At 36.1% G+C, this 288,358-nt stretch overlaps 3 protein-coding genes, 2 long non-coding RNA genes, 1 other non-coding gene and 2 pseudogenes across 21 annotated transcripts; 4 read left to right on the top strand and 4 right to left on the bottom strand.

Annotated features, from left to right (window-relative positions):
- The first annotated feature begins 88,400 nt into the window (after positions 1-88,400).
- On the top strand, positions 88,401-231,721 carry LCORL (ligand dependent nuclear receptor corepressor like). 12 transcript variants are annotated; one of them, XM_036251930.1, is made up of 7 exons: positions 88,401-88,675; positions 139,112-139,177; positions 149,776-149,855; positions 150,783-150,912; positions 186,071-186,322; positions 199,736-199,829; positions 230,376-231,721. In XM_036251930.1, exons 1-7 carry the CDS (start codon positions 88,525-88,527, stop codon positions 230,554-230,556), a joined length of 954 nt encoding a protein of 317 aa, XP_036107823.1. In that variant the 5' UTR covers positions 88,401-88,524; the 3' UTR covers positions 230,557-231,721. The 12 variants fall into 12 exon arrangements, 11 of the variants coding, with proteins under 11 accessions (XP_036107823.1, XP_036107761.1, XP_036107788.1 ...); XM_036251868.1 differs by lacking the exon at positions 230,376-231,721 and adding an exon at positions 207,690-212,557; XM_036251895.1 differs by lacking the exon at positions 230,376-231,721 and adding an exon at positions 201,145-205,297.
- LOC118624063 lies at positions 158,280-192,526 on the bottom strand. The gene is made up of 3 exons (XR_004958328.1): positions 192,498-192,526; positions 182,920-183,134; positions 158,280-158,369 (listed from the first exon to the last, which is right to left on the bottom strand). It is a non-coding gene; the product is annotated as an uncharacterized LOC118624063 (long non-coding RNA).
- Positions 167,834-167,940, top strand: LOC118621082. The gene has a single exon (XR_004957618.1). It is a non-coding gene; the product is annotated as a U6 spliceosomal RNA (small nuclear RNA).
- A 1,046-nt stretch (positions 231,722-232,767) lies between the features above and the next one.
- On the bottom strand, positions 232,768-269,924 carry NCAPG (non-SMC condensin I complex subunit G). 3 transcript variants are annotated; one of them, XM_036251972.1, is made up of 21 exons: positions 269,755-269,924; positions 268,683-268,880; positions 267,796-268,024; positions 265,965-266,110; positions 265,591-265,675; positions 264,091-264,283; positions 263,476-263,625; positions 259,065-259,205; positions 257,114-257,237; positions 255,853-255,942; positions 255,344-255,523; positions 251,002-251,112; positions 248,935-249,054; positions 246,255-246,482; positions 239,671-239,852; positions 239,215-239,389; positions 236,640-236,801; positions 236,278-236,413; positions 235,807-235,893; positions 233,904-233,973; positions 232,768-232,974 (listed from the first exon to the last, which is right to left on the bottom strand). In XM_036251972.1, exons 1-21 carry the CDS (start codon positions 269,863-269,865, stop codon positions 232,851-232,853), a joined length of 3,042 nt encoding a protein of 1,013 aa, XP_036107865.1. In that variant the 5' UTR covers positions 269,866-269,924; the 3' UTR covers positions 232,768-232,850. The 3 variants fall into 3 exon arrangements, with proteins under 3 accessions (XP_036107865.1, XP_036107874.1, XP_036107881.1); XM_036251981.1 differs by having other exon boundaries at positions 232,783-232,974; positions 268,794-268,880; positions 269,755-269,897; XM_036251988.1 differs by lacking the exons at positions 232,768-232,974; positions 233,904-233,973; positions 235,807-235,893; positions 236,278-236,413; positions 236,640-236,801 and adding an exon at positions 238,798-238,855 and having other exon boundaries at positions 269,755-269,897.
- On the bottom strand, positions 250,293-250,569 carry LOC118624055 (annotated as a pseudogene).
- On the bottom strand, positions 259,773-259,872 carry LOC118621874 (annotated as a pseudogene).
- A 2,032-nt stretch (positions 269,925-271,956) lies between the features above and the next one.
- LOC118642625 lies at positions 271,957-285,750 on the top strand. Of its 3 annotated transcripts, none has more exons than XR_004961766.1 (4): positions 271,957-272,037; positions 273,640-273,731; positions 277,954-278,298; positions 285,474-285,748. It is a non-coding gene; the product is annotated as an uncharacterized LOC118642625 (long non-coding RNA). The 3 variants fall into 3 exon arrangements; XR_004961769.1 differs by lacking the exon at positions 271,957-272,037 and adding an exon at positions 272,720-272,769 and having other exon boundaries at positions 277,939-278,298; positions 285,474-285,750; XR_004961765.1 differs by lacking the exon at positions 271,957-272,037 and adding an exon at positions 272,720-272,769.
- On the top strand, positions 278,307-281,590 carry DCAF16 (DDB1 and CUL4 associated factor 16). Its single transcript, XM_036280517.1, has one exon. It carries the CDS (start codon positions 278,562-278,564, stop codon positions 279,201-279,203), a length of 642 nt encoding a protein of 213 aa, XP_036136410.1. The 5' UTR covers positions 278,307-278,561; the 3' UTR covers positions 279,204-281,590.
- Positions 285,751-288,358: the final 2,608 nt, after the last annotated feature.

The following is a 288,358-nucleotide window of genomic DNA, read 5'->3' as shown; positions in this document are numbered from 1 at the left end:
ATGCAATAAATATTATACTTCTGTGCACACCCCCACACACACATCATTCATATTGAAGCTCTAACTCCCAATGTGATGGTATTTAGAGCTAGAACCTTTGGAAGGTCATTAGATTTGGATGAGGTCATGAGAGTAGAGCCTGGTGATAGGATTAGTGTCCTTGTAAGAAGGGGACAAATCAGAGCTGGCTTACTCTGGCCAGGAAGAGGGCCTTCACCAAGCCAACCAGTAAGCACCTTGATCTTGGACTTCCCAGCCTCTGGAACCAATAGCTGCTGTGTAAGCCACCTGCCTGTGGTATTTTCTGATAGCAGCCCAAGCTAACTAAGACAGCTCCCTTCCACAGTGTAAGGTACCAGGGGCTGTAGACTAGCGCCCATCTGCCCACTCTTAGTGGTCCATGATGAGAGTAAGTACAGAGATAGAGACTTTAAGTATTTACAAACATGGAACTTTGGTGAGGTAATTTTTCTGTCTGTTAAATTTTAATAATAAAAAGATCTCTCATTTGTATATTTTTAAATTCATTTTTAAATATAATATAGTCTCATTAGAGTGTATAAAACATTGGTCTGTAATGAAGCGTAAGTAGAAATGCCAGCTCTTCACCACAAATGGCTTTAGAAGTCTTACCCAGCAGACGGCATTTTGCTTTCTCTTCTTGCATCTGGGCGGAGCCTTGGGAGGAGTCCTCCCCAGTGGTGCATGAGGAGAAAGGATGGGTGCTACCTCTGGGCCAATGTGGGAATGAGGTAATGCGCCTTCACTCTCTCTGCTTTCATTGGCTGGATACACATGATGCCAAAGTCTGAGGGACACTAGAGCCACAAAGTGGGAGGAGTCTGGTTCCTAAATCATCATGAATAGGAAAGCTGCCCACTGACCAAAAAAATATGTATTATGTGGTTATTATGGTTTGAATTATGTTGAAGTCATAACTCCCCATACCTCAGAATATAGCCTTATTTGGGAATAGTCTTTACAGAGGTAACCAAGTTAAAACGAACTCTAATCCAAAGGACTGATATCCTCATAAAAAGGATGAATTTTTACACAGAGACAGACACACACAGAGGGAAGGCAGTATGAAGACACACAAGAAGAAAATGGCCACGAAAATAAAGGGATGCACCTACCAGTCAAGGAGCACCAGTATACTGGCAAACACCAGAGGCTAGAAAATGCAGAGAAGGAATCTCCCTTGGAGCCATCATAGAGAATGTTGGATACCCTGATTTCAGATTTCTTACCTCCAAAACCATTAGACAATATTTTCTGTTTTTTGAAGCCATCCAGATTTTGGGACTTTGTTACATCAGTCCTTGGAAACTAATACAGTGAGTAAGAAATAAACTCTGTGTAAAACCACTGAAATTTGGAAGTTACACTAGTTAGCGTCACTCTAACTAATGCAAAGAATATATTGAAGCAAGTCCAATGTAGATTATATGGTCAAGGACATATCTGTGGCAGAGGCATTTAACAGACACCTAAGAAGTGAGTAGGAATCAGCATAAGCAGAGAAGCTTTTCAGGCAGAAGGAAGAGTGTATGAGATAGGAGTGAATATGGTGGATCCAGGAACTAAGAAAAGTCCAGTGTACTGGCATCGCAAAGGTCAGGAGGCTAGACAGAGGTAGGTAGACAGGTACGCAGGTAGGTAAGTAGGTACACAGAGGTCAGAACTTATAAGCTCTGACAGTAGCATCAGGGAAAACAACAGGGTCCCCAGACAATCACCAAAAAGGGGAATTGTTTATTGGTTCTGGTCCAAATGGAAACTGGCTTCACACACACAAAAAGTCAGGACTGATTAACCCCTCAGCCCCCAGTGCTCAAGACTGGAGGGAGATGGGGGAGAGAAGACAGATACTGCTGAGAATACAGAGCCACACCCAGAAGACCTGGGCACCCAGTGCTTCGAAAAGAACACTGAAGAAAAGCACCAAAAACTGTGGTTAGAAATTGTCTTCATCCATTCAGGCTTCTGTAGCAAAATACCAGAGATTACATGGGTTATAAAGGGCAGAAATTCACCTCTTACTGTTCTGGAAGCTGGGGAGTCCAAGAACGTGCACCAGCCGATTCTGTCTGCTGAGAGGGAACTTCTTCAAAGATGGTTGTCTTCTCACTGTGACCTCACATGCTTGAAGGGGTGAGGGATCTCTCTGTGGCCTCTTATAAGGATGCTGAAGCCACATTGCAAACGATGTGAGTACAGGAATGTCATTAACTACAGTCATTAAGGCAGGCGACCTACAATAATGATCCAGGATGTGCTAGGGAACTGGATATAAATTATGAGAAAAGAGAGGAGTCAAGGATGACTCCAAGTGTTTTTTTCCCCTGTGTAACTGGAAGAAAAGAGTCCTGAGATATAGAAGGCAGGGGATAGAATTAACATGTCCACTATGGGTTTGATACCCTGCAAGACTATTCGACATCCAAGTGGTAATATTGACTGAATCTACAAGTCAGGGCGAGATCGGCTGGAAATAATAATTTGGAAAGGAGTGACTAAAAAGAGATGTCTTAGTTCAGGCTGCTATAATAAAGAAATAAATTTACAATTTTAAAAAATAAAGAAATTTGTGTCTCATAGATCTGGAGATGGGAAGGCTAAGATTAAGGTGCCGGCATGGTAGGGTCTGGTAAGAACTTCTTCCTGGTTTGAAGACATGGTGAAAAGAGGGTGAGAGAGCTCTTTAGGGCCCCTTTTTATAAGGGTACTAATCCCACTCATGGGGGCGCCACACTCATGATCTAATCACCACCCAAAGGCCTCCAACTCCTAACACAATCACTTGGAGGTTAGAATGTCAACATCAGAATTTGGAGAGGCAACATTCAGGCAGCAGCACAACTTGCTCATCTGAAGAAGCAGGGATTGAGAATTCTCCAAATTGGTCTTAATCTAACACGCTGTATTTAGTCTGGGTTCTTCAAAGAAACAGAGCCAACAGTGTGTGTGTGTGTGTGTGTGTGTGTGTGTGTGTGTGTGTGTGTGTGTGTGTGGATTTATTACAGGAATTGGTTCACATGGCTACAGAGGCAAAGAAGTCCCACAATGTGCTGTCTGCAAGTTAAAAAACCAGGAAAGCCAGGGGTAGAATCCAGCCTGAGTCCAAAGAGAACGGGGAACTGATGGTGAAAGTGCCGGAGTCTCGAAGCAAGAGCAGTAGAACACCTTTGTCTGTGGGGAGCAGAAGATGGATCCCCCAGCTCAAAAAGAGAGAGAGTCTACCTTTCCCCCACCTGTTCTATCCAGGCCCCTCACAGATTGGATGAAACCCTCCTACATTCGTGAGAGTAGACCTTTCTTCAGCTTCGGAATCAAATGCTAATCTCTTCTGGAAATGCCTTCATAGACACTTTGAGAAATCACGTTTTACCAGTTATCTGGGCACCCCTTAGCCCAGTAAGTTGACACATAACATTAACCATCACATACAATGAAACAGCTTTTCCATGACCAACAGGTGTAGGATCTAGATCAACGGAGAATAAAGGAAGAGAGAGTCTCAGTCTGCCCAGAGCCGGGTCCTCTCCCTTGGCAGTGCGACACTAAGGATTACACTAGTTCTTGGTGAAGAGAGATGAGAAGTTCATATCTAGTTTTTTTGTGTGTGTTTTTTTAATCCTCACCCAAGGACATTTTTCCATTTATCTTCAGACAGAGTGGGAGGGAAAGAGAGGGGGAGAGAGAGAGAAACAACAACATGAGAGGGACATATCGACAGGTTGCCACCCGCATGACCCCAACCAGGGCTGGAGATGAACCGCAATCAAGGTACGTGCCCTTGGCCAGATCTGAACCCGCAACTCATTGGTCTGCGGGCCGATGCTCCACCGCTGAGCCAAATGGGCCAGGGCCATATTAGTTATTTTTAATGAGTTAAATGTAATTATGGTTAAGTTTTATATATAGTGAATAAACTGTACATAGTTCTCATTTGTTGAATTCACTAGTAACCCTTTAATTATCTAAATAAAGATCCTAAAGAACCTCCTCAGAGAGTGCTAATTAACATAACGGTAATAATGATTGTAATAATAATATCCAAGTGATGTTGACTCCATTAACACTTGTGTCTAAACTTTGAAGTCCATAGTGGGTCAAACAGATAAGTAATTCTTCCCTACCTACTTATACAATTGCTATAAAAATGCGCTAAAATAGATTCCTGCCTGGATGTGCTCCATGCTCTAATAATAAGTCTTAACGTGTATCCTAAGCATGAAGTCCACTTTGTACTTTCCTGTGGCTTCATTTGCATGCCTGTTGTCTTTCCCCCCACCAACGAGTTAAGTTTTCAAAACCAGTATCCCAAAGGCCAGCCCTGATGTAAAGGAATTAGTCATTATTTTCATGCGTAGAGAACAGAGTTTCCTCTCCCCTGACTGTTGGCATAACACTTTCCCCCACACTCCCACCTCAAAATGCACACGCCAAAAATGTTGATCTCACAAATGAGAGACATTTGCTATAATAAGTGAAACAAACAGAAGAGGTTATTGTGTTTTGAAATTTGGGAATCTGGAACTTTTATATTCTGCCTCAGAAAATCAGCCAAAGCTAAAGCAAGCTGTGTGTTTGAATTTCTTGGATGGGGACCACCTGTTCTTGGTGAACTCCAACTGATGAATCTGTTCCCACAAAACTTACTTTATTGTGCCTTTTGTCATAGGCACACACCCTGGGCATTTCACAGATGTTTGTGGAATAGAGGGAGGAAAAGAGGAAGGGAGGGAGGAAGGGAGGGCAGAAAGAAGAAAAGACGAGCTAGCACGAAGGAGAAAGGAAAAGAAAAAGCAAAGATATGCAAGGGAAAGAGTTGAGTTGGTCTAAGCTGTTGAATTTTCTGTTTCTGTCTGAGAGGAGAGAGAGATCATGTAGAAGCATCATGCATGGTACAGAGAAGGTAGTCAACAAAAAAAGGCCAGCTGATTTTTAAAGTCATCCTCCAAATATCAAACAACACAGTGATCTCTGAATTGCACGTGGATGTGGGTGACAGGTACCAAAAGCAACATACAGTTCTTGGGAGAGAGAAATAAATTCACCATGCCCTAGAGCCTTTGCCTTAGCTTTTCCGCTCTGTGGGGGCTGTTTCCCCAAATCTTCATCCACCTGCCTCCTTCTTGCCATTTAGGATTCCCCCAGTGAAAATGTTTGTGAAATAATAGCCCTTCTATTTAATTCTCATCACTGCACTTAATACTGGCTAGCCTCTTTGTTTTTCATCCAACACTGTTAGAAGGTTAGCCTTGTGAAAACACAAGTTTTGCTCGTAAGGCTTTGGATTCTGCTGTGTGTCCAGTGCCTGGAAGAATACTAACAACAAAGGAGGTTTTAATAACTGCTTCTTGAATTATTAAATTGATGTTTCTTTTTTTTTTTTTTAAAGAGGGGGAAATAGCTGTGGCCTAGGACATAGATTCCCACCATCTTTTCTAAACTGTTTTCAATTCCAATTTGGAGTCAAAAATTAGCATTTGTAACTATTAATTTCTAAATTATGTCTTCTCATTTTCTACAGATTTTTTATCTCTGTTAAATTTTGAAAGGGCTGAACAGCACCTTTATATTATAATATAAATTCTATAGGACTCTGTTGACTCTTTAAATAAGTTAAAAATATGTGTATACATTACTATATAAAAATGTATAGTTAACGATTTTAAGCCTTCAAAACAGAATTTTGATAATTCCAGGCAGGTTTTCCAGAGTAATTCAATCAACAGAAGAAGTATTTCAGCACTATAGTCAAAAAGAGATGTTTACCAAATAGAAAATTGCCCCAGTGGGCAAGAAGTTCTGTGTATTATAATCATAGGACTGAAAAGTCTCAGAAATCCATGAATTATACAAATTTTATGCAAGTGTTTTTTTCTATCATTCAATAGTTTCCATAGCAACTTTGTCATTAGATTGTGTATATGCTACCTTGAAGACACAAAGCACCATTCTCTCAAATCTATTTAAAGTGAAGTACCATGTTATTTCTCGGTGTTATGTTCTGTCTCTTTAGGAAGCAAAAAAGTACTGCCATCCTACACAATGCTCTTGTGCTAGTTTCGTGTTGCTGGGCTCGATATAGTTTTGAATTCTCTCTTCTGTTCATGTTTTCAAGTTGCTAAGAAGTAATAGGGCAATTTCCCTGGCCAGTGTGGCTCTGTGGTTACAGTGTCAGCCCATGCACCGAAGGGTCTCAGGTTCAATTCCTGGTCCAGGGCACACACCTAGCTTGCAGGTTCAATTCCCAGGCCCTGGTCAGGGCATATTCAGGAAGCAACTGATTGATGCGTCTCTCTCATCTCTCTTTCTCTCTCTCCCCCCTCCCCTTTCCTCCCTCCCTTCCACTCTCTCCAAAAAAAAAAAATCAATTGGGAAAAAATATCCTCAGGAGAGGATTAACAAAACAAAACAAAAAAAGAAGTAATATGGCAAATTAATGATAAAATTTATGTATTTTTCTTTCTGGTAGAAGGCAAATTTGCAAAAGTGGGAGAAGTAATCAAGAATATGAGAGTCAATTTTAAAAATTGTACTCTAAGGATTGCAATGGAGTGAAAAATCAGGATATGTATTTGCACAAGGTTGTTTCTGGGGATCAAGTAATATTCTGTTTCTTTATCATCTGGGTACTAGTTACACACGTACAGTCAGTTTATGAAATTGTAGGTGCAGGAAGTCTTACCAGTCCTACTAACAATAAAACTACTGGTAAAAAAAAAAAAAAAAAAAAAAAAGTCATTGCCCTGTATTTATGCTTGTAAAATTTCCAAAGTATTAATGATATCTCTGGGATGCCATCTATATCTAATGTATTTCTTAATGCCCTCTCATCTAAAGTGTTGACTCTGTAAATATTTTTTATCTGAGCAATGTATAGTTGGAATCATAACATCATCTTTCATAAGGATAATGCATGGTACTAAAAGCCCAGCTAATAGTGCAATTCTTTTTTTAATTATCTCCTCTGGCATAATATAACCACCTACTTTCAATTATTATATTTGTCATAATTAAGTCATAGAGACATTCTGTCTCTTAATATGTGAAGAGTACAATATGAACAAAGGACAGAGAGTCAGAGAACAACTTGGAATGACTTTCTCACTATTTACTAAGCCTTTTTTGTTACCAAAAAAAAAAAAAATACTCCATTTTATACAGATTTTTTTCATGCAGTATCAAAGGCAAATTCCAAGGAAAGAATTTCAAATAAGTGTCTACAAATGGTTTGAAAAGTTGCCAAACAAAACAAAACAAAAACAGAGTCATAGAAACAGAGACCAAAGGGATGTTTACCAGAAGGGAGGGGTGGAGAGTTGGGAGACAAAAGGAAGGGGAATATAGTCGATCATATTGTGATAAGTTTCCATGGTGACAGATGATTATTAGAATTAGAGGGGTGATCACATTATAAGGTATAAAAGTGTCGAATCACTATATTGTACAACTGAAACTAATATAACCAATCTAAGATTGAATAGCAGCTATACTTCAATTTATAAAACGTTGCCCAAGGAAGTGGTACAAACCACGATTTGAACCCCGGTTTCTTTGCTTATCTTTGTATGAATTTTCAAAGCTTCACTTTCTTCACATTTACATAACCCTTTCATCTAACCTTATTATCCCGGTGTACACAGCGATGTCACTCTTATAATACCTAAATTAGTACCTCTCGCCCTTGCCGGTGTGGCTCAGTTGGTTGAGCACTGTCCGGTGCACCAAGGGGTTGCTGATTCCATTCTTGGTCAGGGCACATGCCTGGGGTTGTCGGCTGGATCCCAAGTGCAGAGCATGCAGGAGGCAACTGTTCAATGTTTCTCATTGATGTTTCTCTCTCACTCTCTCTGCCTCTTTCTTCCTTTCTCTGTCGCTCTAAAAAAAAAATTTTTTTTAATGTTAAAAATAAATAAATAAAGGCTCTAAGTGCCTAAAACCATTTTTTTTAAGTACATCTCAAATCCCACCCTGTGGTTCTCAGTCCATGCTGCTTCTAGGCATTCCCTCACATTACAAGTGCTGCTCTCTTTGTTTGCAGCAACAATCCCCTTTACCTTTGCCAGAGAATATCATCATCCTGTGCAAGGGACCTCTTCCCTGGTGTTGACTGTCCATATGGTATGCATGATAAACCCCAGCATCCTGGGAAATTCCAACCAAATTCCAGATAATTGTCCTCACAACTGTCTTCTATAACAGTTCCCCTGAGACTGGGATCAGTAGGGATTTTAGCATCAGTGACATGTTAGGTTCAGAACCTGCCCTCTTACCTTCCAATCACTCAAATCATGGGCACGGATTTTCTCCCTTTACTCACAAGGTACACCTTATTGTTATCAATGCATGGATGGACGAATAGAGAGGGGTCTCCCCTAGAGTTGTGAAATTTTTTTTTTTTTTTAAAGAAATGATTTTATTTACGCCACTGTTAATAGGGAAACGGTTCACTTTATCAAAAGGAAGGGGGTCTGGGTAAACAAGGGTGTCATCCTCAAGTTTCATGGGAGTCATGAGGAAAGATGGAGAAAGAGCCAACCTTAGCATCTGAGAGGGCATGCAATCCCTTATACTTAGTCATTTCCCAGGACACAAAAGCGGGGGGGTAAATTGCTCAATGTCAAAATAAAGTATGTAAAGCATTTAGCACAGAGACTGAGAGCTCATAGTAGGCACTTCTAAGTGACAGCTACTGTTGTTTAGAATAAACAGAAGAGTAAAAGCTACCTGTTAAAGGACCCCATCACTAGGGACTTCCTCATCCTCAGTTAGTCCCAACAATGCCTGAGGTCCTTGGCTGCTTCTCACTCCTGGCTGCCTGCCAGGCTCCTGGTAACTCAAAGGGCCCTCACTGGTCTCTTCCCATCAATCCCACTGCCTATTTATCAAGCCATCTCCCTTGGAGACCTGTCCCTACCCAGCACACAGCCCAACACGTAGAGTTGTGAAATTTAAATGAAGAAATGCATGGAGCCCTGGCCAGTTTGGCTCAGCGGTTAGAGCGTCGGCCTGCGGTCCGGAGAGACCCGGGTTCGGTTCCCGCTAAGGGCACGTACTTCGGTTGCAGTTTGTCCCCGGCCCTGGTTGGTCGTGCGGGTGGCAGCCACTCGATGTGTCCCTTCACGTCGATGTTTCTCTCTCTCTCTCCTTCCTCTCTCTCCCTCCCACTCTATCCGTACAAAAAATGGAAAAATATCCTCGGGTGAGGATAAAAAAAAAAAGAAAAGAAATGCATGGAAAGTGTCTAGCATAAAGTACTATGTGACTTTTAAAAAATATATCAGTTCCCTGTTATTTCTGGTAGCAACATTAAAGCAAATAAAATCTCTAATTTATGTCTCAAAACACGATTTTAAAAGCAACAAACATTCCCTTTGGAAATAAAAGAGTTAATCCCTTTGTGTCAGTAGTCATGGATGTAAATAAAATCATCAATTACATTTTATTTCAGTAGCAGCATTCTTGAAACCGTATCTTCCAATTATGTGAAACACCACTTAAACAATGAATCTATAGATCTTGCTTCATCAGTTTGAACTACTGCATTGAAACATTTTTAGTTCTTTTAATAAAAGGATTGTCTTCCTATTACAGCTTGGGGAAAATAAAAATATAAGGCAAGGCAGCAACATTTTAACACAGCCAAAGGAAAGCAGAAATTCTCTGAGAAATCTATTTTCTTCTTTTGTATAAGCAACAGTGTTTAAATTCCTTGTCATACTATCTTCCATAGCTGTTGAAATAATTGTGAATTTCATCTATATTTCCATAGAATTTGATTATACGTCTTTGAAAACAATACCTTTAATAAACAATTTGTTTCACATTTATTATTATTGTTGTATCTCTTCATTCTTTTATTGTGATTAATTATTATGACCACTTTCTCCAGGTTTTGAAATGTAAACAATTAATTATTCAGAGTTGTCTAATACTCTTCATGGCCTCCAGAGGATCTATGATGATACATTGTAGACATGAAATAAATATTTATGTTATTAATTAAATGTGATACTACATATATATTATTTCAGTAAACGGAACCACAAAACTATTGGTGAATAAGTTTCAAACCTATGTACCATTTATAATAATCTCTCCTGAGGACAATTCTTTATAATCACTGTGAAATAGAGAGTATTCATATTCCAGAATTGAGAGTCATTATGGAGGTTATAAAATTTGGGGGAACTGGGATTTTAAAAAATTAGAAAGTATAGTCTCCATTAGGGGAAAAGAGGAGACTTGAATGCACTTGTATTTCCTCCCCCATTAATTCATGTAAATATCAACTCAGTAAATCCCTTCATTAGACTATCCATGCTTAAAAAGTTGACAGTGAGCCCTGGCCAGTTCCGCTCAGCGGTTAGAGCGTCAGCCTGCGGTCCAGAGAGACCCGGGTTCGGTTCCCGCTAAGGGCACGTACTTCGGTTGCAGTTTGTCCCCGGCCCTGGTTGGTCGTGCGGGTGGCAGCCACTCGATGTGTCCCTTCACGCCGATGTTTCTCTCTCTCTCTCCCTTCCTCTCTCTCCCTCCCACTCTATCTGTACAAAAAAAAATGGAAAAATATCCTCGGGTGAGGATAAAAAAAAAAAAAAGTTGACAGTGAGAATGACCACAGAACCCTAATATGGTTCATGTCAGGTTAGTTACTAATTATCTTGTCAAGTTCGTTGAAGTCAGACCACAATCCTGAGGTGGGCGTGAGGACGGCCCTGCAGAGAATGCATTTTTCTTTCCATCATCCCATGAAAAGATTAATCCAAACAAACAACTGGAGTCTGAAGACAGGCCTTCCTCTCTCTAGAGCCAGAACCGGCTGGACAAAGACAGAGAGCTCCAGGGGGCCTGGCACACTTCAAGCCCTGGATTCCCCGGCCTTGGAACCACACAGAGACGAGGTGGCTATGCCTTGAGGTGTTGTGGCATGAAGAACAAGAGCAACACAGACAAGGGATGCTCTTCCGAAACTACCAAATCCTCTGCCCTCGAAAGAATCAGAGAGTGAGTTCTGTCTGCATTTGTGAGTGACGAAAAACAACCAGAAGTGACCTGTTAGGCACTAGTAAGCCCCTGGGGATTAGAGGACTATCAGTGGAGAGTCTCTAAGGCAAGATGGGATGGATCACCTGCTAATATACCGGCCTGTGGGAATTCTGAATGTTGCATTGGGAACTATTGATTATTTATATACCAACCTGAACACACTAGGGACTATTGATTATTTATATACCAAGCTGAACACACTAGCTACATTAGGGAAGAAGTATTAAATTAAACCTCTGAGAAGTTAGGCTTGAAATCTCGAAAGAAAGGATTCAGTGTCATGGGAAATAGAGCGTAGAGTAGTGATATACATTCTACAGGTATGCTATGTACAGAGTGAAATCATTAAAGAAATGTTTAATGGAAACATAAACTTTTTTTAATTCCAGATTTTTTAATATTCTAATATCAATTTACATAGTAATCTTACATACTTTCACTGACTGTTTAATACAGTGTTCTAAAACTGAAACTCAGTGGGGTGGAAGAGACTGGGTTAAAGAAGTACAAATTGGCAGCTACAAAATAGTTGCAGGGATGTAACGTACAGCATAGGGAGTATGGTCAATTATACTGTAATAACTATGTATGGTACCAGGTGGGTACTAGATGTATTGGGGAGATCACTTTGTAAGTTATATAAACATCTAACCACTATGGTGCACACCTGAGGCTAATATAATATTGAATGGCAACTGTAGTTGAAAAATAAAAATAAAACTCAGGAAATTTTAGAGTTAGAAGGGACTTCTGAGGGCATCGGGGCCAGTTTCCCTCCATAACAATAGATTCCTTGTACAACACCCCAAACCACAAGGACACAGCAAGAAAATATGTTCTTGGTTGATACCGATGGCCTGTGTAAAATGAGCCGATCTTCTAAAATTATGAGCTAAACACGTATCTTCTTATACCAACCATGCTATCATACAGGATTAAAAGGAGCATCACCTGATTATAAGACTCAAGCCTATTACACGAATTAATGAATAGGTTCCTTTACCAATTATTTCTTACTAAATATACATATATATATGTACATGTATATGTGTATATGTATATACGTATATATATTAAATATCTGCTTAGAAGCCAAGTTTATCTTAAAGAAGTAAAAATAAAACTTCTGAATCTGAGGCCTTAGTAATTAGCATCTGTTTGTAGGAGTAGACTCTAGATTTCAGAATTAATTTTGGACTATAATCTTAATGAAGACGCGGAACATTATTTTCTTAGCTTCTAGAACCAAACGTCTTTTCATGAATTATAGAATGTTTTTAAATCGGCAATAAACACGTCTAGTATGCTGGTATGGCATCATGTCAGTTTGGTTGTAAATCACTCACACATATTATAAGAAAATAAGAAGGAGGAGGGGCTGGTCATGAATACTTTGGTTTGTCTTATTCTCTGTACTGTAGGGGAATGTCTGAATAAGAATTTTTAATTTTTTGAAAGGGGCTTTTAAGTACTCACATAGTACTGGCCCTATTTCACATACAGAAAGGACCACACAGGACATGCAGATGGCTGTTAAATATGCACTACTTCTAATCATACCATTCGGGGTTGGCTTGTTGGCCTTTCTCCTCTCTCAGAAAGGATCAACTCAGCACTGGGGTCTTCAATGCTTTGCATTTAAGGCACTGCAACTCTTGAAGCTGCCGACGCATTGTTCGGGCAGTGCTGAAAACTAAAACTTCTTTGTTGCAGAGACCTTTTAGAAGGTGTTGTTAAAACTGTCTTAGATAAAGTGATGTTGTGTAGACCGGTTTCTGTAACATTGTTCTGGATTCTCTAATTAGAAAACTAAAATGGTTTCTCTGAGGATTGCTCCCAGTGATGTTCCCAAATTCAAGCTGTTTTGCATAGCTTCCAAAGCAAACCATTATTTTTTGAAGGGACATAGGCTTTCAAAATTTCCATAATGAGTGAGCATACTTTTCAAGTGTTTTGACAGGAACTGCTGTCACAGATATTACGAGAACTCTACTAAATACATAAAATAGTTTTTTTAACATCATAAAAGCACTGAAAAAATAAATAAATGTAAATCCCTTAAGAAAAATGTGCTAAGCAATTTTAAACAGTGAACAAGATGGAGTTCCTTGGGGGGATTACAACAATGCTCTCCCTGTGGCAATTACTTGCCTTCCTATGGAAGCCTTGCCTTCCTTTAGAGTCACCACACAGAAAACAAGAAATTACGATGCAGTGAGTTACCAAACACAGACTATAATAGAATATAAGTGAGAAATAATTTAAGATAATAAAATAATAGTCCTTAAATGTGTCAGAAGAAAGATGGGGAAAATGGAGGAAAAATTATTTAGGGTTCTAAGTGCAAATGATACAACATAACTACTAAACGTCAGGGAAAGAAACTAACTGATAAAAAAAAAAAAAATGAGCTCATTTTAGAGCTTTTATAGAGCATATGGAAGCCAAAGATCTGGAAGTGTGTGGAAAAGATTTATTTCACATAAAGAATTACGTGAATTGCCCTGGCCGGTTTGGCTCGGCAGTTAAAGCGTCAGCCTGTGGTCCAGAGGGACCCGGGTTTGGTCCCCGGCCCTGGTTGGGTCGTGCAGGTGGCAGCCACTCGATGTGTCCCTTTCACATTGATGTTTCTCTCTCTCTCTCTCTCTCTCTCTCTCTCTCTCTCTCTCCCCCTCCCACTCTATCTGAACAACAACAACAACAACAAAAAAAAGAATGTCCTCGGGTGAGGATAAAACAAAAACAAAAAAAGAATTACGTGAATTGTATTATTAGAAGAATGTGGAAGTACTCCCTATTGGAATTATTATAGCTGCTTAGCTAGTCACTTTTCACAGACATTAACCCTCCGGAATAAATGTGAATGCTTGACTCTCCTTAGAGCTCCAGCCCATCTTAACACAGTATAATCAATCTCAGTGGGTTTGAGACTTACCCTTTTCGGAGTAACTCAGATTTTGACATCAGGTAGATGGCTCCTATATTTTATAGGTCATAGAAAGCTAAGGGCAAAATTGCCAAAGTGATTTGGTTTAACGTGTCAGCATATGCTGCTTCCTTGAAATGTATTCTCTGTTCTTCTTTACATTAAATATATATTTAAACAGGTTTCATTTATTTCCCTGGGAAGCACAGTTCATGCTTTTCAGATCTAACAGTTATTATATTATTCTTAGTATTTGGTATAAGTAGTCTTTTCCCATGTGTTAACCTGTATTGAAAAATTCAACCTCTTCCAGTTGAACAACATCATACAACTATGGCCATCTTATGCTTCAACAGTCATTTACTAATTTAAAATAGATTGATAGTTGGCAATAATTCTTCTGGGTGTTATCTAATCTTTATTGACACAGATGTCACTAGATCAGTCCTGCTAAGGCAATTTCACATCTTTCTAAAAGAAAACAAGATATTTTGCTGAAGTCAAAAGTCCACCCTTTGGAGTTGGCTATTGGAATAGCTTTGTCTCAAAGTTGTAGGAACAGGAAAATATTCAAAGTCAAGAGTCTTCAAGGCATAAAACAACAATAAAATGTCATTTATATTAATCATTGGCAAAAATTAAAATAGAGTTATTTTAACCAATGTAGTAGAATACCTGTTATAAAAAATGAAAAATAAATTAAACTTATCCCCTACCTCATTCCAATAACAGAGTTCATTTGAAATGAATCATTTTCTGTGTTGGAAAAAATATGACCATAAAGTTCCTAGAAGAAAACATAAGATAATGTCTTTGCAAACTTGTGGTACACAAAAACTTAGAATACACAAGAAATAACTAAGTGTAAAAGTAAAAAGCGATCGATTGCGCTCATTCTAATTAAAATTTCTGCTTATAACTTCTCTCTAGAAGAAAAAAAATTTGTACACATATATCTGATGAAGAACTTGTGTCCAGAATATATTTTTAAACTCCTATAAATCAATAATAAAAAGAAAATTCAATTTGTAAAAATGGACAAAAAACTAACAGTCCTTTACAAAAAAATATGCAAATAATCATTAAGTATATACAAAGGGGCGCACTCAACATCATTAGTCAAAAGAAAAATATAATAACATTTCCACAGCCACTAGAATGACTAAAATCTAAAAGACTAACAATACCAAATGTTTGCTAGGAAGAGAAGCATCTGAAACTCCCATGCATTGCTGGTGGGAGCATAAAGTTGTACAATCATTTTTGAGAGTTACATGTCAGTTTCTTTGAAAGTTAAATATGCATCTACCCTATGACCCAGCAATCCCACTCTTAGGTATTTACTCAAGAGTAACTAAATGAAAAACATATGTTCACAAAAAGTCACATTCATAATAGCCCAAAACTGGAAATAACACAAACATTTATCAACAGAACAGATTTTATTAATGTAGTAACTTCATACAACAGAACACTGCTATTTGCAACAACATGGATGAATCTCAAAAATTAAAGCATAGAAGCTAGAAACAAAAGAATATTGACTGTATGATTTCATCTATATGAAGTCCAAAACACAGGCAAAGTTAGAAATCAAAACAGTACTTGCTTCTGAAGTGTGGGGATTAAGGAAAGAGGTACAATATAAATATCTAGGTAAAGGAAATATTCTCTATTTTAGAGTGGCAGTTATATGGGTGTATACAATTGTTAAAATTTATGATATCGAACACTTAAAATCTGTGGATTTTATAGTATGGAAATTATATCTCAAAAATACTTTTTAAAATTCAACATTGTTTAGCAATGTACATATATTCCTAGTGGTAGGTAAATTAGTGCAGAAGTACCAGCAATCAACTTAATAATCTTAAAAGCCTTAAAAATGTGAAAGGCCTCGGATTTATTTTAGAGAAACAATCAGAGATTTCTGTGTGCATATACATATATATATTTACTGCATGTTTCTATACATGTGTATATTTATTATAAATAAATATTTATAGGATTAGAATTTTCATTCCAGTGTTATTTATAACATAGAAAATTAAAACAACCTAAATGCCCAATGATAGTGGCTTAGTTAAATAATGATATATCTGTACTATGAATATTATTTAGCCATTAAAATGTGTAACAGTAAATAGAAGTATTTTTCAACATGATATTAAATTTAAGAAGGAATTTTTAAAATAGTGTATACAATATGGACATTAATTTGGTTGCCTTGACAATAACAAATGTTTAAACAAAATGGAAGGTTTATTTTTCTCTTCTGTAGGAGCTGCTATTCAGTGTTGCCGGGTTGGCAGCTCTGCTCTACCCGGAAAGCAAAGTTCCAGGTCTTTCTAACTAGTTGTTCCACCAACCCTAGGGTATCTTCTACATGATTAAAGGAAAATTCTCAAACCCAGAAGAAGGCCCTCACTTGATCGTGCTGGCACCCTGATCCTGCACTTCCAGCCTCCAGAACTGTGAGCAATAAATGTCTATTATGCATAGGCTGCCCGGTCTGTAGTATTTCATTGTAGCAGCCCAAGCTAAGGTACTTGGAATGGACCATGTTCTGACTGGTGGGATAGGAGAAGTGGTATATACAACTTCTCATTCACATCCTTAACAGGAAGCTGCACAACTTCCACTTCCCCTTTCACCCTTTCTGTGGAATGAAATACAGACATGGATAAGCAAATCGATGTAGCATAATAGATAATTCAGAACAAAACCTATATGTGTATAATGAATTGATTTTCAATGAAGATACCAAGATATCAATGGGAAAGAAAATGTCTGTATTTCAAAGAAAAAGTCTTTTCCATAAATGGAGCTGGAACAACTAAAAGAAACTATGGAAAATATAAACTTAACCTCTACTTCACATCATACACAAAAATTAATTTGAGATGGATCAAAAACCTAAATGTATAAGCTTAAAACAAAGAAAATTCAGGAGAATGTCTTTACAACCTTGGGTAGAAGTTCTGAATAGATACTTCACCAAAAAAGATGTGTAAATAGCCAATAACCACATGAAAAGATGCCCGGCATCACCAGCCAGCAGAGAAATGCAAATTAAAATTACCGTTAGCACTTTACACCTAGTAGACATAATTTAAATTTAAAAATCTGACAACTCTAAAGTGTTTGCAAAGAAATAAAGCAATAAACACTAAACAACATACATGCTGGTGAAACTATAAAATGGCACAGCCACTTTGTAAAACTGTCATGAGCAATTTATTATAACATTAAACATACACTTATCCTATGACCCAGAAATACCACTCCTAAGTATGTACCCAAGAGAAATGAAAACGTGTAAGCACAAAAAGTTTTGCACAAGAATGTTCACAACTTTATTCATGATAGTCAAAATATCATCAATAGGAAAATAAATAAACTCATTGTAGTATATTCAAAAAATGGAACACTGTTCAGCAATAAAGAAATAGAGAATATAGGAATAAAGAGGTATAAAGGATTAGGCTACTAATATAACAACAGCATGAATGGGTTTTCAGAATTATATTGAAGGAAAAAAGCCAGACAGCCAAGAATCCATATTGTATGATTCCATTTGTATGAAGTCCAAGAACAAGTGAAACTAATCTATGGTGATAGAAATCTGAATAATATAGTTTATGGAGGTGACAATTGACTGGTATGGGGCATGAGGGAACTTTCTAGGAAGATGAAAATGTTTTTGATTGGGAGCTTAGTTACATGGTTGTATACGTTTCTCTAAAACCCATCAAATTATACACTTGATATCTGTGTATTTCCTTATATGTAAATTTTATTTCCATAAAATACAATCTTTTTTTCAGTAGTTTTAATGAAGTTTACAGAATGAAATGAAATGTATATATTCAAATCACCTCATTACCTGAAAGTCAAGTTTTGGTAAAATTTTACCATTATGTCACCCTGCTGTGAGCATCCTTATGAAGGAAATTTAGCAAGCCCAGCCGGTGTGGCTCAGTGGTTGAGCATTGATCCATGCATCAAGAGGTCACCGGTTCAATTCTTGGTCAGGGCACATGCCCAGGTTGTGGGCCCAATCCCCAGTGTGGGGCATGCAGGAGGCAGCCAGTCAATGATCTCTCTCAATCATGTTTCTATCTCTCCCTCTCCCTTCTTCTCTCTCTAAAAATCAATAAAGAAAACTTTTTTAAGAAAAAAAAATATAGCAATCATATAGATCATTGGCTGAATTCCTCAAAATAAAATTCCTTTATTAAAGACTTTATTTATTTTAAAACTTTTACAAATATATTGTAAAACTTCCTTCCAGAAATAATGGACCAATCTCATTCACAATGTATGAAAATACCCATTTTTTCCACCTTACCAATATTAGGGATTGTCGTTTTATAAACATTCAACAATTAGACACTAAACATTAATAATAAAAAGAAGCAAATTCAAAAGCTCACACAGCAATAAACATATCCTAAGAACGGTTTGAAACAAGTTACCTATATTAACACCCATTTAATATTCAAAACAACCTTGCTATGATCCTCATATATGTGAGGAAACTGAAGCAAAGGAATATTATTTGTCCAAAGTTGCCCACTTAGTAGGTTTAGAACTAGGTCTTTAAACTCTGTAATTCTACTTCTGGAGTTTGTGTGCTCTCATCCACTATGGTTTTGTTTCTCATTGTTTCATAAATATTGAACGATTTGATCATTGGTGCAGTGGGACTTTCTCTCATGCTATAGACCTTTTCATTTTTATTTTATTTTTCAATTACAGTTTGCATTCAATATTATTTTGTATTAGTTTCAGGTGTATAGCATAGTGTTTTATATAATCATATACTTTACAAAGTGGTCCCCCTGACATTTCAAGTACCCACCTGGCACCATACATAGTTGTTACAATATTCTTGACTATATTCTTATGCAGTACTTTACATCACTGTGACTATTTTGTGACTACCAGTTTGTATTTCTCAATCCCTTCACCTTTTTCACCCCGACACCCCTACCTGACCATATCTTTTATGAATTGCCTTTTGTGTTCTCTGCTCATTCTCTTAGGGAGTATTTGTCAGGGTATTTTTTGTTAGTTTGTTTGTGGTGTTTTTTTTTTAGATTTTCTAGTTCACTTTATTTTTTTTCTTTTTAAACTTTTTAGGGAGAGAAACATTGATTAGCTGCCTCCTGCATGCTCCCTACTGGGGATGGAGCCCACAACCCAGGCACATGCCCTGACCAGGAATGGAACCAGGACCTCTCAGTCCACGGGACGACGCTCAGTCCACTGAGCCACACCGGCAGGCCTTTGCCATGCTCTTTCAACTTGACCTACAGTTTTGGCCTTCCTATCTCCTTAAAACAATTTTCATCCTTTCAGAATTAAACACAAAAGCAATAGCAGAGAGCAGCTAGAGACAGAAAATCACGTAACTTCTATCATCTCTCATGGACCACCAACACATGTGCTCTAACAACTCATAGTTGCCAGGTTATGTTCCCCCTTGGAATTCCTATTATACGTGGAAACCTATTTCTAACAGCTTTACTCATACCAAGACCCTTAATTTCCATGAGAAATGTTTCAAAATATCACTACAACACATAATTTCTCCCATAAATATGGAGTAAGAATAACTGAAAATTTTCAACTTACCCCTTCCAATGTATACAGATTCCACAGGGACAGAAACAAAATAATGTACAAAATTATTAACATAAATTATGTGATTAATATAAGCTCTTACTACATATGCCTCAGTAAAATGGTAGAGGATTACATTTCATGGATTTCCGGGGCCACTCAGAAATAGTAAAAACCACAATATTAAAGTCAATAATGCTGCCCTGCCCGGTTTTGCTCAGCGGTTAGAGCATTGGCCTGATGTCTGGAGAGACCCGGGTTCGCTTCCAGCTAAGGGCACGTATCTCAGTTGCAGTTTGTCCCTGGCCCTGGTTGGGTCGTGCGGGTGGCAGCCACTTGATATGTTTCTTTCACGTCGATGTTTCCCTCTCTCTCTCCCTCTCTCTCCCTCTCTCTCCCTCTCTCTCTCTCTCTTTCTCTTTGTCTCTCTCTCTCTCTTTTTCTTTCTCCCTCCTGCTCTATCTGAATAAAAAATGGAAAATGTCCTCAGGTAAGGATAAAAAAAAACAATATGCCAAGGTTTTCTCTTCTGTGCATCTTATTCAAAGGTGCATTTTTATGCCTCCATGCCATGATTTTTAGATTATCAAACAGCACCATATGTAACTATAACTAGATTATACACCATTTACTTGACGACTATGCATGCCTGCTCTGTTAAATCTAATAATTCGGTGCTTCCAGAAGATTTATAATTTACCAACAATTCACCCAGAACTATCCTCCAACAGAGCACCAGTCTTAGCACCTGTTGTGGAGGACAAAGATCGAGATATTTCTAGTTCTCTTACAATTCAATACAATTTGTTGCAGGTGGACAGAGTCTGAAGTCAATTCTTTTGAAAAGGGGCCTCTGTGAATATTTTAATGTCCTTGGTCATATTTTTCAAAGGTGAAGAATTTACATGTTTATATATACATTTTAGTCCATTTCTATTTGTTTCTGATGCATTGTATATGCATATATCAGCAAGTGTATATGGAGTGACTTATTGGTATGAATTTGTCATTAAATTTACCTTTCTGCACTTGAAAAGTGAAGTGTTTTTAAGAGTAAGCAGCTTGTTTACACTTACACAGAACTCCATAACATCAAAGGTCCTTTATTTCTAATACACAAGTAAGTACCCAAAGCCCTTTTGTTCCTAGCAGGAGAATAAGGATATAGGTAGACTCAAACCAGGAGAGACTGTCCAGCCTGGGCATTAATCCAGGGGACAATAGTCTGGTAAAATCTACCCAAATGTAAGTATTTTACTAACATATTGGTATTCTCCACTGGAGCTAATGATTTTTAATAAGGAATGTGTTTGAGAATAACATTATACATATGCAATTATTCTGCTAAACTATTAAACAAGATACATGTTATATACACATGAACCACTTGTGCTTTAGTTTTGACCACCAGTCCCTCCGCACACCAAGAGCTGGTCCACGCGCTGCCTCTGGACATGGCCGGTCAGTGTGTGACTGCTCCCTCTGACTGTGTCCTCTTTCCCTTTGATCATCTTGTGTGGGTTGCAGCTGACACAGTCCCATTATCTTTACTCTGCACCTCTTTATTGCTCCCAGGACAACTTCTTGGAAGCTCACCTGCTCCTTCTCCTCCAACTGCTGGCCTTGCACACTCTTCCTCTCTTCTGTGCTTGCTCAGTCTGAGCTTTGCAGTTCTCCATCCTTCTCAGGTTGAAAATACTTGACCTTCCAGTGAACTTCCTGAAAAGATGAGTCTTTTCCATCTGAAGGGCACTTTGTTCTGATATTTCACCATCGACCAGAGAATAACGTTATTATAAGTATGAGGGAGACTCTTTAGAACAATGTTAATGACTACCCTTCTAACTCATGGCACCACCAACAGCTGGCTTTATCATCTCAGTATTTGCTAAGGTAAGGGCTCATACAAAAGGGCCCAGATGTACCAAAAAAGTGAATCTTGCCCTGGCCAGTTTGGCTCAACAGTTAGAGCATTGACCTGCAGACAGAAGTGTTGTGGATTTGATGCCAGTCAAGGGCACATAACTGGGTTGCAGGTTCGATCCCCAACTGGGGTCATGCAGGAGGCAATCAATCAATGTGTGTCTTTCACATCGATGTTATTCTCTCTGTCTCTCTCCCTCCTCCTCCCTCCCTTCCACTTTCTCTAAAAAGTCAATGGAAAAATACCCTCGGGTGAGGATTAACAACAGCAAAAGAGTGAAGCTTAAATGGCACATTGTTGGTGTCACACAGCCGAGAGGAATGGGTTTGAGAGATTTTCAAGCATTCCTCTCATATTGGCTCATCCTGGGTACATTTCCACTGAAATGTCTCCCCTTGTATCACTCCATCAGACCCTACCCATCCTTCATGGTCCAATTAGTCTAAACTGGTTGCGAGCCCATAAGAGCTTCCTATCACCGGCACATTGGGAAATGCCTCTGTGGCTGTACCCAAGCACTTCAGCACGCCTCCTGCCTTTTATTCGCATCCTGCTTGTTCTGTTTGGGTGTCTCTGATTCCCACAACATAATTGGTAATTGCTCTTCCCAAACCCACTCAATTAACACTTTGGTAGTTATATACTTGGTTCTCAATTTCAAGCTCATCACTGGACCGTTTAACGGAGTCCCTTGACTCCGTAATCTCAAGCTATGCTTTTAGGAAACCAGACTGAAGACAGTCCCTCACAGCCTAGCTTAATTCTGGTTAATATAAAAGATAAGAACAGAAACAAAAACTAAAACACATGCTCTGTAAGGATGTGTTTGCCCAATGCTGTTCTCTTAATGTAGGCTGACCAATCCACATTTCTTTTTTTGTTTGTTTTTGTTTGGGGGTTTCTTTTGTTTTGTTTTTACTTTATTTTTATTGTTGACACTATTACAAATGTTTCTCATTTCCCCCCACTCTTTCCAGCTCCACCCAGCCCTCAGCCCCACCCCCACTCTGGCCATCACCACACTGGTGTCTGTGTCCATGGGCTACATATGTTTGTTCTTTCGACCTGCCACCATTAAAGTAAAACAAATATGTAGTATCCAATTTACATCATTCATTTGCAAATCAGGTTCATAACCTTTGAGTCTTTACCTGGCTCCAAACTTTTCATTCTGAATCTTCGTATCTCTATCCCTAACTCCTTCAGACTGGCTCTCACGCAGTATACCCCTTGGTATAGGAGCCTCCCATTTCTCAGACAGACATTGCCCTGACTATGCCTTTGGTTCTCTCAATTCACGTCACTTCAGATTGGATCTCTGCCCTGACCTTGTTTTCACAAGTTCTAATCGTGGAGGCAGAGAAGATACTCTGGGTAATTTTTATTTCATTTTTAAATTTTAATTATTTTTGTAATAACATTTGGTGCATTTTGAGAGCTGTGGAATCACTGAACTTAAACCCAGGTTTATTTAAAGAGAAAGATGAGTCTAGGGAAAGCAAGATCCCATAGACCATTAATGGCTATATATCTCCTAAAACATGGCATGTGAAATTTATTTCCATTTAAAAATATATAAAGCATTTTCCAAAGCTGTAATAATTGTGTGAGATTATACAGTCTGAAATAAAGATATTGATTAGCTAGCTTTCAACTGTAAGCAGAAGGACTGCAACTTAAAGCTTTTTCTTTTTCACCAATTCTCATAAATTTCTTTAATTTTCTTTCACCTTTAGTTTTATTTTTATACCAAAAAAAAAAAGTGAAATTATGTTACTTCCAGTCAGTAAGTGGTCACCAGCTGAAATTCAGCCAACAATTCTAACAACTTTGAACTTGCATCTCATTAAAAAAAAAATTGACTAGTGCTGTATGCTGGTTCCCTAGGTAACCAAACTCCACTTCAAAATTGGACTGCATGGTCGAAAGAAAGCATAACACATAGTACATATATTAAACCAAACAAAAGGCAATTTTGCTTCATTTGCTAAAATAGATTTGACCAAGTGTTTTTACATGGTGGCAGATGGTAGCTGCATTAATATTTATGTTGAACGAGGCAAGAGAGGCTCAGAGGAAAAGGACTTTAGATTGAAGATTCATCCTTGCAAGTAGGTAAAAATTAACGTATCAGTGTACAATGAACACAGGCTCCCAAAGCTGAGTGTGAATCCATGCTCTGCCACCCACAGCTATCTTATCTTGGGTACATCGTATGTTCTCTGAACCTCAGTTTCCCCATGAATTAGAGTGAAATTATAAAACTGTAATGGAATGATATGAGACCATGCTTGTGAATCACAATTATATCTACCACTTCCTGGCGTGCTCACCCTGGGTTAGGCATGTATAACAACTTAATAACGTGAGTATAGGCACTTTCATTTGACAAAGGAAATAAGATGCTAAAAATTTAAATAACTTGTCCATACCATACGACTAATAAGTTGCAGACATCAAATTCAAACCCAAGACCATTGGACTTCAAAGTCCATGCTCTGGACTGCTCCACTGTCCTGTGGCAGGAGAGTACCTGAACCACAATAGGCACTCAATAATGTTTTTCTTGTTAATTAATATTGTAAATGCAAGGGGCACACTGAGGGCTTCCAAGTTGCACAGCTCTAGGGGAGCCATCCGTAGCAGAGTCTGTTAGGAATGGCACACACTGAGAAGCCGTGCAGTACACAGCCAATACATCTATACACGGTGGCCCCTGGGCGTATTTTCATGGGCCTCTCCAACCTAGGAAAAGAGATGGAAATAGCTTCAAAGAGGATTTCTATTTGTAATGAGCTTGTGGTATTTCAGCTCTCCCAGCATCTTCTGACCAGCTTTTGTATATCTGAGGAAGGCCCTAAATTATGGCTCTCACCTCTTGGAGGTAGAAGTTGAAATTCCTTTTCTCAGCCCTCCTTACTTAGACAGTTTGAGGATAAGTATTATAAGCATGGGATCCTGATTAAACCAATCAAGCTCATCTCTGTTTCTTTTCAGAAGTGATCAATGTGGGGCATGCATCTGACTCTCTCATTGTTCACCTCATCCCCAAATGTTGGATTTTCACTTTGGCCATTTCCTTACAACACAGCCACTCTTGTCCTGTGATGTTCTAGTAAGAAGATGGCCATCACTGAGCCAGAAAGTGGGGCCCTCACCACACACCAAGTCTGCCAGGACAATGCTGTTGGACCTCCCAGCCTCCAGAACCGTGAGAAATTTCTGTTGTTTCTAAGCCACCCAGTCTGCGGTATTTTTGTTATAGAATCCGGAGCAAACTAAGACACTGCCTATGTCTAAAAGCTGTATTTCATTTCACAAGCACTCCTATAGAGAAGAAAAAATGAACATTTTGTTTTTTTATAAGCTTTTTTTTTTTTTTGATTGATTGATTTTAGAGAGAGAGGAAGGGAGAGGGAGAGAGAGATAGAAACACTGAGGAGAGAGAACATCGATCAGCCACCTCCTGCATGCCCCCCGCTGGGGATTTGACGCACAACCTGGGCATGTGCCCTGACCGGGAATCGAACTGGCGACTTCTTGGTACGTGGGTTGACGCTCAACCACTGAGCCACACAGACTGGGCAGAAAGTAGAAATTTAATAACAACTTTTGTTAATCTTCTTTTCCCTTTTAAATAGTACATTTTGATTTGTAATGTAATCCTTCAAATAGCAGAGCCTTCTTTCTATCTTGAACTATTTTCCTTAGTTCAACTATCTCTTTTGTTTCATTAAAACTCTAACCTGGGCATTCCCAAAGGCTCTTGGCAAGGTAAATTAATTCCTATGGGCTCAAGCATAATCATCTGGTAACAGAGCAGTAGTGAGAATATAACCTGCCTTGAGTATCAGGAGTTGCCCAGGTCAACCTAGCTGTAACCATTATTTATACAGACACACCCTTCAGCAGAACCTTAACCCCTTCTACTCTGTCAGAGGCCTTAATGACTTACTGATTGTTAAGTGTGTGACACCATGAACACAGACTACCCACCCCCATTCAAACTCTGTAGGTTAGCCAGGCTGGCCTCCTTGCTAACCTATAAACGCTAGCTGATCACTCCCACTTGTGTTTGTGCACATGCCTACACAGAACCTTTCATCCATTCCTTTTTATGGACTTCAAAAAAACATCACGTCTCTCTCTTCTCCACTTATTAATGGAGTGAACTTTTGTAATTACTCAGTCTCTATGAACATTAAGTTTTTTTATCTGCAATATGCAATGTGAAGTGACAGAACCCATTTCAAGAGTTGTTCTTAGGGTTAAATGAGATAAGGTGTGTGAAGTACCTGGCACAGAGCCTGGTACACAACAAAGCTCAATAGAAGTAGGTTTCCTGCCCTTCCCCTTATCCTCCTGCTCCTCCAGCCCCTAATGGTCGCTCCTCTCCCTGAACTGCTCTAATATAGGTATTTATTTCTTCTTTCATGAGCCTGGGCTCTGGTAAGCTCTTTTATTTGATTCATTCAGCTATATAATCAATATTGGATTGGTCTGAAACTGTTCTATGAAGTTGGGATATATGTACAATATACCCTTAGGGCCTGTTCTCCACAAAAGCACAGTGGAGCTGGAACAGAACATATTCGAAATTAAACATGATTGCGCTGCAATGTACTCACTGCTACAAAGGAGTAATGTTTAGAGGATAAACACTGCTAGACAATATCAATGAAAGGCTCAGCAAAAAATATTAAAGCTGGGTATTAAATAATCAATAGGACTTCATCATGAGAATATGGAAGGGGGAAAAAAGTAACTCAGGCAGAAGGAAGAAAGTTTTACCCAAAGGAATAATTCACCACAGAAAAAAAAAAATTCTGTAAGCATAGCAAGGCTTGTTGTGTCTTTAACTATGATTATCAAGACCATACTTTTTAAAGCAAAAAGCAGGCAGGATACATAAATACAAAGACAATTATAGGGAAAATGGAATGAAATATTTAGAAAATCTAAAATGTGTAGTTGCCATTTCTAGAAGAGCAAAATAAATGAACAAAAAACCTAATTATCAAAACATGAGGAAACGGTTAAATAAGTCGTGACTAACCAAATCAAGGCACTATGAAGACTAATAATGAAGTCGATGTAATGTCATTAAAATTTTTTAAGTACTATAAAATTGAAAATTCTTGTAATATGTGAACAAAGACTTTAGTGTAATATGCACAAATAAAAATGGCTATTTGGTGTATTCATGGTGATTATTTTATAAAAATCCCTTTGAAACCTTTTTATAATAATGTACAATTTAAAGAAGAAAGGATGAAATGTTTCTATTCAGAAAATGATTTTGTATTTACAAAACTATTTTTCTGCTTAATTTGTAACAAATTTTTATCTCTATCAAAACAACAAACCAAAAGCATCAAGTACTCATGCAAATATTTCCGAAACAGGAACAGACACTGTGTCCTGTGGGCCTCCAGCCCGCCCTCCCCACCTGAGAGGCTCCAGCCACCCCGTCCCATTCAGAAAGGTTGTGGGGGGTGGCACTCAGTGTAAGGCATATTTTATGATCAAAGCACAAAGCATCTAATGCCATACAATATAAGAATTTTCAACTGAAGTTGCCGCAATGAGAATGCCTTTATTTGGAGACAAAATAGATTCTCCTAATTCTTGCCTTTTCTGGACAGTAAGACAAGCCAGGAAGATCTTTACCAGAAACACAATATCTAAACAAGAGATTAGCTGTCAACCTAACGTGGAGTCCAAAGGAAGGATAAGGAAAGATCAAAAGCTAAGAAAAAGGAACATGTTAATATTTTATGTTTTTCTATTTTTATTTCCTAGCATTTAAAATCATGAATGCTTTAGCAATTGGTTTTAGTGTGACTAAAAGATCCATTTTTTAAATTTCTTACTTACTGTTATGGAATTTTACTTTCTCTGATTACAAGATTAATACACATATTTTTAAGAAAATATCAAAATAATTAGGAGTCATAAGAATGTCACATATCCAATTTCAAAGGAACAAACCGAGCTGATTTTACATTATCATTATCTTTTAAGTGTGATAGATATGCATGTGCATTTTATTAAATTTTTAATAAATGTAACAAACTGTACTACAAACAGTAAAATAATTATTTCCTTCAACACTCAAGATTTTTTAATTACATTGAATACCACAGTTTCTCTTTCACAGGAATTATTAATCTTGAAAGGTCAGCTATAAATATCATTTCCTAATATCTTTGTGACTGGATAAAATTGAGTGTCTGCCTAATGAGCATGGTGCTTGTCAGTCTTGATTGTCTTTCTGTGACTAGAGGTGATTGGTAACTCAAAATACATTTCCTAGAGCTACTCAGCAGCAGGACCCCAACTCTTTCTGAGGTGCCTGCTGGAATGAAAAGCTAGCAGGGGAAGCAAAGCAGAAAGGCAGTGAGCTTTCTGAATCTCCAGAGATGTGCAGAGGACCAGGAAATGGAACAAGCTTCTGCCACATATATAAATAAATTACATTTAAGCAGCACATTACTGTTTATTAAGCATCTTACACAGATGTCTTCCTCCTTATAGATGATGGAATCATCTCAGGAGCCCAGTGACATGGCCATGGCTGCTCAGCTACTGGTGAGCCTGGAGATGAAAGTCTTTCCCACCGCAAATCTTACGCTCATCCAAGTACACTAGCATAGCTCAAGGGATTCAGACAAACCTATGCTTGAGTTTCAGGTTCTGCCACTACCCAGCCCTGGGCATATCACTCCAGACCTCTGTGCCTCAGCTTCCTCATCTGTAAAAGGTGGTAACAGGAGCCCAGATTGCACGGAGTTGTTGTGGACATGAAATAAACCATCTAAAGCCCCTAGCACACATCCAGCCCTGCCATCCTCCTCATTCTAACTGCTGCAATTGCTGCTGCTGTTCCTGTGATTTTTCTTCAGGTACAGCTGTCAGACTGTTCTTGCAAGAGGCAGCCTGGTGAGCTGGTCAGTAGTGTTCAGGTCTCACCTACCAGGTTCAAATGCCACCACTGTCAAGTACAAGCCATGTGACTCTAGACAAATTACTTAACCCTCTCTTATCTCGGTTTCCCTCCCCTCTAAAACCACAGCAAGGAGAATAAAGCCTCTCATTTTTTTACTGTTGAGAGAATTAAATGAGTCATACATATGGAATGCTTAAAATAGTGCTTGGTGTATAGAAAGCACTTAATAAAAATTAACTTTAATCTATTGTCATTATCTTATTAATTTCCAGCACCTCTCCCCCAAATTCCTGCCATTAAATCTATTTTTAAAACAGCTGAGCGTCTATTATGTATAGATTCTGACAATACCTAGATGGAAAGAGAGGCTTCCTATCTTGGGTCGGCATGGTTACAATCTATTTTATTAGCTAAGACATAACCTATATGAATGATACAGGCATCAGATTTTAGCTGCCAATGAAGAGAAAAGACAACAGGTGCTACTAGAGTCCGGAAGAGGAAACAACTTTGAAAACATTAGTCTTCTTTGTTTGAAAGCAGGTTTGCTATTTGTGGTCAGCCAGTGAGGCCGGGGAGGGGGGGGGGAGTGAGATGTGGTTCCAAAATTTCATGGCCTCATAAAATTTGTTTACAAACCAAGGTATATAGGACTTTCTAGGGCATTTTTATTTTGTCAGGCAGCTTGAGGCATTAAGAAAATTATCCTCCATTCCCACCATAATTTCTTAAGAGGAATGGATATTTTAATGCCAAAAGATGGTAGAAAGAAATCATCTCAGAACCCAAAACAATCCTTACCAAAAAGGGATTGTGAGTGTGTGTATGTGTGTGTCATGCATAAGGACATATATATTTAGAGGCACATTCTCCTTTTCTCTTAATACTCTTTGTTTCTTATTTCTCTTCACACTGATGAAAACCTTATCAAAACCTGGAGCAGGTCAAATTCACACACCAGCATTTGGCAATCCCCAGGGTAAAGGGCACTGCAGAGTATAGCAGGTGTGGACCAGATCCACACTGGCAGAGCAAAGCAAAGACTTGGAATTAGATCATTTGAGTCATAATGTTTGTTTGGCTTCAATTTCTGGAAAAAAAAACTTCTCTCTGAACCAATCTTTCCAAAAATCTGCTTCCACGTCCTGATTCCATTTGCCGAGAATAAAAACTATTTCAGATTTATCAGGCGAACAACCCCAGCCCAGGGAGCGTGAGACACAAAGGGTTAAACTGAATGTCATAATAAGCCAGGCCAGTAAATGGAGATGAATTGTTAGTGTTCCTAGAAAGAACAGCTCCGTTTTCCAGATTTCCTGAGGAAGGAGCTGCACAAAGTAGCTTATTTGATTTTGCAGACGGAAGCAGGTAGCACGAATCTAGCAGGAAACAGAGCCCTCAAGGGAATATTCAAGGAATGTTTAAAAGGAAGCATTTAAATTTTTTTTTAAATAACTATTTCAAGCAAAGTTGGAGATGCTATGTGGAGGAAAGAGCATAGACTTTGAATCTGTACCACCACTTAATAGTGGCATCTTGGGCGACCCTCTAAACCTCTCGGAGTCTTGGTTTTCTCATCTAAAAAATGGGGACAGGGAGAAAATGCACGTCGCAGGATTAAAGACTATATCTTTAAATTGTACTATTAAAGATGGTTATAATAAACTGCTGTGAATATAAATTGCCTGGACATCAGTAAGTCTTCAAAACGGGTAGCCATCATTATTATGGTTAGAAGTTTCAATCTAATGAGGCCCATTAAGGTTATTCATCCAGTAAACCTGACTGGATACTTGAAGGGTCAGGCAAGTCTTTGAACCCAAGGTCCTCAAATTCCACTAGCAGAGATAGGGAGCAGAGAAATAGCACAATAGACTTTGGCTCTACAATAAAAACCACAGATAGACAAAGTACAGTAATGGGAACATGGATAGATCAGTCAAATGCCTGGAGGACAAGCCAGCAAAAACCAAAGCTCTTGAACTATTTCCTGAGAGGTATGCAGGACTCACTGGGTGGAGAAGGCAAAGAATGGCATTGAAGGCCGGAGAGACTGCAAAAGTATGGAAATATGAAACACCCTCATGTGTCCAGGGCACCATAAAAACAATACCTTTCTAGAATCCTTTCCCAAACGTTTATTTTGCCATGAGGATTTAAATAGGATATTTACACCATTTTATCAAAAAACTCACAATGCAGCAAATAGGGCCATGAAGCAATTGGCAGTTTGCTCCTGTTCTCCCTTCCGCATCTCCTTCTGGCAACTTTGAAGAGTTAGTTCTCTTCTGTGAGGAGAGGGGTGGTGCTGAGGGGACTCTTGCCCCCTCATCCAGCCCTTCTTCAGTTCAGTGGATGATGCACAATATCGTTTTTGCTTGACCTCGAAACCACATTTTCATGACTGAATTTTCCGGACCATATTTATTGTCGTGGAGGGAAGTTACTCTCTTTATACACTAAGACACAAATTATTTAATGCCAAAATAATGTGTGGATTTAGTGCATCCATTTCTGTCAGACTGGAGATAGTCCAGCTGGTGTTGACTTTGTCTGAGTTCTTCAATGTTTTCATTAATATTTTAAGGGATGACACCTTAGCCATTTCTGAATAGAGATCTTAGTTACAATAAATCTTTCCTAAGTGCTATTAACCTGGGGAAAATTAACTATTTGCCAAAGGGAAAGAAACACCACACCCAAGAGTAAACTCGACTTGTCAGACACCAATGAGCATGCGTAGTCTCTCAGCTGTTTTGATGACCCGTAGAGAAATCATGATGGAATCTTGTCCTCAGAGCCATCATAGGCTTGAAAAGACCTCTGTTTTTTAGATTTGGAAACTGTGGTCACTGAAAATTGGAACTATGGCTTGCTCACCTACAGAGTTATGCCAGTTAAGAATGAAAACCAAACCCAAACAGGCTTAAGCAGAAAATAGCCTTTCACTTAACTAAAAAGTCCAAAGGTAAGGCGAACTTTGAGGTGTGGCTTGGTGTCCGAGCTTACCTTCATCAGGGGTGTTACCAGCACATGGTTTCTCTTTTCTCTTTATCTGGCATTGCCTTCTGCTCTGTTGGCTTCCTCCCACACTCCATGTGGTGGTGAACAGCTCCAACCCCATCTCTTCACAACACCAAACCTAGAGGGAAAGAGGATCTACTTCCCACGCCTCTCCCCCAAAGTCTAGCATTGCTTCCAATGGGCCTGAGTCAGTCACTTGCCTACTCTGAGCTCATCACTGGGCAAAACAATGGAGATGTGATTGCCTTAGACCTTCAGGACGAGATACACCCCTGACACAATGAGCGGAGCCCCATCCGGTCCACACGGACAGAAGATGGGAAAGCATGGCTCTCAGTGAAACTTGAAATATTGATGAAGGAAAAGGAAAAAGGTTCTAGGGAGTAAAATACCTAATTAGTCCATTTCTGTTCCTTACATCACACTACCAGGCAAGCCAATTATTTGAGTTTTAGTCTCCTAGCCTGTCAATTGGGTAGTCATCTCACACACTCCCGTTTCACTTACTGGGCAGAGTTGAGGATCAGAAGACAATGATATCAAAGCTCTCTCTAAATGGTAAAAAAAATTTACATAAGAGGAAAATATAAGATTTAAATAAGAACAATGTACACACAGAGAAACATAATATAAAGGTGGGAATTTTGTAAAAATACTTAAGCTTGTAAGCAAACCAAATCAATGACCTAGTCTTCATGGTTGTGAATCAGCCTTCACACACCTTTATTTAAGTATTACTCACTTAGAGAATACATAATATTTTAAGCAGGAAAAGCCAGGAGCACTGTGCTTTTTTCACAAGGAACAGCTTTTAGTTCTAAATGTTATCTGTTCAGAGGGAATTTAACTGCTTGTAGGAGACAGGAAACAGCACCAAAGGAAAGGGCTTTAGAGCGACAGCGAGTAGTCTTCTAGCAACACCCAGTTTGAATATATTTTTTTTGTCCTGCTCTAAACCAAAGTGAACCATAAGCCTCTTCCCACCTCAGCAATCATAGGCAAAAAAGCATTAGTCAGAGGAGCTTTTCATTGTGTGATTTCCTGCATGGCTTAAATATGTACACTAGCAAGTCGAAATGGAAATAGCTAATGCAATAAACACATCGTAGTTGAATTCTAACTGATAGTGAAAGATTGAACTCAAACCAATTGAGGTTGCTCTATACTGAGGAAAAATGTACCCATACCTAGAAGCAATTAGTCTGGATGAGGATGTCCAGTGGAGGAATCAACATGAACACAAAAGGACAATTAAAAAAAAAAAAAAAAAACTCAACAGAAATAGTACCTATCTGGCTTAGGTCACAGGACCTCCAACAGCCCCTTTCAAAAGTAAGTTCCCTGAAGATGAGAACCAAACCTTAGTTATCTTTACATACTTAATAATAGCACAGATTACATCACACAGTAGGAGTTTAATAAATATTTTTTAAAATGTGTTTGGCTTAAATGAGCAGAACTGAAATAGCTAGCTAGCTAGCTACCTATCTAACAATCCATCATCTATTTATCTATCTATCTATCTATCTATCTATCCATCTATCTATCCATCTATCTATCTATCCACTTATCCTTGTACTAGTTGCAGTGCTCTGGGTATATTAACACGAGCTTAGGAAAATAAGCATAGTTCATTCCTTATTGTCCGCTCAATGTTTCTCAACCAATCTTTCGTCTTTCAAAGTCCTGAGCTCAATGGGGCCTTTTACAGTTATTGTTAGAGAGAACAGAATTCAGTGGACCATATCTATGTTTTAGATAAGATTCTATTACTTCCTTTAAGCAGAAGTAATAAGTAATTCTCCTAACAAAATTACATATGAATGGGGAGTCCTGCTATTTGTCTGAGCAACATTTTATAGGACATGCAAAATAGTCACAGTATATTGGGATGAATTTCAAAGCCAGCCACCCAAGCCCAAGATTTTAGAAAAAAAAAAAAATTGCTTCTTTGTGACTCTGTATATACGGTGTCTCTCTAAGCAGAAGCTCTAAAATCTGAGCTACTCCGTTCTCCCAGAACTCTGTATGCCTCTGTGCCGAATCTTGTTTGGAGAGTCTTGGCATGAACAAGTAAACAGAACATATACTTAGGGAGGCTCCATTATTGCAGCTTTTTGATTTGGAGGCTAAGAGCCAGAATCCAAAATCATCTTAGTGATTTTCTAGCCCCTGCATTGGCCTTTAGGACATCCAAGTAAAGCCAGTAAAAAATGGATTACAAGTCAGAAGTCTACCATGACCCTTTTTGTTGCTATTCCAGAGCCTGATACCCGCCTTGGTCAAAGTAATGGGGTAGTATAGGTCTTCCAAGTGGGCAACAGCTTTCATAGCATCAGAGCACAACTGCCATCTGTAGGGGTGCAGCTCAACTACCTTCACCTCCTAATTCATTTTAAGCCTCTGGTTCTGAACTCACCATGGTCATCAGCTCGATCAGTCAAGATCTGAGTTCTAGTCTAGCTTTTCTGCACTACATTTCCTTCTCTGTAAAATAAGGAGATTTGATGGATGATCTCTAAAGTCTACTAGCTCAAAGGTGACCTCTTGTAAATATCAGGTAGATATGAAAGCTGAAGTGTGATTAATTTAAAATCAGTAAACTTTTTCACTGGAATTAAGCTATGAATTTTATGATAAGTAATAGGTGTTTATTATGCATCAGGCATTGTTCTGAGCACCTTACATGTTTTGACCTATTTAATTTTCAGAGTCTATATGAGATAGGTACTACCATTATCCTCATTTCACAGGTGAGGAAGCTGAGGCACAGAAATGTTAAGTAATTTGCCCATAGTTATGGAGCTGACAGGCCTGAGATTTAAACAACAGACATCTGAGTCCAGAACTTATTCTCCCAACTACTATTCTATACTGTCTTTTACGTTTCTTTTTCTGTTGATACTATTCCCTCAGTCTGGAATATTCCACCTCCCACATTTCAATGAATATTTACTGTATGTTCCAGGAACAGGGCCTGGAAATGGAGTTTCAATAGAGAAGAAGAGAGAGAGGTTCCCCTTTCTCACATGGCTTATCTCTAATAGCAGATACAGGTGAGAAAGCACATACATACTAAATAATTAGGATGCTGATTATAATTATTGCTCTCATTACATTACACCATGGAATTATTAATTTATGGTTGTTGTTTTTGTTGTTTTTATTGTTAATATACTGTACCATGAGAGCAAATACAGGAGACATTTATCTTAGTCTTAAGTAGCCAGAGAAAGCTAAGTGGTTTCTAAAATGACATGTGGAAGACAAACATTTAGCCAGGCAAAGACTAGTACTATGAATGTTCTGGAGTAAGAGAGAATGTCAGAGTCATGAAACTGAGAGAAATTGAATAAGGCTCAGGCAGAGAAAGCAAGGGAAGAAAATGATGACAGACTGAGCTGGAGAAGTGAGCAGAAGCCAAATCATAAATAACTATATGAAGAAGTTTAGACAAAGACGAATTACCCTAAAGCTAATGAATCCTAAGCATCAAGTCCCTCACCTCCATAGAACAGTTCCAAGGGCCCTACCAAGGGATTCATTGAGTCATATGGTTTTCAAAATTTTGCAAAAGAAAGACACTTCCACTGAAATTGATGATGACAGCTGTCTATTCCATTCTGACTTCCCTGCTGTCCAACTTGCTCTTATGTCAGGTGGCATTGCAGTGGCTAGGACATTTGGGGGGATCTAGCTAAGGGAAGTGGAGTTGACAATGTTTCCTTTGGGTTTAATGTTCATATAATCGTTTCCAAATATGGTGAACTTATTGTAAGCCATCTCAGTGTAAGAAAGGCTTTTTCCTTTTTTTGCTGAGAATGACATACTTGATAAAGTTTAAATACACAGTTACTAATTACAATTTGGAAAAACATATTCATAAAATAAGAAAGGAATAATAGACTCCCAACTTGGGTGCATATGACAGGTATCTTCTTCTTTATTCACTTTAAATTATTTTTAAATAACTAATACATTTCAGGTTAAAATAAGGAAATATAAAATATAAGCAATAAAGATAAAGAATGAAATAAATACAATTTATTCTGACACTGAAAAGCAAATTGTAACAAAAACCTTTCAGATCATGCCACACAAAATGACTAAGAGGAAGAAATAAGTTTTGAATAGACATAATGAATAGGCTCTAGGATATTTTGATAACCTAATTAATGAAGAGAAATAAATTATATGAGCACATTGGGGAAAGACTTAAATTTCTTGCTAATTTGACCAGAAATACTTAAATCAACAAATCTTAATATCCCACTGCAGAGAGAACATCAGTGACAAATTGCTTAATGTGTGTCATAAACACGACTGGTACTGAAGATCATACTGAACACAGCAATTTGAAATGTCTTGAAATTCTACAACATACATTTGGAAGAACGTAATAGTTATTTCCCCAAATTTGACAAGTCTTAAACAGTTATACAGCATATAAATGATAGTTTGTAAATCTTTTCTAAAATAAAACTTTTCTTTAAAACTTCTCTAAAAATATCAATAATGTTTTTTAAAAATCATATTTTGATTAGGTTACCATGCTAAAGAGAACACTGAATATTCTCTATAGAAGATATTATAAAATCATTGTCATATGAAAAGATGATCCAAAAGTACACAGCTAAAAAAAAAAAAAAAAAAAAAAAAAAAAAATGAAGAAAATACAGGGTGAGGCAAAAGTAGGTTTACAGTTTTTTGTATGTAAAATAATAATAAATAATAATACAAGAATAAACTGTGTTTTGTGCACTCACAACTATAAACCTACTTTTGCCCCACCCTGTATTCCAGTGGTGCAGCAGGTAGATAATTAATAAAAATAAAATATCTTTTTCAATTTTAGGATATTTGTGGTATTTGTCAGATTTTTTAAATGTGTAATTTGTCATTTTTTTGGTTCCTGATTTTTGTGTTGATAACTTTGTGTTGTTTTTCTGCAAGAGAGCCCTCAGATTGTATAAGCACCAAAATCTACCCTGAGTTTGGGCATTATAAGACATTGTCTTCCTCTTCTATCTAGTCTATTTATCCGTCAATACTCAGCCCAAATGCTGCCTCTATGGCCATAGTTCTCTGTGCTGATGTCCATTTTCACAAAGGAAAGAAGAAACTAAAATGCTTTAACAACTACTCTCTGCTGAACATCACGTTGGGTGCTTATGACATTACCTCATTGAGACATATACATTTCTTGAAGGCAGAGAGATTGTTTTCCATAGTATTTCCCAAAATCAAAAATAATGCAGGTTGTAACAATCCTGGCTCTTTATAAATGCTATGGTGCTAACTATATGTCTTAACAAGTCCTTCTTAGGTATGCTGATTAAAGATAACATTTAACCTTCCAAGTGACCCATTTTAAACTCAGACATAGCTCCCCAAAATGCAGCTTCAGGTTAACCATGGATTCTTTGCTCATTAACACAGTTCTTCCAAATGTTACAGTTGCATGGGCAAGTTGTTCACCTATACCCAAAATAACCAACTGACAGTAATTGCATTGAAACTCTTGGGACTTTGACACACTCTGTTTTCGGTACCTCACCTTACCTGAATATATTCCCTTCCAGCTCATCTAATCAAGTCTTAAAATCCCCGCTGAGAATGACACTCTAATCCTCAGGGATTAAGCAAACACTGCCCCTGATTTTCAGCATTACATTGTTAATCCATTAGGATTTACAAAAGTACAATTTGAAAAACAAGCACATAATTCCATTGCCCATAATTTAGGATGGCAATATCAGATCAATTAAGGCTGCCAACATATGACATAATTAACATAACCATTGTATGGAGGGTATTGCAGAACATATGGTATGATATATAAAACCAAACAATGTTTTTTATGATGTGTGAAGATAGATATTATAAAGTTTAAGATCAAGTGGAGATCTCTTCCTTAGTTCTTCCTTGGGCTGCACTTTTAGTATGACCCTGACTGTATTAAGCATCAATTTCATATATGATGATGAAATTGTCTATTGAAATAGAAAGTTATAACCAGCATTTTTTACTTTATATGTCAGGTTCTTAATAGTTTCCTAAATAACAAGGAACACTCTTAGTCAGTTGGCATTTTCCAGTGTTTTAATTGCCTGCTGTGATATAATTATTGTGACATTTTGGGATGTTTTTAACATCCTGAATTAAATATTCTGACATCCCACAGAGCACTTCATGAAAACAGTCAAACTGTATTCAAGTCATTAGCAGTCTACAGCTGTCCTTTAATAGTAAAATTATTTTCCAACACAAAACACAGATGAAAATTAAAGTATTTAACAACTTTGATCTCGGGTTAGATTTGAGTATTATATTACCTTAATTTGTCAGGTAAGGAAGATCAGGGTGATTCTGAGATTCTTCCATTAAACTTTATCTGAAGCACCAAGTGAATTAGGGTCACCTCATGATAAAAAATAATGAACAAAATGTACTGATTTCAAAAATGCAATTAGCCCCAGATTACACAGCCACAAATTCTACATTAAGGATAATCACCAGAACACCACAGCAATTTCTCTATTGTCCTAGAAAGCTGGTTTGCTTTATTTTATTCCCATATTTATCTATCTGTCCATCTCTTTGTTTGTTTATTTGTTTCACATGATAGGTTCAAATAAAATCTGGCAGATAATTTAGGTAACTGATATATTTTAAGTAACAGATCCTATACTGTACTTTTTGTGGTAAGGTCCTGATGGATTTCCAAAGGGAAGGCCTGGCTGGATGGACCAGTGATGAGCACAGGGGTAGCTCAACATCTTCACTTGGATGTTTTATAAATGTCTCAAATATAGCACATCTGAAAACCCCTTGATTCCCTTACCTTCTCCTCCCACAGTCTCACCTGTCTCAGGAAATGGTAACTCCATGCTTCCAGTTGTGCCCAGCCCACAAACTTGTAATCGTCACTGATTCCCTTTCTTGTTCTAACACATAAAAAGCAAAAACACCAGAAAACCTTATTAGTTAACATTCAAAATATATTCAAACTCCACTTCCCATCACCTCTTCTGCCTCTTAGTTCAGATCAATATTATGGGGGTTTTTTTGTTTTTTGTTTTTTTGTTCAGGTAGAGTGGGAGGGAGAGAGAGGAACAGAGAGAAACATCAATGTGAAAGGAACACATCGAGTGGCTGCCACCCGCACGACTGACCAGAGCCGGGGACAAACTGCAACCGAGGTACGTGCCCTTAGCGGGAACCGAACCCGGGTCTCTCAGGACCGCAGGCCGACGCTTTAACCGCTGAGCCAAACCGGCCAGGGCTCAATATTATGTTTTTAATTATGGTAAAATATACGTAAAATTTGCCATGTTAATTATTTTTAAGTGTACAGTTCAGTGTAGTTGAGTAAATGCACAATGTTGTGCAACCATCATCACTATCCATTTCCAGAAATTCTTTATCATCCCAAACGGAAATTCTGTACCCATTAAACAATAACTCCCATCCCCACCTCCCCCAACCAGTCCCTGTAACCTCTATTCTACTTTCTCTCTCTGTGAATTGGATTCTCCTAGATACTTCATATAAATGAAATCACAAAATATTTATCTTCTTATGTCTGGTTTATTTCACTTAGCACATTTTAAAGGTTCATCCACGTTGTAGCATGTATCAGAATTTCATCTGCCTTTCTAAGGTTGAATAAAAATAGTCCATTGTATGTCTATACCACATTCAGCTGTTGATGGATGTTTCAGTTATCAACATTTTAGCTATTGTGAATAACTCTGTTATTAACCTTGATATACACGTATCTGTCTGAGTGCTTATTTTGATTCTTTGGGGCATGGATCTAGAAATGGAATTGCTGGATCATATGGTAATTCACATCTGTTCCTCAAACCTGACATGCATACTTCTACCTCAGGACATTTTCACTGACTGTTTCTACAGCCTAGAAAACCAGATAACCACATGAGTCCATCCACCATTTCTCTGAGGTCCCTGCTCAAATATAACCTTACCAGAGTTGCCCTCTGTAGCTTTCTATCTAATGTAGCCCACAAGTACACACACACACACACACACACACACACACACACAATCATACTCTACCTTCTTAACCTATATTTTTCCATAGACCTTAATACACCTGGCACATACAGTTGTTGACCTATTCATTAATTGGCTGTATTTGCTCACTAGAATGTAAAATTCCCAAGGCCAGGGCATGATAGTGTTCGTTACTGTGTTCCAAGAGCCCAGATGGATGCTCAGCAGAGATAGATACTCAGTAACTGTGGTGGAAGCTCCTGTGCATTGCCCTTCCCTCTGCTCTAAAAAGAGGTACTGGTTACATGAAGGGTCTTGAACACCAGGGATGCTGGCCGTTTTCAAGCAATAATGTTCTCACTGGAAACTGATCTTCCTAATCATCTCAACTGTCTATTCTTTGGGAGTGATGGGGAAGAGAGGCAATAGGACAATTTTTTTCAATAATTTATTTTTCCTCATTACAAAAGTAACACATGTTATGTTCCTTCTAGAAAATGCAGAGAATCTAGATATGCACAAAGAGGAAATTAAAAATCACCCATAATACCCTATTGGAAAGGTAATGACTCTTAATGTTTTTATGTATATCCCTCCAGTCTTTTTCCTATTCATAGTCATTTTTTTCTAATAATAAAATCAAATACATATTTTTGTACCCTGATTTTTTTCACCAAATGTTATATATCCCGAGTGACTTGGTCCCTAGATGCTCTTCTGCAACATTACTTCTGAGGGTTGAGAAATGCCCATTGAGTGGAAGTATCATAATTTAACTCTGTCTATTAGGCACTTAAATGTTTCCAATTTTTTCTGTATTATCAGTAATGTGACATCTTTAAAGCTAAATCTTGTGGGATGCTCTGAAAATGTCCTTGTGATAAATTCCTAGAAGTGGAATTTTGGGTTAGGTGGCTATGCAGAGTTCTAAGTATTTTCATATGTACTGTCAACGTATACCCTCCCAGGCAGGGCAGGAGAAGACATGCTGTAGGAGTTGTCACCAACAGCTACCATTGACGCCCAGTGGAATAAGCAGGATGGACCTCAGGAATAGTCACATGCAGGACAGATTAAGAGGAACATAAGCAAAGGAGGTAAGATTAGAGGAAAGGACACTAATGGGAAATGGGGAGACTTTACCTTCTTCAGAGCCAAGGTGGGAACCAATAGTATTGCAGGGGCAGCATAAACATTTTTTAATACATGATTTTGCCCTCGACAAAATAAGTAATATTAATTTTGATGCCAGTAATGCATTGGTAGTGCTTGGTTTTTCTAAGCCTGGGCTTAATACTTTGTGACACAGCAATTCAAAGACTGCTTCTGAGTTCAGTGTACTTGGTTTTAGTGGATTTATAGCTGTTTTTATCACTAGAAAGTAGAGCTTGAAAAGGCACACTAAGAACAATAGAAAACAAACAGGACTAAGTTTAGTAGGGATTCATATTTCAATTCATTGTGAATTGTTTCAAGTGTTTTGGCCAACTTCTGGCCAGTCTGAATCATTGTTTCGGTATAGTAATGTGACTGACAGAGAACTTGTACCAGTAGGGCGGGGGTGGGGGGTTGCTTTTCTTGTTCTCTGTAGTTAAATGATTAAACTTCTCTTTGATAATATGGTTTAATTACAGGAACATTTTAAAGAAAGGTCCATTTTTACTTTCTTTCCTGTTTCATTAAATCCTGGTATATAACTGCAAAACTTCTTCCCCAAACGTGAACCGGGATATACTGCATTTCACTAAAAGTGAACAAGCTGGCAAGGTCAGTACACTGTCCGTCCTCCGTCTGTGTCCACCTGCCGCACTTTCCCCAACAACAGATACACTGTTCATGAAACAGGCCACGTGGACCCAGGGAGAGAGCCACGGTCAATCGCATATTACAAATTGGTAAAGTTTTCTTGTTATTAGATGAAGTTAATATCTGCCAATTCTAATCTCTCTCCTTGCACCCCACTTGAGAAACCATTGTTCTAAAGAAAAAGCTAGTTATGCTTTAGAAAAAGAAAATCTCAATACAGTATAATGTGACTTATAGTTTTTGAAGCAATTTAGTGTCTAAGGAGAGCTGTCAGCACTCACTGTCTTCAGTCCTCAGCTCCTTCCAAACACACTTCCATCTTTCCACTGAAGGTCTCCTGTCCACGGGAGGGAAAAAAAAGTTACTTCTTGGTCGTCATCTGTCTCAATTGTTCTTCAACTGTCAACATGGTTACCGTGCCTTCTTTCCTTTTCTTCCTGCACAGTTTATTGAGGCATAATTCACTTGTCATAACATTAATCTACTTTGTGTGTAAAATTCAATTCTTTTTAGTAAACTTACAGGAGCATGCAGTCATCGCCATAGTCTAAGTTCAGAACATTTCCATTATTCCAGAAACATCCCTTGGGCCCATTCATGCCTTTATGGTAAAAACTCCCTTTGTTTAGTCCTGTGACAACATACTCTTAATTTCCTTGTGGTCTATCTGGCCATTTCTTTGTAGCCGTCTTGGCCTCTCCCTCCTCCTCTATTTAACTTTTAAATACTGATATTCCTTATAGGATGGTCCTAGGTCCTCTTTTCTTCTTACTCTGCACCTTTTCCCTAAGATACTTTATCCATTCCATGACTTTAAATACCATCCCTTCTACCTCAAAATCTATTCTTCAGCCACACCTCCTGTCTGAGCTATAAACCTTTATATGTTCCCTTGTGTACCATGTCTTCACTTGGCTGTCCCAGGCAGCTCTACCTTAACATGCCTGAAGATGAACTTAGTGTCCTGTCTGCCCCCAATCTCCTCCTCCTCCAGTGTCTCACCTCTCAATAAAGACACCACCAACTCCTTTCACTCACTATCACATACAGTATCAGACAATTTGGCTGTTATCCCTAACTCCTCTATCTCCCTAACCAACCACATTCAGAGCATCCCTTCCCTCTATCTCCACGGACACCTCCCTGGACCCAGAGCACCCGCTTTTCTTATCTGGACAACTCCCGTAGCTTCCTAATGGTTTCCCTGCATCTACATCTTTCTCCCCGTGTTATCAGGCTCAAATAAAAAGTAAACTTAAAATGTACATAAAATGTTTCAAAGGTTTCTATAACCTATCAAGCAGATTCAAAATTATTTCTTTCCAATTTTATTGAGATACAACCTAAGTGTCCATCAATGAATGAACGAATGAAGAAAATGTGGTATATAATGCATAATGGAATAGTAAGGTTAGCCATGCTATAACATGGCCTTAAGAGCATTATGCTAAGTGAAATAAGTCAAAATTCTTTATTGCAGCCTACAAAGCCCTGCAGCTCAGACTTAATGATTCCCCAACTCACATGCATCCCTTTTCTCTCTTGCTCACTAAAATCCCACCACAGCTATATGGCAGTTTTCTCTCACAGGAGATTACTTCCTTTTTCTGAATGTTCTTCCCTCAGTCTCCCTACCACTGACTCCTATTCATCCTCAGGTCTTAGCTTATATGTCTCCTTCCCAAGGGAGACTTTCTTCCCTGACTCCACATTCTTAGTCGGTTTCCCAGAAATACTCCCTCAGAGCACCCCTCTAATTTTTACTTTGCAGCACTGATCACAACTGTAATTACATAGTAATCCATATGATTTCATATGTTCCTCTCCCTAGACTGTAATCTTTGTGAGAGCAGGACAATGTCAGATTGTCTTCATGGCTGTGCCATCAGGAGGGGGCTCAGTGCCTCACACATGGAGACACTCAGTAAATATTTGTCTGAAAACCAAATCATTTCACTTAGCCCTCAGAGCAACCCCTGAAAGGTAACCAAGATCCTTCATACTGCATGGGTAAAGAAACTAGAAGGTAACTTGCCCAAAATCAATCACAGAGGATTTTAGAAGCATAAATAGCGTAATGCATCAAGCAATTTAAAATGCTTGCTTAATCAAATCTGCGTAATGATTAATGATACTCATTGTCATTAACATTGTTCAGCTTTCAAACAAGTCTTCCAAACAAAATACAAGAGCAGTTAGTCAGCCTAAGGAAACAGTTACAATTATGTATCTAATTTCTAACTCTCAAAAAATGCTTGTGAGGTAGAAATTAACATATGTTAAATAACCCCTCTCCAGAACAGACTAACCCATGGCCAGTTTATTATTTGTACACACCATAGAAAGATCATGATAGAAACTTCCAGTCAAGATGGCAGCATAGGTAAACCTGGTCTCGCTTCCTCTTAAAGAAGAAGCCACAATGATACTGGTAGGAGGGGTGGAGGTGGACTTGCTGGTCGCATACCCATGTGTGGCTCATAAAAATCAGGAGGACACCTGTGCAGGGGAAGTCCTCCCTGAGGAGCAAGGGGCCCTGTCCCACACCAGGCTCCCAGCTCAGGGTTCCAGTGCCAGGAAGAGAAGTCCCATAGCTTCTGGCTGTAAAAACCAGCAGGAACTGAGGCTGAGGAAGGCTGAGGCTGCTGGAGCCCCAGGCAGCTCCTGTTAAAGGCCCGTGCACAGACTTACTTGGATCTGCTCCCTCCAGGTTCCAGCACAGGGTAGGGTAGGCAGCTTAAAAGGCACCAGAGACGTAAGGGGAAGAACTGAGATGTTTGCAGTTGGGGCAAAAGCTGGAGAGGCAGCTTTCTCCCAGACAGACATGCTGGTGGAGGCATGTTCCTTTGGTGAGCCCTTCCCCCACGAGGCCAACAAACTGGGTACCATATCTGGGACTCCAGCAACATGGCTCACACTGTTTTCCCCACCCTGGCGATTCCCTGAGGCCCTGCCCCACCCCACTTTTGGGCCCACCCAAGCTATTTTCAGTGGCTTTACCATAGGAATTGGCCTGTTTTGGTTCCTGCTTCAGATTTTCCTAAATTCTCTCAAATAAGCAGCATTTGGCCACAGCAAGCCCCATACATCTTGCTAAGTGGCCCCAGGCCTGGCACTAGAAGCAGCCAGACTTGATTCACAGCTTGGCTTTGCGTGGGCACCTCCAAGCCCAGCACAAGAAGCAGCCATCAGCAGATCACTTTGTAGCTTATGCCTGGTGGCCCTGGGTAAAACACAGGCAGTGGCTGACTATGCCCTAGAACCAGTACACCCAGTAGACAGCTTCATACCACATCGAAGCACCACCACCCAACCACCTCCACAAGTGACACTCTCAAGGAATGGACTCAGTGGGTACCAGAGCTCTGCTGAAGTAAGTCTTTCTCTGTGTGGTGGGCCCCTGCACAGCTGATCATTCAAGGTAATCAGTCCTTGCAGCTGATCAGCCTGAGTAAAACCCTCTCATTGACATGCCAACAGCAAGCAAGGTTCAATTACAACAGAAAGGTATAAAGTCCACACAAGGGGTGCACCTCAAGGGCCCAACTGGGGTGACCAAGGACCCTATAGGACACCTACTACAATAAGCCACCCTAGGAAGCCTAGGAAACATAACAACTCTACCTAATGCATAGGAACATACACGGGGAGGCTGCCAAAATGAGGAGACAAAGAAACATGTCCCAAATGAAAGAACAGAATAAAACTCCAGGAAAAGAATGAAATGAAATGGAAATAAGCAATCTAACAGATGCAGAGTTCAAAACACTAGTTATAAGGATGCTCAATGAACTTAGTGAGAACTTCAGGGAACTTCATGAGAACTTCAAGGAACTTAGTGAGAAGCTCAAGAGCATAAAAAAGGACCAGTCAGAAGTGAAGTATGCACTAACTGAAATAAAGAATAATTTACAGAGAATCAAACATAGATTAGGTGAAACTAAGAGCAAACCATCAATTTGGAATATAAGGAAGCAAAAAACACCCAATTAGAACAAAGAATAAAAAAAACAAGGATAGTGTAAGGAGCCTCTGGGACAGCTTCAAGCATACCAACATTAGCATCATGGGGGTGCCAGAATGAGAAGAGAGAGAGCAAGAAATTGAAAACCTATTTGAAAAAATAGTGACAGAAAGCTTCCCTAACTTGGTGAAGGAAACAGATATACAAGTTCAGGAAGCACGGAGAGCCCCAAACAAGATGAATCCAAAGAGGTCCACACCAAGACACATCATCATCAAAATGCAAAAGGTTAAAGACAAAGAGAGAATCTTTTTTAAATTTTTTTTTTTTTTTTTTTGGATAGCATGGAAGGGAGAGAGGGGGGAAGAGAGAGAGAGAGAAATGTTGATGATAGACACATTGACTGGTCGCCACCCACACAGACCCATTGGGGTCAGGGACAAACTGCAACCACGATACATGCCCTTAGCAGGAACCGAACCCGAACTCTCTGGCCCATGGGCTGATGCTCTAATCGCTGAGCCAAACTGGCCAGAGCCAAAGAGAGAATCTTAAAAGCAGCAAGCGAATAGTGGTTAGTTACCTACAAGGGAGCTCCCATAAGATTGTCAGCTGATTCTCAAAAGAAACTTGGCAGGCCAAAAAGGAGTGGCAAGAGGTATTCAAAGTGATGAAAAGCAAGAACTTACAACCAAGATTACTCTATTCTGCAAGGCTATCACGTAGAATCAATACCATATAAAGAGTTTCCCAGACCATAAAAAGCTAAAGAATTTCATCACCACCAAACCAGTATTATATGAAATGTTGATGAGTCTTCTTGAAGAAGAAGAAGAAGAGGAAGAAGAAGGAGGAGGAGGAGAGAAGAAAAAGAAGGACAAAAATATGAACAACAAAATGGCAATTAGTACATATCTATCAACAATTGAATCTACAAACAAAAAGAGCAATCAGGTCAGAAACAGACTTCTAGATAAAGAGAACTTTTTGTTGGTTGCCAGATGGGAGGGGTCTGGGGAGATGCATGAAAAAGGTGAAGGAACTAAGTACAAATTGGTTGTTAGATTGATGAACCTCAAAGGTAAGGGGGGAGAGAGGACGGGAAGAGATAAACCAAAGAACTTATATGCATATATACACAACCAATGGACACAGACAATAGTGTGGGGAAGGCAGAAGTGAGGAGGGATTGGGGAGGAGGACGTCAATGGGGGAATAGAGGGAAGACATCTATAATACATTCAACAATAAAGATAAGTTAAAAAAAAAAAAAAAAAAAGAAAGAAAGAAAGAAAGACCACTAATAAAAGTAATCCCTGGTTTCTCCCATTCCTGTATTCGGTCACCACACACTGAATGAAATACTACGAATCAAGGATTCACTGGATACTAGGTAGATAGTACTAGATGGTGTAGTAGATAGCCCCATGTCCACTATGCACTCTAAAAATGTTTGTTAACTGGATATAGGAATGAGCCAAAACTTAAGCCTTTACATAAAGTTGCCCTTTAATGTTACTATTTCCCACACCACCAGTACTATACACCTTAACATTTCCAGCCTTTGAAATAAGATAAGAATGTATAATAGACCCAAGAATCTTTCCTAATAAACATTGAAATAACTAACCAATAAGCCAATTTAAAAACCTAACCAATAAAAGCAATAGATATTATTCAACAAAACCTATTGAGTACCTGCTATGTGCCACATAGTGTTGATAATGGTGATACCCAGATTTGTGTAGTCCTTTAGAGCTTACAAAATGTTGAAATATGCCTTTCCTGGTCTTTCTCTGCAGTGAACCCTAACATTCCAACCTGTGGTTTCATAGCCACTTAGTGTCTGATCCATCCCCTCTAAGACCCAACAACCAACACAGCAACAGTAAATTATTCTTATGAATTTAGTATCCAGTGTGCTTAAACAAACCCTGTAGTCTCCTAAACACACCAAGCCATGGCATTCTCTTAACACTTTGAGGAGTAACTATATAAATGATTCTGTCACAGGTTCTGAATAGGATTCCAGTTCTTTCTCTAGACCTGGGACCCTACCTGAACCCCCACCCAAATAGAGCCTTGATGACTACACTAACACTTGTTGGTCTCCTGTCAATAAGGCCGAGACCAAATCTGTGAAAATTCTCCTTCATGCAGACCAGAGCAAGCCTAATCAAGTCAGCAGTCCAGCAGGTCACCTGCAAGATTAGATGTCAGGACCAGATAAGGCTTGATTAGGCTCTGTAGTATACCAGGGTTATCAGAAGTGATAGAGAGAAAAAGGCCAAGTGTCAACTCACTGAGGCCAAATCTTGCAGCTGGGCCAAGGGTTTTGCTGAAAACCAACAGCTGTAAGAGATACAAAAAATCAGAAACTCGGTACATGCATTTAAAATACACACACACACACACACACACACACACACACACACACACATACTTTGAATCAAAATCAAAGTGGGTAAGAAGCAAAAGATTCCAATGATTTAATTTTGAGAGCCCATTGTTATTAGTACTGAGTTAGTGAATTACTGGGTTAAAGGCACAGGAATAAGGGAACATTGTAACTTGAAACCAAAATAAAATTAAGACAAATCTTGAAAACAAGATAAAGTGTATTGTTCCCATTTTACAGATAAGAAACTAAAAGGGGCTTGAAAGTTCAAGTGATTTGCCCAAACCAGAACTCCGGTCAATGGGGAAGGTCCATGCAGTACCAAGAATAATGTCTAATTCTTAATAAGCACTTTATAAATGTTTGCTGATTGGATATAGGAATGAGTCAAACCTTGAACCCCTAATTTTCTCATTCACATATTACATGTAATGCTTGAATCTCACTATTTATAGGATTTTATATAAAATAACTCATTAGTGTTATTATTTATCACACCACTCTTCCTCCATTGATGCTAAAGGAAAACCAAATAATTTATGAGTGAAGCTGGATGGGTCTAATGAGAGTCAGCTTTGAAAAGGCAAGTTTTTTTTTATTTCTTTTCTTTATTGATTTCAGAGAGAGAGGAAGGGAGAGGGAGAGAGAGACAGAAACATCAATGTGAGAGAACATAGACTGGCCGACCCCTGCACATAAATCTGCAGGAAGGTCTGCTCTTACAGTGGCAATGAATGAAAATGTGAAAATGAAAACCATCTATTTGCATGTTCTTGAGAGAAACCAAATTTGCCTAGCTGGAGAAGCATTACAGTTTATTTTTGTACCCCAAAGGCAAAATTACAGTGGACACAGTAGTGCTGATTTAAATGACATCCCTGAAATAACAACTTCTACATAGAATATCCCTCTCTCAATTCACCTCTCTCTATATGCTATCTGGTCAAAGCCAGGGATGAAGAGTATCTATATGTTAATGTATTGAATATGTTAATAATAAGCATTTGTTTTGAACTCTGAATTAGTAATGAGACTTTCCAATCCAAGAGCTCACTGGAAGCCCTTGTTTATGAATAACGTTGGTTAATCATTGAACCACCATATAAATTTACCAGGCACTACACAGAATAAACAGGTGACTACAGTTTACCCTTTATGCCTCTGTGTTACTTAGCAAAGGTCTGAGAGCACATTCTTATAAATGGCAGAATAAAATATACAAAATAACAGTAACATGAGCCAAAAATCTCAACAGATGGAGATATGAAAGGTTAAGGTTGACATTTCTTCTTTAAAGTAAGTCACTGTGATGGGATGAGGTTAGAAAAAATGTCAAACAGAAGAGAGCTAAAACAAATGAAATTCACCACAGTAGCTGGCTTATGTCAAAATCTCAAAGGTGACTAGAAAGGCCTTTCAAGTCTAAATAAAGATGGGAAAATACCAATAATTATGCCTTCTGTTTATCACCTTTCAGAGCTGAAGGCGTCTTACAAACTAACTCATTAATCCACACAACATGACTCTGAGTCAAGTGGATGACAACTGGTCTACCGTGTTCCACAGAAAAGTGATGAGACCCAGGGGATAAGATGAGTGGCATATTTGCTGTATGACACCTAAGGGCAACCAGGGAAGAAACCCAAGCAGTAGCTAGCAACTCTAAAATCCAGACACTAAACCACAGAAACTCAGGCCTCCAAAAAAAATTACTATTATATATCCCCATCTAAAATCCTAAGATTGGAAAGTCCTTTTCTTCTAATTAGCAGCCATGACTATAATTCTCTGGTCTGTTCCTTCTAGGTGTTAATGAGAAGTTTTCATTTTTTAAGAGAATCTTGATACTGTCAGTAAGGACAAACATGGAATCAGAGGTTTAGGATCATACGTCATTAGAGGCTAAAGATGAGGTTCATGTATTACCCCATACCTAGATTACTCTCAAGTGGTCTGCATTATTGTCCAAAATATTTGGTGCTATTTCCTGAAGGGGAATGAAATCAGGCTTTGTTTTGTGAGTATGAGAAGATTAAAATTTCCCTACCCTGTTGATGTAACTACTTTTGGCCAATGAAATGTGAACAAAATTCACATTAGTCATGTTTGAAAAGAGGCTTGAAGAATTAACACCGTTAGCCATATGTATTTGCCCTGCAGAAAGAGACTGCTCCATCAGTTCAACCCCTCACATAGCTATCAATAGACAGAGCTGTGATTTGAATCCAAGCAATTGAGCTCCAGAACCTTTTCTCTTAACCATTATTCCATACTTTTGCCAGTGTAGTAGTGTGACCTAAAAGAGTTAGGGTGAATTGTACAGTAAAAGCCTTTTAGTAATCAGCAATTTCTTTCGGCACTGGAGAGAATCTGGCTGAGGCTTAGGAAGATAATAATTAAGTAAATGTTTTTATTTTCTGTGTCTATGTTTGAGTTTATGCAAGAGGCATATATTTAATGTTAGGTAGAAACCTATTTATACTTTAAGAAAAAAGTGACCAACTCTTCATCTCATAGGCTAATACCTGCCCTCAAGGGTTTCAATTCCAATTCTTCATTCCTGACAATAAGCTGGCCAACTGACAATGTCCTAGTTCCATCCGCCTCTTAGTATGGCCTCTAACAAGAGTTACTCTTCCCAATAATGGTTCTTCTTCATTCCTCTACCCTGGAAACAGAGATCTGAACTACAACTTTTGGATATAAGTTCCCACTCCAATCTGCCACTTCCCAGTGTTTCCTATCTCAGTAATTGGCACCTCCATTAGCCTAGTTGCTCAGAACCCAAATTTAAAGTTATTCTTGACTCCTCTCTTTCACCACACCCTTCATTTAATTCATCAGCATATACTGTCACTCTAACTCCAAAATATATCCTATGTTCCACTAGTTCATGCATATCCTTTACTACTCCCCAGCTCCAAGCATCACACTCCTGGGACTATTGCAACAGATTCCTAACTGGCTTCCCTGGTTTCACTCTTGACCTCCTACAAGCTGTTTTCCACCAAGCAGTCAGACTGATACTGTAAAAGATAAATGGGATTGTGCCACTCTCCTCCTCTTAACCTTCCAAGGACTTCCCATCCAGTGGTCTGGGTCAACATTTAACAACCTATGTGAAATCGCCAAACACAAGGTTGAGAAGAGATGGTGGTAGTCTGATCTCATAAGTAGTAGAAACGGGCTCCAGGACATCATTGTTCTCACTACAGTTAGAAAAATATCTGGAGTCCATATTATGAATTCAAAGCCCTTTACAGTCTGCTCCTCCTACTTCTCAGATCTCACTATTCTTCTCCTTGCTCACTGTTCTCCAGCCACACTGGCTTCTTTGTCATTGCTCAAGCATTCCAAGCATATGTACATTTTAGTGAATGTTCCTCCTACAGATAGTCACAGGGTTCTCTTCCTCTTTTCACTGAAGTGTCTGATCAAATGGTGCTTCCTCAATATCCTGTAAGACACAGGAACCCTTTCTCCCCAGCTCCTTACCCTTGATTGTTTGAATCATTGTGTAATGTACTACTATAATTTTCTTTATCTGTCTATAAATCCACTGGGGATGTAAACTCCTTGCAGTAAAGGTCATTGTTTTGTTTATTGCCATATTCCCAGCATCTAAAATAATTCCTAGAGCATTATAGATGCTCAGTATTTACTGATTCAATGAATAGATAAATGATAAATCAACAAATGAATGAATCAATTGATAAGGTTTTTCAAAATAAAAAGGCAGGAGTATGGCTACTGGAAAGGAATACTGGGCAAGGACCAAGCATCTGTCTTAACTGAGTCCCTAAATTGCAGTGAAACCCAAGTTACAACTGCCTTGGTCTGTCAAATGGGAGGCGGGGCACAGTTAAACAATAGAGGTGAAGACTGAATGCAAACAATAATGTGCAAAGGAAATTAGGCCAGGTTTAGTAACAAGGAGCTGGGAGTGGAGTTGTTTTAAAGAAAAAAAGAAAAAGTAAAGACAAAATAGGCATAATCCTGGTCCAATGAAGAAAGTCCATGAGTAGTTATCAGGATAGTTGGGCACTAATCTACATACTGCTATGTACAAGATAAGTGATAGCCAAGAGATGTCACCGTGTTTTCTAATCTATATTTTTAAAATAATAATAATAATAATAATAACTATTAAAAAGTGGATGGGATGTCATGGTTTATCATGCCCATTCCTGTTGCTTAAGATCATAGGGATGCAAGCAACAGAAACCAACTCTGGCTAGTAAAGAAGTGTATAAAAGGGATAGTGGGTAGCTCTCCAAATTGAAGGGAAGGCTGGAGACCCAGGATCAGGAAATGACATGAACTGAGGTAGGTGTGGATGTATCACGGCAAGAACAAAGTTATAGTAGTACAAGTTAACAGCTTTAGTTATAAAGTATACTGTATTTGAAGACAAGTATCACATGATCTCACTTATTTGTGGAACACAAAAAACAAAATAAGTTGATGAACAAAATAGATCCAGAGACAAGGAAGTAGGAAACAGAGCGACAAACCTCAGAGAGGAGGAGGGTGGTGGGTGGGAAGAGATAAACCAAGAACTTATATGCAAATATGCATAATCAATGAACACAGACAACTGGAGGGGGGTCAATGGGGGATTAAAGGAGAGACATGTGTAATACTTTCAACAATAAAGATTAAAAATACTACTAATAAAATAAAGTATACTGTATTTCATATGTACCAGGGATATCCTAACTTTTTAGATATTCTAACTTATTTAATTCTCACAACAACCTTGTAAGTTAGGTACTATTAATGACTCCATTCTAGAGATAAGAAAACTGAGACAGAGAGAAGTTAAATAACTTGCCCAAGTATGGTCACTTAGCTGGTAAGGAGCTTGAGTTCACAGTCTCTGCTCTGAGACATTCTGTACGACATGACCTCTTTGATGGGCAGCCACTTCAGGGCCCCAAGTGACTTCAACCATTTTTCTGCCCTTGTGTTATTTCACCAGGATTCAAAGTCCCAGGAGAGGTGGCACAATTAGAATGATGTGGGAAATGGTTTGGGTCTCCTGCCCAGCCCTTGGCTAAGGGAGGGCATGTCACTTTTCTGACAGTATTCCCAAAACTGCACAGAAAAGAACAAAAGGAACCTCCTTAAAGGGAAATCAGAGTGGCATCACCCAAAGCAAAGGGAATAGATTTTGTGCAGCCAAATACAAAAGTCCCTAGCAGACCATTTCATTTCATTTTCTAATTAAGTTTTCTAAGATTTCCAAGACCTCTCTCACCCCCCTACGTGACTATGATTTTCATAAAATCTCTAGGAGTCGAATAGGAACCAGCACAGGACACTAATGTACTTTATAAAAGCAAGGGGGAAAAATAACAGAAAAAAATTGAGAACTATTTCCTGACCTTTCAGTGTGCATCGGAGCACTATGCTAACAGCTTTGCACAGAATCGCAGTTCATTCTCTCAGTGTTATGAGGTAGATATTTCACAGATGAGGACATTGAAGGTTAGAAAAATCTAACAATTTGCCCAAGGTCACCCAGTCGGTAAAGCCAAGACTTAAGCCCCAACTTGTCAGATTAGAATTTTAATTTTCTTAATTTATAAGATATTGAGATATACTTGGCCATACAAAAATTGGAGTGCCCCCTCTAGGTAATGGGAAGACAATTCTAAGCATACATAATATGCAAACTATTTTATAATAAAAGCCTGACAAGATTAAATTAAACCATAATTGTGCAAATACCTTTATAGCTAAAAGCACTAATTAGATTGAATATATTGTTATAATTAATACAAGGATACCAAAGTCACATCTAGATTATAAAACACTTTGACCCAATAAAGTAACAAAAAAAGAATTGCTTTCATAATAAAAGCAGCATAACCTTAAACTTTCTTTATAATCATGCATTTTAGGTATTGATAGCTCTGTGATATGCAGCCCAGGAAAGGAAAAAGGAGGGAATGATGGAGAAAACAACTGAGAAGGGAAAAGGCTGAATGTGAATGACACCTTCAATTACCCTCAATCAAGTGAGGAGCCCACTCACTATAACCCATCATTTCCTTGCAAGGACAAGATCAGTTCACTTGTAGGGAATTGTATTCAAGCAATTACAGTTTACAGTTATTTCAAATAATTGTTTATAAAGAAGAGGATAATGCAGGAAATTTTCTTTCTTTCTCAAAATATGGAAAGGAAACACCAAAAAGAAAGATGGAAATAAAGCTATAATTAGTCTTTCAGACCCACACATTTATCTATTTGTGGATATTTGGTGGTGGGGGGTGGCTATGTCTGTACATATAGTACATATTCCTACAACATACAGAAATAGATGCAGGCTAGGATTTTAGCCACAGACAGAAACCACAGGTAATCCAGATTAAGTCATTAACGAATTACATGACTCTGGGCAAGTCACTTGATTTCCCTTTGCCCTTTGGTCTACCCCCCCCAGTTGGGCACTACACAGAAACTCCCTGAAAACCAGATGTTACATCAAAGCCAATATTTCCTGGAGGCCAGCCTTGCTGACTTCTTTGAAAAGCACTAAATTTAGAAGTAGCGTGCAAATAACACTGCTCAGATTAAACTCGCTTATTAGTGGTCCAGATGATAATCAGAGGCAAACAGATGGTCGCTTAATGAATGTTATTGGAAGGAAGGCGTCTTTAAATATAGCAGTTGTGTGAAAAGTTTGCTTTTTCTTACAAGTTATTTTGATAATCATGTTAGAATGTTGGCATCTCTCTCCAGAATATAACCTTGTGGAACCGCGTAGACATGTTGGGCAAGATCAAAGATTTGGAGAGCCAACAACAGGTTTCTCCAAGTTTCATAAGCAAAATTATGCCATTAAAATGGAGATCAAAAGCCTTAACAGAAAGCGTATAGTTACCAAGAGCCAGAGTATATATCTTAAGGAATCAGAGATATCAAGTATCCCTTGCTTCTTAGAAACCTGACATGTGAAACCAAATTTATAACAGTGCCAGAATAGAGACAAGTATTTCTTTTACAAGAAATTTATAATAGGATTCCTATGACCCAATGTACCCTAACATGTCTAAAAATGATTTGATTTGTTTCTTTTTTTTTCCCCCCAAGTATCATGCCATCCTCCTTGCTCAGCAAAATATGACTAGTGGATATATCTCATTCCTCTCTATGGCAAAGAAAAGAATTACCAACTATATCCTCAAACAGGCAAGGTAGCTTTCCACAAGACTGTTGGAGACTCTGAACCAGCATCAACCCGTGTTACCGATGTTAACTAACGTTAGTAACACAATTAAGACTAATAGAATATTTATAAAATTCCAAATGTCAGGCACTTTTTACAAAAGGTATTTGTCATAACAGCAAAACTTCACACACTTACCAGTTTTCCCGGGGTACAACTGGGTTGGTAGAGGCGCAGCTCTACAAGGTTACATATCGTTCAGGGTACATTCAGGATGTAGAAACCACACTAGTAAGTTAAACAGAGAAAAATGAATATAAAGTATTCTTAACTATGTATGAGGTTATTAACTAAGTAACTAAAGGAATAAAAAGAGAACTCTAAGTAGCAGTCGGCTGCTAAGTGTTTCAACCAGCTCTGTGGTTGGAGAAATCTGATTTATAGTATTTGCCAATTTCCATGATGTGTATATACTCCCACCAAGGCAGATTTCTAGCTACCACCAATTTAGCAATTGACTTGCAAAATTTCTAAAAAATCAACAATGCACTCTGAAAAGCCAATATGGGCTGGCTCTAGCACAGAGATAGAAACCTCTGGAAACAGCTAACACCCCTAGGGCTTAGAAACAAAGAGGCTGAAATTAATCAACATTTAGAAGCTTGGAGGAGGAGCCTTGGAGAGCTGAAACAGAGATCTAAGGGAGTGGGGCTCAGCTGGTGTTGATGAGAAGAAAAGAGGTCCATGGTCCTGAGACCCTAAAAAGAAGGCACTTCTGAAAAGGAGGTGTGGGGCAGCTCCTGCCAGGCTGAGCCTCGCCAGCCCCTCCGGCAGGAGACCTTTGCAGTAGGCTGGCCTCTGCTCCAAGGTAACCACGTGCACCCAAAAGGCTGTGATCAAGCATACGGATAGGTTACAGGGGATGCAGCAGGACTCCATGTAGTGCACTGTTCAGATGTTGGAGAAATATAACATAAAGAAGGACACCATGGCCCAAACTGAGGAACTTCTGTAGTTACGTGACACCTGAAACCAAACACTTCCTCTACTTCTACCTGGGCCAAGTGGCCATTCTTCAGTTCAAGTCTGGTTGAAAGCATGGACTGTACTATACACCCAGTGATCCATCCAAAAACAAAACTTGCAGCCTAAATTCCAAACACCAGAGACTGCAATCTTTAGCCTTTCCTAAGGGAACAACTGGATCTTTGAAATTTTATTGTTATTTCACACAGGGCATTCTCTGTACTAATTTATTGTGGTTATAAAACAGTTAACAAAACAGCTGCATTTGTGTTTTTCTCTTCCACACTGCTCTGTTCCATGATTTCTCCTCAAAATCCATTTCTTTAAGAAAAGAGCTGTTGGCCCTGGCCGGTTTGGCTCAGCGGTTGGAGCATCCACCTGCGGTCCGGAGAGACCCGGGTTCGGTTCCCGCTAAGGACACGTGCCTCGGTTGCAGTTTGTCCCCGACCCTGGTTGGTCGTGCGGGTGGCAGCCACTCGATGTGTCCCTTTCACATCAATGTTTCCCTCTCTCTCTCTTCCTCTCTCTCCCTCCCACTCTATCTGTACAAAAAATGGAAAAATGTCCTCGGGTGAGGATAAAAAAAAAAAAAAAAAAAAAGCTGTTGAAAAATAAATAAATACATTAACGAAAGGGATGTGTGACTACTCCCAGTGACTCTGAAGTGGAGCACAATATTTGAAAGTGTCCGAGAACCTACAGGTCGGATTCAATTCTGACTATGGGAGGGAACAGCCATATGGGTGAGGACACTGGAGTGGGGTTAACAGGAACAGGAAGTAGATCTGCTGCCAACAGGAAGCTTTACTGAAAGGAACGTGCCCTTTTCCTCCTCCAGCTTCGCACTCTTTCTCTACTGCCCCCTGATGGAAGAGCAGTGGAATGGTTGCAACCCCAACAGCATTTGCAGAGTCCCTGCCCCAACATCGCAGAGTTGAGTCTACAAAGGAGGGTTTGGAGCTGAAAGGCAACTTAATAACTGGCAGAGTTATAATCAGAAGAATAATCCTTTACATTTGTACACTCTTTATAATTTGTAAAGCTTTTTAAAATGTATTTGAAATAATAATTATCGTTTACTACTATTTACAATGTGCCAGGAGCCATGCTAAATTTTATATACAACGTATCTCATTCCATTTGCACAACAATCGTACACAATAGGTGTTTTCAACCCCCATTTTATGTATGAATAAACAGAAGTATGAAAAGGTTGAGATGTCAAAGATTACACAGGCTGATGGCAAGTAAATAGTCCTCAAACAAAAGTCCTCTGACTCTATTTCACCATGCCACTGCTTAGCCAAAGGGCTATGAGTTAGGGAAGAAACCAAACTGTCAGCACCAACTTCATTTGAGGTCTACTCAGGAAAGATTTATATTCTTTTTTAAAACTGTTTTTTATTTTTCACTTAGTTGACGTACAATATGGGGTGTATAACATAGTGATTAGACATTTATATAACTTACAAAGTGATTAGCCAGATAAGTCTAGTACCTGTTTGACTCTATAAGAAGATTTATATTGTTAGTAGTGATAACAAGGATCCTATTAGTTCTTGCAGTTCCTGCTCTTAGTAATTGCTTAAAAGAATTTCGGTAGTACTCAGGAACTTCTCTAACTAAAAGGTCTATCTATTAAAGTTGGGGTCAACTGGAAGTAACAGAAACCATAAAAATAATAATCCAGCCTTGCCTGTGTGGCTCAGTTGTTGAGCTTGGACCCATGTACCAAGAGGCGGCCAGTTCGATTCCCCATCAGGGCTCATACCTAGGTTTGGAGCTTGATTCCCAGTGGAGGATGTGCAGAAAGCAGCCGATCCATGTTCTCTGTCATCAATGTTTCTATCCCTCTCTTCCTCTCCCTTCCTCTGTCTCTAAAATCAATTTTAAAATATTTTTAAATATGTTTTTAAAATAATAACACAGACAATTCAGGGGGTTTATTTTTCTCATGAAAAACAAAGCCACAGTTTGGCAGTCCAAGAATGTATGGTAACATTCTGATGCCCTCAAGAATCTAGGTTCTTTCTAATATTCTACTCCATCATTTTTCCTTTGCAGGTGTCTTCATTCTCATGTTGCCTCATTGTGGTAAGACTGTTTCTTCATATCAAAGATTGAGTCCATGCTCTAGCTGAAAAGAGGGAAAAACAAATGGCAGCTAATTCTGTTCCTTTTGAAGAATTTTTTCAGAATCTCTTCTCAGCAACTTCTACTTACATCTCACCACTGAAATGGAGACTGGGACATGCCCTTTGAAGTGAGGCATGTTTCCACACAATAAAATAGGGGTTCAGTTAGGTTGAAAAAAAGAAAGAATGAATATGGGTTTATCCATTATACACATCAATCACAAAAGATAAACAGGACTGGTAGGATGAACAGCTTAGCTTACCTACCGTTTATCTGTTCGCCTACTTTGCCTTTTCCCAGACTCTTCACTTTTCACTGATTCTGTGACCCAGATTTCCCAAAGCAGCTTCGGTTGAAAGTGTTCTTCCCTTTGTCCCTAAAAACTCCCTCACACTTGCCAGCCCTGTGTCCTGACTTTGGATTAGAAAATATGTGTCAATATAAACTATGTACTTATCTGGTATATTCTTCAAGAACCCTTCAATCCCTCTTGATTTTCAGTTTAGGCACAGCTGATCCTGAATCTAAAGTCCCAGGAATCCCCTTTGAGTTTTTCCCTCTTTGTTGGACCATTTTGTCAAATTTCATCCTTTTCAGTAATTCAGTCTAACATTCTTGAGGGTTTGGAACCATTGCCAGACCATACTTTGTAAGTTACGTCAAGAGGGCATATTAAACTCCCTATGGAATGATACTCACCTTCAACTGAATATCTGCTCTCCTTTTCATCCAAGGCAGTGATGAATTTGAAGAGTGAAGGTTAGGAGATCCTAAGAGTTCAGCCCGTGAGCTAGCTACTTACTCTCTCATTCACTCTTTCTTCATACTGTTTTAACCATAATAAATAGAACCTTAAATAATAGGTAGATTTCAAGAATATGGGAAAGTATTCCAAGCAGGTATAGCACGTCCTTTCCCCCACCTTCCCCACCCTCTCCAAGCTACCATGCCATAAGAATCAATAACCAAGCTCCAATGGCCAAAGACTTACTGTGCAATATCTTAGCCTTCATTTTAGCAGATTGTAGTAAGGTATTACACTGTGTATGTCAAAGGAGTACTATGCAGCCGCAAGAAAGAAAGATCTCTTATCCTTTGAGACGACATGGAGGGACCTGGAAAGTATTATCCTAAGAAAAACAAGCCAAACAGAGAAAGACAAGTATCATATGATCTCACTTATTTATGGAATATAATGGACATAACAGTCTGAGGAATGGAGTAGTCCCAGAGATGTGGAAGTGGGGTACAGACAGACAATCCCCAGAAGAGGGGTGGAGGGAGAGATAAACTACAGAACTTATATGCATGTATTCATGAACAATGGACATGGACAACAAAGCTCGGGACAGGGAAGGGAGGGGGGAGGAGAGGGAAATCAGTGGAGGGAAAAGGAGAAACATCTGTAATAAAAATAAATTAATTTTTAAAAATTAGGCTCAAAATGGGAAGAGACCTTAAGTCTGATAACACAATAAAGGCTTAAACTAATAGGATCTGGAAAAGATGAAATAAAACCAATATTTAATGCATAATCCTAAAAAATAAATAAATAAAATAAACTGTGTGTGTATGTATACCTCTCTGAGTATGCACTCATTTAATTCTGTACATCTTTACAGACATAACAGACTCTTATGACTTTTTTCTCCTCTATTTTTAATAAATTTTAGAACAGTTTTAGATTTATAGAAAAATTTAGCAAGTAGTACAGAGAATTTCAATATACCCTCTACCATAACAGTATACCTTATTACTAACTTCTTACATTCATATGGTATATTTCTTACAATTAATGAACCAATACTGATACATTATTATTAAATAAAGTTCATAGTTTGTTAAGATTTTCTTAATTTTTTTTGCCCTGGCCGGTTTGGCTCAGCGGTTAGAGCGTCGGCCTACGATTCAGAGAGGCCTGGGTTCGGTTCCCGCTAAGGGCACGTACCTCGGTTGCAGTTTGTCCCCGGCCCTGGTTGGGTCATGCGGGTGGCGGCCACTCGATGTGTCCCTTTCACGTCGATGTTTCTCTCTCTCTCCCTCCTACTCTATCTGAACAAAAAATGAAAAAAATGTCCTCGGGTGAGGATTAAAAAAGGATTTTCTTAATTTTTACACTTTTCCTGTTACAGGATTCCATACAGGATACCATATTCATCACATTTAGTAGTCATGTCCCTTTAAGCTCTTCTCAGCTGTGACAGTGTCTCAGACTTGACATTTTTATTTTTATTTATTTATTTATTTATTTTATCCTCACCTGAGGACATTTTTTCATTACATTTTTTCATTTTTTTGTTCAGATAGAGTGGGAGGGAGAGAAAGGAAGGGAGAGAGAGAAACATCGACGTGAAAGGGACACATCAACTGGTTGCCACCCACACAACCCAACCGGGGCCAGGGACAAACTGCAACTGAGGTACGTGCCCTTAGCGGGAACCCAACCCGGGTCTCTCTGAACCACAGGCCGACGCTCTAACCACTGAGCCAAACAGGCCAGGGCCAGACTTGACATTTTTAATGACTTGACATTTTTCAGGAGTCCTGGTCAGATAGATTGTAGGATGACCTCTATTAGAATTTGTCAGGTACTGTTCTTCTATTTAGGCGGAGATTATGGGTTTGGGGAGAAAGAGCACAGAGGTAAAGGGCCATCTTTGCCACATCACATCAAGGGTACATACAATCAACATAACCAATTATTGTTGATGTTTACCTTGATTACCTGGCTGAAGTGGTGTTTGTCAGTTTTACCCACTATAAAATTGCTTTTTATTCTTTTCCGCACTGTGCAGCCCTCACTAAAGGAGCGAGGGGTTCTTCTCCCTTCCTTTAGAGTGAAGCATCTACACCACTTATTTTTACTTTTACATGGGAGATTTGTCTGTTCTTCCCTTTTATTTTTTTATTCAATCATTGTCTATGTCAGTATGAACTCCTAGATATTTATTTTAACCTTTGGGTTATAATCCAACACCACTTTATTTTTTGTTCAAATTGTTCCAGCTCTGGCCAGTAGCAGCTCTTTCAGCTGATGTCTAGACACCCATCCAGCTCATCTGTGTCCTCCAGGCATGGTTCAAACCCTGGTGCCAACAAAGAGAGGAATGAAAGGAGCCAGTTAAAGTCACTGGTGAAGATGGAAACATACACAAGCCCCTCAAGATACCAAGATGCCCTATAAGAGTTGCCAGTGTGTGTAAGGGGGCCAGCAAGTGTTTCAATGAAGCAGGATCAAGTAAGAAGCACTGACTGCCATTTCCTAGAGGCAACAGAGGTATATTGGTGGGACCACCTTGCAGGGAAGGGGACCCAGCAAATTGTGTGTTCCTGAAGTCCTGAGTCCCGGCAAAGGTTCAGATGTGTTGGATGGGTGTTCAGTCGATACATGGATGGAGGGAAGAGAACCAAAACAAATGGCTACAGTTTCCCTTCTGATGATTCTCAGAGGCTGCTTCCTCTGGAAAACCCTCCTCGCTCTGTGGTCTGGTCTGGAATGGCATCTCTGAGAACCTAAAGCTGTGGACTCTCTTTCACTCATCAATAAATGTTTACTCAGCCCCCATTATGAGTCAAGCACTGAGCTAAGTGCTAGAGATGAAAAGATGAATTATAGCCTGAGGTTTCAAAACTCAAATACCAGGGGATGGGAAGGAGAGTGAGGAATCATAAACAAATCAGCATGCAATTATCATACCTTTGACCACAGGTGAGACCATAAGAAAACTGTCTAGGCTAGGAGGCAGAGGATGGCAGGTGCATGAAGAAGCATCTAGGCAGAGTCTTAAAAGATGAGAGTTAATCTTCCAATTCTACTCCTTAGCCCTTCTTCATATTTTCTATTATATTCTTCTCTTTCCTTACTTGGCTATATTTTTTCTCTTTGATTTCTCTTATAAACCCCTTTTTGACTTGCACACTGTCTCAGAGTTTCACCAGAAAAATACAACTAGTATGATATATATAAAGAGATCAGATATAGAAAGATATTAGATAGATAGATAGATAGATAGATAGATAGATAGATAGATAGATAGATAGACAGATAGACAGACAGACAGATAGATAGATTTATTGCAAGGAATTGGCTTACACAATTATCAGTGCTGACTAGGCAGGTCTGAAATCCTTAGGGCAGACTGTCAGGAAGGGCAGGCTAGAAACTCTCCTGCCTGAGATGATGCTACAGTCCAGAAATGAAATTTCTTCTTTCTCAGGAAAACCTAAGTTTGTTTCTAAGGTCTTTCAACTGATTAGATCAGTCTCACTGAGATTTTTCAGGATAATCTCCCCTTACTTAGAGTCAAGTGATTGTAGATGTTAATCAGATTCACAAAATACCTTCACAGAAACACCCAGATGAGTGTTTGATTCAATAATTGTAGGTTATAGCCTAGCCAAATTGACGCATACTGACCATCACACTCACCCATGTCTTTCAGCCATCTGCCCTGAGTACTCCATTCAAGAGAGATCACAATGAAATAGATTTCTCCAGCAATGTGGGAGGCCTGCTTCTTCACTGACTTCCCTCCTCTCCCATCCTACCACTCCTGACTATGCAGAGCCTTTGCCCAGACTCAGGCCCGGCTCTAGTTGCCTGTCGGGTCACGCCCAGTGCACAGATCCCTACTGAATGTCTCCTGGGTAAACAAACAGGACTATTGTAATACATGTGAAAGGGAAAGGATGCCCCAAAACCATTTTGAAACAGGAAAAATGCAAAGCACATTAGTTTAGAAATAAATAAGAGATGAAATAGAGGAATTTTGGACCAGAAAACCAACAAAAGTAATTTGAATCAACCCTTCCTTTCTTTCTCCATTACGTAAGGGTATAGAAGAGAATTTAAGTACATGAGTCCTGTAGTCAACTGAATTTGAAATCTAAGTTATATAACCTTCAGAAAGTTTATAACCACTGCGAACCTCAGTTTTTCATCTACTGCATGGGAAAATAGAAAACCATATCCCAGAGAGTGGTTATGAGAATAAATGGAGAAAATATGTGCAAAAGCACTTAGCACAAAGACAAGCATGTTATAGGTGGGTTTTTTTTTTTCCTTAAGTTAGCTGTTATTATCATGAAATACCTACTATGTGCCAGACAGATTTACCGAGAAAAGTAAGATCCTTGATTTTGAGAACCATAAAATCCAGTGGAAATGTCAGGCATATAAAACAATTTCAATCCAATGTGGCAATCCAATAGGAGAGGGAGAAGCAGAGAAAGTAATAAGTGCTCCAGCCTCCGGGTCAGAAAGCCTTCGCAGTGGAAAGTCCACATGTGCAGGGCTTCCAACGACCAGCAGTGCCTTCCTGAGCACAAAAGCAGGGAAGAACATTGCAAACATAAGGGGCAGAGGCATAGATGAGCCCAGTGTGCCTAGAGAGCAAAGCCCTTGAAGAAGATCTAATCAGGTGAATGGAGCATAGGGAGTATGTGGTTAGCGGAGGAAAGGTGGGGGGAAGGTAGAGGAGGTGAGAAGTGGGAGGATGGCAAGAAATGAAGCCATATGATGAAGACTGATATGGCATGCTAAGGAGTTTGGCCTCTCTCCTGAAGGCAGTTGGAGGCAGACTTCCAACTCTGCTTTTGGCCACAGAGCAATTGTACTGTAAATTGATAAAGCAGCATTTGTATTTACTTGTCTACAAGCCAGGCATAGCAAATGCACACATCCCCATGGAAATGTTCCTCGCCAGGATCATCAGTAATCAGGGAAGAAGAGGGACAGGGGGATTACACATACCAAAAACAAGTCAACCATGGCGCCCAACCCAGCCCATCACCTTACATCACCACATGGCTGAACTTACAGAGGATTTGAGGAGGAAGAAAACGTCCTTAGCTAAAACAAAGGGACAAATCCCCAAATAGTTCTCTCTCCCCTCTCCCTTCTGTACACACTAGTTCTGGATAATTTTACATAGTTGACTGTTCTCTCCTCTTTTCAACACTTCATTCTCTTGGCTCCTAGGACACCCCATTGTCCTGGTCATCTTCCTACCTTTCAAATGCTCCTTCTCAGTCTCCTTTGCGGTTTTCTCTTCATGTTGGAGCCCCACGTTTCAATCTTTGGATCTCTTCCCCATCTCCGTTCATTCCCTAGGGCTTTCATGCAAACTTATTACTTTAAATACCATCTATGTGCTGACAATTTCCAAATTTATATCTCCAGCTCAGACCTCTCCCTTGGACTCCAGACTCTATATCCAATTGCCTGCTCAATATTTCTACTTGAAATGTCAGGCATCTCAAACTTAAGATAGATAAAACTAAACTTTTGTCCTTCCAAGCCAAACCTGTTCAGTAAACATAAATCACATGAGTCCTTTTAAAACATAAATCATATCACCTCACTCTTCTGCTCAAAATTGCCTAATAGCTCCTCATTTCATTCTCAAAAGAAGTGTAAGGTTTGTACACTGAAAACTGCAAAACATTGCCCTTAAAGAAAATCTAAACAAACAGGAAGACATCTCAGGTTCATGGACTTGAAAGGTTTGGCATTGTTAATGTTGCAATACTCCTCACACTGATGTACAGATTCAGTGTAATCCCTGTCAAAGTTCCAGCTGCAGTTTTTATAGAATTTGACTATTTAATTCTAAAAATTCTATGGAAACAAGGGACACAGATGAGGCAAATCATCTTGAAAAAAAAGTTAGAAACCCTCTTGATTTTAAAACTTAATACAAAGCTATGATTATCAAGACAGTGTGATACTGATATAAGAGTAGACATATAAAGCAATCAAATAGGATTGAGAGTACAGAAAGTAACATTTGCATTTATAGTCAACTGATTTTTAACAAGGGTGCCAAGACGATTCTATGGAGAAAGAATGATCATTTTAATAAATGGTGTTGGAACAACTGAATATCCATATGCAAAAAAAAAGTGAGACTATATCCTACTCTTTATATGATAAGTAAAAGTTAACTCAAAACAAGTGTATTTGGTAATTAAAAAAGAAAACTCAACACATGGATTGAGGAGAATAATGGACAAGACTGAAGATAAAGATGTGAGTTGGAAATTTAAGCAAACTTGTGCTTCCAGAACACAGTAAGAAAGGACAAGGAAGGAATATATAAAAGAAACTTAATTATGTCAACTAGATTCAGAAGTTTAAAACTCATTTAACAGGGTTTATGTAAATAATAGTGGAGAGAATGGAGAAGAGATAATCGATGAAATAAAAGAGGAAAATTTCCCAGAACCAAAGAAAGATATAAATGTTCTAATTCAGAGAATCTAAATACATATGAATTTTCAGTATTCCAAGGAAAAGATAAAAGTCCAAAAGGCTTCCAACTAGGGGATGTGGGGGGAGAAAAATTGCAAGATACATTACAAAGGAATAAAATTTAGATTGGTATCAGGATTGTGATTAATTTTAGATGCCAGAGATAAGGGAGCAATATCTTCTAATTTCCAAAGGGCAAAGATTGTGAGACTAACCAAATAAGCATCCATATTCTTCCAAAATGCTCATCTTTACAAACTTAGTATGCCACAAACTCCTTAAGAGCATAAAAGAGTTCATTGATATAGATAGATGATAGATAGATAGATAGATAGATAGATAGATAGATATAGATATAGATATAGATATAATAAGGTGTCTTTAAACAGAGACACATATTAAGAGCACAGAATAAGACAATATAATTAAGATTGATTTAAAAATTAAGGGACACTGTTTCCATTTATGTAGCATTGTATGTATTGAGCAACATTGTAATTGCCAGTGACACAAAGATGAAAATAATACAGTCCATTCTCTTTACTCACGAATTCTGTATTTACAAATTTGCCTCCTCACTACAATTTAGTTTTAACCACAGTCATAGGGTTTTCATGGTCATCTGTAGGCATGCACAGATTGGAAAAATTTGAGTGCACCCTGGGGTCAAACAAGAAGACAGCTCTCATACTGTAAACAAGTGTCTCTTGTTTAATTAGTACCATATTTTTCTCATTTTTGTGCTCTTTTACTTGGGCAGGGGGCAGGTGATTTTGCTGTTTAAAGTGGTCCCCAAGCATGATGCTGTAGTGCTGTCTAGTGTTCCTAAGCACAAGAAGTCTGTGATTTGTCTTATGGAGAAAATATGTGTCTTAGATAAGCTTCGTTCAGTCATGGGTTACAGTGCTGTTGGCCATGATTTTATATATATATATATATATATATATATATATATATATATATAGTCTTTAAACAGACACATATTAAAAATAAGGTTATGTATTGATCAACACTGAAAATGTGAACAGAGTTTTCACCCTGACCCTGCATTTCCCCCAAGAGTAGATAATTCAGTGCTCATGGTGACTTTATAGAAATAACCACCATAAGTCATGAAAATCAACTCTCAAGTAAAGCACAACTTTTTAAAAATATATATATAATTTTGCATGAATAGAAAACCAATTTAAACCATCTAAAAGCCCGAAAATCTAACTAGGTATATTCTTTCAACTTCACCAGCTGCTTTCCCTCTTCCCTCAGTATCAAAAAGGTTCTAAACACTATGTTCTGGCCTCCTTAAATTCCTGAAAAGATATCAAGGAGTATTTATGTGATTGCATCAGCCATCTTTTTTGGATATCAAAGCACATTGTGTTTTCTCTTTATTTAAAAACTATTATAAATTATTTTCTTGGATGCTTTTGTTATTTCTGTAGGAGTCTCAGTATATCTTCCACTTTCAAAGGGGAAAATCTTTGTTATCTTTAGAATAGTCAACCATTTTTATCTTTTTTTAATATAAATTAGCCAGCAATTAACCAGCAATAAGTGGCAATGCACAAACAAATGAAATTAATGGAACAAAAAATGGAGTATAAGAAACAGTGGGCTTAATAAAGAAAATCTGGGGAAAGATGTTGAGCATTTTGAAACTTTATATTCATATTAATTCTTACAAAAAGTTTTTAATTACATTTCTTTTTTGCTCCCTTACAAAATAAAACACATTTTAAATTGAAATAACCTTTTATTCTCCTTTATTTGCATGTTTGGCAAGGTTTGCTTCTGTCAACCACTCATCTGTAGTACTAAGACTTATAAAAGAGAACACAAGGATTAATAATGGTGGTATCACTCTAACCTATTTTGAAGGCATTTCTAATCTTACCATCTCTAAACAATAAAGCAACTAAGCTTGCATACCATTTTGCTATTACAGGGAGTCAAAGTTCAAGTATGAGAGAGTGGAATGGAATTGTAAAATTTTTCAACTGTTTTAAAACATACCTTACAGAAGCCAGTTCCTAACTGTCTGTGTCTGTTGTGATAAGCAAGAAGATCATGCTTCCAAGTTTGCTAGGGAGAGACTGTCCGGGATATACCTGCATAATTCTTAAGAGTGCTTCTTTTCATCTGCAAAGTGTCCCACCAATGAGGCACATGGCGATGGAATGGAAAGAGGGTGCTGTGTGATTCTCTTTCCTACTTCACCATTCTCCTGTGTGGTTTTCTTCCCTGTGGTCTGCCATTGTTTTTTGGGGGCCCAAGATAACACTTTTTTAAAAAATTATTATTATTGTTGAAAGTATTACAGATGTCCCCATTTTTCCCCATTGACCCCCTCTTTCCCACTCCCACCCCCCTCCTGCCTCCCCCAGCCTAGTGTCCATGTTGATTGGTTGTGCATGTATGCATATAAGTTCTTTCATTTATCTCTTCCCTCCCCTCCAACCTACCATCCCTCTGAGGTTTGTCAGTCTGTTCCCTACTTCCATGATTCTGGATCTCTTTTGGTTAACAGCTTATTTTGTTCATTGTGTTCCACAGATAAGTGAGATCATGTGGTACTTGTCTTTCTCTGACTGGCTTATTTCGCTCAGCATATTGATCTCCAGGTCCCTCTATGTCATCTCAAAGGGTAAGAGATCTCTCTTTCTTACAGTTGCATAGTATTCCATTAACACATTTTTTAAAAATCCCAATTAAAAGCTGCTTCTTTGTTATTGAGGATTTAAATGGAAATATATTATCATTTTATGTCACAGTAGCAGAACCAGTTATTCATTTAATCTGATAGAAAATTGTAAGATAATTTTTTTATTTTCTGAATCACCTATTTATAAATATTTAATATCTCATAAAAGCAATTTCAAAAATAAAGGTAGAAACAGACTTCTTTATCCTGTCTCATCAATACCTTAATCAAAAGTAAAATTTTGTCATCTGTGTCAATATGAGAATTCTACCTTTGGGTGCAGACTAAAAATAGCATGTTAGACTACAAAGAAACCACAGGCTTCCAAAGCATTAACCAGCTGGAGGTTTCTTTTAAAAATAAGAGAGAAAGAAAGAAAGAAAGAAAGAAAGAAAGAAAGAAAGAAAGAAAGAAAGAAAGAAAGAAAGAAAGAAAGAAGAAAGAGAGAGAGAGAGAGAAAGAGAGAAAGAGAGAGGGGGGGGAAGGAGGGAGGGAGGGAGGGAGGGAGGAAGGAAGGAAGGAAGGAAGGAAGGAAGGAAGGAAGGAAGGAAGACAGGCAAACTAGCTTTCTCTGCAGTGCCGTTTTCAATTGATTAATTTGCATTTTACTTGAAATAGTTGATAATTACCTTCTAGAGGAGTAGGCAGCAAGGATTCTTTTTCCAAGTTAAAAATAATAACAACAATAAAAAGAATAGACATTACATATGGTGGTTGAAGAAAATGCATAATAACAGAAAAGGTAAGAATTAATTACATTCTTAAATGAGATCACATTATATTTGTCACAATAGTATCTTAATTGCATGAAGAAATAATAGTGACTATATGTGTGAGAATGTATTTCTTTAGTCTATAGTTATTTTTATTTTTTTTTATCCTCACCCGAGGACATTTTTTCATTTTTTGTTCAGATACAGTGGAAGGGAGAGAGAGGAAGAGAGAGAAAGATCGACGTGAAAGGGACACATTGAGTGGCTGCCACCCGCATGACCAACCAGGGCCAGGGACAAACTGCAACCGAGGTACATGCCCTTAGCGGGAACCAAACCCGGGTCTCTCTGGACCGCAGGCTGGTGTTCTAACCGCTGAGCCAAACCGACCAGGGCGAGTCTATAGTTAATTTTTAATGTATATTTGGATTCATTAATCTCTTGCAATAAATTTGTAGCTTTTCTGAGATTCTGAAACCCAAAAGTTGGTAAACCACAATCTGTAAGAAACAACACAGGAACTGGAACCAAGAACTTTGGGTTTTATTTCCAACTCTACCTCATTTGTTGAACTTGGGTTGATCACCCAATAACCTTTGTGCCTCAGTTTCTTCATCTGTCAAATAGAAGTGCTAATGCCTTTTTTACCACATCTAATTGTTAGAAGGAACAAATGAGAAAACGGATATGAAAGCAAGTTGAAAGTTAGAAAGTACTATACAAGTTATTTAAGTTAGTTATTAATAGAAATAGAATTAACTGTTTAACTAATAACTCATTTTAACAAATAAAGTAATACAGCCAAAGTGAAAATATGTGTGATTTTGATATGTTTCGCAACAAAATATTTTTTCCTTAAGAAATTGGATTCACAGTGATAACAGTCTTCAGATGCTAGAGAGGCACTTATTATTTCAAATGAATGAAATTTAAACTGAAAATAACAGGGTTAAAAAGCACTTCATAAAACTCTGATCCTTATTCATTTTCTATCTTCTATCATGGGTAAAAGTACATGCCTTATCTCCCATTCAAATCATAAGCTCTTTGAGGACAAAGTTCTTGTTTGTTCCATCTTTGTAACTTTCTTCACAGGGCTTTTGCACATACTTGAGGGTATAATAATTATAAGTCACAGGCACCCAATAGCAAATGAAACATCTCAGTTTCAAATCCAGGTCTATCTAACATTGAAAGCCTGTCCTTTGAAGATACCATCATATTACCATAAACTAGTCACTCATCAAAGCAGTGTTCACAGGATTCTATGGAAACACTTGTATGTAAGATTTAAGTTAATCTGCCCTGGCCGGTTTGGCTCAGCGGTTAGAGCATCCGCCTGCGGTCTGGAGAGACCCGGGTTCGGTTCCCACTAAGGGCACGTGCCTCGGTTGCAGTTTGTCCCCGGCCCTGGTTGGGTCATGTGGTTGGCGACCACCGGATGTGTCCCTTTCACGTCGATGTTTCTCTCTCCCTTTCTCCCTCCCACTCTATCTGAACAAAATATCAAAAAAATGTCCTCGGGTGAGGATTAAAAAAAAAAAAAAAAAGATTTAAGTTAATCTATACACTAGGGCCCAGATTGAAAATAATTTCAGCTCCCCAACTTGTGTTCCTAACTCATGTTCTTCTCCTACCCAACTACATTACTCTCACCATCTCAGACTCTTACCTCCTTGGTTCTTCTTCATAAAGAAAAGATAACCAGAGTCCTTAAACCTATGAACACAAAGTAGTCTCCTGGTGGCATCCCCCCCCCAGGCAGGAAATAAGATACTGTACCCCGAGAATCACTCTGATTAGAATTCAAATTGGTAATGAATATGTTGAAAACCTTCAAATATAAATATTGTCCATCAGCATCTCTGTTGGCATTAAATCATTGAAAGACTTTACAACTTCGAGTACTTGTTTCCCATCTTGTCCCTATGTTCCCAGTGCTGACCTCCCCATAGCTGGGTGTACTCAGGGAATACATTACTGGTGTGTAAGTCATCAGTTGAATCTACCTCATTGTCTGCTCATTCTGGCCTTTTTCTCTAGCATCTGGACTTCTAGGGCAAACACTGAGAAAAGTAATACCCAGGGAATCTATTAGTAACTGCAGTCCCACATTTCCCAAAGCATGTTCCTCAGAAAAAAAATAGTCCCAGGAAGGAAGGAAGGAAGGAAGGAAGGAAGGGGAAAGAAAAAGGAAAGGAAGGAAGGAGGAAGAAGGAAGGAAGAAAGGAAGGAAGGAAGGAAGGAAGGAAGGAAGGAAGGAAGGAAGGAGAGAAGGAGGAAGGAGGAAGGAAGAAGGAAGAAGGAAGAAGGGGGAGGGAGGGATGGATGAGGGAGAGACAAAGAGAGAGGGAAGAAAGGCAGGAGGGAGGAAGACAGGAAGGAAGGAGGGAAAGAAAGGAAAAGGAAAAGATTCTTGTGGTCAAGAGAACTAAAAGAAACTGCGTACCAGCCCTCACTTCCCTAAGGGCAGAAATGATGCTTCTACTATGCCCCAAATGCTAGCGCTACAGTGTGTGGTCCATGAAAGCTGTTTAAAAAATATCTGTTGATCAAAAATTTAAATATATTTTTAATACTAACTACTCTAAAAAAATAACAATTTAAAACATTTTTTTCTTTCAGTTTTGCTTCACTCAGAGTTACCAAAATGTATCTGAACACAGAATTCTTTTTTCAAAGAAATAGTGTTTTGTGAATCACATTCTGGAAAATGTTGATGGGCAGAATAAATCAAGCTAAAGAAAACCCATGTTGCTCTAAAGGTTAGGGAATATTTTGCTTGAATTCTCTAGAATCTTGACTAGCACTGGAAAGCGATCATACTCTTATTCAGTGGTCTGAATAATTTTTATTAGAGAGGGGCATTCAAGAAGGATGGAGAGACCTTAAAATCTCTTAAATTTTGTTTAGTTTTCTGACATTATGGGAAAATTAACCAGCTTGATTGTAAGATATAGTCTAGCTCTGGGTTCTCTAATGGTCTATTTTTCTCAGACTGTGTAAGCACCAATTTACCATCTCTATCATATTTTTAAGATAAAAATACAACTCTTGCCCTGGCCAGTTTTCTCAGTGGTTAGAGCATCGGCCTACGGTCCAGAGAGACCCAGGTTCGGTTCCCACTAAGGGCACGTACCTTGGTTGCAGTGTGTCCCTGGCCCTGGTTAGTCGTGCGGGTGGCATCCACTCAATGTGTCCCTTTCACATTGATGTTTCTCTCTCTCTCTCTCTCTTCCTCGCTCTCCTTTCCAGTGTATCTGAACAAAAAAAAATGGAAGAGGTGTCCTCAGGTGAGGATAAAAAAAAAAAAATACAACTCTTTATCCCAATGTCAACATAATTTCTTTTTTTTTTTTTTTCTATTTTTTGTTCAGGTAGAGTGGGAGGGAGAGAGAGGAACAGAGAGAGAGAGAGAAACATCAATATGAAAGGAACACACCGAGTGGCTGCCACCCACATGACCGACCAGGGCCGGGGACAAACTGCAACCGAGGCACATGCCCCCAGCGGGAACCGAACCCGGGTCCCTCCGGACCACAGGCTGACGCTCCAACCGCTGAGCCAAACCAGCCAGGGCCAATATCAACATAATTTCTTAAAGGTTAACAATCAAAAAAATATCGAACATTTCTCAGTGACCTAGTTCTACAAGCATAAAAAGAACTAAAAATCTCCAGAGAACTTTGAATTAAAAAAATCTCCGTTTTATATTTTTAAAAGCTTTTTGAAACCAAAGGTTAAAAAAAAATGAGTTTAATTCTTTAAAAATATTGATAATGTACTTCCGCATGTATCAAGTTTTTTTTAATTTACCCAAAGTTTGGTTAGCTTCAGTTCCTCAAAGCAGACCTAAACACTTTTAGTTTTCAAGTGGATGGGTAGGCAATCAAGACTCTTGGCCCAGATTTGTACAAGAATTACATTTTTAATAATACGAAGAAAAACAAACAAAATATGTCTAGATGCCAAGAAATTTGTTACCTTCTAGGATCGTCATATATATAAAAGTACAAGCTCAAATGTTAAATAGACCTGGCTCAGTTGAAGCAAACTGGTTAGCAGTCTGAGCCGCAGTTGTCTCGTTGTAAAATGGGCATAATTATAGAGTTTACTTTATAGGTTATTGGAAAACTGTCTGGCTCACAGAAATCGGTCAATGTTAGCTTTTATTCTTAGCCCAATCCCTATTTTCCAGAAGTTGAAAATGAGACCCAGGCAGCATAAAGGCTTTTTCCAAAGCAACACTGCTAATGAGTATCAGAGTAGGAATTTTCACTTAATTGTCACAACACTAATTCAGTTATCGTTCCACCACATCATAACAACAAAAAATAAGAGTGGGAAAAATAGCTTGAAAACACATAAAACTGGGTGTACAAAGGAAATGTAAATTGATACAACTAACTGACTTGGGAGTTGAGAAAACACTTGAGTAGTTGAAATGGTTGTATTTATAAGGTTGATTTGGATGGCCACACAAGAATACTTTTAAATTATATTGTGAGGAAATGGAAAACATGGAAAGATGGAAAGGAGAAGGTAGAAGGTGGGAAAGAGAGGTGACTGCAGATATTTGAAGGCTCTAAATAAACTATATACCAAGACCAGCAAACAAGTTTTTCTGCTCACTACCCTGAGATTGAGGCAGCCCAGAATAATGATAACCAACATGGAATGAGGACTCACTATGTATCAGGCACTGTTCTGGGCTCTACCCAACATATCTAAGTTCTCACAGGAACTGAATAAAGTGGGTACAATTATAATCTTCACTCCAGTGAGAAAATGGAGTCTGAGTGGTTGAATATTTTGCCTAGGACCAAACAGTAAGTTACACAGGCAAGAGTTAAACCCAACTGGTTTAACATTAGGTTCAGAACTAATTACTATGCCAGAATGGAAAGGAGACAGGAAACAGCAAGGGAAATGGTGACTTCTGAATGTTTTATTTTCCTTTTTTGTAGATTTAAAATCAAAATGTTGTATTAAAGATAAAGATGTATTCTGCATATATGTAAACATATGTACAGCCAAGTAAATCATTGCATACATAATTCTTTATCAATTTTATGGTCTATTTTATGGAAACTGTTGAAAGTAGTGTACAAGTTTGTTTGTTTCATCTAAACAATCACATGATGAGAGGAGAGGTTTCCATGTTTTACAAAAGTTGGATAAACTTTCTGATAGTAAGAATCCTTCTGTTCCAAAAATTCCCAACATAGTCACAGTCTGTTTGTAAAACTGAGTCGTATCTGGCTGCATTTGTAAGTGGCAAAGATCCAATAGCATGAAACTATAGGTGCAAGGTGCAAATGAATCAGCAGCAAAGGGAACGAGAGATTGGTGTGTTGTATCAAGAGGCTTAACAGGACTGATAAACTCAGCTTTGAGGTCTCTATTCAAATAGAGTCATCTTGCCATGCTTACCAACTCTAGTGGAGTGTTTGAGGACATGACCTCTGGAATCTTACAAACCTGTTTCCTAGATCTCAGATCTCTAACTGTTGGCTATGTGAAGACAGGCATATTGCTTCATTTCACCTAGTTTCACTTTCTTTATACACGTAAGGCAGGTAGCATTATCTATTTCACATACACTAACACATGAGAGTGCTTATAACAGGGCCCACCATGTAATAGTCATTCAAATAAGTGTTAGCACCATACAGGTTATATTTTACTTTGATATTTATACATTTTTAAATGCTACCAATGACAGATTGAATACATTATACTTATTTCTCATTCTGCTTGAACACTTCATGACCCATTGGACCTTTCAACTTCTCCTTGAACTTCTCTCCTCTCTAAATCTATATAATTAAATTGTATTGTCTTTCCACCCACCTCACTGATTACCCTTTTTCATTTCTTTCTTCTATTTTTTCACTGTGGGGTACCCAAAGATTAGCCCATGGCATTCTTTTCTCTCTTCTTACTCCCTCTCTCCAGCAAACTCATCCACTGTCATAACTGCCATAATCACATCTAGGTAGATAACAATCAACTCCACCTCCACCACGGATTCCTTGCATGTAGTGCTTGCACATATCCAGCTGACTCTGAACATTTCTGTGTGACTGTTATGCTATTTGCTTTCACTTGTCATGTCTAAAATGCCAATCACTGTCAACCTGCTATGGCCTCTGTACATCATCATCCATCTTTCCAAACAAAAGAAATAAACTCTTGACTTAAGTAAAAAATGAATTGATTGGAAGTCTATATGGACTAACTCACAGGATCAAAGGGAGGGCTAGAGAACCAGCCTCAGGAAATTGGCATAAACCAAGGAGAGCCAAGACATAGCCATATCCCCACCACAGACCCAGGCAGCTAGGGATGCTGTCCCTGTGTCATCACCACTAAACACTTACTCTCATGCTTTAGGACTCACAAATCTGCCACAAAATAATAATCTTTGACCATCCCCGACCCCCATCCATCATTCCTGCAAGAACCAAAGGTCCTGATGGAAGCATCTGATGTGCCCAGCCTAGGTAGCATACCTTCACTTTAGCTACTGTATGTAGAAGCTTGGAGAGAGGTTATCTGTGCCTGCATACACACGTCTGGCTCCCATGGTGGAAGGTAAGATTCAGCCTTCCTATTTTCGAATTATTCCAAAATATAAAGAAAGTCTGAGTTTGGGAAACCACAAACAATTTATGTATCCAAACCTTCCTTTCCAACCAGCTTCCCTGCCTGACCATGTAGTCACCACACTCAAATCATTATGTGTATCCCCCCAATCATCAATTTGTTTGGGGGTATCTGTTTCCTTATAGTATCTCCTTCATCCTACTCTGACATCTCTTCACCCCATATGGCACTTTGTTCTCACCAGATCCCTCTCTCTAAGTTCTTCCTTTACAAATTTGTGTGGACATTTGCTCTTTTAGTAACAGTGCCCCAATTTTCTTTTACATAATTACCTCTCCTTTGTTGTATCTGGAACTGTTAATCAAGGTGATCTGCCCTCCAACTCCCAATAGCAATATCCATGACCCAAGATAGACCATCCCAAGCTTCCTCTTAGGATATAAACATTGACCAAATATAATACAGAGACTGAACATGTTTACTTTTTTCCCCAAAAAAGTTAATATATTAGTTTTCTATTGCAGCATAACGCATTATCACAAACTTAGCAGCCTAAAACAGTATCCACTTATTAGCTCATAGTTCTAAAGGTCAGAAGTCCAATCATGATGAGACTGAGTTTTTGCTCAGGATCTGACATAGCTGAAAGCAAGGTGTGAGCTGTGCAGCCTTTCTTTCAGGAGGCTCTGGAGAATAATCTGCTTCCAAGCTCATTTAGATTGTTGGCAGAATGTAGGTCTTTTAGTTGTAGAATTGAGGTCTACATTTACTGTCAGCTGGGGGCTAATCTTGGCTCCCAGAAGCTGCCCATATAGCTTCAAAGTCAGCAAAGGAGAATCTCCCTCAGGTAGACTAATTCCTTTCACACTCCAAATGTCCTTCCAAAAACAGTTTATTATCTCTTTTAAGGGTTCATCTGATTAGGTCAGACCCACCTGGTTCATCTCCCTCTTTTTTAAGGTCAACTTGGACCTTAAAATTTGGAGCCTGAATTACATATACAAAACCCTTTCATAGCAGCAACTGGACTAGTGTTTGACCGAATAACTGGGAGAATGTGTATCAACACCAGAGGCTACAAATCTTGGGGGTCATTTGGGAATTCTGCTTACCACTGTTAACTAATTATCAACTTTAATTTATTTAATAATTCTTCCCATTGACACTTATTTTTTAATGTCACCTTAATCATTTGTATATGTTTGTATATAGACTATGATCTTGTTTATAAGCTAGTTATACTTTAATAATGATCAGTTTATTCTTGTAGCATTTCCATACAATAATTTTTAATTATAATATTTATAATGTATCTTAATATCTAATATGGCAAGTTTCTCTCCACTCCTTGTTCTTTTCCAGATTTTTTATTGTTTTGATATTTAATGCTCTCACATAATAAAAAATAAAGTAAAATAAGTAATCCCTTTGGAATGTTTATTATGATTGCATATTTTAAAGATTTTGGAAATTAAGTTAAACAAAACTGGAAATTTGATTGGAACTGACTTTGAGAACAATTGACATTTGTATTAATCTGAACTCTTTTTATTGCTGGTAAAATAAATCAAGCACAAACTAACTGTTAATATTTGTAATTCATACTAAACAGTGTCAGACATACAGTCAAAGTATCACTACACTAATAAGCTATTCTCAGCTTAAATATTTTATCATCAGAGAGGACTTTCCTGACATTCCACACTAAAGTAGTTCTTTCATCACTTTCTGTTCCATCATAACTTTTAATATTCATCATGGCCCTTATCTCGATCTAGTATTTTCTCTGTTTATTTGTTTCTAGTCTGAAATCACCCATTAGAGTGAATGTAAGTTCTATGAGCATAAGGATATTTGTTCTGTATGTGTTAGATATTCAATAAATGTAGCAAAATAATTTTTTTAAAGTTGTGAGGCTTTACTGGAAGGTTATTAGTCACAGAATGTCATAAATAATAAAATAAGAAGTAACTAGAACCACAGAGTTGACACCTCCAGAACATTGCTGATTTTAACATCACTGTCTCTCTGTGGGCTTCATTCTCTGTTACCACAGATAGCTTTTCTTCAAGTGGTAGGACACGTGGCTTCCAGGAGACCCAGATTTATTTTTTCAGTTCCAAGACCTAAAAGCCAGTGAGATATATCTTTTGCTTTAATTTAAAAAATTTCCGAGATGGTGTCTGAAAGCCCAAGTTTTGTTTGAGCAGTCAACATTTGGACAAATTACCCTAACAAGAAAAATGAAGTATTATATTTGGTCCAGGCTTGGCAATGCACTCACCTCTGCGTGCCTTCCCGATTGGAATCTATTGCACCCATCTCATCCATAAACATGGTATATCTCTCTATTTATTAAAGTCTTCTTTTTATTACCTCTCAGCAAAGTTTCATCATTTTCTGGGTATTAAACTCTCTCATTAACATTACTCTTAAGTTTATTTCTTATTGCATTTTTTTCTTCTTTCAGTAATTATTGCTGGCAGTATGAAAAATATGTTAACTAATTTGGAATTCTTATTGGTCACCTTTCTGAACTCTCTTATTTGGAACGACCTTAAAAAATTCTCCTGTTTTTAGTATTGTAAAATAATGAATCTGCACCTACTGTATGATTTTCAAAACTTCATTTTAATCTATTTAACTTATCCTACTCTCTTACAGTCAGCTATGAATTACTTGCACATTAACTCTCTGTTAAAATACCACAATTGTAAATATGAGGTGACTATAAATAAATTAAACTGACTTTCTAAAATAAACAGCCAAGATCTTATAATTTTAAATGAGTGACCATCTCCCCCCAAATTGGCACCTTGAAAGTCATAGTAAACACATCTGATACATATGCCCAGTTCCTGCTCCCCTTCTCTGAGAACTTCTCCCCAAACCATACCAGTTCCCCATGTTTACTGGGTCTTTTTACTGAATCCACTCTGTTGCCTAACTATAGTCAATTAGACTAGGTAGACTACTGAGTTCTCTCTACTGGGAATGTGGCACTGAGAACCTGAGATAAAGAGCACACATCAGTTACCTGCAGGTGCTGAGCTTGTATACTGAGAACTAGGACTCCATTTTTGGATCAGCCACCTTCTCCCCTATTCTCATTGCCACGGACACCATAAGGTTGAACAATTAGAGAGGGAGGGGGAATGAGAAATAATGATGCAGCTAAATAAATTGCAATTGACTTTGTGGCTCCAGAGGAAAACGAAAGATAAAGAGTAGCTCACCTGTCAAATCCCGCTTTTAGGTTTACAAAACACAGTTCTACTCCTGATATTTGGATTTCTTCAACATATCCTTGTTTAGTTCACATAAATTGCCCATTGTTAAGCTATTTCATATGCATTTCTGTTACTTGCAAATAAAGAAACTCTAAGAAAAAACTAAAGCCCATTCTAATCTTTTTTTTTTTTATCCTCACCAGAGGACATCATTTTTTCTATTTTTTGTTCAGATAGAGTGTAGGAGGGAGAGAGAGAGAGAAACATCGACGTGAAAGGGACATGTCGAGTGGTTGCTACCCACACGACCCAACCAGGGCCGGGGACAAACTGCAACCAAGGTACATGCCCTTAGCGGGAACCGAACCCAGGTCTCCCTGTACCGCAGGCCGACGCTCTAACCGCTGAGCCAAACCGGCCAGGGCTCTAATCATTTTTTAATAGTGCAAGACATTTGCCTTCTAAGCTTTGGTCATGATCTTCTATTTGATGACATATCTTAATCCTTTACAAAAAATTTAATAGTCAAGCCCTGGCCGGTTTGGCTCAGCGGTTAGAGCGTCGGCCTGTGGTCCTGAGAGACCCGGGTTCGGTTCCCGCTAAGGGCGCGTACTTCGGTTGCAGTTTGTCCCAGGCCCTGGTCGGTTGTGCGGGTGGCAGCCACTCCATGTGTTCCTTTCACATCGATGTTTCTCTCTCTCTTTCTGTTCCTCTCTCTCCCTCCCACTCTACCTGAACAAAAAATGGAAAAATGTCCTCAGGTGAGGATAAAAAACAAACAAACAAACAAAAATTTAACAGTCAAAAGTCTTTCAGAGACGCACAACTTTAAAAATTGGGGATTCTCATCCTTTAGTCCAAAGATATTGGCTTTAGACAGAGCTCATTACAGGACTTGATTTCTCTCTCTCCTTTTGCAAGCTCTGTTTCTTGGTGTTGGCTTCATTATCAAACCTCATGTAATTGTCAAATGCTTATTTACTCTGAGCTATCTTCTAGGTGCTGTGTGTGGATAAAGCTATGGAAGAAACAGACATGTACCTTGAATTTTGCTGTATGGAATCAGGCTATAAACAAATAAATAATGTAACAATTTTAGATACTGTGACTTAACACAGAATACCCAGCATTTAGTGAAGCACCTGACTAATTTTGGGTGCTCAAAATGTTCACTGATTTTTTATATGTAGGGTATTGCTTTCTGACTAAAAGATGTATCTTAAGATATGATATATATCTTAAATATTGACATTTGAAAATTAAATCAGTTTGTACAAATGCAAGTTAAGATATTTCTGTGGAGATGAACAGTATTTTTATAGCTGTATACAAATTCTAATCATACTAAACTTGCAAAACAAAATTCTGTCACGTTTTTGTGCACACTGCAATTTTATTTGAATTGAAAAATCCATCCCAAAGTAGTTGGCATTTTGGAGGGCTGTTTATTTTATTTTATTTTTAATCTTTTTAAAAAAGTCTTTGGAAACCAATGCTTTAAAAGAAAATGCTGCTTCGGCAATAAATTTTACATAATCTTCAAGGTGCCAAAATAAACTCTTGGATCAAGGGATTCATAATAGAAAAAGAGTTTACTTTTTAAATGTACAAAAAAAAAAAAAACCACACCTGAAGATGTATTCTCTAAAGCAAGTATATGCAAACCAGACCTCTTTGACGAATAAAGGTGTACTAACAAGCATTCTGTCTTAGAAATTGAGATCCCCCAACAGCATGATGCAACTATTTCATTAGCTGCATGTGGGTAACTTGATTCTTCTCACTCTCCCTATTCCTTGTAGAACCTATCTGGGCAGCTATTTAATGCTACCAGGCCAAATTCTTTCTTCACTTTTTTCCTGCCAAATAGTACCATAATTGTCATCAAATGTGATCATCTGTTTCATATTGCTTTAACTCATGCTGAATGATAGCACCAGTGTGATTTGCCATTTCATTTCATTTTTCTTACTCTTGAAAAATCAAAAATATGTGAACACTTCTCTTCATTCTTTTTTCCAACTCATAAGACAGTGAATAAATTAACATTGTCCTGTTTGGTGCATTATACTATTTGATTGAAGAAAGAAAGATGACTTGAATGAAAAGAAGGTTTTTATGAGAGTCAATTGGTTGGCAGACTAAAAACTGCTTAATAGCATATAAAAGCCTTCACAGTCCAGAAATGTTCTGCCCAATTTGTAGCCTCTATTCACTTGTGACTATGAAATGTGGCTAATCTGAATTGAAATGTGCTGCAAAGACAGTAAGAAAAAAAGAATGTAAAAATATCTCATTAATAACTTTTATATTGATTATATGCTGATAATGTTGTAGATGTGTAGAACTATAAAATATATTCTTAAAATAAAATTCACTTTTACTTTTTAAATGCAACTACTAGAAAATGTAAAATTATACAGGTGGTTTATATTTGAGTCTCACATTATATTTTTATTGTATAGTGCTGGTCCACATTTAGCACACCAAGAAGTAAGAATGGTCAAATATGAGATATAAGGCTAGGTAAAGTCATATGTAACTATCATTCTCAAATGTTATTTTCTGTTTTAAAAGGCTTATTAGGAGGAATATTCATCTCTCTAAAAAAGGTCAGGGTAAAGTTGGCGAATTTTTTTCAATAAAATGGCTCTTTGTTTTTGCCTGTCTGGATATCTACATTACCTTTTCTGGTAATAGTGCCTTGGTGTTCCTTTGAGAAACCACCTATCTCTCTGATTTTAAGTCCATGTGGATAAGGCTGACCCATGATTCATTCTAGAGTTGGTCATGTGACCAGACCTAACCAATCAAAACAGGCCCTTCTCCTGGCTAAAATAACTGCCTTAGGACATTGATGAAAATCCCCTAGAGAAGAATCTCCAATTTCCTGCCGAAAGATATAAATGTAGATAAAGGTGTTCTACAAGCAAAATAGGGTAGATTTAGCAAACTTTTACTTAATAATCTGTGTTGAGTGTGCAATTTTAACACATCCCTCTACTGTGTTTGGCGTGCTCAAATCTATAATCTCTCCAGCTCAATTTCTCCATAAAATAAGATTTCAATTTGTTGCAGGAGTCAGGATAAAAATGCCTGGCTGCACATGTGGAGAGAGAGAGTAGAGGAGGAAATGGTGGTTCTCACAACTTCTTACACAATCTTTCAACCAATGCCTAGGCTTTTAGCCCTGCCTCTCACCTCTAACTTCTGTCTTGTAATTCTATTTTCTGGGAATCAGGGAGAAACAGGGATTGAGCGAGATCGATGATATTCAAAATAGTTGTTGAGTTTTTATATTTAGATTTCTTTTTCTTTCAAATTTTTGGTTTAGAGCTTAATGGGTTTAGTGTATAAGAATAAGATCAGGTGATTTTGCTTATTAAATTTGAAAGCCTATAATGGGATAATATTAAACTTTTCTTAACCTTTCACTGTTGCATTATTATTCATTATAATTTAAGCCTTATTATTATAATTTAAATCTGCAAATATTATATGATCTTGACATATTGACCATTAAGTTAAAAGGTACTAAAGCTATACCAACGTCATAGTTAACTCCTATCTCTTCTATTTTATAAGGCTAAATCATGGTACAATTGAATTGCTTCATTCTTTTCTATATTTATTTCACCTCTGTTCTCTGGGTGGATATTAATATAGACACTTATCATCTTTCTATGTGTTAATAAACCTTCTTTATAATAATAACTTTAAATGAATGTATTCAATTCACTGGATTTTATTTCCAAGGTTTATTGTTGGGCTTCTTTACCATGACACATTGGTATTTTGTACTATTTTCATATCAAAATAAACATTTTCTATATGTTGTAACTGAAGACCAAACCCAGTATATTGTCAACAGCATGGAAAATAATTTTAAAATTCATGAATTGTTCATATTTCTGTTCCCTATGACATTTTAGTAAGTAAAGCGATGTGCTTTATTTATATAAGACATTGTGGCTTATTTTATGTTAGGAGTTTCAACAAGCAGAAAGGCCAAATGATGTTAATTTCTTGGTTTGAAATATAACTCCTGTAAAATGCAAACATGCCACAGCTTTTTGTCATTGTCTTGATATCAGAGATAAAAAATAAATTTGGATTAATGAATAGAATGATAGTGGGTGTGTGGGTGAAAGAAGACCTATATCTTTCATATTTTCTTTTAAACATCCTTTTCATTTTAATTCAACAAAAGTGTCTTTGGTGATAACTAAATGTAGAATGCGGGCATACAGAAATGAGGAATACCCAGGCCTTGACTCCACAATCTACAAGGTGGGAGAGTGAAACAAGATACATTTGCAAATACTGTAATTATAATACATGGAAGAATATAAGACCCAAGAGAAAAGGCATAAATAAAATGTTTTAAGAGTAGAGACAGGAGTAATTATTATTAATTGGGAATTATTGAACAATTTCCATGAGAATAGAATAGCATGGAAGTATCAGATGGGGAGCAGCAAAAACCCCAGTTTGGCTGAGTGATAGATGAAATAATGTGGAACACCTGGTCAGTGTGGCTTAGTGGACTGAGCATCATCCCATGGACTGAGAGGTCCCAGTTTGATTCCCAATCAGGGCACATGCCGGGGGTTGTGGGCTCGATCCCCAGTAGGGGGCGTGCAAGAGGCAGCCGATGGATGTTTCTCTCTTATATCAATGTTTCTCTCTCTCCCTTCCTCTCTCTAAAAAATCACTAAAAATATATTAAAAACAAAAACAAAAACCATGTTCACCCTATTAATTGGTTATCCTGACAGTTTAAGGCCTAGTATTCCTAATGCAATGAAAATTGTGTTCAACTAGAAGATATCTAATATGATGATGGTAACAGGATGTAATAGTAATGTTCTAAAAATACCCAATGATTGAACTAAACAAAGAACATAAAAAAAAAATTTTTTGAGCTACCACCCTGAGGTGAGTGACAGTATTAGATCAACTATTAAGCCCATTTTTTATACTAAGAACAGTCTTGGAATAGGAAATAGTTTAAGAAATGAAATACATCACCATTGTATGTCTATTTCTTCGATTTTTATTCCCTGTTGTGAAATTTTATCTTTGTTCCCTTCCAAATGTACACAAAAATATGTTGATGATATTTGGAAATGCATCAAGAAGACAAAATCATTCATTTATGTTAGATATCTCTAATATTTAACTTCACTATTGAAATTAAATGCATCAGCATGTACATCTGAGATGATAATGTCCTGAGGGTCCATACTCCCATAAGAAAAACAATGCTGAGATATCTTTGGCTCATAAACATGGATAAATCTAAGATTTTTGCATAAACTTTAACATAATGATAATGTAGCTGAGTAGAAATTTTCTGGAAGGTGGCTATGTTTCATGTCCTAAATAAATGGTTGATCAAATTTGTCTAATTTTTATATCTCTGAACAGTGCAGAGCATTAAAGTTCAAAACTAAAGGAAATAAAGTAAAGTGAGATATTTTTAAAGCAGTTAATAAATTTACTCAAAAATGGCTTTTCGGCATTATGAATCATTTTATAGTTAATTAAGGCATCTAATCATTATGACTTACAAATACAAATATCTAATTCATGCAAAAGTGTTTAGACTATTAAACTAGAAAATGTATATTACTTTTTTTACATGTTGATAACTCATAATTGAGTAGGTATTTTACAACCCTACTAGTATATTGGATTGTTTATTTTGTTGCAAAGTAAAAGAATAGCTTTTATTTTCAGCTAGTATTTCAAAAACATAAATGCAGTCATACCCCTCTGTAATTTCAGATTTCTCTGCTGTGGTAATATGAGTATTTCACACTGCTCCAATTTATTTGTATGTTTGTATCATATTCTCTTGAAATGTACCCCAGAGTGGGAATTGACTTCCAAATGGTCAAATAAATCAAGAAACTATGAATTTGCCCAGTAGTTTATGTCTATACTTAGTACTGTATAAGAACTCTATATATGTGTGTATCAGTTTTAGGTAAATAATAGTGAACTTGATGGATATTTATGGTGGTTTCATTGAAGCAATGACCCCAATTTGCTCACACCTTTCTGTATCCATGCCATTTGTTAGTGTCCTCCAGACTCTGGACTTGGTCATTTGATTTGCCTTGGCCAATGGGACAGAAGCAAACGAACATAATGCAGCAAAGACTTGCAAAGCACTTGCACATTAATGCTTACGCTCTTGTTGTGTTTGACATGCTGCCACTATGTAAATAAGTTCTAGCTCGCCTCTGAGTGATGAGACACATGAGACACATAGCTCAGTCATTCCCATTATTTTAATACATGAGAGCCAAACTCCAGCCAGAGTGAAGCCATCCTAGATCATGCAGCTTCCAGCATTAACAATCCCAGCCAAGATCAGCAGAACTGCCCACCTGACCTGTGGACTGTCCAGCAATAATCTTTTAAGCCACTAGCTTATGGATTGGCTTGTTACACAGCAATAAACAATCATATACTATATATAGGAAATAGACTGCAGAACAAAAAAAACTTTCCAAAGAACATTAACATTGCCTTTGAGAGCCACTAGATTTCCAGTGTAGGAGACAATCTTGGATATGACCCTCTTCTCTCCTTGGATTTATGAATATCTGACCTAGAAACTAGAGATATTATATTCATTAGTTTTGTTCATTAATATTTCTATTCCCCCTTCTTTTGAGGAACATGGTAAAATTACACTTTCCTACCTGCAATATACTACAAAAGTGGCCACAGATTATTTTTTTCCCTTCTATCCACACCCTTTTGCTATGTGACTTGGAGTTCCTCCTGTTAAAAGGTAGATTCTACTTCCCCTCATTGACCCTGGGCTTGGCCATATGATTGCTTTCGCCATTTCGACTGGAGCAAATGTAACCCAAAACAAAGCTTTAAAAGTACTATGCACTGGGGCTTACTCTTTTGCTGACCTTGGAATCCTGTGACTGCCACTAGGTGAACAAGCCTAGGCTAGCTTCTTGATGAGGAGGGACAACTGACCTGCTTGCTCTGTTGTTCCAGATGACATTCAGCTGACCCTCATAAACAGAGTTGCCTCTCTAATGGGAAGCTAATCACAAACACCTGAGTGAGCACAGCCCAGGCAAGCTGAACAATCCAGCTGAGCCTAAACAAATTGCCATTCCATGGAATCATGAGCTAAATAAATAGTTGATGTTTTAAGCTATTAAGTTTTGGGGTGGTTGGTTATACCTGCAAAGCTACCTGACATATCACTCATTTGAAGTTAGGCATGGCCATATAATTTGCTTTACCCAATGAAATATGTCACTTCTGTCAGAAGCCTCTAAGAGCTGGTCAGTGATTTAATATCTTTTTCTTGTCATGGTGGCAGGAGAAGTTCCAGATGGTGGAGCTCCATAATCCTGGGTCCCAGAATGGACATGGAACAGTTCTCCCCACCCTCCTTCACATTGACTTTTGGAAGACATATAGTTTAAGTAATAAATAAATCTTTGTATTAAGCTACTGAGGTTTTGAGTCTCCATTACTAGAGTGTAACCTAGACCATTCTGACTATGTAGAAATTGGTACCCAGAAGGAGGCAGCATTGTGACAATGGAAAACCTAAAATATGTGGTTGTGACTTAGTGGCTCAGTGGATGGTGTCAAGGAATCTGTTGTTAGAGGCTGGAAATTTAGTAATCCATGTTAGCTGTGGTAAAATTTTGATTAAATTGTTCATGTGAGTCTCCCCATTCTTCACCTTTACCATGGTTATTCTGTCCCCATCCCACCACTGCACATTGTGTGTGTGTGTGTGTGTGTGTAAGCAGAGAGGAATAATCCTTTGTCTTTTCAGGTCTCTATAACAAGAGAAGCTTATTCCTGACTACCAAGCATCACCTAGAGATGCTAGACTTTTAGATAAATGCCATTATTGAATAGAACTTTTGTATTGTCTCACATGTGATAGGAGTGAATATATTTCATAGTGTAAAGAAAATGAACTGTAAATTGGTGACTAGAAGGATGGATTACAGTAATCATTGATGCTGTTCACCAGTAAATTCTGGTTATCTTGCTTTTGGGAAAATAGTAGGATTACACTTCTGAATTCCCCTGAAGATAGACATGCCCACATAATTTGTTTTTATCAATGAAATGTGAGTGGAATTGACGTATCACTTTCAGGAAGAACCAGTTTGCCATTCATCTTCTTGGGTCTATCATGCAAGAGGGGAAGTTACAGTGATTGGGGCCTTCCAATCGACAAGTGACCTGGTTACTTGGTGACAAATACCTGCTATGAAGCTCCACCCCCTACCACATCCAAAAATGTGGTTCCTTTGTTACCGATTGTTGCTGCACTATAAACTGTAAAATTGATCAGGAAAGCTACAAATGCTAATCATCCTGGCAATTATAATGAATCAGTAACTAAAACCATCCACTAATGATTCCTAGAGCACCTTCACAAGTGATTTTACCTCTCCAATTGTGACCATTCTAGAAAGGTGATTATGATATTTAAAATTTCATTTTCTTAATCTGTGAAAATGTAAAATTACATCTTCACTATCAAGAGGTAATGATGAGCAATGAAATACTTCCTTGTAGGAAAAAAACAAACAAGGAAAGGTGGACAAGGATAGCCACAAAACAAGAAGGGTGGTACTGAACTCAGAGTTCATAGGAGTTTCCAGGAAGAATTAAAACATATTTTCCATATACTTGTGCATAAATTTCCAGTAAGACACAGAACTTCTCAGTAAACTTTGAATTCGGTACCCTGCACATTAAAAGAAACACGTGCACAGTTGCTGTGGTGCAAAGGTAAAAAAAAGTCACGGAAGTTTATATTACATAAAAAGCTCTCTCTGAAGAAGAAAAAATATTTTCTCTAGTACGGCGCAGAATTCATTTCATAACATTTGTCAAGTGCTAAATCCCATGTCACATACTGTACTAGAGTCAGGCAAGCGAAAGATGCCACGGTACAGAAGTCTCAGTGGGTCGCTGTCCTCCAGAAGATTTTGCGGAGGATAAAAAGTTTCCCCTTTGGGGGTTTTCATCCAGTCCCCCTCGTAAATAATTTTTCGGTGAAAAGCCCCGCATCTTTCCACTAACCCTTACACATATTCTCAGTTTCCGAAATCTCTTCGCCCTGGAAACTGATGTTACTGCGGGATCTCTCTGGATATTCGGCAGGTATTTGGGACGCGGCCGAATGTTTCCCTTGCTTTTTTCCTGCAGCGACGGGATGACAGTGACCCCAAAAAGTTTCCAGCACTTAAAGCACAGAGTGGAGCTTGAACCATGAAGGAGCTGTCAACTCTTGCGGTTTTCACCGCCCGTCTACAGCGGAACCTAAGGAAGCTGAGGCGGCTTGGCCAGACCGGGCAACGCCGGGAGAGCGCAGTCCTGGGCGCAGGGCGGCGAAGGCCAAGTTCACAGACCTCGCAGCGCAAACAAGCCCAAGTGTGGAAGGACTGAAGCGTGCCCATCCTTGCTGGACTACAAGGACCAGCATGCTTGGCGCCGCGGCGTCCAGCTCTACCCTGGGACTCAGGCGCAACGGAGCCTGGGAAGTGAAGTCTCCGTGCAGCTCGAGTCGCGCCGGGAAGGCTGAAGGGAGGAGTTGTTAGTCCGCTCCATAGCACGCCGGTTCTTGGCCGGGCTTGGAGCCTCCAGCTCTCGCTCTGGGTTTTCGCGGGCGGCGGGAGCCGTATGGCTCGCTTGAGTAAACTCCGGAGGGGAGGAGGGAGCGAAGAGTGGATGGGGAGGCGGGGTCAGCGGAAGCGGCAGGTTGCTTCCTTCTCCTTTCGCTCCCTCCCCGCCTCTCCCAGAGGGAGCGGTGGGAGGGGGAGGGAAAGGCAGAGGGAAGGTAGTGACACGTGTCAATCAACCCCCCTCCGGGGGGCGCGCGCTCCGGGGCTCGCGCCGAGGGCTCGCGCCCCTGCCTCGTGCCTGCGCCGCTCGTATGTAAATGAGGGCGCGTGACGCGGGACGCAGATGGACAAGGGAAGAGAGAGAATGGCCGCTGCCGCCGCCGCCGCTGCCGCCGCCGCCGCCGCTCAGTGCCGGAGCCCTCGGTGCGCGGCGGAGAGGAGAGGATTCCGGCGGGAACTCGACTCTTGGCGCCACCGCCTCATGCACTGTGTAGGTAAGAGAGACACGGGCCGGGGCCCCGGCTCCGCGCGGCGACATCTGCCACAGCCGGAGGAGTTTGTGGCTCAGGGGTTTAGTTGAATCTCCCGTTCGGGTCAGTTCAATGGGGGAGCGAGATGGGAGCGGCGGCGGCGCGGCGGCCCCGGCGCTCGCCTTTTGTCTGGGGGCTCCTCGCCCGGCGCGGTCCACGCTCCTTCCCCGTCCCCTTCCTAGCTGTTGGGCTCCCCAGGAACTGTTAGTTCGGACCCGCTCGCCGAGCCCCGGAGGAAACCGCTCGCTCGCGCTGTCCCCGAAACTCCTCGGCGCCCCTCGCCCCCGGCGTCCCCCCTGTCAGGAGGGAGGAAGCGGCCCAGCGGGTCGGCGCCCGGGCTGAGGGGAGCCGGCGGGCAGGGCCAGCGGGAGAAAGGCGGGCTGGTCCGCGCCCCCACCGGGCGCACACACACCCCCTTCTCGCCGCCGGGGGCCGGGCCGGCCGACGCGACCGAGTTCCAGGCAAGGGGGACCCGGGCGATCCCCCGGGCGCTCGCGGGGCTGGGGTCACGGGTGGGCCGGCGTGGGGCTAGGGGCAGCGGGGGCGTCGCCCGAGGGGCGGGGGCGCCTTACTCTGCCCTCTCGCGCCTGGCGGCGGCGGCGGCGCTGTGTGTACCCCTTTAAGAAGGAGCCGCTCGAGCGCTGACGGTTGGGATTTGAAGTTCTTCCTCCCTCTTTGGAAGTCTGGACGGCGGGGGAAGGGGGGGCTGTTGCTATAGCGATGACACCCTCGCCCCCCTTCTCCGTGTGGACGCCCCGACGACTCTGGTCCTCTTTTACTGTCATGTGATGGACCCGTCTCTGCACTCACGCGCACCGCTGTCCCCACCTCCTATCCCCATTCTGTTGCCATTCGGTCTTCCCATTTGGTGGGGTCGGAATCGTTTTGCTTCAAACTTCTGGGCTCGGAGCTGTCATTCTGCAGGTTGCTCGGGGTGGCGGGAGGTGGTGCGACCTCTCGACCTTGCCGCTGTCGCCTTTTGGTCTGAGTGGGACTTGTGCGTGGAGCTGTTATCCAGCAGGTTGGTTCAGTGGGCAGGAAGGGGACAGCTCGGGTGATGGGATGAGGTGTGCTGTGCGTGTTTGTTTTGGAAGAGGGTTTGGGGTAAGAGTGTAGCGGAAGAAGAGTGGATAGTGGTAGCAGCTGGCTCGATTGGCGAGTAAATCTTGGCATTTGGAATTGAGGCACTAACCTTAGTGCCTTAAGAAAACAGCTCTGTTACCTTGTTTCCATCTGTTCTTGCGCCACCTCGCGCCCCTTTCCCCCACCCCCCTCTGATTTGTTTGGTTAGCGCTTGGATGAAGATCCTTCTTGTTTTCCGGTAGTGAAAAAGGAGATCGTCGTAGGATAAACTAGTACAACTTCAACTCCAAAGTGGGCACTGCAGAGTACGGTGGACGTAGGAGAACGTACGGGAAAGAAGATTGCTCTGATTAGGGGCATTTAAGTTATGTTTAAGCAATTTACTGTTTATCCTTATAAAATATGTTTTGGTGTCATTCTAGGAAATAGCTTTAGAGGAGTACTCATAAGTGATTTTAGTTCTTTAAAAATGTGTACAAAAACCTCACGGTAATCTTTATATAAAAATGTTAAGCTAAGTGTTACTAGTGCTTCCTGAATACAAAATGGACCCATTTTTATAATTGCTTATGTAAAGATCTCTTACACTGACAGCCTGTTTAGAAATTGTTGACGTTGATTTAGAATCAGGCAGGATAACAGCATTGTAACAGTGGCTCGAGATAGTATTGTGTTAAGTTTTCCTGAGGCACGCAGTGATTTGACGATGTCTTTGGTCAATTTTATGTTTTTGAATCCTTGAGGGTTTTTATCCCCTCATCTTTTTGCTTATATAGATACTCTATATTTAAAAAATATGTATATTTAAAAAATAGTCAAATTTTAATTAAACTAAAAAATAATTTGATTTGATGGGAAAAAGGACTTTCCGCCTTACCTACTTGAGTATTGAAGTAGGATTGGGAGACATTGAAAATTGCTAATGTTGTTATGTCTAATATGCAATCTCTGTATTACATTGTTAATCTAACATATAGTTGTACTGTATTTGAAAGGAAATTTTTAACTGGACTCTAGCTATGTTTGAGAATTGTTTCCCACAGTCCCAGTCCTGGTCAGGAGACCTAGTAAGACCCATCTCATACTTGTTTTTGTCATTGTTATTTTTAAATAAACAATAAAACTCTTTTAAGCAGGATATACACTTGTTGATTGGGTTTTTTCAGTACCCTATATGTGAAGCACCTATTCATAGTGTGAATTGGGATTAAGTGTAGTTTGTGTACTTATTTTAATTTACCTTTTACTGTTAATGTTCTTACATTCACTTTGTAAGTATTTCACTTTGTAAACATATTTGTTAAAAGCCATATTCTTATTCTTTTGCATGTGTTTGTATGCGTGTGAACATGTGTGTATATATATTTCTGTATTGCATATTCAGTGCTCTTATGGCTTGAAATCATTTTTATAAAATATTATCCTTCTGCCTTTGGGAAAGAAAATGATTCAAAAGTGTTATTTTTAAATGAGATAAAGAAATTGTAAGCAGCGCCTTAGTGGTTATACAGCAAGTTAATATTGACCCAGTAGTGAAGTTTTAAATTTAAATTCTTAGAGTAAGTCTTTAATCTGATTCATTGTTTTATAACATACATGGTATTCTAATTTTATGGGGGGAAAATTGATCATGGGTGTAGTTAGCTAAGATATGTAACTCTTGATAAGGAAAATGATGTTTGCCTGTCTCTATTTGTGGAACTCATCTCTTTAGATTTATGACTATGATTTATTCCTTTTTTATAATTTAATTGAAGAATTGTCCTATATGCTCTATGTCCCAATTAATACCTCTTTTTACAATGTGGTACTTTTTATAATTTGATTATTTTTCTATAATCATCATATACTATGCTATAATTTTGAGTATGCTCATCTAACAAATGTTTTAGTGCTTATTGGATATGATAAACAGTATTTTAGTACTTGGTATAATATTGAGGATATAACATATAGTCCTGAATCTTATGGAATATATAATATAATTAGTAACTAATAAGTTACAAAATTTAAAACAAAATACAGTCCAAGAGAAAAGAAATACATTAATGTAATTTTAAATACTGTCAGAAGTTCTATGGTCTGTTAGGATATTTGATCTGGGAGATAGACCAAGTTCTTTGTTTTTATTGTTTTATTTTTTATTTTGATATAATTTCAAGTTAAAAGAAAAGTTGGAAGAATAGTACAAGGAACTCCTATATACCCTTACCCACTTTCCGTAATTGTGTTATATTTTGCTGCATTTGCATTATCATTCTTGCCTTATATCCATATCATTCTCCCCCCCTCCTTTCTTCCCTCCCTCCACCCATCTATCTTCTTTCGGAATAATTTGAGGGAAATTTACAGATACTGTACCTCTCTGCTCCTAAATTCTTCAGTGTATATTTTCTAAAATCAAAGACAATCTGCTTACCTAACCACAGTGTAGTTATTAAAACCAGGAGATTTAACATTGATGTAATATTGTTATCTAAATCATAATCCATATTCAAATGTTATCTATTTTTCTATTTTAGCTGTAAGCTTTCCTCCCCTTAGTGCAGGATTGTACATTGCATTTCGTTGTCTGATCTCTTTTCAGTCTCTTTCAATCTGGAACACTTCCTCAGCTTCTCTTGTATTTCTTGACCTTGACATTTTTGAAAAGTACAGAATAGTTATTTCGTAGAATGTATCTCCATTTGAATTTGTCTGTTGTTTTCTCATGATTAGATTGGTCATGCATTTTTGCCAGTAATACCTATGAAGAGATATTTTGTGCTTCTTAGTATGTCGTATCTTGAGGTTCATGTTGTTGGCTTTAAAGATTTGGTTAAAGCATTATTCTCTATACTTCTCCCTGAAAAGTCATCATTTATCCCTTTGTAATCAATATGTAATTTGGGGGAAAATACTTTGACAAATGGGATATTTACATAATCTCATCTACAAATTTTAACATCTATTCATGAGTTTCTAACTTCATTATTTCTTCAATAATTAGTAGTTAATATTGTCATAAAGCAATCTTTCCCATCTCATTAATTTATTCATTTACTTATTTATGTATTTATTCAGTTATTTTTGTAAGTATGAACTCATGGATTCTAATTTAATCAATGATTAAATAAATTTATTACTCTCATTATTTTTATTCCTGAATTGTCCTAGGTTTGTCCAGTGGGAGCCTCATCAAACTGATTCCAGTGTTGTTTTTTTTTTGACAAATCACACCTTTTCATTACCCTTCCCCACCCAGTGATTTTTTTTTTTTTTAACCACTTCCTTCTTACCAAAACAACATATTTCAGGGTCATCTTTTACTCTACCTATCCCAACCTTGACATCAGCAATTTTTCTAAGGCGCCCTTAGTGGAAAATACATTTAGATACCAAAATCTGAATACTAGGTTTCAGGAGTGTTTTTAAACTCATTTTTCTAAGATGGAAACTAATAAGCAGTGTAGTTGATTTGCCTAAGGTTGTAACTGCAAAACAAAATGGTGAAGATTTTATTATAATTATTCTATAAATCCAGTAGAAGTATAATGGGAGCAAAATGCATAATTTAAATTTTTCTAGTAACCACATTAACAAAGCAATTTTAATAGCCTATATACTCGAAAATTTTAGCATTAGTCCATATAAACTTATTAATAAATTATTTTACATTCTCTTTTAATATTGAGTTCTAGAAATCAGGTATTTTACACATATAGCACATCTGAATTTGTACTAGCCACACTTTATGTGGGTACCTCATTGGATAACACAGTTCTATAGTGTAGCAGCTCCAGGCAACTCTTAATTACTGTGGTACTACTTATTTCAAAACTGTTGATAATAGCCAAACTTGTAGCTTAATTTATTTTCCCCCAACTCTTTTATTTGGATAGTATACTATAGCACATAAAAGTATAGGCTTTGGGAACTAGAGTACCACCAGCGTTTGTATCCTTGCATTACCACTTACAGTGTGGACCAAGTTACTTAACCTGTCAGTACTTTAGTTTCTTATTTGTAAATTGGAGATAATGAGATTGTTTGAGAATTAATTATGTTGATATATGTTAATATGTATCTATATAAATATTCCAAAAATATTGCTATTATTATTGATTTACACAGGTTATTAGCAGGCTTGAGATTTAACATTTTGCCAATAGATTCTTTCTGGCAGGAATGCTGATGAACAATAAAAAGATCATGAGGCATGTTAGAGGAAAAAATAGTAAGGGCTTGAATGATCTGTATTCAAGGCTATTATAGAGCCAGAGTCATAGAGTTTTAGAATCACAGTGTATCATTTAGCCTAATCCTGGCTTTTTGTATATGAAGAGACCAAAAGACATTTGATGCCTTACATTCTAAGGAATATTTTGGCTTTGTAGTAACAATACAAATTAGTTTAAATTTATTTTTAAGATATATATAATCTAATATTAATATATGATATGTATATCATAATAAAGCTACTCTTTATTGTTATTTGCTCTCTATTTTATGTTTAACGTTAACCTCATTGCTGTATTATAGAGATGTGCACTCTGAAAGTGTTTGTAGAGTGGACTTTCTTCCAGACTACCTTCCCCATCTATAATCAGTAGTGTCAGTGTCAGAGAATATTTGTTTTCTTTATTTTTAACCTCTGAAGAAGTTATGGGAGTACTTCTTAGAGCTTTAACACTTAAAGACGGAATAGCCAAGGTAAATAAAATTCTAGATAGTCAATCTAATACCTCTTTCTGGCTGCTTCTGGCTTCCTGCTCTTTTGACTTTCCACTAACAATGTCTAGCTCATCTTGTCATTATTGCAGTGTAAATTCCAGAAGAGTGGATTTACTTAGAAATCTGGATTTGATGAGGATTGGTATGGTTGGTTAACTGCCTAAAACCTTGGCTGTACAAGTATTTTTCCAAGCACTAGCACGTTTTTTATCCTCTTAAAAAGATGTAAATTATGACCCACTGCCTAATAGCATGTATTAGACAAATGGAATGATGATAATGAGTAGTTGGATGGTTAAGGCATATATCCAAATTTCTTTATAAAATAAGTATAGCAATGAATTTTGCATGTAAAATTTAAAATTCTGAATGGTCCTGGATTATTTTATACTCAGAAGTGTAAAATTCTGCCACCTTTGGGACCCAGCAGTGTGTGAATGTTGTGTTTTTGCAGATGTTAATTTCGGGCTATAGACTGGTGGAAGCATAGTATAGCCTCCTTTCTTCATGGAGCTGTCTCTATGTGTCTACGCTACTTTCTTTGGCTGACTACATGTGTGCACCCCTTCCTGCTTGGCTGTGCACCCTGACGAGTTGATGTTTATTGTGTCCTGTATGTTCCCCTGACTTGTATGACTTCTAACCCTGGTTCTTCTATCACAGTGCTGTCCTGGGAGGAGCAACAAAGGCATGTTGATATTTGGATATGTAACTTCTTCCTTATTAGTAAATCTAGTCTTTCAATTGTAATATCTACGCTTTTTATGTATGGAGTTTCTTTTTCTTTTTTGATAACAGTTCTTCTTTTTGGTGTACGTATGGCCAGCATTCATAGGTGATAGATAGCAGTTGGTTAGAGCACCAAGATTATAGGTTCAACATTTTGGGGACTCATTTAACTTTATGAGAGTCCATAGTTGGGTCGGAACATATTATTACATAATTCATTCAAAAGACTTTTTTTGTTTTGTTTTTGTTTTTCACCACAGAATATAGGTAAGACAATGTAAATAGGCCCAGACCAACCTACTGCTCCCTCTAGGAAACTAAGGTAACAAAATAATGCCATAGTAGGAATCACTTTTCTAAACATCTTTTTTCCTTTCCTTTCATAGAGTTTTTCCACAATTGGCAACAACCCTATCCTGCTTACTTTATATTTGCTGCTTTTTTTTTCTTCTTTACCCTAATGTGTTGCCAAGTTATTATTACTTTTTAAAAAATATCTCCTGGATTCAGTTTTTATAATACAGTAAATGCACTTGGGCAGATTCAGGTAAGATTCTGGTTTATATCAATACCTGCAGTGCTGGTTTTACTGTCCTTCAGTTTAGCTTATAACCTATATTAAATCATTTTTGGAAATAGCTGCTTTGATTTTGTAGTTTACAAAGCAGTCGTATCTCCCATTTGTTCTTTTTCATCAAGTAAAAGGTCCTGACCATGTTCAATTAGTTGATCATAGTCTACCAGACTGCTTATTCCCTATTTGTTTTTCTAGTTTCTTCTTTAGACAGCCCAACCATTTGCATCTATTTTTACTTCTCAATTGCACACATTGCCCAAAATTCTTGAGTCTCCTTTTAGTCATATCTTCTACCCTACATACTCAGTCACCTTTATAATTCAGTTGCAACCTAGAATCTTAAGTATTTGTTGAAAAACAAGTTTGAGACCCTTTCTCCATTAATGTAAATTGGCCAGTTCTTTTCTGATGGATATTTGTAAGGTGTGTGTATATAGGAACACCTTTGTCTAGTCGTCTTCATATTTAAATAATAAACGCTTTAGTGACAAGGAACTAAGCCTTCACAAATGATAGAAAGAATGAAGAATTGAAGGAGCACAGTTCCTTTCTTAGCCTTCATCATCATAACCTTAGGCACAAGTCCTTTCACCTTCCACAGATGAAAATCTGTGAAACTAGTATAATATCCTCAAATGTTCACTATTTTTTGTTGTTAATGAAAGGTCCTGTATACTAATATAGTAGTGGTTTTTCGGGTGAAGATATAAATTATGGAATTATCAACATAAAGATGATGTTTAAATCCATGGATGAGATTGCCCAGGGGTAAAAGATAGTATAATGAGAGGAATAAAGTACTCAGTACCATGCCTTAAGGAATCTTAACATTTTTTGGACAAAGGAAGCAACCTCACTGAGCTTTTACACTGGAAAATAAGTCTATTGGCTAAGTAGAGAACCAGAGGAGAGTAGTATCACCAAATTTAAGAATACAGAAGTATGTTATAATAAAGAGGGATTGTTGTATGTTTATGAGATGTCAGTTACCATGAAACGGGGAAGTGTACATTTTTTTGGCAACATGGAGGTTCTAGGTGACCTTGACTAAATAAATTTTAGCACAGTGTTGGGAATGGAAACCATATTGTAATAGGTTAGAAAGTAACTAAGATGTGTATGAGTGGAGATGACATTTGTAGTAGACTATGCATTTGAGAAGCAGCATTTTGAAGAAGAATAGATAAATGGAGTTGTAATTGAAAAGATCCGGGGTCTAGGGATGTTTGTTTTTTTAATTGGGAGATATCACTTTCAATGCTCAGTAAGATGGGGAGTACTTTTTTTTTTTTTTTATCCTCACCCGAGAACATTTTTTCATTTTTTGTTCAGATAGAGTGGGAGGGAGGAAGAAGAATAGAGAGAGAGAGACAGAGAGAAACATCGACGTGAAAGGGACACATCGAGTGGCTGCCACCCACACGACCCAACCAGGGACATGAAAGGGACACATCGAGTGGCTGCCACCCACACGACGCAACCAGGGACGTGAAAGGGACACATTGAGTGGCTGCCACCCGCACGACCAACCAGGGCCGGGGACAAACTGCAACCGAGGTACATGCCCTTAGCGGGAACCAAACCCGGGTCTCTCTGGACCGCAGGCTGACGCTCTAACCGCTGAACCAAACTGGCCAGGGCGGGAATACTTTTTTGAGTCAGTAATATTCATGTTATTTAAGTAAACTGAGACTTGATAGTAACAAATTATTGAGTCAGATAAATTAGATGAATAATAGGATGGGCTTGGTTTGAATCACTGAATGTGGACTCTAAATGTATCTCTTTTTTTTCTTCAAAGAATATTTTCCCAATTAAGTTTATCACTAAGATGATATGTGTGGCATTAGTGTGCTATACATTTTTTTAAATGATTTAATTTTTATTTATTATAGTCAGTCATCAAATATTTTGAGTCCTACTATGTGTCAGTTGATTGGGTTTTTTTCATGTGATGGGGAGTTTCAAGATTTACTCTCTTAAACAACGTTCAAATATGCAACACAGTATTATTAACTATAGTCATCATGTTATACATTACATCTCCTTTACTTATTTTATAACTGGATATTTATACTTTTTTACCTCTTTCACCTACCCCTCATTCCCTACTTCTAGTAACCACCAATATCTTCTGTGAATTTATGAGCTTGATTTAAAAGTCCTAGTTTTTAAAATAATTTTGTATTGAAGAACTTAACTTGAAACTGAGGCCAAAATTAGCCATCAGACTACTTTACTCCTTATCTTCCTGGATTAAATTTACCAGTCTATTACAGAGCAGATGGAGCTGTGGGCCTCTTCTAAAATACAGGGAAGTTCTACCCCAGTGAATTTACCATGTGATTTGCTTATTGGTAGGTATGACTATCTAGGCATAGTGAGCAGGACAGTTGGCCATGCATGAAAAATTACCTTTAAAACTAATTCATCCCACTATTAGGATGTTGCCACTGTTAGTTATTATCTTTTCCTTTGGGAGGACTGAATAAGGGGTAGAGAAAAGGGCAGAATTTTCTTCCAAAATACCTCCCCCAAGAATGTGATAAGTGTTTGGAAAGGTGGGAACTCTGGGTTAGATAAAAATATTTATTGTCTACACTAAGAGAAGGGTTTAGACTTTGCTTTTAAAAAACTCACAATTATCAGGGATGTTAAGTATTAGAGTTGGTATAATATAATGGAAAGGCAGAGGAGGAAGCAATTAATTTTGACTTGAAGGATCTGAAATTACTAGGCTTCAAAAGACAAAGTAGGGCTTGGCAAACTTTTTTTGTAAAGGACTGGATAATAAATATTTTAGTCTTTGAAGGCCATATGTTCTCTATTGCAGCTACTCAGCTATGCTGTTATAGCACAAAAGCATTACATAAATGAATGAGCATGGTTGTGTTCCAGTTTAAAAAAAAAAAATTACTTACAAAAATAGGTGGATTTGGCCTATAAGCCATATTTGCTGATCCCTAAGTTAATCGAATGATCCAGCAGGAGAGTAGGTTGGAGAGAACAAGAAGAGGATTAGAATAAGCAAAGGTATAGAAGTCTAAATGTTGATATATTCTGAAGCTGTTCGGCAATCTAATATCATTGGAATATAGGATGGGAGAAGGATAAATTATGGCCTCTATAAGGAAGAAATTATGAGCCTTTGAAGTTTTTTTTTTTTAAATGGGTAATAAGCATGATCAGATAAGTCTGCTTATTTTCATTTTGAACATCTGCTGTTGGTTCAGGTTTGAGGCGGGTTTGTTTGTAATAGTTTTAAAGAAGCTCAAATTGAATCAGCCCTTAATTTTAAGTCAAAATTTGGAAAATGAGCAATTTATTATATATTCATTATATTAAAATATTAGATTGCTGAAGTACTCTCAAATGGTACTTTCTTTTCTAGTTAGAACTTGAAAAATAAAACAAGGAGAAAAATGGAAGTCAAAATATCACTTCCATTACTGATAGAGGCCAGATTAGAGGAATAGTTCATTGGGAGAGTCAGGTGGTCTGGCATAAGTTAATTTATCCACCCAATTCTAGGCATACTGGGGAAGCAGAGTAGAATATTTGGGAGGAAAGGAGCAGAACTGAGCTCTTTTCTATTCAGTTATTCTTTCTAAAATCAGATCAGTCACTTCACTTTCCTAGGGGTGAAGAGAGGCTCAGATGATTCTTATGAAGCATTCTTTGCCATAGAAACAAGAAGCAAGGGAAAAGTGTGCTAACAATCGAAAGCTAGTTTTTGCAGAGTTCAATCTGGTGAAAATGTATGGTGAGTAATGTAACTGTTATTATACTGAAAGCAAGGCAAACTTATCTATTCTGGACTTTAAAAAAAAAAAAAAAAAGTCATTCTGGCCCTGGCCAGTGTGCACTGAAGAGTCACAGGTTTGGTTCCCAGTCAGGGCACATACCTAGGTTGCAGGTTCGGTCCCCTGCTGGGGTGCTTATGAGAGGCAACCAATCGATGTTTCTCTCTCGCATCAGTGTCACAGAACTTGAACCTGCGACTCATTGGTCCGAGGGCCGACCAAGGAGACTGCACCTGCAATCCAGGCATGCGCCACTGACCAGAATCAGACCTATGACCCTTCAGTCTGCAGGCCAGTGCACTAACTGCTAAACTAAACCAGCCAGGGCTCAATTGACTTTAAATTTAGAACGAATTTGTATAAAAGAACTGTGCTGTTTCTTTAAATGGAAAAAGCAGATACTTTGACAAATAGATTAACCTTTTAATTAGCACTGATTATGGGTGCTTATGCAGTTTATTCACTGGTATCTTTCTTTAAAATGTCATCAGTTATTCCTCCTATTCTCTTTTCCTTCCCTTTCTGAACAATTCAGTACCAAAACTATCAGAAGGGACCAAACAAGGGTAAATGTCCACACTAGGTAGAGTATATGAGAGGAGGAGCCATGATCTCTTGGAGGAGTGGGATATCAGAGCTTGACAGGGGTGAGAAGAGTTGATGGAGTTGTGAGGGAGGATGAGGAGCATTCTGCATAGAAGGACACAGTAGTGCAAAGTGTCGGAGCCCAAGCAGGATCAGTATGGTATCTTTGGGGAGGGTAGCCTGATATGGGGGTGGATTGGTTATTCCCAGTGAGGAGTGTCCAGACTTCAATAGGGTAAGAGGATGAGGAGGACATCTATCTACGTGGAGGTGGGGGGGGAGTGTGAAGGTATAGAAAGACATCTTAAGGGCATCCCCATGCAGGAGGGTAGCCTGGTGTGGATGTATTGAGGCTCAAGTGGGGTGAGGATGGAGTCCATGCATTAAAGCATTCTAATGCACAATGTCAGAGTCTGAGGGTGGGAAGAGGAAGGCATGCCATTGGAGAGTATGCTCAATATGGGGTATTAGAACTTGAGCAAGATGAGAAGGATGTTCTTGTAGGAGGGGTGCCAAGGATGAGGAATAGGGGCCTGAACAAAGTGTAAAGGTTATATGCTTGAAGAGGTATGAGAGTGCTAGGTCAGCTAGAAGAGGGGTGAGAAGGGCATCCATGTGGGGAAGGGAAGGCAGCCACATGAGAGATTGGTTACATACAGGGTGACTGGAGTAAACAAATATTAAGGATAATGGGAGCCACGCCTCTCACTGTCTGAGAAGTGTTATAAATATGGTAACGGAAAAAACTACAATCTCTCTGTAGCGTTGGATTGGAAATTGGAAATACTAATGTGAAATCATGGTTTTCATTTTATCTGTAGAGAAAGATACGGAAATGTAGAAGTAAGAATGAGTGTGTGTGTGTGTGTGTGTGTGTGTTCAGTTAACCTTTGAATAATGTGGGGGTTTAGGAGCACCGACCCCTTGCACAGTCCAAAATCCATATACAACTTTTGACTCCCCAAAAAGTTAATTACAAATAACCTCCTGTTGATTTAGAGCCTTACCAATAAAAAATAAAACACATCTTATATATACAATATACTGTATTCTTACAACAAGGTAAGCTAAAGAAAAGAAAATATTACTAAGAAAATCATAAGGAAAATACATTTACAGCATTTATTGAAAAAAATCCACATACAAGTGTTCCTGCGCAGTTCAAACTTGTGTTGTTCAAGGGTCCACTATGTATACACACATACCCTACATTGTTCACTGAGAAAGGACCTAGGAGTAGTGATACCCTAAAAGCAGAAAACATAACATAATGTATCTGTTAATTTCCTGATTTTAATGGTTATTTTTGTAGGAGATACTTTATTAGCAAATTCAAGGGTGATGGGACATCATGTATACCATTTACTCTCAAATGGATGGAAAAATAAAAGTTCTTACTATACTTAAAACATATTCTATATATTTAAGATTGTTGCAAAATAAAAATAATCATTTAAAAGTAATGCCATTAGTCTACATTATTACGTTTTCTTAAATTAATTACTTTCAGCCTTTGAGACCACATAGTAATATATAAATTGTCTTAGAGATTTATGAACACTAAGGATTGCCCTTTGAAATTATGATAGCTAATATTTACTGAGTGCTTACCACGTGTCGGACATTATGCTAAGCTTTTATGTGTATTAATCACACGTGAAATAGTACAATTTTTATCCTCATTTTACAGATGAGAAAACTGAAACTTAGAGACTGACTTGCCTAAGACTTTTCCCATTTAGGAAATACATATGGAGGTGGAATTCACATTCAGGTTTATGTTACTCTTTCGGTCAAACTTGGTTAAAAAATTAGCAAGTCTTATCCTTTCTGGGCAGATAATGTGTCTAAAACTTTAGTATTATTGTTTTCTGTTTTATTTCAGAACCTTGAATTTCAGGGTTAGGGAAAAGTATTCTGGGTTTAGACTTCCTCGGCCTTCTGTTTCTGGCCTGGAATAAGAGAGAATGGGGGCTTCTGTATTTGAGTTAAGGGTTCCCTTGAGATGGATTAATCAAGGAATAATAGCCCCAAATTTCTTTCTTGCTCTTACGATTGGGAATGAGGGGGGGGTAGGGAGGGGATTGGGTTGGTGAGAGCATGGAGTTTAGTGGGGCAAGGATTTTCCCCAACATAGGTTGTCAGTGTTTTAGTTTGGATATATAGTTACCTTCTATCCACAGTCTCAAGAATTATGGCCCAACCTGTCCATCTCTTTAGAACTTTTCCCAAGAATGACAAAATGATGAGTTGGAATATATGAAAATGTGTTGTTTCATTATCATTTTTCTTTGCTTGTGCTTTTCTATACCTATTGTCAAATGAACCCAAAAAGAGTCTGGAGGCTTTGGCTAGAAATAAATGATGATTTGTTCAAGGGTCTTAGGGTTTGCCAACTTGAAATACAATTAGGCATCGAGTGTCCCAAAGAGAAAGAAAAGCTGAGGCTTCTTATAGTAAAAAGTACATTTTTGAAAAGAATCAGTCCTGCATTTTTAGCCTCTGGACTGGTTCAAGATGGTGATCCTCTAGATGACCTGAAAAATGGATGTCAGGTGGTTTGGATACATGAACATTCTTTCCTTAGTCCTTCGGGGATAACCAGAGGTTTATCTGGAGGTTAGATGTGTATTCAGACATTGATACAAGACTGGAAAGTTAAAAAATTAAGGTTCCCAGGTTAGGTAAAAGAAGAATAGAATCCTTTCCTGATATCTCAACCTAATTGATTTTAGTAATTTAGCAGCTTGAAATATAGTGAGTCCATTTTATTTCTTTATTCTTACCATTTAGAATTAAGAAAGTAGTATCATGGTAAAAATTTTTTAACACAAAAATTTTAACAATATTATGGCATCAGCTTAATCATTACCTATTTTTTCTCCTTTGCCTGATTACTTGACCTTTTAATATTACTATTTTGGCATAAGTATAACTCATAAGTAGGGTGGAATTTCCCTTTGAGTGTTATCCATGCAAAACCTGTGTGCTTGACTTTCTGAAATGCCAAAACTCAAAACGTCAGAGTTCAGAGTAAGGAAAGGTTTATTGATTCAGAAGGCACCATCCATGAAGATGGGAGCACTAGCTCTCTCAAATAAATACATTTTAAGGAAGCAGAGAGTTCAGGCTTTTATGTCAAGGGAAGGGAAAATGGGAGTGGCTATTTTTGTAAAAACTCAAGTCCCAAGCAGAATTCCTTTAATGATGAGCGTGTCTAAAGCAGGAGCTATTAGCCTGAAGGCCATGAGAACAACTTAGTTCCAAACAAGATTGAGTGAGAGAAACGGAGCATTTCACTCTTACATTAGTACACATTAGTTTACTTATCTAATTTGTCTTACTAACTTAACTAACTTATCTTCATTCTTCTCATCACTCTGAACCCACAGATCCTTTCCTCCTGTATCATAAAGTGAGTTTTTGCTGACTCTGTCATTCTTTAGACCCATTCTAAAATTGCTCCTTTGTTTTATTTCAATAATTAATAGGATTTTCATGGTTGAGGGAAGCATGGCTATCTGCTAGAGTCCTTTTGTGCATCTCTTTTCTCATAATATTTTTCAGTAAATATTTATGGGCCAGTCATTATGCTAGGGGACTTAATGTATCGCATTGTCTTCATGAAGCACAATTTTGTAGAGAAGACAAGTCTGTCTTACTATAGAGTATGGTAAATGCTATAATAGAAACATAAACAACATTAAAGTTGGGTATAAAGGAAAGGGATCAGGTTTCCTTGTATGGGTCTAGGAATGGTTATAGGACGATTGTGGAGCATAAGAAGAGAAGAGAGAAATAGAAGTTTAATCATGGAGAAGCTTCTGAGCACAATACAATAATAATTACTGTTACTTTAAAACAATTTTTATTGCCCTGGCAGTTTTGGCTCAGTGGTTGGAACGTGTTGGCCTGCAGACCAGAGAGTCCTGGGTTTGGTTCCCGCTAGGGGCATGTACCAATAAATAAATAAATAACAATTTTTATTTATTGATTTTTAGAGAGAGAGAAACATTGATCTGTTGTTCCATCTATTCATGCATTCATTGGTTGCGCCTTGTATGTGCCCTAACTGGGAATTGAATCCGCAACCTTGGCATATCAGTATTTTTAAGTATTGTATTTTACTGTGGATTGGACATTAAGTGCTTACTAGAATTCATTTGATTTTCACAATAGTCATAAAAACAGGAACCATTTTTATCTTCCCACACTTTACAGATAGGAAAGTTAAATAACTCATCTTACAGGTAGAGGAAAACCATTGAAGGGTTTTAAGCATGGGAGTAATATAGTTTAATTTGTGGTTTTTTAAGATTACCAGTAAAACAATAGGAGGCTGAGACAGGCAAATCAATCAGGAGTTTATCAAGATAGCCCTACCAAAAAATTATGAGGGTCTGAAATAAGAGTTGTCATAGAAATGGAGGAGAGGAAAAGAGTTCAAAAGATAATGAGGTATTATAATCAACAGATTTTAGTCATTGATGAGCTAAGGGCATACAGGAGGAGGAGGAAGAAAAGAATCATTTCCAGGCTTCTCTTTAGGAGGCCAGATTGAATTGTGGGACTGTCATCCAGGATTGGATACACAGTAGCATATTTTCATATTTGAGGTAGTAGAGTCAGTATTTAGGGTTATCTAGGACCAACACATTAGGGTTTGCTAGCTTTCCTTAAAGCCAGTTATTGCAAGAGTGCAGCAAGAACTCTAAGAAACCAATCATAGAGTGGAAATTTCCCTCTAGTCATTATATAAATTCTGAGATTTCATAGTTCAAAGCCTCTAACTTCTTCTGTAGCAATAATGTGGTACCTCTGCATTCTAGTATTCTTAACATCTGAAGGCTCGGAGGTGGTTTTGGACCTTGATTATCATCTGTGTGTGGTGTTTTGTACCCTCTCTCCCAAATTTGCTCCCTATTATCTGTCTAGAAAAATTTAGCCTAGTTAGACTAATTTTTGTTGTGTTTTTTGATATGTGAATAATTTTATAGTAAAGATAGGTAATTTTGCCCTGGCCGGTTTGGCTCAGCAGTTAGAGCGTAAGCTTGCAGTCCAGAGAGACCGGGGTTTGGTTCCCGCTAAGGGCACGTACCTCAGTTGCAGTTTGTCCCCGGCCCTGGATGGGTCGTGCGGGTAGCAACCACTTGATGTGTCCCTTTCACGTCAATGTTTCTCTCTCTCTCTCTCCCTCCCTCCCGCTCTATCTGAACAAGAAATGGAAAAAGGTCCTCAGGTGAGGATAAAAAAAAAAAGATAGGTAATTTTGAAAGACTCCCTCAAGTCAGTTCTCACTAATTATGTTGAAGTTGGTCGGGTAAATGTAACATGGCTCACTGTAGGTTTTAGACCCCTGTAGCTTTGACATATAATGATTCTATCTTTAAACAAAACTTAAACAATTCCTTGACTTTTATTTTCTCTCTCTCCTTCCAGTCACTAGCCTATCCAATATTTGATTTGCTTGATCTCAGTCCACTTGCTTGTATGTCTTTTGGATAGCCTAAGTATTAATATATCCAAGAATGAACTTTTGATTTCCCTTTACCAATATCAAATCTGTTCCTCTAGTATATCTAGTTTCACAAGTCAGAGACCTAGAAATCATCTTTCATTTATCCTCCTTCTCATCTCTTATACCTAGTCCACCAATTATTATTGACTATGCTTCCAAATATATCTGAAGTTCATCCTTTCATTCCATTTCTACTCCAGTCTAAGTCAGTCTTACTTTTTTAGCCAGGACTACTGCAAAAATTCATAATGGTTTTCCCCTTTCCTGTTCTGATACCCCTTTGGTTTAACTTCTGTGCTACAAACAAACATCTGTGACATATTTGTTCCACCCTCAATCCAGTATTTACTTCCTTTTGCATCAGACACAAAAGCATGAAAGTAAAATATATTCTGGGTTTGTTTGTTTTTTAATTATTATAGCATCCTTGAATGTTGTAATGTGGTAGACAAAGATAGTGGAGTGCAAAAATTGGCTTAAGCCCAAACTCAACTTTTAAAAAACATACTGACCTAAGGAATTAGTCCTTATTCTGAGATTTATTTTTATTTATTTATTATTATGTTTTTCATCACCATTTATCCTCCCTGTATCCTCTTCCACCTCCCCAACCCTGCAATCACCACACCATTGTCTGTGTCCATGAGTCTTATCTTTTTTTCTCTTTTTTACTCAGTCCCTCTACTCTCCCCAACATCTTCACCAGAGCTTACTGCCTGCCCTCTCTGAGTCTGTCTATTTTGCTTGTTAGTTCAGTTTGTTCATTAAATTCCACATATGAGTGAAATCATATGGTACTTATCTTTCTCTGACTGGCTTAGTTCCCTTAGCATAATATTCTCCAGGTCCATCCACACTGTCACAAAGGATAACATTTTCTTCCTTTTTACGCTAAGTAGTATTCCATTGTGTAAATGTACCATAGCTATTTTATCCACTCATCTACTGATGAACACTTGGGCTGCTTCCAAATCTTGACTGTTGTAAATAATCCTGCAATGAACATAGGGGTTGCATGTATTCTTTTGAATTAATGTTTCTGGTTTCTTCAGATAAATTCTCAGAAGTGGAATTGCTGGGTCATAAAGCAGTTCCATTTTTTATTTTTTGTGGTAATTCCATATTGCTTTCCACAGTAGCTACACCAATATATAGCCCCACCAACAGTATACAAGAGTTCCCTTTTCTCCAAATCCTTTTCAACACTTGTTTGTTGATTTATTGATGATAGCCATTCTAACAGGTATGAGGTGATATCTCATTGTGGTTTTAATTTGTATTTCTCTGGTGATTAGTGACAATGAGCATCTTTTCATATGTCTATTGGCCATCTGTATGTCCTCTTTGGAGAAATGACTATTCATGCCCTTCGCCCATTTTAATTGGATTAGTGGTTGGGTTTGGTTTTTTTTTGTTGTTGTTTTTTTATAAGTTCTTTATAAATTTTGGATATTACCCTCTTATCATATGTATCATTGGCGAATATGTTCTCCCATTCAGTGGGTTGTCTTTTCATTTGTTGATGGTTTCCTTTGCTGTGCAAAAACTCTTGCTTGACATTGCTATGAAAAATGTCTGAGATTTTACTGCCGATGTTTTCTTTTAGGATTTTTTTTTTTAATCCTCACTTGAGGATATTTTTCTGTTTATCTTCAGATAGAGTGGGAGGGAGGGGGAGACAGAGTGAAACATCTACGTGAGAGGGACACGTGGACTGGTTGCCTCCCGCACGACCCTGACCAGGGCCAGGGATGAACCGTAATGCAACCAAGGTACAGGTGTGCCCTTGACTCCAATTGAACCTGCGACTATTTGGTCCGAAGGCCGATGCTCTAACCACTGATCCATACCAGCCAGGGCTCTTCTAGGATTTTTATGGTTTTGAGTCTAACATGTAAGTCTTTAATTGATTTTGAGTTTATTCTTGTGTATGGTGTAAGAAGGTGGTCTAGTTTCTTTCTTTCTTTCTTTTCTTTTTTTCTTTCTTTTTTTTTTTTTGCATGTATCTGTTCAATTTTCCCAGCACTGTTTATTAAATAGACTATCTTTAGCCAACAAGAAATAAAAGGCATCCAAATTGGCAAGGAAGAAGTAAAGCTATCATTATTTGCAGATAGCTTGATATTGTATATAGAGAACCCTAAAGATTCCATCAAAAAACTACTAGAACTGCCTGGGTGGTGTGGCTCAGTTAATTGAGCGTTGTTCCATAGACTGAGAAGTCCTGGTTCAATTCCCAGTCAGGGCACATGCTTGGGTTGTGGGCTTGATCCCCAGTAGAGGGCGTGCAGGAGGCAACCAATCTATATTTCTCTCTCACATTGATGTTTCTGTCTCTCTCTCCCTTCTTCTTTCTCTGAAAAATCAATAAGAAAAAAAAAAAAAAAAAACTACTAGAACTGTTAAATTAATTCAGTAAAGTAGCAAAATAAATATTCTAAAATGAGTTGTATTTTTATACATCAATAATGAATTATCAAAAAGGGAAACTAAAAAAAAATTCCATTCACAGTTGCTTTAAAAAGAATAAAATATCTAGGACTAAATTTAACCAAGGATGTAAAAGACCTGTATTCAGAAAATTATCAGACACTGAAGAAAAAAATTGAAGATACCAAATAAGATTGGAAGTATATACCGTGTTCATGGATAGGAAGAATTAACATCATTCAAATGTCCATACTATTCAAAACAATCTATAGATTCAATGCAATTCCTATCAAAATACCAATGGTATATTTCACAGAACTAGAACAAAAATTTATATGGAACCACAAAAGACCCCAATTAGCGATAGTGATCCTGAGAAAGAAGAACAAAAGTGAAGGAATCCTGTTTATTCTGATATTTAATTGGGATTCAAATTGACAATTCTGTTAGCTTGTTTTTAAGTAGGGAGGTTCATAGGAGTGGCTCTTTACACACTGTATTCAGTGAATCTACTGTTTCACTTCTCTGTTTTATACTAACCCTATGCAAACCCTGATTACTCTCTCTTTGGGGAAATCAAAAGTAGCTTTCCTAGGAGACTATTTGAAAACCTGGGCATAATTTGTAAAATACATTATGGGAAATTTCAAATAACATACAAATGTGGAAGAAAGCATAATGATCTTCATATTCCTGTGATCCAGCTTTAACCGTCTTACAAATTCTAGCCTGAATTTTGATGTTAAAGTTTTCAATCAGAACCAAAATTTTATATGTTGGTTGTCTGAATGCTGTCATCCATTACATGATCTAATGTGGTGAACCCAGATTACACATTTTGTTGCAGTAGTTGTGGATTTATGCCAGAGCTGTGAAAAATATGATGAACATGATATTTTTACAACTTGCATGTAGGCTTAATATAAACTATTTTGGGTTGTATATGGTATGGTTATTAATCAAAAAAGTCAAGTTCTAGTCTTCAGAAGCTCACTCTTTCTTTTTTCTTTTCTTTCTCTCTCCCCCTCTGTTCTTCCTCCTCTCACTCCCTGCCACTCTTATCTTCCTCCCTCCCTTCTTTATGCTCTACATTTTGAATAGCTCTGAAACCAGTAAGAAACCATTGCTGCTTATGTCTTGGATTTATCTGACATTTTATATTCATCAAGCAAACCAAAAAATCTACTGCTTATTAACAGACTCATTGCATATGCTGAAGAGCAGCAGTTCACTGTTTTAAAACTTGTAGAGCCACTGAATTAAGGTGATATAGCTAATGTGTCAAGATCTCTCAGATCATTCATTTTACTTGATTGTTCAAATAACACTTACTAAAAATGTTTTCACATTAATGTTATATTTGTCAACACTCAGGGTAATTTGGTAATACTTAAGTCTTGGGTGTTTATTAAAAATTCATACCAAATTAATTTATGTCTTGAAAAATCTGAATTTTAGAAGATATAGATAGATAGATGTATATAGATATAGATATCTAGATATATATAAATACACACACGTTTATAATTTATCTTTAGTAATAACAATTTTGATGATTCCAGGAGATTTTTAAAAAACAGTGTTTTTAGTTTAATTCTAATGAAGTTGAAGAGAATATACTGTTGCCATTTGTGTGCTTACGTTACAATTATATAAAAAGTATTAAATTGTATCCTTGCTGGTTTGATTCAGTGGTTAGGTTAGAGAGTTGGGCCTCGGCCGGAAGAGTCACAGGTTTGATTCCTGGTCAAGGGTACCTACCTCAGTTGCTGGTTTGATCCCCGGCACAAGTCCGGGCCATGTAGGAGGCAACCAATCTATGTGTCTCTCTCTCTCTCTCCCTCCTTTCCTTCCTCCCTCCTACTCTGTCTATCTGAATAAATCAGTGGAAAAATATCCTTGGGTGAGGATTTAAAAGTATTAAATTGAGATTTTGTAGTAAATTGTGAATTTAGATTACCTTATATTCTAGTTGTCACTTATTAACTGTGTAACCTTAAGAAAGTTATAAGCTATTCTCTCGAAATTTGTTACATATTTTCTTTTCTTTTATTTTTCCAATTATATTTGACAATGCAATATTATATTAATTTCAGGTGTACAACATACTGATTAGACATTTATATGCCTTACAAAGTGATCACCCTGATAAGTCTAGTACACATCTGGCACTATACATAGTTATTATAGTATTGTTGACTGTATTCCTTGTTTTGTACTTTATCCCTGTGACTGTTTTTATAACTGGTGGTTTGTATTTCTAAATCCCTTTCACCTTTTTTACCCAGTCCCCAATCCCCTTCCCATCTGACAACAATCAGTTTCTTCTCTGTGTCTGAGTTTGTTATTTGTTTTGTTTGTTTGTTTTTTTGTGTGTTTTTTTTTTAGAGTCCACATATGAGTGAAATCATATGGTATTTGTCTTTCTCTGTCTGACTTATTTCACTTACCATAATACTCTTGAGGTCTATCCATGTTGTCACAAATGGTAAGATTTCATTTTTCTTGTGGCCAAGTAATACTCCATTGCATATAAGTACCACACACATCTCCTTTATCCATTTGTGTATTGATGGCCACCTAGGTTACTTCTAAATCAATAATGCTGTGGTGAACATTGGAGTACATATATCTTTTTTAATTTGTGTTTTAGATTTCTTTAGATAAATACTTTTGAGGAGCCTCCATACTATTTTTCATACTGGCTGGACCAGTTTATAATCCTACCAACAGTGTGGTAGAGTTCCCTTTTCTCTACATCTCAGAACACTGATGTTTATTTATTGATGATAGCCATTCTGACAGGTGTGATGTGATATTGTGGTTTTAATTTACATTTTCCTGATAATTAGTAGAAATTAACATTATTAAAATGTTCATACTGTCCAAAGCAATCTACAGATTCAATTCAATTTCTACCAAAATATCAATGGCATTTTTCACAGAACTTGAACAAATAATCCTAAAATTTGTATGGAACCACAAAAGACCCTGATTATCCAAAGCAGTACTGAAAAGGAAGAACAATGTTGGGGGTATCATGCTACCTGATACCAAATTATACTACAAGGCTGTAGTAGTCAAAACAGCATGGTACTAGCATGAAAACAGGCACATAGAAAACAGAACAGAATAGAGAGCCCAGAAATAAACCCACACCTATATGGCCAGTTAGTCCATGACAAAGAGGCAAGAATTTACAATGGGATAAAGACAGTTTCTTCCATAAATAGTGTTAGGAAATCTGGACAGATAACCTGCAAAAAAAGAAAAAGAAAGAAGCTGGACCACTTTCTTACACAATACTCAAGAATAAACTGAAAATGGGTTAAAGACTTAAATGTAAGATCCAAAACCATAAAACTCCTAGAAGAAAACATAGGCAGTAAACTCTTTGATATCACTATTAGTAGTATTTTTTTATATATGTTTCCTCAGGCAAGGGAAACAGAAGAAAAAAATAAAATATGATTACATCATACTAAAACGTTTTCCCACAGAGACATAAACCATCAACAAAATGTGAGACAGCCTACTGAATGGGAGAAGGTATTTGCCATTGGTAACATCCGATATAGGGGTTAATATCCAAAATATATAAGGAGTTCATACAACTTAACACTTAAAAAACAAACAATCTGATTAAAAAATGGACAGAGGACCTGAAGAGTCATTTCCCCAAAGAGCACATACAGATAGCCAATAGATATTTGAAAATATGTTCAATGTCACTAATCTTCTTGATTTTCAAAACATTGCTTTTTTCATTCTTCCTTTCTCTATACTGGACTTCTCTGCAAGATTTATTGACAGCCTCTTCTTGACACCTTTTTTTTTTTTTAAAGCCTTACAACTTTTTTAATCTATAATTTTCCTAAACTCAAATATGATCATATTGTTCTCTGTGTAAAAATCTCCATTGGTTCTCCATTGATTTTAACATAAAGTCTAAATTCATAATATGGCTTTATAATTCTTCCTTGAGCATTACCATCAAGCAACTGCATCAGTGGCATAGTAATAGTAGTATACTAATAATAGCAGCTAACATTTACTGAACACCTATCAATACTTGTGCCAGGTATGTTCTTTACATTTAATCTGTCTTTTAATCCTCATAGTAATCTTGAGCATTGGTATTACAGTTAGCATTTTACAGAGGAGTCACACTGAACCCTTTTTAGATCCTCAAGCACTGTGCCTCTGGGCTTTTGCATATTTGTTTTCTCCTTCTGGATTACCAATAATTGCTCATCATTACTTCTTTTTGTAAACATTTTTCAAAAGTATAACTACATAGAAAAAAGTATGCGGATCATTAACATACTTCAGTGAACAAAGTTAACCTGTAACAACCACCAGATCAAGAATTCTCCTCTTACCCCTTCCCAATCAATAATTTCTACCTCCTCCTCAAATGTGAATAATATTCTGACTTCTTTTGTTGTTGTTTTTAATCCTCACTTGAGGATATTTTTTCATTGATTTTTAGATAGAGTGGAAGGGAGGGAGGGAGAGAGAAAGAGAGAAACATTGATTGGTTGCCTGCCTTCCCCACGACCCCGATGGGGCTGGCTATCAAACCTGCAACCCAGGTATGTGCCCTTGACTGGGAGTCAAACCCAAGACCCTTCGGTCCTCAGATTGATACTCTAACTGCCGAACCATCAGCCAGGGTTTATTATGACTTCTTAATACCATAGGTTATTTTTGCCTATTTGGTAAACTTTGTTTATAGAGAATTACATAGCATTTATTCTCTTGTGTCTAGCTTCTTTAACTCAATATTGTGTTTGTGAGGATCATTCATGTGGTGGCCTATAGGTATGATTTATTCATTTTCATTGTTTTATAATATTCTAATATGTAAATATGTCATAGCTTTTTAAAAAAAATCTATTCTTGTTTTGAAGGATATATGGGTTATTTCCAGTTTATATTATTACAAACAATACTGTTGACATTTTTATACATTGCACATTTTTAACTTTTATATGACTCCTAGAATATTTTTCAACCTTATTTTAGCTAACCGGATTTTTTTCCAGGAATCGTTTCCTAGCCTCTCCAGGTTTGGATTTGATACCCTTTTGTGTGTGCACTGATATCACTCTCTTCTTCTCCTGTCATAAACATTTATTCTACATTTCCCACAAAGTTCACTGTGTGTGTGTGTGTGTGTGTGTGTGTGTGTGTGTATAAAACCATGTTTTCTCCTTCCCTGTCATCTTGGCACACACTAAGTATTTAAATGTTGAGTAAATACGTTTTACAGTACATTCACTCTTTTATTGCTAAAAAAAAAAAAAAATAGGCATAAATATAGGGGTGAACAAAAGTACTTTTACAGTTTGTATGGAAAATAATACAAAAATAATAATATAAGAATAACTCTGTTTCGTGTACTCAGAACTATAAACCTACTTTTGTCTACCCCTATATAATGGCAATTGGGTAATATGCTTAATTACTCTTGCCTTTATTTTATTTTCTTTAGTTAGATGCGCAGTTACTTTATTTTTAATCCTCACCCAAGGGTATTTTTCTGTTTATCTTCAGATAGAATGGGAGGGACAGACAGGGAGAGAGAGAGAAACATTGACGTGAGAGGGACACATCACTGGTTGCCTCCCCCATGACCCTGACCAGGGCCGGGGATGAACCACAACAGAAGTACGTGCCCTTGGCTGGAATCGAACCCGCGATTCACTGGTCTGCGGGCCAATGCTCTACTGCTGAGTCAAACTGGCCAGGGCTGTGCAGAGTTACTTGAAAATGGATTATTGCCCTGGTTAGGTTGCTCAGTTGGTTGAAATGTTGTCTCATACACCAAAAGGTTGTGCGTTTGATGCCCAGTTAGGGCACATATCTAGGTTTCAGATTCAATTTCCTTTTGGGGTACGTAAAGGGGAGGCAACCAATCAATGTTTCTCTCATTGATGTTTCTCTCATTGATGTTTCTCTCTCTCCCTCTCCCTTCTTTTCTCTCTAAAAATCAGTGAACATATCCTTGGGTGGGGATTTTTTTTTTTTAAATCTTCACCTGAGGACATTTTTCCATTTTTTGTTCAGATAGAGTGGGAGGGAGAGAGAGAGAGAAACATCGACGTGAAAGAGACACATCAAGTGGCTGCTGTCCGCACGACCAACCAGGGCCAGGGACAAACTGCAACCGAGGTACGTGCCCTTAGCGGGAACCGAACCTGGGTCTCTCTGGACCGCAGGCTGACGCTCTAACTGCTGAGCCAAACTGGCCAGGGCCCTGGGTGGGGATTTTTTAAAAAAGAATTATTAATCAAGTTATGTTAACATTTATTTATTTATTTTTATCCTCTCCTGAGGATATTTTTCTATTAATTTTTAGGTAGAGTAGAAGGGAAGTGGGGGGAGAGAGAGAAAGCAACATGTCCATGAGAAAGATACATTGCTTGGTTGCCTCGCGGTTGGGGATTGAACTGGGTACATGTCCTTGACCAGGAGTCAAACCCGGGACCCTTCAGTAGGTGGGCTGACGCTCTAACCGGTAACCCAGATCAGCCAGGGCATGTGCTAACATTTTTTGAATTTGTCATGCATCTGTGTTATCTCTCTTGTAATTTTGTTCTATCATACAACTACTGTGTTAATTATTTAGGGAATTAAAAAATAATTTGTGGCACATTTAATAGGTAACCTTATTTGTGGCAAATACTATTATTTATCTTTTGAGGGTGATCTTGAGTTTGGGAAATAACCAAAAGATTTGCAAGAAGGGAATTTTATGAATGGTAAACTATCAAAAGTGAGTTGAGATTTTAAGGTACATAGATTCTCCTTGCCCCCATCTTCTTGTGGCTTTAAAAACTTTCTTTGTATAGCCTTGGCTGGTTTGGTTCAGCAATTAGAGTGTGGGACCTAGGACAGAAGAGTCAAGGGTTCTATTCTCTGGTCAAGGGCACTACCTCGATTGCAGGTTTGATCCCTGGTCCCTGTCCAGGTTGTATGGGAGGCAACTATTCGATGTACCTCTCTCTCTCTCATTGATCTCTCTTCCTCTCTCTCTCCCTCTCCGACCTCCCGCCCCCCGTCCCTCCCTCTCTTCATCCCTCATTCCCTCCCACTGTCTAAAGATCAAGGGAAAAATGTCCTCTAGTGAGGATTCAAAAACCTTTCTTTTTATAGAATTAAGTCACTGAATTCAGGTAGAGTTAAGCCATTGAGGTAAGCCAGAGTTTATAGTATATTGTACTTTTGAGTTTCTTGTGCCTTCCAAACTGGTTACTTTTGCAAGTTATTTATCTTGTACTTAATTTACACTTGAGTATATAATTTAACTGGTAAGAGTATTTTTATTTTTAGCCTTTTAAATTATGAATTTGTCTTCTCCAAAATTAAAAGTTTCATCTTTGCTTTAACCACTTTGCCTGTCCCCACCCCTCAATTAAATAATAATGAAAGTGTACCCTCTATCTTATTTCTCCCATTGTCTCTTAGGCTTGATCTCTGTATTCTTGCTCATCTCAGGCATTCTATATAATGTTTATTGATCTTGTCTGCTGTTTTGTCTTTCTTCCTCACTAAACTGTGAGCTTAAGGCAGGTGTTTATTAGGAGTTTAACAAAAATGTTTTGTCGAAGCAAAAAGTGGCGAGGGTCAATTGTATATAAATAAAGAATCCTACTTCGCGGAAATTCATTTATTGCAGTAGAGTCTGGAACTGATTAACCGTGATAAACAAGGGCTGACTTATACCTCTTTATTGGAAAAAGATGGTCCCTCTCTCCCTTTAGCCAAATCCTTTGGCAGGCCATGGAATTCAACTACATTTATTAGACAAATCACTATGACAAGTTTTGGGGATAATACAGAGGCAATAATAATTGTTTTTGTTGTTAAGTAGCTAAACATTCTAGCTCCCTTTCCTCGATCAAAAGGAAAGGGAAAAAAGAAGAAAAAAAGGAAGAAAGAAAAATGTCTCAAAGTAGGGTGTGAGTGTACTTGGAGAATGTGATACTGGTAACAATGAATTCTGTCAGTAAGATTGGAAAAGTCTTTGTGATACCATTTAGATAGTACTTGCTGTATACCAGGTCTGTGTATTTTACTGCTGTGTAATATGATTAATTAATCAACTAGTTGTAAAGCTGAAAGAAGGTGTTTTAGGTTAGTTTGGAAGAGGTGAACAAAAATGGGGAAAGGCATTTCATATAGACCGAACCCAGAGAGACCTGGGTTCGGTTCCCACTAAGGGCACGTACATCGGTTGCAGTTTGTCCCTGGCCTCGGTTGGGGTCGTGTGAGTGGCAACCACTCGATGTGTCTCTCTCACATCGATGTTTCTCTTCTTCCCTCTCTCCCTCCCGCTCTATCTGAAGATAAATGCAAAAATACCCTCAGGTGAGGATAAAAAAAAAATTAAATACAGTGAAATAAGAAATCTTTCTTTCTTACAGCTGCATAGTATTCCATTGTATATATGCTCCACAGCTTTTTTATCCACTCATCTATTGATGGGACACCTGGGCTGTTTCCAGATCTTAGCGATTGTAAATAGTGCTGTTATGAACATAAGGGTAAATATATTCTTTCTGATTGCTGTTTCAGGCTTCTTAGGATATATTCCTAGAAGTGGGAATACTGGGTCAAAAGGAAGATCAATTTTTAATTTTTTAAGGAAACACTACACTGTTTTCCATAGTGGCTGCACCAGTCTGCATTCACACCAGCAGTGTACTAGAGTCCCCTTTTCTCCACACCCTCACCAGCACTTGTTGTTTGATGATTTGTTGATGGCAGCCATTCTGAAAGGTGTGAGATGATACCTCATTGTTGTTTTAATTTCCATCTCTCTGATCATTAGTGACATTGAACATTTCTTCATATGTCTCTTGGTCATTTATATGTCTTTTTTGGAGAGGCATCTGTTTAGGTCCTCTGCCCATTTTAAATTGGGTTATTTGTCTTCCTTTTGTTGAGCATGAGCACTCTATATATTTTGGAAATTAACCCCTTATCTGATGTATCATTGGCAATTATGCTCCCCCATTCAGTGGGTTCCCTTTCCATTTTGATGGTTGTTTCTTTTGCTGTGCAGAAGCTTTTTAGTTTGATCTCTTATCCTTTGAAATGACATGGAAGGACCTGGAGAGTATTATGCTAAGTGAAATAAGCCAGTCAGAGAAAGACAAATACCACATGATGTCACTTATTAGTGGGACATAATGAACTAGTTGGGCTGATGAACAAAATACAACCAGAGACATAGAAAGGAGTATGATTCAGAGTGACAAACCTCAGAGTAGTGGGGCAGGGGGGATGGATGAGATGAACCAAAGAACTTACATGCATGTATGCATAACCAGTGGACATAGACAACAATGCTGGGGGGATAGGGAGGCGGGTGGGGAGGAGGGTGTCTAGGGGGGGAAAAAGGAGAAACATCTGTGACAAATATAAATTAATAAAAATTGAAAAAAAAATACAGTGAAATAATTATTATAGTATCAAGTCAACTATGTTTAAGTCTTGAAGAGGGTAACCATTATCTTGTACATGTGCATTTTCCTCAGTAATTCTTTTTTTTTTTTAATATTTTTTTCTTTATTGATTTTAGAAAGACAGGAAGTGAGAGAAAGAGAGAGATAGAAACATTGATGAGGGAGAACATTGACTGGCTACCTCCTGCATGCCCCCTGGAGATCGGGCCCACAACCTGGGCATGTGCCCTGACCAGGAATGGAACTGGTGACATCTTGGTGCATGGGTCGATGCTCAACCATTGAACCACACCAGCCAGGCCTCAGTAATTCTTTATGACTAATTTGGTTTCCATTTGTTGCATAAGTGTAAAGGAGAGAAAGAGGTGTATAATTAAGGTATTCTTTGGGTTTTTCTTTTTTAACATCTATTCAGACATTTGATCTAGTTCCTTAACGCTGACTTTTGAACCAGCCTTGGCACTACTGACATTTTGGGCTCAACAATTGTTTGTTGTGAGGAGTTGTCCTGTGCATTGTAGGTTGTTTAGCAGCATCCATGATACCAGTAGATGACCAATGGTTCCATTTATATGCTCATGTTTGGAGATTACATAGACTTCAGTAGCTTGTGATAGAGACACCTTTATTAATAGAGACACTGCAATACTTAAGTCAAAATGGAAAATATATTTGACATATGCTCACAGAAAGGACCAAATAGTAGAAACCACTTAAGAAAGAGGTAGTTGTGCCCTGGCCAGTTTGGCTCAGCGGTTGGAGCATCAGCCCATGGACCAATGAGTCACGGGTTCGATTCTGGTCAAAGGCATGTACCTTGGTTGCGGTTCATCCCTGGCCCTGGTCGAGGTCATGTGGGAGGCAACCAGTCGCTGTGTCTCATGTTGATGTTTCTCTCTCTCTCTTCCTCTCTCCCTCCCTTCTACTCTATCTGAAGATAAATGGAAAATTATCCTCGAGTGAGGATTGAAAAAAACAAAACAAAATAGAGGCAGTTGTTTGAAACAAAAGTGTCTTAGATTTTAAGAAATAGAAAAGGCACTAAACTAACCAAGACACAAATATGGGTTGTTATTCTTAGAACAAGGTAGGATATAAATAAATAAATGGCTGTGAATTTCAGAATGATACTTGATGTGAAGAAATAATTATTAATAACAGGCAGTTTTTAACTTACAAATTGGGCTGTGCTCTAAAAGTTATTTTGAGAATGAATGTCTTTGCTCACAAAGTAAAATTTTTCCCTCAAACATTTATTCAACAAATATTTGAGTGCCTAATATGGGCCAGCACTGAGGTTAGCATAGCAAGCAAGATGACATGGTTCTTTCTTGGAGCTTAAAATGTGTGGCACTTATTAACTGAAAATATCAAATAAAAATTTATTTATGTGATTTTTTTGCCCCATCATTCCCTACTTCCAGTGTGAATTGAGGGCAGAATTTTTGTCTTGTCTTACTTACCAATGTATAATTTCTACAACACCTGGTAGACATACAAATATTTGTAAAATGAATAATTGACTAATTGGCAAGGTATTATATAATATAAAGCATGTAACAATAGGTCTAATCTAGTCTAAATCTATTAGATTAGATGAACTTTTAAATTGAGGCAGTGATTCTTTTTCCCCTCTGCTTTATTGGTGCATAATTGACAAATAAAATTATGTATATTTAAAGTGTACAGTGTGATGATTTGACGTATCTGTATGTTGTGCAATGATTACCACAGTTAGATTAACACATCTATCGCTTCTCAGTTACGTGTGTGTGTGTGTGTGTGTGTGTGTGTGTGTGAGAGAGAGGGAGAGAGAGAGAGAGAGAGAGAGAGAGAGAGGAAAGCTTAAAGTCTCTCTTAGCAGGTTTAAAGTACATAACACAGTGTTACTAACTATAGTCACCATGCTGTACATTAGATCCCCAGAGCTTGTTCATCTTATAATGCAAGGCTGCAAGGCTTGTATTCTTTGACCAGCATCTCCCTATCTTCTCTACCCCTCAGCCCCTGGTAGCCACCATTCTACTCTTTGTTCCTGTGAGTTTGACTTTTTTTTTTCCCTCAGATTCCACATATAAGTAAGATCATATGGTAGTATTTGTCTTTGGCTAATTTCTCTTAGCATAGTGTCCTCTAGATTCATCCGTGTTGTAAATAACAGGATTTCCTTTCTCATGGCTGAGTAGTATTTCATTGTCTGTATATAACACATCTTCTTTATCCATTTGCTGGATACTTAGGTAATTTCTATGCCTTGACTATCGTAAATAATGCTGCAGTAAACATGGGGGTGCCAATATCTTTTTGAGATAGTGGTTTTGTTTCCTTCAGATGAATACCCACAAGTGGAATTTCTGTATCATGTGGTAGTTTGTTTTTAATTTTTTGAGGAACGTCCATACTGCTTTTCATAGTGGCTGCACCAATTTATGTACTCTCAAGGCTTCCTTTTTTTTCTCTGCATCCTTGACAACACTTGTTATCTCTCTTCTTTTTTATGACAGCTATCCTAACAGGTGTGGTAACATCTCATTGTGATTGTGATTTGATTTCCCTAATTAGTGAGGTTGAGTATCTTTTTCATGAACTTGTTGACCATTTGTATGTCTTCTTTGGGAAAATGTCTATTCAGTTGCTCTGCTATTTTTTTTAAAAAATCAGATTGTTTGCTTTCTGCTGTCGAGTAGTGTGAATTCTTTATATATTTTGTATATTAATGCCTTATCAAGTACATGGTTACAAGTATTTTCTGTAGGTTGCCTATTCATTTTGTTGATGGTTTCTTCTGCTGTGCAGAAACTTTATAGTTTCATGTTGTCCCATATGTTTGTTTAGTTATGTTGCCTGTGCTTTTGGTACATACAAAAAAAAGAAAACATTGCTAAGACCAGTGTGAAGAATCTTTTTCTTTCTGTTTTTTCTAGTTTTACAGTTTCAGTGATTCTTAAAACCATGATTTTTTTCTTAGAGAATGAGTAGGATTTATTCAAACATGTTTGGGGGTGGGAATAGGGGTTGGAATGTGTATAGTAGGCTGAAGGAACAGCTTTGTGTAGATGCCTGAGGTGGGATACAGTGTGGCATTTTTTAGGGTTTGAGTGTTGGCAGAAGTGAGGGGTAGGAGGTAAGCATGGTACCTGATGACATATTTACTTTTCTTCTTTTATATAATGAAATACTGAATATTTGTAGTAAAAAGGCAACAATATTGTTATAACATTAAATAAAATAGAAAAACCTCTTAAATAGTAATTTTAAAATATTTTTATTCTAATACTTGATGAAAAACTGCTTCAGTTAATTAGGAAGTGGGACTTCATCTTCCATCTATATACTGATGTTCTCTAAGTCTGTGTTTCTACGTCTGGATGTTTTTATTTAATTTATGCTCACATATCCAAGTTAGCATATCCAAAAGTGTACTCCTTTTATATCTACCAATAATTTAAATAAAACAAAACAAACAAAAAATACTTAATGGATTTCCTGTCTCAGTGAATGTTCACTTACCTTCTCAGGCCAGAAATCTTGACTTCTGTTACACCCACCTTAAAATAATGAAACTATGGCATAATCATTATTCCATGTAATTGTGTTACATCACTCAGAGTTGTCCTCTTTCTCTTAGGTAAACTTCTACTGCCTAAATTTATGTTCTTTTTTTTTTTTTTCTCTCTCTTTTGTATTTCTGCAAGTTTTCTAACCATTCTGTCTTTATTCTTTTCCCATTTTAGTCTATTTGCACTTGATGCTTGAATGATCTTTTCTAAATACAAAACTAATCCTGTCTCTTGACTACTTAAAAGTCTACCATTGCTTATTCTGGCTTTTTGTTTAAAAATTAACTGCTTGGCACCCGGCTTGTGTGGCTCAGTGGTTGAGCATTGACCCATGCATCAAGGGGTTGCTGGTTCGATTCCTGGTCAGGGCACATGCCCACGCTGTGGGCCAAATCCCCAGTATGGAGCATGCAGGAGGCAGCCAGTCAATGATCGCTCTACCTTTCTCTCTAAAATCAATAAAGAAAAAAAAAAAAATTAACTGCTTGGCAAAACATGCTAGACCTTTCAAGATCCATGTTGTGCATATCTCTTCAGCCTTATATACTGTCCTTTCTGCACATCACATTCTTTATTTTTGCCATACTTTTTTAGTTTCTTGACATAGCTGTTCAAATTTAAATTAATAAAATGAAATAAAATTTAAAAATAAGTTCCTCAACTCCTCTATAGGGAGGGGCAAAAGTTGGTTTACAGTTGTGAGTACATGAAACAGAGTTTATTCTTGTCCTGTTATTTACTGATTATTGTATTATTTTCCATGTGAACAACTGTAAACTTACTTTTGTTCACTTTGTATTGGACAGCACAGATTCAGATAATTTTTATTATTATGCAAAGTTATATTGGGTAGTGATATTTTTGAGTGATTGGAGCTCTCTTTTACCTATGACTTTAGATATAATGCTTAATGCTCTTCTTTTCTAAATGTGTTTTGCCTAGCTAACTCTAATTTTTTCATTAAGAGTCCGTTTGAATGTCATTATTTCTGGAAAACCTTCTCTGACACCATCTTTTTCTATTGCCTCCAGCACTAAAATCTAAACTCTTGCCTTTTGCCTGAATATCTGTTGTATTTAAATACAGAAACCAGTGTTTAAGAGCAAGATTCTAGCAGATACAAAATATTGAAATTTTTGTGTTAATTATAGTTTCAGTCAGTATAGTTTTATATTAAGTACAGTGCATGGATTTACCACCATGGAAGTAAAGATATATTTAAATGAATTTATTATTTTAATACTGACTGAAGAAGCATTTCATTAAATAATTGTGACTCTAGAAAAAGATGGTCAGTTATGTCGGTCAAAGTTACCACATTTGTTACTTGAATAATTGCATACATTTAATCATATTTTAAAACATAGAATTGAGTCTAGCAACTCAAGAATCCATCTGAAGGTAAATTTACAAGTAGAAAAGCATTGCATCAGATGTATTTTCATTACAAAAATTTAGTATTTAATTTGTAGCCATCAGTTCAACTTTAATAATTAGCACTATGGTAAGTAGAGTGGGGAATGCAGAAAGCATGGTATGGATATCTACCCTCGAGTTTATAATATGGGTACTTATTATCAACAAGTTTTACCTCTGCTCTACTCTAGTTCCCACTACTCCCTGTATCTCACCATTATTTGGTTTGGATAAAGAGAGATTCCATTCAGCGTAAGTTTAGGCCTTCAGAAGTTGTATTAGTGGGCCAAAGAGAACGTAAAGGAAAAGATGTTTTTTGTTGTTGGAGAAGACTTCAAATTTTTGCCTAGGGCTGGTCTTTTGTCCTAGAAAAGGGATAAAAGACACATTCTTCTTGCCTATTTGTAACAGATTTTGTGACTGTATTTTCCAAACCAAACTCCTAGAAGCATCTTCTAAAAAGAGGTGAGTTTTTGTTCTTGATTTTGTTTGGTTTGGGGTTTGTTAATCTATTACAGGAAAATGAAGCCATCATGGGATAGACTTAGATGCCAGATATGAGAATGGCACTTTATGGCTTATAAAAACAATAGATTTTCCAATATATTTCTGATTTCAAATATTCAAATTTTAAAGATATAACTACCAAAACCCCACTTTTCAGAATTCAATTGAGTTTAGCCATACTTGGAGTTGGAAAGGCTTCATTGATAGAGCTTAAGATACTTCATTTGTGTGGCACAAATAAGTACAGCAGGCATTTAAAGACAAATAGACATTGCCCTGGATGGTTTGGCTCAGCGGTTAGAGCATCAGCCTGCAGAGTAAAGAATCGAGGGTTCAATTCCGGTCAAGGGCATGTACCTTGGTTTTGGTTCATCCCCGACCCTGCTCGGGGTCGTGCAAGAGGCAACCAGTTGATGTGTCCCTCTCACGTTGATGTTTCCCTCTCCCTCTCCCTCTCCCTCTCCCTCTCCCTCTCCCTCTCCCTCTCCCTCTCCCTCTCCCTCTCCCTCTCCCTCTCCCTCTCCCTCTCCCTCTCCCTCTCCCTCTCCCTCTCCCTCTCCCTCTCCCCCTCCCCCTCCCCCTCCCTCTCCCCCTCCCCCTCCCCCTCTTTCTCTCTCCCTCCCTCCCACTCTATCTGAAGATAAATGGAAAAAAAGTCCTCAGGTGAGAATTAAAAAAAATAATAATAAATACAAATAGACATTAATGAGGAATGGTTTTATTAGAGGTGCTTTCTTAGAAGACCTAGGATTTTTGAGTAAGGCAAAAGGAACAGAGAAGAACAAAGAGTAGAAGCCTATAGAACCAAAGAAAAAGGAATGAACAGAGTACTTTGGGAATACAGTTGAGACAGGATAAGAACACCTGACTGGAGTAGAGGATAGACTAGTGGGAAAAGAGGCTTGGCTAAGTAAAGTAGAGTAACAAAAAAATATTTTTTTAGATAGTATTTCTTCTGATTTTCTTCTTCACCTGTTCATATAGAAGTTGATTTCACCTATTACGGAGGGGATTAGGATCATCTGATGAACTCTTTTATAAATCTCATATTTATATGAACATAACACATTGTCCTTAAATTTGCCTTCTCATCTTTTTAGTCTCAAAAGCTTTTTTCCTCAGATATAGTTATTCTGTGTGTATCATGATTTTGCTTTCAAATTATTGTTCTACTCCTATACAAAAAGCTCTTTATTTTTTAGGATTATGATACTTTTAGTGTGCCATGAGCATGTGAACAGCTGTTGCCTTTCCACATTACATTTACTGATGACTTTGACACCTAAATTTTAGTCTTCCTCTATCTTTACTCTAAACCCTGACCATTATTCATGATTGACTTTATTATTATTATTATTTTTAAGGATAACCTATCAAGCCATCTAACCTCACAATTTTTTTAGTTCTCATTTCTGACCTTCGCCTTTCTCTGCTGCAAAAACCATCTCTTACGCCTTTCTTTAAAACAATTTTTTGGCAATGTTTATTGAGGTATAATTTACAGAATACAGTTCTATGAGTTCTGACATATAAACAGTTGGATAATCAGCTCCTCAACAAGCAAGATATTAAACAGTTCCATTATCCCTAAAAGTTGTTTTGTGATTCTTCGTAGTCATCTCCTTAAGTAAGTTACCTGGCACTAGCAACCACTGGTCTGCTCTGACTCCATAGGTTTGCTTTTTCCAGAGTGTCATATAAGTGGAGTCATAAAGTATATGCTTTTGAGTCTGGCTTTTTTCACTTAACAGTATACATTTCAGATATATCCATGTTTGTGCATGTATCAATAGTTTGTTCCTTTTGCTACATATTATTCTATTGTAGCAGTTTGTTTTTTCATCCAACTGTTGAAGGACATTGGATTGTTTCCTGTTTGGGGTAATTGTGAATGAAATTCAGTGAATACTGTGTACAGGTTTTTGTGTAAATATAGTTTTCATTTCTGTTTGGTAAATATTTAGGAGTGGGATTGTTTGATCATATGGTAGAGTGTGTTTAACTTATTAGAGATTGTCAAATTGTTTTCCAAAGTGGTTGTGCCATTTTGTTTTTCTACCAGCAATTTATGAGAAATCTAGTTACTGTGCTTCCTTACCAGCATGTGATATTAGCAAGCTTTCTTTTAGCCATTCTGATAGGTGTGTAGTGATATTTCAGATTTTAATTTGTTTATCAGTGATAAATGACGTTCAGCACCTTTTCATGTGCTTATTTAGTATACATATATCTTCTTTGGTCATGTGTCTGTTCAAATCTTTTACCCATTTAAAAGAAATTTAGTTATTTTCTTAGTGAGTTTCCATGTGCTGCTCTGGCTGGGTTGCTCAGTTGGTTGAAGGTCATCCCATACACCAAAAGGTTATGGTCAGGGCACATACCTAGGTTGTGGGTTCGATCTCTGGTCAGGGCACATACGTGAGGCAATCAGTCGATTTTTTTTTATTTTTATATCTTACATTGATGTTTTTCTCTCCCTCCCTCTCCCTCTCCTCCTCTCTTCCCCTTCCTCCCGCCTCCCTTCTTTTTTCCCTCCCTCTCCTCTCTCCCTCTCTTCCTACCTCCTTTCCTCCCTTCTTCTCTCTAGAATCAATAAAATATATCCTTGGGTGAGGATTTTAAAAAATTTTCCCATATGCTATAAACCAAAATTGCTACTATTTTTTCAAGGTAATCTATGATCACCTGGCCTTTGTGGCTCAGTGGCTTGAGCATCGTCCCATGAACTGAGAGGTTCGATTCCTGATCAGGGCACATACCTGGGTTGCTAGCTAGATCCCCAGTAGGGGGTGTGCAGGAGGCAGCCAGTCAATATTTCTCTCTCACATCAATGTTTCTCTCTCTCTCTCTCTCTTTCTCCCTTACCCTCTCTAAAAAAAAAAAAAAAAATCAATAAAAAACATTTTAAAAAATATATAGGCTATTATCTTTTAGAGCAGCTAAAAAATGTGGGAAATGTCTTTTATATTTACCTTCATCTTAACCATTTTGGAAGAATCTTCATTTCTTTGTGTAAATCCAAATGCCTGTGTAGTAAAGTATTCCTTCTGCCTGACAAATTTTCTATAACATTTCTTGTAGTGCAGGTCTTCTGATAATTTTGTTTTTGTTTATTTCAGCTTCATTTTTGAAAGACATTTCTGCTGAATATAGAATTCTGGGTTGATAATTTTCTTTCAGCACTTTAAAGATGTCACTCCTCTTTCTTCTGACTTGCATAGTTTTGGATGCAAAATTTGGATATAATTCTTATCTTTCTTCTTGTATGTGTAATGTATGGTATTACCAATTCTATTCAACATTAACTGGAGGCCTTTGCCAAAACAATAAAATGAAGGGGGAAGAAACAAGCACAATGACTTGAAGAGGAATTACAGTTGTGGTTTTTCACAGGTATTTGTATAGAAAAATGTAAGAGAATCTATAAATATTCTATTAAAACTGGTAGAAGAGTTTAACAAGTTTACTAGATATAAATTGGCCATATTCATGTATACCAAAAAGAAACAAGATTTTTAAAAGTTAACATTTTTGGTGGCTTTAATAAGTATAAGATATGCCAGAATATCTTCAATAAATGGTATATCAGACCTTAATAAGAAAATCATTAAATGTTATTAAGAATATTTTTATAAATAATAAAATAGTAGTGCTTAACATATTGTAGTATTCACTTACAAGTAGACCAAAGAAATCAATGAAGATCTTAAAAACAGACACAAAAAGAAAAAGTTTTGATAAATTAGACTTACTCAAAGTCACAAACTTTTGTGCTTCAAAAAGACATTATCAAGAAAGTGAAAAGACAACCCATAGACTTGTAGAAAATATTTAGATAGATCATAAGGGAACTATATTGATAAGAACTTTTATAATTAAGTAATGAAAAGACAAATGATACAATTAAAATATAAGCAAAAAATTGAAATACATATTTTACTGAAGAACATATGTGAATTACCAATAAGCACATAAAAAGATGTTCAAACCTGGCCGGTATGTCTTAGTGGATTGAGTATCATCCCATGTACCAAGAGGTCACTAGTTTGATTCCCCTTCAGGGTTCATGCCTGGGTTTGGGGCTCCATTCCCAATAGGGGGCATGCAGGAGGCAGCTGATCAATCTTTCTCTCTCATTAATGTTTCCATCTCCTTTTTCTTTCCTTTCTCTCTAAAATCAATAAAGGGAAAAAAATTCAATAAAAATATATTTTTTAAAAAGATGTTCAACATTATTACACACTAAGATAATGAGATGCCTCTTTGTATGCACTGGAATACCTAAAATATGTGGAGAAATTTCTGGTGGGAATATAAAATTATCCAGTCACTTTAGAAAACAATTGGGCAATTTCTTAAACTGTTAAACATAGAATTACTGTATGACCCAGCAATTCTATTTCTGTGTACCTACCCAATAGAAATGGAAGTATATGCCCACACAAAGACTTGGACACAAATGTTCATAGCAGCATTATTGACAGTAGCCATAAAGTAGGGGGGTAAAAAACAGAGTTCCATCAACTGGCAAATGGATGTACAAATATGGTGAATTACTCCTATAATGTCTATGATGAACCTCAAAGACATGCCCAGTGAAAGAATCCACAAAAGAGCACATATTACATAATTTTATTTATATGAGCTATCCAGAAAAGGCAAATATCCAGGAAAACAAAACAAAAAATAAATTAATGGGCACTTGGTACCCTGGCTGGTTTGGCTCAGCGGTTAGAGCGTCGGCCTGTGATCCAGAGAGACCCGGGTTTGGTTCCCGCTAAGGGCATGTACCTTGGTTGCAGTTTGTCCCCGGCCCTGGCTGGTCGTGCGGGTGGCAGCCACTCCATGTGTCCCTTTCACGTCGATGTTTCTCTCTGTCTTCCTCTCTCTCCCTCCCACTCTGTCTGAACAAAAGATGGAAAAATGTCCTCGGGTGAGGATAAAAAAAAAATTAATGGACACTTGGGGATGGTGGTAGGAATGAGGAAACTCTGAATGGAAACAAGATGTCTTTTGGAGGTGATAGAATGTTCTGAAATTAGATTGCAGCAATGATTGTACAACTGTGTGTGTGTATTTGAATTGTATACTTAACAGTAAATGAATTTTATGCTAGTAAATTATACCTCAGTAAAGTATTAATTTTAAAAAGTATGGATGAGCATTTTGGGGATTTAATGGGGCATAAAGGTAGCCTTACTAATCAATTGAAATAGAATGATGCTTGGGATAAAATTCAATTCTGTATTAGACTGTTCATGAAAAATGAATTCTAATGGATAAAAGAACTACATATATAAAGCAAAACTTCAAAATTTTATGCACACACATAAAATAATTATTTTTTACTTTCAAAAAATGTTCTTGTCTATGAAAAAATGCACAAATCTTAAAACAAGGTACAAAAAGTTCAATCTCTACTACATTAAAACAAAACAAAGCAATAAAACTTCTGTATGAGAAGACAAAATGAAAAATCAAGCCATAATTGGGAGATGTATGCAATTCATGAAATTGGTAATTTTTTTTAAATCTATTGGATTTGATTTTTTTTTTTTATTGATATTAGAGAGAGAGGAAGGGACAGGGAGAGAGAGATAGAAACATCTATGAGAGAGAACATTAATTGGCCGCCTCCTACATGCCCCTCACTTGGGATCATCCTCACAACCTGGACATGTGCCCTGACTGGGAATCGAACCAGTGACCTCTTGGTGCATAGGTCAGCCCTCAACCACTGAGCCACACTGGCCAGGCAAAATTGGTAATTATTATCCAGAATACATAAAACTATGGTAATTATTATCCAGAATGCATGAAACTATGATTGAAGTTTTAAAAAGCCAGTGATCTATTTGAAGAGTGGTGAAAGGTAAATCTGAAAATAGAATGTTTCAAAATATGCTAAACCTCAGTAATAATTAGTGAACAAATTAAAATAAATGGTTTTGGTTTTTTTGTGTGTTTGATAAATAGAAATTCTGATAATACCAAGTTTGGATGAGCATTTGGGGAAAACAGGGACTCTTAAAACATTGCCAATGGAGTTGTAAGAAGATTCAGCCATATAATACAATACCTAGTCAAATTGGCAATGTTCATACTTCAAGGCCAAGTAATCCCACTTACAGATTCCTACCCAAAAGAAACTAACACTTGGAGAGTATGACACATTTATGAAGAATTTTAATGCAACTCTACTTGTAATAACAGAAAAGTGAAGAGTCACACAGTTCTCCATGAGAAATGGGTAAATTGTGTGTATTTATATAAATGTACTCTGTAGTATAGTCAAATTGAACAAATTAGGAACTTTGGTCTTTGATAAGGATAATCTAAGTTGTCTAGATCAATTCTGCTGAAAACAATGAAAAATGCTGGATTAAAAAAAATTATAAAGAGCTGAAAAGACATTGGGAATACCCAGACTAATGTCAGAGGTAAGCAGAAAATAAAAGGGAAGAACTGGTTAAGCTTGAAGTTATTTGTCAAGACTATATATTTGTGCTTTCCTGCCTAACTAGGCAAGAGAATCAGAATTCAAGCCCTATATCTTTTTCCAATATAGATATTTCTTTTTCTTTTAATTTATTGATTTGAGAGAGACAGACATCAATTTGTTGTTCCATCTATTTATTTAACTGGTTTCTTTTATGTGCCCTGACCAGAAATCAAACCCACAACCTTAGTGTATCGGACAATGCTCTAACCAACTGAGTTACCAGGTCAGGACCCAAGGTAGATATTCTTATAGGAGATCTTCACATTAAGCTGGGACTTGAAAAGGCCATGCCTTCAGGGTAAGAGCAACCAGAAGTAAATCATTTTTCCTCCCTGAAGTCCCAGGAGGTTACCTAATCATCAGAGCCAGAAAAAATAAAAGGAGAAAAATACCTGAGATTGAATGTATTGACTGGCCCTCTAACAGATCTGTACCCTGGGGAAATTAAGGAAATTCAACTACAAAATTGAAGTGTTGCTGTCTTCTGAATGTTTGTGTCCTCCCCCCAGAATTTATATGTTGAAAATGTAATGGCCAAAGGCATGTATTTAGGAGGTAGGGCCTTCTCGAGGAGATTAGGTCGTGAGGGTGGAGCCCTCATGAATGGGATAAGTGCCCTTTAAAGGAAGGTCCCAGGAAACTAGTTTTATTCTTCTGCTGTGTGAAGACACAGGGAGAAGCTTGCATTCTGTAACTGGGAAGAGAGCCTTCAACAGAATCTAGTCATGCTGGTACCCTGATATTGGACTTCCAGCCTCCAGAACTGTAAGAAATAAATATTGTTTATAAGCCACCCAGTCTTTGGAATTTTGTTATAGCAGCCCAAATAGACTAATGTAGATATTCTTATAGGAGATCTTCTCCAAATTAAGCTGGGACTTGTATTAATTTCCTCTTGTTATTGTAACAAATTAACACAGATTTAGTGGCTTAAACACCACAATTTATTATCTTAGAGTTCTGGAGGTCAGAAGTCTGAAATGGGCCTCAGTGGGCTAAATTAAAGTTGTCAGCAGGGCTTTGTTCCTTATGAAGAATCAGTGACAGAATCCATTGAAGCGTGTTTCCAACACTTACAGGCTGAGGCTTTCAGTGGCTTGTGATCCCCTCCCATCTTCAAAGACAGCAATGGGCAGTCAAGTCTAACGATGCCATTTCTCTCTCTCCTTCTGACTCTTCTATCTCCCTCTCCCCAATTTAAAGATCGTTGTGATTTTATTGGGTTCATGACGATAATCTTATTTTAGGTCAGCTGATGATTAGCAACCATAATTTCATCTGCAACCTTAATTCCTCCTTGCCATGTAATATAATTTATTCATAGATTCTGGGTATCAGAATGTGGACATCTGTGTGGAGCCATTCATTATTCTGCCTACTACAAGATGATTTTCTAAAACTAATAATGACCTTAGGTGCTTTCTGGAAACAAATTATCATGTGCTTCTCTGGAGGAGAGCACATCCATCCTAGGCCTTGGGGAATTTGTAATCTTTTGAGGGCAAAAGCCAGTAAGGACTAGATTAAGTGTATTGAGAAACAAGGCAAAGCGAGCAAGCACTATCAGACAGCAGAATGGAACCATACAATATAAGATATTGAAATAATCATATACTGGTTTTTAAAATGACCGTGCTTACCATATTTAAAGAAACAACAGACCAAATATCTTCAAGGACTGAGGAGCTATGAAAAAGATGTTAAGTATTTGAAAAAGAACATAATAAAATGTGTATAAATAAAAGTTTTTGAAATTAACAAGTCAGGATGAACTTCTGCCTCTGACCATGAAGAAGTAAGAGGGTTTAGACTTATCCTTCTCTATAGATATCTAGGATACTGGACTGTGTATTTAAAGTAAATTTGCTTCAGACATCGGAAACAGGCAGTACAGTACTGTGGTTCCCAAGTAAAAGGAAATGAATGATGTAGGCTCTATGATCTCTCCAGCTTTTTGCTTGAAGAAAGATTATACAGTCTCTATGTTTATGAAACTGTAGAAAATGTAAAGTAATAAGTGACCAAAAAGTGTTAGTGTGTGCCTAGGGTTGTGAGTAGAGGGAGAGATGAATTAAAAAAGAACATGAGACCCTGGCTGGTTTGGCTCAGCAGTTAGAACGTCGGCCCGCAGACCAAAGAATCCTGGGTTCAGTTCCAGCTAAGGGCACATACCTCGGTGGCAGTTTGTCCCTGGCCCAGGTTGGCATCATGTGGGTGGCAGCCACTCGATGTGTCTCTCTCACATCGCTGTTTCTCTCTCTCTTCCTCCCTCTCTCCCTCCCGCTCTATCTGAAGATAAATGCAAGAATGTCCTTGGGTGAGGATTTTAAAAAAAACAAAAGAACATGAGGTCTGGCCAGTGTGGCTCAGTGGTTGAGCATCGATACATGCACCAAGAGGTTGCTGGATCGATTCCCAATCAGGGTACATGCCCAGGTTGTGGGCCAAATCCCCAGTGGGGAGGCGTGCAGGAGATAGCCAGTTGATGTTCCCTCTCTTCGATGTTTCTACCTCTCTCAAATCAATAAAGAAAATATTTTTTTTTTAAATAAAAAAGAACATGAGGATACTTTTAGGAATGCTGGAAGTATTTGTTATCTTGATTGTGCTAATGGTTTTATGAGTAATGTTTGTGTCAAAACTTGAAATCATATATTTTAAATGTGTGTTGTTTCCTACTGCAAAGTAGGCACTGTAGAAGAAAAGATAAGTGAATTTGAAAAAATAGCAACAGAGGCCACTTAAAATTAAGAACAGAAAGAGAACTGGGGGGAAGAGCGATCACAACCGTAGCGACCTGTGGAACACTTTCAAATAATTTAATTAGAATTTCAGAACAAAAAGAGGCCATTGGAAAAAATATTTGGAGAAATAATGATCAAATTTTATCCAGATTTGATGAAAACTATAACCGTACACAATCCAGGTAGCTTATATTATCCTAGACTGAATATACACAAAGAAAGCCACCTATGGCACATAATAAAATGTGGAAAGTCAGTGATAAAGTGAAAATCTTAGAAGCAACCAGAGAAAAAGACACATTATGTACAGAGGAGCAAAAATAAGAAAGACTGCACATGTCAGCAGTTTTATTAAAAAATGGACAGTGGAAGGACATCCTGAAAGTGCTGGGATCAAAGCTGTCAACTAGAATTCTGTATCCAACAAAATATCTTTAAAAATGGAGACAGGCCCTGGCCAGTTTGGTCTCAGTGGTTGGAGCGTTGGCCATGGACCAGAGAGTCCTCGGTTTGGCTACTGCTGTTTGTCCCCAGCCGCCGTTGGGGTTGTATGGGTGGCGACCACTTAATGTCTCTCTAACGTTGATGTTTCTCGCTCTCTCTTTGTCCCTCTCTCCCTCCCGCTCTATCTGAAGATAAATGCAAAAGTGTCCTTTGGTGAGGATTAAAAAGAGACAGAGAGAGATGTTCAACCTCTCTATATAAAAATGAAGACAGATGATTTTTTCCAGAAAAACAAAAACAGAAAGAATTAATTGCTTGCAAACTTTTGGTACAATAAATATTTAAAGAAGTTCTTCAGGCATAAGATCTACTCAAAAGAAAAAAGTGACAGAAATGTAAGAAATACTTTTTCTGTTTTAATTTTTAAAAAATAATTGATTTTTTTTCCTGGCTGGTTTGGCTCAACGGTTAGAGCATCGGCCTGCAGTCCAGAGAGACCCAGGTTTGGTTTCCACTCGGCTCACGTACCTCGGTTGCAGTTTGTCCCCGGCCCTGGTTGGGTTGTGCGTGTAGCAACCACTCAATGTGTCCCTTTCGTATTGATGTTTCTCTCTCTCTCTCTCCGTCCCTCCCACTCTATCTGAACAAAAAATGGAAAAAAATGTCCTCAGGTGAGGATTTAAAAAATAATAATTGATCTTTTAAACTAAAAAGTAATGTATTTTGGGATTTATAACAGATTTGGATGTAAAATGATTAAATGTGACACAGAGGATGGGAGTTTAGTATGGATATATACTGCTCTCATTATATATTGTCATATGATAATATTTGAAGGTAGACTGTGAAAAGGTCTGTTTATATGCAGCTCCAAAAAAGACAAGTCTAATATATGACAGAAAGTAGATTAGTGATTCCTTGGGCTTGGGTTGTTCCAGGCAATACACTTTGAGTTGATGGGAATATATTCTTTGTCTTGATTATGTTCTTGGTCAATGAAAATGTGCATTTATGAAAATTTATTGATCTTTATTCTCAAAATGGTGCATAGCATTGTATAAAAATTTTCTCTCTATAAAGTTGACTTTTTAAACAAAATCAAAAATGTATTTGTAAGTTAATTATACAATCGAGGAAATTTGTGAAGTAAAATATATGTTAAAAGAAATCAACCAAAATACAGTTAAGAGAAAGATCTAAAATACAGCAGAGAGAGCACTATGAAGTATATAGTGAAAACAGCTTGGATACTTTTGATCATTAGGAAAGGTGTTATCAGCAACAGATGCTCAGTAAAGGAGTTGATTTAGGCAGAAGGAAAGTATTCCTAGATGGATTCTCTGAGATATAGATATTGAAGAGCAAAGACTTTGGTAAGTATGTGTGCAAACATTAAGGAACATATTTAGTGAAGAAAAATAACAAATAGGAAGGAGATCTGAATCCTAGAAGAATGGGTGAAGATTTGATTAACTTTAAACCCATATTCTAATTTCTGAGTTAATCTAAAAAAGAACAGGAATAAAGGGCATACTTTTCATACTGAGGGAGGAGAAACAAAATTGAATGATAAATGTTCAGTCAATTCCAAAGTTTGCAAGAAAGTGAAAAATAGAACTATAGAACCTTGATACAAATAGAACAAAAGTAGATAAGGAATTTAAACTCAAATTACTAAATTATGACAAAATGTCAGGATGTTTTTAAAAAGAAATCTCATGTTATTTAATACAGAAAGATAAAAATACAATTAAAAAAGACATCATGGAAACAATAAAAATGTTTTATGGCTGTATAATATTAGACCATGTAGTCTAATGCAAAAATCATTATTAGAAATAAAAAGGGTCACTTTATATGGTTTCCTAGTCACTAAGAACATCTAACAATTATAAAATAATTATAAGTATTTAATATAGCCTCAAACTCAAAACAAAAATTCAAAGAAATAAGAAATGACAAAGCACAGTTTTATGGAAGATTTTACAGACTTTTCAACAATTGATAGCACAGACAAAAAAAAAAAGACCAAAAAAAATTATTTCTCTCTTTTTTTTAAATATGTTTTTATTGGTTTTTAGAGAGGGAGGGATAGATAGATAGAAACATCAACGAGAGAGAAACATTGGTTGCCTCCTTCATGCCCCGCACTGGGGATGGAGCCAGCAACCTGGGCATGTGCCCTGACCAGGATCTAACCAGAGACATCTCAGTGCATGGGTCTTCAACCACTGAGCCACACCTGCCGAGCAAATTATTTCTTTTAAACCGAAAAAAAAACAAACAAACACAACCACAGCCCCACACACATAAAAAAGAACAAAACAAAACTGAATAAGGATAATTTAAAGAACACAATTAACATGTTAATGTAATGAACTAATTAGAATGCAATTTTAGAGTACATATTCTTTTCAAGCATATGTAGGGAATTTTTTAAAGTTGTCTATATTAACTATAAAAAGCAGTTTCAGAAAATGTCAAAGGATTAAAATTATATTGGGCATTTTCTTTGACTATGGTGCAGTTAAGTTAGAAATCTATAAAAAGGGTAGATTATCTGTTTATGTTTGGAAAATAAGAAATATGCTTCTAAAAACCATGAGTCCAAAAAATGTCATAATAGAAATTAGGAAATATTTTGATTGAATGATAGAAAATATGACATATCAAAAATTGTGGAATGCAGTCTGGAGGAGTATTTAGGTGGAAATTGATAGCTTTAAATGCATGTGTTACAAATAATGTAAGGCTGAAAGTTAATGAATTAAACATCCATTTAAAGAAGGAAAAATAAGCCCTGGCTGGTTTGGCTCAGTAGTAGAGTGTCGGCCTGTGGACCAAAGAGTCCCGGGTTCGATTTCAGCCAAGGGACACGTACCTCGGTTGCAATTCATCCCTGGCCCCTGTTGGGGTCATGCGGGTGGCAACCAGTAGATGTGTCTCTCTCATATTGATGGTTTTTTTTTTCTCTCTCTCTCCCTTGCTCCGTCCCTCCCTCCCAGTCTAAAGATAAATGGAAAAATATCCTTGGGTGAGGATTTCAAAAAAGGAAAAATAAGAGTAAAATAAAACAGAGGACACACAGTGGATAGGAAAACAAATGTAAAATAGAGAAGATCAAGGAAACAAAAATAATTTTAATCTAAAAAATTTAAGGAACTGATGAGGTTGATTGAGGAAAAAGGGAAAGCATAAATAACTAAAGTAAGGAAAGGGGATGACTGCTGATGCTGTTTACACTAGATTGATAAAAGGTACAGTGAAATATTTTATGCAAAAAAATAGGAAAATATAGTTGAAATGGGCAAATTCACAGAAAACTATAACTGACATAAAAAATAGAAATACCTCAATAGTCCTATGACAGTATGTTCTACTAAATGTTCAAGCAAGGCATCTTTTATTTTCTAATTTTTTCCAGAGATTAGAAAAAGAAAGAACATTGAAACTCACTTTATGAGAATAGCATAACATTGTTATCAAAATTTGACCAAGGACAAAGGAAATTTACAGACCAGCCTCATTGGTAAACATAGACCCAGAAATTTTAAAGGAACTAACAGGATAGGAAACCCAGCAAAAATACCTCATGATAATGTGTTTTCCCAGGAAAGGAAGAAGGTTGATTTAACATTTAGTGTATATCACCATATTAAGAGATTTAAGAAAGAAGTCTCTTAGTGACCATTTCAGTAGATTGCAAATAAATTTGATAAAATTCAATATCTGCTCATGGTAGAAAAAACTACTTAGCAAGCTAGACATAGAAAAAGCTTTTTTTTTTTTTTTAATCCTCACCTGAGGACATTTTTGCATTTATCTTCAGATAGAGCGGGAGGGAGGGAGAGAGGAAGAGAGAGAGAGTGAAACATCAATGTGAGAGAGACACGTCAAGTGGTTGCCACCCAGATGACCCCAACCAGGGCCGGGGACAAACTGTAACTGAGGTAGGTGCCCTTGTCAGGAACCGAACCTGGGATTCCCCAGTCTGCAGGCAGACGCTCTAACCACTGAGCCAAACTGGCCAGGGCTAGGAAAAGCTTTCTTAATCTGATAATATTTATTTTAAAAATAATCTAGCAAATATTATATTTGATGAAACTTTCAATGCTTTCTCATTTAGATTGGGTATAAGTCAAGGATGCCTGTTGTCACTAATTTTTATCATAATGGAGGTCTTAGCCAAGTCAGTATGTAAGAACAGGAGAAAAATTTAGTAATAAGGACTGAAACGGAAAAAATCAAAACCACCATGATCTATAGATGATATATTTGAGTATGTAGAGAATCTCCAGATAAATTAAGAGTTTAGCAGTGATGCTAGATGCAACGTCAGTCTGTATACAGACATCAGTTGTGTTTCTATAAACCTGCAAGAAACAAACTTACAACTAAAGACATCATTTATAATAGCACTAACAATGTGTAGTATGAATACATTTTAATGGGATATGTGTAAGACCTTGTTCTTATCTAGCAAGGAACCCAATAGAACAAAAGTATAAGCCCTTGTTTGCTTTCTTCTTTTCAGGCTTAAATGTAGGGAATGTGTATTGTTTAAATTTAGTAAGCTTATATTGGGAGAGGTTATAATTTTGTTCAATATACAACAGAATGACATCCTAAAATAGTTGTTTGCATTGTTAATTTTTGGAGTCCATTGATCACAGCAAAATTGAATTAGATTATCTTAGTAACAAAAAGAGATTTGTGGCTTGTTCAGTCTGAGGCTTTACCCAGTATGAAAGTCAGATCTTCTATAGCATTCTTGAAAGCTCTCTCTGGTGCTAGTTCATTCACTTTTCTGCCTGAAATTTCCATTCATGGGAAGAGTCCTGAATTATTTCATAAAGATTTTAATACATATATATTTTCTAAATACCATGATAAGTACTTTACTTTGTCAATGCAAGTTGGAGATGCATTATTTCTTCATATTCTACTAAGTGAAAAAAATGTTGACACTTTTTTTACTATGACACACCATTAAAGCATATGATGATTTATGAAACATTTTGATAGTAATATTTCTGCTTTTTATAATTTAGGAATATCACTGAGAAAATCTTTATCTTGCATTTTTCAGATCTATCATGCTACTACCTTTTACTATTTTTCCTCGCTAATTTAAGCATTATTTACGAAGTTCCTTTTCTTGCCCAGGCCGTTTTGGCTCAACGGTTAGAGCGTTGGCCTGTGGTCCAGAGACACCCGGTTCAGTTCCTGCTAAAGGCACATGCCTCGGTTGCAGTTTGTCCCCGGCCCTGGTTGGTCATGCGGATGGCAGCCACTCGATGTGTCTCTTTCACAGCAATGTTTCTTTCTCTCTCTCCCTCCCACTCTATCTGAACAAAAAATGGAAAAATGTCCTCAGGTGAGGATAAAAAAAAAGTTCCTTTTCTTAATTTCCCACTTATTTAACTATTCTGGTAATTTTCCTTTTGATGCCTTGTAGTTTATCAAAAAGCTGCTTAAAATTGAATATAATACAGAGTTCAAAAAGAAAATTGCAAAATCTTGAAATCAGTATATCCAGAAAGTAGAACACTATGTAAGTTCAAGAACGAGGGTTTTAACTTGACAAGATTTTCAGTAATTTTTTTAAAGCAGTCCATACCCATGAATAAATTGTTGTGTTGCAATTTTTACAAGTAGGTTAAAATTTTATACATCATACTTTTTTTTTAAAAGTCCTCACCTGAGGATATGTTTATTGATTTTAAAGAGAGAGGAAGGGAGAGAGAGAGGAACATTTTGAATCCTGCAACCTAGGTGTGTACTCCCACTGGGAATCATACTGTAACCTTTGGTGCATAGTACAATGCTCTAGCCAACTAAGCCACCTGGCCAGGGCCATGATACTCTTCATAGCAAGAATTTCTCCCCATTGACACTCATTTACTCATTTTTGTAATTGAGATTACAGATGTTACTTTTTTTAAGTTAATATTTTTATAACAAATATGAACAGAATTATACATCTTTTCTCATACCTTCTACAAAATTATTATGAAAGAAATCTGCCTATATTATTTTAACCTGGAATATTTCTAAATGACAAAATATTTACCTGTTTTAGTAGTGAATATTTACATTTGAATATTTCTTTATAATCATGTAATTTCTGAGTTATGTATGACTATTATGTTATATATTTCCTAGTTCAACTTACTTCAACTAAAGGAAAAATGACAACTCATTGTATGTTAAATTTATAATTTTCTGGTTTCTATAAAGTTTATGGTTTTTTATTACTGTAAAATTAAGCCTTTTTAGTTGTTAACATACTTTTCTTTCTTTAATAACACAGGTTTTGAGAGTATTTTAGAAGGGCTTTATGGACCACGGCTACGAAGAGACCTCAGTTTATTTGAAGGTAATGTTTTATTCCAAAATTTTAACCTCTGTTCCATTTAACAAATGAAAAATGATTGTTCTACCCCAATTTCATACTAAACGTGAATTTGTTATTATTTAATTAGAAAATATTTTAAATGAATAAATACAGTGATCCAAATATTCCTATTATTACATGATGTTATAATCTTTAAAAAATTTTAGTACACTGATCTAAATAGAAAATGAAGCTTGTTTTTGGCTCAATGGTAAAATTTTATTTTTGTCATTTTATACATTACATTTCCTGACTTCTTAACGAGGACTTAAAGGGGTTTAATTAAATAAATATCTCCTGTTGCTTTTGATATAGGCAGCCTAGAACTCAGATTATCACTCTGAGAAATCCTGCCATGTGGGTTCAGAGTTTTATGTTTATGTATAGCCTCTATTTATTATAGCTTCCTCTTCCAAATGTTGCATAAATCCTGGTGTAAGATTTTGATATGTGATATAATTGCTGTGATAGCATAGTTTAGTTGTTTTACTTCTTAATTGAAAACGTAGAGCACAAGGAGAGAACTTTTTTTAAACATCTGAAATTTCATAGTACAGTTAGTTCACTTCAACTTTGATTTTGATCGAGTTATTTCTTTATCTTGACACTTTTGTGCTACTCTGTTACCTTGTTCTACTCTGGTACCTTCCATTCTACGAAGACCAAGGTCCTAGTAGACCTAAAGGTCCTTCTCTTTTGAGTTGAGGTAGTTACAGTGATAGTTTTCTGCTCATTATTTGTTAATGTTGAGGAGGATTATTGAGTTATGAATAAATAGCCCTAAATCTATCTTTGAAAGATCATTTGTCCCAATCACTCATCTTCAATCAGATGAATGATATCCATGCAGAACATGACTGTAAGGATTGAGACTCCAAAATATGCCTGTTTCAATATTTTATCACTCTTACAGCTAAGATCTTTTTTCTTTTATCTCTTAACTTTCAACATCTCTTACTGTATCATAGTTTAAAACCGAATTAAATATTTTTCCCTGCTATGTTTATAAGCAAAACTGATTTTAGTTTCACCTGTTTTTCTGAGCTTACAAATAAACAAAGGGAAAATCTAAAGAAATAAGAATTTAACCTATGCTTGATATTTCTTCAGCCTGCTGTTTTCATTCATGTCACAAGCCGGCATTATGCTTAATTGCCTTCTGATAACCCTAAATCCAACTTGTAATTTTTAGCCTCTTGCTTCCCTCACTTTCATTTATTTACATACATAGTTATATATATATTTATGTTCCTTCAGAAATTAGTTACTTATTATACAGAGGGCAGAATGTTCTAAGGAAATAAATGCATGTATTTTATTTTTAAACTATTATTTCCTTAGTGTACAAGTAACACATGTTCATCTTAGGAAATTAGAAAATATAAAAAAGCCTGAAAGAAAAAATTAGATCTATGACTCACAGAAAACCTTTAACATTTTTATATAAGTGTACATAGTTGTATGTATTACTTTATTAAAGTAGTATATACAGTATATATAGTTTTTGTACTTACTATATTCACTAGTATATCATTTGTGTATATAAAATTTTTGATTATCATTCTTTTTTAAAAAACTTACCTTTATTGTTGAATGTATTACAGATGTCTCCTCTTTTTTCCCCATTGACTCCCTCATCTCTGCTCCTGCCCTCTTCCTGCCTTTCTCACGCTGTTGTCTGTGTCCATTGGTTTTGTATATATGTATATAAGTTCTTTGATTTATCTCTTCCCGCCCTCCCTCCCCAATTCCTTTGAGGTTCCTCAGTCTAGCAACCAATTTCTACTTCTTAATTCCTTTACCTTCCCATACCCCCAACCCCCCTCCCATTTGGCACCCAACAAAAAGTTCTCTATGTCTATGAGTCTGTTTCTGTTCCACTTGCTCATTTTGTTTATAGATTCAATTGTTTATAGATAGGTATGTATTGCCATTTTATTGTTCATATTTTTTTTATCTTCTTCAAGAAGACCCTTCGACATTTCATATAATACTGGTTTGGTTATGATGAACTCCTTTCACTTTTTCTTGTCTGGGAAACTTTTTATATGGCCATTGATTCTCAACAATAGCCTTGCAGGATAGAGTAATCTTGGTTGTAGGTCCTTGCTTTTCATTGATTATCATTCTTAATGGCTGCACAGATTACATTGTGAATCTATTATAATTAATTTAACTAATTAGTTAATTTAATACACCATTGCTGTGTATCTTATTCCATTTTTTTTTTATTTCAATAGATCATATATACTTTATGTCTTCTTTTGTGCTTTTTTGTTGGTAGAGGATTTATAAAATTAGCTAAACATTGGAACTCAATCTTTTTCTCATGTATAGATAGGCACATACTTAATTTCATTATCCTTTCTCACCCCAAATGTTCTAGCTTTTCTCCAAATTTCATAGGTCAATTTTTTTTTTTTTGGCTATTTTTAATTAAAAATATTTCTAATTAAAGTTGTAGGCTTAAGTGTGATGGTACTAAGTATAGTAATAAATCTGTATCTGTATATAGGATGAAGATTGCTATATGTTTTGAAGGACAGTTAAACTAGTGTTATCAAAGTGTAGGGCCTATTGAAAAGGCATGTAGAAGCTATCTGTTGTAGACATCTCCAGCTTCTTTCTTATGGTCCTCTAAATAAGTGTGCTTTCTTTGTTGCTACCATTGTTGGTTTAATATTTAGATGCTAGGATTACAAGCGTAGGTATTTCTCACTATACATATCTGTATAGAGGAATCAAATAGATTAGTGTATGTTTTTAGAGAAATCATTGGAAATCTGAACCCTCCTTACTTCAAATAAATTGGAGAGCAGAGGATTTTGTATATTACTCTAAAATTTTTATAAAATTAAATGCATATTTTAAAAAATTTATAATATATTTACGTTAAATGAACCACATCACAAACCTGATACTGTTTCATTGGAAAAACTATTCTAAATTTTATACTCCTACCTTAAAAAATCAACTTTGGCAAACAATGTGTTTTAAGATTTTTGTGTTATGTATTGGTATTTTGAGAGGTTTTTATTTTAATTTGATTCAGAACCACCTTCAGATTGCATGGTTTTGAAAAAGCTTTTGAGTACTGCTAATTTTTAATTTGTTGGAAACAAAACAGAAGTTCTAGCTTTCTGTGTTCTTTGATCTGTTGTCTTGACTTTTTGTCCTTTTGGTTTTTTTCTTTATTGATTTTATTTTATTTATTTATTTTTTAAATAATTTTTCTTCATTAATTTTAGAGAGAGAGGAAGGGAAAGGAAGAGCGAGATAGAAACATCAATGAGAGAGAACATCCATTAGCTGCCTCCTACATGCCCCCCACTGGGGATTTGGGCCACACCTGGGCATGTTTCCTGACCAGGAAGGAATCAGTGACCTCTTGGTGCATGGGTCGACGCTCAACCACTGAGCCACACCGGCCAGGCCCTTTTGTCCTTTTGAAGAAAACATAACTGTTATTTCTTTTTGGAGTAAAGTGTCCAAGGATACTTTGAATGTCATAAACTTCTCAGTTTTATGTACTCCCAGAAAAGTTCTCTGTACTGTACCTTTTTTTCCTCTTTATCTCCCCAAAATTCACTTTTCCTGCTGTGACAGGACTTTTAGTCAATTCTTTTTCATATATTATTGATGAGCCAGCATATTTCAAACATGGGATCATCTGATATAGTTTCCCTGACTGTGAATATTTTATAAAAATATGAAAAGACTGCAGTAGGCCTATGTAACCTGGCTAGTAAAATCCTTACTGTTTTTTGTTGTTGTTTTTGTCCTGTGTGTGTCCACATTTCAAAGAGACATTAATTATATCAGCAGTCTTTTTTTTTTTTTGGTGGTCTGTGCCCCTAGCAGGAACTGAACCTGGGACTCTCTGGTCTGCAGACCGACGCTCAACCGCTGAGCCAAACTGGCCAGGGCTATAGCAGCAGTCTTCAAGCTATAGCATGTGGGCCAAATCATGCTCTTTGACTGGTTTTGGAAGGCCTGTGAGCTAAGAATGATTTTTACATTTTTAAATAGCTGAAAAAAATTTAGAAGTTAACATTTTATGATGTAAATATTATAAGATGTTCAAATTTATTATCTAGTTTATAAAGTTATATTAGGCCCTGACTGGTTTGACTCAGTGGTTAGAGCGTTAGCCTGTGGATCAAAGGGTTGTGGATTCGATTTCCAGTCAAGGGCATGTATTGGTTTGCAGGTTTGATTCCCTGGCCCCTATTGGGGTCCTGCGGGAGACAACCAATCGATGTCTGTTTCTCACATTGATGGTTTTTTCTCTCTCCCTCCCTCCCTCCCACCCACTCTATCTAAAAATCAATGGAAAAATATCCTCAGATGAGGATCAAAAAAAAGAAGTTATATTGGAAACAACAGCTTCTCATTGTTGACTGCTTTTGTACTACAACAGTAGAGTTGAATGGTTGTGACCGTATGACCTCTACAACCTAAAATACTTTCTATTTGGTGGTTTATGGAAAGGTGTGCTGACCCCTGGCTTATACAATGAAATTTAATATTTTTAGCTTAATATCCTTTTTCTAAGTGTTAACATTATGGTGATGGAGACATCAAAACTAACTTTAAATAAAACTTATTAAATAGACTATTTGGAATGCTTAATTTGTGTCAGGAACTGTGATTAACAGAGGAAAGAAGAATGAGTAAGTAGGATCTTTTCCTACTAGAAACTCATGGCCTAGTATTAAGTCAAAAGCCAATAGTTTTCTAATATGAATTGATGATTATTTATATTAAAACCAGAGAACCTAATACTATTTTGTAGTTATTTCTATCAATTATATTATTAGCTCCTATCTCTGTGTACACAGACTTCTCCAAATGTATTCATCATGCTGTTTATAATGCCAAGATTAGAGAAGCAAGCTTAATTATCCTGCAATAGGATGTTGATTAAGTAAGTTATAATATATCTCTTTGATGGATAGTTATCTTTTAAAAATGATTTAGAAGTATATTTGAGCACAGAAATTATTTGTGGTAAATAAGCATGTATATAATATGATCCTGATTTTTAAAATAGTTTTTATTTAATCCTAACCTGAGGATATTTTTCCATTTATCTTCAGATAAAGTGGGAGGGTGAGAGAGAGAGAAACATCAATGTGATCATCGACTGGTTGCCTCCTGCGGGACCCCGACCAGCCGGGGACTGAACCACAACCAAGGTACTTGCCCTTGACTGGAATCGAACCTGTGACTCTTTGGTCCATGGGCCAACACTCTAACCACTAAGGCAAATGAGCCAGGGCATAAATAGTGTTTTTAAGAGCAGTTTTAAATTTATAGAAAAATCTGGTAGAAAGTACAAAGAGTTCCCATATATACCCTCTTACTCGTCTTATAGGTCCCCCCATATTAACATCTTTCATTAGTGTGATGTGTTTGTTACAATTGATGAAGTGATATTGATGTGTTATTATTAACTAAATATAATTTACTCTAGGTTCATTCTTTGTGTATTGTACATAGGTGTGGTTTTTGCCAAATGCACAATGTCATGTATTCATCATTACAGTATCATACGCAATAGTTTTACTGCCCTAAAAATCACCTTATTCACCTTTTCAGTCCTTTCCCTTATTCCTAAACCATGTCAAACACTGATCTTTTTCCTGTCTCTAGTTTTTTCTTTTTTAGAATGTCATATATTTGGAATTATACAGTGTTTAGCCTTTTTATACTTACTTCTTTCACTAAGCAGTATGCATTTAAGATTCCTCTCTGATTTTCATGGCTTCATAGCTCGTTTCTGTTTATTGTTAAATAATACTGCCTTATATAGATGTACCACAGTTTGTTAATCCATTTACTCTTTTATATCTTGGTCAGTTTCAAGTTTTGGCAATTATGAATAAAGCGGATGTAAACATTTGTGTGCAGGTTTTTGTGTGGACATGTTTTCAATTCATTTGTGTAAATACCTAGGAGCACCATTGCTAGATTGTATGGAAAGACTCTGTTTAGCTTTGAAAAAACTTACAGACTATCTTCAAAAGGGGCCATACTATTTTGCGTTCCCACCAGTTCTTTTTGCTTTATGTCCTCACCGTCATTTGATGCTGTCAGTGTTTTGGACTTTAACCATACTGTAAGGTGTGTTGTGGTATCTTGTCTTAATTTGCAGTCCTCCAGTGGAATATGATTTTGAGTGCCTTTTCACATACTTATTTGCTTTCTGCATATCTTCTTGGGTGGGGTGTCTGTTCAGACAGGTTTTGCTATTTGGATAATGATTGGATCATAGAATAAGTGAGGAAATATATTTTTTCTAGAATGGATTATAGAGAAACCATCTGAGCTGGTGCTTTCTGTTTTGAGAAGTTATTAATTATTGATTTAATTTTTTAAATAGAAATAGGCCTATTGAGCTTATTTATTTTTTTCTTGTGTAAGATTTAGTTGATTGTGTCTTTCTGTCTTTTTTTTTTTTTTTAATCCTCACCCGAGGACATTTTTCCATTTTTTGTTCAGATAGAGTGGGAGGGAGGGGGGAAGAGAGAGAGAGAGAGAGAGAGAGAGAGAGAAACATCGACGTGAAAGGGACACATTGAGTGGCTGCCACCCGCAGGACCAACTAGGGCCGGGGACAAACTGCAACTGAGGTATGCGCCCTTAGCGGGAACCGAACCCGGGTCTCTCTGGACCACAGGCCGACGCTCTAACCGCTGAGCCAAACCGGCCAGGGCTAGATTGTGTCTTTCAAATAATTCATCTATTTAATCTAACGTTATAAAGTTTGTGGGCAACTGATGTTGTTCACATTATTCTTTTATTATTCATAGGATCAGTAGTGATGCCCATCATTTACTTGTGATGATTTTCCTTTTTTTCTTGGTTAGCCAGGCTAGAGATTTATCAATTTTCTTGGTCTTTTCAAAGAATAAGCTGATTCTAATTTTTGAAAAGGCATAGATGAACTAGAAGGACCTATTTATTGCAAGTGTTAATCATTATCTATGGATGATGGGATTGAATAGTTTTTCTTTTCTCCTTTGTACTTTTCAATATAGTTAATGTGTAGTTTCATAATGAAAAATTATTTTAAAATATATCGCCCACTGTTCAGTATTTTACCTCAAAATCAGCATGGTATTAACCACTCTTTCATGACCTTCATGAAAAATCTAGTTCAGTATTATTTTTTCACTTTTCATTGGGTTTTGTCTTTAGGAACTCCATATTTATTTCTTATGGTTAAAGGCTATTGAAGAGAATAAAAACATTCAAAAGAAGTGTGATTATTTAAAATAAAAGTAACATTGGGATTTATTAGGTGTTTTGCATATGTTTTTACTTAATTTTTACTACAGCCTTAAGCTGCAGTTATTATTATCCTCATTTTACAGACAGGGAAACTGAAGCTCAGAGAAAGTAACTTGCCCATGGCAGTATCTGGAATGTGGAAAACCCTGGTTCAATACTGAGGCCCTCTAATTCCACAGTGTGTTAGCCTTCCAAGATAGATTAGGTAAAATGATTGGAGAGAAACTGACTACATGTCTACAGCAGAAAGGTTGATCCTTGTCAGTCATTCATATAATATCATTTTTCATTATGACATTGCTTTTTATTAATAAGACTGTTTCTACAAAGTACACAATTTGACGCTTCTGAACTTATAGCATCATGTATTAAAATTTTAAAATGAGAGACAGCTTATTTTAGAGAGGATATCTGATTCATTGTCGAAGTATATGTGAATGATAAAATGAATATGTTCTGTTGTAGTTTTAATTTTTTCTTAATACTCGAGGATATTTTTCCATTGATTTTTAGAGAGAGAGGGAGGGGGAGAGAGAGAGAGAGAAACATTGATATGAGAGAGACACAGCAATTGGTTGCTTCTTTGCACGTGCCCAGACCAGGGCTGGGGATCGAACCTGCAACCCAGGTATGTGCCCTTGACTGAGAATCGAACCCACAATTCTTTGTTCTGCAAGCCAGTGCTCTAACTACTGAGCCAAACTGGCCATGGCCTGTTGTATTTTTTATTTATTTTTTATGAAATGAAAAAACCTGGTCAGAGGGAGAAATCTGGCTTACAGCTGATTTTTCAAAATCTGTTTTCATATATATATATACATACACACACACATACATACATATACACACATACACACGCATATATGTGTATATATATGGGCATATATAGATAGTATCCTACCATCATTCATTTGGACTCAAAAATCAAGTTACTGTAGAAAGAGTAATTATTAAATATTTGTAAAGTCATAGGTTTTTTAACCCAGCAGAATTTACTGGCATTTATATAATTATTGATTATTCATTGCCATTTATTTAACTATGCTGGCATTTATTTAAATTAACATTCCTTGAAGAAGCTCTGAAATAAATGAAGATAATCTCTGCATGCCCAGTGTTATTTTACAACTCGTAATGGTTTTAATTAATCCAAAGTTGTTCTTTGAATCAACATATTTTTCACTGAAACTTCATGAAAACTTACAGTGATTTTTCAGAAATACCCCTTCTCTAGGTCTACCACCTATTTTTCAAAAATCTTAATGCTAGCTTGCTCTTTCATATTTTCTGTTCAAGTGGTCATAATAAAAAGGCAGTTTAGATTTCATTGATCTAGCAAAATTATCTAATGCTTGTCATATCAGTCAAGTTTTTGCTATAGTAATGCTGCCTAACAAACAGCTCCAAAATCTATTTTATGCTTGTGGTTGATCAGATTCACTGGACTCCAGGCTGTGGGTGGGGATCACATCTCCTCATGATTCCAGGTCACAGACTGAAAGAGTAATGATTATATGGAGCAAGTTCTTCTCACATTGCATGGTGGAATCTCAGGAGAACTGGGGGAACTTGCTGTACTTTTTAAAGCCTCAGCTTGGAATAGTATACTGTCACTTCTCCATATTCATTCCATTGGTCACAGAGCTCTGGCTCCCTAGTAAGAGACACTGTATGATTCTGCATTCAAGAGTGTGAGGGTGTGATTCTGTTCTAGTGACAGTGAAAGGCTGAAAAAAAATTATAAATACACATAGCTACAGTTCTGGAGTTTTAATTGTATAGATTGCATAAATTTTTTGATTTGTCAGATTGTTTACAAAAGCATGTTTAATATCTTAAGGAGATATTAAGTTAAAATTATATGTCTTCTGCAAACCAGCGTTATTAAATATATGTGTGATAGAACAGGAGTTAAAAAAAATAAGACTGGTGATTCTACTTTGTTAATAGCTTTTGCATGGTGTTTGTAGTTTATAAAGTATTTCCTATTCTTTTCATTTGATCCACAAGTAAGTTAAGTGATGAGATCCTTATTTTATAGGTGTGGAAATTAAAACAGAAATTTTGTGACTTGACCAATTAGTAAATTCCAATCCTAGATTTTCACAGACTTCAAACACAATTATCTTTCCATTACCCTATTCTGGATCTTATGTTCCTATTCCCTACTTTTTCTAAGTTTGGGTAAATATCAGGAATATTTCTGGACCACTGCCAAAATCAAAGGAGGCTATCACTACACTCTTCCCAAAATTACATTATCTTCTACTCTAGCCTGTATATTTAGATCGATGCAAGAGTATCCTAAGGGCTGAATTTAACTAGAATTTATTCATTATCACTTCAAAAAAAATAAGGATATTTTCTGTGTAGTTTAGTGAAACACGTATTCAATTTCATTATGTACTTCAAAAGTACGAGAGAAAATTACTGTGGTACACCAGTGCTTTCCAAAATAGTGCCCGTGTAGCTACCTCAGATGATAATGGTTTAATAGTTTGAGGCTCTACATGTGAATTTATTTGGGAAAAGAGAGTGGGGGAAGTTCTTTTGAAAGGAGTAAGTTTGAAAAATCACTGTGTATCCCAAGTATAGTTGGGATGGCAATACTATATCTTTAGAAAATCCTTCATTAGAAAATGTTTGTTTTCCATAAATATTCTAATATATTACAGTAGTTGGATTATAAGGAACATTCTTCTAAAAAAAAAATCCATGTTATATGTTGAATAATGTAACTTGTTTACCTGGTTTTTGCTCTAACTCTTGCAACAAAGCCTTTAAACAATGAAATAAAAATCTGATCTGACTTTTTAGCTATGGATTTCTACTTTTTTCTCAGATAGGATTTCATGTTCTGAAATCTGTGGGCTTTTCTGGTGCTTTACTCCATTTCTCTGTTTTATGTTGTCTTTCATGATATGCAAAATTTATACCTTTTCCCCCCATATCTTTCTGTTCAGATTTATTTCATAGTGAAAATAAAAAATTAATAGGCAGTGATAAATTGAATATTTCAGATGGCTAGACGAACCCTATTGTTAGAAAATTAATTTTTAACTAGCTCATTGCTCTTGCTACTTTGTCCCATAATAGTTCAAAAATATTCTCCTTACAGCCTTCTGTTTATTTCTTTCTGTCACCAGTTTAATTTTAAAGTTAGACCCTTTCCCCTTACTGTTAGTAGTTAGTTTTTTTATACGAGCCATTGCTCTGGAGAGTGGTATTTTTATTTGTTTTAATAAAGTTAGTGTATTTAATGAATATTTTTCCCTCTTTTAAAGACTGTGAACCAGAAGAACTGACTGACTGGTCTATGGATGAAAAATGTTCATTTTGTAACCTACAGAGAGAAGCAGTCAGTGTAAGTTTTAGTGCTATGAAATTATTTCTAAACTATTTATTTGTACACTTGTAACACAATTTTTAAACTTAATTTGTTCTGAAATTTTATGACTTACAGTAGAATTTAAATACTGATTTTGGTAATGAGAAGAATATTAAATCTTATGTTAGAAGTCTATCATTTAGCTTATCTTGTAGGTGAAAATCCCAAAACACTCATCTTTTTTTTGCTTATTTCACATTCTTTCTTATAGCTCCCTGACTCATGAAATTCAGTTCAGATCTGTTTTGTATTTATATAGACAAGGCTGATCTTGGAGGCCTGGTTTGGTCTGAGACCATCCTACAGGCTGATTTCTTAGGAATCAGTAGTTGGAGGATAATGTGGTACTGCTTTTTAACTTTTTGCTTTCTCTTAAAGTCTTTTGGGTATCGTAATTATCTCCTGTGTAAATTATTAAATATTAGCGTTTACTATAAACAGGGCATAAACTAGACAAGCAGCATCTTCTTGTATGGTGGGATCCTAATTCTTTATGTACTGTTGTGAGAGGGCTTAGAGGAAATGAGAACTCAAGAACCTGTTCCTATTTTGGTCAGATTAGTAGGTAAACATATTTGCTTTGTTGTTAAAACTTTCATTGCTAGCATGCTATATAATGAATTTATTCAGTAATATATTTTGTCTGTTCTTCCCCTTTTTTGGACTCTAGTTTTGCTAAGGAATAAGGGATTTGACCCTCTATCAGAACTAAATTTTTTTTTTCCTGACTCCTGTTCCAAATTTAATGTTCTCTATATAATTTGATGTATTTAAAAGGTAGAACAAATGGGCATTTAGAGAATTAAATTTTTTGCCATTTTAATGGAATCCCACATTTAAATAAAAAGTGAGTTTTTAAATGTTTTTTGTTTGTTGTTTGTTTTGTTTTTTTAATAATTTTAGGATTGTATACCATCTCTTGAATCTTCACAGTCAACACCAACGGAGGAACTATCATCTCAGGGCCAGTCCAACACTGAAAAGATCGAATGCCAAGCAGAAAATTACCTAAATGCACTCTTTCGAAAGAAAGGTAATATTGGTATACTTGTTCATTTAAAATTTGAAATAGATATCTAATGTGTTTGAATTTTTCTCATACACACGATTTTTATATGTCAGTCTCTACTCCATTTTTTATTCTTTCTTTATCCTTAGTTTTTCTTCATATTTTCAGAGACATTAGGGTTCTCAATCACTGTGGAACTAGTCTTCTATTAGGCATGCCTTTTTGCAATTCTATTCTCAGATCTGTCCCTGACTTAATCATACATTTTCCTTATCTACTACACAGATGAGAAATTTTTTTATACTTCTGGTCTTCCTTATTTTGTTGCTGCTCTCAAGACTTCAAAAGTTCTTTCATGTTTATTAAGTGATAGATATATTATATCTTTAAGATAAGTTATACCATTTATCAGCCAGATTATGGAGTATATTTGCTGGCTTGCTATTTCAGTGTTTCTTTGGTAGCTTGAATATGCTTACTTGACATTAAAATATCAAGTATTCTTTTGATTCCTGTTTATCTAAACTTTTAAACCAAACAAGACTTGTTTCATTTGTGATCTTACTTAATATACATTATCAGGCAGATGTATGGAACCTTCCATATTTTTGCTCTTGGCCAATTCTACAGTAGTAGAATGTCCTAATTTTTACCATATGGTATAGAGGATTGCAGGTTTGGGAGAGGGGATCATTCTACCTCCCAACTTCCAGAGATTGAGAAAAACACTAGGTGTTGACCCTATTTGGAATTAGATAATATCAGACATTTTCTGTTAAATTGTTAACTCTCAGGTTTTAATCAATAATATTGAAAACAGTCCTCACTTTTTAAAACAAAAGGTTTTTTGGATAATCTTAAATGTTATGAGGTCTTTTATGTGTTGAACTATGAGAATTTTGTGATTAGAAGAATCACTGGTATATTAAAAGGCCCAAAGTTAAGTTATATTTTTTTAAATGTAGGGCACTGAAAATCTTTTCTTGTGTTAATGACATACTTAGTGTTGAGAAATTGACATTGTTTTTAAAAAACAAGTTTTTTTCCTTAAAATTTTCTATCTGAACCAATATAAAAAATAGTTTACATGGTTTCTTTATGAATTTTATAACATTAATTTAAATTTTTTTATTATGCCAATATATTTACACTTATAAGAAGAATTATGTTATCAGATTTATATCACTAAGAGAACTGGAGGAAATGTATACATTTATACACATGCACACAATAAGTTTTACTTACCTTAGAACTCATTACTGTTTCCTTTTCCTGTGAGTAATTTGTAATGGTAGCTGGAATTATCAGTAATAATAACCTTTAATTTGGGATAGTATGGAGTTAATTTGTGCTCCATATTATAGTAATCAGTAAAAATTTAGTACTATTTTGGCTGATTCAAGCATATGGGTCTACCAGAGGTCTCCTACCAGTGGTTGGGTGATTGTTCATGGATATTTATTGACCTCTCCATTTGGGCATTTCTTGGTTTTCTTCAAGGTTTTTTAAGGATCACAGAGTTTTTAAATGAAAGATTCTTATTGTGGGGGGAGTGGGAGTGGGGAAGAGGTTGTCAAAGTGGGAAAAAGGAGAGACATCGGTAATTTTAAAAATTGATAAATTAAGTATTTAAAAATTAATTACTTTTAAATTTAAAAAAAAAAAGATTCTTAGTATTTTCACTTTACTTTAGGTCTTATATTTGTTAATGTCTTTATTGGTTGTCCATCATAACTTTCCAGATTTAATTAACATAAGGATTTTTCTACTTGTTTTACTTGGGTTTTCTTATTGTTTGTTTTTCAGTTTTCTTAGAATAAAATCATTTTAGAGATTTCCAATATGGTCTGAGTAGGATTGGGGTAGAATAATACTATCTTGTAAATAGTTTCAACTTTTTATTTGTTTGGTTAATTCTATTAACTCTACTTTGAAATAAAAGGCCAAAAAAAATTGCTTAGAAGACAGGAAGTACTTCTGAGTCTTTGGAGTAGCAAATAAAATGTTGATAAAGCATCTTACTGGTGAAGCTTTTATTTGATTCCTGAAAATTTTCCAAACTTGGACATTTTTAGGGATTCTGGATATTAGCAACATTAGTGTTACTGATACTTTAAATCTGTTAACTAGTTTGAGGAACATATGCATGTTGATCATCTTACCAAAACATAAAGAAATCTGTTAATATCCTTATTGTAGCTTGTTTATTATCTTTTCTAACTGTGGTTTTGGGTGTGATGATAATGATAATTACAAGCTATTAGTATTGAGAACTCAAAACTCGGGAAAATGATGATTGATGTCATCAGTTATGATTGAGCACTAAGCCCTTTTTGTGCCTTATTTCATTTAGTTCTAAAACTATGTTAAGAGGTAGGAAGTACTGTCATTATCTTTTTAACAGGTAGAGACAATGAAGTGCAGAGAAGTGAAGTGCCTTTTAGTTCTGTGTTATATAAGCATTTGAGTCCTCAAGAAGAAATTTTAAAAGATTTAAATGTCCTGTCTGAGGAGTATCTAGATACTTAAGCACTAAGTAGAGAAAACCCTATTCTCTGCAACTTAGCAGCCTAGGACTAGAATTATTTTAATTGAATTAGGTAGACAAGAGAGGATCTATGAAAAATGTTCTGCGTTTCTCATAGGTTTCCATTTTTCCTTTATGAATGGTTTTAGTGATTTGTTTTCTGATAGCAAGTTTTCAACCTTTTTCATCTCATGGCACACACAAACTAATTGCTGAAATTCTGCAGCATATATATTATAAAATAAAATATATTTTTTGCCAATACAACAAAAAATAGGTGTAATTTTGATTCATTCACACAGGACGGCTATGTTGTATTGGGTGTTGTCTTTTTTTTTTTTTTTGACAATCTAAGAGAAAAGAGGTCAGTGCCCCTGACTAAATAGAAGGTATCGCATATTTTAAAAATTATTGTGGCACACCAGTTGAAAATCACTGCCTTATATTGTTTAGTGATAGAACAGAGGAAATTTAAACTAAACACATCTTGGACTATCCCTTGTAATTGGAAGCTAGTCAAAAATAATCTTTCAGGTTAAATAAATAGAACTGGGGGAAGGGAAAATTTTAGTACAGAGGTGAACGTAACTAGTTTTGTATATGCTTTACTTTAGAAATTCTTCAAAATTGAATTTTCTTCTAGAGGTTAATTCAAAAATTGTCTATAATTCTAGAGTTGAATGAAAGTGCCATGATAGCAGGGACTTTGTTTTGTTAATTGCAGAATCCTCGGTATCTAGAACAGTGGTTCTCAACTTGTGGGTCGTGACTCCTTTGGGGGTCGAACGACCATTTCACAGGGGTCGCCTAAGACCATCAGAAAACACATATTTCCGCTGGTCTTAGGAACCAAGACATCTCCAGGCAGGTCTGCCCACATGCAGATACATCCACATACAGATACACCCACATACAAGTACCCGGAGTGATGACATCATTGCGCTAACCCCAAAACATACTCCCTGTACAAATACAGGTGTATATGACAGGGTTGGCACCATAATGTACTCATGTGGACCAATCACACATGTGTAGAAAGCAACTACTGTGTAGAAAGCAGCTACTCTGTTAAAAGCAGCTACTGTGTTGAAAGCAGCAGTATTGGAGGTAAAATGACACTTCATGAATGATAATTACTGGGTAAATGTAAAATCATGTACTGTAAAATCATGAACTACTGCAAAAAAATATATTTCTGTACCATGGGAACTTAATCTGGATGCTGATTGGTCTTTTTATATTCAGCTGTGGTTGATGTGAATACTGCTCCCTTGTGATAACAACAGGTATGTAAAAAAAAAAAAAATGGTAAATCGTAGGAAACTTTAATGAACTGTATTGACTAAACTATGCCATCTATCATCTTTTGTATTATTAAAGCTATTGTTATATATTATTTTCATTAGCAAACCATCCCATGACAGTGGATCGTGTAGAGAAGAACGTTAAGAAAAGAAAATATAGTGAGGATTTTTTACAGTATGGTTTTACCTCAGTAATTACAGCAGGAATTGAGAAACAGCAATGTATTATTTGTTGTGAAGTTCTATCAGCTGAATCTATGAAGCCGAATAAACTAAAATGCCATTTTGATAGCAAGCATCTGAGCTTTGCTGGCAAGGATACCAACTATTTTAGAAGCAAAGCTGTCGGACTCAAGAAAGCCAGACTTGACACTGGTGGCAAGTACCACAAACACGTAGCAGCCGTTGAAGCTTCATATTTGGTGGCACCCAGAATTGCCAGAGCTATGAAACCTCACACCATTGCTAAGGATTTACTGTTGCCAGCGGCCAAAGACATTCTTCGAGTTATGATCAGAGACAAATTTGTTATGAAATTGAGTGCAATTTCCTTATCTAATGACACTGTCCACAGAAGAATAGATGACTTGTCTGCTGATATTCTTGATCAGGGTAATCCAGGAAATTAAATCTGCTCCACTTCTAATATTTAGCATCCAGCTTGATGAATCTACAGACATTGCAAACTGTTCACAGTTACTGGTTTACGTGAGGTATATTAATGATGGCAACTTTAAAGATGAGTTTCTTTTTTGTAAACCTCTTGAAATGACAACTACTGCTCATGATGTATTTGACACAGTTGGTTCATTTCTGAAAGAGCATAAGATCTCTTGGGAAAAGGTTTGTGGTGTTTGCACAGATGGTGCTTCAGCTATGCTAGGATGTTGATCTGGATTTCAACGTTTGGTACTGAATGAGTCACCAGAAGTCATTGGAACACACTGTATGACTCATCGGCAAATATTAGCAATGAAGACACTGCCACAAGACTTACAAGAAGTAATGAAAAGCATCACAAGTTCTGTCAGTTTTGTAAAGGCGAGCACTTTAAACAGTCGACTTTTTTCGCAACTGTGCAACGAGTTGGATGTGCCGAACAATGCTCTGCTATTTCACACTGAAGTGAGATGGTTGTCGACAGGAAAAGTATTAAAACGTGTTTTTGAGCTTTGTGATGAACTCAAAACGTTTTTTAATCAGAAAGCAAGACCGCAGTTGGAAGCACTTTTCAGCGATACAAGTGAACTGCAGAAAATAGCTTACTTGGTTGACATCTTTGCCATCTTGAATGAGTTAAATTTATCCCTGTAAGGACCAAACACAACATGCCTCGATTTGTCTGAAAATATCCAATCATTCCAAATGAAACTTTAGCTTTGGCAAAAAGAATTGGATGAAAATAAAATTTACATGTTGCCTACCTTACCTGCTTTCTTTGAGGAACATGACATTGAACCAGACAAAAGGATTACGATGATAATTTCTGTGAAAGAACACCTGCAAATGCTTGCAGACGAAATTTCATCGTACCTTCCAAATCTCCCTGACACCCCATTTGCACTTGCCAGAAGCCCATTCACAGTCAAAGTTGAAGACGTTTCTGAGACAGCACAAGAGGAGTTCATTGAACTTATTAACAGCGCTGCAGCGAGAACTGATTTCTCTACAATGCCAGTTACAAAATTCTGTATCAAGTGTTTGCAGTCATATCCTGTTCTAAGACTGTTGCGCCGCCTTCTTTCATTTCCAATAACATATCTTTGTGAAATAGGGTTTTTCAGCTTCTTGGTTATCAAGTCTAAATACAGACGTAGACGTGTTGTGGAAGATGATCTTCGTTGTGCTCTTTCAAAGACTGCCCTGAGAATTTCAGATCTGGTGAGAAGCAATCTCAACCTTCGCACTGACGGCTTTTTACGCATACTGTCGCAAAATGTTGCAATGTACTTTACTGTTGTTATATTAAGACTGTTACCCATGCTACACCATGCTTCAAGACAAAATTTCATTTAGTTGTAATTAGAAATAAATATTTCACAATATATAATTACATACTGTTTTGTGATTAATCACTATGCTTTAATTCTGTTCAAAATAACAATGAAAATACATCCTGCATACCAGATATTTACATTACGATTCATAACAGTAGCAAAATGATAGTTATGCAGTAGCAACAAAAATAATTTTGTGGTTGGGGGTCACCACAAGATGAGGAACTGTATTAAAGGGTTGCGGCATTAGGAAGGTTGAGAACCACTGATCTAGAACATTACTTATCACAGTCTTGGATTTTATTAACTAATTTTTGGATGGATGGATGGATGGATGGATGGATGGATGGATGGATGGATGCTGAGATGAACTGTACAGATATCTTCCAGTTTTTCTACATACTCAGTGGTATTATTGGTTCTATTTGAAGAAGAAAATTATTTAAATGTACATATAGTTTACATTTTCCTACTTGGTACATAAGTTAATTACTGTGTATAGTTTAAATAATATCAGTCAACTTACTTGTTTTGAGTTGTGATAAACATAGGCATATAAATAAAAAAATGCCTTTTCCAAAGCTATCCCCATGATATATGCACCAAGTTATTTTGATTTTTAGCTTCACATTCTCTGATCACCTGAAGGCAGTGTAAGTCACTGATTTGCTCTTCAGGAAAATGTCTCTTCTTTTGTTTTTAAATTAGAGACAGCTGCTAGATTTGGCTAAATTGGGCAGACGGCATGCACATAGTAGCTGACTGCATCATACTGCTAAATATATAATGAAATGTAACCTTCCTTAATCAAAATACAGTGTTTTTCCTTCTTTATCTTTTACCCTTACACACATTTAGCATTCATGTAACTATTCTGGCCTTCTATTTTCAAAGACTTTCTTTATATATTTGATGCATTTAGTTGAAAGCTGCTGTTAACCAACCCTTTCCCCTTAAATTAATTGATAGCCAGGTTTTGTATAAAGTTTTCCATGCCTTTTCTGAACACAGACCCTTTTCCTGCTAAACTCTTTTTATTTATTTTTTCCCCTTTATTGATTTCAGAGAGAGAGGAAATAAGAGGGAGAGAGAGATAGAAACATCGATGAGAGAGAACATCGACTGGCCGCATCCTGCATGTCCCCCACCAGGGATTTGGCCCACCTGGGCTTGTGTCCTGTCTGGGAATCGAACCAGCGACCTCTTGGTGCATGGGTCGACGCTCAACCATTGAACCACACCAGCCGGGCTAACTCTTAATTTTTAATCTTTATACTATAGCATATAATTAATATTAATACTGCTCATTAACCAGTTACCTTATGACTGATGATAAAGCATTTTACTTCTTAGAAATAGAAGTATTAATTTTTTAGATTGCTTTTCTCTAAATGCAGGCATCCCTGAGTAACTGTGTAAATTTGAGTTGATTCATTCAGGGCCTAAGCGTTTAGTGTGCCTTTGTGATACAGTTGTGGTCATACATTGAATTTCTGTTATATGGGATGCCTATTTGGAACTTGCAGGGAACTGTATGTTAGTGCCATAAAATAATTCACATACCATTATGAGCCACATTCAGAGGTGTTCACGAAAAGATTTTTCTTCCTTTGCCATATCTTGAAGGATATGAATGAAATTCTAAGAATGCACCTAAAATTAGAACTGGATTTAAAATTTTTGCATTTCTGGGAAAATCACCTTTCTACCTGCAACACCATCCATACAGCAGTTAAAGGCCAACTATCAAGTAATTCATCATCACCTAGATTCTTACCTCTTTTTTCTTTTTTTTGTATTTAATTTGACCCAGTCATCTACCCTTTTACAAGCACTCAAATTCTTTCTGTGTCTTCTGCAACTCTTTACTTTATTGGCATAACTGAAACCTATGTATTCATAAAAGATGATTTTGTAGCCCTATCATTTTCTTTCCCTGAGTTTGACTTTCCCAAAGCAAAACTAGCATGTTAGGCTTTATGAAACATATTTTTGGTTCATGATTAGAGGAGTTCATTTATTCTACAATGATCCACTAAGCTTCCTTCTACATGCCAGGAACTGTTCCAGGAACAAAAGACAAAAAAAAATTCCCTGTACTCATGGGCTTTTATGTTCTAGTGAGGGGAGGCAGAAAGTAAATTACATTTGCGGTTGAATGTGTGTACGCACACACACACCTCTCACATTCATGCTAGATATATATATATAAATACAGAAATAGGTTTATATTTGTGAGTACATGAAACAGACTTTATTCTTATGTATTAATTATTGTATTATTTTCCATATGAACAACTGTAAACCTACTTTTGCCCCACCCTATATATAAGTGCTGTGGAAACAAATGGGGAGAGGAGCCTAGGGAATGCCAGAATAGAGGTGGTGATCAAAATTTTATAGAGTAGCAAAGATATTTTTAAAATTTTAAGGTAGCAAACTATAGAAATCCTAGGGGAAATAAGTTTCAAGAGTTAAAAATAATATCAGTTTTGAAAAATAATAGATCAGGCATGTGATAGGTGGTTGTCACTCCCATTCCTCAGTTTTATAGATTATTTATTTTCCTTTTAAGACGGATCTAAAATTGTAAAAATTTAAAGCAGGTAGGGGATTATTTATCTCTGTTTCGTTACATGCAAAGAAATATTAAATAACTTGACCAAGGAACATGTACTATACTGCAATAAATAATGAAATAATATAAAATAATTAATGATTGCCAGTGGAATGTAATAAAGAAATTTTTAAAAGGCATTTAAAATGTTTTAATTACCCATAGACACAGACAATAGTGTGTTGGTGGTGTGGCTGGATGGAAGTGGGCAAAGCTGAGAGCTGGGAGGGAATGGGGACATCTGTAATGTAACAATACAGATAAAGTTTAAAAATATTTAATTAATGGATTATAGAGTTGCCCACCTGAAGTTTGTTGGTGGGAAGAGATGGAGGCTTTAGTGTCTGTTGCTCTTGGGTCGTTAGTAATGCTAAACCAGAGTGAGAAGTATTAAATGTTTAAAGTGCATGTCACTAGCTGTGAACCATCAGCTGAAGTTATAGACAAGGCAGTAGGATTTAAAAAATAATAAAGCTAAGAAATGGATGAACTATTTAAGTTCTCTTCACTAGCAGTTTTTTAGCTCCTGGTCACCCAAGACTTTGCTTGCAGTTTCATTTTTTTAATGTGAGGAGTTTTCTCATACCATGACCAAGTTCACTATTGTAACAACACATTCATACACATTTTGAAGTGTCCATTAAAAATATGGTACCAAGTATTTGTGAATCATCACAATGTGATGATGTTAGCACTTCTTTAATATATTCACTGTTCACCTCATTAAATCCAGCCTCCTTAGCACGTTGTAAGACTTTTTGCTTTACAGTCAACTTTTCCTTCTCCTGAAAGTTAACACAAAAATATGCTAGGTTCTTTTATATTCTGTTCATTGTTGTGATACTTTTACCCAAGCCTGAGTGACTTAGATATCTTTTTACAAAAACGGCTTCATAAATCCTACATCTAAGAAGTATCAAATGCATAAGCACACCATAGCAGATATTTTAAACTGAGTGAGAAAAATATATCATGTGATTTTATCTATCCAATCTTCTACTTGATCAGAATATACCCCATAGGGATCATGAAATAGGAAATAAATGAATTTACTGACCTTTTCATAGCTCTTAGTTTCTACATGCCTCCTCCTGTGCTTTAAAGCAGCTCTGCAAATAGAGCATGATTCTATTTGTTTAAAAGATGTATTTTAGCCCTGGCTGGTGTTACTCAGTAGTTAGAGCATCAGCCTGTGGACCAAAAGGTCTCCCATTTGATTCCCAGTCAAGGGTACGCACTTGGGTTGCAGGTTTGACCCCCCTGGCCCTGGCCTGGGCATGTGCAGGAGGCAACCAATTACTGTATCTCTCTCTCACTCACACATTAATGTTTTTCTCCCTCTCTTCCTTTCTCTCTCTCCTTCTCTCTCTCTCCTCCCCCTGTCCCCTGCCCTCCATTCCTTCCACTGTCTCCAAAAGTTAATGGAAAAAATATCCTCGGGTGAGGATTAACAGCACACACACACACACAAAAGATGTGTTTTATAATAAATAGTAATGTGTGAGATTGTAGAACCTTAACTGATGTAAATACTGTACTTATGGGTTATTTAAGAGATTTTTAAGGATAATTTTAATTCTACAAAGTGACTTTACCTTTATCAATTTTAAATATTATTTTCTTATATCCCTTTAAGATTATTGATTTTAGTAGATTTTGAACTCCTGGGAGGCAAAGAATATCTCAACTTCTGTCTTTTCAGTTCCATATAAAATACTTATTTGTTTTTTGAATACAAAACAAAAACATAGAAGGCACTCTTCAACATGTGGTTGATATTTGCTACCCAATTTATGAAAAATGAAATTATCCATTTTAGAAATGAAGCGATGAAAAATGGAATCCTTTAAAAAATGCACGTTCATGCACACTATGTACATGTGTGGTGGAATAACATGTCTCGGCTGCCCAACAACTTTTAGAATACTATAGAGCAGTATGGTTCAGGAATTTTGCAAAAAGGCCAAGCAATTACAGGAAGAGCCTATTCAAATGATGATGCAAAAGCAGTTTCCTGGTCAGCATTCACCTTCTCAGTTGCAGTATATTCAGGTGTCTTAAAATTTTGTTCTATGAAATAGTGTTTTAAGATGGGTTTTGTTTTGTTTTGTTTTATGAGAACTGATGTTTATATAACCATTCAGTCCCCCTGCCACAGATTTTGTGTGTTAGATTCTGTGAAAATAAGGCTTTGATTTTTTTAAAAAACTTCTTGGACTATCTACATGTCTTAAGAGATCTGCTTTTCTATGATTTTTTTTTTTTTAATTTTTAAACTTTGCATCAAGTTTTCAAGTTCACGGTATCTTACATTTTTTAGGTTAAAACACAACATTTACTAGTTTGTTTACTTTAAAAACAGTGATTATTTGTTTTTACCTAAAACAACAGGTTGTTAGATGACATTAGAATAAAAACAACTTCTTTTCAATAAAATGACTTCTTTTGCCTACTTTTTCCCAAAGATGTACTTTTAAAGCATAAATATACAAAATTGTCATTGCCCTGTAAATAATAGATGCACAACTCTAATTTAGAATTCTTAAAAATATATTTCTATTCATAATCTAGCAATAAAACTTTAAACCTGATTGTAGTCTACCTGCAAATTTAAGATAGACTGAAGTACTAAATTGGGGTGATATTAGAATCTCAGGATTAAGGCCTTTTAAGGAAAATAAGAAAACTTAATAGTCATGAAAATTAGCCAAGGACTGAAGTATTTCATGTGTCCTAAACTCAAACAAAAAAGGAGTGGGGAGATGTTTCTGGTCAGCTGTTTTTTTTCCCAGATAATTTTTTCATATATTGTAGTGTTATGGATGATAAACTCATGTGAAAAAAAACAAAAACAAAAACTCTAAGTTATAAGCTAGCCACATCTCAACTCTTTTATAAAAGGTCTTATAATTTTGAGTCTGATGTTTTTATTTTCTTGTTCTCACATAAAGATTGTTTTTTAAAATGTAATTTTTATAGAAATAGCACTTTGTGAAACATGCTCTAATACATGAGCTTTCCTCTTCATCTTACTTAATATGATATAGTTAAAGTTCGATTTTAAAGAATTACTTTTCCTCTGTGGCACTTTGGAACCCCAGTGACTGATTAATTCTGAACGTCTCTTACTGAGATATAAGGAGTCCAAGATTCTAGCAGAGAGTGTGAAATGTGATAAATTAGTTTTATAAATTATCATCTCACTATTTTTAGCTTACATATAATTATGAACTGTCAGCTACAGTTTGCTATTTGCTGTTGGCTAATTGTACATATCTATAGATATGTACAGACTATTTTATAAAATTTATTGATTAAAATTTATTCATTTTTTTTAGTACTAAGTAGCAACCATTCCCTGCCTTTCTCCATATGGAATTTATATTTTTATTTGTCTTTTCCCCCTTGAAGTGTTTTGAGTGCAGTCTTCTAAAATGTCTATATCTTCAGTAGAAGGGGCAGCGCATAAGCTTTACCATTGAATAAATATGAATTCAGATCTTGCCCCACCGTATATTAGATATGTGATTCTGACAAACTCCTTACCCTTTTTTGTGACTTAGTTTTCTCATATACAGAAGAGGCATAGTAATTGTAGAAACTTATACTCTGTTGTCTACATTCATCCACCAAAAAAAGTTTTATTAAAATAAGATAATTATATTTTAGTGTTTTAATCATTGATAGGTATATTGTATGTTCTGTAGTTGCTTCTGGTGGAAAAAAGAATATGGGCTATAAAGTCAAAACTAGATGTGTTGCTTGTCTTTTTTTTCTATTAAATAACTTTAATGTTGATCAATCAGGTTACTTTGTGATATTATATCACTGTGAAGATTAATATAATGCAAGTGAAACATTAGCTTAGGGCCATATTTGTAATAGGCTTATTCTTTGGTTTGTGTCCTGAGAGTTGTGATATATTGTAGTTTATATGACCAAGATAAATGGATATACATATTCTACATTGTAGTTTTATCTGAATTAAGAATGAAAAATAGGCTTTAAATGATTCGATCAGTGACAGACCTTTGTCAAAGTATGTGCTATGCTTTGAGATATGTGGCTCAGGATAAGAATGTCTATGTAATTTATAAATAATACATATTTTATTTATTTTTTTAAATCCTCACACAAGGATACTTTTTCATCTATATTCAGATAGTGTGGGAGGGAGGGGGAGAGAGAGAGAGAGAAACATCAAGTGAGAGAAACACATCGATTGGTTGCCTCCCACACGACCCCAGCCAGGGCCAGGGACTGAACCACAACCAAGGTACATACTCTTGACTGGAATCGAACCCACAACTCCCTGGTCCGCTGGCTGACACTCTAACCACTGACCCAAACTGGCCAGAGCAATAATATGTGTATTTTAAAGTACACTGTCAGTTTTGTTAATTGATGAAATGAATGTTCAACAAAATTGGAAGAACTGTGGTCTGAAGATATTAGAGACTGACTGATTCTTCACAGTCAAGAATCAGTGAGCTTACTTATAAAGAATATTTAATTGCTAAAAGGTCAAATAGTAACAAAATTGGAAGAACTGTGGTCTGAAGATATTAGAGACTGACTGATTCTTCACAGTCAAGAATCAGTGAGCTTACTTATAAAGAATATTTAATTGCTAAAAGGTCAAATAGTAAAAGTTGTAGTCACAGGGGAGTTGGACTAATATGGTGGTCAGTCATGGCTTTAAATAGACAAAAAACATGGAGAGCAGGGAGGATAAGGAGGAGCAAAAAGATTAAAACTAAAAGAGGATATCATGTCCATATCCTTTTTAAAGAAGGACCATATAGATGAGTAGTTACATTAAGCTGTGTGGTAAGTCATGGCTTTTATTAAAACCTCAGGTAGGCTTTAAGAAAACAACCCAAGTGTCCATTAGTAGATGAGTGGATAAAAAAGCAGTGGTACATTTACACAATGGAATACTATGCAGCTGTAAGAAAGAAAGATCTCTTCCCCTTTGAGATGACATAGAGGGACCTGGAGATCAGTATGCTGAGTGAAATAAGCCAGTCAGAGAAAGACAAGTATCACATGATATCACTTATTTATGGAACATCATGAACAAAATAAGCTGTCAATTAAAATAGATTCAGAGTCATGGAAGTAGGAAACAGACTGACAAAACTCAGAGTGATGGAAGTTGGGAGGGGTGGGAAGAGATTAACCAAAGAATTTATATGCATATATGCACAACCAATGGACACAGACATTAGGTTGGGGAAAGCAGGAGTGGGGTGGGAGCGGGGAGGAGGGGGTCAATGGAGAAAAACAGGAGACATCTGTAATACTTTCATCAATAAAAATAAATACATGAAAGAAATGGAACTTGGAAGTATAACTGGGGTGCAGCAAGAGTTTCCTTTTATAATAATGGTATGAATTCTTATGATAATGTATCACGTGATCTCATTCTCCTATCCACCCCAAAAATACAACCCTAAAATGTTATAAAAGCAGAAATCCTATGGTTCTGTGTTCTCTTTGTTTCTCTCACCTGGCAGATTCCTCACTCTACATAGGCAATTGAGACCATCTGTGGAATAAAAAGAAGCCTCAGGAAGCCTAAGTTCACTGATTTGATCCTTGATTTTGTATTCATCTTTTGCAGGGCATGTTAAATAGTGACATAGTAAACCAAGGTGAAAGCAACATCAGCAATATCTAAGTCTTTGTTCTTGCCTGCTTTTGAACCAACTGACTCATAAGACTTCCAGGAAAAAAAAAAATTATTTTGCTCTGATAATTCCTTTCATAACTCCTCAGTAACCTTTTACGTGAAGTGTGAAAGCATAAAGGAATGTTTTCTCATTCTTGTTTTCCTATACTCTGTAAATTAAAAAAAAAAAAAGATTAATGTATTGCTCAGTTATTAATGCAGATTTTACTCCCTTTGATGAGTGAAGAGTCATTTATTTATGAAATATTATTGAGTTACTTTGTTGTGGTATGATGGTAGATCACTGAATAGATAAGTGAACAAGATACAGCAGTTAGCTCAAGGAGGACATTGGCATGTTATAGTTATTGTAGGAAATAGTGATGATACAAGAGAGAGTAGTTCATGTGCTTTTGATTCTCTTATTATCTTAAACCTCCTGTGCTCTACTCGGGAATGTTGAAATTGAAGATCAAATGAGCCTCAAGATACTGCTCCAAGAAATACATAATCTTTACATTGTATCTTTCCATACTGGATTGCTGGCTCCTAGAGAGCAGAAAATATGTACTCTTTCTCAGTGTCTCTTTTACTACCCTGAACAAATATTATATTAGAATCTTGATAATTGATTTTGAATAACTTATAACAGTAAAAGGTGATCTTTACGTAAAATAGAGTTCTATGTCTCTATAGGTATTCCATTATTTTCTTTGAACAACTTATTTTAAAATACTTTTTAATAGTAATTTATTTACATTTTGTGTAAAGTCTCATTTGATTTAAAATTTAAAGGTAATAAAGTAGAAAGCAACATTTGGGAGGGTCTTCTATGGCTTATAGCCAATAGCCAAGAAAGAGCAATATTAGTTTTGCTAGTTGAGTATTAAGCCTCACTCAGTTTACCTTTCTGCCCATTATTATAGCAGTTAGAGATTCTAAATCAGTGGTTCTCAACCTTCCTAATGCCTCCACCCTTTAAAACAGTTCCTCATGTTGTATGTGGGTTTATCTGCATGTGGGCGTACCCGCCTGGAGACAGAGGAGCGATGTCTTGGTTCCTAAGACCATCAGAAATATGTGTTTACTGATGGTCTTAGGTGACCCCTGTAAAAGGGTCGTTCAACCCCCAAAGGGGTCGTGACCCACAGGTTGAGAACTGCTGAAATGATCTTGTCATGTCCAGAGAACAGTACCTTTTAATCCTATATTAGTCCATGGTAGTTTTTATCAAACTTAACTTATTTAGAATAGAGTTTTTAACCTTATTTGGGTTTTACTCTATTCAATTTTCTTTGGTAGGGAGTCTCCTTTTTAACACTTTTACTTTGTTTTCTGATTATTCCCAGGAATGCCCAGCTTTAGCAGATCTAAATGTTTGTCTAGAGATGTTCATATCTCTCTGAGTACCAATTGGTTACATTGGGTATGTTCTACAAGTAGGTATGTTCTACAAACACTTGTGCCTCTGCCAGCCATAATGGACCAGTAACTTGTGAGCCCTGTTGAAGGTGGCTGTGATAGAAATAAGGAAGGCATTATCTAAACAACTACTTGGTTGGGTCAGAGATTGATTGTACTTAATTGCAAGTGTCATAGTTGCTGAGGAGGCATTTAAAAGCGTGTCATGGGAAATATCTCAGCATTCCAAATAATTTCTAGTCAGATTTTTACTACTACATAGACTATTGTGTAGAGAAATATGAGCACAGAGATAATGTATCCAGAGTAACTTCTCTGACTACATCCCTGTAAAGGGAAAATGGTTTACCCCTCCTGTTCAGTATTGGATTGGATTGTTCCGTATCTCTAGGGTAGCAGTTAGGCCCCCTGAAAGACTTGTGCCATTATTATTCATCTGTTCTGATCCTGTCTTGCATGGCAGAATATAAAAGGTTGTATAAGAAGGGGAAGCTGGACGAAGCAGGATGGGAGTGGGATGTCTGGTACATAGAATGATTATCATATTGGCAGTCTATGGTGGTGATTCCTAATGGGGAGGATACATTTTTAAATATTAGTTTAAATACAGTTGTGATTTATTTTATTTTTCTGAAAATATTCAGAAACCTCTGAATCTTTTCGACCTTGCCTAGCTTAACGTGCCGTTCTGTGTCTTTCTCTCTCTTTCTACTTCACAATTGTAAGAAATGAAGCAGTGAGTATAGTATTTTATCATGGCAATTTAAAAATAACATGATATTTTGCTGCTATAATTACCATGATATTGTCTTGTTAAGTTTTTCTTTCTTTTTAATTTTATTTCCTAGCTCGGGGGTTCTTAACATGGGATACCACCCAACAAGTTCATGGATTAGGCTTTTCTTGGGTCCATGAAATTAAATGAGAAAAAATAATGATATCTTTGTTGTCACTAACCCTTAGCTGAAATTTAACATTTTCTTCAAATATAAATATTGACAACAAATAGCAGTGTCATATTAGTAATAGCTGGTCTAGCAATAAATGTCAAATATTTTTATGTCATATTATATCTTTATTATTTACATTCTCACTGCTTTGAAATTATGGTACATATTAAACTTACTACTAGATTTTATATTTTAATGCATTAAGAAAAAATCACATATCATATCTCAATTAAAAATATTTTTGAGTTATATTTCAATATACTTTTTTCCCTAATTGTATATATTTGTGCATGAAAACCTGATTCTGAGGAACCCATGATTTTCACCACACTGCCAAAGGAATCTTTGCACAAAAAGGACTAAGAATCATATCTACTTCCTTTACTATTTAATCTTCATGCTATCCCCAGAATGTTATACCCTAAGGACTGTGTCCTTAAAATTTGAATATACAGTGCTCGCTTCGGCAGCACATATACTAAAATTGGAACAATACAGAGAAGATTAGCATGGCCCCTGCGCAAGGATGACACACAAATTTGTGAAGCATTCCATATTTTTAAAATGTGTACAGCAAGAGCAACTTTTTCTGTCAAATAAAAATGAGAAATGCACCTCAAAAAATTAAAAATTGAACTTCCATTTGACCCAGTGATCCCGCTTCTAGGAATATACCCTAAGAAGCCTGAAACACCAATCAGGAAGAATATATGTACCCCCATGTTCATAGCAGCACTATTTACAATAGCTAAGATCTGGAAACAGCCCAAGTGTCCATCAGTAGACGAATGGATAAAAAAGCAGTGGTACATATACACAATGGAGTACTATGCAGCTGTAAGAAAGAAAGATCTCTTATCCTTTGATAAGACGACATGGAAGGACCTGGAAAATATTATTCTAAGTGAAATAAGCCAAGCAGAAAAAGACAAATACCACATGATCTCACTTATATACAGAATATAATGAACATAACAGTCTGAGGAATACGGTAGACCCAGAAACATGGAAGTAGGGCACAGACTGACATCCCTCAGAAGAGGGGATGGGGGGTGGGAGAGGTGGGAAGAGAGAAACCGCAGAACTTATATGCATGTATGCATAACCAATGGACATGGACTACAAAGCCAGGGACGGGGCGGGGAGGATGGGGAGGGGAGTGCCAATGGGGTAAAAATGGAGAAACATCTGTAACAAAACAAAACAAAATAAAACAAATGTGTATATACATAATGTATATTTATATACATACATGTATTCTCTGCCTCCTCTCCCCCCCAAGAACTTCAACATTTAACCTCTGTGATGAGCCACAGGCTCTCTAAGTTCCATGCTGTTTTTTAGATAGCTTCATATATATGTTGGGGGAGGAATTTTAAGTTCAATAACTCTAAGCCAAACTTATTTTACTTTTAAACATGTTCTTTTTCCTTCTATGTTTCTAATTAATTAGGGCCATTGACACCTTCCCACTCACAGAGGGTTAAAGCGCAAACATCATTTTTTCTTTTCTCTTTTTTCTTACTACCTCCTCTGGAGGGGGTTGCTAATAAGTCATGAGGGATTATTAATAAACCTGCTATGAACAGACTTATACTCTTTTAGACAACTTTCTTTTCTTTTTTAGAAAAACCCATAGGAATAGAATGCTAGGTCATAGTGTCAATGTATATTTAAAAAATATTAGAAACTGCCAGATCTCTCCAAAATTTATCTTTTCAGAGACTCATTAGAAATGCATGAGAGTTCTTACTGCTCCAGATTCCTTTCAGCAACTACTGTTACCAGCTTTTGTTACTAGCTAATTCTAACAGGTGTGAAATGGTGTCTCATTTTGCTTTAAATTGCATTTCCCTGATAACATATATTGAGCACTTTTTCAGATTCTTATAGGCAATTTTTATATATTTTAAAGAATCTGTTCAAGTCATTTGCCCATTTTTTTTTAAATCATTTTTTATTTTTCAGTTACAATGGACATACAACATTATATTAGTTTCAGGTCTATACCCCAGTGATTAGATATTATATAACTTACTGTGTGGTCATCCTGATAAATTTCATACCCATCTGACACCATAGAGTTATTAGAATATTATTGACCCATTTTTAGTTGAGTTGTTTGCCTTCTCTTATTATGTGTATGTTTCTTGTAAATTTTGAATACACGTACTTTATCAGATCATTAATAGTGTTTTGTATTTTTGTTGAATAGTGCTTTAACCTTGTTGAAGTGCACTGTGAAGTTGAAGATAAAGTTGATATCCTCTATGTGGTAGCTAAAGAAACTAGACACATAGGCAAAACTAAGCTAAGACTAAGATAACTAAGAAAACAAAAAGTGGATCTCTGAAAAGTTGAGAGGCTTGGTAACTACTTTTTAAAGATGGACTTTACAAACTGTTACATATTTTAAATGTTTTATATAAGAAATTAAGCCTTAAACACATTTACAAAATGAAATAAAATTGTATTCGCAAGATCATTATTAGATCTATCCAGGTAGTCCAGGAGATGGCTGGAAATTTGAGCTTGTAAGGTTATAGCCTTTTTTTAGTCCTGCCATATAAAAATGTATAATCTCATTCTAAATATGTGGCAAGTTTATAAATGTGAGGCCCAGGTCAAATGACTCTCCTGGCTGCTTTTATGCTTGACATAACACTAGTACAGACTTTGTTCCACTTTATCATTCTTTAGTCCTTTTTATCTGAGGAATATGTAGGTAGGCTTGTCAATGAATACATTGATAATTAATATGATGACTTAGGAATTTCCTTTTTATATGGCTTAGCTATACCTCTTAACTGTGGGGGCAAGAGTGAGAGTGTTCCTGTTTATTTTATTCTGTTTCTATTGTTCCACAGCTATCATTAAACTGTGTTCTAAAAATTTATTGATTAATTTGTTTGGAACTCTGAGTAATATTTTTTCTTGGAAGAAAATGTGAAATAGTAATTCAGCAGTGTACAGAAATCTATAATGGTAATGAAAGGTTATTATACTTGTTTATATTACTATGTCAGCCACATGATACAGTCCTGGATAATTTGTTTTGTGACAATTGAACTCTAAATTTAGAAAAATAATGATACATTTTACTCTTCTTTCCAGATACTTCTTTGATTCTCTTTCTTCTACCCTTTTTCTCCTATCCTCACCAGAGTCCTAGTATATAGCGTTTGGTCTTCATTAATGGGAACAGTACAGAAAACCAGGGTACCTGTATAGTGAGATCACTTTAAAGGGATATAAGTTAAGAATATGAGGGAAGAGATATTTTTTTTATAAGTCAGGGCTAGCTCACTTGTTTTCTGTAAAACTGAATATTTAGTATGTCAGTGTGAGGGTCAGTGGTTAGATAAGCATTGGTTGCTTGGTAGGTACTAACATGTTCTTACCCTCTGCTTTATGGAAAGACATAATACTTTTTTGTGCCCCAATTGAGGATGAAATGAATTTTAAAATGCCTTGATAGCACTTTCAGTGAATGCTTTTAGCCTATGCAGAAAAACAGTTTACTAATAAGATACTTGCTCACTAGTAGTCAAGAAGTGTCAAATGCATAGTTGTTACATAGTGTTACATAGTTGTCAAAACGTGAGTTGAAATTTGGTGTTTAAGCAGCTCAATATTGCACTTTTTTTATTTACTCATAATGTAGAATCACTCTTGCAGCATAATTCTTCAGATCTGCTTTCCTAGATTTCCATCATTATTTACCATCTTATGGAATGATATACTTTGCATTTAAATTTAGTTGTCTATAACATTTTTTTCAAATGTCAATTATAATATTTATTAATTAATGAATAAATACAGTCTCAAAAATGTATCAACATCGAAAGTAAGCATTATGAATAGTACAATGTTGTTTTGTAATTTCTTATTCTAAAGGTTCTCTGGTGCCATCTACTGAATAGTTTTTTAAAGGAAAAAAATATATGGAATCAGATGAATTTTTCACTTAATCCAATTTTTAAATTAATAGTTTTGGGTTTTTTAGGGCATTTTTAGATTCACAAAAAAACTGAGCAGAAAGTGTGGAGCTTTTCCATGTACTCATCTTTCCCCCTCAGTTTTCCCTATTATTAACATCTTCCTTGGTGTTACATTTCTTACAGCTGGTGAATTACTTTTGCTACATTATTTTTACATGAAGCCTATAGTTTACTCTAGGTTTACTTCATGTCTTATACAGTTGTGTGAGTTTTGCCAAATTTACAATTTCATGTATCTGCCATTACAGTGTCATATACAATAGTGTCACTGCCCTAAAAATTCTACCTATTCATCCCTCTCCCTCTTGCCCCCAACCTGTGTCAAAGACTGATGTTACTGTCTCCATGGTTTTTTTTTTTTTTTTTCCTGAATGTTATATAGTTGGTATCCTACAGTATGTAAGTATGTAGCCTTTTTAGATTGGCTTTTTTCACTTAGCAATTTGCATTTAAGGTTTCTCGTGTGTGTGTGTGTGTGTGTGTGTGTGTGTGTGTGGCTTGATAGCTCATTTCTTTTTATTGCTGAAGAATATTTCATGCTATTAATGTACCACAGTTTGTTTATCCATTCACCTATTAAAAGACTTCTTGGTTGTTTCTAATTTTAGCAATTATGTACACATATGCTTTTAACTCATTTGGGTAAATACCTAGGAGTGCAATTCCTGGATCCTATGGTAAGACTGTTGAGCTTTATAAGAAATTGCCATATTATCTTCCACTGTGGCTATACCATTCATTCCCACCAGCAGTGAAAGAGAATTCTTATTGCTCCACATCCTTGTCAGCATTTGTTGTTGTCACTGTTTTGGATTTTAGCTATTCTAATAGGTGTGTACGGTTATCTCATTATTGTTTTGTTTTGTAGTTCCTTAATGACCTGTGATATTGAGCACCTTTTCATATGCTTATTTGCTATCTGTGTATCTTCTTGGGTGAATTACATGTTTAGATCTTTTGTACATTTTAACCCATTTGCATTGGGTTATTCATTTTATCATTGTTGGTTCTTTGAGTATTTTGGACATAAGACCCCTTTATCAGGTTGCGCAAATATTTTCTTTCAGTGTATGGTTTTCTTTTTCATCCTCTTAACAGAGTCTTTCACAGACCAGAAATTCCTAAATTTTAATGTAGTCTTATCAATATTTTTCGATGTCATGTTTTGTTGTTTTCTAAAAAGTCATTGTCAAAACCAAAGTCACCAAGATTTTCTCCTATGTTATCTTTTGGTGGTTTTATAGTTGTATTTTACATTTAGGTAGATGACCTATTTTGAGTTAATTTTTGTTTAAGGTGTATTATCATTGTACTTCAGAACACAGGAAAAATTAATTGTGTGGCATTTGTTATAGCTTCACCTGCTATTAGAATCTAGAAGCAATGACACTATAATAGCAATGACCACATTTATGCCTAAATAGCAGTCACTACCACATGAAGGAAAAGTAGGATATTTGAAATATTGGTTGATTCTAACTACGCCAGAGACAGGAAAAGTAGAAGGTGGAAATGGATTTTTTTTTATATGCCCCAAAATAAGGAAGTTTTCAAAAGCAAGACCTTCTTGATGGTGTTTCCACAAATTGTTTCATTGTGCATTAAAGTGAGGAATGATACCACAAATAATAACATATTGAGTAATAAGATACAATTCATGAGGCCACAGTGATAAAAGCAAAATAACAAAACAAAATTGTTGATAGTTGGAGGAGAAGGCATTTTTTTAAAATAAAGAACTCTGTATAAAAATAGAGAGTGAATAATGGAATCACAAAATTTTGCAACCATTAGTGCAGCAGTTCTCAACCTGTGGGTCACAATCCCTTTGGGGGTTGAATGACCCTTTCACAGGGGTCACCTAAGACATAACAGTAGCAAAATTACAGGGATGAAGTAGCAACAAAAATAATTTTATGGTTGGGGGTTACCACAACATGAGCAACTGTATTAAAAGGTTGTGGCATTAGGAAGGCTGAGGACCACTGCACTAGTGTAACAATTGATTCTGGTAGGAATTATCAGCTGATGCTAAAACCATTGAGTAAATAAAAGATTGTTGGAGAACAGGATAATCACATTAAAGAATCACTCCACAAATTACCAATTACAGAGGAGAAAAGGTAACTTGACACGGAAGATGTGTTTTTGGATAGCACCTTAAGGCAACTGATCAACATCACTAATAGTGGGACAGATTGATATGATACAACAAGAAGGCATATCATCTATGTATTATTCCTATCAAAAATTGTTTATCTTGAACATAAATTATGAGAAATCTAACCCAAATTGTGGGACATGCTACAAAATAAATGCCAAAAAAGGCAGAAGAAAAGACTAGGGACACACGATAATCAAATACAACATTGATCCTTGATTGTATCCTGATATTGGGGATGGAAAAGCTGTAATGAACATACTTGAGAAAGTTAGAGACATTATTTTTCATGTTAACTTCCTTAAAATTCATAATGGAATTATAGTTATGTATAGTAATGTTCAAGTACTTAGGGTTAAAGCTTCATGATATCTGCAATTTACTATCATGTGCTTCACCTGTAAATAATCTGTGTGCATGTGAGTGTATATGTAAATCAAATGGCACAAAATGTCAACAGTTGTTGAATTTATAGAGATAAAATTTTTTAGCAGTACATGGTATTCTTTCAATTTTTATGTAGATAGGCATTTTTGGAAATAAAATATTTTGGGAAAAATAGAAAGGTAAGTTTATATGATAAGTAGTTCCATAGGACTTTGCTTTTCTTTTTCCCTTTGGTTATATCATTATCTGCACTAATATAATACTTATTAAATTATGACAGTGTAGCCCAGCTGGTGTGGCTCAGTGGTTGAGCATTGACCCATGCACCAAGAGGTTGCCAGTTTGATTCCTGGTCAGGGCACAAGCCCAAATTTTGGCCCCAATCCCCAGTGGGGGGCATGCAGGAGACAGCCAATCGATGTTCTCTCTCATTGATGTTTCCATCTCTCTCTCTCTCTCTCTCTCTCTCTCCCTTCCTTCTGCTCTCTAAAATTAATAAAGAAAAAATTGTGACAGTGTATGTCAGTTCTTTATGTTCTATCAAGTGCTATATCAGTGTTAATTGTTAATATAGCTATCAAACATGGAGGGAATGAATAGAGATGGGAAAAGAGAAGATAACAAAAATGTCACCATCCTGGGCTTTAAAAAATTTTGTTGGATTAGTGACTTATGTTTTCCACATTGAAAATCTCATAATTGCCCAGCCGGTGTGACTCAGTGGATAGAGTGTCATCCCATGGACTGAGAGGTCCTGGTTCAATTCCCCATCGGGGCACATGCCTGGGTTGTGGGCTCGATCCCCAGTGGGGGGCATGCAGGAGGCAGCCAATAGATGTTTCTCACATTAATATTTCCATCTGTCTCTCTCAAAAATCAATAAAAAATCTCATAATTGATACATCCCAAACCTATATTCTTAGATTGATTCCAAGAACAACTATCCCTCTTTGATAAATAATAGCATTATATGCTACTTATCATTGTAGGAGAATATTAAATAAAGATGTGAATACAAAGAAGTTAGAATCCATTGGTACCCAGTAATTCACATCTCTTCCATGTGCAAAGTACACTCACTCCTGCCCAAAGACCTCCAACAGTCTTATTACAATATCATCTCAAAGTCCACATACTTGTTATCTAACTCAGTTCCAGGTATAATTGAGACTCCTTAAAAACAACACTTTGATTACAGTTTCTAATGGTGGAACAGGCATATAAAAACCACTCGAAAAACTCCTCTTCAAAAATGGGGGAAATGAGATGCACACGGGGGCCACTGTTCCCTAGCAATTCTGAAATCCAACTGAGCAAATGTTGGAAATTTTTTTATTAGATCTTAAGGCCTGAGATTAATTCCTTTTGGCTCTTGGATTTGCCCCTTGGACTGTAAGTTCTGCCGTCTGAGTTATATTTCCTTCCTTCCTATTTTTCTGTTGTTTGAAATATAATTCATGTGTTATAAAATATTCTTTTTTAAAGTATACAATTCAGTGATTTTTAGTATATGCATTCACAAGTTTTGCAACCATTATCACTGTCTAATTCTAGAACATTTTCATCACCCAGAAAGAGAAAGACATTAACAGATTAGTACTCTTTCACTCATTTTTCTCCTACCCTACTCCAGGATCTGGCAAGCACTGACTTGCGTTATCTCTATAGATTTGCCTGTTTTACACATTTCATGTGAATGGAATCATGCAGTGTGCAGCCTTTATTTAGCATAATGTTTTTAAGGTTTATCCTTTTTTATAGCATGTATCAGTACTTCATTTTTTTAATGATTGCATAATACTCTGTTGTATGGATTTACCACCATTTATGTTACATTCACCAGTAGATATTCATTTGAGTTGTTTCCATGTTTTGGCCATTACCAATAATGCTTCTATGAATATTCATGCACCCATGTTTGCACACATATTTTCAGTTTGGGGGAGTATATAGGAATGGAATTTGCTGGATCTTGGTAATTCTATGTTTACTTTTTTTGAGAACTGCCAAAGTGTATTCCAAAGTGGCTACACTATTTTGCATTCCTACCAACATTGTATAAAGGTTCAGATATTTCCACATTCTGATTAGCATTTAATCTATATTTCTTATTATGATATTTTTTCTGGATGTGAAGTGACACCTCATTGCAGTTTTGATTTACATACACGTAATGACTCATGATGTTAAGCATCTTGTCAAGTGCTTATTGGCCATTATAATTATCTTCTTTGAAGGAATGTCATTTGCCATTTTTTAACCAAGCATTTGTCTTTTTATTGTTGAGTTGTAAGAATTATTTTTATAGTTTGTACACTAGACCCTTATCAGATATACGAATATAAATATTTACTTCCATTGTTTGGACTGTCTTTTCACTGCTTCATTTTGATCAAGTCCAGTATACCTATTTTTTTTCTTTTCTTGCTTGTGTTTTAAGTGTCAGATCTAAGGAATCATTGCTTTAATCCAAGGTTATGAAGATATACATGTATGCTTTCTCCTAAGATGTTTATAATTTTAGCCTTCCATATTTGGGTCTTTGATCCATTCTGAGTTAATTATTATATAAGATCTGAGATAGAGGTCCCGCTTCATTATTTTGCCAGAAAATATCCAGTTGCTCCATTTCTTAAAAAGACTGTTTTTTTTCTCATATCACATTGTTTTGGTATTCTCATCAGAAATAAATTGACTATAGATGTAAGTGTAAGGTTTTATTTTGGGACTCATTTCTACTCTGTTGACCTATACATCTCACCTTGAGCAAGTAACCTAGCATACTTTATATTAAGTTTCCAAGTTCTTCTTTTTCAAGATTTTTTTTTTATGCCTATTCTGGATTCCTTGCATTTTCATAGGAATTTTAGGATTAGCTTGCCAATTTCTACAAAAATACCAGCTGGGATTTTAATAGGAATTGTGTTGAATCTGTTGATCAGTTTGAGAGTATTACCATCTTAGCAATATTAAGTTTTCCAGTTTATTAACACAGGTTGTATTTCTCTTTATTTAGGTTGTGTTTATGTTTTGTAATTTTCAGTGTACAAGACTTCCACTTCCTTTGTTAAACTTATTCTTGTAAGTATTTTATTCTTGGTGATGCTGTTATAAGTGGAATTATTTTATTTTGGAATTGTTTATTGCCATTATGTAGAAATTAAGTTTTGTATATTTATATGGGATCATGTAACCTTGCTGAACTTAATTATTAGCGCTAAAGTGTTTTTTTGTTTTGTTTTGTTTTGTTTTTTGTAGATTCCTTACAAATTTTTGTCTACAAGATTATGTTAACTACAAAGATAGTTTTACTTTTACCTTCCAATTTAAATGCTTTTTATTTTTCTTACCCAAATTCCCTAGCTAGAACCTTTAGTACATGTTAAATAGAAATGGTGAGAGAATATATCCTTGTCTTGTACCTGATCATAGTGGGAAAGGTTTTGATCTTTCACCATTAAGAATGATGAACAAACCCTGGCTAAAGTGGCTCAGTTGGTTGGAACATCATCCCATGCACTGAAGGGTTGCAAGTTCAATTTCTGGTCAGGGCACATACCCAAGTTGCAGGTTCAATCCCCAGCCTTTCTCTCTCCCTCTCCCTTTCTCTCTCAATAAAAAGACATATTCTTGGGTGAGGATTAAAAATGGAATAATGAAAGATCCGTGGATTTTTCATAGACATCCTGTATTAATTAAGGTAGTTTCCTTCTATCCTGCTAGTTCAGTATTTTTATTGGATGTTATCAAGTGCTTTTCTACATCTATGGAGATTACTATGTGGCTTTTGTCCTTTATTACTATGTTTTATGACATCAGCTGATTGGGTTTTATCTGTTGAACTAACCTTGCATTTTTGGGATAAATCCCTTTAGTGTATTTTTTTTAATACTTTTTTCTTTACTGATTTTAGAGAGAGAGGAAGAGGGAGAGAGAGAGAAACATCGATGAGAGAGAACATCGATTGGCTGCCTCCTGCACACCCCACTGGGGACCGGGCCCACAACCTGAGCTTGTGCCCTGACTAGGAATCAAACCAGCAACCTCTTGATGCATGGGTCGATGCTCAACCAGTGAACCACACCAACCAGGCTAGTGTATTATTCTTTTTATATGTTGCTGGATTCTGTTCGATAGTATTTTGTTTAGGATTTTTATATTTATTCATAATGGATAGTTTTTATTTTGTTGGATAGTTTTCTTTTCATGAGATTTTTTTTGTCTTCTTTTATTTTTTTAATGTTTTTATTGATTTTAGAGAGAGAGGAAAGGAGATGGAGAGAGAGATAGAAACATCAATGAGAGAGAAACATTGACATTGATTGGCTGTCTCCTGCCTGCCATCTGCTAGGGATTGAACCCACAACCTGGGCATGTGTCCTGACCAGGAATCGAACTGGCAACCTATTGATCCATAGGCCAACACTCAACCACTGAGCCGTGCTGGCTGGCCAATTTTTGTCTGTTTTTAATATCAGGCTACTTATTGGCCTCATAGAATGAATGAGGTGTTTCTTAGAGTTTGTGAAGGATTGGTGTTAATTCTTCTTTAAATATCTGACAGTATTCACCAGTAAATGTCTGTCCCTGGGCTTTTCTTTGTGGCAAGTTTTTGGTTATTGATTTAATCTCTTTACTCGTTATAGATCTGTTCAGATTTTCTGTGACTGCTTGAGTCAGTTTGGTAGATTGTGTCTTTCTAGGAATTTGACCATTTCATCTAGGAGGTCTAATTCGTTGATGTATATTTTATGGTATTTCCTGATTATTGTTTTGGGTTTTTTTTGTGTGTGTTAATGGTGATGTCTTTTCCTTCATTCCTGATTTTAGCAACTTAAATCTTCTCTAATTTTTTTCTTGAGCAGTTTTCATTTTTCTGTTCTCTATTCTCTATTTTTCTTTTCTAACCTTTTATTTATACTTTGGGTTTAGTTTTTAATTCATTTTTTCATAAGTTGGAAGGTTATGTTCTTGGGTCATTGATATGAAAAAAAAATTTAACAATATGTGTTTACAGCTGTAAATTGCCTCTAAGCACTGCTTTAGCCACATCTCATACCTTTTAGTATGTTGTGTTTTGCTGTTCATTCAACGTTTAGTGTATTTAGATAACTCTTGTGACTCCTTCTTTTACCTATTAGATATTTAGGAGTATGGTTTTTTATTTTCACATTTGTTAATTTCCCAAATTTCATTTTGTTACCAATTTTTTTATTATTAATCTAATGTTCAAAAACATACTTTGTATTTTAAAAGTCTAAGTTGAGACTTGTTTTGTGACATAACATATGGTCTGACTTAGAGAATTTTCATGTGCATGTGACAAAAATATACTATTTTTGGGGGGTAGAGTGCTTTATTTATGTCTGTTAGGTATAGTTGGTTTATGTCTTCTGCTTATTGATCTTTTGTCTATTTTTTAATCCATTATTAAAAGTGATCTATTGATGTCTCTAATTATTACTATTAAATATTCTATTTCTTCCTTTAATTCTGATAGTTTTTTTTTCTTTCTATATTTTGGATTGAACCTTTATCATTATAAAATGACCTCTGTTTCTAATGAAAATTTTGTCTTAGAATAGATTTTGTCTGCTATTAGTATAACCTCCCTAGCTCTCTTTTGGTTACTATTCACATACTATTTTCATCCTTTCTTTTAACATGGTAATGTCTTTGCATTTAAAGTGTCTTTTTTGACAGCATATAGCTAGATTATTCTTTTAATCTATTTTGCCAATTTCTTCCTTTCCATTTATATTTAATGTAATTACTGATAAAGTAGGATTTTCATCTGACATTTTACTATTTATTTTCAATATTTTATTTCTGTCTCCATTATTACTTTTTTTGTGTTAAATAAGAATTTTCTAGTGTACCATTTTAATTATTTTGTTGTTTCTTTTACTATATGTTTTTCAGTTACTTTCTTAGTGGTTGCCTTGGGGGGATTATAAGTAACATTTTAATAAACAGCAATCTAGTTCAGCTTAGTACCTACCTAATTTCATTAGTATACAGAAAGCTTGAGTCTATATGTGTTCATTCCATCTCTCCTCCTTTATGTTATATTGTCCTTTATGTTACATCTTTAGACATTGTCTCAACCAAGACAGACTCATAATTATTGCTTTGTGCATTTATCTTCTAAATTAGATAGGAAAGAAAACATTACAAACAAAAAATACATTTTTCATTTACAAATACATTTATACTGTATTTTACCTAATAGTTACTGTTCTGGTGGTTATTGTTTGTGTGGATTTGCTTTACTGTTTAGTGTCCTTTCATTATATCGGGTCAGCTAGCAAAAAAATAGAACTGTTTTTGTTTATCTGAGAATGTCTAAATTTCTCCTTTTATAAAGGATAGTTTTGCTGAATATAGAATTCTTGGTTGACATTCTTTTTCTTTCAATTCTTTGAATATGTCAGACTTCTGGCCCTCATAAACTCTGATGTGATATTGGCTATTAATCTCATTGAGGGTCCCTTGTTTGCGATGAGTTGATTTTTTCTTGTTGCTTCAAGATTGACTCTTAGTCTTTGATTGATCGATTAGAATGCATCTAAATGTGTCTAGATGTATCCAAATGTTTCTTTTTTTTCATTCTCCTTGGAGTTCATTGGACTTTTTGGATGTGTTTATAAATGTTTTTTATAAAATTTGGGACATTTTAAAAAATATTTGTGCCTTTTTCATCTCCTTCTAGGACTACCATTTGTGTATGTTGGTACACTTGATAGTGCCCCACAGGTCTCTGAGGATCTGTTCAGTTTTCTCTCTTTTTTAGATTGAGGTTTTTTGTTTTCGTTTTTTGTTTTCGCCTCACCAGAGGATATCTTTTTGATAGAGCGGGACAGGGAGAGCAAGGAAGAGAGAGAGAGAAGCATTGACATGAGAGAGAGACATCGATTGGTTGCCACCCGCACAAACCCAGCCGGGGCTGGGAATGACCCGCAACTGAGGCACGTGCCCTTAGCAGAAATCGAACCCGGGACTCCTTGGTCCGCGGGCAGATGCTCTAACTGCTGAGCCAAGTTGGCCAGGGCTCTCTCTTTTTTAAAAGAGAACTTAGTTGTTATCTTCCTTTCTTTTTGTTTTATTTCCTCTTTTCCTCCTTTTTTCTTTCTCTTCCTTTTTTCCTTCCTGCCTGCTTGCCTTTCTTCCTTTATTCCCTTCTTCCCCTCCTCTCTTTTTCTTCCCATTCTCCCCTGAGGCTGAGTAAGCTCAGCTGGTCTAATTTCAAGTTCACTGATTCTTTTTACTACCAGCTGAAATCCACTATTGTATCCATCTAGTGAATTTTGCATTTTAGTTAGTGTACTTTTCAACTCCAGAATTTCTGTGTGGTTGTTTTTAAAAACTTTCATTTATTTATATTTTTTATTTAGTGAGATAGTCTTCTGATGCTTTCCTTTATTCCTTTATACATGGTTTCCTTTAGTTCTTTGAACATATTTTAAATGGCTGATTTAAACTTTTTGTCTAGTAAGTCCAATATCTCAGCTTCCTCAGAGACATTTTCTATTGACTTTTTTCTCCCTATGTATGGACCATTCTTTCTTTGTATTTTTCATGATGTTTTGTTAAAAAAAAAACTGGATATTTTAAATAACACAATGTGACAGCTTTGGGAATCAGGTTATCCCTCACCTCAGAGTTTGTTGTATTGCTGTATATTATTATTGTTTGTTTAGTGATTTTTCTGAACTCATTTTGTGAAGTCACTTTCCATATATTGTGTGGCCACTGATATTTCTTAGTTTGCTTAGTGGTCAACTAATGATTGAACAGAGATGTCCTTAAATTTCTAGAACCATAAGATTCTCAGTGTTTGCCTAGGAAGTGTGTGTGTGTGTGTGTGTGTGTGTGTGTGTGTGTTAGAGAAGGCTACCTCAGAATTGGCATGGGAGGATGTTTAATAGAAATGCTGTATAGCTTGTTGTTTTTACCAAGATTTAGCCAGTGTTCTTGAGTAGGCACTTCCTTGAAAGATTTTAGTTACTTCCAGAGTTCTTTGTTTAGTGGGAAATTCCTCCCACAAAATGAAAATGAATAATTCACACGAGACCCGCAACATTATTAAGAAGGTCACATTTGAAGAAAACCCATCAGCTTTCTGAAACATATTTTCCTGGTTGTTCCCTGATTTGGTCTTTGTTCACTTTCTTTTTTATCCTCACCCGAGGATATTTTTCCATTTTTTGTACAGATAGAGTGGGAGGGAGAGAGAGGAAGGGAGAGAGAGAGAGAGAAACATCGACGTGAAGGGACACATCGAGTGGCTGCCACCCGCACGACCAACCAGGGCTGGGGACAAACTGCAACCGAAGTACGTGCCCTTAGCGGGAACCGAACCCGGGTCTCTCCGGACCGCAGGCCCACGCTCCAACCGCTGAGCCAAACCGGCCAGGGCTTTGTTCACTTTCTTAATTTTAGACTCATTGGCCATCTGTATTAACTGAAAATTTTCAAAACAATCAAGACCTGGTTTCTTTTTGTTTAATTGTCCTTTCTTTAGTATATCTCTTCTTACATTTCACTATAATTAGCAAGAGGAAAACAAAATCATGTAAACACTTTGCTTAGAAATTTCCCTAGATTGATTACCCAATTCATTATGCACTTTTTTACTTTCCAAGTTATTGAGGACAAGTGTTGTCTTCGTGCCACAACATAATAAGTATATTCTTTCCTTCACTTTCCAGTAACATTTACCTCATTTTCCTTCAAGTCTTCACCCTTCAAGCTTTATCAAAGACCATGAGGCTTCTATTAACAATTTCTTCAAGGTACTTCAGACTTATATTTAATACTTTCCCTAAAGCCCACTGTCTGGTTTTAAAGCCACACTTACATTTTAGGTTTCAATTAAAAGCAGCTTCCCACTAATATATACCAAAATCTGTATTATTTATCTGTTACTATTTAACAAATTATTTCCAAAATTTAGCCGTTTAAAATAACAAACATCTATTATCATCTTACATGTTCTTTGAGCCAGAAATCTGAGAATGGCTCATCTGGATATTTCTGGTGCAATTTTTCACTTGGCAGCGATCAAGGGGTCAGGTAGGGTTGCAGTCATCTGGGATTTGACTGATCTGGAGTATCTTCTTCCAATTTCATTCATTTGGCTGTTTACAGGAGAGACTTCAGTTCATCTCCTTATAAGACTCACCATAGGGTTGCTCACAGTATGGCTTTCTCCAGAGTAAGTAATGAGAGAGAGAGAGAGAGAGAGAGAGAGAGAGAGAGAGAGAGATTGATTGATTGCAAGGATGCAGTAGGGTTAGGGACGGGAGGAGGCATTGTACATCAACATTCAGGATTATCCAAGATAGAACACACACTCACACACACACACACACCCTAATATCAGAAATGAGGTGCACTTCTGCAGTATGCTATTAATCACACATACCACTCCTGATACAATGTGGAAGGAACTATATAGTAGTAGGAAGTCAGGAGGTGGAAATCATTGAGGACAATCTTGGCTACCACAAAGAACATCTTAAACTTTTAAATTAGTTAAATTTGAAAAATGAAAAGACAGGGCAAAAATAAGTTCCTTCAGTCTTCTTGAGGGCAGTAGACACCATTTCCATGGAGCAACATTCTATCTTCTAGCCAAGAGTTTATTATTTGCCTGACCTTTTAAAACACTTGAGTTTATAATCCCTGGCCTAGATCTTTAATCAACTCATTTGCTTTTGTAATTATAACAGCTTGTACATGTATTTAGAAGACTCATTAGCTAATTAGCAGCTGAGCAGCATTATTATTGTCTGTTTCTCATTTTTATTTTATTTTTGCCAAGTCCTTTGGTCTCACACATAGACTTATTCTCCAATATAAAGGGACAAAAACTGAGCAGGTGAATAGATTAGAGTAGTGCTATCTATTCTGCTTTAAATTAGCTCTAAACTCAGTGCTAACGTAGAGCCCAAATCATATTTTATGTGTCTGATTATGTTTTTGTTCTTTTTGGAAAATGTAATTATTTTGACTTTATAAGGTGACGTTAGTCAATAAATTGCAGGACACTTAACCAGAATACCTAGAAGTATACATTCAGTATCTCCTTTTAACACATAATGTGAAGCAAAATTTGGTTTGTGAAAAGGTGAAGAATGTTCACAGAAACCTTCAGTGATTCCTGGAGGTAATAATCAAGAAATGGTATAAACTGGAATCCTTATGGGCAACATGGAAATTTTTTGTTTTGGTAAATCACTTTAGTTAGGTTATATGTGCTAATATTATTTATTTTAATCCAAAAAATATGGGCTTAGATATATTGTGTCCTTTTTATTTTCCTAGTTAATTAATACTTTTATATTTGCCTTAATATTTTTACTTATTTGACATCTTGTGATTTAAATAAAATATAATTGCTCAGTTTGCATCTTTTTCTCTTGTTATTTCCACTGTAACTTAAGAGCCAACGTTTAGCACACTATTAAAATGTCAAGTCTTTTATCTGCAATCTCTTATAACCTTAAAATATGCTGTGAGCAAATGATTTTCAAGGTTATGTTATTTCCAGTTTTGTGAACAGAGAAACTAAAATGGAGTTTTAGTTTCTAGCCTAACTTCATAAATATGGCTAAGATTCCAACCTATAAGCTAAGTCAATTTTTTTTTCAGTACCCTCAAACCAATACTGCTTCTCTTCCCTTCTTGCATTTTCGAATCAGGAATCTATAACAATAAATGCTAGTTAAAAGACTTGCCTTAAACATAGACAACAATGCTGGGAGTGGGGGGCGGGGATCAGGGGAAGGTTGTCAATGGGGGAAAAAAGAGAAACATCTGTAACAAAAATATATTAGTAAAAATTACCAAAAAAATTGCCTTCAGATGTCTTAGCAAGTTTTCCAGCTTATACTGAACCCCTAAACTAAAAAGACTTGGCCCTTCAGTCTCAAACAGCCCTGGATAAGTACAGACCTATTCACTTATCACTGATCTGCCTGGGTAAGAGTTGAAGCATTTAAGGAGCAGTGAACTAGTATCTCAGGAAGTAGGGCCACTTCTAGGAGGAAGAAGTGTGGAACCTAAGCAAGTATGCTTAGTCCTCCTTTCCAGTTTACCAGCCGTTCTACCTCTGAAGGAGCAGAGTAAATAAAAGCATTGGATTGAGGCCAGAAGTATATGTGTAAAAAGCCACCACCAACTCCCTCTCCCTAATACCAACATTTTTATCATTATTACATACTGTGACTATAACTGATCCGTCCTTATTCCATACCTCTCTTAAAATCGTTCAACTATTTTGACCTCTTGTGCAAGTTTCAAGTAGAATTTTAGATCACTGCTGGTCTTCATTATAGTTGTAGCTGATCAACATGTTTGGGAATCAAGGATTAATTAAGATCCTTATTAATAATATTACCATTTTTATAGGAGAATCTTAGTAGATGCTTATAGAAACATTTAGGAGTGAAATGTCATAATTCTATAATTTACTTCTAGTGGTTCCGCAAACCAAAAACAGGTAGTGAATGTGGCAGAATACTAACAATTCTTGAATCTTGGTTGAGGCTGTCTGTGATTGTACTGTTCTTTATTTTTTCGGATTGAAATTTCTCAATATAAAAAGTTGAGGAAAGAAAAAAATCCTTGATGATGATGTTCAAATTGTATAGGAAATGCATATTTGACAGAATTGAAGAATTTAATGGTAATTAACAGTTATGAGAGTTTAAATTGTTTTAGTAATTAATGCATACACTTAGTATATTAAGTTAAACATTGATTACTTATATATACAATTTATATTCACATACTAAAATGTTTTAGTATCTAGTAGAATACATTTAAATTAAAACTCTAATAATAAGATATAGAACTTAACTTTCTATGTCTAATTCCTCATCTGTATTTTAGTTTGTGACCAAAAATGTTTATTTTTAAGAAATGATTAAATATGCCAAGTTTGGGATTGATGTATTATAATACTAATTACATCTACAAGGTTTCTATTTCTAAGTCCTAGAAACCATTGGCAGTTATGGACTGATACTAGAAAGACTTCTGAAATCATTAATTTGTAATAAAAATACGATAAGTTTAAAAATTGGTATATTTGCATTTCAGTTTTTAATGCTTATTATATTTATTTCTTCTCTAGATCTTCCTCACAACTGTGATCCTAACATTCCCCTAGTTGCTCAGGAATTAATGAAAAAGATGATACGTCAGTTTGCAATTGAGTATATTTCAAAAAGTGGTAAAATTCAAGAAAATAGAAATGGTTCAATTGGACCAAGTCTAATATGTAAAAGTATCCAAATGAATCAAGCAGAAAACTCCCTTCAGGAAGAACAGGAAGGCCCCTTAGACCTCACTGTGAATCGAATGCAAGAACAAAATACTCAGCAAGGTAAGACTTTCTGTGTTTGTGTAATACATAATTTTATGTTTTAGTATTCTTAAATATAAGTAACCTTGTATTTATAGAGAAATTGTAAAAGTAACATGACTTGTAATGAGCCTATATAATACAGATTAGTGGGAAGTGCTAACTTAGAGGTTTTATATAGTATTTAACTTTAGTTTATAAAAGAAGAAATTTGAGTTGCTTTCAGTCTCTTTACAATAAAGTGTATGGTGAGAGAATCCTAACAAGCAACTTAAAAGCAAAGTAAACACATGTATATGATAAAAATTATTTTTTAAAGGTACAGCTGAGAACATTAAGTATTTGCTGTACAGTTTTTTACACTTAAATGAAAAATAAAAAGAAATAGATGATATATCTTCAATTGTTGATATAACTGGGGAAAGGGAAAAGTTAATACATGTGATTAATATACTGTAATCATGTAACTAACTATATAGAGATCCATTTTTCATAAGAGCCCTAATGATGGGGGTTATATTGGATTTATCTAATAGTTGATTGAAGAAAAGGCCATAATTTACAGCGGGAAGGAGAGAAGAGCCTTTTAAGCGCTTGTGGAGGATGCCAAATAAGTGTTTGACTCAAAAAGTTAGAACAAGTAGCTTTTGTTAACACAAGATAGGGAAATTATTGTCAGTCCATGAAGCCAGAAAAAGACCAGAATTAAGTTTGATCTCAGAAGGCAGTGTGGTGTTTGGGGCTCTAAAGTAAAATACACTGGTCGTTGTTTAAAGGAAATAGTCTTTTCATTGCATAAAACAGATCAAAATTGAGAGGGAGCTGAAATATGGAAATAATTTTCTGTAATTTTTATAAGTGTATGTATAAGGATATCAGACATTAGGTTATATGAGAGAAAAAAATATCAAACATGACTATAGTATAAGGCTTAAGGAAAAATATATCAGTACATAAAGTTTGGAAATTAGAAAGCATAGGATTTAAAATTTATTTTTGTTTGTTTTTCTTTTTCTTGTTTCACATCCTCTTATATCTCTTCTACTTTGTGGAAGGCAGTTCACTGTTCTAAAGAGACTAAAACATAGGCTTTGGTATCTGAAAGACTTGTGGTTGACATCCCAGCTCTGCTCTTTAAATTACTTGAACTTAACCAGTTGTAACTTTAATTTCCTCATTGTTATTTGGCAATAATAAAAAACTATTGGAGCAATGTGAAAGTTAAATATAAAGGAACCAGCTCATAAAAGATACCCAAACACTAGTCTCTCTGTACTCTCTACCTCCTGTTCCTTATCACCACAGATGAGAAGCCTTAGAGGAACTATGATAGTGATCTGTGAATTATTGTATGGCTGTTACACTAACGTAAAACTGAACTTTTTCTGAATGACCCAATGAGAAGAATTAGGGTTGCTAGCTAGAAGTTAGAAACAGATTTCAGGTCCATAAAGGAAAGAATAGTTCTAAGGATCAGGCAGTTCTTAAAGTGGAAAGGGACAAATGAGTCCCTGGTTGCCTTATCATTAATTAGAGGTATTCAGAAGCATTATATGGGTGATAGGATAGATGAAATTTTAAAAGTTAAATTTCATTTCTGTCATTCTCTGGTACTATGAACGTAAGTGGTAAGGCAGACCAAACATATGTAGAAAACAAGTAATGTAAATTATTTAAATTATTGTGATATCCTAGGGAAAGTACACAAATATGTATGTGAACATCCTAAGGGATAGTGGATATATATAATCTAAACTTTAGTTTTCTTGATGATTTGGGGAATGATTTTTTTGTCATATGTGATTTCAGTGCTCTTACTTCAGGATAGGAATCATTTAGTTTAGTGTATCTTATAGAGAGTAAAAGAGAGAATGGCAATAGTTGAGTCTAAAAAATGAGGTAGGTCCCAGCCGGTGTAGCTCAGTGGACTAAGCATTGTCCAAGAGGTCACCAGTTAGATACCCAGGTTGTGGACCAGATCCCCAGTATGGGGCGTGGGGGGGGGGCAATTGATTGATGTTTTTCTTTCAGTGTTTCTGTCTCTCTCCCCCTCTACCTTCCTCTCTATCTAAAAAAATCAATAAAAATATATATTTTTTAAAAATTAGGTAGGGACCACATTATGAGAAAGCCATGTAGGATATGTTAAGGATTTTGACTTTTCTTAGGGCCACAGAAAGCTGCTAGATTGCTTTAAGCACAGAGTAATAAAATCAGGTTTTCTTCTGTGATACAAGTTGGTAGGCTTTAACTTTGCCTACTTGCATACCAAATTTTTTAAATAAAAAATTGAGCACATACCCTTTGATGCACATGTGTGTGTTTGTGTATTTACATACACTAATACTTTATATGTGCTCATCTTATCACAAATTAAATTTTTTAAGATTGAAATAAAGATGTTACACACAATTTTATGAGACTGACGCACTACCTACTGCGCTAATGAGGCACCTTACATACAATTTTAAATGTCTTGTTAATCATGATCATTGCCGGTATCTTATTACACAGTGTAGACTTTGTGAAAGAATTAGTACTGATAGAAGGTATAAATCCATATTTCAAATGGTTTCTTAAGAATTTTTTAAAAATTGACCTGATTGCACTGTTTTTACCTTATAGTATAATCATTAAGTGCTTATACTAGTAAAAGCAATGTTAGTTCTGCCTTTGTTTCTTATTTGCTACTGCTTACATTTTTCATATTATTCTTACTCTATAATTTCTTAACAGTACTCATTTAAGTTAATTGTTCGTTTTATGAGTTACTTTATTTAAATTAGATAGTGTAGCCCTGGCCAGTTTGGCTCGGTGGATAGAGTGTTGGCCTGCAAACCAGAGTTGCAGGTTCGATTCCAGTCAAGGGCATGTACCTTAGTTGCGGTTCAGTCCTGGCCCTGGTCACGCGGGAGGCAGCCAGTTGATGTGTCTATCTCTCTCAATGATGTTTTTCCCTCTCTCTCTCCCTCCCACTCTGTCTGAGGATAGATGGAAAAATATCCTCTTGTGAGGGAGGAGTAGGTAGGTAGGTAGGTAGGTAGGTAGATAGATAAAATAGATAGCATAATTCATAATCAATAGATAATCTAATAAATAATGTAATAATTTATGGACAGTCTAACCTATAAATCTATAAAATTATCAACCCCAAATAGTTTTATAGGTTACTGTATATAACCTTGAAGCATCGGATAATTCCTATAACTCATTGACTATTTTAAAGAATAGAAAACAAATTTTGGTATAATCTTTATACCAAAACCAGACAATAGTAGCAAAAGAAAGAAAAGTTGCACACCAGTCTTACAAACCTACCTGCAAAAGTCCTAAATAAATATTAACAAATTGAATATAGTGAAGTATAAAAACATGATAAATAATGACTAGGGAGGCACAGATGATTCTGCATTTAAAAAACTTTTCAGCTTTTCCGCATTACCAAAAGAAAAGAAAAATATCGTTATTATAGATACAGAAAGAAATTCTACAAAAGCTGACACATTTATGATAAAAAAAATGCATATCAGACAAAGAATATATGACCACTTTCACTACCAGAAGCATCATAACGTAATGATTTAAAGTAATGAAGAAGACAAAAATGTATATCACTACTTTTTAACTTTTTATTAAAGGTTTTGACTTATTACATGATGAGAAAAATAGAAGTATGTAAATAAGCAATATTAAGCAATAGGTTATAAGGAAAGAATGAACAAAATTATTGTTGCTTATAAGCAATATGATTGTGCATGTAGAAAATATAAAAGAATATTTAGGTAAATTTGTAGAACTGATGAAAAAGTTCAAAAAATATACTAATACGATCAGTACATATTACTACATATCAGCAACTACCCAATTAGAAAATCCAGTTGTAAAAAAAAGTATCTACAACAGCAACAAAAGCAGGAAAAACATTAGAGCATCTAAGAATGAAAATAATAAACTGTTTAAGACTTTATAAAGAACATTATTGAAGAGTATAAAAGAAGTCTCCCAAAATGGATGGTTATATTTTGAATGAATGGGAAGACTAAAAGATGGCAGTTCATTTTTATTTATTTATTTATTTTTTATATGAATTTTTATTTATTTTTTTGTTACAGATATTTTACCTTTTTACCCCATTGGCACCCCCCACCCTATCCCCCCTCCACCCTGTCCCCGGCTTAGTTGTCCATGTCCATTGGTCATGCATACATGCATATAAGTTCTGTGGTTTATCTCTTCCCACCCCCCCACCCCCCATCCCCTCTTCTGAGGGATGTCAGTCTGTGCCCTACTTCCATGTGTCTGGGTCTACTATATTCCTCAGACTGTTATGTTCATTATATTCCGTATATAAGTGAGATCATGTGGTATTTGTCTTTTTCTGCTTGGCTTCTTTCACTTAGGATAATACTTTCCAGGTCCCTCCATGTCGTCTCAAAGGATAAGAGATCTTTCTTTCTTACAGCTGAATAGTACTCCATTGTGTATATGTACCACAGCTTTTTTATCCATTCGTCTACTGGTGGACACTTGGGCTGTTTCCAGATCTTAGCTATTGTAAATAGTGCTGCTATGAACATGGGAGTACATATATTCTTCCTGATTGGTGTTTCAGGCTTCTTAGGGTATATTCCCAGCAGTGGGATCACTGGGTCAAATGGAAGTTCAATTTTTAATTTTTTGAGGTAGCACCATATTGTTTTCCATAGCGGCTGCACCAGTCTGCATTCCCACCAGCAGTGTATTAGAGTCCCCTTTTCTCCACACCCTCGCCAACACTTGTTGTTTGATGATTTGTTGATGGCGGCCATTCTGACAGGTGTGAGGTGATACCTCATTGTTGTTTTAATTTGCATCTCTCTGATGATTAGTGATGTTGACCATTTGTTCATACGTCTCTTGGCCATTTGTATTTCCTGTTTGGAGAGGTGTCTATTCAGCTCCTCTGCCCATTTTTTAATTGGGCTCTTTGTCTTCCTTTTGTGGAGTTGTATGAGCACTCTATATATATTGGAAATTAACCCTTTATCTGATACATCATTGGCAATGATGTTCTCCCATACAGTGGGTTGCCTTTCCATTTTGATGATTGTTTCTTTTGCTGTGCAGAAGCTTTTTAGTTTGATGTAGTCCCATGTGTTCATTTTCTCCTTTATTTCTGTTGCCTTAGGTGATGTATCAGTGAAAATTCTGCTCCGTATGATGTCCGAAATTTTGTTGCCTACATTTTCTTCTAGAATTTTTATGGATTCACGGGTCACATTTAAGTCTTTTATCCATTTTGAGTTTATTTTTGTGTGTGGTGTAAGTTGATGGTCTAGTTTCATTTTTTTGCATGTAGCTATCCAATTTTCCCAACACCATTTATTAAAGAGGCTGTCTTTACTCCACTGTATGCTCTTGCCGCCTTTGTCAAATATTAATTGAGCGTATTGCCTTGGGTCCATTTCTGGGTTTTCAGTTCTGTTCCACTGGTCTATATGCCTGTTCTTGTGCCAGTACCAGGCTGCTTTGGTTACAGTTGCTTTGTAGTATAACCTGATATCTGGTATTGTGATCCCACCTACTTTGTTCTTCTTTTTCAAGATTGCTGTGGCTATTCGGGGTCTTTTTTGGTTCCATATGAACTTTTGAAGTATTTGTTCTAGTTCTATGAAATATGTCGTTGGTATTTTGATGGGGATTGCATTGAATCTATAGATTGCTTTGGGTAGTATGGACATTTTAATTATGTTAATTCTTCCAATCCATGAACAGGGTATGTGCTTCCACTTTTTTATATCTTCCTCTATTTCTTTTTTCAATGACCTGTAGTTTTCTGGCAGTTCATTTTTAATATACTTACAAATTCAATGTAATTCCAATCAAAATTCTGATAGGGTTTATTGTGAAAAATCACTTGCCAAACCTAAAATTTATGAGCAATACTTAAAGAGCCAAGAATAACTAAGTCAAAGGTGGTGAGAGACTTGCTCTAAAACATATCAAGACTTATTTAGTACAGTAATTAAAACAAGGTGTTATTGGCCATATATAAGTTAGTAGAACAGATTAGAAGGTCCAGAAACATTCATACATTAGTAGAATATTGGTATAAGACAAAGATGTCATTATAAATAGGGAAGGATGAACTATTCAATAAATGGTTTGGGAATAATTGACCCACATGGAACAACAAAAAAATAGGTGGATTCCTTACCTCACGCCACCCACTAAAGTAATTTCAGTTGGGTTAAAGGTCTAAATCTGAAAAGAAAAACAAAGTTAGAAAAGATTTAGGATGATATTTTAATGAACTCAAAAGAAGTAAGAATTTCTTAAGATGCAAAAGTACCAATTCGTACAACAATTTGGTAAATTTGACTATACTGAAATGGAACTCAGTATTATAAAAGTGAAAGTTCAAGCCTCAAGTTGGAAGACAGTATTTTTGCAACTGATATTCAAACTGGTACTATTCACCTAAAAAAACAAAGCTACAACCAATGAGAAAAACATAACTCCTTAAAAAAATAGGTAAAAACAGTTCTCATAACAGATTAATCAAATAACCAAAGAAAATGTGCTCAAAAAATTATCCTGCCCAGTCATCATCCAATATACAGTTCTTTTATTCTGTAGTGTAAGATACGGTAATTCAACCTAACTTGTAAAAAATTTTGTTTGACAGCTCTGACAATTAAGCTCAGATTTCTGAAACATCTGCTCTTTATATTTTTTACATCTGCAACAATATTTTGCTTTACAGTACTGTAAATATTTGTGGAAATTATTATATCTCCAAGACTTCTCTTTTTTATACTAACGTTTACGGTAGTTCTTTCCCATCTGCTACAGTATGAGAAAGTTTATTTCTTTTACTTACTAGTGCTGTAAATATTGGTTGATACTATTATGTCTCTGTAAACCTCTGTTTTCCTTGCAAATCTTTTTAGCTTTTTAATTCTTCATAACTCAGTTTCCATATTCCTCATTTTCCTTGCCCTATCTTTTTTTTTTTTTTTTTTTTATCCTCACCGAGGACATTTTTCCATTTTTTGTTCAGGCAGAGTGGGAGGGAGAGAGAGGAAGAGAGAGAGAGAGAGAGAAACAACATCGATGTGAAAGGAACACATCGAGTGGCTGCCACCTGCACAACCGACCAGGGCCGGGGACAAACTGCAACCAAGGTTCGCGCCCTTAGCGGGAACCGAACCCGGGTCTCTAAGGACCGCAGGCCGACGCTCTAACCGCTGAGCCAAACCGGCCAGGGCAAACTTTTTTTTTTTTTTTTTTTTTTTGATATGTGCCCCTAGCAGGAACTGAACCCGGGACTCTCTGGTCCACAGGCCACCGCTCCAACCGCTGAGCCAAACCGGCCAGGGCGTTCCTTGCCCTATCTTTCACAAACTCTAAACTAACTTAAAATATAGTTGCCCCTAGGGAAACATTTTCATTTGCCTCTCTATTGCACTTTCTAGCAGGTGTTTTGATATTAGAGATATTTCTTTTTGTACTTTCAATTTTGCAGATTTGCATAAATACTCTGAACCTCAGAAACTGGGAGGAACTAAGTCACGCATTGCCTGTACAAATGGTTCTTTTTTGTCCTGGCACACTAAGTTAAAAAAAACAGGTAGAAATACCATTGGTGTATCCAAAAAGTTTTTTAATTTCAGTTTTACTCTGGGGCCAAAGTAAAAACTTCTCCTGAATTTTAAAGCACAGGAAGAAATTTTCAGCTTAGAGACCTGTATCATTATCATGACAACCAGGAAGGGTTTACCAATCCTAGACCAAACAAGATCAAATGTGGGCAGAGATGAAACCACAGCACTTCTGTGGCCTTGTTGCCATTGTTTTGTTTTGTTTTTACCATGAGTTTCAGTGACAATCCTGGTAAAACTTCAAAATAGTAAATTTTTCACTTCATTATAATTGTTTCCATGCTTACCTCCCCACTGTAATCTACCCTTGAGAGAAGAAACCAGTCTGTTCACTTGTATACCAAGTGCATACATGATGTATGACATGCTGGATTTATTGGATTGAAAATCTTCATTATTTTCAAATGCTGCTGACAACTAAAATGAGATTTGATCATTGAATTTCTGATTTTTTTAGCATTAACTTATTTTAAACATCTTGGTTGGAAAATACTCTGAAATATCATTATACTTTCTTAAACGATATGTCATGATGAAGATTAATTATTGCACTGCCTTGTAATGACTTGACATTTTTAGAATTATTTCCCTTAGTCTAATTGGCAACAGATAAGTAAAAAAATTTTTAAAGAACTACTTCACACTGCTATGGCTATAATATGCCAGTCATTTTCTAGGCACAAAGGAAACAATGGAGAACAAGATAGAAAATGTTTCTGCCCTCATGGGACTTATATTCTGCTGGGGTAGACAGAAGATAAACAAACAATTAAATAATTTCAAAAAGTGATAAGATCTGTAATGAAAATCAGAGACAGTAACAGCAAAGAGTAATAACAGTGGCAGGCGGGAAGATGTTATGATGTTGGAATAAATGATCAGGCAAAACCTCTGAGAAGGTGATTTGTCCAGTCTACAACCAGTAAATGGTAAGTTTGTGTTCATTATTCAGAACATATTCAAATATACGAAAAAATACAGCACAATAATCTTGTTCCTGTCACCCAGACGTATTACATCCTTTCATGTATTCTTGGAAGCAACTACTGATAATACCTATTTATGCATCTGTAAGCAAAATAGTTTTGTGTGCTTTAAAAATTTATGTAAATACATACTAAACGTACTCTTGTTGATTTAGTATTGCTATTTGCTTCTCTTACTCATTAGATTATCAAAAATTAAAAATCTCAAAACCATCAGGTATTGTCAAGGATACAGGAAATTTGGTAATATCTACTAAAGTTCAAATGTACATGACCTGCTGTCTGGCACTTCCACTTCTAGGTGTATATCTAAGAAGAATTCTTATACACAAGAAAACATTTGGAAGAATTTTTATTTCAACATTGTTTACAATTGTAAAAATCTAAAACAACCTAGATACCTACCAGTAGGTGAATGGTAAATAAATTTCAGTCTCTCCCTTTCTCTGTTTTCTACTTACTCTATATTGCCCTAAAGTATTTAACACAATACATGTTTAGTTTTTATCTATAGAGTTAATTATTAGTACTTTGGAAATATATACACCAAAAAAACTATCTAGTTATGATGTAATAGCTCCATTGTGAAGGAGTGATGCTGTTACATGTCACCATTTAGCTCATCAACAAGGGCAAAAAATTGCCCTTTATCCTCCACTCCTGATCTTCCTTTTTCTTAATCCTCCTTCCCAAGCTCTCTCTCCCCTTCTCATTGTTTTTACTTTACTAATTCGGATAGTCATAGGGGTAACTCATTATGATTTTCCTGGTTCTTGAGCTACAGCCTTTATGATAGGAAAAAGAATTATGGTATCATAAAATGCCAAAAAAAATGTATAGGTGATAATACTGCTAACAAAAGTGAGATTTTCTATAGATAACTAAAATTTATCTAAAAATCCTTGTGTATTTATGAATCTTGTATTCACTACATAAATGTTCATTGATTAAAGGATTTTACTGTGTGGCAGAAATATGTTAAAGGAATATGTTTTCCATTTTCATTACATAATAGACTATATAATGTGTTATTTTAGTTAGCAAATACTTTTTAGGACAAAACTTCTAATAGGGGCAACCTAAGTAAGGAGAAGGGACTTCTCACCTGGCTCACTGTTCAGAGTTCCTAAAGAAAAGGAAGCAGGAATGTAGGCCTGATTTGGGTAGCTCTCTTAAAGATGAAACAGGGCTTATTCTCAGGTTCATCCTCAAGATTAAAATTAGATATAACCAGGGCTGTCAACCCAGCAGTCAAGGAGTGGTCCAAAGAAGACAAGAATACCTTTATTGCCCTAGCCAGGGAGATACAGCCTAGTTTGCATAGTTAATGTAAAGGATAGAGAGAAGGGGTTTCTTGCAGCTTCTTATTTCTGGTTTGTGGAATTATTAACTCTAGATAGACTATATTAAAATTCTAGAAGAGTTTAGAATTGAACTTTTTTATTAATTTATTCTGTAATTTGACTAGAAATAACAGATTTAAAGAAAGTGTGTTTTACATGCTATAAACTACAAAACACATGAGCAAAATCAAAACTAGTGAATAACATGAATATGGATTAGGTAGTCATTTTTTGAAGGAGGTAGTCTAATAAGGTCTTGAAATAGTAAAATTTTAATTGCTGAAGAGAAATGAGATAGTAAAAGAAAATACATTTATTTATGTATTTAAATTTTAATAGGTTATAGCACTCTACTATTTATGAAATAAAAATGAAAAGGTTAAGATCACTGACCTTGAGGAGTTTAGTCTCGTGGAAGAAAAAGATACATGAATCGCCCTGGCCAGTTTGGCTCAGCGGTTAGAGCATCCACCTGCGGTCCGGAGAGACCCGGGTTCGGTTCCCACTAAGGGCATGTACCTCGGTTGCGGTTTGTCCCCGGCCATGATTGGTCGTGCGGGTGGCAGCCACTCGATGTGTCCCTTTCACATCGATGTTTCCCTCTCTCTCTCTTCCTCTCTCTCCCTCCCACTCTATCTGTACAAAAAATGGAAAAATGTCCTCGGGTGAGGATAAAAAAAAAAATTAAAAATAAAAAAAGATACATGAATCATTAATTGAATGAGAGTGTCATAAATGTTATAGGATACTGTTGACTCAAGGGAGACAGTAATTAGTCTCCACTTGGGATCTTGATCTTTAAAGATGAGTAGGAGTTTGGCAAGTTGAAAAGGTGGAAAGAGCATTCTAGGCAGAGGGTACCATACACTGCAGTTTGGGAGACCTGACACCACATCACATGTTTGAGGAACTACAAGTGGTTAGAAACACAGGAAGTGTGTGTGAGTTGGAGACTGAGCATAAAATTGAGTTGGATGGATACTTTAGGGCAAGATACTTCATTAACAATTTTTGAAGATACGATGTACCATATACTTTGTTTACCTGTCCATTCTCCCCTTTTACAGTTTTAACCTAGGCGTTTTAACCTCTATAGACATACTGAATTTTTTTCCAGTTCTTCAAAATTTTATTGAACACATATTGTGTGCCAGACACTATTCTAGGCAGTTGGTATGCATCAATCAATAAAATATCATGGTTTCTTCCTTCACATAGCTTATAGTCTGGTGGCTAATACTGGTAAGTATATAAGCAACTAGAATGCCCTCTGCTAAATGCTAAGTAATATAGGTAAGTGTGGCAGGACTAGGAACCTAGAATAATGGTGTTCAACCAAGTCCAAGTTGTACCTGAATGATTGAATGATGAGTAAGATTTGGTGAGAGAATGAGTGTGGGAACGGAAGGAGGAAAGGATTAGGACTCTTCTAGGCAGAGGAAACTAAAAGTGCAAAAGCCCACAAAATGAGAAATAGCATAGCACTTTCCCACCCATAACCCCTTGCAGTCCATTCTTCCCACAGCAGATTGATGCTTTAAACACAAATTAAGACGTGGCTGGTTGGCTCAGTTGGTTGGAGCATCATCCTGCACACCAAAATGTTGCAGGTTCAGTCCCTGGTCAGCACATACCTAGGTTGGGGGTCAGGGCATGGACAGCAGGCAACTGATAAGTGTTTCTCTCTCTCCCCCTCGCTCCTTTTCTCTCTCTCTCTAAAATCAATGAAACATATCTTCGGGTAAGGATTTTTTAAAAATTAAAATTTTATCTTTATTATGCTCAGAAGTCCCCAATGATTTCCTGTGTCTCTTAAAATAAAATTCAGATTTCTTACCATCACCTACAAGGTCCAGTGTGATCTGACTTCCTGCAACATTCTCTTCTCATCTCACTCAGCCTGACTTACTCTGCTCCAGCCACCCTGGCCTCTTTGCTGTTCTGCAAACGTTCCAGACATGATTTCATATCATAGCCTTTATATAAACTTCCTTCTAGAAGCTCTCCCCCAGATAATCTGCTTTGTTGGTACCCTCACTTTGTTCAAGTCAAAGAGGCCATCACTGATAACACTCAATAAAATAGCAAACTCACCCAGCTGGTGTGGCTCAGTGGTTGAGCATCAACCCATGCACCAAGAGGTTGCAGGTTCGATTCCCATTCAGGGCACATGCCCAGGTTGTGGGCCCGATCCCCAGTGGGAGGCATACAGGAGGCCGCCAGTCGATGTTCTCTCTGATCGATGTTTCTATCTCTCTCCCTCTTCCTTTCTCTCTCTCTAAAATCAATAAAGAAAAAAGAATTTTTTAAATTAAAAAATAAATAAATAAAATAGCAACCTCTTCAGCCTACTCTCCATACTCTGTCAGCTTACTCTGCTTTATTTTTTTTTAAGGAGCCCTTATCATTAATCTGAAATGTGTTTGGTGGTGATGGTGAGTGGCTTATGACTTATCTCACTAGACCTAAGCACCATAGAAATCAGTACTTTGTATGCCATTTTTACTGCTGCTCTCCAAATTCTTAAAATAGTGTTTTGCACATAGTAAGCACTCAATAAAATTATTATTGAATTATATATAGTAGGTTATAGGTGAGACATTTTATTATTTTTTTCATCTTTGTGTCTTGCCAGGACGCTTAAGTGTTAAGTAGATTTATATGATAACAGTAAAACTCACTTGATTTTTTTTTTTTTTTAAGAAAACTAGCAGTAGTTTTTAGTATATTTTTAAGCATATATTTTAAATAATGATTCCTATCTTACAGCTTACATTTTCAATGTTTTAACTGTCAGGAAATATATTATTAACAGTATTATTTATTGATGTGTTTTAAATTCATAGTTTATTTTTATTCTCTCTGATCCTGAAGTTTATCAGATTAACAATATGTGTGAATTGTTGAAGTCTTATTTATGTAAATTTAGTATTATAATAGTAAAAAAAAATAATAATAACTACATTTAATAACAAACACGCAGTTGTTTTCTAACAGGTATTTTTCCTGAAGTGTCATATTGTAGTTATATCTTCATTCATTCACAGATACAACCATGATATATTACATAGGCAGTGACTCAACTATCCTACGTTTCAGTTAGTTAAAAGAGTAAAATTTTACACTGTAATTTCTAAAAACACAATGGTTACATAGTCACATTTTACCTAGAGTATATGTTCCACATATTGCTAGTCCTAGTAAATGCTAATCATTGTTCTCTTATTTATTCTCATGTTTTCTATGCTCTCTTTTGTGCAATTGACATCATTCCTACTTTCCCAAAGCATCATCTGGGCAGCCTTGCATAGAAACAGTTATGGATGAGCAATCAAATGGCTGTTCACTGCAAACAGTGGGCAAGGTGACCAAGGATTGATTTTAAACAGGTTTTATATCATAGCCTGTTTGTTTCTTTAATCTGTCACAAATATAAAGTTTTCTCTCTTGCAAAAATTATAGGGGATGGAGTGTTAGATCTCTCTACAAAGAAAACCAGCATAAAATCTGAAGAGTCATCCATATGTGATCCTTCTTCTGAAAATTCAATGGCTGGGTAAGCAATATCTAGGAAATATAATTTAATATTAATATAAAATTGTCTCTGCAGAGAACTCTAATGCTACTCTGAGTAGATTGACATTTACAGTTTCCTTCAGAGGCTTTGTCACTCATAAGTGTTTGTCTCTCATACTTTCCATTTTGTCCTTTCTCTTTCTTTTTTATTCTTTCTGTTAAAGAAAAGTTATCAGAACAATCACCAAACTTTAGTTCATGTTACTAAAATGAACTACCAACTTAACCATAGAATACAAACTAAGCAGCAGGACGAGTAGAGAATTCTAAATTCAGTATTCAGGAGGCAGATTTAAGGGAAATATGTACTTTCATTGTTTAATTTTTTAAAAATAAATTTTAAAAGTACTATACTTACTAATTCTTATAATTAGTTTATAATGTTTATATTTTTTTCCAGTGTGCATTAGGTGTGGTGGCAGACTATTTAATATATTTAGTAATCACCACAAAGTCCTTTTATGCTTTGAATGAAATCTGTCATTAAATTAACTTAATATATAATTAGTAGTGAAATGCTGTTCTGTTGAATTTTTTTGTAACTTTTACATCTTCCCATTAACAAACTACACAGGAAGCTATTTTTGTCACATTTAAATCTCAGACGTAGAGTGTGATTTGTTTAAAGTTGTAGTAGCTTTTGAATCATGAGGTATATATAGTAAGCTTTCTGTTTGAGAAACTTTGAAATTACAATGATACATTTGAAATAGAAATAACATTTATAATACCTAAAATTATTTTACCCAAATATAACTTACCTGCTTGTTTCAAATTGTACGTTTTTGTCTAGAGAAAAATTGGTTTTGTGGAAATATGGGATATTTGTGTTTGGAAATATTCTTGCTGCTACAAATTTCCTTTAAAGGGGTTGACTCTTTTATTACTTGTTTAGCGGTAACGTCACGTTTCTACTAACAAAAACTCCTTTAGGATTTGGGTATTTTTTTTATAATGGAACTCTAATTGTACAAGTAAAAAATCTAAGTGTTGCTCTGCAAGCATCTGTCAGAGGAATAGCAACATCATGAGAATATTTTTACAAATACTGAGTTAGGATTTTATGTTCTTGGAAGGTCTGCCTGTTGAGGCCACCGTATGATTGACACATTGTCCTACCAGGACTGTAGCGTTTGCTTTGATAAGGAGTAACTACTACATCTCACAGACTTAAGAGTATAAGCAGTGATGTTACCTAAGCAAGGAGTATAATAAAGGAGTGGACCCTCCCCTTCCATAGCTGTGTGAGAGTCTCTCATGCATCAGTTTACCATCGTTTCATTCCATCCATCCAGGAGACTACACAGAAACAGAGAGGACTATGTGGAAAGAAGTGCTGAGTTTGCAGATGGTTTGCTCTCAAAAGCTTTGAAAGACATTCAGTCTGGAGCACTGGACATAAATAAAGCAGGCATACTTTATGGCATACCTCAAAAAACTTTACTTCTCCACTTAGAAGCCTTACCAGCAGGGAAGCCTGCATCTTTTAAAAACAAAACTCGAGATTTCAATGATAGTTATTCATATAAAGACAGTAAAGAAACGTGTGCAGTGCTGCAAAAAGTAGCCTTGTGGGCAAGAGCTCAAGCAGAGCGCACAGAAAAAAGTAAACTCAATCTACTTGAAACCTCAGAATTAAAATTCCCAACAGCTTCCAGTTACCTCCATCAGTTAACTCTACAGAAAATGGTTACTCAATTTAAAGAAAAAAATGAAGGCCTACAATATGAAACTTCACATCCTACTGTACAGTTAAAAATTCCTCAGCTACGAGTAAGTTCTGTTTCAAAACCACAGCCTGATGGTCCTGGTCTGCTGGATGTTATGTATCAAGTTTCCAAAACCTCTCCAGTCCTAGAAGGATCAGCTCTCCAAAAACTGAAAAATATACTCCCTAAACAGAACAAAATAGATTGTTCTGGGCCCGTAACTCACTCAAGTGTTGACTCTTATTTTCTACATGGGGACCTCTCTCCTTTGTGTCTTAATTCTAAAAATGGAACAGTTGATGGAACCTCTGAAAATACTGAAGATGGATTGGATCGAAAAGATAATAAGCAACCCAGGAAAAAACGTGGCCGTTATCGGCAATATGATCATGAAATAATGGAAGAGGCTATTGCAATGGTAATGAGTGGAAAAATGAGTGTTTCCAAAGCACAAGGAATTTATGGGGTACCTCACAGCACTTTAGAATACAAGGTAAAAGAAAGATCTGGAACACTGAAGACTCCTCCGAAGAAGAAGCTCCGATTACCAGACACTGGGTTATATAATATGACAGATTCAGGGACTGGCAACTGCAAAAACAGCAGCAAGCCTGTGTAGATTACTTGTTAGGAAAATGTTTGTGTGTGTGTATGTGTGTGTGTGTATGTGTGTTTGGGTGTGTGTATGTGCACAGGTGTGTATTTGTATGTCTATATACACACATGTGGGAATTACAGATGCTCACTCTGACAGGAGACATGAAATTTTACAGTTCAAAAACCACTTACATGCCTTTTGAAAAAAAGTTTTATTCAGGGTTTTCACTGTGGACAGATTATATAGTTGCTTACTTCTGATAGTTTGTATTTAATCCTTGTATAAATAGGTGAAAAAGATTCAGGTTTTCTTTAGTAGTCAATAGCATAAAGCGTTGTGGGAAAACAAGTAATTGTCAAGTGAAACATTTTTATTGGTGAAAGACCACTCCAGCCATTCAGTTGAACCATCTTATAATGGAAATATGATATTAGTAGTTTGTAAACATTTTAACATACTTACAGTTATTGTAAGTATGTCAACCAATCAAAGTTTAAATAGACAGCTATCTCCATACTAAGAAAAATGAATATATACAGTATTAGTACACTGTAGTGCATTCTATGAAATATGAAATGCACTCAAGTGCATCCACCAGGAATAGAAAAGAAAACCATAAATGATATGTATAATGAAATTTCATATTTATCATTTAATAGTTGATTTAGCAGGACACTGGGGTTTATAAGGTATATGCTTTTTAAAAAAACTGACACATAGTTAACCCCAGCAGCTATAGAATTCTTTAATATAAGGTGGACTACTAAGAACAAAAAGTAATTTAAATTTAATTATTAAAAATAATTTAATTTTGTTTTTTTATTTGAAAAATAAGCTAATTTGTAAGGTTAGAAAAGAAAGTTAGAATGCAACTTAGAGCATGTTTATAATGTGCACAGAAAAAGCTTGAGAATGATAATTTTGGTTTAAATGTGCTGGTTAGTTGATGTTATGACTACTTTAAATTTTAAGGATTGTGACACACTCCTACTATTGAAAAACCTCAGTGTAACTTTAATATATTTGCTGCTGTGACATTTCAAAACATTTTCAGTTTATCAAAATGAATTACAGATTTCATTTTGGTGGGCGAAACATTATCATTTTGCTAATAACCAAATTTGCAGTTTGTTCAGGGTCTTGAATAGATTTACAAATATTTAACACTGAAGCTGTTTTGAACTTTCAGTAATGTAAACTCTCTACTAATTGGGTAGTTAGAAGCTGGGCAGTGCATTTTAACTTTTACCAGACTCATGAGAGAGACCAGTAATTTTTATATAGCAGTTTTAAAATGTGGTTCAGAGTATCCATGTTGGATTTATGGAGTATGCAGTTTTAGTAGTAAAATATTATAAAGCATGTGCCTCCATATAAAGAATGGGGATTTGCTTCATATATTCAGAATTCTCTAAGGGCCCCTTTTCTCTGTTAAAATTCAGGTTTTAGTCATTTTTCTAAGCCAGTTTTCCTAAATCCAAAAGCTGAATTAAAAAAAGAAAATAAGTGCACCTTGTCAAATACTTGTGTTTTTACACTTGTGTTTGTGTGTATCTAATAATCACATATACATGTAATACTAAAGAGATTTTTCAACTATTACATTTAAAAACTGCTTACATATGTTTAAAGAAACTGAAGAGTGGGGAAAAAAAAGAAGTAGTTATTTGGTCTCTTAAATCTATACTGAACCCTCTTCAGCTATTAATGTTACCTGCATAGTAGGATATGAATCCTCTTGCTCTTTTCTTTTCCAAGAAAGTATACATAATAGATTGCAAAACAGCAGATGTCAGGGTCATCTTTCTTTTTAGCGAATTAAGCCATATTTTGTGAGGGCCAGAACTTGGATTATTTAATATATTACCCATCCCCTCCCATTGAAAAACAAAGTTAAAGATAAAGTAAATGTTTCAACACAATTTTCTTGACCTCTTTATACCGAATTTTACTTGCAAAAATTTGGGGGCTTGAATGCATTACATATTTGTATTGTATTGAGCTTTTTTATTCCTCACACTATATTTACATTAATAAATTGAGAAGTTTATAGTAAAGGGATACTTAACAGAACTCTTTTATATCATTTAAAAGATGACCTGACCAAAAATTTTACAGGATTCATAAAATCAGGGATCATTTTGCTATTGACTTCACAGTGATCAGTAGTTTTATAGGTAATATTATAGTTACTTTGCAGCATTTTAGTACTTGTATTATTTATTTTTGGTCATAAATAGTAAATTAAATATTTTTTGATAGTTTATAGGTAATAACCCATAACTTTTAAGAGAAACAAAATGTTTCTAATTATTGACTTAATTTTTGATTATACAAACTAGGAAAGGCAGGGAAATTTATGGGTTCCCCTTCTCCCCAGTGATTATATTAAGATGTTCTTTATGTTAAACTTTCAACGAACTTTATGAATTTAGTTACCAGTTACTACTTATCAATTGACAATTTTCTGAAATATCCAATTTCAGCAGACTTTTAATGAAGGTGAAAGCAACCCTTATGTGCTTTCTACTTATTTGAATGTTCCTCAAGTATTTTATATTTAAAAAAAAAAAAAGAAGGAAAAGAAAAAAACAGTGCCTCTGTTTTTAGAAAACTACTGCTCAGTAAAGTTGTTTAAACCACTTCTGGTAGCTAATGACAATTTTATATTAAATTGTATACTAACTTTAGTGAGACTGATTTTTTTAGTTGTTTACAGTACAAATACTTGTATTTGTTTTTTAATTGCAGTATTTTCATTGTCGCAGTAATTTAGTAAAACTCTGTGGCTGCCTTGATTTTGACAGATTTTGTTAATATAAACTGATTGTTAGGCAATTAGTTATATTTATGCATAAATCAATTGCACTATAATTCATGAATTATTTATTACAATATTTTCTAATGAATTCATGTATCTGTCTTGTGTTGTAAATGTACTGTAATTCTGTTCCTACTTTGTGTTGTTATATATCTAAATCTGATTGTATGAATTTTAATTGTTCAGTTAACGTGTTTCTAGGTTGTAATTTGTAGTAAAGCACTTCAATGCTTTTGCACTTAAATTTACAGCACTGTTTGTGTGTGATTGATTTACTCATTCAGTAAAAGAAAAAAAAGAAAAGCAAAGAAAAAAACTGACTACACTGACTTCTTTAATTCACTCTAGGAAGCAGTTTTATTAGTATTAAGTATTAGAAATTGACTTTCTTCAAAACTTGTAATGGGCAAAACGGATAGAAACATTTAAAAAATAGGCAGGATGTTTTGGTTTATAAATCAAACAGGAAAAGTTTAGAAAAGTTTTTACCCCTAAAAAAGGAAGCTATGTAAGGTACAATCTTACAACATTTATGCAGTCACCTGGGAATAAATTCTAGATTGTAGACTTATGTGTGTTCAACTGTTATTTATATTAGGTTACATATATTAGGTTTTTCTTTGATGTTTTAACATGCAAGAAATATGGAAAAGAAAATATATAAAGCCAAATAAGCATATTGTGGAGTCTTATGATTTGAGACTGAATATCTGAATATCTAATTAGGAACTTTATAAAGCTATTCTTTACATAGCATTAGGTGGAAATTACTTGCCATTATGGTATTTTTGGTATTTCATTATTAGAAGTAATAAACTAAATAATAAACCGTTTTAAAATATAGATTTCCTTAGAATGTTAGAAGAGAGATATAAAAATATTGTGGTGGTTTTCAGAATAGTTAACATTAGTCATTAGTTTTGATTATTTCTACATTTTACTTGACTTTACTAACAGAAAAAGCATTTGAGCAACTGTTATGCAAGCATATTAATCTTTAAAATGCAGTGCAATGTATTTTTCTAAGAAGCATGTAAAATCTCTCTTTAACTGTTTATAGTTACAGATATGTTTAGGACGTAACATAACTAAAGAAACTGTTGAAGTGTTTGGGTTTTCTTTTGCTTATGTGAAAATTATAATTTTTAATTTGCTTGAGAAGAGCATAATTTTATTTATATCTTTATATTTGATAGTTAACATTTCCTCCTGCCTTTGCTCCCTACCTATATTATTTTTAGTTATCTAATATTGAATCTTAGGAGTTAATGCCATCATTTTACACTCCCAACCATGATAAAATTTATAAAAATTTATTTTCAGAATGGAAAAGTTACTGAGGTTATGTCCTATCTTCATCTGTCTAGAGGTGGCAATGGATTTAAGTTTTACTGTAATTTCCTATCTCTTCTCACTTTGATACCTACTTCATGTCAAATCACATGCTAGTTTTAGTGAAATATTGGTTGAATCTAGTAAAGTTTCTTTTTCCCTAGAAAAATGTTTGATCTAATGTTCAAAATTTGCTTTGGTATCTTTCCTACAAATAACAATTTTTATAAAATGTAGATAAAATATTGCATAATATCTGTAAAACAAATGAAGTCATATTTAGGGAGCAATATAAAAAAATTAAGTTCACTTTATTTTAAAAGAAAATTTATCTAATTTTTAATATACATGAACATAACCTTTTATTAAATAAAATACATTCTTCTGTAGTAGTTTATAATAAGCATATCCCAATTCCCACCCTAAATGTCTACAAACCAGGAGCTACTAGCAATAACAACAAATAGAAGAAGTCACATGTGGGAGGCTACTTTCATGTACAGAGTTTGGTGATATGTTTAATTTAAATGGATACTTTTCTGAAACAGATTTCTTTTATATATTTTATCTTCTTACTGCTGGTAGTTGGGTTTAAATTTTTTTTTTTGTAGACTTCTACATTGGTTGCTGAGTAATAAATGAGTCTTAGTTAAAATTAGATGTATATTAGTTTCTGCAGTGGACATTTTCCATGTGAAATTAAATAATTAGGTAAGTAATGCCTTTAGTTTTGATGTAATTACTTTAGTATATAAAATCAATTAAAAATAGTTTTCATTTTAAATAGCTTAAATTTTTTTTGTTTTCTTAATAAGTTAAAATGCCTACAACTTATCTTAGAAAAGACATTTTGTTATTTATATGAAATCTAAATCCCTTAATTTTTCTTGTGACAAAGCTCTTATTAATAATTTTATTTTCATTATCTTGAAAAAATATATTTTAAATAAAGATAAGATTTTCTCTTACATCTTATTTTTTTTATTTGCACTAATACAGACTGATAATTAATATATAGCTTATAAAATGTTTACAAAAACTTTCACTCCTGGTGAAGCACTTTCCATTAAATATTAATATATTCAAAGAACTAAACATTAGCAATCTGTAAATATAATCATATCTATAATCATCAGCTTTTATAGCATAAAACTAGGGCTTTGTTTTGACTTTTATATTTGTCATAGGAAATTATCATCAGTGCTTCATTGTATTTTTGCCAAATAATAATCAAGATGCCATTATCGCAGCTCTGTAAGCCTTAGAGGAGTCCAGCAATACCAAAATATCTTTTGTTCAAGCTCTGTTAAAATTATTATAACTCCTTATAATACTGGTATTTTTGCTGTAATTCATTTTTTGTTTGATTTTTATTTTTAGTTCAACTGTTGATGCAAAATCAGAGGAAGCTACTAAAATGGAGAAAGGAAAATCAGCATTAAGCAAAGTTTTGGAGTCTTTGTGCATACACCACCAGCAACAAGCTTTGGCTATGTTGAAATTTCTAGTCCAAGAGCAGAATGCTGCTTCTCTCTGCTGTTGTAATACATCATATACTGTGTCTTCAGAATCTCAAAAGCCCCTAATTGAAGATGATATACATGGTCTATTCTGTCATTGTAAATATAGGCTGGCAGAACGAGGGTGTTTACAAAATGAAAGACAAAGCCCTGGTTTTGTGCCTCTGCCAGTCTGTATTAAAGATTTACATTGTTTGTCTTGCCAAACTGTAACTATTGAACACATTAAGACAGTAGTGAATAGAGGAATTGCAAACAGTTATACTTCTCACAGGTGCTGTTCTGGACTGTTTCCAAACATTCACTCTACAAAATCGGCCTTTCATACTCCTTTTTCATCGAGGGAAATACGCAGTGATGTTTCAGTCAGTCTTGAAGATATTTGTAGATCTCGAAGTCCCTCACCCCCACCATTATCACCTGTACAGACTGAAGGATTTGAAAAATTGAAAGATGTCATCTCAGAGCTTTCAGCCTTAGAAAATAACAGACTTGAAACAAACATTAACCAACCTCCATTCCTCACACCAGCAGAAATAAGTAGTGACAAGGGGGATCATGAAGGTGAAATACATAAAACCAAAATATCCGGTAACTCTGATTCTTTGCTCTCGGAAGGCAGTAATAATTGTACTACAAATCATGAAAAAGGTGAAACTACTGTAATTTTTCAAGATTTAATGGACCGAATTAATGAAAAATTAAAATCAATAGAAACTACAGATATGACAAACCTCATAAAATTATCTAGTAGTGATTATAATACAGATAACGATTTAAAATTGAGAGATTTAATAACCTCCCTCTTGCATAATGCAAAGGCCAGTGATTACAGTTTTATGGAATTACTGAGTCAACATGATAAAAAGGTAGAAAATAAAATTATTCAGACAAGATTTCGAAAGCGTCAAGAAACATTATTTGCAATGCACAACTCTCCTGATTCACCCATGTTTAGAAGGCAGTCTTTACAAATAAAAAGAGAACTTGCTAGTCTTGATGAAAATTTTGTAAGGAAAAAATGCAGTGAAAAAATTTCAAGGAAATTGATATGCAATGATGTGATATTTTCAACAGACAAAGAAGAATTCTATCATTGCCAAGGGCCTTCTTTACAAAATTCTAAAAGCCTTCAAGACAGCAATCATGCAGAAATATTTTCACCAGATTATGCATTACAGTCATTACAACTACCTCTTCATAATTTAGATACTAACTTGGCTTTTGACACATTTTCAGAAAGCTTTAAAACAACTACTCCTGAGAAAATGAGCATGAGAAATTCACAGGAGAAATCTGCAGCTGGAAATTTTTTTTTGCAAAATGAGGAGAATTCAAAATTAGAAAATACTCAAACTCCTTTGAAATGTGATGTTCCTGGACTTTTGAACAGAACTAAAAGAAATATTGTGCCTCCAGGATGGTGTTCTATATATGTAACAAATAATTATGTTCTCAAAAAATCCCCTAAGCCCAAAAGAGTTTCTGAATCTACAAAAAAAAAAGATCAGGTGAAAAATATTCAAATTGAAAGTTCACACAATATAGATCTAAACAAAATTGCAATGAATTCTAATTTACAAGTTGTTGTGGAGCGTTTGGAAGATACGATAAATATGGCCAAGAAGTCTTGGAATAATCAGTCATTGTTGGAAGGATATAAAGCATCCAAGAAATTGAAAGAAATTGATGGTAAAGATCAAAATACTGGTAGAAATGTGACTCTTACTGTAAGTAGAATGACATGCAAAGAGCAGAGTTTATCAAAATCTGTGGTAGCATCCAGCAATATCCAAAGCAATCATATGCCTCCAATAGATTTGAATAACAAAAGACTTGAAAATCTGAAAAAGTCATTTGTTTTAGATACAGGTAGCTTGAGTTGCACTGTTGGGAATGTACCAACAAAATATGAAGCCATCAAAAGCTCTTCTTTTTCCAACTATTCTAGTCCTATCAAGCTCATGTTTTTATCTGAGGTTAAAAGCAGTGAAGGAGTCAAATATACTTTAACTTCTGTCAATAATTCTGAATCAAATATTGATCTTCCTTCTCCTGAAAAATGTCCAAACCATCATGTAATTGAAAAAAAAACAGAAACAAATGATATCACAAATGCTAACTTTGAAAATATTAGTTCTAATCTTAATGATAGTGACACGCTTCAGAGAGAACTAAACAAATTTAATTGTGCAGAAGAAACTTCAGAATCTTCTGAAATGTTTATCAATGATACAAATAGTGATAAGCCACAGGAAGAACCTAAGGAAAATTCAAACAGTGTAATTGATTCATCTTTTAAGAGAAAACCAGGTAGACCTAAAAAAATAGGTCCCCAGGTTGTGAAACAGATCAAGCGACCAATTGGAAGACCACCAAAACCGAAAACTGATCAAACAAACATCACCATTTGCCAAAATGAGTCCTTCAGTGCTGGGGAAAAAAGCCCAGAATCTCTTCTATCAGAAGTAAAAGAAGGTATTTATAAAAAGAGTATTACAGTAACTGTTATTTATGGAAGGTCAAGAAGAACTAAAAGGCATGTTTCTGAAGGAAGTGTAAACATACGCAGTGTTACATCTTTAAACAATAAGGTTACTGATTTTCCAGCTGAACCCAGTAGTCTCAGAAATGTTAAAGAATATGAACTTGACTCTGGTGAAAGAGTAAGTGCTGTTTCAAGTTTGATGACTGAGAGTGAGATCTTTGGGTGTGGCTTTGAATATGTTAGACCTATCAAGAACAAGTCTGTGATACCTCAGCCTTCCAAGAACATTGTTCGACCAAATCAGAAGCCTTTGACAATAATTAGGAAGCCTGGTAGACCTGCAAAAGTGAAAATCTCTGGTATATCTGTAACTATTAATAGAATTTCACCTCAGGAGAGAGAAGTGAGTATTAGCAGCTGCTTACCTCCTTTAGAACAAGAGAATATGTTAGAAAAAAGTCTGCCTGAGGAAAAGTATGCTCCCCAATGCAATAAGATGGATGCAAGGCACGCTGAAGCTGACACATTTAAGAATGGATCAAAAAGTATGGTTTCTACTATACCTTTGAGACATTCTATTAGGGATAGAAAACCATCTCTGCATTTCTTACATTCATTAGCATCTTCTAGCTCACTTATTTATAGAAATACTGTGCTACATAAATCATATAAACTCCATTTGCAGAAAGGTAAAATTCAGAAGGAAAAACATAGGCGGTCAAGGCTAAAAATAGCTCCCAAAGGTATACCAGGAGCTAGAAATTCAAGGAATGCAAAAAAGTGTGTGGAAGATAACAAATTAATACCCATTTCTGAAGTATCCTTGGACCCTATAATTTCATCAAACTCTTTGCTCAGGTGGTGGGCTGCTTCTGCTTCAAATGATTCCTTATTGGAGGAATTAAACAATAGATTTGAGCAAATTACAAATGCTTGGGTACAAGTCAGTGGAGATGAAGCTGAAAATTGTGTTCATAAGAAAAGGGAACACGCTGAAAGTAATAATTTCAAAGTAGCAAACCCTTTGGAAACCTGTCTTGTAGAACTTGAAGTTTCACCTGTAAAAATGCTTTTTCAGAAAAAATATGATTTGAATGAACTCTGTACCTGGTTTATGCAAACGACAGAAACACAATCTCTTTCACTAGTTAGAAAAGCAAATGCTCGAAATCCTTTGGAAGTAATAAATACCAGAGGAATTAAATTAGGGACCAAATATTCTGATTTTAATACCACCCCCTTCAGAAAGCACTTTAAAAAATTTGCACTATCTTCTCCTTCAAAATCAGGGAAGTTGCATATATTGCATAAAATGGTTAGCTCTCCACTCTTAAATGTGAAAAGTAATTTAACCCTAGGTAGATTCAGAAGAACTGACTTTAAGAGGTTGCGACATGAAAGATGGAAAGGAGAGGGAAAGCTGCACAGCCATGGAGCAGTTGATTGGATCTCTAAAAGGAGGAACCTGAGATTGTTCTGCCAGAACCAATTTTTAAATAAGACTGAGGGGGAACCAAATGCTGACATCCCACTCCAAGGAAAAAATACAGTAGATAATCAGTTTATTTTGCCACCTGAGATCAGGGATGACTTCTTGCAACAGAGGGTGGCACTGTCTGACTTTAAAACACATGCTAGTTTAGAGAATAAATTTAAGTCAGAAGCAAAGGAAAATGGAACAAATTACAGCCAAAAAGATTTTGAAAAGGGACCAAGACTAGGAAATGTATGTCCAAATAATTGGAGATCAAAAACCTTAAAAGATTGTAGGATATTTTTGAGAAAGATCAACTACCTTGAACACAGAAATACTTTTAAGCTAAATACAATCATTTACTCTCCTGAATCTGTTGACAGTGGAAGTAATCACCAGACTCATATGGAAGAATCAAAGCGCTTTACCCTAAGATCCCATTCTGCTAGGCAAAGTTCTTTTAAAAAGCAGTCTAAAGAAATAGAAAATGCTAAGGCAAATAGTCCTGCAGCTGATAAGTTTTCTGGCCAACTTGACAGTAGTAAATTAAGTAAATGTGTTAATTATGACAAGACTCCTGATAGTTCTGAAGTTCATAGCAAATTGAACAAAAGAAAAAGACCACCATGGAAGACCACAGAAATGTCAACAAAAAGACATAAACGACAGTCTTGCAACAGTGGACAAATGGCAAACTATTATTCAAAATCTCAACTAGGTAAGTTTTTCTCTACTTAATTTTAAAGTTTCATTGTAGGTGCCTTGAGTAAAGATAATGGGTAGAAAAAAACAGCTGATTGAGTTTCCATTTATTTCCAAAATATTTGGACAACCTAATTTCTTGGCACCTAGTATGAAACTCATGAAATTAGGTGCTGCTAAATGTACCAGTGCCCTTCCCCACATATAATACTTACAGGATTTCAAGAAAATTAAAATAGATGTACTAAAGACATAGCCTCAAAACATATACCATTAATATAAAAGTTATGTTATCTGCTTCTGCATTTTATCTAATATAAAATATAGAAAACAATTTGACAAATATGCCCAAGTAACTATCTAAAACTTAACTACTACACTACAACTTAATATGTTTATTGTCTGGAAATAACTTTGAGACCAGACCATGTGGAAAGAAGTAAAGACGATCTCATTGCTAAATTGGTAAAGGCTATAACATATATAATAATTGTAGGATATCAGTCTTACATTCACCGTTAAGTTACTATGCCATTTGGTACTGCTTTGCAAACCACTTTAATACTCTGCTTATTTAAACAGTGTCAAAGAACAAGATATTTTTTTCAACAAATCAGCAAACTTGTTGAGTAAATTTTTTCATATTAGACACTGAACTAGAAGATTGCATGGATATAAAGATAAGGATTTCTTTCCAGAGATGATCCATAGCTTATCTAATGAAAAAGTCATATGCAAGTAATTTGAAGGTAATGCAAACTGAAATTACTTTAGCAAGCAATCATGTGCTTTCCTCGGTTATACTAACCTGATGTTGGTGCCTTGGGGAGCCTGGTACTCATATGAGAACCTAGCAGAAATAGGGCATGAACATTGTACTTTCCATTGTAGCCAGTTCTAATTCTGCTTATTGATAAGTGCTAGAAAATTCATGATATGTAGGAGTGTGGTAGTGCTTCTAGATTACTTTCTTGATATGAAAGAATGCCCATTTGGAAATTTAAGGATATTTTTTCATGTGGTTGCCTTGTTACAGTGTATACATATTTTAAGGGATTTTTCTGGGGTTTGGAGAGGTATTGGTGGCCTTATTTTTACTTTTTAAAACTATCAGGTCTTATGTTAAAATATTAAAAGCAGTAATTAAACTTGAGTCTTAATAGGTAAGATTATTATGGCCCCCTAAATTCAATTATTGATCTCTAACATGCATGATTAAAAGTTTTAACTATCGCCCTGGCCAGTTTGGCTCAGCAGTTGGAGCGTCGGCCTGCAGACCAGAGTCCCGGGTTTGGTTCCTGCTAGGGGCACATACCAAAAAAAAAAAAAGTTTTAACTATCGAATATTCAGTGATTAAAATTTTTAAATTAGAGTCTCCATTATGAGAGAAGAATTAAATCTAAAATTATACCTTTTGTTCTTACCTTCAAAATAATTAAAAGTCACATTATAACAAATAGTATGTCAGAAAAAAACAAGGGAAGCCTGATAGTGATTTTTTTAAAAGCAACTTGCAGTACACCTAAAAATATACACACACATTTTCAAAAGACTGTCATGAGTGGAGAGTAAAGTTTAGTGTTTCATTTCAGTTCTTTATACCATCCTCATTTCATGCTGTTCAAGTTTACCAAAGGTAGTTTGCATTAACTGATTTTACAACAGAACTGTATTTTGTCCTTTCAGCTTCTTAACCATTGTATCTTCCTAAGGTAGAAACATAAAATTTATTTTAATATGATTATTCATCTCATTAAATATGAAATTACCCTAGAAAAATAAGATGGAAGATACCTAATTACCTTTCAAATGAATTTCAAAATCATTTTGTGAAATGTAAAAAAAAATTAATATAATATTAAGAGTTGCTTTACATTTTAAAAATTACTAGTACTATTTTCCTGTTCTGCTTAAAGTTTTATTTATCTTTTACTGATAACTTTCCTTCTTTATTTTTAACATTCTTTTTTTTTAATCAAGGACATTTTTATAAAGTTGTATTTGAAACAATATTTGTTATATTTATCTTATTTTTAAATGTTTCTTAAGGTATTATTTTTTTCTCATTATTCCTGGTATTTCATACTTCTTTTTGCCTATTTGGAAATGACACTAAAATTCATTATTAGTTTTACAATGTGTTTTTCTTCTTCCTAGAATAATTAGGGACTGGAGACTTGAGAGACTTTTAACAATAGGACGTTTCTAGAAAAATTCTTAGTTTGATGTATGTAATGAATTATGGATATTTCTATTGATGAAAAGTTTTGCTTCTACCACAAATGTCTTATTTTTGTACATTTCAAAATTAACTGTTCAGATAGAGTTTAATACATAGGAGTTTTACGATTTATACTTCACTACATTTGTACTATATATCTGTAGACATGGAAAGGAGGAAGAAGAAATCTAATTCCATTCTATTCCTAGTTCAACAAATATTTAATGAATGCCTACAGTATGCTCTTTCTTAGGCATGTAGAAGGTTCCAAAAGTTCCCTTTCCATCTAAGTGGGTAAACAAGAACTACATCATTTATTTATCAAAAATATAGAGTGTATTTTATGTTTTAAGGGGGATAGTGTATGTTTTAATGGGAGAGGTAAAGACATGATTTGTGCTTTCACAGAGCTGGTCACTTGGGGGACAGTGAATAGGCAACTCCAGGGGAAAGATGAGTGCTATGCCTGGGGAGAGGCGGACTGTAGGAGCACGTGGAGGGAAATCGAACCCAGGTTTGGAGAACTAGGCAAGGATTCCTGTATGGTCACATCTAAGCTGAGATTGGAAGGGTGCCAAAGTCATAGAAAGAAGTTGGGATTGTAGTATTTCAGCAGAGCAAATTGCATGCGGAAAATCAGGATGACAAAGGAGAAGGCTTATTTGGAATACTAATTTTGTTTGAATGGCTGAGTCATAAAATAGGGATTAAGGATGGGGAAGGGGGTGGATGAAAAAAGGTAAAGCTACTGAGGGAAACAGCTCAAATTGTTAGTTCATGGAAATAAATAAGTGATTTGAGCCCTAATAGCTACATTAATGGAAAAGAATAGATATATTTGCGAAAGTTCTATTGAGTAGAGTCAATATATTTTAGAGAGTAGAGGAATAAAAGATAACATCCAGCCCTGGCCGGTTTGGCTCAGTGGTTGGAGCATCAGCCTGCTGACCAGAGTCCTGGGTTCGGTTCCTGCTAGGAGCACGTACCAAAATATTAGATAGATAGATAGATAGATAGATAGATAGATAGATAGATAGATAGATAGATAGATAGATATAGAGATAAATATAGATATAAAAAACATCCAGGTTTTGGGCTTAGGCATCTGGGTGGGTGGGAGCAGCACACACTGAGGTGTAAGAACACAGAGTGTTCCGGTTCAGACATAAGGAAATTGAAGTGCCCAGTGAGATAGCCAAGAAAAGGTGTTTAGGAAGCAAGTAGTTAATAGGGCTTTTTAAAGTTTTTTTGTTTGTTTTTTACTCAGGAGAGAGGTCTGAGCTAGAGATAAAGATTTGCTTATCAACAAGTCATTGAAACCATGAGAGTGGAAGAGATTGTTAGTGTAAAATGGGAAGAGCCTAGGATCTCAGAGCCCCAAAATGGAGAACAGAAATGTACACTAGGGGACTGACAGGGGTAGTCAGAAGGTGAGAGGAGCCCAGGAGAGGGCGGTGAAGAGGAAAGGTGTTCTGACAGTGAAGAGAACAGCAGTGTAAACTGTTGATAGGTCAATTAAGCCTTGAAACATTTCCACTGAATATAGGAGGTTATTTTAGTTTACTTGGAAGAGGGCAGTTTTGGTGAACTAAGAGCCAGACCTTATGATTGAGTCCATGCAGGAAGAGGAAGTGGAGGAAATCAGCACGGAAAACTGTAAGTGGCTGTGACTGTAGAGGAGGTAATGAAAGGGAAGCCCTGTTTAAGCTTTTTTTTTTAATGTTAGATGCCAAAGGGAAGAAGCCAGTTGAAAGTGAAAGGTTGAAGATACAGAAATGAGATGGCAAGCAGTGAAAGTGGGGTGAGCCCCCTGAGCTGATTATTGGGTATTATAGGGCATCATTAACAAGATTGGCCTTGGCCACAAAAGTCACTTCTCTCTTACAATGGAAGAAGACACAAATCACTTTATAAGTTCACGGGCAAAATGTTGAGGATATTAGTCTATTTTCTACAAAATAAGAGGTAATCTCAGAGTTGTATGGTGGGCATTGATAATGTGGATAAGGTTAAAAATACTGTCTCAAAAAATAAAGGAATTAACAGCTTTGTGATTTTATCTCTGTGGCCAGAATGTGAGCATAGAGAGAGGTGGGCCCTAAGATTTGATAGTTACTGAGTTCACCAAGTATAACAGAAAGACAAAGAGATCAAGCCAAGAATTCATTCAGTAAATAGTGAGAAACTCGGTGATCAAGGTTTAATTCTCGAGTCTTTCTAATAGTCGTACGAAGTATAGATTTGAGAGCAGCACAATGGGGTGTGTAAAAGGCTAGTTGCAAGAGAGAATTTTTGAGGTGATAATGGAGTATGACTGTTGGAAATGATAATACAGACCTTATCAATGTCTTTGCATTCCCAAAGCTAATATGTGCCTTTTGTGGACATAAATAAACTGACTTTGGACGCCTCTGAGGAAATTTAAAAACTAGAATAAGCTAATGTGGATTTGACGGTACTAAATTCATAGTTGTCATTCTAAAATATTAAAATTTTCCCATAAAAGTTCAGAATTCAAGGTGACATGTTGACTTGGATTCTGAGATGACTGAAAGAGGTTATTTGTCAGCTTCTCCAGTTTTGCTATCTGTCCTCAAAAATGCCTGAATATATGTTGTTCCCATTCTGAATGCTGATGTTCACACAGGTATATAACTGATGGGTGATTTTTAATTAACAGTATATTCCTCAAAAACCTGCAACCCAGACTAACTATACATCCTCTGGTCTTGCTTATGAACATTTTACTACATTTTTTGAGTCCTAACTCAAGATGTTCCTTTAAATTTGTATGATTGAGCCAACCGTTGGTACAGACTATCCTTAAACATTTTTAAATACAATTTTAAGTACAGAGTTTCTTCATGTGCCATTATTCAGCATCATTGTCATTTAGTGGAAAAACTGTGAAGTTAGAGTAGATGATTTTTTAATTTTCATTTTGATAGGGGAAAAAGAATTTCCAAATGAATCACAATTACCCTAATCTAGTTTACAAGCATTCCAAAGATGTATTCCAAGAAACACTAGCCGCCCCCAAGGTGTTCTGTGTGCAGAGGGTTCCATGGTGTAACAACATTGAGAAAAATGCTCACTTCCCTTTTCTGTGCATATCGAGTCACAGTGCTCCACTAACTTGTTAAACTGTCTTCCCCAATTTTTATATACATGACAGCTTTTTATATCACTGAGCACAGTTTGGAGAACCTAACTGGGAAATGTTGCTCTACATAGTTTACTGCTGGAGTTTCTCTGTCTTTACTGTGATATTCCCAGAAACAACGCAATGACTATAAAAATATAAGTTAATTTACAAACTAGATTTGTCCTTGTATATAAATTAAGTTAGAGTCATCAAAATTGTAAGTGCTTTATTGAAATTCACTAATAAAAGAACTCTGTGGTAAATATCTATAAGCCACAGATGATCACAGTCTGATCAGTCTATTTTGTAAGTTTTGTTTTGTATGTTATTTTGTATTTTATTTCATGCTGAGTTAAGAAAGCCACAGCTGTTGTAAGGAGTCGGTTCAGGTGGCTTTACTCTCTGTATTACAAACCAATGAGAAAATAACTTATGAATTTAAATATGAGCTCAGTGTCTCCTCAACTCTTAATTAATCCACAGTTTTAATTTGGTTGGAACTAGATGAAATGAAGGTAGATAGTATAATGTAAAAATTAGTAAATTCATTGATATTCACTTTTATATGGGCTTCATATTACCACTTTGCTAATTTCCAGTGCCTTAAGTAAAACTATTAAAACTTGTACTCAGTTAAAGTATTATAATGAAGTCAGGAATTTCTTTTAAATTATTTTGTTTACAATTTAATTTTTTTCCTGTTGTCCTTTCATAGGAACTGAGTAAAGAGAAGAGTTTCAGGTCTTGGAGAGCTTCTGACTCTTGCCATAATACTTATTAAAATATGTCAGCTACTTTGATAATCCCTTGTCTTGATATCTTTTCTTAGAATTTTTCTTGAATATTTCATATCCCATTACTTTGTCAACCATTACTGAGGTTTCTTTTTTAGGATATCCTACATCATTAATTTCCCCATTCACTTTAATCAACAAATATTGGATACTTTTCCTTTTGGTCTACCAAGCATTCATTGTGTTAGACTAGAGCCACAAAGGAACTCAGGGAACATTTGAAAAAATATTTCAAGTTGTTTTCACTTTGGAAACATATTTAAATATAAATTGAACAACGATAATTTGGTTGATTTTCCATATCCCTGGATATAGAGTATAAAATTATTTTGAAACATACTATTAATTCTCTAAATCAAGAATCTGGCCCGTGGCTGCTTTGTAAGTGGAGTCTGTCGGAGCGGCACCGCGCTCTTTCTCTGATACGCTTTCTGCTGCTGGTTTTGTGCCACAGGAGCGGAGCTGAGTAGTTGCAACAAAGGTCAGATGATCCCACAAAGCCTAAAATGTGTCCCAAAAAAATGTCAGGGTATCTGTAGATTCTATTACATTTTCAAAATGTATGTTAGTAAATACAAGTTTTATAATTACACTTTTTTGTGTATATACATTTGGGGGGACACTCTATATTTACTGGGCCCTTTGCAGGTAGTATATGCTGACCCCTGTTTATATCAGTAGAATTTTGTTATGGGATGGCTAAAAAACAGTCATTGAAAATAAAATTTTTTAGTATATTAAGATTATTATATCCAGTTCATAACCAACACCCATCCACTCCCTCCCCTTGTCCACTCCCTCCTCCCATACAATACAGTATTTTATCTCTGTGGAACGAGACTTGTCTGTATCCAGTAGTGACACTGGAGGAGCCACAAGTGCCAATTTTATTGTTTTGTAAATCTTTATTCTCTCCCTGCAGCCTCCAGACCTGCTTTGTCTATATGAGGTAAGTTCAAGGTCACCCTTCTTTCCCTTAACCAGCTCCTCCCACCTGTTAGAAAGAGACTGATCGGTGCTTCACACCTTCCGTTTCTTCCTCAAGTGTTCTCTTCGCTCCTTTTCTACCTGTTTTTCTTTTCTGTTTCTTCACACAGGAATTCAGAATTCTTAGTTCAGCTCTCCTGGCTACCATTCTTCACCCCACATCCCCTCATTTTCTGGGGCAGTAAACAGTTTTCTTCATAGTGGAGTTGAGCAGTCTGTGATTATCATGTTAAGCCTACTGAATCCACCTATCATTTAATTACCAAGAAAAAAAAGAGTAGGTGTCTGAATGATTTCATCCTGCCAGGTTTTATCTTGGTATTTGTTTAACTTTAAACAAAACCTTGGTCTCCCCCCCCCCCCCAGTTCCAATTCCAGGCAACCTGGAAAATTCATTTGTTTATATTGTTTCTATGTTATATAAACATAGAAAGCTAGAATGCATAGACCCCATTAATTTATTCTTTCAAAAATATTTGTCTCCTATGTGCCAGGCAGTATGCTAGACATTTGGGATTAATGGGGGACAAAACCAGATATGATTCCTGCCCTCATAGTTCAAGTTTCTTTGGAGAGGCAGACATTGAATAAATAATTACACAAATCTTAACAAGTTCTTAATTAATAGGTGATGCAATCAGAATTCCTTATAGAGAGATTTTCTCAAGTCAGGGAAGTGAGGAAAGACTTCCCTAAGAAAATGACCATTGAGCTGAGCTGTGAATGTTGAGTAGGAATTAACCAGGCCAAGTGACAAAATTGGGAGGGAAGGGATGAGTTTCCAGGAAGAGGAATTGTATTTGTATGTTTAAAAAAAAAAAAACTCTGAGGCTTTGTATTCTTGGCAGGAAAAGGGACTGGTGTGTCTAGAGTCGAGAGAGAAAGGAGGAGCATGGTGTGGTGAAGATTGAAGAGTAAGTGAAGCCTAGACCACGAAGGGTTCCTTAAGTGATGGTTATGTGCTTCCAGGAGCTTCCAATTGCTCTTAGTATAGAGATTTACATTGGGAGTGGATGGGCAAGGTCTATGACATCATCAGATTCTCCTTTCCGAGAGATCTCTGGCTGCATTGTGAAAAATGAATGGTACAGGCTTAGTGAAGGCTTAGACCTCTGGTAGTCCAAATGAGAACTGTGCCACTTCAACAGTGGTTTGCAACTTGAGTGTGAATCAGGATCACCAGGAAGGCTTATTAAAAGAGATGGTTGGACTCCAACCAGTTTCTGATTCAGTGAGTATGGAGTGGGGCCCAAGTGATGCTTATGTTGCTAGTCCAGGGACCACACTTTGAGAACCAGTAGTTTAGAAAATAGTGTGGTGGTGGAAAGAAAATTTATTCTTTACTAATATGATCATGTTATAAATTCCCTCTAAAAACTACTTTCTATTCCACAAATTTTGCTGTGCTATTTTCACTTTCAGTACATTAGAAATATTTTCTAATTTTCCATATGATTTCTTCTTTAGTCCATGGATCATTTAGAGATGTGTTTAGTTTCCAGATATTTTTCTGTTACTGATTTCTAATTTAATTCAGTTATGGTTATAAAATATGCTTTGTATGATTTTAATCTTTTTTAATTTACTGAGATTTGTTTTATGGTTCAGAGTCTATCCAGATCTACCTTAATAAATGTTCAGTGTATTCTTGAAAATAATGTGTATTTTGCTGCTGTAGGGTGTAATGTTCTAGAAATGTCAATTAAGTCAGTTAACTGGGGGTGTTCTTCGACTCTTTTCCCTCTGTATTGCATTTCAGTCCACTTGTTCTATTGATTTCTAGAGAGGGGTGTTGAAATCTACATCTGTGATTCTGGATTTTGATATTTATTCTTTTACTTCTATCAGGTTTTGTTTTATCTATTTTGAAGCGTACACGTTTAGAATTTTTCTGTAGTTTTGATGGATTGACTCCTTTATCATATGAAGTGAACCACTTTTTTTAAATTATTGAGGTATAATTGACATATAACATGATATTAGTTTCAGATGTGCAACATTCTTATTTGATTTGTATATATTGCAAAATAATCACCGCAATGTCTACTGAATAGCCATCACTTATAATTGGAAGTTTGCACTTTTTGACCTCTTTCACCCATTTTCCCCACCCCCTCTGGCAACCACCAATCTCCTCTCTGTATCTGTGGGCTCATGTTTGTTTTTTTGTTCTGATTCCACATGTAAGTGAGATTATGGTATTTGTCTTTCTCTGTCTGACTTACTTCACTTAATATAATGCTGTCAATGTTCACCATGTTGTTACAAATGGCAAGATGTATGTGTATACATACATATATACATATATATACACACACACATACATGGAATACTCACACACACATATCCCCCTATTTTTTAATACATTCATCCCTTGATGAACACTTAGGTTGTTTCCATATCCTGGCTATTGCACATAATGCTCTAGTGAACATGAGAGTGCAGATATCTTTTCAACTTATTGTTTAAGTTTTCTTTGGATAAATATGCAGAAGTGGAATTGCTGGATTATATGCATATTTTATTCTATTTAATCTTTTTAAAAATATGTTTTTATTAATTATTTTAGAGGAGAGATAGAAACATCAAAGTGAGAAACATTGATTGGCTCCCTCCTGCATGCCCCTCACTGAGGATCGAGCCCGCAACCCCAGGCATGTGCCCTGACCCAGAATCGAACCAGGACCTCTCAGTCCATGGGACAATGCTCAATCCACTGAGCCACACTGGCCAGGCTACTTTTAAATGTTTAACAAGGCTCCATACTGTTTTCCATGGTGGATGTACTAATTTACATATACAGGTGTTTCCTTTTTTCTATATCCTCACAAATACTTGTTATTGTGTTTTTTATAATAGCCATTCAATTATTTTTTATTTGTCCAATCTATTATTTACTTCCTTTTGTCTTCTCTTTTCCTGCCTTCTTTTGGATCAGTTGAGTATATTTCATTCTATTTAATCTCCTAATTGGCTTTTTGAAAAGTACTTGATGTCAGGTTTACCCTATGTATTATTAATTTATCAGACTACCTTCAAATAAGATACCATTTCACGTATAGTGTAAGAACTTTACAACAGTACATTTACATTTCCTCCCTTCAAGCCTTTGTGCTATAGATGTCATACATTTTGCTTCTAATAAATATTATAATCCTGCCAATTAGTTACTATTTTTGATTTACACAGAGATTTTTTTAAAAAAAATAGGAAAAGTATTTTCCCTATAAATTTACTATTTCTGGTATAAAAATATATATTTTTTTGCTTGATGTGGAATTCGAAGTTGACCATACTTTTCTTTTACTGCTTTGAAAATGTTGCTCCACTGTCTTCTACCTTACATTGTTTCTGAAGATAAGTCTGCCGCCATTCTTATATTTGCTATTCTTTATGTAATATGTATTTTCCTCTGGTTGCTTATGAAATTTTCTGTTTGTCACTGGTTATCAGCAAGGTGATTATAAATGGGCTTGGTATTCTTGACTTCATGTTTTCTCTGCTTGAGGCTTTTTGAACTGCCTGGATATGAGCGTAGTTTTTATCACATTTAGAAAAATTTCAGCCATATTTCAAATTTATTTGTCCCTCTCCTCTCTACTCTCCTTTTGGGATTCTAATCACATATATTTTGTACAACAGAACACTGATACTGTATACATTTTTGTCCAATTGTTTACTTTGGATTATGCTATTTCTATGTTTTTAAGTTTATTAACCTTTTCTCTGTCATTGTTTAATCTGCTCTTAATAAATTCGAGGTATTTTTCATTTCCTTCATTGTATTTTCACCTCCAGGAATTTAAATTTCATCATCTTTGTATTTCATCATCTTTGTATCTATTATATACATATACATATACACATACACATACATATCCTCATGCTTATGTTTTCCTCAGCTTGATGTGTGGAGTCTATTTTAAATAACCTGCATTAACTTTTGTGTGCTGATTTTACAATCTGTGTTATCAGTTTTTATTTATTGATTTTTCTCCTTGTTATGAACCATATGTTCCTGATTTATGCATGCCTAGAAATTTTGGATTAGATGCTAACCATTGTCAATTTTACATTGTGTGCTGGATTTTTTGGGGGGTGGGGGGCACTGCCTTAAATGTATTGGGGTTGTGTTCTGGATGTCAGTAACTTACTGAGAAACATTTTTATTCTTTCAAATGTTGCTTTTTATCATTGTTAGGCAGAGCCAGAACAGCCTTTAGTCTAGTACAATGGTTCTCAACAGGCAATGATTTTCCCTGCAGAGGATATTTGGCCATTTATGGAAACATTTTTTATTGTCACACCTAAAGAATAGAGGCCAGGGTTGCTGCTAAATTCTACAATGAACATTAAAACAGCCCCTGCAACAAAGAATCATCTGACCCCAAATGTCATTTGTGCCAAGGTTGAGAAACCCTGCCCAAGGGCTAATTTTACACCACTAGTTAGGCAATACCCATACCCAACGACTCTACTTCCTGCCCCATGTGTTAGGAGGTCTTTCTATTCTTGCTGGTGGGAACAGATTATATCAGTTCTATAGAACCTCTAGGGATCTTCCACCTGGTCCTTTTCAGTAGTCTTTTTCATAGCTTCGGGAAACACTCATGCACTGTTCAGTATCTACAGACTCCAAGGGAGCCTTATACAGACCTCTCAAGTTCTCTCTGTGTAGCTCTCTCACCCTCTGCCCCACAAAATCTAGCTGACTTCGACTCCCTCACCTCCAGGGTCTGTCTTATTTCAGGAAGATTTCCAAGGTCTCTCTGAGTTCCTCTCCCTATGCTGAAGCTTGGGAACTCACCGGGCAGCAGCCAGAGCAGATTTCAGCACTCACCTCCTGTGTGTCCCTTCCTTCGGGGAGCACTATCATATTGTACTTCCTGATGTCCATTGTCTTAAAAAAAATTATTTCATATATTGTGTCTCTTTTTGTAAGTTGCTTAAAGTGAGAGGGTAAATCCAGTTCTTGCTACTTCTTCGTGACCAAAAGTCGCAGATTTACTGTTGTTTTTACAAATATTTATCCAGTTTCTTTGTGCTAGCTGCTGAAAATAATATGCTGAACAAGACCAATAAGGATCTTTACTCTTATCAAGTTTGTATTTTAATGGGAGAAAAAATAAAATAGAAAACATAAGGCAAGAAAAGACAAAAGAAAGCACAAGACAGTGGTAAATTTTGTTAATGAAATTATAAAATAGAAGGAATTTCTCAGGGGAGCTACTTTAGGTTGAGTACTCAGGAAAATCCTTTCTGAAGAAGTATCGCATAGCTGTGAGTGGAGTTGAGACAGCTAGGATATCACTGCTGACTGAAACCAGAGTAGGATGAGAATCCCTGAGAGAAATTAGAGGATAAGGAGGAAAGAAAGCCTGAGACTCAGCCTTGAGAAATTCCAGCTCATTAGCCGGACAGAGCAGGATGGCCTGCAGTGGAAAGAAGAGGCAGAGGAAAGTCAATAGTGTGTTTTGTCCCAAAAGCCAAAAAAGTTTCAAGATGTCTTACTCTGTTCGGGCTGCCATAAAAAATAATAATAAATAAATAAAACCATAGATTACATGGCAAACGTCGGAAATTTAATTTGTCACAGTTCCAGAGGCTGGGAAGTCCAAGATCAAGGTCTGGAAGGTTCCACTTCTGGTAAGAGTTCTCTTCCTGGCTCGCAGACGGCCACCTTCCTGTTCTCTGGTGTCTCCTCTACTTACAGGGACACCAGTCCCATCAGATTAGTGCCCCATCCTGTGACCTCAGTTCACCTTAATTACCTCCTAAAGGCCCAGTATCTTCCTATAAAGGGCTAGGGTTTCAAGATATCAATATGGGAGATACACAGTTCAGCCCATAGTAGAGAAAATAGTCAACTGTGTTGAATCTTGTTAGAAAGGCAAAAAAATTGAAAATTAAACATCATACATTAGGCATCAATTCATTGGTGACTTTAGTAAGTGCTATTTTCATGGGGACCTAGGAGCCAGATTGGAGTAGGTTATGAATAAGATAAGAAACTGGTGACAGCAAGTATAGGTTGACTCATTAAAGTAATCTAACTCCAGAATTTAAATGGATGAGTTCAAATTTGATGGTTTCAGATACTTTATAGTAACTATTGCAATTCCAAATCCCATACCAGATTCAGTTTCTCCATGCATATACCTTCTTTTCTCTCTTTGAAAAGATGAATTTGTGTTTGTGAAACCCAGACTAAATGGTAATTCTCAAAAACATCAGTGTATGCCCTAACACTTTCTTTCTTTACCCTGAGAAATTGAAAGATATAACTAGCAACTACTTATTTAGTTAAAATGAGAAAACTTCGTGCTCTAAATATATAGCTCTCCTAGATGGTTATCGCTATAGCCCTTTGGGATAGCTTTCTGTCTGAAATCTGTAGACTGGACACTTGTTATATGTTAAGTATTCTGAAGTATTAGATAAAAGAATATTAACATGGAGAATCATGACAAAATTACAACCCAAGAGTTAGTGTGCAGGGTAGGGTCTTAGATGATAGGCCCTGAAGACTTCCACTTATTAGTTCTATGACCTAGATAAGTCATTTTACTTCTTTGAGCCTCAATGGGTGATAGAGTTGAATGAGGTAATGTAAAAAGAGTTTTTAGCATAACACCTGACATATAGCAACTGCTCCATAAATGTTTTCAGACCTGCCTTAATCATACTAAAAGTTATTTTTCCTGCAGTCTGGCTAGCTTACATTAAACTGCATTGTCGGTATGACAGAAATAAACCATAACATATCCAGTAATAAAACAAGTTTAAGTTATTAGAGCTGGATTTTTTAAAAATTATTTTTGTTAGAATTATCAGTAACCATTCATTTAAATCACAAATGACAATTGTATTTCCATAACCCACAAAAGATTTTCATCTTTTATACTTTGTAAATGCGTATGTTCTATAAACTTCCATTCAGATGATATAGAGGCTGTCTTTTAGGGTGGACGAAATCCCTGAAATATTAAAAATAGGCTAGATGTCTAGATAATGATTTCAGCACCCCTTCCTTCCTCTTGTTCAGTTTCCACCTACCATCTCGATTACCCTCAGCGGCTCTCTTCCAGCTTCTGCCTCCTCTCATTGAAATGTGCAGTTACACTAAACCTCTGCATTCTTGTCTACAGCTCTGTATTTTCAGAGCATGTTAATGGGCTCTCATTAGATCATCAGAAATGTAGAAGGTAAGCAGGGAAGATGTCATTTTCTTATATATGAGCAGAATTAGGCTGAATGAGGCTAAGGTTACTTGTCCAAGGTCAATAAGGCTGATTATTATTAGTGTCAGAATTAGAATCTAAGTCTTCACATTCTTTTCCCTAAATCTTGACCCTCAAGAGTGCTGCTGTATATTGCTGAGCTTTTGATAGAGTCCTGGGTGTGGAAACATGAAGCCACTTTTTTAGGCAAAGTAAATGCTGCTGCTTCCGCTTTCTAATCATGATGTAGAGAAGTCATGAAATAAAATATTGATAAGTTTGATGATACAGAATTTAGAGTGAGTTCATGATAGAAACACCATGAGCAGATACAAACAGCTTATGAACTAGGCAGGGGAGTGAGAGGAATGGGATTGTAAAACACACAGAACAAAGGATTAATCTTAGCATTACCAGCAAGAAAAAGATCATCAGTTGGCATTACAGAAAATACCAGTGGCTTGTAAAATATGAAAACAAGCTTAACCTTCCTCACGTGAGAAATGCAAATTAAACAATGGTGCATATACTTTTTTACCTATCATTTTTTTCTCCAAATCCCTAAATTTCATTGTATTAGTAAGAGCATGAAGGAAGAAAGACATTTTCATACATTGTGTAAGATAGTACAGTCTATGGATGTTTGGGTAAATAGCTATCAAAATTTTAAAAGTACCCTTTGCCCCCACCATCCTGCTCCCAGATATCAACTATGTAGATACCCCTGCACACATACAATATGATTCAAATACACTGACATTTTAAGAAAAAGGTTGGACTAGTCCCCAAGTTTATCAACTGAAGAAAACAAAGTAAATTATGACATATCCATAGAGTGGAATTCTATGTAGCTGTTAAAAGAACTAAGTGTTCATTGTACAGATCTGAAGCAATCTGAAAAAGACCTATTTTTACTTTTTTATTTTTTTTTAAATATAGTTCACAATATTATTTTGTATTAGATTCAGGTGTACAGCATAGTGGTTAAATAATCATACTTTACAAAGTCATCCCTCTGATAATTCCAGTACCCACCTGGCACCATAAATTATTACAACATTACTGATTATATTTCCTATGCTGTCAAAATATGCAGAGTTTATAAAGCAAAATACATAACAGAATTGTACAGGGGGAAGGACGTGGCTGAAACAAATATGTATATATGTCAGTGTGAAGAATACACAAGAGATGGTTAACAAAGGGACTAGGAGCAGTGAGACTTCACTGTGTACTATTTTGCAATGATTTTCTAATTTTGCAAATAGTACCTATTTTTAAAATAAAAATAAAACATGGTTTGAAAAGTACAAGAAAAGTTGAATTATTAATCTCTCACTTCATGTGTGATCACAAATTCCTGACATTAAACCTGTTTAATCAACATTTTAGCTTCCAAATACAAAGGAGTATTTGTTAAATGTCTCTTGATTGCAAACTGTGTGCCTTCCTCCTGTGTGTATTTCAAAGTGCTTTCTAGTGAGAATGGCCAGTAAATGTTAAGCAATTTGAGGTATGGAAAATGGAACTGAGAAATGCTCTGGTTGATACCAGATTAATTAGAGATCCAGGTTCTTAGTCCACATACAGCTAGTTAGGACACTCTGAAAGTTTATTTTTCTATTTACCTTAGTTTCCCTCTTTTTAAAAAAGGGGTGGGGTTGTCTAGAAAGTTCCCTTCTAGCTCTGTTGTTCTGTCTCTGGCCAGCACTTCATAAGATAGCTGTATTCTTCTATTTAGTGTTTTATTGATCAGTAGTACCCAAACTTTGCACACCAACTAGGTTTAAGAGTGTGTGTGTGAATTACACGTCAATCGGTATATTAGTACTAACATTTAGTTCTTTTTTTTTTTTTCTTCCCATGTACGTGTTTAGTTTTGTACATCCCTCAATTTTATGTGCCCACATTTGGAGTACACTCTCTAGAAAAGTATAAAAAAAAAGTCATTACAGTATTGAAAAGAATAATGTACTATTAAAGTATTCTTCTGTAATGAATGCACCTTTGTCAATCAAATAACAAACAGAAAACAAGGTATGTGTGACCATGGTTTGTTGCTCCATGCTGTCATTTTCTGGGGGGAGTTGGATACTTGATGTACTTATCTACCAGGGTATCTCAATTAATATAATTGTATTTTCATAGCCTGCCTTAGAGTTCTCAAAGAAGTATACATCAAATTTTTTTGTTTTGAAAATACAAATCAAATATGAAGACTAGAGTCCTTGGAGGAAGGGAAAACATTAAAATAAAAATAAAACATGGTTTGAAAAGTACAAGAAAAGTTGAATTATTAATCTCTCACTTCATGTGTGATCACAAATTCCTGACATTAAACCTGTTTAATCAACATTTTAGCTTCCAAATACAAAGGAGTATTTGTTCAATTTCTCGATTGCAAATTGTGTGCCTTCCTCCTGTGTGTATTTCAAAGTGCTTTCTAGTGAGAATGGCCAGTAAATGTTAAACAATTTATCTGCTTTATCTGATCTTTGCCAACTTGAAAATAAACAACTTGAGGTCCATGAGGGTACACCAGTCTAATAGTAACCAATGTAAATATTTTTAAAAATCAGCTAAGATTTCTGACTTGTCACACACATATCACATATCAGGCCATGATTTTCTTTAAATATAAACCTATTAATCATAGTTCTGTGTTTAGGCTTTTTAAGTGATTTACTTTTTTTTTTAACTGTTGAGAATGGTACAGATTACCCCATTGCCTCCCTCCACTCGGCTCCCACCCCACCCCAGGCCTTCACTGCACTGATTTACTTTTTAATGAGTAATCTTTTAAGCTAGTTTATAGTTTGGCAGTTTGTTTTGTATCTATAGAAACAATGTCCTTCAGTGGAACTGGGACTGTTTACCTGGGGAGCACTGTGAGAACATGATAGATGTTCAAGTATGGTACAACAGGTTAATCTCTGTGGCTTATTACTGAATGGCGAATGAGTCAGTGGTTGAGGGTGCAAGGAGGGATCAGGAAATGCTACTGAAGTCTGGATGCTGCTGCTATTTACCAAGTCCAGCAAGTCACTTAAATACTAGTTAACACCGTTCATTTTCCTGTTTACTGATGGGATCATAGAGCTATGTGGTTGCATAAAGCACGAAATTTAAATGAGATAATACATGTGATTGTGTCTAGAAGATAGTAGGCATTCAACAAAGGTTAATTCCTTCTTGTCTCCAAGTGGCTCTGATCCTGGGTAGGCTGAAGGACAAGCCAAGCTCAGTTCTGACATTACTCATGGTCTGTATATGCAATGAAGATCTTTATCCCGTGGTACCAGCTTACTAGGTATTGTATTCAGTTCAGTACAGAGGCAGGAGCTTAAAAAAAAAAAAGCAAACACAATTCTTGTACTTTCAGGATAAATGCTCTAGCCACTGTGTTTAGAGGTCCCAACAATAAAACAACTACTCAAATTTCTTTCACAAGGTTGATAATTTCTTTGAAACTGAGGTAAAACTGAAATGCTTTACACCTTTTTTTTTTTTCCAGCGTGCTACAAATGAAAACTGAGGAGAAACTGAATTTGTCTGATGGGAATACAGCAAGTTGCCCTGTGAGCCCCATTAAGATGTGCCTTAATCGTCCCGCTGAATGGAATCTGAATTTGACAGCAGCATCTCTAGCAAGCTGTACAGTTCAAAACCAAAATCCCAAAAGCGAAGAGAAATAGATTACAGTCCTTCTTGCACTATCCTTATTTTGTACGTCAGTATTCTTTCTGCTGAACAATAAGCATTTATCAATTGATCTTGAAATATTTCTAGTCTTGTGATTTGTCTTTATATTAAATCATTAGCATTAATCACTTTGATTATACTCTTTGTATGTTTTTTACATGTTTTACATCATTGTGGAATTTTGCAGTACAGATGGATTTTGATGTTTCTCTTTTTAATGGTATTTTGTGAATTTTTTATGCCCTAAGTTTAAATACATAATTGTCCCGTTTTATTTCTGTGCACAAAATTTTAATATATAATGCATTGCGTGATTTAGAAGAGTGTTAAAGGTTTGTGATGACGACCTGACCCATGAACAGTTGTAAAGCAGGTGGATAACAACTACCTCGAATTGGTGAAAGGCAAAGGTATCTCTTATCATTTTCAAAGTTATATATGTATAGAAAAATTGATCATAGTTGATCAAGTAGCATGTTTCCATTTATAGGAGAATTTGAGCTGATCAGTTTCCTTTCTCTGTACTTTTAAACCTTTAAATTCTGTGGGCTGTGAGGACAATGGCACAATTGCATGTTTACTCTTCAGCAAATTTGTGCCTCGTACAGACAAGAATACTGTTTGGTTTCTGTAAGTTACAGTTTTGAATGAAAAATGGTAAATGGATTTACATCTATTGACTCTATTGTATTTTAGCCATGTATTTTAAAGTGTAAAGGGATGTTTTTAAACATCAGGATATTCCTTACCTTTAACTCTAATAGTGCAAAAGCATAACTTCAGCAATGGCTTATGTGATCGTGTCTAAAACTTGAATAGTAAGAATACTAAAGGTTTGGTGCTTAATTTTTTCCCAGCCAGATAAAGAAAGCTTTGATATGGTGGTCCATGTACATATACAAGAACATGGCTCCTTCCCTTGGATAGCCTGGCTATGAGGTAAATGGAATTCAGTTTGTGGACATTTTAAGTCCTTATTTCTCCCCCTCCCAAATATTTTTAAAACAGGGATTTAACAAAAGTAGATTTACATAAAGAATTTGAAGCACAGGAAAAGACACTGAGCCAACAGAATAGAAATCATCTATTTTTCATTGTTTTATACCACCACATCTGCCTTTTCTTTTTGCTCAATAAGCTTTCTTTGTAACTTTCAGACTCCTTTTATATTTCTGAGTTTTATAAAGCACATATATATGTATGTAATATAGCAATTTGGTTCTAAAAAGCACAACAATCTTAACGTTAGCTCCATCTTAGAACATCACTTTAAATAAATGGCCTCTGGTAAATAAAGCACAATTATTAAAACAGACCCAATGTTAGGAATTTCTATTCTGAATAATAAAGATAAAAGGCAATTATCAGATGGATAAGAAAGGTGTCTTGTTGGGTGTTACGGAAGGAAAGGGGACTGATTTCACACAGTATATTTCATAAGTCAGGCAAGTGCTAACTTCAGAAGATAAATGAAACTGACAATGAAGAAACAGTGCCCATAAATTAGTATATAGAGAACTTCCTGTCACATTCTTTTCCCGCTAGTATTTTTTATCCACAATAAGTATTTTGTTATGCCAAAAACAGAAAGCAAGTCCATGATTAATATGTACATGTGAACATCTCCCCAGCCCAGGAAACAGCATTACAAACAAGCAAACTAGGGCTCTCATATGCAAATATTTTAGGAAGAGAAAGTACCCATTCAAGTAGAATTATCAAAAAAGTTTTTAGTGTAAGAAATGCAAAACAAAATCAAAATAGGAACTATTGAACTTGGACGCTGGGTACTTTGGTTCATCATACTAGTCCTGCTCCCTGGAAGTGAGTGCATTTCTAGCGAGTTTGTGGCACTTCATTTGCCCTTGAGGTGTTGCTTTTTAAATGTGTTCTGAGATTGGAAATAAGTTCATCTGCGTTGGACCTGCCCCATCTAAGTCATAAGCTTCTCAAATGCTAATTACTAGCTAGTTACACTTAAAAGTTGCCCACAATTCCATGATTTAAACATGAGCGTTCATATGCATCATCTGGAAAGCCTATTTATAAAGCAGGCTCCTGGGCACACTTTAGATCACAGAATCCCTGTGAGTGATGCAGAGGGTTTGTGGAGGATACTGAAAGACACTGTCCTGATGTGTCCACACGGGCCAAAGTCCTGTGGAATCACACAGCAGAATGTCCTACGAGGCATCAGGCAAAACTTTTCTAATGTTGACACAAGGATAAGTTTATTAAAACAAAGAATTAAAAATAATTTTAAAGGACTCCACCTCCATCATCTCTTCTAATTTATTTCTTCATTGAGAACTTGCTCCAAGTTAAGTTTACTTTTTGCTAGTGCTGCTGTTTTGGCTCGTCTTGGTAATCTCATCTTCATTTCTGATTTTGGCTCTGGAACTTCGTGATCACTAAACAGATGTTGAAAATACACCAATTTAAATACAAGCTTTAAAAACCATAGTTCATTTATAAATAAAACTTTTTTTTGTTTCTGACTATCATTCTATCAGTGTTTAATTGATATCCTGATTCCACTAAGCTTAAAACTAAAATCTCAACCAAAACCAAAACACTGACTGGCTATCCAACAAACTGATAACATGGAAAACTGAGATAATTTCTTTTTATATCTATGTGGAACCTGGTGTTATACAGAAGGAAAAAAAAAAAACTTTTGTAATGAAGGTTGTCATTAAACAGGGACCAGAACAAATGCCAAAAGAGTTTTTTTGGAGAATATAAGAAATGGGGAAAGAAATTATGTTCTCTGGATTTAGGCAATAAATTTCTAAAACACTGTAAACAACATTTCCCCAAAAGATTTTTAAATTTAGTGAAAACTTATCTAGTTATATATTGAAAATATAGTTTTGCAATGAATAAATCTATGCAAGATAGCTACAACTTTCAGCTTCCAAGAGTGGCCAACTGGCAAAAACCAAATATAAACACTATACCACTAATATATCCAAATTATAGGCAGAAATATTCTACCACTATAAAGATAGAAAACCCAAACCTAAATCTCAAGAGTTGCTAATTCAAGATCAAGAGTCATATACACATAATCATGTAATTAGAAGACTACATGGAAATATAAATTGAAAGAACATATTAAAGATGACTACCTAGTAGTAAATAAAGGCCATGCTAACTAAAAGAAAAAACAAGCCATAGGAAGGCAAATACTCTTGATAATGGAATCCAAGATATAGCTATGTATAGTTTTCACTGATTATCTTATATATTGAGTTTCTGTCACATTAGAAGCACACTATAAGCTTTTTCTACTTCTAGACAAAAAGACCTGTACATACCATACACATGCATAGCATACCTTTCAAAGTCAGCCTCAGAAGTCTGTCGTCTCCTGTTAGTCCTGGCTGAAGCAGTCACTTTTCTCCGTCCTTAAAGACAATTAATCAAAATTATCAGTCGCTTATTGTTTTTAATCTATTTCTGAGCTACCTAAATCCTTTATTTTCCCTCTTTAACATATTTCTTCCTAAGTTCCCAGCTACCTTGATACCAATTATCAACACTATAGAGAAAAGGAACTTAAAGATTAAAAACATTTCTTTTGTAAACTCTGATAATAGGCAAGGGAAAATATAGAAATTAAGTCATAAGGAGGCAAATTTCAGTTAAATGTAATTAGAGGAAAGAAATGTGAAAAATGAGATATAAATAAAAGTACCTCTCTTATGGCAATAGTACAAAGTGTATGGAGAAGCTAATGAAAATTCAAGTAGAAAGGTAGGTATGTTAAGCCCATAACAAGTCCTAAAGAAACAGAATTTTAATCAATAAGGTAATGGCTTCTTGTAGAATATTCAAACACATACATGGCCAGTGCAAATATGTGTTCTAAAGCACATTTCACTATAAATATTAAAGTCTTTATATATTGGGTGTTGCAAAAATTCTACTTGCTAGAAATTTACACAGTTAAGACAAAGTTTGGGCCCTGGCTGGTTTGGCTCAACAGTTACAGCGTCAGCCCGCAGACCGAAGAGTCGAGGGTTTAATTCTTCTGCTCAAGGGAACTTACCTCGGGTTGAGGTGCAATCTCTAGCCTTGGTTGGGGTCATGCGGGAGGCAGCCAATCGATGTGCATATCAATGTTTCTCTTTCTCACTCCCTCTTTTTCTCTCCCTCCCACTCTATCTGAAAATCAATGGAAAAATATCCTTGGTGAGGATTTTTTTTGGCCTGGGATACGCCCCCTTTATGATACAAATAAAACAAAATATATAAAAAGTTTGAGATATCAAAAAAAAAAGTGGTGGTAGTCTAAAGGGACAGTATCTAACTAAAAGCAATCCTTTCAAAACCACATTGTTCAGGATAATCATTTGGTTGAAATTTTTAAATCCTACTTATTCATGTGAGACTTATTGCCCTCCCCCAAACCGTACATATTTGCTTTTAAACTTCTAATGTAATTATCCCCAAGAAAATATCCAACAATATGGGACTAATTTGGGACACCCAGCATTAGCACTTCGTTAATTGACTAGCTACAAAACAATATTATGGCCAGATTCCATTTAGAAAAATATTAAATCTGCACAGAAAAAGGCCTCAAAAAACATTTTCAAGGATTAAAATAATGGTTGGCTTATGGGTGGTATTATTAGTGTTCTTTATACTGGTATGCTTGGATGTATTTTCTGATTTTCTGTAATAAGCATGCATTGCTTTTGTAATAAGAAAATAATAAAACAATAAAGAGATCTTGAATTATAGATTTTTTCCCCAAGCAATCCCCTAATAGTGAACATTTACATGATTCCAACAAGTCCCCTATTGTTGGATATCCCTTGGGAAATAAATTGTGTTGGGGAAATATGAACTAATATGAGAAAAAGGAAAACAGAAGCCCAGAAAAATACTAGGCAGATAAAAGAGACAAAGTTGCTTAACCATATAATGGATAGAACACAAATACTGTAATACAAAATTATCACTGATCATTTGCTAGTGAAAATTAATTTAATCCAAATAATTCTTTGCAGTATGATCTTTGGCATCATATTTCAAACAAAAGCACTTGAAGCAACACTGATGTAATCTTTTAGACAAGAAAGCAAAAGCGAATTATCAGCTGAAAGAATTAAAAAGTAAAGAATACCTAAGACATTTGTCCCTAAGGAAACAAAGATAAAGAAACTTGCAAAGTAGTTCATTTTTCCAAAATCAAAAAGTTTTATTACAAAACTAGTCAATCCATGTACTACCTCTGTCAGTCTTTCGCTGAGTGGATTTTGATGCTCGGGTTGCTTTTACATTCTTGAGAGGAGTTATATATACTTCTTCATCCTTTTCTAGTAAAGGAATAATGCAAAACAATGTAAATAAAAAATGAAATATTTTAAGTGGTCTAAGTCAAGTTTTCATAAAATAGAAATGACAACCAGTCCCATTAGCAGCTACTAAAAATTTATCCTAAATCAGTGTTCCAAAAAATGTGAATAGTGGCAAGTAAGCAAGCAAAACTCCTGGTCACGTGGTGAGAAGTGTACACCAAAAAATTGTAAAAGTAGAATAAACACTTAGTAGTTATATACTTCCCCAAGGTGATTAATTAGAAAAATTTCCCTTTCATTTCTTAAACCCAACCAAACACATGTTATAGGAGAAGAAAAATGTGTTTCAGTAACGATGACAAGGACAGAATCTCATAAATATTCAGGTCAGTGTGCGGTTACCCTCTTCATTTTCACCAACAGCCGGCGTGCTGGCGTCCTGTGCTGCTGCAGCTTGGTCACCACGATCGTTATTTCCTCTTTCTAACTGAATCTTGATTTTCTCCAAAGCTCTCAGACAGATCCTATCTTTTACTTGCTATAATAGAAAATGAACATTTTAAAAATATAGCATTTTATAATCTTTCAAGAAAGCTATATATACTGATAAGTTGTTTTAAAATATTCTAAAATGCTATTAAATTTATGAAAAATACTTATTTCAATGAGCAAAGTCACCGTATACTAACATATATAATACAACCATGTAAATTCTACTTTTATAAAAATATATACATAGTAAGAGTAATTAGAAACTACTTTACCTCCAGAACCTCATTCAACAGAACCAAAAGATCTTTAGCAACACTGGTACTGAGTTCTAAAGAACTCAAGGCTTTTGTATAGACCCGAATTTCTGGTGAACATGGACATGTTAAGATCTCATTGCAAATTTTTATAGCCAAATTGTCATGAACTGTTAAGGCCTATAAAATCAAGAGAAAAATCTTTGTAAATTGAAAATGGTATGATTACAATACAGTCCTATACACCTAACAAATATTTCCAACTAATTATCTTGCTATCATCCCAAATGCAAAATGTCTAAAACCAAATTGAACATATTCCTCCTAAAACAAGCTCCCCGCAACTTCTGGTAGTGGATGCTGTGATACAGGACAGAGCGGTCCCCTTTACTATACTGAAGCATTTATATTCCTGCTACTATGAGGTAAAAGTTCCCACATTCAATGACTGGTAGGTATACGGATGTAATGGCCCAGCTTCGTCTCAATTCTGCATAACTCAAAGGAGTACAGTATCCCAGTTATGAAGCTTCCTATAGGATCATCTGGGACCATCAGGTGTCATGAGAGTTCAAATTCCTCCTCTGCCCTAACCTATTTCCCTCACTCTTCCAAGATGTTGATCATGAGAGTACTCCCCAATTGAATGATGTCAACATCATCTTTGAGGTCTTCTCGATTGCACTTAGAGCCTTAGAGTTGTCACGGATTCCTCCACCTTCCTTTGCCTCTCAAAGCTCTTTCTTCTAGGCTTTATACCCCATAATTATTTTTCTCCAACAATTACTACGACGCTTTACTTTCTACTTTCTATTATTCCTTTTCTACAAGCTTTTATATCCTAATTATACATTTTTAACTGCTGCCTTTATTAATTTTGTCTCTATTCCTCTCACCAATTCACCTCAATAAAGACACTAACCACTAAATTGATGTGTCCAGTAAGTAACTGATATACCATTAAGCTTTCATTATACACTCTGCATAGTTACTCACTGCAAATAAGGTCAACTCCAAATTCCTTACCCCAATGTTCTGCCCAACAGGAGCCATTCAGGATCCTTAGCCAGAAAGACCCTTTCCATAGTTCACAAACGCACAAACTGCTACGTTAATCATTCTTACTGAAAAGTCTTTTACTCTCTACCCAAGCCGAACTCCCCAAATCCCAACAACGCCTAACTGAACTTACTCAATAAGTTTAAAACTAGTAATGGCTATACTTATCACCCTACCACACAAACCTTGCCCTCTTCCAAAGCCCTAAAGCACTTAGTGCTGTATCACTGACCCTTACTGTATTTTGCCTGATATGCTCCATAATCTTCTTTCCAATAACATGTAATATAGTGACTTGAACTGTGTATACAGTTATTACATATTAATTAAAATAAGAAAGCAATACAGTTGATTAATGAACAACGCAGTGGGGTTAAGAGCACCGATGCTCAGTGCAGTCAAAAATCTGCATATAGCCCTGGCCGGTTTAGCTCAGCGGTTAGAGCGTCGGCCTGCGGTCCGGAGAGACCCAGGTTTGGTTCCCGCTAAGGGCACATACCTCGGTTGCAGTTTGTCCCGGCCCTGGTTGGTCGTGCGGGTGGCAGCCACTCGGTGTGTCCCTTTCACATCGATGTTTCTCTCTCTCTCTTCCTCTCTCTCCCTCCCACTCTGTCTGAACAAAAAATGGAAAAGTGTCCTCGGATGAGGATAAAAAAATAAATTAAAAAAATCTGCATATAATTTTGACTCCTCAAAAACTTAACTAGAATTACCTCTCAGCTGCAACGAATTCATTCCAGGAACCCTCTGCAATACCAGACCAACAGATACTCAAGTCCCTGACATAAAATGGCACAGACAATGCATACAGTCAGCCCTCCACATCCACGGATTCCAAACTGAGAATCAAAAATACTGTTTCAATCTGTAGTTGGTTAAAACCACAGATGAGAAACCTAAGAATACAGAAGCTGTATAAATTTATTGAAAAAAATCTATAAGTGGACCCACACAGTTCAAACCCATGTTGTTCAAGGGTCAACTGTACTGTAATCAGCTGGTACCTGAAATTAATAACACATTTATTTCCAATATAGTGACAAGTTTGATCAAATGATATTAAGGATTACAAACCCAGATAAAACTTAATTTAGGGGACAGTTTTAAGTTAACTTATCTTTGAATTAAAAACAAAAATAAGCTTGAGGCAAGTTTCGTTCTTTGAATTCTTCCTCCTATCAGAAATAGAGCAGGTAAGCCATTAGAAGACTTAATGAGGCCTAAATAACCTAAGTCATTATTCAGAAGGATTAACAGCCAGTAGTAGGTGGGGAGTGGGTACTGAGGGTGATTCATTTTTGGTAAGTTTTCCGTAGCAAAATTGTTACCATTGGTTACCTTTTCCCCCCATTTCCCAAAGTACCTTTTTTTCTTACTCTGTGTTATGCACTACCACATAAACCAGAAATCACAAGATCAAGTTGTAGCTTCTATGTCAAGGAATCTATCAGAGGGATTTTACAAAAACAAAATATAGCGGACCTGTATCCTAAGTCATCAGCCTTACCCTCCACAGGCTAACACCCTCACTCACTTGGTAATCTTGGGAGTTCTTGGCCTGAGGATGTAATCCACTTGGTCTTGTTAAATCTACAAGTAATTCGGCAACATTAGTGGTATCTATTTCAGCCAAAGGAGAAGATGCAGGGGCATTGGCCAGTGTTTGCAGAGTTGGGAAAAAGGCTTCTTCCAAACATTCCTGATTAGTCCTATTGAAAAACAATTTGAAAGTATACTGGTAAAGAAAAAGCATTTATCATTCTTAAAAACATACATTATGAATAAAATTCACGCCATCAAAACACAATACATTTTCATCTGGGAAAGAACCAAATAATTCAGGTAGATAAAAATCTAAATTAGTTCTTCTCATTTCATCATTTACCATTGAAGAAAAAGAATAAACAACAAAACACTACTCTATGACTCCTAGGGAGTATAAATTTAACATCAAATCAGATTTGATTCATTGATATGACTAAGTAAATACCTGCTTGCATACGCAAACATGGGGAAGAACACGCCTAGACAATGTCGAAGTCGAACATCCTCTTCTGTCACAGGATTGTACCATAACAAGATAAGACGAGACAGAATCCTGCTGCTGACCAAAAGCCCAGAGAACATCAGCTTGGCTAGTCCTTCTGCAGCTCCTGTCCTGAGTTCAGACACCTAATAAAAATGACTTGCATTAAAAAAATTTTTTAATTTATATTTCCTTTTTAAACCTCAAAACATAGCCTGTCCTATAATTTTTTTATATGAACTATCCAAAAATCACTCGTGCAATGAATCTGTTAAAGGCACATAAGATTTTGTTTCCCCTTTTAAGTTCTGGCTATGTAACAAATTATTACTCTAGCTATTAAAACTTCAATTACCTTAAAATTCTTTAGAAGAAGCAAAAGGCCTTTTAAATGTGTGAAACCAAAAATCATTATGTATTAAATGTTTATCATGGCGCTAAAATATAAAACAATGCTTAGTAAAGGTCCCAGCCATCAGAGGAAGGTACCAACTGAATAGGCACCTTATCCCCATTTTACAGATGTGGAAACAGGCTAAAAACTCAAAATTTTAAAAAGCCAATCTCTACCTTTTGGATGGAGTTTACTGATATGAACAGACATTGACAGGACTGCAGGTAGAAATGAACACTCTACAAGTGTAACTGCAGACTTCAATGCTCTACTTAATGTAACTGATAGAACTGGACAGATCAGTAACAAAATAGAGCACTTAACACTATAAACCAAAAAGACCTACCAAAAAGACACTCCACTCAACAGCAGCAGAATACACATTCTTCTCAAGTACATGTGGAACATTCTCAAGGATAAACCCTATGTTAGGCCCAAAACAAGTCTCAATAAATTTATAAAGGATTAAATCATAAACTATCTTCTCCAGTCACAAGGCAATACACCTGGAAAGCAGTTAAGAGAACTGGAAAATTCAAACATATGTAAATTAAATAATACATTCTTCTTACACAACAGTGGGTCAAAGAAGAAATCAAAAGGGAAATTAGAAAATACTCAAGATAAATGAATATGAAAACACAACAAAGTAAAAGTTATTGGGTACAGCAAAAGCAAGTGATAAGGGATATATATAAAGCAATAAATGCCTACATTTAAAAAAAACTCAAATTAATAACTTAACTTTACACCTTAAGGAACTAAAAATAAAGAGCAAACTAAACCCAAAGAAGGAAGAAAGAAAAAACAAAACAAAACGATCACAGAACAAGTAAACAAAATAGAAAAGGTTACTAATAAAGTCAATGAAAACAAAAGTCTGTTCTTTGAAAAGATGAACACGTTTGAAAAACCTTCGGCTAGACTGACGAAAAAGAGAAGATGCAAATAAATAAAACCAGAATTGAAAGTGGGGACATTACAACTGGCCTTACAGAAATAAAAGGATTGTAAGAGTATACTATGAACAATTAAACACCAACAAATTAAATACTCTAGATGAAATGGATAATTTCCTGGAAACACACAAATTACCAAACTATTCAAGAAATATAAAATCTCAACAGGCCTATATAGATAAATAGTTTGAAAAGTAATCAGAAGCCTCCCAAAAAGGAAAGTCCAAGAACAGATGTCTTCATTGGCAAATTCTAACACTTAAAGAAGTAACACCATCACCCTGGCCAGTTTGGCTCAGCGGTTGGAGCGTCAGCCTGTGGTCCAGAGAGACCCGGGTTCGGTTCCCGCTAAGGGCGCATACCTTGGTTGCAGTTTGTCCCCTGGCCCTGGTTGGTCATGCGGGAGGCAGCCACTCGATGTGTCCCTTTCACATCGATCTCTTCTCTCTCTCCCTCTTTCTCTCTCTCCCTCTCCCTCTCCCTCCCTCCCTCCCACTCTATCTGAACAAAAAATGGAAAAATGCCCTTGGGTGAGGATAAAAAAAAAAAAAGTAACACCATCAATCTTTTTCAGTCTTCCAATAAATAGAAAGAAGAAACAATTCCTAACTCAGTTTATCAGTAGTACCCTGAAACCAAAGCCAAATAAAGGCAACACAAGAAAACTACAGACCAATTTTCCTTATGAAGACCAGGTAAAAATCTTCAGCAAGCCCTGTCTGGTTTAGCTCAGTGGTAGAGCATCGGCCAGCAGACCAATGAATCGCAGGTTCAATTCTGATCAAGGGCACTTACCTCGACTGCAATTCGTCCCTGGCCCTGGTCTGGGTCCTGTGGGAGGCAACCAGTCGATGTGTCCCTCTCACATAGATGTTTCCCTCTCTCTCCCTTTCTTTCCCTCTCTCTCCCTCCCACTCTATCTGAAGATAAATAGAAAAATATCCTCAGGTGAGAATTGGAAAAAAAAAAAAACTTCAACAAAATACTAGCCAACTGATTCCAACAACATATTAAAAAGATTATACACCATAACCAAGTGGGATTTATCCCAAGAATGTAAGGGTGGTTCAACATAAGAAAAATCAAGCAATTTAATGTACCACACATCAATAACATAGAAAAAAACACACATGATCACTCACATCAGTTGATATAAAGCATTTTATAAAATTAAACATGCTTTCATAATAAAAAATATATATAAAGAGAAGAACAGAAGGAAACTTCATCAAAATGATGAAGGCCATTTTTGAAGACTCCACATCATACTCCATGGTAAGGACTAAAAAGTTTTCCCCTAAAATAATAAACTAGACAAGGTTGCCTGCTTAACCACCACTGTTCAACACTACTGGAAGTTCCAGACAGAGCAATTAGGCACAAATAATAAATACAATACATCCAAATTGGAAAGACAATTAAAACAGTCTCATCACAGATGAAACAATCTTATACAGAGAAAATCGCAAAGAATCCACGCACATAAAAATGTTATAAGAGCTAATAAATAAATACAACAAAGTAGCAGGTTACAAAATCAAATTAACACACATAAGTTGAATTTGTATACCACATCAATGAAGAATCCAAAAAAGGATTTTAAGAAAACAATTACTTTTACAATAGCATCCAAAATAAAATACATTGGAATAAATTTAACCAAGGAAGTAACAAACTTGTACCTTGAAATATATAAAACATTTCTGACAGAAATTAAAGATGACCTAAAAAAAACAAAGAAAAGACATCTAGTTCATGGGTTAGAGGACTTAACATTGATAAGATGGCAATACTATCCAATTTGATCTACATATTTAACTCAATCCCCATCAAAATTCAAATGGACTTTTTAGCACAAATGGAAAAGCCAATCCTCAAATTCATAAGGAATTGCAGAGGACCCCAAATAGCTAAACAATATTGAAGAATGAACAAAATTGAAGAATGCAACTCCCCAATTTAAAAGTTTACTGTGAAGTTAATCAAAACAGTCTGGTAAAGGCATAAACAAAGACATAGAATTGAGAGTCCCGAAATAAACTCATCACATGTGGTCAAACGATTCTCAATAATGGTGCTGGGACAATTAATTGCATGTCCACAGGCAAAACAATGAAGCGAACCTCTACATCACACCACATTCGAATATTAACTAAAACTGTATCAACAGCCTAAATAAAAAGTTAAAGGAATAAAACGCTTCGGATAAAACACAGGGACAAATCTTCATGACTTGGATTTGGCAATATATTCTTCGATATCACACCAACAACACACGTAACAAAGAAAAATTAGTCTTCATCAACATTTAAAAAATTTTACATACCTAAAGGTATTAAGGAAGTAAAGAGAAAATATTTGCTTATCATATTTATCTGCTAAGGATCTACTACCTAGTACACATAAAAAACTCCAAAAGGAAAACCTAATTAAAAAATAGACAAAGGACTTAAATAGACATTTCTCCAAATAAGATACACAAATAGCCAACAAGCACATGAAGATATTCATCATTAGTCATAGGGAAATGCAATTCAAAACCACAATGAGGTATCACTTTAATCTACTAAAATGGCTAAACCTTTTTTAAATGGAAAAAAATTGAAACCCATGTACAGTTTGGCATAGCCTCAAAGATTTAAGCAAACAAATCACAGTATGAAACCATAAAACTCCTAGAAAGAAACTGGGGATAAGCTCCTTGACATAGGTATTGGGAATAATTTTTTGGATGTGACCCCAAAAGCAAAGAAAACAAAAGTAACAAACACGTGGTTCTATAACAAACTGAAAAGCTTCTGCACAGCAAAGGAAACCATCAACAAAATGAAACGGTAACCTATGAAATTAGAGAAGATATTTGCAAATTACATAACTGATAAGAGGTTAATATCCAAAATATATAAAGAACTCATGGAACTCACTAGCCCCTCCACCAAAAAATAATCCAACCAAAAACACAGGCAGAGGCCCTGGCCAGCGTGGCATAGTGTTAGTGTCAGCCCAAACACTGAAGGGTCACGAGTTTGATTCCCAGTCAAGGGCACATACCTGGCTTACAGGTTCCACGCCCCACCCCCACCCCCACCAGTTGATGTGTCTCTCTCACTTCGATGTTTCTCTTTCTTAAAAAAAAAAAATCAATGGAAAAAATATCCTTGGGTGAGAATTAATAATAAGTAAGTAAAAATGGGCAGAGGAACTGAACAGACATTTTTCAAAGACACACAAATAGCCAACAGATTTATGAAAAGGTGCTCAACATCAGGAATCATCAGGGAAATGTAAATCAATACCACAATGAGATACTACCTCATACCTGTTAGTGGCTATCATCAAAAAGACAAGAATTAACAAGTGGTGAGATTATGAAGAAAAGGGAACCCTTTGCACTTTTGGTGGGAATGTAAACTGGTGTAGCCACTATTAAAATAAGTATAGAGGTTCCTTAAAAAATTACCAAAGGATCCAGCAATCCCACTTCTGAGTATATCGCCAAAGGAAAGGATCTCAAAGAGATATCTACACTTCTACGTTCACTGAAACATTATTTACAATAGCCAAGCTATGAAAATAACCTAAGTGTCCATCAGTGGATAAATGGATAAAGCAGATGGGTGTGTGTGTGTGTGTGTGTGTGTGCGCGCGCGCACGCGCGCAACAGAATATAGTGCAGCCATTAAAAAAGAAGGTGATCCTGCCATTTGCAACATGGAAAGATCCTAAAGACATTATGTTAAGTGAATAGCCAGACAAAGAAAAACAAATACTGCATGGTGTCACTCATATGTGAAATCTAAAAAAAAGGTCAAACTCATAGAAACAGAGTAAAAAAGTGGTTGTCAGGGACCAGACGGTGAGGGAATTATTGAGAGGTTGAGAAAAGGGTAGAAACTTTCAGTTATAAGATGACTAAGTTCTATTCCATTTTAAAAAAATAATAAGTTCTGTAGACCTAATAGTCTACATGTTGAACATAGTCTATAACACTGTATTAAATAACTGAAATTTGCTGAGAGTAGAACTTAAATGTTCTCACTAAAATAATACATAAATAAATAAATGAGGTGTTGGATGTGTTAATTAACTAGATTAGGGGGAGACCTAAGAAGAAAAATAATTCCCTTATGAGCCAGTATACCCAAAGAATGGGCACTCAAATCCATGTTCATGCATGTTCATAGCAGAACTATCTAGTCCCAGTAGCCAAAAGGTGGAAACAGCCTGGTTAAATAGCTAAACAAATTGTACTATGTATATAAAATGGAACATAATTATGCTATAAGAAGAAATAAAGTACTGATACAAGCTACAATATGGATGATCCTCAAAGACAAGCTAAGTGAAAGAAAGCACACACAAAGCCACATACTGTATATAATTTCCATTTATATGACATATCTAGAATCGTTAAATCTGTAGAGACAAAATACAAATTGGTAGTTGTCGGGAGGAAAAATAAACAGCAATTGTCTAATGGGTTAGCTTTCCTTTTGAGATAATGAAAATGTTTTTAAAAAGTAAAGTTGGTACCCTGGCCAGTGTTGTTCAGTTAGAGAGCATCAGTCCGTGCGTCTCTCTCTCCACAAGCCTCCCTCCCTTCCACTCTCTCTAAATCAGTGGGAAAAATAACCCCAAGAAGATTAACAATAACAAAAAAAGAAAATTAGAGGTGGTGCTTGTACTACAGTATGACTGTACTAAATGGCAATAAACTGTTCACTTTAAATTTGTTAATTCATGTTATGTCAATTTTACCTCAGTAAAATAATCAATATAAAAAAATTTAATAGAACGTTTCTATATGCTAGAAAATATAGTTCAAGAGTACCGTAAGAAAAAAGATGCAACCCCATACCATACCCATCTTAGACCTTCGACCTACCTAATGTAAAATTAGTTTAATTTATTTCTTAAGACTCTTAGGGGAAAAATATTTTAAGTCATAAATCACAAAGACAGGGAAAAAGATGAAAATCTGATAGCAACCCCTTCCAATTCTCGGTACATGCAATTTGAGAGCAAAACTAGGTATATTGGTCGTGAAAGTGGAATTTAATTATTATATTCAAAAGGCAAAATTTCTAAATGTTGGCCAAGTTTAAAATTCAGCCTAATAATTTTAAGTGTAAAGAACACAAATGTATATGCTGAAAATGACATTTTGGAAGAATAGGGCAGTGATTATTTCTTACCTCACTATCTAAGAAATCAGAAAGAAGTTTCAAAACATTCTTGGCTGTCGCAGTCACTTCTTCAGCTTCTTTTGACTCTTGTTCTTCATCAGTGTTTATTTCTGCATCTTCACTTTGAACAACTTTGGCTTTTTTAGTTGTAAATGGTTCAATCCCAAATGTCATCAGTTGGTCAAAAATTGTCTTTAAAGCACTTATTTTTATTGTCACATCATCAATTTGCAAAACCTAAAATGAAACATCCCCCAACAAAAAGTATAGTAAACTTTTCATTGTTATGCTGCATAAAATTAACATGTATCTTATTTTTTTCTAGTCTAATTTCACAACAGTGTCAAGCCTACATAAAACATTTTTCAAAACAATTAAAATTTCCATTTTTTAGTTATTTTATTTATTTGTACCATAACATTTAGAGTTGTATTTTCTTCCTAAAAAGTTCATCTTCAATTAAAAAAAGGTCTGGAACTAGTGTCAGTCTGAATTATATTATGTTCCTTTTATTTTAAAAAGATAATAATTACATTCTAACAAATAAAAAGCATTCATTAAATATCAAGACTCTCCAAGGTTACCAAGTTTCATTAAAGGTAAACTTTCCTCTAATTAGCTCAATAATTCAGATTCCATTAACAGTGAATTCAATTTTCAATGAACTGGACTGTACTCCTTTATAAAAGGGGGTGGTCTAGAAAGCCCAACAATTTGTATAAGTCTATCCCGATATAAAACTGAATTCCCACATACCAAATTTCAAAACCATGAAAAAAAACAGAGCTGAATATTTCTAATATAAAGGGATTTACTATAATCTTTAATGCACTTAAGTTTTGGTGAGTGATAAACTACTTGGCTATATTGCTTACCTTTAGAATTAATAAAAGTTCACATAAAACTCATTTTATTTCATTTGAACTCAGTATTCACAAACATTTTTAATTTAAAAAAAATAGTTACTTTATTCAGGCAAATATTAATAACCAGTCCCTGAAAAAAGTAAGTTTAGAGATCAAAGTTATTTAAATTAGGAAAAAAGAAAACTAATTCTTTAAAACGTTAATTCTATGACAAGGCTGCTCTTGACTGGTTTGATTTGAAAGAAGGCAAAATTGTAGAATGGTCTTGCTAAGAAACATTCATCTTTCACATCAACATGACTTTGACAATTCCTTTCACTACAGAAAAGGACATAGGAGCAAACAGTACCCAGGCTCCCACAGCTCTCTCTCAAGTGGGGATGACTTAGTGCTAAATCACTTCAAAATGCTCCAAGACACTCTTGCGTATTAAATTCATATTGCATTTCTTTTGTCTGAAATGACCAAACCACATATTATTACTGATATTATGTCAGCAAAAGTTAGAAGGATCAAAATTCACATTTCATCTTTAAAGGTCAAGTGAACTTGAATATTTTTGAAAGAGTTCTATGGTGCTTCCTTTGCTGCCGTACTAGAAATTTTATATAAATGTCTACCTCCAGTCCCCTCTGTCAGAATTCCAACTTCAATATAGCAACTTATCATTTTTCAGCAGCATTCACAATGGTACATAGGATATTTTAATGAATGTTTACCTCATTTTTATAGAACCAAAAGGAACCACTTAGTAAGCTAGACAAAAATGAACCCTTCACTATCAAATAGTGTTCTAGTAAGGTTTTTCTTCACTTGAAAAAAAAAGCAATCCCTCTTCTGGGTATCTATCCAAAAATTTTGAAACATTTATTTGCAAAGATATATGTACCCCCTTTTTACTATTCACAGTGACCAAGACATGGAAACAACCGAAGTGTCCTACAATAGACAACTGAATAAATATGTTGTACATATACACAACAGAATACTACTCAGCCATAAGAAAAGATAAAATACTGCCATTTGTAACAACATAAATGGATCTTGAGAATATTATGCTTATGCGAAATAAATCAGAAAAAGTCAAGAACCATATGATTTCACTCAGATGTGGGATATAAAACTGAAAACAACAAGTGAACAAATAAGAAAAACAAAAAACTCACAGACGTAGACAACAGTACTATGGTTACCAGAGGGAAGGGGGGGTAGGAGAGTAGTAAAGGGTAAACGGGGTCAAATATATGGTGACAAAAGAAGATTTGACTTCTAGTGGAGAGCACATGATGCAATATACAGATGATGTATCATAGAATTGTACACCTGAAACTTATATAATTTTATTAATCAATGTTACCCCAATAAATTTAGTTTTTTTTTAATTGTTAAAAACGTAGGATTTTATTTCCTGGGCACCTAAAAGCCAATGCATTTCACAACAGTAAACAGGACTTCCTTTAAAATTACTAGCAGAATCACTGATGCCTACTGCACCATATAGTATTTATTTTCCATTGTGTTTTCTAAAATGTAAGCTCCTATCTTATTTTTTCTAAGCTTAAAATAAATGCTGGGCATATAATATGCACTCAATAAATATTACTATGATTAATTTTAAAAATCCTTAAATAACTGACATTTCGCCCCTTTTCTACAGAGGTGTTTGAATAAGAAAAACCACGAGATAAAAATTGAGTCTCTAAAAAGCATCATCAACTTCAATATGCTCTGGAATAGATTAAATTTAGAGTACTAACATTATCACCACAGATTCTGAGTATTTTAGGAAAAACAATCAAGAGTTTGTCACAAGATCATCCTACCTGCAAGAGTAATACGAAGTGTTTACTTGCAAAATTCTGATTCTGTAGTCCACAGCATCCCAAGCATAAAACAGCCAGATTTCTTACTACAGGATGAACACTTATTATTCCAGGAAGAATCTAAAATGAATTAGAAATTATAAAAAATTTTAGCAGGACAAGAAATTTAAAATCATACATTAAAAACATGATCAAAATAATTTCTATATGATTTTATAGATCTAGATTTCCATATTGTCTACTAACTCAAATAAGTCAATTTTCTATTGAAAAGGTAAATATTAAATTGCTAAAACAGAAGAATACATCCAGAGTGAAATAGTCTGATCATGAGACACCTCCCCTTCTACCTGCTAAAACTTTCTCAATGGTTTCCCAATGCTCATAGGACAAAGATAAAACTACTTAACATGACATAAAATTTCTCACTGTGTATTCTTTCCCAGTATCATCTTATATTATGCTTACCCCTTGCTCTCTGCTTATTCAATTGGTTTGATTGTGATGCCTCCCACTTATTGCTGTCCAATAGAAATATAATGCAAGCCACATATATCATTTTTAATTTTCTAATAGCCACATTAAAGTAAAACCACGTGAAACTCATGTTAGTATATTTTCTTTTCCCAATATAACCCAAATGTTATCATAAATCATGTAATCAATATTTAAAAATTAAGATAATTTACAGTCTGTTATTTGTACTAAGTCTTTATCCATACTTAACCAGAGAGAGACTGCAGAAGCTACTATACCAACCAGCTATTCTAAACCCTTTTATGTTAAATATGAGCACCTTCCCAGTAATATACTCTTAAGTCACATCTCATTTATCTTCCTCCTTAGACCTGCATAGGCTTACTTTAAATAGTTTAAAAACCTGTAATAAACTACAAAGTTCGTTAAGAGTAGAGGTACTCTGGTTACTGGTCAAAATAGTGTGGCCAGAGGTAAAGCAAGTATTATTAAATGAATGCAATCCTTATTTACACAAATTGAACCTTTTTTTTCCCCCAGTAAAAAAGCTAGTCCAATATACGGTCTCATTCTACAAAGATATATCACTTCCAAATCACAGTGTAAGAAACTTGAATAATTTACCAATTTTTTTTTCTAAGTGCCTTTAGAGATACCTCACTAAAAACTGGTATCAGACACAACAAAATGACATTTGCAGAATATAATATTGTAGTGACAGTACTGAGACTGATTGTTACAAACTCTTTGAATATTAAACGGTCATATCCTAATTATATAGAACACTGGTCCAATAACAAAATAGAGAACAGCAGCTGGGAATTTATCTCATTCAATGTTGAGAGATAAAAGTTAACCATTCTTTCCATTATTTTCTGCAGATAAGTCGCCTTTTTATATTGAAATCTGATGGCAATTAAATTCAGGTATCTTTCCAAGCTACTGTGTGAAGAGGATGATGAAGGCCATCACTATACAGCATACTGCAACATAAGGACTATTCCGTTCACCAATTCTGGCGCATTTCCAAAATGCACCCAACAATCCAGTTTTATTTCTGTCCAGGAGGCTAGGTGCCAGGGATCGGATATAAGCACAGGTACATATAAACAGCAAGATTACAGTCAACAGGCTCTAAAAATTGAAAATGGCAGACATAGTGAGGCCGGCGAAGCCCCAGCCACATCACCCTTCCAAAAAAAAAATGTTTTAATAAATATATAGTAATAAATAAACTCCTTCACAGAGTTCACAATGTATCTTTTCATATTCTTACTATATATCAAGATTCCAGTAGTTCAATATTCCTGTCATTTCCTCTTACTATTCAAAGAATGAAGATATTCTGCATCTCTTTCCAGCATAAATTAATTTTTGAAAAATTTAAAAAAAAAACTACATACTAGGTCTTTACGTGCATTATTTTAATTTAATCCTCATAATATGATTGAAGCCATTTTTTTTTTACCATTTATATTATCAGACATTTAAACTGTTCATCTTTTCATTCTTTTGAACTCCAAGGAATATATTACTTATAAAATGAGAAAGGAGAGCACTAAAATAAAGCTTCAAAGGCCACCAACATACCAAGGATTCAATGATGCCATTCATGGTCGCGCTTATCCCTGTTGAAGTGGACATCTGTTTCAACAGTTCATAACACAAAATAAGACATTTCTGTAGTGTTTCAGCATCATTCTAAAAAGAAACAAAATATTCAGCATTATTAAGAATTTCTTCTACCCATTCCTTAAATGTCTGCTTTCTCAGGGCTTTGTCTAGACCGTATTTCCTCTGCTGACACACTCTGGGCAATCTTACCCAGTCATACAACTTCATTTACTATCTGTGAGCTAGCTCAGCTATTTTCTGAGTTTTGGATTCATATATACAACTGCTAGAAGACATTTAGCCTTGTATATTCCACAGGCTTCTCAAACTCAAAATGTCCAAATCCTTCCTCCTCTTGTGCTATCCCCACAGATGTCAGTCATCTATCCAGTTGTCCAAATCAAAAGACTAGTCATCTATCCAGTTGTCCAAATCAAGACTATCCCCACAGATGTTAGTCATCTATCCAGTTGTCCAAACCAAAAGACTCACTCTTCTTTGTTCCTAATTCCTAAATACTTCTCAAATCTACTACTACTTCCTATATCCACCATCATTATCTTGTTCAGACTGCAACCACTTCAAGCCCACAGTACTATAACAGTCTTCTAACTGTTGTGCCTGCCTAGTTTTTTACACACTGCAATCCATTTTCTGAGTAACAGTGATCTTTCTAAGACAAACCTCATCCATCCTACCCCTTAAAACCCTTTAGTGGTTCATCATGATCCTTGGGTAGCACAGAGTTTTAAATATTGCTTATACAAGGTCTTACATGACCTAGCCCTTAATTTTCCCTCCAGACTTCTAATTCTCCCCCTCAGTTCTCTAATCATGTGGATCTGAAGTTTTTAAACACAACAGGCTCTTTAACTTCTGAGCCTTCACACAGTTGTTCCACCTGCCTACAACATTCCCTTAACAATTCATTGCTAAGAGACAACAGAGTGCACTAAAAGCACTAATCGAAAGCCACTTGACTGGGTTTGAATTCTGTCTCCACCATTTACTACCTGTGTGACTTTGGGCAAGTTATCTGCCCTCTAAAAATGAGAATAATAATATCAACATCATAAGGTTATAATCAAGGACATTCACACTTGTGAAGTGTTTAAAGCAGTGACTATCACAGAAGAAGCATCCTGTTTATATTATTATTTTTATTCAAATCATAAGTTAAAACATTTCTTCCTCTGGGAAGCCCACAATACCCTATCTAAGTTAAATAAGTAAAAGCGAAAACCCCTGTACTATACATAAAACCCTATATGTCTCTGACCATAGCATTTATTGGGCTATGCTGTAACTGCACTATAACAAGTTTATAACCCTTAAGTAGGAAAAATAAACATGTAAATAGTCAAAGCATGTCAAGATAGACAATATTAATCATGTAGACTACCTTTGTTTTGTTAACATTTTCCTAATTCAGACCTACAATTTATATCATTTTTCAGTTTATATTTTCATTTTAAATTTGCTCCTCAAATTTAAGAGCCTATAATAATCCACAGACTTTGTCAAACAAAAAGAATAAGCTACTAGCTATGGAAATAAAATTCAGCACATTTATTGGGAAGGTGAGGTGTTACAGTGGAGCTGTTTATGGCTAAAGAGCTCAAGGACATCACATATCTTACAGAACACTTCTGTATAATAAACTCCTCCCTATCCAACATTTTCTGTATGAGAATACACTTATCAGCACTTCCTAGACTAAAAGTGCAATGATAAATGTTTACTTCAAAAGGTATTATCAGAAAAGACCTCTTGAATTAAAGTTAACAGCATATAGTATAGTAGTTGAGATCATTCTATCTTACATTTAATTAAGACTAGTTTGTCAAATACAATTAAGTTTTGCCCTGGCCAGGTGACTCGGTAATTTGGAGCATCATACTATACACCAAAAGGTTTCAGGTTCGATCCCAGTTGGGCATGTATAGGGGCAACCAATTGATGTTTCTCTCTCTCTCTTTCTCTCTCTCTGAATAAAAACCTATTCTCACCTGAGGATTAAAAAAATAATAAAACTGCCCTGGCTGGTTTGGCTCAGCGGTTAGAGCGTCGGCCTGCGGTCCTGAGAGACCCGGGTTCGGTTCCCGCTAAGGGCGCGTACCTCGGTTGCAGTTTGTCCCCAGCCCTGGTCGGTTGTGCGGGTGGCAACCACTCGATGTGTTCCTTTCACATTGATGTTTCTCTCTCTCTCTCTCTCTGTTCCTCTCTCTCCCTCCCACTCTACCTGAACAAAAAATGGAAAAATGTCCTCGGGTGAGGATAAAAAATAATAATAATAATAATAATAAAACTGAGTTTTAAAAAGACAGCTGAAACTTAGCTTTAAATGTTGCTAGATATGTTTACTATTTCATTGAAAATAACAAAGATACTTAACTTTTTCTAAAAACAAGAGTACAGTGATACACCACATGTTTGGTCAATGAATGGACCATATGCATACTAGAGTGGTCCCATTAGATTCTAGTATAAGCAAAAGTTTGTGATGTTGAAAGAAAAGGCTGGACATGACTAGATGTTGAATTTACTCCTAGCACTGGGTGGTTTAAGAGGTTCAGCATGCTGTCTACACGCTGTGCACCAAACAGTGGCTGGAGCCAAGAGTTGGCAAGGAAAGGTGGAGAGGTTGGGGAAGGGAGGCAGTCCCTGTCTGAGCGCATTGGCACACATGCCACACATACACTGCACACACACTTGTGTACAAACTCCATTCCCTTCCCTGTTTCTCTCTTTTTCCTCCCAGTCCTGTTTCTCTCCACCCTCACTTTCTCTTCCTCCTCTCCAGCTTTATCTCTGTCTCTTTTGATATCTGCCCTTCCTTTTTCTTCATTCCCTCTCTCCCTCCTCCTTGGACATACTCGCCCTTGATGGAACATCGCTCCACAGCCCTACCCCTGCTCCCCAAAACGTGCGTAAGAGCACATGCATGCACACACACACACACACTCTTAACATTTTATACTGTATTTTTATTGTACCTTCTCTATGTTTAGATATGTTTAGATACACAAATGCCATTGTGTTACAAATGCCTACCTACAGTATTCAGTACAGTAACATGCTGTACAGGTTTGCAGCTGAGGAGCGATAAACGATACAACATAGCCTAGGTGTGTAGTAAGCTATGCCACCTAGGTTTGTGTAAGTGCACTCTATGATATTCACACAATGACAAAGAAGGTGAAGGAATTAGCCAAAGCCCTTAGACACAGGTAACAGTGTCATGATGGCCACAGAAAATGGGGAGCTGGGGTTGGGTGGATATGAGCAAAGGCAGCAGGAAATGGGAACATCTGTAATAGTGTCAACAATAAAAATTGAGTTAAGCCCTGGCCGGTTTGGCTCAGCGATAGAACGTCGGCCTGCGGTCCAGAGAGACGTGGGTTCAGTTCCCACTATGGGCATGTATCTCAGTTGCAGTTTGTCCCCGGCCCTGGTTGGGTCGTGGGGGTGGCAGCCACTTCAATGTGTCCCTTTCACATCGATATTTCGCTCACTGTCTCTCTCCCACCCCACTCTATCTGAACAAAAAATGGAAAAATGTCCTCGGGTGAGGATTTAAAAAAAAAAAATTGAGTTAAAATTGCCAAACAACACATGCCTCAGAATTTACCTATTATGTGACACATAATTAAAAATTTAAAATATGTGTATAATGGTACAGTTACTATTGAAATTATTTTCCTAGTAACAGAAAGGTCCTGAGTCTTCCACAAATAAGGAAAAGATAAATAGATGGATGCATTTTCCTTTTCTTAACCATTCAAAACAAACAAAAACTCAACCAGAAGGAAACCATTTCCTTGGCAAAGAAGTCTTCATTTTTATTTTAATCCTCACCAGAGGACATGCTTTTATTGACTTGAGAGAGAAACATAGATGTGAGAGTGAAACATCAATCGGTTGCCTCCAGTATGTGCCCCGACCCACGGGGATCAAATTCGCAACCTGGGTTTATGCTCTGACCAGGAATCAAACCCACGACCTTTCGGTATGTGGAAAAACACTCCAAACAACTAAGCCACACTGGCCAGGGCAGAAAAAGGACTATAGATTCCAGGGGTTAGCATTTAAGGAAGCAAATAAAGTCCTAGCTACAATAATGAAAGTTAATTAAGGCCTTTCAAAGTCCAAAATAGAAAGGAACAGGAGGGAACAAAAATATTTTCATATTAACTCATGGTACTGTTATAAAAATCTCTCCTAAGTGAACATATTCTGGCAGCTTTCTGAGTTAAGAAAACAAGGTTTAGTTGGGATAAATATCAGTTGAAATTTAGTATAAAGAAGTTATCTGTACCTTCTCTACATGGACTTCCTTAAGTTCAAGTTGCTCTGTCTCTTTCAATAGGTTTACTCTGGCATCTTCTAATGCTTTTATTTCTTCTTTTAATTCTGATGCTTGATTAAAATCCTGTAAGGTAATGCAATTTTCCAAAGCTTCTTTTGCCTCAATAAGTTTAACTTTTATTTCAGCCATCTAGGAAAGATATAAAATGACTATGTAAATACCAAACAAAATCTATTAATATGAAAATCTGTAACAAACTGAAGAGTACAATTTAACATCTCAACGTCCCAGAAGTTAATCAGTCAGGCATATACAAAGTTGTAGTCTTCCTGAAACAGAGACCGATAAATCTTTCAGGCTGACATAATCTGGCAGCATTTTAGATACTCTTATACTTTAATAGTTAACCAATAATTTGACCTCATGAGAACAATTCTGAAAATGTACAGCAAGAAGGAATAAAAGACTTGCACAACTACATTATATTCAAGTATTTCTTTATTTCAGAAGAGATTTACCTTGAGTTCTTTCTTTCTTGCATCAGCTGGATCAATTTTAACACCAACAGTAACAATTGGTGCCCGAATCTCTGAGATAATTTCTGTAACCTGACAAGTTATAATACAGAGTACATGCTTTAATATATGTTCTATTTCAGAAAATGACATCAAACTGCTATATAAAACTCTAAGTAGTATTCAATCTCTTGAAAAATAGAACAAAATATACAAGTGAAAATGGTACATATTCTATTTGCTAAACAATTTTATAAAAAAACTGACCAAATAATACATCTGACTATAAACTCTAAGATTATGGGAGGATAACAGGCACGTAGATACTGAAGATAAGTTCTCACATATTGCTTGAGAAACAGAAAACATGAATATAGTGTCTTAACATCAGGTACCATAAAACTAAAATTCTCTGCCTAAAATCTTCACTTCCTTCCCTTGTTCAGCTCCTTGGGAGTTAAATATAAAAAACGGAATACTCTTTGTGCCCTGGATATATAATGCATAATGACAGCATAACTTTCTTTTCAGAGCCACTAGAATTGGCCGATTCAGGAAAAGGCTGCATCCCAAATAAGGGTACTTACGCAGACACTAGATACCCACTAATTAGAAATGTTGTAGAAGGGATTTATGTATAAGTATGTGTATCTAAAGAGAGATTGGAAAAGACCACCTCTGAATTAACTTACATCTCTGAGATGGTATGATTTTATGAAAAGCAATGACAGGTCTACTTTTTTTTTTTTTGGTTTGGCTTTTTTTGGCTATCCCAGAGAAAATAACAACAGTAATATTATAGTAACATTTATTTCTGTATTTACAAAAGATTTCATGAACATTATTTCATTAAATAATGAAAGGTAGGTTTTATTGTTATTCTTATTTTGCAGACAACTAAAAGGTCTAAATTAAATGCCTTTCTCAAAATCACAAAGCCAGAAATCTCAGAGGGGATCTGAACCCAGGTATATAACTTGAGCCAGTTCTCAAACACTCTAGTGATCAATGCCCAACATCACCTCTTCCCTAACCTGCTCCATTTCAAATGATACAACACAATGGTATGTTAAGAGGAGGAGATGTGTTTTTAAATGTGTGTGTGTGAGAGAGAGATCTGGTTTTAATTTTAAAAACCTGAGACAAAAAAATCAAAACAAATGGAAGCTAAAGACAAAACAAAAAGTACTGAAAAAAAAGTTAAGACAATCCTGTCATTGACCAAAACCTCTTATCTTGATCTATAATGAAGAAAATTACTTACAATTTGTGTTCTCTTATTATCATCTGTAACGATGTGGAGCAGTCTCTCAACAAGAAAAGAAATTAGGGACATCGGGGTTGTGGGTAGAGTAAGAATCTCCTGTAAAATAGCCAGCAGTCGTTTCCTGCATTCAAAGAGAACTATTTTAATTTAAATATGACACCAGAAACACATTTTATCTCTAAAATTTCACCTCTTCTTCAGACTTAATCATATTTGTCTCAGTTCTTTTTTATTACTATAAGTAAAAAATATATGTATAGATTTTAGGTCAAAAATTCATGTTCTGAGCCCTGGCCAGTTTGGCTGTGGTTAGAGTGTTGGCCTGCGTGCTGAAGGGTCGCAATTTTGAGTAGCGACTTTGATTCCCGGTCAAGGGCACATTACCTGGGTTGCCAGGTTTGACTCGTGGCCCATCAGGGTCATGTGGGAGGCAACCAATCCTGGTGTCTCTCTTAAATCAATGACTGCTCGCGCTCCCCGTCCCCCCGTCCCCCCCCCGCTACCACCACTCCCTCCTACTCTATCTTAAAAAAAAAAAAATCAATAAAAAATATCCTCAGGTGAACATTAACAACAACAAAATTATGTTCTGTAAAAAATAATAATTTCTAAAAATGACCTTATAACACTAGGGTGGGGAAGGCAAGAGGGGGGTGAAAGTGGGAATGAGGGAGGTGAATGGGGATAAAAGGGGGACATCTGTAATACTTTCAACAAAAATAAATGACCATATAATCTTTTATAAACCAACATAATGAAATGACAAAATACCAGAAGGAAATAAAATCTTTTAGATAGTACTACTAACCCTGTCATGATAACAAATAGATTTTTAAGCATAAACCTGCAATTTCATTGATTTATTCTAAAACACTGAATTAAGGCCACATAAAATAAAAAAATAAACAAATAAACATAAAAAATCCTCATTAAAAAAATACCTTATATATTTTAATACACACAAGTGCACACACACACACACACACACACACACACACATACAGGATGTCCCAAAACACGGTATACACACTTTTTAAAAATATTTTTTCTTTATTGATTTTAGAGAGACAGAGGGACATCAATTGGCTGCCTCCTGCATGCCCCCCACTGGGGATTTGGCCCACAACCTGGGCATGTGCCCTGACTGGGAATCAAACTGGCAACCTCTTGGTGCATGGGTCAACACTCAGCCACTGAGCCACACCGGCTGGGCTGTATACACACTTTTTAACAGCTGATAACTCACAATGTTCACTCCTTTTCAGGTTTAATTGATTTGAAATAATGGGTGAAGCCAGATTATGCTTTGAACAAAGAAAACTTATCCTGAAGTGCCACTAGACTTTTTTTATGGGGATACACAAAAGATAAAGTTTACGGTGCAAAAGCATTAACAGTTGACAAATTAAGAGTGCACAAATACCAAATGAAATGATTTTTGGTGTTTGTGATTGCACTGCCTCATGTTACCAGCAGGGCCTGGACCAGAATGATCATCCGTTTGAAAACAAGTGCTGACAAAAAAAAAAAAAAATTCATTTCTGTAGATTCTTTTAAGTTTTGAAAACAAACTGTATATTAATAAACACTGACTTTATAATCATTCAAAGTGTGAATACATGTTTTGGGGACACCCTGTATATAGAAAGGGAAAGGAGGGAAATTGTATGTTTTCTTTTATATATTACATATATAGAGAGGAAAGAGAATACTTTTTATAACATGTCAGAGAGTTAGGTTAAATACAGGGGTGTGCAAAAAAAGGTTTACAGTTGTGAGTACACAAAACAGTTTATTCTTGTATAATTATTTACTAATTATTATTTTCCATACAAACAACTGTAAACCTACTTTTGTCAACCCCTGTATATTTAATTATATTGTAAAAATACTGTATTTCAATATAGGATTGGAATAAATTAGAACTAGGGTTAACATTTAGACATACCTTCCTCCTTCTTCGTTGGTATCCAAAGACTTGATAATTAGAATCAATTGCTGACCTATGAACTCTTTTGTCATCAAATGTCCAATGTAGGAAAAATCATTTCTGTGTTCATCTTCAACTACTGGAATGCTCTGAATATAACTAAAACAAGAAGAATTAATAAAATATAGAATGTGTTAAAAAAACATTGAACAGATCCCCATTAGGTCAGAAAAAGGTCTTTTTTCAGTTCACATTAATACAAATATATGGATGTTTACACCACATGATACCAATTTGGTTTACAGAGTACATTCAATACTACTGTCATGAACTTTTTTGCAAACAAACTTACTGGTATGAATCAAAATAATTTGAAATATATTTTCATTAAAAATTAAAATTTCCTATGAGAAATTTTAAGAGGTACATATTTATTTCTCTCAAACTGATAACTAATTCCTTCAATGTCACTTGTATTCTCTTATTTTTAATTTTTTTATCTTTCTATTATAGTTGATATTCAATATTATTTTCTATTTGTTTCAAGTATGTCTCTAATATTCTCAATTAAAAGTTCTGCATTCCTTCTCCAAAATCCAATTTCATAAAGAGCTAGTCTTCCTTCATCATCATCCTTAATTAACCATTATTTTGTTTAAAAGAATAGTGGTAATAATGCTAATTATATAAGTAATCCATGAATACAATAACCTTTTAAAAAATCAGAAAAATATAAATAGCTTTATGAATCTGTATTATCCTTGCTTAGGGGCCCTACCAATCTCTGTATTGTTCTTATTTTAGTGTAGGTGCTACTGAACAGCACCTTCAACTACCCCTGTATTCTATCACTGCCCTAATTAAAGCCTTTTACAATCCTCACCTAGAAAATACTCAGTAGCCTACAGAAGGTCTCCCTTTTGTGTGTGCTTAAACAACTAGATGCCTGTAGGTTGCAATATAAAAAACAACAATCCGGATGAAAAATGTCATTTTAAAAATGTCAACAAAAATCAACTTATAGAAACTGCAGAACTGTGTATGTAAACACATTGGCTCATCTTTTTTAATGCTTTCCAAGAGTGTATAAAAGCTCAAAAATCTCTGGTCATGAGATTAGAACCTTCATGGGCATCAGCCACCCACTGGACTTTTACAAGAAGCTAAAGAAAGGCTACACAACTAACATATATCAAAATCAATAAATAGATCAGCCCTTGCCAGTGTGGCTAGTTGGTTGGGCATCATCCCATGCACAGAGAGGTTTCAGGTTCAATTTCTGGCCAAGGCACATGCCCAGGGTACAGCTTAATCCCTAGTACAGGGTGTACAGTAGACAGTCCATCTATGTTTCTCTCTCATCAATGTTTCTCTCCCTCTCCCTCTAAAGATCAATAATATATAAATCAACACACACACATATATATATATATATTTTAAAATCAATAGATCAGTATGTAGTTACTGATTTCTGATAGTTAAAAATCCTTCAGTCATCTCTGAATCCCTTCCTACTTTACCCCAGCTTTAGCACAATGCACAGCATCAAAGAATATTTTTTTCATTAATCGGTAACAAATCCTAAACTGTACAAATGTAACTTAAAATGGAACCACCAATTTTAAGTACCATGAAATCATCTCTTTTAACCATTTTTAAAGATATTCATTATAATGAAGAGATCACTAAGAAAGCCTTATTTAAAAGTTCACTCCAAGAATTTGTATGTAAGATAACTTTCTAAAAATTGTGTTGATGTCCCTCTTTCTTACTCAAATTTGATAAGCCTCATTTAATATCCCTGATTCCCCTCTTTATGTGAACACCTTAGGTAATAGAAAACTGTTTTCTATCAGAATTCTGAGTCACTAACTCTTCCTGCTACAAAATGCCTGAAATATATTCCTAAGATTATCTATCATGAAAATTTTTCCATTTAATTGTTTCTGTACCCAAGTATATTAATCCTATCTAGTAATGTTGCTCTACCTGTCAAAAATCATTTTTATTAAGTATTCTTTCAATTAAAATACAACTTTTAAAGTTTTCCTCTAAGTGAAAAAACAAGTTGACTGAAGTTATTTCAAAATTCACAGATTAACCCTTGCCTTTCTCTTCCCCTTTCAGAAAAAAAAAAAAAAATCACAGATTAAGTGACAAGTGACAAAGGAAATATAAGAATAAGTAAGCTCTTTAGATGTCAATATTAACTAAGAATTAATCAATTTATGAAGCAGTCTCTGATAAGAGCTTCCCCCTCTATGTCATTTAAATATTTAACATCTCCTATTTTTCTTTTTTTTAAAACCACTGAATCATCCACTTTATTTTTTATTTATTTATTTATTTTTTATCCTCACCAGAGGACATTTTTGCATTTATCTTCAGATAGAGCAGGAGAAAGAGAAGGGGGAAGAGAGGGAGAGAAACATCGACATGAGAGAGACACATCGAGTGGCTGCCACCCACACGACACCAACTGGGGCCGGGGACAAACCACAACCGAGGTACATGCCTTTAGCGGGAACCGAACCCAGGACGCTCTGGTCCACAGGCCGACTCTCTAACTGCTGAACATCTCCTATTTTTCTATTTCACCTATCTTCCATAATAATTTATTGCTCTCATATTAATACATATTACTAAGCATTACATCAAACTCATTCCCTTTAGAAACATTTCAACATGACCCAAACAGCACTATAAGGAATACTCTAACTAAATGTTAAAACCTGAAATAATTACCATTAAAACACTAGTAAATTCACATGTTTTACATGATGTTACTAAGAGCTCAAGCTGTAAGTTCCCATGTTGGCTCACATTTAAGATATTTATCCTAGATTAATATTTTGCATATGAAATTCAAATGCATTTATAGCTCTGCTTCCTAACTCACATGTGAGAACATTATAAGCAAAAACAGAACAGTATTATTTCATACAAAAAAAATTCAGGCCTATGGCCAGTGTGGCTCAGTGTTCGAGCGTCGACCCATGCACCAAGAGGTCAGCAGTTCGATTCCTGGTCAGGACACATGCCCAGGTTGTGGGCCCAATCCCCAGTGGGAGGCATGCAGGAGGCATCTAATTGATGTTCTCTCATCAATGTTTTGTTTCTCTCTCTCTCCACCTCTCATTTCCTCTCTGTAAAATCAATAAAGGGGGGGAAAATTCAGGCCTATAATTCATAATATGCTTTTAAAAATGCATCAAAAGCATAAAGTTAAAAATCTACACACCAATATATATAACTTTTGGCACAGCAATTCCACTTCTGAAAATCAACCCCTCAAAATCCCAAATGTACATAAAAATGTACAAGGAAGTTTAACACAACTATAAAATCGGTGAACTCCTAAAATGTCCATCAACAAAGGAGTAAATGCAATACCACCACACTATCAAATGATATGCTGTTAAGACTGTGATATATTTATATGCACCAGCATATAATGATTGCAGACACCAGTAGTTTAAAAAAAAACAACACACTATATATAGTGTGCTATATTTTTTAAAAGCATTTCTGCATTTAGTGTACTTGTAATGCAAACGTAGAGAAAGGTTTGAAAATATTCACCCCAAACTGTTAACTCCAAAGAAATCAATGAGATTTGAGGAATAAGGAGTTAAAAGAGGAAATTATACATTTTTATTCTATATACATCTTTATTGGAATTTTGACAAGAATGAATTCATGTTTTATTCGTAGAATTTTAAAGTGGAATAAGAAAAACGTAGAGTAATTCAAATAATTTAAGAAAAAAAGTACATTTTGAAAAAATAAACAAAAAGCCAAATAGTAACAGTTTTAATTAATACTAAAACTGACCACAAACGTCTACCCTGTCAGTTGGAAAACTACAGCCCATGCACCAGAGACAGCCTACTGCTTGTTTTCTATAGCTTGCAAGCTAAGATTTTTGCATTTTTAAATACTAGTTTAAAACATGTATGTGAAAATACATACATGTGAAAATTATATCAACTTCAAATTTTAGCGTCGATAAAAGTTTTGTCGAAAACCACTCACACTTACTTATTCATTCCATTTTGTCTTTGGCTGTGTTTGCACTTCCACAGCAGAACTGAGTCATTGTGACAGAGACAGTATAGCCCACAGACTCTCACCTATTTACTATCTAGCACTTAGAAAAAGTTTGCTAACCAATTTCAGAGTAACACATCATTTTCAAACTTTATGGAGAAATGTACACAATCACATCTTGTTTCCAAGAAATGTCCCTAAACATATTAACTTCTTCTTTCTTCAGAAAGACTCAATATGCATACCTATTTATCTCTGCTTGTCCAAAAACATCCTTTTTAATTTATTCCCAATCAAGCCCGTCTTTGAGGGAAGGGGGACTGCGAGACTGGCACAGATAGCAACACAATACAGTCCAAACCAAAGGACAAAATTTTACCTCAGTAAATACTCTGCATATATCACAGGCTCTGGCAAAATCTGCTCTAAAAAGTCTTCACCTTCATCTCCTTTTGACTTCAAATATTCACAAAGGACACGCCAATACAAAGCATTTTCAGGAGTTAATGTTTCCACTGGAATCAATTTCCTTCATTTAAAAGAGAGAAAATAAGAGAAAGCATGATCTTAATATCGTTAAAAATTAGAACTGAACAGAAAAATGGGAATAAGAAGCAACTTGATTTGTAACCACTATCCATTTAAACTGCAAAGTCATTAAGTTATTCACAAAAATGAATGAAAATATTTAGACCTTCCCCCCCAAAAAAATCAAACCAGCAAATATACCACAGAGATGCAAGTTGTTGGACTTTCCATGGTAGGCCAATACAAAAATTAAAGTACCAAAATAAAAAAATAAAAAATGCACCTATGGTAAATTAATGAGTTCTTACAAGGGAGAAAAAAGGGGAAAAAATTCACCAGAATAAAAAAAATAAAAAGGGGTAAGATAAAAAGTATTGATACAAACTGAAGTAATGGGGCGAGGGGACTAATTTTCATTGTAGAGGTTCATTAGTATCACATTTCAAAGTATGAATAGTTCATCTACCTGTCATCGTTATTTTTACAGATTTCTGCCAGTTCATTAAGAGGAGTCACTGAAAATAAGGCATTGAGAACAGAGACTGCCACTTCAGAAGAATTTTCCACATCCAACCGATGAAGCAACTCTAATATGTTCCCTTCAGTAAAACGCAGCCAGCCTTGGAGAAGATACTTCTGTGTTGCTTGTTTCACAGCCTCTGTTAAGTCATTTGAAACACAGGTGAACAGAGGCTCCCTCTAGCTTCCAATTCCTGTATTTTGTCTGTTTTCATTAATTTACCAGATCAATGTTAACAGAAAGTTGATATTTACAATAAAAATGGAAAGAAACCAAGAGGCAAAACAAAGCATACAGATGAAAAACTAGGGGGGGGTGGGAAGAGATAAACCACAGAACTTATATGCATGTATGCATGACCAATGGACATGGACAACTAAGCCGGGGACAGGGTGGAAGGGGATAGGGTGGGGGGTGCCAATGGGGTAAAAAGGTAAAATATCTGTAACAAAAAAATAAATAAAAATTCATAATAAAAAAGAAAAACTAGAAGTACAATGATACTAGAAAAATCACTATGATGCTCATTTCTGAATAAAAATGAAAAAGGTCAGAACCAAATACATAACCACTACCACAACCCTGCATTCCTTCTCCCCTAGTGTTCAGTGTGCTGTTCAGGTCTTAGTCTAGACTACATAATACCTATTATTTCACTTGTTGATTGATTTCATCTATTACACATGATACTATTTACAGTAGTTAATTATACAAGCATAATCACTGAACAACCTATTCTTAACTTTTAAAGTCATCTTAATCATTAGTCCTGTGATAATTAATGTTTTCAAACTCAGGTTTCCTTGCTACAGCAAAATTAAGCCTTCTCACAGCGATTGGAAATTTAAGCTAGATAATTCCTCATCATTCCTGTAAACAGATTCTCAGTTTTAACAGGAAGAAAACAAAATAAAACAAAAAATCTAAGAACATTATACTAGTATGACAGTTCCTAATTGCTGTTTCCAAAGCACAGAACACATTCATATCAAGATACACACTTTTTTTTTTTTTTAATCCTCACTCAAGGATATATACTTTTTTAGATTTTTAGAGAGAAAGAAAGGGAGAGAAACATCAATTGGTTGCCTCCCATATGTGCCCCAACTGGGAACCAAACTCACAGCCTAAATATGTGCCCTGAGGGGGAATCAAACCTACAACAACCCTTTTAGTGTAAGGGATGGCACTCCAACCAACTGAGCCACCAGGCCAGGGCAAGATAGTATTTTAATAAAGTAGAGAGTTGAAACAAACTCTGCTCCTTCTAAGTATCAAGATCTTTAACCTTAGGAAATGTTTTCTATACAATACACCAAGACAAATTTCCATAGGCTGTGGAAATAATAGGCTTACTTGACTTAATTTAGGACACCTGTTTCCTAAAGCGTTTAAGTCTGAATTCAATATTTACTGAAGTTTTATATATGAAGATGTCTATCTTACCTGATCTGTCATTAAGACCTTGTTGAAGGAGCATTACTCTCTGAGCAATGGACATAACTCTCATATGAACCTTTTCACCTAAAACCTTAAATAGATAATATTAAAAAGATGGTGATTAAACTCAACATAGTTTACATATTTCATAACTAGTATTAATTCCTTCATCTGAGAAAATTACCCAGACTCCCCCCAAAAATTAATATCTGGTGACACATTTAATGCAATAAGATTCTACTTAAATTACCTATGCTCTCCGATAGCAAAAATCTCAATTAAAGAAATCATTATTATTTGCCAAATATTTTTCAAAAGCATTTTAAGAATATGGCTTGTCTTTTAAGAATATGCTCATACAAGATACTGAACTTATTTACCTGATAAGCCAGCTTTCTGACAGCCTCTTTCACATCCTTGGTGCGCCCTACAATTTTTGGCAAAGTCTTTGCTGATGGTACAATACATGATAACACTGCCCGCCTAACTTCTGGATTTGAATCATTTTCGATCAAAGTTGCATACGCTAAAAGTAGAACAATACATTTTAGTGCATTAAAGAAATATTTCTTTCACCACAGTCATAAGACAGCTCACATTTCGATATTTAGTAGTATCTTTAAAATAATAAAAATATCATTTTTAGCTGAAGATTTTTGTCTGCCAACTTCCCTTAACAAGGACAGAATGGGAAATTACTCAATGGACTGGGCATGACGGCTAAAACAAAAACAAATAGCCAGAAAGATCATGGAAAATCACCATTAAGGTTATGTCTCTGCTACTCTTCAAGATTTACAAGAATGTCTACTATAGCAGGCAGTTTATTTTTAAAAGGATATGGCTTTATAAAGTACTCATTGCTATTTTGATTTTTAATGAATTCTAAAAGAAATAACTTCAGGTTTTACTCACTGAAACAAAATCCATTCCTGTATTTAAATATTTATTTACCTCTACTTCTAAAATTTTCCCCAGGTTTACAAGCAAATACATGTTGACTATTAAACATATGTGTTTTACACACTATTATTATGTGCATCATTTAACACCAAAAAATACCAACTACCACTGGTTACCAAAATTAATTATAAAGCTAGTAACAAGGACAACGAGAAAAATGAACAGAAGAGTAGCCAAATATACCTACGCTATCTTTATAAGCCCAGAGGTAGGGAAAGATTTCTTAAATAAAAGATAAAATGTGCAAATCATAAAGAGATTGATAATTTTGACATTAGGAATTACGTCCAACAAAAGACATCCCAGAAAGAGTGCAACAATAGGTCATCTAAAGTAACAAGAAATCTACAATTTACATAACCCAAGGATTTCTTTGCAACATAAAGAATTCCAATAAATCATTAAGACAAACCAACAACAACAAAAATGGGCAGAACACATTAACAGGTGTTATATAATAGAAGAAATATAATTGGCTGCTAAATATCCAAAAAGACACATATAACAATGACATACATCATATATCCAGATAAACAAAAAATTTTAAATCTGACAATACCAAACATTGGAGGCTTTTATGCACTTTTATTGAGAATATTTATTGTTAAACTGTTCTATAGAACACTAGTATCTTGTCTAATAAAGCTGAATGCACTTTATAACCTAGAAAAACTCTAACCTATTCACTAGAAACCATGTGTAAATTCATAAAAACACTTTTTTAAAAGCAAAATAAGTGAAAACTAGAAGATCCAACAATATTAGAGATAATAAATTGTGCTATGTTCGTATCACAGAATTCTATAAAACAGTAGTAAATAAACAGATCAACATGGATGAATGTTACAATTAAAAATAACGTTGAGAGCACAGAAAAATGTATTATGACACATAGAGCATACAAAATGATAGGCAAAACTTAACATTACTTAGAGGTATGCACATGCAGTTAATTGTTTAAATAAAAAGACAAGATAATCCAAAAATCAAGATAATCATTATCTTAGAGAGTGATGTAATTGAGGTGAGGCATAAGTTAGGTTCCAAAGTTACTGATGATGCTCTTATTTTTTTAAGTTGGGCGGTATCTCCTTGGGTTCTTTTTAAATTATATATATATATATATTTAACATATATATATAGTTCATAATTTCACATATATATATAGTTCATAATTTAAAAAATTCATCTACTGCTAATTTAACAAAGTCATCAAAACTGAAAAAGGATTTAGGTAGCTAGACATACCATTAGCCACTGGGCATTCATCATCTTTGGGATCCTGAAGTCGTGAAAGAGCCAGAACTGCCTGTAACCTCACATTTGGAATTTTATCTTTCAATCTGATAAGCATGGCTTCATTAATTTTATCAAACAAATCATCATCAATCTGGGCATTTTCTGGCATATTTCCCAAGAGCTTGTTTATGAGCTGGCACACTCTAAATCTAACTGCATTGCTGTTTGCTTCATGAGACTAAAATAGAAACAAATCAAAATTTAGTCGCATACCATTGAATTCTGTATGTTTAGAACTCAAGAAATTACAACATTAATTCATTACTTGCAGAAAAACTATGCTACCTTGATCCACATGCATACTAAAAATATGTTTTATAAATTATCAAAATATACAGTCTGAGGTATTTGCTAAATTACAAGAGTATATTCCTCTTTGTAGGAACTCTTACTCTACTTCTAAAATAGATAACTCATTTAACATAAATGTATGGGAGAACTGGTTTAGAGAAATCGTTAAGAATGTAATCCTGGTGTTATTTTAAAAGTCCACCTTTTATAGGATATAGGGAGATAAATGGTGATGGACGGAGACTTGACTTGGGGTGGTGAACACGCCATACAATGCACAGATGATGTGATGTAGAATTGTGCACCCAAAACCTGCATAATTTTGTTAACCAGTGTCACCCCAATTAAATAAAAAAGTAATTTTTTAAAAGTCCACCTTTTAACCTTAACGAGTTCTAATATTTCCTATAAAAAGCAAATTCGTTCCCAGACATTTCCTCATTTACCAGATCTTTCAGTCTCTAAAATAAACAAACTCCCATGGCCCTTTTAATATAGTAAAATTTTCTAGAATTACTTCCCCAAAGTTCTCACTTTCATAATACCTTTAACAGAAAAGTACACAAATAATTTAAAATGCCACTGTCTTCCTCCTCATCATCTTCCGCATCTGACTGGTGAAATGAAGTAACAAACTTCGCTGCAAATTCAATTACCCTCTCCACAACAGGTTCACGTTTATACACCACCATGGCATATTTAAGATAATGAATGAACTCCTCGTGAAAAATTGTTTTATCCATCTGAAAGACAAAATAAACCCTTCACACGCACTGATAAAATCCTTATTTTCCCAACATTACCCTAAGCCTGCTGAAAGCCTTAGGCATAACTCAAACTAAAGTCATTATTTAATAAATTCTGAATTATCCAAACCATCAAAAGGGAAATTAATTTGCACGAATTTATCTCCAGAGAAATTTACTCCTCCCAGGGAGAACACAAATCGTGAATTTTTACATGAAAGGATTCCTTTTTTCCCTCCAATATCCCCAGAGTCTCAATATGCACTGATATCAGTTTAGTAAAAATATGCTTCATGGACCCAAGGGCGACAATGGCTTTAACATTTTACAATTAGCCTTCCTGTTGCACAGAAACTCCCTTTTGATATAACTTGCACAGCTCTCTCTTATCTTCGAGTCCTATTATATCGACTGACAATTTTTCTTGGACCCCAAAATAATTTATTTTCCCGAAATGCACTGTCCTATTCTTTTCACGGCTCCACTCAAAAAACAGTATTTGCAGGAAGGGCCAGGTCCTCTTAATTATTTGCTATTTAACCGTGGGGGGGTTGGACCTGGTGACAGACGGTCGGCGGCGACCGGAGCGACAACCCCCGCTGAACCACAGCACTCGGGATCCACCCTCAGGCCCGATTACGGTGCCAGGTCGCCTGGGCACTTGGAAACATTTCTCTCCAAGTTCACCGCCCACGGAGGATGAACGGCCCGCGCCGGAGGCCGCAGAGGAGGGCGGGGTGCCCGGCGATCTCCCGCAAGTCGCCAGATCCGGAGGCTCGAGGAGACAGGAGTCGCGGTGCGCGGAGTCCCGAGAGTCACTGGAGGGCGAGGGGCAGCGGCGACCCGGGGCCTGGGGGTCTGGCGCGCTTACCGTGCGGTAGGTGCGGCTCAGCGCCACCACCAGCTTCGCCTGGTTCTGGTGCGGCTGCTGCGCCAGCTGGAAGGCCTCCTTAATGGGCAGCAGCTTCTTCTCTGCCCCCATGGTGGCGCGACTCCGCGGGGACGGGCCCTTCCGGCGCCCTGGCTGCAGCTGGACCGACGGACCACAAGCCCAATCTCCAGAGTTCCCTCGGACTCCTTTCTGTGGGGCCGCGGAACACACAGGGCGTGGTTACCGCCAGAGCGTTTAAATAACTCCCGCGGGAGAAGGAAATATCGCGACACTGCCGAGATGGCGTCGGGAGACGAGAGCGGGAAGAGCTAGACCCACCCACCTCAAACCGTGCAGTTTGGGCGCATGCGCGTCGGGTAACTGCAGCCGTTGTCGGGGGGGAAGAAGCATTTCTAAGAGGAGGGGGGCGTTGGCTCGCCCGGAAGTGGTACCCGCTGGAGAGGGCGAGCGGAGTGGCGGTGTGATTGTCGGGACCGAGGGGCGTGAGGCCTATCCTGGTCGTGCGGCTGGGCGTGAGGCGAGAAAGAAAACAAATTCTCCTTGGGTGAGAACGGAATCTGCTGAGGGGAGAATCCCTGCTGCCACCGAAGGGGAGCGGAGGGTCCCGGGAGGACGGGTTCGTTTGGAGATGGTGGAGAAGGGAAAGACGGGGTAGTGAGGGCAGGCCCGCGGCCTGGCTTCTGCGGGGAAGGAGACTCCCGGGTCGGCTGAGGGCCCCTCCGAGGCCTCCTGGTGGGGCCGGGCCGCCGGCTGTCGGAGCCCTGGGCCGGGGGAGTGCAGGCGGGGACCCGCCGGCAGAGGGGCGCGGGGTCGTGGAGGCACCGCCGTCCTGGGCGTGCAGCGAGCGAGGCCTGCCGGACGGTGCCCGGCGACGGTGCCCTCGGCGGACGAGAACCGGAGACCCCAGTGGTCAGGGTCGGGAGTGGCTGAGACAAAGGGCTGTGCGCTGCCTCGAGCAGGAGCTACGCCGTGGAACTTTCCTCCAGAGCGGAATTGTGCCGGGACCGAGATGGGCGCCTCGGTCCCCTCGGCCCAAGAAAGGAGGCGCTCGGAGCCGCCCCGCTTCCCTTTCCTGTTCAAGCACCTGCCCTCCCGGAGTGGCGGGCTTGCTGGACCCACGGTTGCTATGCGTGTCAACGACGGACGGATACGTCTCTTATTAGTATACCGTGTGGTTTTCGTGTTCTGATGTGAATAGTCAGACGCGCGGGTGGCTTCCTTTTTTCAGTCGGTATTGCTTTTGCGGTTTTTATTCACATTGGTATTTTCATAATAGTAACTCACATCTGTGGACCCTATGTGCCAGACAGTGGTGTGAGCGCTTTACTTCGTGTCATGTGTGCAAACAGCCCCTGTGGAGGAACTTCTGTCTCCTTTCAAGAAGAGGACACGGGGCGCGGGTTGCCGAAGTGTCCCGTGGTTCGAGTGTGCCATGATTTATCCATCCGTTCTCTTCACGTTCCTGATTCCTGAAACAGTTTTCAGTTTTCAAACGATAAAGTAATGAATATGGAAGCATCTGGGTGGCCCTTAATTTCAAAATTATCAAGATGTCTAATTTCTGAAAAAAGCGTTTTAATCAGTTAGGGCAAAAGTATAGAGGCCTAAGAATATATGGAATATGCTGATGGCATTTATAAACGCACTGTAGCAAAAATGTGGTCTGCCTGGGAAGTTGTGGAAAACCTAGAAAAGGCATTAATTTTTTTTTTTTTTTATCCTCACCTGAGGGTACTTTTTCTATTTATCCTCAGATAGAGTGAGAGAGAGAGAACAACGTCGATGTGAGAGAGACACACCGACTGGTTGCCTCCTGCACGACCCTCACCAGCGACGGGGACGATCGCAGCCCTTAGTCCAGGGACCAGAATCAAACCCGCGACTGGTCCACAGGCCAGCGCTCTGACTGCTGAGCCAAACCAGCCAGGGCAAGGCATTAATTTTTTTTAACCAAGTATATCCAATATAGCATTTCAACATGTTATCAACATAAATAAGGGAGGTAATTTACATTTTTTTTCTGTTAAGTCTTTGATATTGGGTATTTATTATTTTACACTAACAAACTAATATTTAGAGGCATTTTCTTATTTCTTGGCCTTTAATTGCTTTGGGTGCCTGCTACCTTTGTTGTTTTGTTTAACTGTGAAGTTTCTATATTATTTCCTTTACTGTATTTTAGTTGGCTGTCTTGCCACAAATGAGAAATGACTTCATACAATTTTGTCAGTTACTGAAGGATGAGGCATCTGGCCACCAGAGGTCAGCCTAACTATATTTAATTATTTTCTTTTTTTTTTTTTCTTTTTCTTTTAGGATTAATAACTTTTTGGTTCAGTATTTTTTGAACATTATAATCTGGAAAAAAATTTTGAAGATATTTGCAAACCGTTTTCCCAAAGGGGGTTAATATCCAAAATATATAAGGAACTCTTACAACTCAATATAAAAAAAAAACAAAAACAACAATTTAAAAAGTGAGCAAAGGATCTGAATAGACATTTTTCCAAAGAAAACATATTAATGGCCAACAGATATATGAAAAGGTGCTCAACATCACTAATTATCAAGGAAATGTAAATCAAAACCACAATAAGATAACACCTGGCATTTGTTAGGGTGGCTATTATCAAAAAATCGAAAATAAATGTTGGCAAGGATATGGAGAAAAGGGAAACATACATGTTGGTGGGAATGTAAATTGGTATAGCCCTTGTAGAAAACAGTATGGAAGTTCCTCAAAAAATTAAAAATAGAACCACCATATGATCAGGAATCTCATATCTGGGTATCTATTCAAAGAAATTATAGTCATTATCTCAAAGATAAAGCTGCCCTCCCATGTTTATTGCAGCTTTATTCACAGTAGCCAACATGTGGAAACAGCCTGAGTGTCCATCAGTGGATAAATGGATAAAGATGTGAGAAACACACACACAATGGAATATGCAGTCTTTTAAAAAGAAGGAAATCCTGCAATTTGCAACAACATGGGTCAGTCGGGAGGACATCCTGTTAAATGAAGCAATGCAGACACAAATACAAATACTGCATGATCCCACTTATATGTGGAATCTAAAAAAGTCAAACTCAGTAACTAGAATGGAAGTTACCAGTAGCTGGGGGTTGGGGGGTGGTAGAGGAAATGGGGAGATGGTAAAAGGGTACAAACTTTCAGTTATAAGATGAGTAAGTTCTGGAGACTTAATGTATAGCATAGTTAACTACAATTAATAATTAGTATATATACTTGAAATCTGCTAAGAGTAAATCTCAAGTGTTGTCACCACCCACACAAAAAATGTTAATTAGCTTGATTGTGATAACCACAGTGAATACATATATCAAAATATCACTTGTGTTAAAATATACAATCTTGTCAATTATACTTCAATATTCAATAAAGCTGGGTTTGTTTTTTTTTAATGTTATATTACAATTTAAACACCATAGTTTCATTGTTTTGAAGCTTAACTATTTCTTGAATTTTATTTTTAGTGCTATGGGGAAAAAGAAAAAATAATAGCAACTTTGGGAATAAATCTTTCCCGTCTTTGGGAAACTTAGTTGAAGAAATAACAAAACTAAAGAATTTGTATGATATGGTTGTTTAGTTCAAAAACTACAGAAATATTCTTTAAGGGTAAATTATACATGGATGTATCTAGAGTAGGTGTGGTTAATTCAGTTTTGATATAGGAAAAAATATGCACATGTAATGTAAAGGAACAACAGTGATGCGCTCCTTCCAGAATTTACATATGCCTGCAAAGAAACTTGGTCTTATTTCTATTTAAGTAGAGTGAGCCTTTTAAACATGTTTTGAGTAACACAATGACTGAAATGTACTCAATGATCTTGCAGATGGAATTTGGTTGAAATGAAAACAGTAAAAACATAAGAGGACAGAAGAACTAAAAGCGACAGCTCCTGTCTCAATAAAATAAAGACTTATGGTATGTTTTGAATTTTCTTTTTCAGATTGATCTAGGTAATAATATTATAAACTTAAAAATATTTGCATTCATGTTTCTTCTTAAAGATGAAGTTATAAGCCATTCACTTTATATTGCTTAAGTAGCATCATCTTTGTTGAGCTTGCTTCAAAAAACTGTCTAATGTGTCTTTGTCCAACATATTACCAAGTCAGTTAAATTTAATTTTGGAATTTTGCCTCCCTCAAATAAAAATAGAACATTTGTATAGTTACTTAACATAAGGCCTTCATCATTCCCTCATAAATTTTTTCAAAAAACTGGCTAAGCCCCTTTCTAATGTGTGTCGGACACTGCTGGAAATTGAATTAGAGAAAAAGAATGTATAGAAGCCAGAGAAATATTTTTTAGAGGACTGTTACTGATATGAAGCCATACCATATAACCTTATTACTACAATTCAGTGTGTATTTGGAACTGGAGAAATTTACTCACTTTCATTTTGAAAATCACCCTACAGAGTGGCATAAATGGGATTTGATATTTTGGTGTTTGCTTTTTCATTTAGAGCTATACCTTTAGTCCAGCCATATTGCAATGAATACGTCTGATGTGCTTTCACCACATTTTACCAAGCCACTCCTCTAGTGACGGAAACCTAGTTTTCTAATTTTTTATCATCAAAAATGAAACTTCAGAATACATGTTGGTCTTATGAAAATTCCTTTGCTATATTTACCCAAGAGTAGAATTGCTAGATCATGAGATGTGCAAGTAGTTTGGCTAAGTAGTGCTGCCAATTGCTCTTTGGAAAGGTTGTCCCAGACTATAATCCTTGGTTCCTAAACGGGCTCCTTTAGTCTCCTCACTAACACTTGATATTGTCCAGCTTTCTAATTTTTTACCAAACTAATGAAATAATGTGATATCTCTTTACTCATATGTTTATGGTTTGTGGCTTTTCCCGTTTGTGAATTGGATATTTCTATCCTTTGCCCATTTCTGTATTGATGTTGCTACTTTTTGTTGTTGACTTGTGAACTTTGTTCTTGATGACTTTAGTTCAGTCAAGAAATGATTAATTTTGATGTGATTAAATTTATCATTTTTTGGTTTTGTGATTTACCTTGTGAAAGGTATTTATGTAATGCATTTTCAAGTTAGTATTATTGGTAAAGAAGTTAAGTGTGCCTGGGTTCAAATTCTAACTGTCAGTAGATGTGTGACTTTGGGCAGGTAGCTTAAGCTTTGTGTAAATGAGGACAATAAAAGTACCTATCTTATAAGGTTTGCAGGAGAATTTAAAATGAGTTAACATTTACACAGTTTCTAGAAACCTGGAAAATAGTGAGTGCTATATAGATAAATTAATGAATATTCATAGGTAGGTAATCTCAGATCCAGAAACTTTGTTTGAGCTCTTTTAGTAGCTCTAATTGTTTGTTAGTCTTTTTTTCATTAGATGACCATGTCATCTGTTAGTAGCTTATCTCTTTTCTTCCTGTTCTTAGACCTGTCATTTATTTTTTTATCATAATAACTTTTGGTTCTTTGTCAGTGTCAATCATCATGGTCATCCTTATCTAATTTCATTTCTGAAGGGAATATATCTAAAGTTTCTCATTGAGGATAATATTTGCTGAAAGATTTTTGTCAATAACCTTTATCTAGTTGAGAAACTAACTTTCTTTTGCTAGTGTGGTAAGTGTTTTGCTTTGTTTTTTAAAGCATAAATAGGTATTGATCAGGAACTAACAAAGGTTAAATATCCATAGTTGATTAAATGATGTCTCTTGAGTTTTTGTTTTGGGAAGGGGGGTGTTGCTTTACTCTCATGACTTATATTCAGAAATTTTCTGAAGTTGAAATATTCTTACTTTCCTGGGATAAGCTCTACCTGATTATAACATATTTTCTTTTCTTCAATACATTATTAATCTTATTGGGTAATATTTGGAATTTCTGCAAATGAAATGAGCCTGTACTTATTTGGTCATATCTAGACTTGGAATTAGTATTTTATAATCCTCATAAAAGGAGCTAGTCAGTTTATATACATTTTTCTTTTTTTCTGGAACAACTTATATAAAATAGGTATGAATTTTTTAGGACTTAGTGGAATTCACTAATAAAACCATAGGGGCTGGCCCTGGCTGGTTTTGCTCAGTGGTTAGAGCATCGGCCTGCGGTCTGGAGAGAACCGGGTTCGGTTCCCGCTAAGGGCATGTACCTCAGTTGCAGTTTGTCCCCGGCCCTGGTTGGGTCATGTGGGTGGCAACCACTCGATGTGTCCCTTTCACTTCGATGTTTCTCTCTCTCTCTCCCTCTCTCCCCCCCCCCCTTTCTCCCTCCCTCCCTCCCTCCCACTCTATCTGAACAAAATATCGAAAAATGTCCTTGGGTGAGGATAAAAACAAAAACAAAAACATAGGGGCTGGTTATTTTAAAAGGCAAGTTGTTACCTTTGTATTTTCTTTAATACTTACTAGTTTATTCTATTGAAGTTATCTGTTTCTTCCTGTATGAATTTTAGTATTTTATATCCTTCTAGAATTCAGCCATATCATCTAGATTTTCATATTTTAGCATATATTTGTCATATTTTTAGTTTTAATCTTTTTGTTATTTTTAAATCTTTCTTGGTAGGTCTCAACAGTTTTGCTTTTTTAATTCAAATTTCAGAAAATATCTAGTGTCAGCAATTTTTTATACTGCTATTTTATATACTATTTCATTTATGCCTTTATTATTTCCTTCCTGCTTATTTTGCTGTTACTCTTTTCATTTCAATTGAATTCTTAACTTGTAGACATTTAAACTTCCTTGTTTTCTCATCAGTGTATTCAAAGCTATAAATTTCTTTCAGGTACTGATTTGATTATGTCCCATCTTGCAGGTGGTCTATGTTATTCTGTTTTAATCTCTTAATATTCTCTATAATTTCCATTTTAACCCCTGAGTTGTTTATGTCCAACATAGCTTTACTTTTAACTAACATTTAATATCTGCTTTTATTGCATATGATCAGAGAATTTAGTCTGAATGAAATGACCCTTTGGAATCTAGTTATATTTTATCTGATGCATGCTCCATTTGTCTGTGTGTACATTCAAATATTTATTGTTTGATATTGCTCTATTTACTTATATAATACACAAAGTATATTAATATTTTAACTGTTTTTCATGCTTTTTTGTATCCCTGCTTATATTTCCCCCTTCAGTTCTATCAGTTGTTACTTGAGAAATCATGAGTATGTGTTTTCAAATGCATATATGATAAGTACAGCAGGTCCTCGAATAACGGTACTTTTTTCAATGTCACTTCATTGATGAAATGCCACAGGAATTTAACTCTTGTTTATATCAATTTGCCTATGATTACACCATTTCATTTACAGTTGCAGAGCTATTAATGACTTAAGTGAGGATTTAAGTGTATATCATTTTATTCATTTTCTTTTACCAGTATTTTATCATACATCTCTGTCCCTTATAATTTTTGGCTTAAAATCTTTTTTTTGTTACATCTTAAAATTGCGATCCCAACTGTATTTGGGGCCACAGTTGCATGATACATCATTTTTTATCTTTTTATTTTTTACCTTTCTGTGTCTTTTTGCTTTAAAATGTCTTTTGTTTGCAGCATATTAATGAATTTTGTTTTGTTTTTTAATCCAGTCTGAGTGTCTGCCTTTTTATTGTGAGTTTAACCTGTTTACATTAAGTGTAATTTCTATTGTATTAAGATTTATGCTTGCTATCTTCTCATACGTGTAGAGTATGGTTCTATAACCACAACCTCTGGAGTACCCGCAAGAGTCCTAATATCTAGTAGTTCTACAAGCAGGACAGGAGTCCTAAAACTAATCCCACCAAGCATATCTAAAGGAACAAAAATATATAAAAGAGTTTTTGGAGCTCTCTATTTGTAGTTTGGGACATAAGGGATCTGCTTTAGCATAAGTAATTTTCTGTGCTAGAACTGCATATTTTAAAACAAACTGGCCCGGATATGTACCAATAAAGGATTAAAATAGCCCAGGCTCTCCTTCCCAATTTTGTTATTTTAGGAGCCATTCCAGTAGGAAAAATCTGCCTAAGCCTAAGAGATAGAGATGGAAAAGCCAAGAAGGCATCTCGTTTAGCATCCATGTTCTTGGATTCTCATAGTTAAGTGAACCATAATTGTTACCTAGTGCTTTCAGGCTTTAATATCATGTGTCTAGTCTTCTCATTCACAGGTGAAGGCTACCTTTCCAGATAGACCAGCAGCTAAGTCACCAGTTTCCAAGGGTATTTGCACCACCTGTGGAAAACATCAGTTCCATGCTCACCAGATGTCCTTGACAACTCATGCCGCCATCCCCCTGCACAAAATTTGCTGCACCAGCAGGCTATGAAGGCAACCACTGAGCTTCTTTTCATTACCAAGTAGATATAATTTCCCTGACAACAAAACACAAGTGTCTCTTTACAGTATCACAACCTGTTGAGACCACACTAAGAAAATCAGCTTGCCTACACGAGGACCCCTTCTCTTCTTGGGTAGCCAGGATTTAAAGGAGAGACTCTGACCTGTGCCACTGGTAAGTGACTAACACTTTTACACACTGAACTGGTCCTGAAAACTGAGATGCCTTCTTTGTAAGTGAAGAATATACAAGATAATCTCGAAGAACTGCACGTGGTGCAAGCCAGAGTCATATTGTGTGTATAACAGACTCAGAAACAGGCAAGTTAATCTCATTAAAAGGAATTTTCATTTTTTGTTTCTATTTGCCAGTGTTAGTCAGTGTTTTGCTGGCTTTAACTGTTACCTTTTTCTGGCTGCTGCTTCTGTTCTATTCTAATGGGTCCCTCTCCTGACCGCTTAACAGAATCAGAAAGTGAGGAAGAAGAATATGCTAACTACCTAATTGAGAGTTTGGGGGAAGAGTGGGATTCCTCTGAAGAAGAGGATCCTGTGGTGCCCAACCTAACACCTCTTGAGAGTCTTGCCTGTCAGGTTAAGTGCCTTTTAAAATATTCAACTACTTGGAAACCTTTAAATCCTAATTCCTGGTTATATCATGCTAAACTCTTAGATCCAAGCACACCAGTCCATATACTTCGAGAGATAGGTCTAAGACTCTCCCATTGCTCCCATTGTGTACCCAAACTGGAACCCATTCCTGAATGGCCACCTCTGGCTTCTTGTGGAGTGCCACCTTTTCAAAAGCCCCTGACAAGTCCCAGCCGGCTTTCTAGAGACCACGCCACTCTAAATGGAGCACTGCAATTTGCCACCAAACAGTTAAGCCGAACCTTGAGTAGAGCCACTCCTATACCTGAATACCTAAAACAGATTCCTAATTCATGTGTTTCTGGTTGTTGCTGTGGCTGGTTAACTAAAACAGTTAAGGAAACAACCCGCACTGAACCTATCAACACCACTTACTCTTACACTGACTTCCAAAAGGCAGTTAACAAACTCCTAACTGCATCACTATAAAGACCCACCATTTGTTCTGATATCTCTTATCTCTCATGTTTCTAATTGAGAAAGGAGTACAAAGTTACACAGCCCAGACCTAAGAAAAAAAAATGCCTCCTCAACCAAACTGCCCTGTCCTGACAAGCCGAAGTACTACCAAGTACAGAATATTTATTCAAGAGGCCCATAACTCAGCTACAGAAAATGTACATAGTGAGCATTCTCTTTGACAAACCCTATGGATAAAATGTGAACTTCATTAGAGAATTAGTCAAAAGGGACCATGTTGCAAGAGAAACTGACTATTCTCCACATTCAGTTCTCCCCCTATTTACTCTGCCTATCTGAATGGACTCTAACTAGATACCTTATTAATGGGAAGGAAAAGGTAGGCTACTACCCCTTTTGTTGTCCAACCTTCACAAGTCACTGTGAAAAATGGGAAGTTAGCAACTACCAGTTAAACCTCTCTGAGCATACACTTCTCTGATATTCATTAAATTAAATAAATAGATAAAAGAAAATGGTGGGTATGAATTATCCCCCAGCTTTTATATGAATAGTTCTACATATGGCACTAAACAGATACCTGTTCTATAGGGAATGTATTTCCTGCATCTTGGCACCCAGACTTTAGTTAAGAGGAAATAAAACATTCCAAAAGACCAAAGGGAAAGGATTATTAAGAGAGCCTTTATGTTTTCTATACTAACTGCTGGTAGATTAAAATATTTCAGTTTGTATGTTTCCTGGAGCAGCACTGAATGCACTTTCCCATCCATTGCAAAGTTTCCAGGATCGCTTCTAACTTTAAAGAACCTTACTACAGAAAATGTCAGCCTAATACAACCTGAAGTTAGAATTTTTTAGTATCATTGTTTTTCTACATAGATTAGTTTTAGATCTGAACTAGCAAGTGTAGGTACTCTTGTAAATGAGTCTTGCAGTGTTTATTTAGATGAGTCAAAATGTAGAAGTCACCACAAATAAAATGCGTGAGACTGTTAGATCTTTTCACACACATATAATAAAGAGTGAAACCTGTGTATGATCCTGGTTGACTGGGCATCTAAAGGATTCAGAAAATAGATTGTTAAAGATATATATCCCCACTTATTTCAGTTTTGCTTTTACCTATTCTCCATAACTAAGTGCTGTCTACAATGTGGCATCAAATAAAGCATTAATGGAATCACAAAGTCTATAAATGTGTAGCAACTTTAGGAGAGAGAAAAATGTTTATAACCTAATGAGTATTTCTCCTGAGCCTTAGTTGTCTTAAGGAAAAAAAGGAGGCATTGTAATAGGTAGAAAGAAATATTTGTTAGTGGAAAATTACTGAACTGAAACCGTATCATACTGTTAGTGTAACTGAATGTATCAGAAACTGTTCCTATGTAGATGTTTTCTGTGAAACTGGTTTTTAAAATGTTACAGCCTGTTTTTTAAGGGGAAGTGGGAAAAATAGGTCTAAAAATTAAAATATGTTGATGTTTATGTAACCATAATATGTTCCTTTCTGTGTGTGTGTGTGTGTGTGCGCGCGCACACGTGCGTGCATGCGTGCGTGTACGTGTATGTATAAAAATGCCTTGCTCATAAACACATTTTTGCTATTCACTCCTAAAGGAAGCCTTTCCCCAGCTTTGCGGCTGAATAAACCAATAGCTTTGTACATGCTGAACAGAGTATGGTCATTTATTCTCAACAAATGAAATAGATCCTACTTTCCTCAAGGCATATTCAGTATTCACTAAGTGCTGAATAAAGTCAGTAGATATAGTACCTGTATCTGTACAGTGTCTATGATAGGAGGTGACTTGGCAACTCTAGAAAAGAAGCATACTTGAAGAAGATAAGGTGAGATGTCAAGACCCAGACTTGAACCCATTTGTTTACATATTAAGTAATTCTGGGTTACACAAAAGAATGAACACCTGAATAAGCCTTAAACTTTTACTTCTTTTTGTGTGCCATGGATGTGGGGTTAGGGGTGAATTTACCACTTTCATACCCTATGGGGGCCTTTGGTTAAATGTCACCATAATTAGGATGAAGAAGAGCACATTTATTCTCTATAGAAATATTTATCAAAGGACTAAGGAAACAGGATTTCTAAACTAAGGGACATTAATGTTATTTAAAGGTATTCTCTCACACAGACAGGCAGCCTCTTTTTGTTGACGCTGTCCAAATACCTTGAGCCCAGAAGAACACAGTCATGTATTTTAAACCCATCAGCTTCCTAAGAAAGAAAAAAAATCAATGAATTGCAGGAAGACAGATGTTAGATCAGATTTAGGGGATTATACTTCGGAGCTCCTATCACAACTGTCCACCTAAAATAATTGCTCTCATGAAAACAGTGTATTGATATTAGAGCAGAATGTTAGAGCAATTTACGGACCTTAGAAGTCACTTGGGTTATTTTCTCACTGATACATACTCTTCTATCTTTAGTAAATGATTTTCTGGTTTTTGGCTCCAGTGTTAGAGAACTCAGTATCTTTTGGAACAGCCCATTAGTTTTAAATATTGTGTTAGAAATTTAGTCATTCATCAAATAATTTTAGGGAATGCCTATTGCAATCCAGATACTGGGAGTGAGTGCAAAGTTAAATAAGATACTATACATAAGAAATTTGTTTGAAAATATGTTGAACCAAAATAAATTATTCCAAAGCTCTTGGCCATTGATGCTATTTCTGCTCTCTGGTCACATTAAATAAGCCCACTCTTTATCCAGGCCCTTAAATATTTGAAAGCGAGGCAGCCATCCAAATGTGGTGTAAATTCATGTGCAACGCATACTCCAGCATAAAACCCTGCAAGGGAAAGTCAATAAGGGTATAAATAAAATAAATAGGTGTTTGTTTTTTACACAGATTTAAGTTGTGTGTGCTAAGTTCACAAGGCAATGGCATACCAAGATCAGGGCCAGAAATATTTTCCTCATATGGCTGGGATACCTGTCTATAGATAGGCAGACAGGTAGACAGACAGACAGATAGATGGTAGATAGCCTGAAAATCTGGATAACTTCTGACTTCATGAGACAACTTTGTACAAGCTACTGGCATAGGAGTCCACCAGTGAGCAATATCCACGGGACTGCAGGAAAACTGAGGGAGTTATACTAGGTGACACAGACTACTAGGTATTTCTTTTGTGTCAGCTTGCTGTTACCAAAAGGAAAATTATGGTCCCTCTGCCAATTATAAACAAATTTTAGTTAATGGCTCTATATATGAGTCTGATCATTGTATTCAGTCTTCATGTTCTTTCAACTGGTGGCAGCTGTGGGATTATATAAAAGCTTTGGAAGTGAAACCAAGAAAATGGAAGGAAAGGGATACCACAGTGACCTGACACTAGCTACCCAGCTCCTGTTCGCTGTGAGCTATGACAAGCTCTTCACAGATACGGGAAAGGATTGCCGGATTTAAAGATAATTTAAAATGATGTGGCAGGCATATAGTACTAGATTTGTTGCTTACAAACAGCACAGAGTTGGCTGTTAAAATGTTAATGATAGTTCAAGGTTGGAATATAAAAAGTTGACTGGCATTTAAGTGATTTATTTGGGAAGACAGATGACCCCAACACATGATATGAAAATCCCTAGGATCATTTGGAAAGTGATGCCCTATTTTCTGGACTGGGACATATCAGTAATCATCTAGGATACTCAGGATCCTAATTGGCCAAGCAAGATTAAAACTTGGTTCCTAGTATACACAGAAACCAAGCTGATATGGTGTCAAATTAGATCTCAACAGAAACCAGGTGGAAGAGGCTTACTGTTGGTAAATTAAGGAGCTGGTAATGTATTCCTTTTTGAGGGAAATTATGTTTAGAATAACTGCTAATCCCTTATTCAATATTACCTTTCCAGACATAGATTCAACTGTGGAACCTGATGCTCTGTTCCAATGTATCAACTAGTGTTTCACAATGTATTAATTAGGCAGTGGTCCAGTGGGAGCAACTTCCTGTAGAAGGTACCAAAGAACTGGAACACTCTAAGGGTATGGCCATGTTCCATCAAAAAAGGCCCTGGATTGGCTTTATGATTGCACCCTGAGCAACCAAAATGACTTGGTAAGGTGGCAAGAGTTCCAGTGACACAATTAAGAAGCCAACCACAACCCAGAGAACTAAATTCCTATCTTAATTGAAAGCATTAATGTTAGCCACAGCCTATGCATTCCATGGGGACTTACTGCAAAGTGGATTATATGGTGTTGGCCCCTGGCTACCTGCCTGGTAGTAATGTAGAATTTCCCAGTGGCTTGACTGCTTTGGTCCAGATTCCCAATTTCCTTCTTTGAATCCAGCTTTTCTTTTTTATGTTGGTCATCAAATTCTGACACATTGTTTCTTTAAATGTGTTGGGTTACTAGGTTTAGCAAATATAAAAGCAAGACACCCAAATAAATTTCACTGTCAGATAAAAAATGATATATAGGACATACACTAGAAAAAATAATAATTCATTATTTTTCTGAAATTTATATTTAACTGGCATCTCGTGTTCTATCTGGCAGCCCTATAAATGTGTTGGTAGCATTGATTCAGCTTGGGTTGTAGTCATGGAATTGTTCCCAGGGAACTGTATGGTTCTTCCCATTATGTGTGTTTTCTGACTTCCAAATACTTAATGGGGGGAGAGGGAGGTTAACACATAGTTGACACAAGTTTCAAATGTTACAGAGAGGTAGAGAAGGAAGACCAATTGCAGATGTGAAAGTTTTTATGAAAGACATTGTATTAGGCTAAAGTAAATAATCACATAACCATTAAAACATTTCCAGGCATTTTTACGGTTTTTAAAATGCTGTCTCAATAATAAGTAGATTGTTGTTTCCTCATTTATTTGTGTTTTAAGCAGTTAACTTTCTCAATCTTCTTTGCCATGAAGGGAAAAATAAAGTATTTTTAAATTTTAACTACTTGATAAGTAGCACAGTTCTGGCAGCTATTCTTCATTGCAGGAAAGGTCCAAAGATTTGGATCACCTAATTTTTCCTTCCAGAACTCCCCCCCCCCCCCAAAAAAAAAAGACTCAAGGTTTGAAGCACAAGGTACCCTGGAAGGTGAGAGTGAGCAGCAAAGTTGGAAGCAAGGGGATTATTTGAAAGTTTATCGTGCCCTCCTTTTGTAGCCAGGTGACTGTACATCTTTCTAGCCTAAGATTAGAGACTTATTTCTGGAGAAATTGGACCAAAATCCCAGTCAGACTTAGAAGTGGGACCTGGGGGAAAGTGGCAGTGAAGTGCTGTACTGAAAACAGATGAGGGAATGCCTATTCTGAGCATTATGAGCCACCAACCCCTTTAGTCCACCCAGCTACGTTACCTGGCAGTCAGGCTTATACCTGGCCCTGTCCACCCAGTCCAGAAAGATGAACAATTAAACAGCTGGTCACTTTATTATTTGTTACAGTGAAACCCAGAGCCCACAAGCCCTGCTTATTCAGACACGGCTTTTGGTCACTTGAACTCACCATAAACTGATAGCCAAGAATCATTAGACATTTGAGGATACTTTCAACAATGCAAGATGAAGATGAATACCAAAACAAAAGAACTTGGGGGGGGGGGCACTGGAAATAATGCAGGGAACATAAAACTCCCAAAGAAGCTGTAATATTCTCAAAAACTTAAAAGAATGTTTGCATCCATGAAATAACAGGATGCTATTTAAAAAAATGAACAATTAAATAAGAGCATTGGAAAAAATAGAGCCAAACTTAAACATTCAATAGATATATTGGAAGATAAGCTGAAAGTTTTTCAGAAAGTAGAACAGAAAGGCAGAGATGGAAAATAGGAAAGACCAAAATGGGAAATTAGATCAGAATGGGATATGACGTGATTAATAAGAGCCTCGAAATGGGAGAACAGAAAGGAGGTAAACAGAAAACAAACTTAACATTTCCCAAAAACGTAGGACATGAGTCTCCTAAATTTAAAGGATTCACTGAGTGTCCAGCACAATGAATTAAAAAACACACCATGATATTTCAAGGTAACAGGGTTAAAGATTCTAAAATTTTCCCAAGGGGGGAAATAAGGTTTACATAAAAGGATGTTTGCAGAATAGCATTTAAACTTGGCAGCAACACGGGATGTTAGAAGACTATGAAAGCAAGGCCTTCAAATTTAAGGGGAAAAATTAATTCTAATCTAGAGTCTGTATCCAGACAATCCAACTACGTATGGGGCTAAAATAAAGGTTAGACTTGCATGATCTCAAACTTTTACCTTACCATGTACCCTTTCTTAGGAGGCTACTGGAGGATGTGCTTCACCAAAACAAAGGAGTAATCTAAGTAAGAAGGCATGGGATCCTGAGAACATAAGATCTCACAAAGGAATGCAATGAAAGAAAGTCCCAGGATGACTACTGTGTCAAGTAAGTAGGATGGGGGTTTAGGAAGTAGGTCTCCAGAAAACATGGAACAAAGTGAGTATATGGAAAATGTAGACAAGAATGAGACAGATATTGAGAAATTAGGAGAAAATAATAAGATAATTACATAGAAGACTGGGTTAATGATAAGACCATTAGAAATACACCAAATACACATTTTTGGATGTCACTGTCACAAAAGTAAATCTGAAATTTTATTTTTAAAATGTAATTATTACAGTTTTAGTAGTCCCATGAAAAATATAGAACAATTGTAGTATTGTCAGCAAATTGATTGATCCTTCGGGTATCATACAACACAACTGCAATAGGTGCTCACCTTCAATAAGATGTGCACTGCAGAAATTTTTTTCAGAAAAATATTAGTCAATAATTTGTTTTGTAAAAGAAGCTATATCCTTTGCTTAGGCAAGTCTCAAAAATTTTTAGTTATAGAAATAATGCATAAGCTACAGCAGTAATTTCAACAAGTTTTTCATTTAGATTTTACCTTTGTAGGCTCAAAAGCATAATGAATTACCTACTTCTTTAAAAATAATATGTTGAAATTTCATAGTTTTTCATCTTTTGCTATCAAGATATAGTTATATCCAGTGACAGATCCAAAGTACATTCCTATATAATACTTTATATTTTTTCTTATGAGTTAGGGTTGAGGGTTTTTTTCTACTTTGTTTAAAATACTATAACATATTCTCAGAATAAATTTTGATTTAATTGCAAATGATTGTGTGGTGATATGGTTTTTTTCTTTGTCATCAAATGCATTGACTAAAACATGCCAGACCAATTTGTCCATCTGCTTTTTAAGTAAGAAATAACATACCTAGAGTAAAATACATAAAATGCACTAATCATAAGTGTATTTGATGGTTTTTCACATGTACACACTCATATCAAGATGTGTACACTCAGATCAAAGGAACAAAAAGTTTCTGATTCCCTAGCACCCTTTCCCGGTCTATACCTCCCCCAGAAATATCCACTCTTCTCTTAAATATCAATTACTTTTGCTTGTTCTCAACTTCATGTGAACGAGATCATGTATCGGTTTATGCTTAGCTTCCTTCATCAACATAATATATGTGATTCATCCAAGTATTGGTATTGGTATCGGTGGTCCATTTTTTATCGCTGTTGACTGTTTCATTGTGTGAATTTGCCTTAATTCATTTATCAATTTACCTGTTGATGGCATTTGAGTTCTTTCCAATTTTTGGCTATTGCACATAAAGCTACTATAAGTATTCTTGTACCTGTGTTTTTGGTGGGTATGTGTACTCATTCCTCTTGGGTAAAATCCCTAGGAGTCAAATTACTGTGTCACAGGGTAGGTTATGAAGCAGAAAGACATAGAGGGAAATGACAAGGCTTGTTTGCATCATTAAAGCAATTTTTAAGGTGGGGTCTGGTACCGTCCACAACAGCATCACTGAAGTGATTGTTTAAAATGCCTTACTCAGATCCCGGTCTGTGTGGCTCAGAGGACTGAGTATTGTCCCATGGACTAAGAGGTCCTGGTTCTATTGCCAGTCGGGGCCCAGCTTGTAGGCTCTATCCCTGGTGTGGGGGGCATGCAGGAGGCAGCTGATTGATGTTTCTATCTCTCTCTCCCTCCCTCTCTAAAAAAAATCAATAAAAATATATTAAATCAAAATTTCTGATGTGTGGAGTCATAAATATTTATTTTTAACAAGCTCCTGATAATGTTTTATGTTTACCAGAATTTGTGAAATTCTAGCTCCATGTCAATATTCTGGACGATACTTAGATTTGTGTTGCAGACACTGTAAATGATTCAAATTTTTTTTTTTTAAAGCAGTGCCCAATTCCAAAAAGGGAAATTGAGAAATGGCCTTGTTGAAATATTCAACAATACATAGTTCATCCATATTGCCAATACTTAATTCAGTTAAAACCATTTGCTGTTTCCTCCAAGTACAGAGCACTCTACTGCTTTGTAATAAATGGAATTAAAAAGCTTCAGTTCCATTTTGTTTTTGCATGTTGGAGAATTCTATTGTTTAATTACCTTTGAACTCTAGAAAAAGACCAGAAAGGCAACACTGTTGAGCTGCCAAATCCATTGCCTGCCTATTTACCCTAAGGTGAAGTCTAATGTACTTTGCAAATTGGTTGTTAAATTTTTCAGGTACTGGAAAGACTACTTGTGCCATTGACTGCCTTTAGCCCATGTCCTCACCCCTTTATCCCTGTGTTTCACACCTTTGTTACCACTAACAATTTTAGGTAGGAATAAGGAAAAAAAAATGGCTATCAATGCTAGAGTTCCTAGACTCGCATTGCCCACATACTGTTCCCCAAACAATTTGTGGAGTGCTTGGTGATCATATGAATGTTTACTATAATCTGGTTATAATTTTGCCACAAAACATTTTATTCCAAAATGTCTTGTGCCGTGGTGTTATGTCAATGTACTGTAATTTCAGTGCAAATGTCAATATGTTTCCTTTTTATCTTCCTTCTGTGGGAAGACCTGATGGAAGACATCAGATGTAAGACCTGATACCAGGCTAAGGATCACGGAAACCCCAGTGCTAGTTAATATGGGTTTGGATTACTGTAAAAGCATAGTGCCAGATTAAGCTGTGTGTTCATCTCTTGAATTTTTCACTCAAAAAAGGGAGATGTTTAACAGAAAACTGTAGCTTTCAAAAATAAAATGATATAGGTGCTGTACAGAAATGCAAAGCGATGACCATATGTTAGGGGCATGC

Source organism: Molossus molossus, unplaced genomic scaffold (assembly GCF_014108415.1).
Source record: "Molossus molossus isolate mMolMol1 unplaced genomic scaffold, mMolMol1.p scaffold_m16_p_1, whole genome shotgun sequence".
NCBI classification, from domain to species: domain Eukaryota; kingdom Metazoa; phylum Chordata; class Mammalia; order Chiroptera; family Molossidae; genus Molossus; species Molossus molossus.
The sequence above is the reverse complement of the archived record's forward strand: the minus strand, read 5'-3'. Positions and strand labels throughout refer to the sequence as shown.

Bases quoted from the DNA above. Each gene is read 5' to 3' on its own strand.
- DCAF16 (XM_036280517.1), top strand. From the start codon at position 278,562: ATGGGTCCCTCTCCTGACCGCTTAACAGAATCAGAAAGTGAGGAAGAA.
- NCAPG (XM_036251972.1), bottom strand. From the start codon at position 269,865: ATGGGGGCAGAGAAGAAGCTGCTGCCCATTAAGGAGGCCTTCCAGCTG. The intron at 268,025-268,682 runs GTATTATGAAAG...TTTCTATTTTAG, and splicing joins TGTGTACTTTTCTGTTAAAG to TCTCATGAAGCAAACAGCAA. The intron at 266,111-267,795 runs GTATGTCTAGCT...TTCTACTTTTAG, and splicing joins TGAATGCCCAGTGGCTAATG to CGTATGCAACTTTGATCGAA.
- LCORL (XM_036251868.1), top strand. From the start codon at position 88,525: ATGGACAAGGGAAGAGAGAGAATGGCCGCTGCCGCCGCCGCCGCTGCC. The intron at 149,856-150,782 runs GTAAGTTTTAGT...TAATAATTTTAG, and splicing joins TACAGAGAGAAGCAGTCAGT to GATTGTATACCATCTCTTGA. The intron at 150,913-186,070 runs GTAATATTGGTA...TTTCTTCTCTAG, and splicing joins TGCACTCTTTCGAAAGAAAG to ATCTTCCTCACAACTGTGAT.